This window comes from Ranitomeya imitator, chromosome 1 (assembly GCF_032444005.1).
Source record: "Ranitomeya imitator isolate aRanImi1 chromosome 1, aRanImi1.pri, whole genome shotgun sequence".
In the NCBI taxonomy this organism is placed as follows: domain Eukaryota; kingdom Metazoa; phylum Chordata; class Amphibia; order Anura; family Dendrobatidae; genus Ranitomeya; species Ranitomeya imitator.
This window is the reverse complement of record NC_091282.1, coordinates 1054372289-1054660646: the sequence shown is the minus strand read 5'-3', so window position 1 is coordinate 1054660646 and position 288358 is coordinate 1054372289. Positions and strand designations below refer to the sequence as shown.

The 288358-nt window shown below is 43.6% G+C and overlaps 1 protein-coding gene across 2 annotated transcripts; it reads right to left on the bottom strand.

Annotated features, from left to right (window-relative positions):
• Window positions 1-56751: 56751 nt before the first annotated feature.
• GLRB (glycine receptor beta) lies at window positions 56752-268900 on the bottom strand. Of its 2 annotated transcripts, XR_011316977.1 has the most exons (11): window positions 268480-268850; window positions 209336-209486; window positions 173664-173770; window positions 153183-153250; window positions 111905-112134; window positions 99701-99783; window positions 99044-99184; window positions 76360-76512; window positions 73703-73826; window positions 67764-68056; window positions 56752-57668 (listed from the first exon to the last, which is right to left on the bottom strand). XR_011316977.1 is itself a non-coding variant. In XM_069744125.1 (10 exons), the coding sequence occupies exons 2-10, from the start codon at window positions 209455-209457 to the stop codon at window positions 57372-57374; spliced, it is 1494 nt and encodes a 497-aa protein (XP_069600226.1). In that variant the 5' UTR covers window positions 209458-209486; window positions 268480-268900; the 3' UTR covers window positions 56752-57371. The 2 variants fall into 2 exon arrangements, 1 of the variants encoding a protein (XP_069600226.1); XM_069744125.1 differs by lacking the exon at window positions 73703-73826 and having other exon boundaries at window positions 268480-268900.
• Window positions 268901-288358: the final 19458 nt, after the last annotated feature.

The following is a 288358-nucleotide window of genomic DNA, read 5'->3' as shown; positions in this document are numbered from 1 at the left end:
GAAATGGCGCATCTGTAAGATGCACCAATTCCAGCACTTAGCCCCTCTCTTCCCACTCCCGGGAAGTGGTGGGATATGGGATAATAAAGGGTTAATGTCACCTTGCTATTGTAAGGTGACATTTAGCCGGGTTAATAACGGAGAGGCGTCAATAAGACGCCTATCCATTACTAATCCAATAGTAATTACTAATCCAATAGTAAAAGGGTTAATAAAACACACACACATTAGGAAAAAAGTATTTTAATATTCTTCATTTAACCATACTTACCATACTTCAGCACCTGCAAAAAACGTAAATAAACCGCATACTACCTGTCCGCCGTAGTCCAAATAACAACAAGTGTTCCACGACAATCTCCCCTATAGAACAGTGATAACGGGTGATGTCACTGCTCTATAGGACCCTCAGTGACACACTGACAGTAGACAATGGATCCTGCAGGCATCACTGAGGTCACCTTTAGGACAAAGTCTCACTTTATGGCAATTGCTGCGTGGGAAAATTTCTCACACAGCAATGCCAATAGTGAGACTAGGGACTATTTTTCTTTTACAGCGGCGGAGGAATACAGTGCGGAAGGATACCTTCCTCCCGTCATTGTGTTCCTGGATCCCCTGGAGAGCGGTCGCATCATCTGATGCTGCTGCTCCCCACGGGAGATCGTCGTGGGACACTTGAGGATTTCTGCGGACAGGGAGTATATTGTTTGTTTGTTATTTTCATTTTTTTACAGATGACACTGGCTTCGGGAGCAAAGTGACAAGTAATGGTGAGTATGAACTCTATGTTTAATGTACTGTATGTCTGTATGTATGTAATGTATGAATGTATTGTATGTAGTATGTATGTTGTATGTAGTATGTAGTATGTATGTATTATATATGTAGTATGTATGTATGCAGTATTTATGTAGTATGTATGTATGTAGTATGTATGTAGTATGTATGCATGTATGTAGTATGTATGTATGCATGTAGTATGCATGTAGTATGTTGTATGTATGTAGTATGTATGTAGTATGTATGTAGTATGTATGTTTTTGTTTTTTTTCATTCAACACATTAGCTGGATGATGGCACTACTACTGTCCCATCATTGGCTAATGTGTCAATCACTGTCACTGTTGTAGGCATCGTCTGATGGGACTTGTAGTCCCATCGGACGATGCCTGCACACACGCACAGAGCCCCGCACAGAGCCCCGCACAGGCCTGCACAGAGCCCCGGGACGCCACACAGAGCCCCAGCACGCTGCACAAAGCCCCGCATGCCGCACAGAGCCCCAGCACACAGGCACAGAGCCCAGGCAGGCCGCACAGAGCCCTGGCACACCGCACAGAGCCCTGCATGCCGCACAGAGCCCCGCACGCCACACAGAGCCCCGGCACTCACGCACAGAGCCCCGCACACCACACAGAGCCCCGGCATGCCGCACAGAGCCCTGCACACTGCACAGAGCCCCGGCACACCTCCGGTGAGGAGTTTTTGTGTGTATGGATTCAGGGCCCGGCTGAAATAAGCCCCTAGTTTTGCATGTCCTATTCTGACTGCATGACCACTGTTCGCTCTATTTGGTAGCTGTGTTCCTCTGTAAGGTTAACAGGGCACAGCATTCTCTTGTCTGAAGTGACTCTGTGAAGTAACGGCCCCTTAAGATGCTCCATAGCATGATATGCCCCATATGCTGCTGCTGAGATTAAATTAAAAAAATGACATACTCACCTCTCATCGCTGGGCGCCGAATGCCGGTGTCCTGAGCAAACGAGGACAGCGGCGCGCTATGGGGGTCAGGTGCCGGTGTCGCCGCTGGCTAAGGCCCCTGGCACTTGCGATATTCATCTGTTCCCGTTCCACCGTCAAGGGCAACTGTGTCTTCCCGGTCTCTGCAGTGACTGTTCAGGCAGAGGGCGTGCACTAAACAAGTCATCGCACCCTCTGACCTGAATGTCACAGCCAGATGACGCAGAAGACACAGCACGGTGGTGGAACAGGGACATGGCTCACCCTCCTCCATCCTACTCACCCCATCCTGACGCATCTCTGCAAGTGCCTACTTCTCTGATGGTCTCCGGGAAGTGCCGGCATCTTGTTCCTGTGTTCAGCGGTCACATGGTACCGCTCATTAAAGTAATGAATATGCGCGCCACACCTATGGGAGTGGAGTCGCGTCCATATTCATTACTTTAATGAGTGGTACCACGTGACCGTTGAACACAGAAAGAGCTGCAAGCACCAGAGACCATCTGAGAAGCAGGGACGTGCAGAGACCGCGCTGGGAGGGTGAGTATGATGTGACAGCCGCCACTCCTGCTGCTTCCCCTCCGCCCCTGAAACAATTACTCGAGTAAAAGCAGAGAGGGGCACTTTCAGCCTAAAAATCCTATTTGTTTGGTCCAGCAGAAAAATATTCGGCTTTCCCATTGACTTGCATTGGATTCGTTATTCGGTACAAATACATGGATACTAGAAATAATTCGTGACGATTTTCCCGAATCCGAATATTTCACTATTCCCTCATCACTAATCATTTTCTTCAACAAAAAAATGTGATAGTCTAACTGATGTAGTTTTAGGTCAAATTTATGCAGAATTAGCAGTAGTTAAAAAATAAGACTATAAGGTATAAGAATGAGAATAAGTACAGAGGGAATTTAGAGTTTTAATTTAAATCTTTCTTGAATAGTAGTGTGCCATATTTGTATAAAAATCCATATTTGACTTCTAGGATTGCTACTTCCTATAGCTGGCACTAGGGTTCTAGTCCTCTTCCTCTCTGAAGAGACATTTTGCATATTTCTCAGAGGAGCATTGCGGCTTAAAAGACTCATTATCTCTGCATGCTTAATATGTTACTTTCCGCAAGGAGAAAAGTTACCTATTGGATCCAGGACAGACGCCTCTCACACAGTCAAACCAGATCTCACACTTTGCATCAAAGATTGGCAGTACCTAAAACACAGTGTCAGCAAATTGAGATACTGGTTTGGCTTTTATCCTAAGTCATGTGACAATACTTGTTAAAGGGTCGACATTGACTGTTAGGATGGCTACTTCCTATAGTTGGCACTAGAGTTCAAGTCCTCTTCCTCTATGAAGAGACAATTTCATTTTTGCATAAAAACAGTAAGGGATTCAATTAAAAGGGATACAAAAAGAAAAGTTACCTTTGATACATTGCTCCACTATACATGTCTATGAAAAAGAACAAATGCTCAGTGTTGGAGATTCCGAAGTAAATATACGTGGTTGCTAAGTATGTTTCTGTCTCTTTCTGTTAGCCATAGTCTCTAAAATATAAACAGGCAACATTTCTGACCTTATACTATAAGAGGAGTACAACAAGTCAGCCTGCTTCACCCGCTAATTCCCAGTGCTGTCAGACCAAGGTAATACAAGAGAAAAGAGCAACTGGTTTTACTTTGTGAGTAGAAAGAGTTCTTCTCTCCGTTACCATGGAAACACAGTTGACAGCAGATAACCTTGTATTTCCATTTATTATGTTTAAATTGGTAAAACTTCCATGATTTTTAGATTTCCCTTTTACAATATTAACAATCAACCACACAGACACATGATTTTTATTTACTCATCTATTCCTTTTTATATGTTTGTTTTCCATGTAATATGATCCTTTGATCCATTATCAGATGTAATAAAACCGGTAACCCTTAAATAAGTTCTGAAGAAAATGTAATGTCAGGACAGGTTGCAGTCTGAAGAAACATAGTTCCCAAGACCTGTGGCTAAACGTCAGAGAAGCTATATCGCAAGCATACATAGCTCTGCAGGCCTAGGAGCAGGGCTGTGACATCACAAGAAATTGATCTTCTCCTCGGCTGACTGAGAATAAATGCTTTTTTCTCCATCCTTAGTCCTTCAGCCAAGGAGATTTATCTATTCGGATGTCACAGACCCTGTCCTCGGCTCATGGAGTTTGTGTGCAGGTCCTCTGTCAGTTGAGACACAGGTCTCAGAGCTGTGTTTGTTCAGACTGTAGCCTGCCCTTGCACGCCAGTGTTAATGAAAGAAGAGCTGAAGTATGATGTACCAAATTCCTAAAAGAGTTATTTATAATCACGTTATTTTACACAAATCATGGTAAATTATACTTATTGTTAATTTTTGACAGGTCCCATTTTGAGTGATCAAGCTAAACGAAGTGTAGAACTCACCTTATGCCTCTGTACACTCTCTACTCCTGTACAGTAGCTGGCCTTACCTTTTTTATTCTGCAATATATGTCAGTATAGCTATGTGATTTTACACAATTGTTGGCTGTTTCATAAAGTGCTCAACTTCCCTGCACTCCCTCACAATTGAGCTTTTAATAATTAGACAGTGCAGGGTTGAGCTGTGTTTGTTGCCTGCTGCTGACAAATCATCGATGTGAAACTGCAAATGTTCGGTTGATTCATATGGCAGAGTATTATATTATGCAATATGATTCAGCAAAGCAATATCTGTAGTTCCACATAACTGATAATAATAATACTTTTATTTATGTAGCGCCAACATATTCCACAACACTTTACAATTAAGCCTGGACATGTACAGGGAATAACAATACAAAGTAACACATAGTTCAACAGTTACAGGAGGAGGAGTGAGGGCTATGTTCCAAGCTTATAATCTATAAAGGAAATAGGGGAACATAATAGGGAGAAGGTGCTGTTATGTATGGTGCAGCCATCATTAAAATGTGTTTTCATATAAAGCTGCATGATCTGGTCATCAGCCAATATCAGCCAAGTCCAATTACCGGATACTATTTGGAGCATGGAGAATGTGGAGACAGATGAGTAGGAGCGAGCTGATTATCATTAACATTTAGAAGGAGGGAACAGGGAAGAGTTAGGTTAGTGAGTTGAGGTAAAAGGCCGGTCTAAAGAGATGTGTTTTTAAAGCACAGTTAAAAACATGGAGGCTAGATAATAGGCTGATAATTTGGTGTTGTGCATTCCAGAACACTGACAAAAACTGAGAGAAGTCTTGTAGACGGAGGTATGAGGTTAGGATTATGGATGATGTCAGTCTTAGTATAGAATCTAGGGCACCGGTAAGTAGGGTTGAGCGACTTTTACTTTTATAGGATCAGGTCAGGTTTCACGAAACCTGACTTTTTCAAAAGATCCTATAAAAAAAGTCGGGGTCGGCCGAAACACGAAACCCAATGCAGTGCATTGGGTTTCCAATGGTTCCCAGGGTCTGAAGGAGAGGAAACTCTCCTTCAGGCCCTGGGATCCATATTTAAGTGTAAAATAAAGAATTAAAATAAAAAAATATTGCTATACTCACCCTCTGACGTGCCCTGGTACTGACCGGCAGCCTTCCTTCCTTAGAATCAGCGCGTGTAGGGCCTTAGATGACGTTGCGGCTCGTGATTGGTCGCGCGACCGCCCATGTGACCGCTCGCGCGACCAATCACAAGCCGTGACGTCACCGAAGGTCCTTCAAGCGCTGATTCTTAGGAAGGAAGGCTGCCGGAAAGAAGCAGGGCGCGTCCGAGGGTGAGTATATTCCTATTGAGGAACCTCGATAGTAAGGGGAAGAGGAGAAGAGTAAGAGTCAGCATAAGATACAGTGAAGGAGCTGTCAGAGAAGTAGGAGGAAAACCAGAAAAGAGCAGCATCCTTGAGGCTAATAGAGCGGATCATAGTAAAGAGGAGCTGTGATCTACAATGTCAAATGCAGCGAAGAGATCCAGGACAAACAGTAGGGGACAGTAGCCACTGGATTTTGCTGTTAATAGGTCATTAGAGACATTAGGAAGGGCAGTTTCAATAAAATGAAAAGAGCGGAAACCAGATTGAATATGGTCAAAGATAGTGGTCTGAGAGATAGCAGATTAAACGAGAGTGGACCAAGCATTCCAGGAGTTTAGAGATAAAGGGAAGTTTAGAGACGAGTTGTTATGTCCAACATTGGCACATGTGGATTTGCAGACCCACTGTGCCACAGGGCACAGCCTGTCTACAAAGGGGCATAGCTAAGCGGCTAACAGGTATTCACCAGAGTTCTCGTTAGTGGAGATAGACTGGGCTGCAGGCAGCCACCAGGCACTACTCCTACGCAGAACCTGGTGCTGCAGCTGATGACCCCAGGGGTCACATTCGCTGACACTGATTAGGGCTATGTTCAGACACACCAGTCTAGGATACTGGATCAGTGACTGTCTGCATACGGACTGTGGATAATGTTCACACTGTCCGTACTGGGACCATGGGACTTCTGGAACATGACTGTCTTCTCAGGGACCAGTGGACTTTGGTTACAGGACTGGCAACTCGAGGACCAGTGGACTATGTTTAGGACACTGGCTGCATCGGGACCAGGGGACCTCACAACTGCACTGGTAGAACACAACTACCTAATGACTAATGAAGTTGAAAATATGATGTATGAAAGGGCTAAAGTTAAACATGACACATTTCCTTGGTATTTTATGCAAAGAGAAAAAAAAAAAATATATATATACAGGGGAGAAAAAAAGAATTTGGTCTGCCACCAATTGTGCAAGATCTCCCACTTAAAAAGGTGAGAGAGACCTATAATTGACATCATAGGTAGACCACAACTATGAGAGTCAAAATGAGAAAGCAAATCCAGAAAATCACCTGGTTTGATAAGATTTATTTAGCAAATTTTGGTGGAAAGTAAGTATTTGTTCATTAACAAAAGTTCATCTCAATATTTTGTTATATATCCTTTGTTGGCAATGACAGAGATCAAATGTTGTCTGTAAGTCTTCACAAGGTTAGCAAACACTGATGGTGGTATGTTGACCTATTCCTCCATGCAGATTTCCTCTACAGCAGTTATGTTTTGGGCCTGTCGCTGGGCAACACGGACTTTCAACTCCCTCCAAAGGTTTTCTTTGAGGTTGAGATCTGGAGACTGCCTAGGCCACTCCAGGACCTTTATATGCATCTTACGAAGCCACTCCTTTGTTGCCCTTGCGGTGTGCTTTGGATCATTATCATGCTGAAAGACCCATCCATATTTCATTTTCAATGCCCTTGCTGATGGAAGAAGGTTTGCACTCAAAATGGCCCCTTTCATTCTTTCATGTACACTGATCAGTCATCCTGGTCCCTTTGCAGAGAAACAGCCCCAAAAAGCATGACGTTGCCAACCCCATGCTTCACAGTAGGTATGGTGTTCATTGGATGCAACTCGGCATTCTGTCTCCTCCAATCATGAGTTTTGATTCTACCAAACAGTTCTACTTTGGTTTCATCAGACCATATGACATTCTCCCATTACTCTTCTGTATAATCCAAAATACTGTCTAACAAACTTCAGACGGGCCCGGACATGTAGTGGCTTAAGCAGGGGGACACGTCTGGCACTGCAGGATCTGAGTCCTGGGTGGCGTAGTGTGTTACTGATGGTAGCCTTTGTTACGGTGGTCCCAGCTCTATGCAGGTCATTCACTAGGTCCCCCCATGAGGTTCAGGTATTTTTGCTTACTATTCTTGTGATCATTTTGACCCCACGGGGGGAGATCTTGCGTGGAGCCCCAGATCAAGGGAGATTATCAGTGGTCTTGTATATCTTACATTTTCTTATTATTGCTCCTGTTGTGAATTCTGTGGCTGAATTCACTCCTGTGGTCACAAGTGGTACTGCAGCTTCTGAGCTTCCTCCCTCAGGTGTTCTGGTGAGCTCGTTAACTGCTTCATTACTTAACTCCGCCTGATGCTGCTATCCTTGCTCCTTGTCAATGTTTCAGTGTTGGATCTGAGCTTCTCCTGATTGTTCCTGTGACCTGCTGCTCTGTATAGCTAAGTGCTTCTTGTTTTTTTGTTGCCTTTTTTCTGTCCAGCTTGTCTTATGTTTTGCTGGAAGCTCTGAGACGCAAAGGGTGTACCGCCGTGCCGTTAGTTCGGCACGGTGGGTTTTTTTTGCCCCCTTTGCGTGGTTTTGCTTTAGGGTTTTTTGTAGACTGCAAAGTTCGCTTTACTGTCCTCGCTCTGTCCTAGAATATCGGGCCCCACTTTGCTGAATCTATTTCATCCCTACGTTTTGTCTTTTCATCTTACTCACAGTCATTATATGTGGGGGGCTGCCTTTTCCTTTGGGGAATTTCTCTGGGGCAAGTCAGGCCTATTTTTCTATCTTCAGGCTAGCTAGTTTCTTAGGCTGTGCCGAGTTGCCTAGGTAGTTGTTAGGCGCAATCCACAGCCGCTTTTAGTTGTGTTTAGGATAGGATCAGGTGTGCAGTCTACAGAGTTTCCACGTCTCAGAGCTCGTTCTTGTATTTTTGGGTATTTGTCAGATCACTGTGTGCGCTCTGATCGCTAAGCACACTGTGTTTCTGGATTGCCTTCATAACACCTGTCATTAGCAAACATAACAGTACAAGTAGCCAAACTAATGATTCTCAATAGAGGGAAAGAAAAAGTTCTGACATCATTTTTTTTTTTTTCTGCTCTGTGTTCACTTTTTTTTTTCCCCTAGACATTTGGGTGATTCTGGACACAGGTGTGGACATGGATATTCAGGGTCTGTGCTCTTCAATGGATAATCTCGTTATAAATGTACAAAAAATTCAAGATACTATTGATCAGAAATCTATGTTAGAACCAAGAATTCCTATTCCTGATTTGTTTTTTGGAGATAGAACTAAGTTTCTAAGTTTCAAAAATAATTGTAAGCTATTTCTGGCCTTGAAACCTCATTCTTCTGGTAATCCTATTCAACAGGTTTTGATTATTATTTCTTTTTTGCGCGGCGACTCTCAAGACTGGGCATTTTCTCTTGCGCCAGGAGACCCTGCATTGAGTAGTGTCGATGCGTTTTTCCTGGCGCTCGGATTGCTGTACGATGAGCCTAATTCAGTGGATCAGGCTGAGAAAAATTTACTGGCTTTGTGCCAGGGTCAGGATGATATAGAAGTATATTGTCAGAAATTTAGGAAATGGTCAGTACTCACTCAGTGGAATGAATCTGCGCTGGCAGCTTTGTTCAGAAAGGGTCTCTCTGAGGCTCTTAAGGATGTCATGGTGGGATTTCCTATGCCTGCTGGTTTGAATGAGTCTTTGTCTTTGGCCATTCAGATCGGTCGACGCTTGCGCGAGCGTAAATCTGTGCACCATTTGGCGGTACTGCCTGAGGTTAAACCTGAGCCTATGCAGTGCGATAGGACTATGACTAGAGTTGAACGGCAGGAATACAGACGTCTGAATGGTCTGTGTTTCTACTGTGGTGATTCCACTCATGCTATTTCTGATTGTCCTAAGCGCACTAAGCGGTCCGCTAGGTCTGCCGTCATTGGTACTGTACAGTCCAAATTCCTTCTGTCCATTACCTTGATATGCTCTTTGTCGTCGTTTTCTGTCATGGCGTTTGTGGATTCGGGCGCTGCCCTGAATCTGATGGATTTGGATTATGCTAAACGTTGTGGGTTTTTCTTGGAGCCTTTGCGGTGTCCTATTCCATTAAGAGGAATTGATGCTACACCTTTGGCCAAGAATAAACCTCAATACTGGGCCCAGCTGACCATGTGCATGGCTCCTGCACATCAGGAAGTTATTCGCTTTCTGGTGTTGCATAATCTGCATGATGTGGTCGTGTTGGGGTTGCCATGGCTACAAACCCATAATCCAGTATTGGATTGGAATTCCATGTCGGTATCCAGCTGGGGTTGTCAGGGGGTACATGGTGATGTTCCATTTTTGTCGATTTCGTCATCCACCCCTTCTGAGGTCCCAGAGTTCTTGTCTGATTATCAGGATGTATTTGAAGAGCCCAAGTCCGATGCTCTACCTCCGCATAGGGATTGTGATTGTGCTATCAATTTGATTCCTGGTAGTAAATTCCCTAAAGGTCGATTATTTAATTTATCCGTGCCCGAACACGCCGCTATGCGCAGTTATGTGAAGGAATCCCTGGAGAAGGGACATATTCGCCCATCGTCATCACCACTGGGAGCAGGGTTCTTCTTTGTAGCCAAGAAGGATGGTTCGCGAGACCGTGTATTGATTACCGCCTTCTTAATAAGATCACTGTTAAATTTCAGTATCCCTTGCGATTGTTATCTGACTTGTTTGCTCGGATTAAGGGGGCTAGTTGGTTCACTAAGATAGATCTTCGTGGTGCGTATAATCTGGTGAGAATCAGGCAAGGAGATGAATGGAAAACTGCATTCAATACGCCCGAGGGTCATTTTGAGTATCTAGTGATGCCGTTCGGACTTGCCAATGCTCCATCTGTGTTTCAGTCTTTTATGCATGACATCTTCCGTGAGTATCTGGATAAATTCCTGATTGTTTACTTGGATGACATTTTGATCTTCTCAGATGATTGGGAGTCTCATGTGAAGCAGGTCAGAATGGTTTTTCAGGTCCTGCGTGCTAACTCTTTGTTTGTGAAGGGATCAAAGTGTCTCTTCGGTGTGCAGAAAGTTTCATTTTTGGGGTTCATCTTTACCCCTTCTACTATCGAGATGGATCCAGTTAAGGTCCAAGCCATCCAGGATTGGATTCAGCCGACATCTCTGAAAAGTCTGCAAAAGTTCCTGGGCTTTGCTAATTTTTATCGTCGCTTCATCTGTAATTTTTCTAGCATTGCCAAACCATTGACCGATTTGACCAAGAAGGGTGCTGATTTGGTTAATTGGTCTTCTGCTGCTGTGGAAGCTTTTCAGGAGTTGAAGCGTCGTTTTTGTTCTGCCCCTGTGTTGTGTCAGCCAGATGTTTCTCTTCCGTTCCAGGTCGAGGTTGATGCTTCTGAGATTGGAGCAGGGGCGGTTTTGTCACAGAGAGGTTCTGATTGCTCAGTGATGAAACCATGTGCTTTCTTTTCCAGGAAGTTTTCGCCCGCTGAGCGTAATTATGATGTGGGCAATCGAGAGTTGCTGGCCATGAAGTGGGCATTCGAGGAGTGGCGTCATTGGCTTGAAGGAGCTAAGCATCGCGTGGTGGTATTGACTGATCATAAGAACTTGACTTATCTCGAGTCTGCCAAGCGCTTGAATCCTAGACAGGCCCGTTGGTCGTTATTTTTTGCCCGCTTCGACTTTGTGATTTCGTACCTTCCGGGCTCTAAAAATGTGAAGGCGGATGCTCTGTCTAGGAGTTTTGTGCCCGACTCTCCGGGTTTATCTCAGCCAGCGGGTATCCTCAAGGAAGGAGTCATTGTGTCTGCCATCTCCCCTGATTTGCGGCGGGTGCTGCAAAAATTTCAGGCGAATAAACCTGATCGTTGTCCAGCAGAGAAACTGTTCGTCCCTGATAGGTGGACTAATAAACTTATCTCTGAACTTCATTGTTCGGTGTTGGCTGGTCATCCTGGAATCTTTGGTACCAGAGAGTTAGTGGCTAGATCCTTCTGGTGGCCATCTCTGTCACGGGATGTACGTACTTTTGTGCAGTCCTGTGGGATTTGTGCTAGGGCTAAGCCCTGCTGTTCTCGTGCCAGTGGGTTGCTTTTGCCCTTGCCGGTCCCAAAGAGGCCTTGGACACATATTTCGATGGATTTCATTTCTGACCTTCCCGTTTCTCAAAAGATGTCAGTCATTTGGGTGGTCTGTGATCGCTTTTCTAAAATGGTCCATCTGGTGCCCTTGGCTAAATTGCCTTCCTCCTCTGATTTGGTACCTTTGTTCTTTCAGCATGTGGTTCGGTTGCATGGCATTCCTGAGAATATTGTTTCTGACAGAGGTTCCCAGTTTGTTTCAAGGTTTTGGCGAGCCTTTTGTGGTAGGATGGGCATTGACCTATCCTTTTCCTCGGCTTTCCATCCTCAGACTAATGGCCAGACCGAACGAACCAATCAGACCTTGGAAACATATCTGAGATGTTTTGTTTCTGCAGACCAGGATGATTGGGTGTCCTTTTTGCCGTTGGCTGAGTTCGCCCTTAATAATCGGGCCAGCTCGGCTACCTTGGTTTCTCCATTTTTTTGCAATTCTGGGTTCCATCCTCGTTTCTCTTCAGGACAGGTTGAGTCTTCGGACTGTCCTGGTGTGGATTCTGTGGTGGATAGGTTGCAGCAGATCTGGACTCAGGTAGTGGACAATTTGATCTTGTCCCAGGAGAAAGCTCAACTTTTCGCTAATCGCAGACGCCGTGTGGGTCCCCGACTTCGTGTTGGGGATCTGGTTTGGTTATCTTCTCGTCATATTCCTATGAAGGTTTCCTCTCCTAAATTTAAACCTCGTTTTATTGGTCCGTATAGGATTTCTGAGGTTCTCAATCCTGTGTCTTTTCGTTTGACCCTCCCAGACTCCTTTTCCATACATAATGTATTCCATAGGTCGTTGTTGCGGAGATACGTGGCACCTATGGTTCCATCTGTTGAGCCTCCTGCCCCGGTTTTGGTGGAGGGGGAATTGGAGTATATTGTGGAGAAGATTTTGGATTCTCGTGTTTCTAGACGGAAACTCCAGTATCTGGTTAAATGGAAGGGTTATGCTCAGGAAGATAATTCCTGGGTTTTTGCCTCTGATGTTCATGCTTCCGATCTTGTTCGTGCCTTTCATGCGGCTCATCCTGGTCGGCCTGGGGGCTCTGGTGAGGGTTCGGTGACCCCTCCTCAAGGGGGGGGTACTGTTGTGAATTCTGTGGCTGAATTCACTCCTGTGGTCACAAGTGGTACTGCAGCTTCTGAGCTTCCTCCCTCAGGTGTTCTGGTGAGCTCGTTAACTGCTTCATTACTTAACTCCGCCTGATGCTGCTATCCTTGCTCCTTGTCAATGTTTCAGTGTTGGATCTGAGCTTCTCCTGATTGTCCCTGTGACCTGCTGCTCTGTATAGCTAAGTGCTTCTTGTTTTTTTGTTGCCTTTTTTCTGTCCAGCTTGTCTTATGTTTTGCTGGAAGCTCTGAGACGCAAAGGGTGTACCGCCGTGCCGTTAGTTCGGCACGGTGGGTTTTTTTTTGCCCCCTTTGCGTGGTTTTGCTTTAGGGTTTTTTGTAGACTGCAAAGTTCGCTTTACTGTCCTCGCTCTGTCCTAGAATATCGGGCCCCACTTTGCTGAATCTATTTCATCCCTACGTTTTGTCTTTTCATCTTACTCACAGTCATTATATGTGGGGGGCTGCCTTTTCCTTTGGGGAATTTCTCTGGGGCAAGTCAGGCCTATTTTTCTATCTTCAGGCTAGCTAGTTTCTTAGGCTGTGCCGAGTTGCCTAGGTAGTTGTTAGGCACAATCCACAGCCGCTTTTAGTTGTGTTTAGGATAGGATCAGGTGTGCAGTCTACAGAGTTTCCACGTCTCAGAGCTCGTTCTTGTATTTTTGGGTATTTGTCAGATCACTGTGTGCGCTCTGATCGCTAAGCACACTGTGTTTCTGGATTGCCTTCATAACACCTGTCATTAGCAAACATAACATGCTCCCACCTGCTGCTTGCCTATTGCAGATTCAGTCTTCCCAGCCTCATGCAGTGCTACAATTTTGTTTCTGGTGTCCTTCAACAGCTCTTTGGTCTTCACCATAGTGGAGTTTGGAGTGTGACTGAGGTTGTGGACAGGTGTCTTTTATACTGATAGCAAGTTCAAGCAGGTGCCATTACTACAGGTAATGAGTGGAGGACAGAGGAGCCTCTTAAAGAAGAAGTTACAGGTCTGTGAGAGCCAGAAATCTTGCAAGTTTTTAGGAGACCAAATACTTATTTTCCACCATAATTTGCGAAATAAATCTTGCCAAATCAGACAAGGTGATTTTCTGGATTTATTTTCTCATTTTGACTCTCATAGTTGTGGTCCAGCTATGATGTCAATTACAGGCCTCTCTCATCTTTTAAGTGGGAGAACTTACACAATTGGTGGCTGACTAAATACTTTTGTCCCCATTGTATATGTAATATATATATATATATATATATTTACACATATATACATATATACATATATATATATATACACACATACAAACACTTGGTCACGCCACATCGTTAGTACCTAGTAGCACCCTTTTTTGAATGTATCACAGCTTGTGAATGCTTTTTGTATCCAGTCAAGAGTCTTTCAATTTTTCATTGATGGAGTTTCATCCATTCTTCCTTGGAAATTCCTTCAGTTCTGTGAGATTTCTGGGTCATCTTGCATGCACTGCTATTTTGAGGTCTAACCACAGATTATCAATGATGTTCAGATCAGGGGATATTGAGGACCTTTGTAAAGTCTTCAGCTTGCGCCTTTTCAGGTAGTCTACTGTGAATTAAGGATAATTATCCATTTGTAGAAGACATACTCTTTTAAACTTTAGCTTTATTTACACATGGTGTTATATTTGCATGAAGAATTTGGTGAAATTTAATTGACTTCATTATTCTCTCTACCCCTAAAATGTTCCCCATGATGGATAATCAATTATTGATTCATTCCCATGCTTAATGGTTGGCGGGATGTTCTTGAAATTCTTTGCCCTTTTTTCTCCACACATACCTTTGATCATTGTAGCTAAAGAGTTCTATTTTAACCTCATTGGTCCAGAGGACATGTTTCCAAAATGTATCACGCTTCTTTAGACGTTCTTTTTTATACTTCTGATCAGGGCTGCCACTAGGAATTTCAGAGCCCCATACTGGCAAAATTTTCAGGGCCCCCTTAAGACTCCGCCCAGGCTCCACCCCAGCCCCGCCTCCACCCCTCGAACTGTCCACAGCCCCACCGCTGTCTCTTGGCAAAACTCCACTTCTCACAAATCACACATTAACAGTTCCCATCACCAGATTAAACACATAGCCAGCAGCTTTTGTTTTGGCCAAAAGGTTTTTTTAAATCTGAGACGACAACAAGGTAGACTCTTTTGGCCGGGCCCTACTCTACTCTAACCTATTAAACATTTGTTAAAATATGCAATACAATTTAGGTGTATTTTTATTTATTTTTCAATTTTTCAAATGACCAATAATACCACATACAAGGGACAAATACCACCACACCATGACCAGACACCATATTATCACCACATAGTAACCTATAATACTATCTTCAAGGAACAAATACCGCCATACCATGTGCAGACCACATATTACCACCAGTGACTGAACAATATCACATACAAGGGACAAATACCACTGCAGCATGTCCAGACCACATATTACCATCACATGGTGACCAACTACATACAAGGAACAAATACCAGCACAACATGAACAGACCACATATTACCACCACACAGTGACCGAATAATAGCACATAGAAGGAACAAATACCGCTACACCATGGCCGGACAACATATTACCACCACATTGTGACTGAATAGTACAATACTGATCATTAATTTAAAAAAAATACTATCACGATAAGTGCCATTATACACAGGAGATCTATACTTAGTATGCAGTGTGTCTACAGGTAATACAGTGGTCACCGATGCCATTATACACAGGAGCTCTTTATATAGTGTCAGTGTACAGGTAATACAGGGATCACCAGTGACATTTTACACAGGAGCTCTGTATATAGGGTACAGTGTACATGTAATACAGCGATCACTAGTGACATTATACACAGGAGCTCTGTATATAGTGTATAGTGTACAGATAATATAGTGATCACCAGTGACATTATACACAGGAGCTCTGTATACAGTATACAGTGTATGGTGTCAGTGTACAGGTAACATACTCACCAGTGACGTCTCTAGCTAAAGTCCTTCATCTTTGCGTTTCTTTTTAATCCAGCGCTGACCGCTATCAATTCTATCTGCCAGGACTCGTCTCTGCATAAAATAACACAGTTATCTAGAGCACCGCTTCCAGAGCACATTCCCCATTTTTTCCCCTTCTTCTACACTACACATCTGACTACAGACGTTCACCCACCATTAATATATAATTGGTTATTATGCAACCCACTATTCCAAATATAAATTATAATCCGCCACTGTGCCCCCACTATCTGTATATAGCCACTTTCCCCATTTAATATATAAATTAATTTGCACCTGTATTCTTTCTCCCAATTTATTACCAGTCACTTTATCCTCAACGACCCCCACTATTTACCTCCCGCTCTAACCCTTACCCCAATTCATTAGTTACATGCCCCTTCTGCCTCAATTCATTGCCATGTCTTCTCTCTCTCCCACCCTCTATTCATTATCAATTGCTCTTCCCCACCCTCAAAATTCATTATTCCCACCTTCAATACATCATTTGCTCTTCACACCCCCACCTTCAATTCAATTGCTGTCCACGTCCCTCACACTCACTTCATGTGCAGTCCCCATCACCTCCACTTCATCATTTAGTCCCCTATCATCATTTAGTCCCCTGTCCCCCCGTCACTTCATCTGCAGTCCCCCTTACTTCATCATTTGCAGCCCCCATCATTTCATCATGTGCAGAACCCCCTCAAACACACTTCATCATCTGCAGTCCCCATCACTCCCACATCATTTCCTGTCCCCATCACCTCCACATCATCATTTGCAGTCCCCATCACCCCAACATCATCATTTGCAGTCCCCATTATCCCCACATCATTTGCAGTCCCCATCACCCCCACATCATTTGCAGTCCCCATCACCCCCACATCACCATTTGAAGTCCCCCCACATCATTTGCAGTCCCCATCACCCCCACATCATCATTTGCAGTCCCCACATCATCATTTGCAGTCCCCATCACCCCCACATCATCATTTGCAGTCCCCATCACCCCCACATCATTTGCAGTCCCCATCACCCCCACATCATCATTTGCAGTCCCCATCACCCCGACATCATTTGCAGTCCCCATCACACCCACATCATTTGCAGTCCCCATGACCCCCACATCATTTGCAGTCCCCATCACCCCCACATCATCATTTGCAGTCCCCCCACATCATTTGCAGTCCACATCACCCCCACATCATTTGCAGTCCCCATCAACCCCACATCATCATTTGTAGTCCCCATCACCCCCACATCATTATTTGCAGTCCCCCCACATCATTTGCAGTCCCCATCACCCCCACATCATCATTTGTAGTCCCCATCACCCCCACATCATCATTTGCAGTCCCCCCACATCATTTGCAGTCCCCATCACCCCCACATCATCATTTGCAGTCCCCATCACCCCCACATCATCATTTGCAGTCCCCATCACCCCTACATCATCATTTGCAGTCCCCCCACATCATTCGCAGTTCCCATCACCCCCACATCATCATTTGCAGTCCCCTATCCCCCCTTCACTTCATCTGCAGTCCCCCTTACTTCATCATTTGCAGCCCCAATCATTTCATGTGCAGTACCCCCTCAAATACACTTTATCATCTGCAGCCCCCTATCATTTCATCATGTGCAGTACTCCCTAAAACACACTCCATCATCTGCAGTCTCACTCCCCCTCACCTCACCTATTTAAAAAAAACAAAAATGTTTTTTATACTTACCTCAGTCGTTCCCGGGGCGTCTAGTGTTTCCAGCAGTGAAGCAGCAGCTAGAATGTATGGGCTGCTGAGAGGACCTGACAGGAGCCCCTACATTCTAGCACATTCACTACTGAGACGGCTAGAATGTATGGGCTGTAGTCAGGACCTGCAGGGAGCCCATACATTCTAGCTACAGCCGAGCAGGAGCTCAGCAGCCGACTAGGTGAGACGGCCGTGCACCGCTCCAAGAAGGCTCCCGGGCCCCAGCGCCGACGTATGCGCCGCAATGCAGAGTATTTTAGTGCATGATGGGGCCTGATCAGTAGAAGCACAACAGTGGGGCCCCAGATCTGCGGGCCCCTCTGTGTACTGCTGCTGACCGGGCCCCATACAGCAGTAAGGGCAGTAATGCCCTGATGGCGGCCCTGCTTCTGATGCTGAAGTTTATGGTGAGTATGCAGTAGAAGTTTTCTTCTGATGACTATTCCATGAAGGCCATATTCGTGCAGGTGTCTCTGAACAGTAGAACAATATACCACAACTCCAGCATCTGCTAAATCTTTCTGAAAGTCTTTTGCAGTAAAGCAGGGGTTCTGATTTGACTCTCTAGTATTCCTACAAGGAGCTCTCACTGAAATTTTGCTTTGTCTTCCAGGCTTTATCTTGACTTCAACTGTTCCCATTAGCTTCCATTTCTGAATAACATTTTGAACTGAGGAAAGGGCAACTTGAAAATGCTTTACTATCTTCTTATAGTCATCTTCTGCTTACTGGGCTTCCACTAATTTCATTTTCAGAGTGCTAGGCAGCTGCTTAGAAGAACCCATGGCTGCTGTTTTTTTGGCACTAGGTTTTAAGAGGCTGTGTTTTTATAAAGCTGGGAAATTTGCTTTTCTTGGCCTTTCCTAATAATGATAGTGAAAAAGCCATAACCCCAAGAGGCTAATTAAAGTCTGAAACCCTAGTCAAAATTATCTGAGCACACAAATCTCGATGGGTGCCCAAACTTTTGCGTCAGTCGATTTTCATTTTTGCAATTTTTAAAGTGTAAAAAATACAATATAATAATAAACTTTATTTTTATATAGCGCTAACATATTCCGCAGCGCTGTACAGTTTGCACACATTATCATCACTGTCCCCGTTGGGGCTCACAATCTAAATTCCCTATCAGTATGTCTTTGGAATGTGGGAGGAAACCGGAGTACCCAGAGGAAACCCACACAAACACGGAGAGAACATACAAACTCTTTGCAGATGTTGTCCTTGGTGGGGTTTGAACCCAGGACTCCAGCGCTGAAAGGCTGCTGTGCTATCCACTGAGCCACCATGCTGCCCGTACAGATTTTGAGTCCCACAAGGGAACTTGGACAAGCAATCATAAATAAAACAAAAAAATACATTACAATACCGTATTTTCCGGCGTATAAGATGACTGGGCGTATAAGATGAACCCCCAACTTTTCCAGTTAAAATATAAAATCTTCTTAAAATCGGGGGTCTTCTTATATGCCATGTGTCGTCTTGTAGGGCCGGTGACTAATGTGCCTTTTGGGGGTAAGTGGTCCCGATGACAAAGGGAGGGGGCATCTCACAGGAAAGTGTGAGTGGAGTATCCCCCCATTACCTCATTGTGGCAGCGTGGGGTCTCTGTGCTGGGGAGCAGCGGCTCCTCTTTGTGCCAAGTGGGTGCTCTGTGCTGTGGGGTGGCGGCGTATCTTCGTGCAGCGTCGGGGCTCCTCCGGCATTTCCTCAAAGCCCAGAGGCACCGGCAGCTTTATTGCTGCAATGCGGTGGCCTCCAGGTAAATGGCCGCTGGGGGCAGCGCATGCTCAGACTCAGATCTCTTCCCGAGATCTCGGAAGACGAGATCTCAATGTGAGCATGCGCCGCCCCCAGCAGCCATTTTCCCGGAGGCCACCGCATCCCAGCAATGGAGCTGCCGGTGCCTCTGGGCTTTAAGGAAATGCCAGAGGAGCCCCGACGCTGCACCAAGATACGCCGCCACCGCCCCACAGCACAGAGCACCCACGCTGCCACAATGAGGTAATAGGGAGATACTCCACTCACACTTTCCTGTGAGACGCCCCCTCTCTTCGCCATCAGGACCACTCCCCCCACCCACCATATGCACATTGGTCTGCACCTGGCGTATTATTATTATACATTTTTATAGCGCCATTTATTCCATGGCGCTTTACATGTGAATACAGGGCAAATATAGACAAATACATTAAACATGAGCAGATAACAAGGCACACGAGTACATAAGGAGGGAGGACCCTGCCCGCGAGAGCTCACAGTCTGCAGGGGATGGGTGAGGATACAATAGGAGAGGGAAGCGTATAAGATAACCCCCGACTTTTAAGATTTTCAGGGGTTAAAAAGTTGTCTTATACGCCGGAAAATACGGTACTTTATTTTTCGTACTTTTTTACATAATGTACAGTGTAAGAAAAAATACAATAATTTCAGTTTATTGGTTATATAATTGCCTAGAAAAAAGTGAAAATAAGTGCTAAATATGTTTGTATCCTTTAAAACTCTGGCCACGGAAAAAGAGAATAGTCTTGAAATGTGGCAACACAAAAAAGAAAATTATTTTTTGGGAGAAGAGGGGATCTTATTTAGCAAAATCAGTAAAAATGCATAAATATGGTTATTGGTATAAACTCAGCTTAATATAAATTTGACAAATTATCATACTATTTAACCTGCAAGATACAGTGTCTTGCCTGTGCTATGCAGCAGATTGAGACTTTTGCTACCATATAGTGATGATGTATTTAAATTTCATTGAAAAAACTGAAAACCTTAGTTAGAAAACAGCCGCACATTCTCAGGTTATATCTTGCAAAAAGTGATGTATTTATTCACATGTGTTGAAACTTAGATATATATACACACACAGCAGGATAAGAAACGGAGTAACGTTTCGACCCTATTCCGGGTCTTTCTCAAACTGCAAGTAAACACAAACTACAATTAGTGTTATGTACATATAATGAGGCACGTGAAGTCAATATTTACAAATATATATATATACAACTATATTTACAATCATGAAGACACAAAAGAGAATAGTAAAACCAAAAACACTCAGTTTGAAAAAATGTTGCAGTAATCCGCAAGTGCTAGTAAAAGATGTAAAAAACAGGGTATTTGGTTGATACGTTTTTTGCAAAAAATGTATACTAAGCTGCTCTACCAATCTTCACGGTATACCCTTATCAGAGCAGTCCTAACTAATGTATGCAATCCCTATCTGATGTATTTAAAAACCTGATCATCTGTATATAACCTGTGTGAACAGGGTTCAGAGAGGAAAAATCCATGTGTGCATACAGGGTAGAACAGCTTTTGTGCAGATAGCCCAAGAGGAGTGGTGGAACTCCCCAGTCTTGTAGACACAAGAGAACAATTATGGAAACAGGAACACATGGGCTACTTGCACAGTGAACAAGTCTGTATGATCATGTTCACACACCACCAAGAAACCTGAAGACACAAAAGAGAATAGTAAAACCAAAAACACTCAGTTTGAAAAAATGTTGCAGTAATCCGCAAGTGCTAGTAAAAGATGTAAAAAACAGGGTATTTGGTTGATACGTTTTTTGCAAAAAATGTATACTAAGCTGCTCTACCAATCTTCACGGTATACCCTTATCAGAGCAGTCCTAACTAATGTATGCAATCCCTATCTGATGTATTTAAAAACCTGATCATCTGTATATAACCTGTGTGAACAGGGTTCAGAGAGGAAAAATCCATGTGTGCATACAGGGTAGAACAGCTTTTGTGCAGATAGCCCAAGAGGAGTGGTGGAACTCCCCAGTCTTGTAGACACAAGAGAACAATTATGGAAACAGGAACACATGGGCTACTTGCACAGTGAACAAGTCTGTATGATCATGTTCACACACCACCAAGAAACCTGAAGACACAAAAGAGAATAGTAAAACCAAAAACACTCAGTTTGAAAAAATGTTGCAGTAATCCGCAAGTGCTAGTAAAAGATGTAAAAAACAGGGTATTTGGTTGATACGTTTTTTGCAAAAAATGTATACTAAGCTGCTCTACCAATCTTCACAGTATACCCTTATCAGAGCAGTCCTAACTAATGTATGCAATCCCTATCTGATGTATTTAAAAACCTGATCATCTGTATATAACCTGTGTGAACAGGGTTCAGAGAGGAAAAATCCATGTGTGCATACAGGGTAGAACAGCTTTTGTGCAGATAGCCCAAGAGGAGTGGTGGAACTCCCCAGTCTTGTAGACACAAGAGAACAATTATGGAAACAGGAACACATGGGCTACTTGCACAGTGAACAAGTCTGTATGATCATGTTCACACACCACCAAGAAACCTGAAGACACAAAAGAGAATAGTAAAACCAAAAACACTCAGTTTGAAAAAATGTTGCAGTAATCCGCAAGTGCTAGTAAAAGATGTAAAAAACAGGGTATTTGGTTGATACGTTTTTTGCAAAAAATGTATACTAAGCTGCTCTACCAATCTTCACGGTATACCCTTATCAGAGCAGTCCTAACTAATGTATGCAATCCCTATCTGATGTATTTAAAAACCTGATCATCTGTATATAACCTGTGTGAACAGGGTTCAGAGAGGAAAAATCCATGTGTGCATACAGGGTAGAACAGCTTTTGTGCAGATAGCCCAAGAGGAGTGGTGGAACTCCCCAGTCTTGTAGACACAAGAGAACAATTATGGAAACAGGAACACATGGGCTACTTGCACAGTGAACAAGTCTGTATGATCATGTTCACACACCACCAAGAAACCTGAAGACACAACATGTGTTCCTGTTTCCATAATTGTTCTCTTGTGTTTACAAGACTGGGGAGTTCCACCACTCCTCTTGGGCTATCTGCACAAAAGCTGTTCTACCCTGTATGCACACATGGATTTTTCCTCTCTGAACCCTGTTCACACAGGTTATATACAGATGATCAGGTTTTTAAATACATCAGATAGGGATTGCATACATTAGTTAGGACTGCTCTGATAAGGGTATACCGTGAAGATTGGTAGAGCAGCTTAGTATACATTTTTTGCAAAAAACGTATCAACCAAATACCCTGTTTTTTACATCTTTTACTAGCACTTGCGGATTACTGCAACATTTTTTCAAACTGAGTGTTTTTGGTTTTACTATTCTCTTTTGTGTCTTCAGGTTTCTTGGTGGTGTGTGAACATGATCATACAGACTTGTTCACTGTGCAAGTAGCCCATGTGTTCCTGTTTCCATAATTGTTCTCTTGTGTCTACAAGACTGGGGAGTTCCACCACTCCTCTTGGGCTATCTGCACAAAAGCTGTTCTACCCTGTATGCACACATGGATTTTTCCTCTCTGAACCCTGTTCACACAGGTTATATACAGATGATCAGGTTTTTAAATACATCAGATAGGGATTGCATACATTAGTTAGGACTGCTCTGATAAGGGTATACCGTGAAGATTGGTAGAGCAGCTTAGTATACATTTTTTGCAAAAAACGTATCAACCAAATACCCTGTTTTTTACATCTTTTACTAGCACTTGCGGATTACTGCAACATTTTTTCAAACTGAGTGTTTTTGGTTTTACTATTCTCTTTTGTGTCTTCAGGTTTCTTGGTGGTGTGTGAACATGATCATACAGACTTGTTCACTGTGCAAGTAGCCCATGTGTTCCTGTTTCTATATTTACAATCAATAGTACATGAATCCCGTTATTTCCTACACAATTACTTTCTGAAAAACTCTCTGAATCTGCTGGCCCTCACGGAAACCTGGATTCAGGATTCTGACACTGTCTCTCCTGCTGCCATTACCCATGGTGGCTTACAATTCTCCCATTCCCCGAGACCAACAAACAGACCTGGTGGTGGAGATGGCATACTCCTGTCCCCACAATGCACTTTCCAGGTCATCCCCTCAGTTCCATCACTCTCATTCCCTTCTTTTGAGGTCCACACCATCAGGCTCTTTCGTCCCCTCTCCCTCAGAGTAGCGGTCATATACCGGCCCCCAGGCTCACCCACCCGCTTCCTGGACCATTTCTCTGCCCGGCTGCCGCACTTCATGTCCTCAGAACTACCAACCCTTATCCTGGGAGACTTCAACATCCCCATTAACAGCCCCACTTCCACATCTGCATCCCAGCTTCTGTCACTAACCACTTCTCTCGGCCTCTCACAGCTCTCAACCTCTGAAACACACAAAGACGGTAACACCCTGGACCTGATTTTTGCCCGGATCTGCTCAATCTCCTACCTAGATAACTCACTGATTCCACTCTCTGACCACAACATTCTCTCCTTCACACTCACATATCCTCGCTCACCCCAGCACGCTCCTACACACCATTCAGTCAGAAATCTACAAGCCATTAACCCTCTTACACTTTCAGACTCCCTACGCTCATCATTGTCCCCAATCTCTTCCTTTTCCTGTCCTGATCTGGCTGTACATCACTTCAATGACACTCTTAGAAGCACCCTTGACCAAGTAGCTCCCCTCACCCTCAGAACCTCCAAACACAGAATAAAACAGCCCTGGCTCACATCGCAAACCCGATTTCTCCAGCGATCCTCTAGGTGTGCTGAATGCTTATGGAGGAAAACACGCACACCAGAAGACTTCATACACTTCAAATTTATGTTAAGGACCTATAACTTTGCCCTTCACTTCGCTAAACAGACCTACTTTACCACTCTGATCTCCTCACTATCCAACAACCCAAAGAAACTTTTTGACACCTTTCACTCCCTCCTCAGGCCAAAAGCACAAGCCCCTATCACAGATATTTGTGCTGGTGACCTGGCCTCCCACTTTATAGAGAAAATAGACAATATCCGTCAGGAAATCCGCTCCCAACAACTAAGTTCAGTGACTCCCATCCCTCCCCTCATTGCCCCTGGCTCACTCTCCACATTCGATCCCATCACAGAAGAAGAAGTCTCCAAGCTCCTCTCCTCTTCTCGTCCGACTACATGCACTACCGACCCCATTCCCTCACATCTCCTCCAGTCTTTCTCTCCAGTTGTCACAAGTCACCTAACTACAATCTTTAATCTCTCCCTCTCCTCTGGCATTTTCCCCTCCTCCTTCAAACACTCTATCATTACTCCATTACTAAAGAAACCCACCCTCGACCCATCCTGCACAAACAACTACAGACCGGTCTCCAATCTCCCCTTCATCTCTAAACTCTTGGAGCGCCTGATATACTCCCGCCTTACCCGTTACCTCTCCACTCACTCCTTCCTAGACCCTTCACAGTCCGGTTTCCGCCCCCTACATTCGACAGAAACTGCACTCATCAAAGTGACCAATGACCTTCTGACAGCAAAACGTAATGGTGACCACTCTCTGCTCATTCTTCTCGACCTTTCTGCAGCTTTTGACACTGTTGACCACCCTCTCCTTCTCTCTAGGCTCCAGTCACTAAGCATTAAGGACACTGCTCTCTCCTGGTTCTCCTCCTACCTTTCTGACCGCTCCTTCAGTGTTCTGTTCTCTGGCTCCACTTCATCTCCTCTTCCTCTTACTGTTGGGGTACCTCAGGGCTCAGTCCTTGGCCCCCTTCTGTTCTCTCTCTACACGGCCCCAATTGGACAGACCATCAGCAGATTTGGCTTTCAGTACCATCTTTATGCCGACGACACACAACTATATACGTCATCCCCTGACCTTACCCCCGCTGTACTACAGAACGCCACTGCCTGTCTGTCCGCAGTCTCCAACATCATGTCCGCTCTCTATCTGAAACTCAACCTCTCCAAAACTGAACTTCTTCTGCTCCCACCATCTACTAACCTCCCTAAATCTGACATTTCCCTCTCCGTGGGTGGCACCATAATAACACCCCGGCAGCAGGCGCGCTGTCTGGGTGTTATGTTTGACTCCGATCTCTCCTTCACCTCCCATATACAATCTCTTGCCCGCTCGTGCCGCTTACACCTAAAGAACATCTCTAGAATCCGCCCTTTTCTCACCATGGAGACAGCTAAAACCCTCACTGTCGCCCTGATCCACTCCCGCCTGGACTACTGTAACGCTCTATTAATTGGCCTCCCCCTCACTCGACTTTCCCCTCTCCAGTCCATCCTTAATGCAGCAGCCAGGGTCGTCCATCTGGCTAATCGTTACTCGGACGCGTCCGCTCTTCGCCAGTCATTACACTGGCTACCCATTCATTACAGGATACAATTCAAAGTACTTGTTCTCACCCACAAAGCTCTCCACAGTGCAGCACCCCCTTACATCTCCTCCCTCATTTCTGTCTATCAGCCTAACAGACCACTGCGCTCTGCAAATGACTTTCGATTAACCTCTGCACTAATCCGTACCTCCCACTCCCGACTCCAAGACTTCTCCCGTGCTGCGCCAATCCTCTGGAATGCTCTACCCCAAGATATTAGGACCATCCATTATTTGCATAGTTTTAGGCGCTCGCTCAAAACACATTTGTTCAGAGCGGCCTATCACGTTCACTAATCAAAGTTATGTTATGTTTGTGTGTGTGTGTAGCCCATTCACTATCCCCATCTATTCCCCAACCCCTGAAGATGGCTGGACCATCATTGTAAATACATCATTGTAAATACACACCTGTACTTTGCATCTCCCCCACCTCATTGTAGATTGTAAGCTCTCACGAGCAGGGTCGTCTTATTTTGCTTTAATTATTGTATTGTTAACGTTGTTACTTATGACTTTTGTGTTTGAAACTGTTAAACTGTAAAGCGCTGCGGAATATGTTGGTGCTATATAAATAAAGATTACTATTATTTATTATTATAAGGGAAAAGTTCCTTAGGTACAGTAAATGCACAAAAAATCCTTTCCCTGGTCTCTAGTGGATTAGGTAATTTATGGAAAGCCATGCTCAACAAGACTAGGACCGGAGACATGCTAGTAAAGTAAATTGAGTGGTTAATTAAATGATACCTAGTGGTGGACCTGATGTGTACTGGTATAGATCACCGCCTGAAATACTGACCTGTGTTTATCGGTAGTAGGCGAAAATGAAGTTTGGTCCCAAGAGGGCTGTGGATAAAGGAAGAGAAGGGGATCCCATGTAAAGAAATGTATAATCCGTATAGTAAAGTGGTGGTACGGGATATAGGGTAACTACCAACCTCCTCCTGGTGTGGTGCTGGGGTATCCTGCTTCTTAGAGGTGTGTGTGCTCACATTGGTGGCAGTGGTCCTATTCATAGTGCCTGCCGGCAGTAAAGCAGGGACATGTCAGAGGGAGGTGTGGAGCGCGGTGTGCGCACTGTGTTGGTGGCGCCTGCGCAGTTTGTGGTTTGAAAAGGAGGCTTGGAGTCTCTGAGGTAGCTCCGCATAACTGCGCATGCGCGATGCGCGCTGAAATTGCGGTATGAAGCTTGCGTCAAGGTGGCTGCGCTGTGAGGGCTAGCGGTGTCTGTAGGTGAGCTGAAATTGCTCACGCAGTGCGCGCTAGTGAGACATAAGGAGACTGTGGATTATCATTCTCCCATGTATATGAGTGCCTGGCATAAGTCAACGGCTGGGCTGCGTGAAAGAGGCTGTTGGCTATTAAAAAGAGGGCACAGAATGTATGGTGAAGGCTGATGGGGTTTATACCTGATTGAATTATTAAAGTGGAACCCCAATGTGAGTGGTAGAAGATTATGTGTCGCTCCGGATGATTTGTGTAGACCAGAATTGAATGAGAAATTAAAGAAATGGTGGTAATAATAAAAATAAAAATAAAATAGAAAAATAAACAAAAATAAAATAAAAATAATTCTGAAAAAAAATATATAAAATAAAATAAATGGAATCAAAAAATGAAAATAGAAAGGGGAAGTAGAGAAAATTAAATGATACTGAAAATACTGGAAATCATTGATGTGATGGAAATTAGTACTCAAATATTGCAGGTTTAGATGTACACGTGTAGTGGGGTACCAGGGTAAGCGATCTAATATATTGAAAATAAGGGGTAGGGAAAAAAAGAAAATTTAATGATGAAAAAATGGAAAATAAAATGAAAAGAAACAATTTTTACAAAATAAAAATAGTAAATAAAATAAAATAAAAAAATTAAAAATTAAAATAAAGATAAAATAAAAAAAAATTATAAAATTAAAATAAAAGTAAAAAATTGAAAATTAAAAATAAAATATAAAATATAAAAAATGAAAAATAAAAAATAAAATAAAAAATATAACATGAAAGTTGAAAATAAGAAAATATGAAAAATTCTGTAACTTACCCATGGCGGGTGTTTGGAATATTTAGTCAGGTCAGTGTGTCTGTAGGAATAAATAAAGGGTTAGAACTAAAGTAATAGCTCTAGTGCATTATGACCACACCTATCCACCACTAAATTCACAAATATATCTTACAAATGTATATTTCTACATAAAAGAGTAACGCATTAATCAATCACGAAATTCTTACAGAGTATGACGGACATAGCAGTTCAACCATGTATACTAAGTTGATAGATCCAATTCCCTGTTGAGTCCCTTTGGTGTGAGGGTTTATAATGTGTGTATCCAGTAGGCTACTGAATTGATGAAGTTATGAAAGGAAGATAGGCTCTCAGAGGTCCCTTCCCACAGACAAAAGATATCATCTATGAATCTGATCCAACTTTTGGCATGAGTTCTGAAGAGCTCATTCGTGTAAACCTGGTTAACCAGGTATTAGACAACACAGCAAGGGGGCCTTCCCAACACGTAATAACATATCAGATCTAGAGAAACAAGCCATACAGTCACTCAACAGGGAATTGGATCTATCAACTTAGTATACATGGTTGAACTGCAATGTCCACAGTAAGAATTTTGTGATTGATTAACGCGTTACTCTTTTATGTAGAAATATAAATGAATATTTTTACAGACACACTGACCTGACTAAATATTCCAAACACCCGCCATGGGTAAGTTACAGAATTTTTCATATTTTCTCATTTTCAACTTTAATGTTATATATATATTTTTTTTTTTCATTTTTTATATTTTCTATTTTATTTTCTATTTTTTACTTTTATTTTAATTTTATAATTTGTATTTTATCTTTTTGTTATTTTATCTTGTTTCATTTTTTTTTATTTACTATTTTTATTTTGTAATTTTTTTTTCTTTTCATTTTATCTTCCATTTTTTCATCATTACATTTTCTTTTTTTCCCCACCCCTTATTTTCAATATATTAGATCACTTACCCTGGTACCCCACTACACGTGTACATCTAAACCTGCAATAATTGAGTACTTATTTCCATCATATCAATGATTTCCAGTATTTTCAGTATCATTTAATTTTCTCTACTTCCCCCATTCTATTTTCATTTTTTGATTCCATTTATTTTATTTTATATATTTTTTTCATAATTATTTTTATTTTATTTTTGTTTATTTTTCTATTTTATTTTTATTTGTATTATTACCACCATTTCTTTAATTTCTCATTTAATTCTGGTCTACACAAATCATGCGGAGCGACACATAATCTTCTACCACTCACATTGGGGTTCCACTTTAACCCCTTCACCCCCGGAGCTTTTTCCGCTTTTTAATTTTCGTTTTTTTTGCTCCCCTCCTTCCCAGAGCCATAACTTTTTTATTTTTCCGTCAATATGGCCATGTGAGGGCTTATTTTTGCGGGACGAGATGTACTTTTGAACGACACCATTGGTTTTACCATGCCATGTAACAGCAAACGGGAAAAAAATTCCAAGTGTGATAAAATTGCAAAAAAAGTGCAATCTCACACTTGTTTTTTGTTTGGCTTTTTTGCTAGGTTCACCAAATGCTAAAACTAACCTGCCATTATGATTCTCCAGGCCATTACGAGTTCATAGCCACCTAACATGTCTAGGTTATTTTTTATCTAAGTGGTGAAAAAAAATTCCAAATTTTGCTTAAAAAAAAAAAATTGCGTGATTTTCCGATACCCGTAGCGTCTCCAATTTTCGTAATCTGGGGTCAGATGAGGGCTTATTTTTTGCGTGCTGAGCTGGCGTTTTTAATGATATGGTTTTGGGATAGATATACATTCTTTTGATCGCCCGTTATTGCATTTTAATGCAATGTCGTGGTGTCCAAAAAAACGTAATTTTGGCGCTTTGATTTTTTTTCTCGCTACGCCATTTAGCGGTCAGGTTAATCCTTTGTTTTAATTGATAGATCCGGCGATTCTGAACACGGCGATACCAAATATGTGTATGTTTGATTTTTTTTCAATTGTTTTATTTTGATTGGGGCGAAAGGGGGGTGATTTGAACTTTTATATATTTTTTATTTTTTTTTATATTTTGAATCACTTTTTTTTAAATTTTGGCATGCTTCAATAGCCTCCATAGGAGGCTAGAAGCATGCACAACTCGATCACCTCTATGTAGCAGAAATGCAGGGTTGCTTTGAACGCCGACCACAGGGTGGCGCTCAAAGCAATCGGCCATCAACAATGATAGAGGTCTCAAGGAGACCTCTGGTTGTTATGGCAATGCACTGCTGACCCCCGATCATGTGATGGGGGTCAGCAGTGCGAGCACCTCCGGCCGCGCTGGGAGCGCTAGTTAAATGCCGCTGTCGGCGCTTGACAGCGGCATTTAACTAGTTAATGGGCGCGGGCGGATCGCGATTCCACTCACGCTCATTGCGTGCACATGTCAGCTGTACAAAACAGCTGACATGTCGCGGCTTTGAGGTGGGCTCACCACCGGAGCCCACCTCAAAGCAGGGGATCTGCCAGCTGACGTACTATTCCGTCAGTTGGCAGAAAGGGGTTAATAACCCAACCAGGTATAATCCCCATCAGCCTTCACCATACATTCTGTGCCCTCTTTTTAATAGCCAACAGCCTCTTTCACGCAGCCCAGCCGTTGACTTATGCCAGGCACTCATATACATGGGAGAATGATAATCCACAGTTTCCTTATGTCTCACTAGCGCGCACTGCGTGAGCAATTTCAGCTCAGCTACAGACACCGCTAGCCCTCACTGCGCAGCCGCCGTGACATGAGCTTCATACCGGATTTTCAGCACGCATCGCGCAGTTATGCGGAGCTACCTCAGAGACTCCAAGCCTCTATTTCAAACCACAAACTGCGCATGCGCCGCCAACACAGTGCGCACACCGCGCTCCACACCTCCCTCTGACATGGCCCTGCTTTACTGCCGGCAGGCACTATGAATAGAACCACTGCCACCAATGTGAGCACACACACCTCTAAGAAGCAGGATACCCCAGCACCACGCCAGGAGGAGGTTGGTAGTACCACCACTTTACTATACAGATTATACATTTCTTTACATGGGATCCCTTTCTCTTCCTTTATCCACAGCCCTCTTAGGGACCAAACTTCATTTTCGCCTACTACCGATAAACTCAGGTCAGTATTTCAGGCGGTGATCTATACCAGTACACATCAGGTCCACCACTAGGTATCATTTAATTAACCACTCAACTTACTTTACTAGCATGTCTCCGGTCCTAGTCTTGTTGAGCATGGCTTTCCATAAATTACCTAATCCACTAGAGACCAGGAAAAGGATTTTTGGTGCATTTACTGTACCTAAGGAACTTTTCCCTTATAACGGGATTCATGTACTACTGATTGTAAATATAGTTGTATATATATATTTGTAAATATTGACTTCACGTGCCTCATCATATGTACATAACACTATTTGTAGTTTGGGTTTACTTGCAGTTTGAGAAAGATTCGGAATAGGGTCGAAACGTTACTCCGTTTCTTATCCTGCTGTGTGTGTAATATATCTAAGTTTCAACACATGTGAATAAATACATCACTTTTTGCAAGATATAACCTGAGAGAGTGCGGCTGTTTTCTTGCTTATTGGACTATTTTTGGGTTATCCCAAGTACAGCCTGCACCACCTAGTTAGCTGAGTGCGCTCCATTTTTCTTGGAAAACCTTAGTAAAACTTGTGGAAAAGTAAGAGTGGACATGTTTGCATATGCAGAATCATGCGTTTTCGGAAATCTGGTGAACAAAACCAAACATTTTTAAGCTTTTCTTTTGTATAACACTTACAGTGCCTTGAGAAAGTATTCGGCCCCCTGGAACTTTTCAACCTTTTCCCACATATCATGCTTCAAACATAAAGATACCAAATGTACATTTTTAGCGAAGAATCAACATGTGGAACACAATTGTGAAGTTGAACGAAATTTATTGGTTATTTTAAATTTTTGTGGAAATTCAAAAACTGAAAAGTGGGGCATGCAATATTATTGGCCCCTTTAACTTAATATTTTGTTGCGTCACCTTTTGCTGCGATTACAACTGCAAGTCGCTTGGGGTAAGTCTCTATCAGTTTTGTACATCGAGAGACTGAAATTCTTGCCCATTCTTCCTTGGCAAACAGCTCGAGCTCAGTGAGGTTTGATGGAGATCGTTTGTGAACAGCAGTTTTCAGCTCTTTCCACAGATTTTCAATTGGATTGAGGTCAGGAATTTGACTTAGCCATTCTAACACATGGATACATTTATTTGTGAACCTTTACATTGTAGATTTTGCTTTATGTTTGGGATCATTGTCTTGTTGGAAGACAAATCTCCGTCCCAATCTCAGGTCTTTTGCAGACTCCAACAGGTTTTCTTTAAGAATGGTCCTGTATTTGGCTCCATCCATCTTCCCATCAATTTTAACCATCTTCCCTGTCCCTTCTGAAAAAAGCCGGCCAGAACCATAATGCTGCCACTAACATGTTTGACAGTGGGGATGGTGTGTTCAGGGTGATGTGAGCTGTGTTGCCAAAAAGTTCGATTTTGGTTACATCTGACCATAGCACCTTCTTCCACATGTTTGGTGTATCTCCCAGGTGGCTTGTTGCAAACTTTAAATTACACTTTTTATGGATATCTTTGAGAAACTGCTTTCTTGTTGCCACTCTTCCATAAAGGCCAGATTTGTGCAGTGTACGACTGATTTTTGTCCTATGGACAGACTGTCCCACCTCAGCTGTAGATCTCTGCAGTTCATCCAGAGTGATCATGGGCCTCTTGGCTGCATCTCTGATCAGTCTTCTCCTTGTTTGAGATGAAAGTTTAGAGGGACGGCCGGGTCTTGGTAGATTTGCAGTGGTATGATACTCCTTCCATTTCCATTCCATTTCGCTTGCACAGTGCTCCTTGGGATGTTTAAAGTTTTGGAAATTATTTTGTTTCCAAATCCTGCTTTAACCTTATCCACAACAGTATCACGGACCTGCCTGTTGTGTTCTTTGGTCTTCATGATGCTCTCTGTGCTTCAAACAGAACCATGAGACTATCACAGAGCAGGTGCATTTATACGGAGACTTGATTACACACAGATGGATTATATTTTTCATCATTAGGCATTTAGGACAACATTGGATCATTCAGAGATCCACAATGAACTTCTGTAGTGAGTTTTCTGCACTGAAAGTAAAGGAGCCGAATAATATTGCACGCCCCACTTTTCAGTTTTTGAATTTCCACAAAAATTTAAAATGACCAATACATTTCGTTCAACTTCACAATTGTGTTCCACTTGTTGATGATTCTTCCCCAAAAATTCACCTTTGGTATCTTTATGTTTGAAGCATGATATGTGAGAATAGGTTGAAAAGTTCCAGCGGGCCGAATACTTTCGCAAGGCACTTGTAAGTGTTATACAAAAGAAAAGCTTAAAATGTTTTGTTTTTGTTCACCAGATTTCCAAACACACATGATTCTGTATATGCAAACATGTCCACTCTTACTTTTCCACAAGTTTTACTAAGGTTTTCAGTTTTTTCAATGAAATTTAAATACATCATCACGATATGGTAGCAAAAGTCTTAATTTGCTGCATAGCACAGGTGAGATAGCGCTCACTAAATGGGTTGGGGGACACTCTATTTGCAGCAGGATTAAGGCACACAGGAACAATTTTTCACTTAAACAGTCCATTTGGTTTATTCACACAGCATAAACCGCATAAAGTATAGTCCATCAACGGAACCCGTTATGACCATTAGTCTGTTCCAATAGCAGATACACTTGTCTGCCTCTACTACAACCCCCTTATCCACGATTACCTTCTAGGAGCTCCACTCCACATGCTGACTTCTTGTCAGTCCTGGCTTCCAGGGGAACTGCCTTACTGGGATCACTGACCTATACTATGCCATGGTCCACAAGCTCCAGCCTGTCAGTTCCAGACCCTCAGAAGGACGGTAGTTTTCCTCAATTTATATAGCAGTCACGGACTCTGCAGGCACATGTCCTCCTCCATGTGCTATCCAGGAAACAGTCTCATTATATTCCATGAGACACACCCATTGATGGGAGGTAGGTGGTTAGCCAGACAAGCCCAGCTCTCCAGCTAACATGCAAGCCCAGCCCACAAACTAAGCAAGGCTCGTGGAACTACAGGTCCCAGAGCAACATTCCAGACTTACAGTGCAGAGGACCACCGCCTCTGTGACACATACCAGACATTCACAATAACGCCGGTCACTGTCTCACACACATCACAACCACTAGACAGACTCAAGTATTATAAACATTTATTGACAGAGTATAATAAATCTGTACGTTATTTACACAGCACCGTCAACATACAAAAACAGAACCTAAAAACACAACGGAATGACTTTTTTTCCCAATCCATTACTACAAAAACATAAAAAAAGTTATACAGTTAAGTCCATATATATTTGGACAGAGACAACATTTTTCTAATTTTGGTTATAGACATTACCACAATGAATTTTAAACAAAACTATTCAGATGCAGTTGAAGTTCAGACTTTCAGCTTTCATTTGAGGGTATCCACATTAAAATTGGATGAAGGGTTTAGGAGTTTCAGCTCCTTAACATGTAATTGGACAGATTAAATAATTTTAAATAAAATCTTGATTTCTAGTACTTGGTTGAAAATCCTTTGTTAGCAATGACTGCCTGAAGTCTTGAACTCATGGACATCGCCAGACGCTGTATTTCCTCCTTTTTGATGCTCTGCCAGGCCTTCACTGCGGTGGTTTTCAGTTGCTGTTTGTTTGTAGGCCTTTCTCTCTGAAGTTTAGTCTTTAACAAGTGAAATGCATGCTCAATTGGGCTGAGATCAGGTGACTGACTTGGCCATTCAAGAATATTCCACTTCCTTGCTTTAATAAACTCCTGGGTTGCTTTGGCTTTATGTTTTGGGTCATTGTCCATCTGTAGTATGAAATGACGACCAATCAGTTTGGCTGCATTTGGCTGGATCTGGGCACACAGTATGTCTCTGAATACCTCAGAATTCATTCGGCTGCTTCTGTCCTGTGTCACATCATCAATAAACACTAGTGACCCAGTGCCACTGGCAGCCATGAATGCCCAAGCCATCACACTGCCTCCGCCGGGTTTTACAGATGATGTGGTATGCTTTGGATCATGAGCTGTACCACGCCTTTGCCATACTTTTCTCTTTCAATCATTCTGGTAGAGGTTGATCTTGGTTTCATCTGTCCAAAGAATGTTCTTCCAGAACTGTGCTGGCTTTTTTAGATGTTTTTTGCAAAGTCCAGTCTAGCCTTTTTATTCTTGATGCTTATGAGTGGCTTGCACCGGGCAGTGAACCCTCTGTGTTTACATTCATGCAGTCTTCTCTTTATGGTAGATTTGGATATTGATACGCCTACCTCCTGGGGAGGGTTGGTCACTTGGTTGGCTGTTGTGAGGGGTTTCTCTTCACTATGGAGATTATTCTGCGATCATCCACCACTGTTGTCTTCCGTGGGCGCCCAAGTCTTTTTGCATTGATGAGTTCACCAGTGCTTTCTTTCTCTCAGGATGTACCAAACTGTACATTTTGTCACTCCTAATATTGTAGCAATTTCTCGGATGGGTTTTTTCTGTTTCCGCAGCTTAAGAATGGCTTGTTTCACCTACATGGAGAGCTCCTTTGACCGCATGTTTACTTCACAGCAAAACCTTTCAAATGCAAGCACCACACCTCAAATCAACTCCAGGCCTTTTATCTGCTTAATTGAGAATGACATAACGAAGGGATTGCCCAGACCTGTCCATGAAATAGCCTTGGAGTCAATTGTCCAATTACTTTTAGTCCCTTTAAAAAACAGGGTGACACATGTAAAGGAGCAGAAACTCCTAAACCCTTCATCCAATTTTAATGTGGATACCCTCAAATGAAAGCTGAAAGTCTGAACTTCAACTGCATCTGAATTGTTTTGTTTAAAATTCATTGTCATAATGTCTATAACCAAAATTAGAAAAATGTTGTCTCTGTCCAAATATATATGGACTTAACTGTACATGTATGTGTCCCTAAATGGTTCCATTACAAAATACAAATGCTAAACCACATAGTTTGTTGTGTAATTTCTCCTGAGCTCGCTGATACCCCATATGTGGGAGAAGACTCTTGTTTGGGTGCACGGCAGGGCTCAGAAGGGAAGGAGCACCGTTTGACTTTTGGTGTGCAAAATTGTCTGGAATCGATTGTGGATGCCATGTTGCGTTAGGAAAGCTCCTGATATTTCCAAACAGTGGGAACCCTTCACAAGTGACCCCATTTTAGAAACTGCAGACAGCCCTCCAGGAATTTATCATGATGTTGACAATTGATGGTAATGATGGTACAACATATCAGTGACAAAAGAAAGTTTCAGATGATCAAATACAGAAAATCGAAAAGTTAATTTAAACGGATATATTAACTTTGGATCATTTCTCCTACACCATATGTGGCTGATACTTGACATTGAGATCAAGCAGGGTCCTAAGAATAACACTATAAATAAACCTGTTTACTGGCAAAATGATCTCAGTAACACATTTCTTCTCTGCAGGTGACTTCTGAGATCATACAGTGTTCCTGCACAAGAGAAACATAGATAGTTATCTGAACACATTCAAATTAGATCAGTAGGAATTAAATATGCTGCTTCTATAAAATATCAGGAGGATAGGTGCAACAGGGACATTCTAACTACATTGAAACTAACATAGGTTATTCTTTCAAGTTGGAGTGATGAGTGCCTATTCATTATTCTAACACTGCATTTTACATTTCTAAGGCAGAAAGCTCTAAAATTAACAAATTACAAAAAAAAAAGTCAGCTTATTTTATGCCATGATCAAAGCACCATGCAAATAGTATGCATACAGCATGTGAGAGGAAGCATATATGGACTTTGTTGAAAATTCCCCCAAATACTAGAGCAGCCGTTGTTTTAATTTTTAATTGCACAAATCAATAGTACACATGAAAATAAGAAACTTTGTAATATATCTGATAAGAGAAGCCTGCCCATTTCTCCTCCTCAACTGATCTTTTTTATTTCAAATTTCTCAATTCATGGTTAAAATCTGTATCAACCTCTTCACGACCTTTGACAAGTTTACGTCATCGTCAGGACAGGGTTCACGACCTAAGATGTAAACTTGCAAGCCCTTCCGTGGACCCATGCAGTGGTTTTCCCTTACATATGGGGTATCATTGTACTCAGGAGAAAATGACCAACAAATTGTACATCCCATTTTTTTTACCCTTGTGAAAATTAAAAATGTGGGGCAAAATCCACATTTTTGTGGGAAAAATGTATGGTTTCATTTTCATGGCTCAACATTATAAATTGTGTGAAGCACCTGTGATTCAAGGTGCTCACCACACATCTAGACTACACTGGCTACCCATTTTCTACAGGGTCCAGTATAAACTCATCTCTCTCACCCACAAAGCGCTCCACAGTTCTGCACCGCCTTATATCTCCTCTCTCATCTCCGTCTATCGCCCTACACGTGCCCTCCGTTCTACAAATGACCTAAGACTAACATCCCCCGTAATCCGAACCTCGCACCTCTGTCTCCAAGACTTCTCTCGTGCTGTGCCAGCTCTCTGGAATGCACTTCCCCAGACGATCAGACTGATACCTAGCCCCGACCTATTCAAGCGCGCTCTGAAAACCCATCTCTTCAAACAAGCCTACCACATCAACTACTAAGTAAACTAACTTTGTCCTGTTCCCTCCTTCCAAATATTATCTGCATGTGAATCTGCACCCTACTGTTCATCTGTCTCCACACCCTCCATGTACACGACAACTGAACTTGATACTTGACTATTGCACTTAAACACACGGGCTGATGACCAGATCATGTAGCTTTATATGAAAATCCCTATTCATTATAATTGCCAGACCTGAAATAACAAGCACTTTTCACCTATTGTGCCCCCCCCCCATTTCCTTGTAGATTGTAAGCTTGCGAGCAGGGACCTCACCCCTAATGTCACTGTTGAAATTGTCTTGTACTGAATTTATTGTCTGTACATGTCCCTGCTTATTGTAAAGTGCTGCGGAATTTGTTGGCGCTATATAAATAAAAATTATTATATTATTAATATTATTAGACACATTCTTTGGGTGCTGTAGTCTCGAAAAGGTCACTTGTGTGGGGTTTCCACTGTTTAGGCACCTCATGGGCTCGCCAAACACGACATGGTGTCCGCTCTCCTTTCAGCCGATTTTGCACTGCAAAAAACAAATGGCTCTCCTCCTCTTTCTGGCCCTGCCATCAACCTAAACAGGGGTTTTCCATCACATGTGGGGTAATGACGTGCTCAGAAGAAATTGCACAACAAATTATAAGGTCCATTTTCCTTTTAACTCTTCTGAAAATGCAACATTTGGGGATAAAGCGATATTTTTATGGGAAAAAGTAAAATTTTTATTTTTTCCTTCCATATTGCTTTAGTTAAGTATTAATAATCATCTTAAATATTTTTTTAGCACTTTGAAGGGTGCAGTTTTTAAAATGGTGTCATTTGTGGGTATTTTCTGTTACATAAGCCCTCAATGCCACTTCAAATGGGATGTAGTCCCAAAAATAATTGGTTTTGTAAATTTTGTTGGAAAAACAAGAATTTGCTGATTAACCCTTTTAACTTCTTAGCAAAAAAAGTTATGTTTCAAAAATTTTGCTAATGTAAAGTGGATATATGTTTAATATTATTTGTTAACTATTTTGCATCATATAACTATCTGGTATTTAAGGACACAAGAAATAAAATTTTGAAAAATCCAAAATTTTCTACATTTTCACCAAAATTCCAACATTTTCACAAATAAATGCAAAAAATCTGCACTTAAATTTAAGACTAACAGAAAGCACAATGTGTCATGTCAAAACAATCTCAAAGGGAAGAGAACCGTATGCACTACCCTGTGAGGGTGCCCGGGTAGGATCCCACACCATATATCAATATAAAATAAACCCGGCACTCAACTTATGATGAATCTATTGGGATTTATTTGCAAGAGAGAAAATAAACGTTTCGGCCTATGTTGGCCTTCCTCAGTAACGTGCTGCCTACTGGAGCGGTGAATGGTGAGGCAGTGAAATTCTGCCAGTGCTGTAAGTTCAGGAAGTAGATAAATGCAGGCTCACAGGATCCGACTGAGACAGGGTCTGGAATAACGTGGGTGGCCTGAGAGGAGCTATGGTACAGATATGTCCTGGCGACGCGGAGTCCACAAGCGGTCAACATAGGCCGAAACGTTTATTTTCTCTCTTGCAAATAAATCCCAAGAGATTCACCATAAGTTGAGTGCCGGGTTTATTTTATATTAAAACAATCTCAAAGTCACAAGGATACATTGAAGCTTTCCTGATTTATTGCCACATAAAGTAACATTGGTCAGAAGTGTAAAATTTGTCCTGGTCAGGAAAGTGAAAGCAGGCTTGGGGGTGAAGGGGTTAAAGAGAGTGTCAGCAGGTTTTTGCTACCTCATCTGAGAGAAGCATGATATAGGAAAAGAGATCCTGAATCCAATGATGTATCACTTAGTTAAGTGGGTGCAGCAGTTGTGACACAATCTGAGTTCTAAGAGCTCATACCCATTTGCGAGAAAAAGAGACGAGTGCAGTCCGATTGCACTCGGACCAATGTTATTCAATGGGTGAGATCTCATCTGCAAATTTTTTCTCATCCGAAATCGGACTGAGAATAAAATTGCAGCACGCTGTGATTTGCAGCGTATCTCGGATGAGACTCGATAATGAAAGCCAATGGATTGAAGAAAAAAAATGCAGAGCACTCACACCATGTGAGTGCTGTCTGTTTTTTACGCACCAGTGTCCTTTCAAAAGCCGGCAATTCATAAGCGGCTATTGTAAAAATCACACTGACAGGTTATAATAGAAAATATAGAATAGATATATACACATAGAACACACACATATATCTACTATATAATTGTCTAAGGGTCACTTCCGTCTGTCTGCCTGTCTGTCTTTTTGTCTGTCTTTCTGTTTGTCACGGATATTCATTGGTTGCAGCCTCTGTGTGTCCTGGAAATCCAAGTCGGTGATTGGTCTCGGTAAAACAGCCATGACCAATCAGCAGCGGGCACAGTCCGGAAGAAAATGGCCGCTCCTTACTACCCGCAGTCAGTGGCTGGCGCCCGCATACTCCCCTCGACTCACACAGGGTTAATGCCGGCGGTAACGGACCGCGTTATGCTGCGGGTAACGCACTCCATTACCACCCTGTGTGTCCCCAACCTTTTACTATTGATGCTGCCTATGCGGCATCAATAGTAAAAAAAATGTAATGTTAAAAATAATAAAAAAACAAAAACCTGCTATACTCACCCTCCGTTGTCCTCTGAGCCGCTCGTGCCTGCTGCCATCTTCCGTTCCCAGCGATGCATTGCGAATTTACCCAGAAGACTTAGCGGTCTCGCGAGACCGCTAAGTCATCTGGGTAATTTCGCAATGCATCGTGGGAACGGAAGATTGCGGCAGCCACGCACCTATCGTCGGAGCTCCGCTGGATCCCAGGAGGTGAGTATATAACTATTTTTTATTTTAATTATTTTTTTAACAGGGATATGGTGCCCACACTGCTGTATAATACGTGGGCTGTGTTGCATACCGCGTGGCCCTGTGCTGTATACTACATAGGCAGTGTTATATACTCCGTGGGCTGTGCTATATATTACGTGGCCACTGTTATATACTGCGTGGGCTGTGCTATATACTACATGACTGGGCAGTATACTACGTGGCTCTGTGCTGTATACTATGTGGCTCTGTGCTGTATACTACGTAGCTGGGCAATATACTACATGACTGGGCAATATACTACGTGGCTGGGCAATATACTACGTGTCTGTGCTGTATACTACGTGTCTGGACAATATACTACGTGGCTCAGTGCTGTATACTACGTGGCTCTGTGCTGTATACTACGTAGCTGGGCAATATACTACGTGACTGGGCAATATACTACATGACTGGGCAATATACTCATATTATGGTGTACCATGGGCCATTATTGAGCTTTTTATAAATATAACATTGATTATTTCATTTGTTCCTCTCTGCCTAATTGGCCTAGTTCTTTTGGGGGTGACGGTTTATTGGTCATGTTATATGTATTTTACATGTTTTTAAATGTTGTTTTGTCTTGAGGTGCAATAAAGGGTTTTTTCTTATATTTTACTATGTGGATGTGCACGCAATTATTAGTCTATTCTTTTTTCTCTTCTTTCTTCGGTATTGTTCTTTTCTTTCTTCAGGAGGGATTGTGGTGTCTCAGGCTTCTGTGGCACCACAAGGCCCAGCACAGCAGGAGATCTAATAGTGTGACCGCTCTGTAGGAATCCTCAGCTAGTGTCAGAGACAGGTCACAGAGCGGTCACACCGCTGCTGTGACCTGTCATTGATGTGATAGATGATGACAACGAATGTACCAATGAGAGCTGGCCCTGGTGATGCCGGTGTTGCTAGGCATCAGAGCTCACAACTCAAATCCTAGGCAGGTCACCGGCAGGGAACAGCGCGGTCACATTGCGGCTGTGCCCTGTGATTGGCACGATCGATAATTTCATCGATCACGCCAATCAGCAGCTGCTGGTCATACCTGACCTTTCCTAGGCACCAGCCTAGGATCGGTTCTCTTACAGCACCGATCCTAGGCAGGTCACTGGCAGGGCACAGCGCGGCAACACCACGGCTGCTGTGCCCAGCGATTTGTGCTATCGATGCGATTTTCGTTTGAGCCAGTCTGAGCCCTTTTTGCCGATGCCTGGTGTTGCCAGGCACCAGCCTCAGATCGAGTACGTCAATCTGGCTGAAATAAAGAGAGGCTGCAATTGGCTTTTCAGAATTGAACAGCCAATCACAGCGATCGTGAGTGCGGGTGGGTGGAAACACCCCCAGGATGCCAACACCATCTTCTCACAGGTAAGATGGCGCCAGAATTTTAATGTGATCACCGCGACTTCGGTCGCATTGTCGCATTAAAGGCGATGACGTACTATTCCATCCATGGTCAGACAGGCCCAGGTCACATGGATGGAATAGTATGTTGGATAGCAGAAAGGGGTTAATCAACATATTTTAGCTGAATCCGGCAATCTGTACACTCGTGCAAATAAACATTATGAAAAATAAGTCCCAAGTCTCCAAGTTCTTTAGCTTCCACCTGAAATAGGAAGGACATTATGAAAACAGATTTGATATGCATCACTCCAAGGACCATAAATCGGACATATCTTGCTCGACACAAGTAATAATATTACCCAGCACCCCCAAGTAAGGACATACTATCCATGCCTTGGTGAATTTTCCAGTACTCCCATATTTTACAGAATTTATGCAGAGCTCTCCACTTTTGATATACTTTATATTCCAGACATAGCAGAAGATTCATTTTTCCCATAAATTCCCTAAACGTAGGTGGCACCCTGTCCAACTAGTGTGCTGCCATAGTTTTCCTGGCTTGATATAATGTTCTTTTAGGTGCCAACCTTATGCTTGCATCTTCAGCAACCCCGTCCACAAAGCACAAGACACAAACCAGAGGATGCATAGGAATCACAACCCAAAGCACCATATTTATGTGGTCTATGACTTGGGTCCAGAAATTCCCAATGGAAACACATGACCAAAGCATATGTAGCAAATCGGTAGATCCCAAACCGCATCTCAGACACAAGTCATCCTCTCTTACCCCAATTTTATGCAGGAATTTGGGAGTCTTGTATACCCGATGCAGCAGGTACATCTGTGACAGCCTTTGTGCCTGACTAGTGGACAGCTGGGGAATCGAGGATAATATGTCATCCCACTGCTCATCGTTAATTACCCCAACATCCTGCTCCCATTTCTCCTTATGCTTCAATGGATGCTTATCTATAACCTGGGCAAGGAGTAGTTGATAAAATCTAGAAATTGCACCAGTGACATTTCTGGTTCCCAACCTAAGAAAACAATAAATGATTATGGGTTCCAAGCGGAGTAAGAGACTCCTGTTTATGCCATGCATATCTCAATTGAAGTTATTGAAAAAAGTACTTATGTGGTAGCTGGAATTCATCTCTTAACTGCTGAAAACTTTTAAAGACACCATCCAACTGAAGTTGATCTATAAATAGGATCTCCGCTTGTCGCCAGAGGCTAAAGCTCTCTAACCTAAATATTTCCGGCAACTATGGGTTTTTCCATATATGAGTAACTAGGGTAAACTCATCAATATTAAAGGGAACCTGTCACCCCCAAAATCGAAGGTGAGCTAAGCCCACCGGCATCAGGGGTTTATCTACAGCATTCTGTAATGCTGTAGATAAGCCCCTGATGTATCCTGAAAGATGAGAAAAAGAGGTTAGATTATACTCACCTGGGCAGGCGGTCCGATTCGATGGGCGTCGCGGTCCGGGGCCTCCCATCTTCTTACGATTACGTCCTCTTTTTGTCTTCATGCTGCAGCTCCGGCGCAGGCGTACTTTGTGCGCCCTGTTGAGGGCAGAGCAAAGCACTGTAATGCGCAGGCGCCAGGCCTCTCTGACCTTTCCCGGGGCCTGATCATCCAAGATGTTCAAAGCAAACATCACCTCTAACAGAAGTGATGGCTCATTATGTATTTTGTCTACTCTTTCTGCGACATAGTTAAGATGTGATTTTTAAAGCACACTCCTGTAGTATATTATCATATGTATATTACTTATGTGTCTCTCGAATGGCTGATTTGATTTAGCACAGGTGTAAAAGTAATGGTTTTGGTGTTGTGTATATAGTCAATCCTACCTCTGTGTATGACAGATAAGCCAGAAAATGCCCCTCTCTGTTTCATGTAACAGAGATGAAAAGAAAAACCTAATTTTTTGATCATAATCTGCCACAAAATATTACCATACAACGTATCTTCCAACATAAAATAAGATGGTAAATGTTTCTGCTATTTATCAAATATTTAATTTAGTTAAGCAATGGCTGAACTGTTCCAGTACTTCACATCTAATTTACTAGTGATGTACTTTGATTTTTTAGACCAAAATATCAATACATTAAATATTTAATTCATTGTGTTGCTAACAATATCTAGCACAGAAAATGTCATTATAGACAATTTTAGAAATCGTTCTAAACCCCAGGCAGTGAAATTTGAGCTTATTTCTAAGAATGTGTTGAAAGGAAAAAAGAACATTGAAATTTTAAGCACATGGCAATTCTAATAAAAACATAGAAAACAATTTCTGATCAGCCATAGAAAATAAGCATCCAGGTAATCCACACTTTGCCCTGCACGGATGTTCTAAAACTGCATAGTAAACTGTGAGATTGTGCACCTGAGGGAGTGGGAAATCAACTGTGAGACACAGCCAGACTCCCACAACAGAGACAAACATGGTTTATTACTATTTTTTCCCTCTTGATCTCGGTATACATAGCTCTTCACTGACAGTGCTTCCTCCTCTGGACCCAGTGGTCATGTTATCATTTGATATAGGGAGGGAACAGGAGCTGCTGGGTCCTAGAAGACCCAGTCACCTCAGTTGTGTGGCCAGGAGTCTAAAGATCCCCTATAACTGGGGTTGGTATATTAGCAATTAAAAATATATATAAATCTGTTACATGCCACCCAAAAGTTTTTAAAGACATCATGGGTGGCACTTTGTGGGAAATAAAAGAAAAATAAATAAAAATAAAAATAGGAAAAAAAAGAATATATTAATAAACAAAGAGGGGATACTTCCAGTTTGATTTGCTGTTTCTAGGCTCGCCTCCATAATAATATGTTAAATATATAAAAATAACGTCTATGGAAAAGGGAACACAATTTAAAATTGTTTTTAACAGATCATAAAGATCTGTGATTTGTCTTCCACTGAGGGAAGGTTCATACATTGTGCAAATGCTGTGAGAAATGTTTGCAGCGATCCGAGAATAACCTGCAGCATCAAATCTGCATCAATGTGCGTTTGTTGCCAATTTCCAGGAGGAATACAGCTGAAGTATTGCCATGGGAGTGCCAGAGATAAAAGAATAACTTTTTATTATCTGGAATAAATGTGCCAGGTTTATATTTATTTACTTTTCTTTTAATGATTTATAAGAAAATATTTATTTTTACATTTTTAAGTGCTTCAAAAAGACTTGAACCAATTGATTTTTAGTACAAAACATTTTAATACTTCTATCTTAAACTTGATCTCTTGCTGCAATCACAACCCATTGGCAACATATGACTGCAATTGTAAAGTGCTGCGGAATGTTAGTGCTTTATAAATTAAGTTAATAAAATTATTATTATGGCATTCTACAATGTCATCTAAGGGGCATGGTGATCGGTATCACTGCAGATTGTGGCAGGGCCAGCAATCATGACTTGGATGTCATACGTATCCATCCCCTGATTATGTGACAGATGTGGTGACAATAAGTGACTCAACTTGCGCAAAGCACCAAAAGAATGTTGTTTTTTTTTTACACAATGTCGATGATTGCATAAGCCAAAGAAAGCTGACACGACCTCAGGCGTATCCACATGGGATTCTGTTATGTTTGCTAATGACAGGTGTTATGAAGGCAATCCAGAAACACAGTGTGCTTAGCGATCAGAGCGCACACAGTGATCTGACAAATACCCAAAAATACAAGAACGAGCTCTGAGACGTGGAAACTCTGTAGACTGCACACCTGATCCTATCCTAAACACAACTAAAAGCGGCTGTGGATTGCGCCTAACAACTACCTAGGCAACTCGGCACAGCCTAAGAAACTAGCTAGCCTGAAGATAGAAAAATAGGCCTGACTTGCCCCAGAGAAATTCCCCAAAGGAAAAGGCAGCCCCCCACATATAATGACTGTGAGTAAGATGAAAAGACAAAACGTAGGGATGAAATAGATTCAGCAAAGTGGGGCCCGATATTCTAGGACAGAGCGAGGACAGTAAAGCGAACTTTGCAGTCTACAAAAAACCCTAAAGCAAAACCACGCAAAGGGGGCAAAAAAACCCCACCGTGCCGAACTAACGGCACGGCGGTACACCCTTTGCGTCTCAGAGCTTCCAGCAAAACAAAAGACAAGCTGGACAGAAAAAAAGCAACAAAAAGCAAAAGGCACTTAGCTATACAGAGCAGCAGGTCACAGGAACAATCAGGAGAAGCTCAGATCCAACACTGAAACATTGACAAGGAGCAAGGATAGCAGCATCAGGCGGAGTTAGGTAATAAAGCAGTTAACGAGCTCACCAGAACACCTGAGGGAGGAAGCTCAGAAGCTGCAGTACCACTTGTGACCACAGGAGTGAATTCAGCCACAGAATTCACAACAGGATTCCTTATGTCTTGCTGTCATCACATCACTTGGTATAGTGCAGTCAATCAAAAAGTACTATCATAGCCTGTATGAAAGCCCATGCAGATAATGCAACAACCATTTTGGGGTGACTTATGATAGTTAGTGGACGATAGAGCTCACAAATCAACAATAGGATGAGAAAGCCCTAGAATATTGGACAAATAATCCATACAGTAATATGTAGCACTACCGTAGCAGAGAAAAGGATTAGTGAATAGTTTGTGAATGATAGAGATTCTAATGATAGGGGGTGGGATATAAGAATTGCCAGAATCAGTGCCATACTTTCTGTGATTGATCAGTTATATGGTTGTTAGCATTTGTTCTGCTGCATTGGAACTACAGTTTGACATAAATTGTTTTTTTCTTTATTCTAAATGCACTAGAAAGCAGCAGCAAGCCAGCACATTAGTCTTTACACAAGGGAAAAATATCTGAAATTGTTGTAGGTGAGAGATGATGTACTTGCTTGTTACATGCAATCATACTGCATTTATGCATTTTTTGTGCAATCCTTACTATGAAGGGAACAAGAATATTTTTGGACTTACCATAAATTCCTTTTTTGTCACCTTCATTGGAGGACACAGGAAATCATGTGTGTTCACTGCTGCCACCATGAGGATAAGACTGAGAATTACAACCTTAAGAAAAAAAGACGACTCCTACCTAGCAGGCTGTACCTGCCTACTGGCAATCAAGCCATTCAGTAAGTAAGAAAAGCATGAGAAGCAGAACAATGTAATTAATAAACACCCAAACCTAAGAAAGCAACGTGAACAAATGGGTCGATGCTATGTTCCCCAATGAAGGCTACAAGAAAGGAATTTTACGGTAGGTTCAAAAATCTTCTTTTCTCTGTCACTACATTTTGGGACACAGGAAACCATTTAATTTCCTAAAGTACTTTCTAGGGTCAAAAATATAATATATTTACAAATATGTAAGAAAAAGCCCTGAAGTAGCAACCTGAGTGACTGCTGCTTGCAGCTCCATTGATGCCTTGACTTGCATCTTCCGTGGCAAAAAATTGTGAATAAAGCAGGTTAATGAGTCTTAATAGACTATAGTGCCATACAGTCACGTATTCAGTGGAAGCCAGTCTCAACGCCGGCCCCAGTGATAAAAAGTGCAAAGATTGAGACAATGTCTGCAAATTGAGATTCTGGTTTTCGCTTTTATCCTGACTCATGTGATAAGGCTCGTTAAAGGGTTGACATTGACTGTTAGGATTGCTACTTCCAATAGGTGGCACTAGAGCTCTAGTCCTCTTCCTCTGAAGAGACAATTTGCAGGTACAATGGTAGAAACAAGACAAGAATGGCCTTCTTGCCTTGATCATGGTCTGAACTTGCCTCCTGGTGGCAGAAGCATACATTCTTGATTTCCTCTGTCCCCAATGAACTGACTAAAAATTGATTTTTAAAAATTTAAAAGAAAATTCCCACAAAAATTAGACATTTAACTGCGACTGTCTACTTCACAAAGTGTGCATATTGCAAGTAATTTTTTTTCACGACTTTTTTATGAGTCAAATTTGACATCTGCATACACTGCACCAATACAGTCTCCTGTTACAGGTGTTTGTTTTTAGAACCTGTATCTAGTCAGCATTTCTTATTTTGTTATTTTTGGGAAGCAGGTTGACTTTTATAAAAAAAAAATTTTTTTCTTTTTTAAATGTCGATATTTAACTGTGCGTATCTTTTTATTCACCCATTTTACAAATCTAATTTGACAACTGTGCACACCTATTAGATTCAGCCTAGTAACAAATTTTGCTTTCTGTACCTGCTCCTTACTTTTCTAGCTTTTTTGGCAAGGGTCGAATACCAAGGTATAAAAGATTGTCAAAGGTTTATTCCATACATTTCATACAACAAAATAATTAAAAGTGGTAACAGCTGTACAGTGGGTAGTGTGAAAAAAAATATAGCACCCCTACGAATATGGGAGCTGCAGCAGGCAGTTGTACTACCAAACTCAGGTCATAATTCGATTCGACTGTCTCTGTGATGTTTAGTATCAGTGAGGAAACAGAAGGCATTATTGAATATACAGTACGTACCTCATGACGTCACCGTCAGAGCAGGATGTGTTACCTCTAACGGAAACACAGTGAGTGTTCTGTAAAGAACAGCCTGGTCATAAATGACTAAAAAGGATAATTTTGGGACTTTGTTTATTTAAAAAAAAAAACACATAAAAAAAGTGTGTCAGTGAATTGTGTTATTAAATGGGTATTTTGTTACTACCAGGTTACGATCGATTTCAGATCAGATTTGCCAATGCAAATATATGGGTCTGTGAAAATCGCATACTGTAGATGCCATTGGTATACAGTCAGTATGCTGTCCAAAATGATTAAGTTGTGATGAATTGGAGTTTTGCAAAAAAATAGTTTCGCTTATGAGAAATTCACTGAAGAAACACTTGTAAGAACTGACACACCGACCAAATATTGCTCTGAGATGGTCCGTTTTTTCATAGATGAAAAATCCCTGTTTGAAAGCTGTGTTTGTGTGAAGAGTTGAGTTTAAATACCGTAATTAGATACAGTCCTAGGATAGGGGACCTTAATCTGTGACATGTCTTTTCAAGGCAATTGTAGGTTTTTCAATTTTTCTTGGAAAATCAAATATCTTGGAGAAATTTCTCAAAACTGGAGAATTTGAAATTCACAAGATTCGAATATCTCTAATAAATAATGTTTGAATTTATTCAATTGACGTACTCACTATATTCTTGTAAACGATTTAATAAAAGCAGAGCTTTAAGTGCCTGCTATAGGACGGACAAGTCTATAGTGGATGTCAGCTGTATAACACAGCTTAGGAACAGGCTCGTCACATTGGAAAGTGGGTATTAAGGCTACGTTCACATTTGCGTTGCGTCGGGCGCAACCGTGGCGACGCATGCGTCATGCGCCCCTATATTTAACATGGGGGGCACATGGACATGCGTTGCACTTGCGTTTTGTGACACATGCGTCACTGCAGCGCATGCGTCAGGGCGCAGAAGATGCTGCATGATGCAGTTTTTTCTGCGCCAAAAACCATGAAAAAGTGAACGCATGCGTCACAAAACGCTGTGTGCATGCGTTCAAATTTGCATTGTGCGTTGCCTTACTAGAACTTTGACAACCTCTAGAACATACATACAGCTTCCTTAAACCTCATGCACACAGAAAAAACTATGATGTAATGCTTTACTAAATGCAGTTCAAAGAAGTTAGCACACTTCTTATTATAAGTCTTACTAAAACATTGCTTATGATATGAGTACTTACAGAGATGCATCACTATTTTATTCAATGACCATGAATATCACAGTAGATCCCAAATAGTTAATCCAGATCAAAACTATTTTTCCAACCAATACTCTTAATTACTAGACAACAGAACATTTCTATTACCAAAGCTTTAGCCCTGATCAGACTTACTAATTGACAACTAGAGGGCGCTGATGTGCCACGTGGAAACCATGACCAGTGAACGGCAAAGCTGGAGACTATGGAGCAGACATCACGGACATTATGTAATTGCATCATACATATGAACATATATTACTCCTTTATGTGTAGAATGTATTATTGTGTGAAAACTCTTGCTGTTATGAAACTATATCAGGTAAACCAGGTCCAGGGATGCAATATAAAAGGACTCAGTGTACTAAGCTTTATAGCACAAGTAAGAACTAGGATGGTGAAGTGTCCGGCTCAAGCACGCTTCGGAAGAACGCAGTGAACATTCAATGTCCTTTGTAACATGGTACAAAGGAAATCACTAGAGATGAGAGAATATATTTGAGCGGAATTGAATTCTACTCAAATTTTACAATAATCTGAATTCACCAAAATGCAGATTCAGCAACACGGTGGCTTCTGGCCGCCATTTTTCGAAACTGTAAGGGGCTATCAAAAGGTTAAAAAAAATCCTTTATACTCCCCTTACCATTCACCTCTTGCCCATCCACTCCTCACCGTCTCACCTGGCCGGTCTTCAATTAATCTTCTAATTCCACAGCTCCAACTGAAATCCCAAGACATCTCATCTTTGACGAGTCCCAGAATGACCTTGTACGTTCATGCGCAGAACTGTTCTGGGCCTCAGGTCAGACAGGTAACGGTTTGGATTTATTTTTTACATATTACATTTATTATGTTCCTGGGTATACATAGACCTCACTGAATAAGAAGGAACATCAAATTTGATGAGAATAACTTCTCCAGAAACCGAATTTCCTGGGTAAATCTGCAAATTCAAATTTTGCCTGATCCACTAATCTATAGAAATGACCAAATAAAGGATGACAGTGATTGTATGAGAAGAGACAAACATGTCCGCTTCCTTTCAGAACCTGCTGCACTTTTCTTCATCTGCTATTTATGGTATTACAGCGTTAAACCATTGACTTGATCAGACCTACCCTGCAATAACAATCACAACTCATGGATAATAGTGGTGCGGCTGGGAATCAGTCACCAAATTTTTGCTACCATCTGAAGACAGCATTAGTTTGAGACAAACATCTTGATTCCAGTGATGGGTCACTTACTGGGCTGCTTACTGTCATTTTGATCAAATCAGTTTCATCTGCTACAGATCAACCAGTTCTCTGAGCCGAGTTCTGTGTAACTCCTCTAAACCCACTGATTGAGAGCATTATGTCTACACTGTGCATAGGCAGAAAGCTGCCAATCAGTGGTGGGGATGGGATTATAAAAAGCTTATTCCTTTAGCGGTGATGATAGTCTCCTGATAAAACAGTGATTTAATCACAACTACAGCAAGCCACTACATCATGTTGTTCTCAGATTAGATGGCTAAAACCTTGTGAGAGATTCACTTTAATGTGTAGCAGCTATGTTTTATAAACTCATACAGCTTAATTACCTGTAATTTATAAATAGTGCATTCAGGGCTTTTTGAAGCATTCCTACTTCTACAATTTGTAAATTAACTCACCTCAGTCTTCCAATCACGCTTCCTTGGATTCCTATGGATAACAGCTATTTGGTGAGCTCTTTACAAGGGTATTGACCACCAAGGACTATGTTATATGAAACGACAAGTGAGGTGAGGATGACGAAGGTTGCTTAAGGTCAGCTTTTTGCCAATATTTCAATGACCGTCCCTTTTATTTGAATGTGTCAAATCGGAATCTGCCAAAACCACCTAAATTTAGGTAGACAAACCAGATTTTTAGTCACTTTTTTAAACGTCTACAGTTGGAGAATATCTAAGTGTGCCTTGTGCAGAATTGGATTCCTTATATTTGCCCACGATGAGGCTTAAGGCTGCACAAAATTACTACAAATAAGTAATTTTGATTTCTTCAAAGATATTTTCATCAAACTCCCCATGAAAGCATCTAAAATATGAAACTGGGACAACTCCCGCATTACTGTCAAGTGAACTATATAAAATCAAACTACTGATGACAGTTTTAGATGTGTCACAATCCTAAACTGTGATTAAGATCCCTTGAGTTCGAAAACCTTTCAGAGTATTTTTGATCATAGAAGAAAGGTATTCTGAGCTAATGAGATGCTGGGTTTACATATAAACTGCAGTAAACAAAAGGGATATGGTTCCTGTTCAACAGCTAAAGCCCTCATTCAGAGCAGAGATGAGGAGTTGGGAAGTGTCCAGTTCAGAGAGCTTGAAGCACTTTACACAACAGGACGGCCTTATGGGCACTTGCGATAACCAAGGTAAATTTGAACAGCTTTCCGAGTCTTCGATCTTGCATTGTCAGCACTCTTGCAGGGTACAAATCAAGTTGTTTGGGTAAAAAGTGTAGGCTTCAGTGTAGCCCTAGTTTAATCATCTCAAAAGAACACGGACAATCTTAAATATAAACTATAAACTATAAGTGTCTGCAAAGCCAATTAATTTAGGAATCTGTTCACGGGGTAACTGTCAGTTCTATACTCCACAAATCTGGCCTTTATGGAAGGGTGGCAAGAAGACATTTTTGAAAGTAAGCCATAAGAAGTCCCATTTGCAAAAAGCAACGAAGGGGACTCATCATGCGGAAGGTGTTGTGGTCAGATAAGACCAAAGTAGAACTTTTTTGGCTAAATGGAAAACGCTATGTGTATACAGCCAACACTGCAGATCTACATGAAAAGATCAGGGACAGGGAAGCTGGTCAGAGTTGATGGGAAGATGGATGAAGCTAAATACAGTACAGGGTTAACCTGGAGGAAAACCTGTTAGGGGCTGGAAAAGATGAGACAGGGGCGTAGGCACCTTCCAGCAGGACAACTCTTGTGTGGGCCAGATTTGAAAATTGATCAATCTTTTTGATCGTGTTGCAACCCAATTCATGGCTTCTCCGCTTTTAAGTATAAAGATTTCCATAGCAACATATGCATGCATGGTTCAACCTATTGCTCTAACAAGACACATGCGCTGTAATCCATCATGACACTGAATTTTCTCTGGTCAGTGCTTGTGCGCTTAAGAGTGATATTCAACTTTCTGTGCATACACAGTACAATACTACGCCTCATCTTCCATAAAACTGCAAGACGCATTCACGATCTTTCACTTTATTCACTGGAGCTTTAAGATAGATAGATAGATAGATATAGTATTCTGCAAGGCCAATTACAGGCCCCTGAAGAAGCCACCTTTTGTGGGGACACACGTCGGGCATCTTTTCTGCCGTTATTTTTTCATCTGTGAGTTCAGGATCAGGTTTATGAATTATTTCTTTGAGGTATCAGCTATTGCTGCTCCATGACTTGGATATGGTCTGCTACTTGCTTTACTTGTTTTGATCTGAATGCTATGTGAATTTAACTAATCTTTTTCAGCGTTCCACATGCTGCTGTTCATTACAGGAAGTATCTCAGGTTACTTTGCCCATCGGTTAGGCATATGTACAATACATTTTACTTAACCTATATGGGTGTCTTACTTAGCAGTCTGTATGCACTTTTGTCAGGTTCATTAGCATTGTTGCGCTTTATACAGTGTGTGTGTAGCACAAGAGACTTACACTGCCTTGCGAAAGTATTCGGTTACCTGGAACTTTTCAACCTTTTCCCACATATCATGTTTCAAACATAAAGATACCAAATGTAAATTTTTGCTGAAGATTCAACAACACGTGGAACACAATTGTGAAGTTGAATGAAATTAATTGGTTATTTTAAATTTTTGTGGAAATTCAAAAACTGAAAAGTGGGGCGTGCAATATTATTCGGCCCCTTTACTTTCAGTGCAGCAAACTCACTCCAGAAGTTCATTGTGGATCTCTGAATGATCCAATGTTGTCCTAAATGCCTAATGATGATAAATATAGTCCACCTGTGTGTAATCAAGTCTCCGTATAAATGCACCTGCTCTGTGATAGTCTCAGGATCCTGTTTGAAGCACATAGAGCATCATGAAGACCAAGGAACACAACAGGCAGGTCCGTGATACTGTTGTGGCAAAGTTTAAAGCCGGATTTGGATACAAAATGATTTCCAAAACTTTAAACATCTCAAGGAGCACTGTGCAAGCAATCATATTGAAATGGAAGGAGTATCATACCACTGCAAATCTACCAAGACCCGGCCATCCCTCTAAACTTTAATCTCAAACAAGGAGAAGACTAATCAGAGATGCAGCCAAGAGGCCCATGATCACTCTGGATGAACTGCAGAGATCTACAGCTGAGGTGGGACAGTGTCTATAGGACAACAATCAGTAGTACAATGCACAAATCCGGCCTTTATGGAAGAGTGGCAAGAAGAAAGCAATTTCTCAAAGATATCCTTAAAAAGTGTTGTTGAAAGTTTGAAACAAGCCACCTGGGAGACACACCAAACATGTGGAAGAAGGTGCTCTGGTCAGATGAAACCAAAATCAAACTTTTTGGCAACAATGCCAAACAATATGTTTGGCGTAAACGCAACACAGCTAATCACCCTGAACACACCAGCCCCACTGTCAAACATAGTGGTGGCAGCATCATGGTTTGGGCCTGCTTTTCTTCAGCAGGGACAGGGAAGATGGTTAAAATTGATGGGAAGATGGATGGAGCCAAATACAGGACCATTCTTGAAGAAAACCTGTTGGAGTCTGCAAAAGACCTGAGACTGGGACGGAGAATTGTCGTCCAACAAGCAATGATCCCAAACATAAAGCAAAATCTACAATGGAATGGTTCACAGCTAACCTTATCCATGTGTTAGAATGGCCAAGTCAAAGTCCAGACCTCAATCCAATCAAAAATCTGTGGGAAGAGCTGAAAACTGCTGTTCACAAACGATCTCCATCAAACCTCGCTGAGCTCGAGCCATTTGCCAAGGAAGAATGGGCAAGCATTTCAGTCTCTCGATGTACAAAACTGATAGACATACCCCAAGCGACTTGCAGCGGTAATCGCAGCAAAAGGTGGTGCAACAAAGTATTAAGTTAAAGGGGCCGAATAATATTGCACGCCCCACTTTTCAGGTTTTGAATTTCCACTAAAGTTTAAAGTAACCAATAAATTTTGTTCAACTTCACAATTGTGTTCCACTTGTTGTTGATTCTTCACCAAAAATTTACATTTGGTATCTTTATGTTTGAAGCATGATATGTGGGAAAAGGTTGAAAAGTTCCAGGGAGCCGAATACTTTTGCAAGGCACTGTATCATCTAATACGTGCTGACCATATATTCTTTTTATTCCTTCTATAGGTCCTGTTGAACTGCTCATTGTGATTTGGTATTGCATCTCACATTTGCTTATTAGTGTATCATTTGATGTATTGCTGTATTTCGGGATGTTGATTTCTATGTGTGTCATTATGTGACTTTGTCATATAAATAAAGCTTGTTTTCTCCTGGGTTCTGCACTTTCAGAGCATCTTCATAAAGCTATTAACCTGAAAATTAACCCTATATCTGTATGTTAATAGAGTTATCAGACCTGACAGGTTACCTTTAAGCCACTGAGCAGCTTACAGTCATGAATACCTTCATGCAATTTTGTACCAATGTGTAATGTTTAGCATAAAAATGCTAATTTGTCGATAAAAGTCTGAAACAAGCAGTGACAGATATACAACACCACTTACAAATAAAAGTTTAGATGTCCCTTATGACTGCATACACATCTTCACAAAATCAACAATAGGGAAGAGACCAAAAATCTCTACAATCCAGGTCACAAAAAGTTATGGAGGAGCTGAAAAGATGCGCAACTGTTCTTACACACCTTTAATAAAAAGAGAACACATCTAATAAATGAACCTGAAGAAAAAAATATTATCTTTATTACCCGTTTGTTTATTCTCCTGATGTCACAGCTTCCCCCGCTAACTTCTTCCTTACATATAAAAAAATTTAAAAACACAAAGTAAAATTATTGATGTTGCACCCTAACCTCAAATGAGTGCTTTGCGTAGAATATTGCACCTGATTACATGGGTATGTTACCATCTTGCTGTATTAAGAATATTAAGACTCTATGCAAATTGTTTTTTTTTTGTTTTTTTTAAAAACCTCCACTGCCAGTACATATTTTCATACACATTCCGGCTTTGATTTTCTCATAACGCTTTCGATATGTGGATTTTTTTTTTCAATATGCAAGATGTTCCATAGAATCTATATGGGTATTATTTTTAACCCATAGGAGTCAATTAAAAATGCAGGCTCAGTGCATAATTCACATGTTCATATTTGTTCCATTTACTATTAGAACAGAAAAATAAATTAATAATTATCTGCACACATAGCACATTTGTATTTGAGCTATAATTTTATATGTCAGTGTGAATGAGCCAGAACACAAAATGCTAGAATATTTATACAGTTTTCTTCTCCCATGTGTGATTGTACTTTACCTGGTCCTCAAAGCTTGGGTCTCACTGATGAATACTAAGTGACCAGAAAGTGAAAATCTTTCTAGAATTACTTTTTATGCCAGTCATTACTTAATTTTTCTAGCAATGAAAAAATGTTTTTGGCCTCTAGGGCGAATGCTTCGTATTACATTGATCTGCAGACAGCTCCAAGCCTATATCATACCTTTTCTTATTTTATGACATGACACTCATTTTATTTCCCTAAGAATTCATACAATTTTTTTTAAATAAATGATAAAAGTGGCACATTAATTGCTTGCAGTATACGGGTACGTGCAGACGATCCGGAAGTGGCGCTTTGGACACAGAGCATGTCCGCTGTGTCCAAAGCGCTGCAGTCTATTGAACCCAGTTGAATCCGCTTGAGTTCACTGAACTACTGGATTCACCGCGTCTAACACATGGGTGATATTTATCTTGCAGAGACTAGTGTCTCATGAAAGAAATGGACATACTGCGGTCTGCAGATGCACTGCATGTCCGTTTCCGCAGGTGAGCCGCGGGCGTCTAACATCTGCCTGCTGCGGGTTGGACTCTGCACATGTACACGTCCAGCCTGCAGCGTTTACTGATCACGTGCAACCACCCATAGGGTCCTGTTTTAAGGCAGTCAAAAACGAAAAGTTTTCAATTGGAAAACACTTCTGTAAAAGCTCCATTGTTGGCGTTTTTGGACGAGTTTTTCCTTTCCTTAAGCGGGTTTAAAGAGTTTTGAAGCTATTTTTATAGCATGTGCACGGGACGTCTTTAAGAAACTGGTGGACCTGCAGAAGGTTTCCTAAAAGAAGCTCTAGGTAAAAAGATATGAGTCTTTTTCCTAAAGCTGCTTCCTTGGAGGTTTTGCTGTGATTTTTGAGATGGCGCCTTGTTTATGCTACATGCTACTACTTTTAACGAGTTCACAGTTTAAGAACCCTGATGTAGTTAAAAGTGGTAACAAAAAAAAATACATCAGCTGAGACGTTTCACTTCCAGCTTTAATAGATTTTTTTTTATTTTGTACACATTAACTTTTAGCTCACGCAAAGTATACAGCGCAGATTCGTAAATAGATTATTTTACAAAAAATAGTCTTTGATCATTTATCTTACACCTTGACAGGAGCCTTATAATCGGTTTCATTATGAAGTCAGTATATTTATATGGTATGAAGATCTGTACATTTTGTCTGGACACAGTGCAATCCAAACGCATATAATTTTTCTTTGAAAAGAATAAGGATTGATCTTTATATACTACATATATTGATCTATGGTTGGAATGAGGCTTAACGTGCACAAATCTCTTTTGAAAGCATCTCATAACTTTTCATGTTAAAACAGCAGAGGCTGGGGAGGGGGTAATGTATGCATTACTCATAACTGTTAATAGCAGAAACCTTACACTTATATACATCATTTTAAGCACAGACATTGCAGTGTCATGCTTCCATTTAAAAAAGCCAATTTTCATTACAATTGCATGGCATCTACAATGAGAGATATTGCTTTGCAAATGTAGACAAGATCACAGGTTGGCTTTAAAGAGTGTGGGAGTAATGGCGACTTGTTTAGTGAACTTAAAGTTAGAATTCGAGTCATCATAAATATACTAGCCAATATATGACATTAAAGAACAAGAAGGAGAAGGGAAACAGTGCCCTTGAGTAAAGGTCAATCCGTTTGGCTTCAGATGGAATGATTGGCTTTGCAGGAGGCGGCTTTTTGTTGTTCTTCGCTTGAGATTTTCCCAGACCGTTGTTGACTTCAATTGGTTTTCCATAACAATCATAATTGGACAATTCAAAATCTCTGGGCAAGCTTCCAACAATGCTGAAGTCATTGGACCTCAAATCGGATTTCGACGTGCAGACTTTTTTGCATCTCGTTTCTGCAACCTGGGAATAATAAACAGCAAGTTAAATTATTGATCTAAGAATGTTTGAAAAACATCAAATAGCGTATACCGGAAAAGAAGACTGAGTTTTCTAAGATGTCTCAGCAAGACGACATTCAGCCTGACAGGTGGGAACAACGAGAATAGAAACATCCTGCATAAATCTCCATGGAATATACAATATGGCTAATAATCAATCATAAGCACAAACACTTCTTCACGAAGTCACCAAGGAAGGATAATTCTTAGTAACTTGACATCCTAAAATGTATGTGTGAGGACTAAAAATCTAGTAACAATTAGTGATCTAGTAAATATAAATTCCCTTATAAAATCTGAATTTAGACAATGTAGACATGTATAGCAACAGAAAGTGATGTGCACTCTGCTAGGATGGAGGTGCAGGCTGAACGTGGACAGAGTCCAATAAAATTGCCAAAAGAAAAAACAGCCGCACTCAACAAGTTCCGTCATGTTGCAAAAAGTGTCTATATTTATTACATATACAGTGAAATCACCACAGGGAAAATTCAGTAAGTGGGAGCAAGGCAACGTTTCGACCCTATATGGTTCTTTGTTAAAACTCATTTAGGAAGAGAAGAAAAATGTTCAGGTAAGTTGGGGGAAGTCCCCACTGGGGCTCATCTAAGTGGACAATATGAATCTGGCGTCTCCCCGCCACCACCACAGACACATTCAGAAATCCGTGAAAATTGGTTCGATCTTGGATCGCAATGCACAAACTGGCCGCAAGTTTTCCTATATTTCTATGAGGCTGTCACACGCTAATCAGGAGAGCTGGTGTCAGTCCGTGCATTGCAGTCAAAGATCAGACAGATTTACATGGATGTCTACATCACCCCAGAACTTGATTCACAACCAGACCGGTCAAAACTGAGGTATGATTTCTTCCATGCTGCTATTCCTTGTCTGTGTGTGCTAAAAAATGAATGTACAGCAGGAATCTGTGCTGTGATAACAGATTAACAATTTTTTAAAAAGCCAATTTTGACCTTAACCCCTTCGCCCCGAAGCCTAGTTTCACATTCCTGACAAGTCCTTTTTTTCAATCCTGACCAACGTCACTTTATGAAGTAATAACTCTGGAATGGTTGAATGGATCCCATCGATTCTGAGACTGATTTTTCGTGACATATTGTACTTCATGTTAGTAGTAGATATAGGTCAATAATGTTTTGCGCTTATTTGTGAAAACATCGGAATTTAGGTAAAATGTTTGAAAATTTCACAATCTACAAACTATCATGCCTTTAAACCAGAGAGTTATGTCACACAAAATAGTTAATAACAGTTACCACATGTCTACTTTACATTTGCATAGTTTTTTTAAACATGTTTTGTTTGTAAGGAAGTTAGAATGGTTAAAAATTTACCGTATAACTGAGCCATGAAAATTATAATCGATATTTTTCCTACAAAAATGTTGCTTTAGCCCCAAATTTTTCATTTTCACAAGGAAAACAGGTGAACACGATTGGTACAATTTGTTACAAAATTTCTCCCCATATGTGGTCAAAAACTACTTGAAGCACAGTGCAAAGCTCAGAAAAGAAGAAGAGCCTTATTACAGTGCAGATTTTGCTGTTCTGGTTTGTGGGTGTCATGTCACATTGGCAGAGAAGAGAACAGTAGAACCCTTCCATAACAGACCCCATTTTACAAACTACACATCTCAATAAATTCATCTAAGAGTGCAGTGATCATAATGCTACAATAGATATCACAGAACCTTATACAATTGGGCAGTGAAGAAAAAAATAATTACATTATTGCCACAAAAAAAATTGTTTTAGCCTCAGATTTTACATTTTAATATGAGAAAATGGGTAAAAATGGCACCAAAATTTTTCACACAATTTCAGCTGAGCATGGCAATCCCCCATATGTGGCTGTACATTACTGCTTAGGCTTCTTTCACACTTCCATCATTCAGGGTGCGTCATAATGCAGTGAAGTGACGTATCGACGGATTTTGTGAAAATAGTGGAAAACGTGTGCAACGCATCCAGTGTTATGACGGATGTGTCGAAGGAGTTCATGCCTGCATTTTCAGGTATAAAAAAAATCCTTCCGGGTATGCTCAGAATGAAAAAACGGGATACGTCGCTGGACTCCTGTGTTTGACAGTCAGCGACGGATCCTGCGTCCATAGGCTTCCATTATAGCCAACGATGGACAGCGCAGGACCCATCGCTGAGCGATTTTCCGACGTGCAGAAAAAACGTTCCTCTGAACGTTTTCTCTGGATGATGGACCGCTATTTTCCGACGGATCCAGTGCACGACGGATGAAACGCATGGCCATCCTTCACAATCCGTCGCTAATACAAGTCTATGGGAAAAAACAGGATCCTGCAGAAAAATTTGCAGGATCCTGTTTTTTCAAAACTCGACGGATTTTGACGGGAGGAAAAAGACGGAAGTGTGAAAGAGGTCTTAGTCACACGGCAAGACTCAGGAAGAACGGAGCGCTATTTGACTCTTGGAGCACAGATTTTCCAAGACTAGTTTGTGGACTCCATATACAAAGCCCTCAAGTTCCAGAACAGAAGAATCAGTGACCCCTTATTGGAAATAACACCCTTCAGGGAAATTATCTACAAGTGTAGGGATGATATTGACTCCTTGAGTGTTTACCAGAAACAAACAGCAATAGAGATCACTGAGTGAAAACTGAAAAACTATCAACTGCAAATTGTAGTGCCAAGTACGTTATAGTGCCCAGTAAGGAATAATGCCCAGTACATTGTGCCCAACTCGTGCTTTTGTAATACCAAATGCAGCTGCGCCCTGGTCACCCTAAGTACCCTAAGCTGCATGGAGCCCAGTACGCATGCCCGGGTTATCGCACAACTTTATTTGTTATGCGCCGGTATCTAGGATTAACAACATGGCCGCAACCATCTGGCTCCATGTGTTCCTTTGTTGCCGCTCTCCAACAGGTGAACTCCACCTAATTTCATTATGATTGTATATATGTCTTTGCTCAGTGCTTCACACAATATGCTATTTTTTCCCTGAGGAAGCCGCCATAGTTGCGGCGATACGCGTGGGTTCGCACCCCACATCCCCTTTTCCCTCTCTTGTCTCTCTCGCCCTCATCCAGCTTGCTTCAGACCCTGATTTATCGCATGATAGAAGCTCCTTTTAGGCGCAGGTATATGCTGGATTTAGGCATGTTTAAGACCACCACGTTTATCGCCTTTTGCATTTGCATCTGTGTGTCATAAGTCTTTTTTCAGTACTATATGGTACTGTGATATCAGCAGGTCGATATATATGTATGTTCTGCATTTTTGTTAGTGGGGGTTTGAGAGTACTTCACAGAGATCATCTGCATTGTTCATATTGTTTATATTGTATATGGGTATATGGCCAAGCCATAGGCCATTACGTTGTATATATTTATCTCTATTTTTGGGAGGGGAAAGGGATGTGGTTAGTCATTTTCCCCATACTAGGATATGACTGCTGTGTACGTTTGTTCTGTGCATATTGCATTTTTAAATGTTTTTAGTCTTGTTTTTGTGTGATGTATTATTGCTATATTTTTCAATAAAAATTTTGTATTTTTTTGGTATTGGTTTGAGGTGCTCCCATTCTTGTGGACATGATCTTTTCTTTTTCTTGGTATTACTGTAGTTTTTCAGTCCATGGTGAGCCCCAATATTAATATATTTAGTGGTGCCCTCCGCCTCCTCTATTCTATTTGCAACTCGTGCTTTTGGAAACATGCATGCAGTAAATTAAGCAGGCTGTCATCACTACAAATATGCCAAACATGTGAATGCTAAATGTGGTGCAGACACACTGTATGGCTTAGAAGGAGGGGGGGGGGGGGCATATGGAATTGGGAGCGCTGGATTTCTTTTATTGGGGGGGGGGGGGCATTTTGCTTTAACAGAGCCTTTGTGTTACCAGTAACATGGAAACCCCCAATATTTTCTTTAACAGATGACAGATCTGAGGGGGGACTTGCTTTTTTTGTGGATTTAGTTGGTTCTACCACACTATTCCCCATTCAGTGTCCGGTGCAAGTTCCAGCTATATCTTCCCAAGGTGTTTCATCATCTAGGACTCATCAGGGGAGCCGAACCAGGGCATAAGTATGCAGGACTGCTGGGGATGCTACATAGTGCTGTTTCACTGGGCACTGAATGGGGAATAGTATGGTAGAACCAACCCCCTTACACCCGCTGAGATTCTTCCATTAACTACTACTGTGACAGCAAAAAATATCGGTCGTTAATTGTAATTATTATGCATTTGTTTCTGCTGCATATATTAATGTATGGACACCAGTTTAACTATTTTTCTAGAAGCTGTGTTGAGGTCTTTGTGGTCTCCTGTGGTATGAGATTTGTAGCACTTGACTTTTCTACTGTATTCCCCAGTCTGAGTCTGCGGTGGCATCATTTCCAATTTATCATACCTATGCCAAGAATAGGTTTTGATAAACTTGGCAAGAGAACCAATGCATGCATCAATCTGAATCTTTGTTACAGATAATTATTTGCTCCCACTGTACCCATAGTATGGTCCCAAATTGTTTGGACCAAATGGGGCTTTGATAGTGAGCCATATTGTATTATCTCTAAGTTCTGACATTTGGGGTAGAACCCACGCATTGATTCAGGCTATTAGCCTGTGTCCATTTTTCACAATTATCACTTGCACATAAGCACTTTTTATTAGGTTATATAAGTTATATTTTATCTATTTGCCATTTCCTCTTTACTATTGGGTTACTAACCAAGCCCAATATTTTTAAATCGACCAGTGTCACTTTATGTGGTAATACCTCTGGAATGCTTCAACATATTTCAGTGATTGAGTGTTTTTTCGTGACACATTATACTTTATTTTAGTAGTAAATTTACATCAACATGTGTTGCATTGGTTAAAATATTGGAATTTTGGTGAAAATTTTGAAAAATTAGCAATTTTCAAATTTTCTATTTCTACAGTTGTGCTCAAAAGTTTACATACCCCAGTTGTCATGATTAAAAAGAGAAAACACAGTAGTTTGAGAATAAATGGCTTTATCCAACCACTAACCATTAGTGGAGAAAACGTTTTGGTGTTATCATTCATATTATCTGAAAAGAGGCCAAGAAAGCAAAAACTCTGCCGGGGTATGTAAACTTTTGAGCACAACAGTATATCCCTAAACTAGTTAGTCATGCCATACAAACTAATTAATACCATTTCCCATATATCTAATTTACATCTGCATCATTTTTCAAACAACATTTTATTTTGTTTGGATGAGCAGCAATTTTTCTTTTTTTTTTTGCTTCAAGAAATTTACAAAACCTGTTTCTTTAGTGACCTATTCAGATTTAAACTTTGAGGGGCCTATATATTGGAAAGTCCCCAAAAGTGATATCATTTTAAAAACTGCACCCTTCAAATACTTCAAAACTGGTGTCAGGAAAGGTTTCAACCCTACAAAGAAATTAATGCAAAGTGGAATGAAAAAAGTGTAAATTGTATTTTTTCCTCTAATATGTTGCTTTTGCCCCAAATGTTTCACTTTTGAAAGGGATAGCATGAGAAAATGGACCCCACAGTTTTTTTCACAGTGTCTTCTGATTTTTTTGATACCAGACATGTAGTTAGAAAGTTCTGGTTGGACAAACAAACAGCAGTGCTCAGAAGGGAAGGAGCACTATTTGAACTTAGGAACACAAATACATGTTGCATTTGCAGGACCCCTAAGGTGCCTACACGACAGAAACCTCCCATAATCCTTCCTCCTCCTATTTTGGAAACTACACCCATCAAGGATTTTATTCAGGGGTATAATGAGCATTTTGAACCCACAGGCACCACACGGAATTGAAGAATATTAGGTCATCATATTGAAAAATGTCATTTTTTCCCCAACAATGTTGCTTTAGCCCCAAATTTTTCACTTTTGCATGAGGTAGCACAAAAAAGGTTGACCCACAGCTTGTTACCTTCTTTCTTCTGAGCATGGAAATACCCCATATGCAGTCATAAAGTGCTGTTTGGAACAAACAGCAGGGTTTGGGAGGGAAAGAGCGCCATTTGAATTTTGGAACATAAAATTGGCGCCATTTGGAATAAATTGCCATACTTGCAGAGCCCGTGAGATTCAATAACAGAACACCCCCATTAATGTTTTTTTTAATTATACCCTCTAATATATTTATCTAAAAAGGTAGTGAGTAATTTGAGACACCTTTTTATGTAGTTGATGCAATAACAAGTTTGAAAATGTACAATTTGCATTTTTTCCACTGTCACTTTTATGAATCTTTTTGTACATTCTGAAAACTACACCTCAAATGTTATTGCACTAGTTTTCAGTGTTCAGAAACACATCTAATATGGCATTAATGTGAGTACTGGACACACAGCTATGTCTATATTAGATGCTGCACCATTTCGGTAAAATTGACGGAATTCCAGGACCCATTCAAAGCTTACAGAGACATTGAGCTACCAAACAATGAAAATCCATCCAGGAATCAATACACTCAGGGGGAGGCATACCCCTAAAAACACATTTGAGGATTACAAACCTTGGTCTTACTAACCAAATAGTTGTCATGTAATTGTGTATATTGTAACAAGAAGAGGTACCAAATTAAAAGTGCCCCAATTTTGGAAATTAGACCCATCAAGGAATTCATCTGGGGGGAGGGTCTTGAGCTTGTTGAATCCAAAAAGCTTCAAAGAACGTTTTCAAATTTGGATGTAAAAACAAAAATTATGCTTTGTCTGCTAAAATGTTGTTTCAACACCAAATTTATAACTTTCACAATGGATAATAGGAAAAAACGGACCCCATAATGTGTTAAGCAACGTCTTCTAGACACGGAGATACCTCATATGTGGTCAAAAACTGCTGTTTTGGCTTATAGTAGGGCTCGGAAAGGAAAGAGTGCCACTTGCATTTTTAACCTACAGGTGATTTGTGACACTTTAGAACATTTAGATGTGAAAATAAAAAAATAAATGTTTTCCACTAAAATACTGTTTTAGCATCAAATTTATAATTTCCACATGGTAATAAAAGAAAATTGACCCCATATGTGGTGGTACACTACTGTTTGAGAACACAGCAGAGATCGGATAGGAAGGATTGCTACATGGCTTTAAGAATGCAGATTCCATTTTTAATTGATTGTGGGCTCCATTAGCCGAGCTCCTGAGGTGCCAGGAGAGAAGAACGTCCAGAGTTACTCCATACTGGAAACTTTACTGCTTAATGATTTCTTGTGGGTGTGTAGTCAGTTAGTATTTTGAATCCACATGTGCATCACAGAATTTTAGAGCATTTATTACGGTTTGGGGGATTTACAGTGGAAACGCAGAGCCTTATTCCGATTTTTGACAACAGTACAAGAAGAATTACCTTTATTTTTTCACGGTTCACTGTGCAGTATATGAGATTAGGCAGATTTATTCTTTGGGTTGGTACGATTACAGCAATACCAGATTTATACATTGGTTTAGTTTGTATTGCTGCGATCACAGAGTAAAAATGCGTTAAAAAAAATATATATACATTTTTCCGTCGCCATATTCTGACAGGTGAGAGCTTATTTTTTGAGTAATGAGTTGGAGATTTATTTGGCACCATTTTGGGGCAGATAATGCTCTTTTGATTACTTGTTAGTCAGATTTTTCAGAGACAGAATTAACAAAAAACAGCAATTCAGTTATTGTTTTTACTTTTTGTTTTTTGTGTGGTTTATCGTGCGGTAAAAGTGATAAAACTGAATTTTTTGTCGGGTTAGTACGATTATAGTGATACCAGATTTACATCAGTTTTTTGTTTTTAAAGACTAAACAATATTTTTCAAAAATTAAGCTGTTTTTGAAAAAGCACATTCGGCGATCTGCAACTTTTCTTTATATTTTTTGTCGAATTAGTCATATTAGGGTTTGCTTTTTGCAGGACGATTTGGTGTTTTCATTTATACAATTTTTTACCTAAACTTTTTGATTGCTTTTTACTCATTTTTTTGTGTGTCAGTATGATGAAAAAGCAAAATTTTGGGTCTGTTTTTTTACAGTGTTCACTGTAGGAAATAAATAACTTGCCAGCTTTGTGATTTTATTTTAAATTTTAGGGACACTTGTAGGGATCCATGAACAGGAATGGGAGGACGTGGGTGTGATGACATAGCATTTTATATTAATTAACCAGACGTCGTTTCAGTAAGCCAGGAGGACTACACTTAACTATATGTTGACTTTTGTCTTTATGCGTTTGATCTTCAGAACCATATGCTGTTGTCATAAAAGTCTTAAACGTTGATTTTTGATATTTTTGAAAGGCTAATGTTTGCCTCTTATATCAGCTCCTTCAACTTATTGTCTGCTATCTTTGCAAGGGTCATTGAACAATGGATATTTGCTTAATATGTTGAATGCCCATTGTGTGGGTCCTGTGGTTTGCGGACTTGCAAAACAGGAATAAAAACTATGCAAATTGATTACATAGTCAAACAATGCAAGCTAATCTCATCCCATCTTCCTCTTGACCTCAGGATGCTGCCTGAAGGACAATTTTTTTAAGCTATATACTGTAAGTGGGATATGCGTCTTTAACAGACAACCAAGAGATCCAAAAAACTAAAGACTGTTTACAGACCACAGCTAGACTCCACAGGATAGCTGCCGGATCATGGCTCAATCATGAGGGACACAGATTTGACATTCTACATGATGCCAGCTTAGGGGACCCCGGCTGAAAGAACACTGGTTTGCGCCATTGACCATCACTGAACCCATGGATATGTTTGGGGTAGTCAGGATTTGGACTCACCAGTCAAGTGAGCCTCATGGATACGTTTGGGAAAGCCAGGATTGCGACCCACCAGTCACCTGGCTCCATGGTGATGTTCGGAGAAGCCAGGTTGTAACCTTCAGGTCACCTGGCTTTGTACCTCAATGCACTGTCAGCTTCCTAAGTTTGTCGTTATCTCCTCTCTGTGGAAGCCCGCCAAATGAAGGGTGCTACTAGTTGGGGTAGCAAGCCCTGGAAACTCTGATGTCACAGCTGCTTTCATCCCGGCAAGTCAGCGGAAGGGTGAGACTCTAATTTTGCACCATCTTGGATATTGAGCTGGGACTATTCTACATGATATTTGCCTGTTTTGTGGTTCAATAAAGTATTGTCAAACTGTTCAACCCTCACCCTGTGTTGTCTAAGTAGTATTACACCAACGGTAAAAGAAAAGCGGGTGTTCGGTGGGATTTGCCTTGGTCCATGCAGTTTTGGCCAGCAGACTAGAGCACCCGCTGACCCTCCATCTCTTCAACATGGGTTTTTGGAAAATTAAAGGGAACCTTTCACCCCCCCAGGCATTTTTAACTAAAAGAGCCACCTTGTGCACCACTAATGCAGCATTCTGTCAAAGTGGCTCTTTTAGTTTGGGTCCCTGCCAATGCTGAAATAACAGTTTTTAGAATTTGCCTGCAGTTTGTCAGGGGGCACGTCTTTTCCCCCCTGACACAAATGCCTCCCAGCCGTCACTCAGGGCCTCCGTGCACCGCCTCCATTTCCTTCCTGAACGTCCCTGGAGTCTGCACTTTAAGCTCCCATCATACGATGGGAGTGGAAGGGCAGCGCAAACTGTGCTTTCCAGGAAAAAAAAAAAAAAAAAACTTACAGCACAGGCGCCAGACATTTTTCTTTCTGGAGAAGACAGCTGCAGGGGAAATGGCAACATCGATGACAAGGTACCGTGGGGGACTTGGAAATAAGGTTTCTCTCTCCTCTGATAAAATAGATCATGTCAGACAAGAGAGAAATAATTTTTTAAACTTCATGTTAAAACATTTTTTAACGTGATTGATGTTATTCGTTGAAAGCTTTTAATCAATCTTGGGAGAGGCGTCTGATCTCAGAGTGGACTAGCAGAGCTTAGCCTGCTAACATACTGGAAAACCCCCCCTAAAAATAGGAAAAAAAACCAACACACACTAGTATAGAAGTGACACGGCTGGAATCAGTGTCTTGGTCCCTATTTGATATTGTCCTCTGACCAGAAAGCGTACATTTGGTGAAAGATTTCCTTTTCGATGATACATACTTGCAATGTGCTGATATGAACTGGTGTCCCGGTCCCATTCACTGTATTCTTTTTTGCAGCGTTGGGTCCCTTTCCTTCTGCTTGCTCAGTCTTTGCAATTTTGGCTTTCTCTGCCTCAATCCTTGTTGGACTGTTCATTAAGACCTGGACTACAGCATATTGAACAAGTGAGGCAAAGCCAAAAAGGAGACAAGTAATAAGCCACACGTCAATGGCTTTCACATAGGACACCTTTGGCAGTTCTTGCGCCAGCGTGGTACACTCGGATGCCAAGCTCAGAACTGAAAATATTCCTGAAAAGGAAAGTACAACATATAATTATTTATATAGTTATTACATTTTCTGTCTTATAATATGAAGTACAAATAAACCTTATAGGTTTACATAACATTTTCTTTCTCGTGCAAACTAGGGACAATTTCATATAAATCCAACTGACCTAGAAGCATTATTTTTAGTGTCAGAAAAAAAAAACCTCGCCATCACCAGAGCCGCTGCCTCGCCATCGCCAGAGCCGCCGCCTCGCCATTGCCAGAGCCGCCGCCTCGCCATCGCTAGAGCCGCCGCCTCGCCCCCTACCTTCTGCCTCTTCCCCACTATCCCATAGAATGTAAGTCCGCAAGGACAGGGTCCTCTCCCCTCTGTACCAGTCTGTCAATGTAAACCTGCTTACTGTAAACGATATCTATAACCGTGTATGTAACCCCTTTCTCATGTATAGCACCATGGAATTAATGGTGCTATATAAATGAATAATAATAATAATAATAATAAATTGCACATTCTCTACTCATATCCTGCCAGTATCAAACCTTTATTGCAATAAATAGATGGAAAAAAGTAGTGTGTATAAAAAATTTGCACAAACTAACAATTCTATGTCAGAAAAGGAGTTAAGAAACTCCAAACAACAAGCTGCTTGCTGCCCCTTCAGTCGTTTCATCTGGGCATTGGACAGAATTACCTGTGGGCCACAATGCTTCGGCCATTGGCCCTTTCACTTTTATGCAGAACATGAACACAACACTGGCTTATGTCCCGACTCTAATCAGTGTGAGCATTAGGACTTATTTTTGGGGCATAATTAGCACACACTGTGCTCTGGCCTATGCGATGTATGCAGCAATCTCAGTGTTTTCTATATGATCTATATTCAATAGTCTCAATGTCTCCTATGTGATGTACTGTTAGGTTCAAATATATTTGGACAGTGACAATCTTTGGGCTCAGCATGCCACTATTTTGACTTTTTGAAATAAAACAACTCTCTGAGATGTAAAAGTGTAGACTTCAAGGTTTAAATAAATGGGTTGAACAAAAATATCTTGTGAGACATTAAGGAATTGCAACCATTTTTCTACAAAGCCTCGTCATTTCAGGGGATCAAAAGTAATTGGACAAATTAACTTTACCATAAGCAAAATGTTCACTTTTAATACTATGTAGAGAATGACTGTCTAAAGCCTGGATCCATGGACTTCACTAAACACTGGGTGGTCCTCCTATACGATGCTTTGCCAGGCCTTTACTGCTGCTGACTTCAGTTGTTGCTTGTCTGTGGGTCTTTCTGTATAAAGTTTTGCCTTAAGCATGTGAAATGCATGCTAGAAAGGATTGCAAACTGGTTATAGAAGAATGTTCCATTTTTTTTCCTTAAAAAAAGTCCTGGGTTGCTTATGCACTATGTTGTCGATCATTGTCCATCTGTGAAGCACCATCCAAATCAGCCTTGCTGCATTTGTTTGAATCTGAGCAGAAAGTAATACCCTGTACACTTCAGAATTCATCCGGCTGCTTCTGTCTTCAGTCACATCATTAATAAACACTAATGACCCAATGCCATGCCATCATGCTGACTTCACCATGTGTTACAGAGTATGTGGTATACTTTAGATCATGAGCTGTTCCAAGTCTTCTCCATACTTCCTTCATCCCATCATTCGAATACAGGTTGATCTTCATTTCACTTGACCCAAGAATGCTTTTCTACAACTGGGTTGGCTTCCTTAGATTTGTTGTGGCAAAGTCTTATCTGCCCTTTTTTATTTTGAAAGCTGATTAGTGGCTTCTGGCTTGTGGTGAACTCTCTGGATTTGCGCTCATGAAGTCTTCTCTTTATGGTAGACTTGGATACCGAAACAGACATTTTCTGGAAAGTGGTCGTCACTTGTGTGGATGTTGTGAAAGGGTTTTTATTCACCATGGAAAGGATTCTGCGATCATGCACCCTGTTCGGCAGACGTCCGGGTCTTTTTGAGTTCCCAAGGTCACCAGTGTATTCTTTTCAGAATGTACCAAACTGTTGATTCGGCCACTCCTAACATTTCTGCTATCTTTCTGATTTATTTTTTTTCTGCCTAATGATGGTCGGTTTCACCTCTATTGAGAGCTCCTTTGACCACATGTAGGTTCACAGCAAAAGCCTCCAAATGTATATGCCAAACCTGGAATAAGCTGCAGACCTTTTACGGACTTAATTGATGATGGAACAATGAAAGAAAAGCCCATTAAAGAATTTTTGAGATAATTGTCCAATTACCTCTGGTCTCTAGAAAAAGAGGCAGTTGAGACATGATAGGTGAGTGCTATGTGCGACGGAGTATGAGGCCAGGTATTTATTGATAAAGGCTTATAACAAGCAGAAACGTCGAATTTTGATACCTGAATCATTTACTTCACTTTGTTACCGTGTGCGGGATATGCTATGGAATGAAATATCATCTTTTTGAAATGTAATAAACTACTCTTCACTTTGAACTTTTTAGTGTGCCGGAATTATTTTTGAGATTTATATAGTTTTCTCCAGAGTACCTTAATTTTACAGTGAGCACCCCCTTTATATTTTCTGATTCTAGAAAAAGAGGCAGCTACAAATTAAAGAGCTGTAACTGCTAAATTCTTATGCCAATTAAGATGTCAATACCCTCAAAATAAAGCTCAGAATCGGCACTTGAAGCCCATATTAATTATATAACTATCTTGAATATGTTTTGGTAAATAGCTAAAATGCCAATGACAGTAAAGACCAAAAGTTTGGACACACCCACTCATTTAAAGATTTTTCTGTATTTTCATGACTATGAAAATTATACATTCACACTGAAGGCATCAAAACTATGAATTAACACATGTGGAATTATATACTTAACAAAAAAGTGTGAAACAACTGAAAATATGTCTTATATTCTAGGTTCTTCAAAGTAGCCACCTTTTGCTTTGATGACTGCTTTGCACACTCTTGCCATTCTCATGATGAGCTTCAAGAGGTAGTCACCGGGAATGGTTTTCACATCACAGGTGTGCCCTGTCAGGTTTAATAAGTGGGATTTTTTGCCTTATAAATGGGGTTGAGACCATCAGTTGTGTTGTGCAGAAGTCTGGTGGATACACAGCTGATAGTCCTACTGAATAGACTGTTAGAATTTGTATTATGGCAAGAAAAAAGCAGCTAAAGGTACCGTCACACTAAGCGACGCTGCAGCGATACCGACAACGATGTCGATCGCTGCAGCGTCGCTGTTTGGTCGCTGGAGAGCTGTCACACAGACAGCTCTCCAGCGACCAACGATCCTGAAGTCCCCGGGTAACCAGGGTAAACATCGGGTTACTAAGCGCAGGGCCGCACTTAGTAACCCGATGTTTACCCTGGTTACCGTTGTAAATGTAAAAAAACAAACACTACATACTTACATTCCCGGTGTCTGGTCAGGTCCCTTGCCTTCAGCTTCCAGCACTGACTGAGCGCCGGCCGGAAAGTACAGCGGTGACGTCATCGCTGTACTTTACGGCTTGCCGGCGCTCACCAGTCAGTGCACTGCGGGAAGCGGACGGCGGGGGACCTGACCAGACACCGGGAATGTAAGTATGCAGTGTTTGTTTTTTTACTTTTAGCATGGTAACCAGGGTAAACATCGGGTTACTAAGCGCGGCCCTGCGCTTAGTAACCCGATGTTTACCCTGGTTACCAGTAACGACATCGCTGAATCGGCGTCACACACGCCGATTCAGCGATGTCTGTGGGAGATCCAGCGACAAAATAAAGTGCTGAATTTTCCCCAGCGACCAACGATCTCCCAGCAGGGGCCTGATCGTTGGTCGCTGTCACACATAACGATTTAGTTATGAATATCATTGCTACGTCACAAAAAGCAACGATATCGTTAACAATATCGTTATGTGTGACGGTACCCTTAGTAAAGAAAAACGACTGACAATCATTACTTTATGAAATGAAGGTCAGTCAGTCCGAAAAATTGGGAAAACTTTGAAAGTGTCCTCAAGTGCAGTGGCAAAAACCATCAAGCGCTACAATGAAACTGGCTCACATGAGGACCGCCCCAGGAAAGGAAGACGAAGAGTCACCTCTGCTCAGGATTCGGCCAACCGCGACCAATTAGCGAAGCGTATTTCAAATCCCGCACCAATTCGCGGCCGGACTGGGCCTGTCGCTGATTGCTCGCGGCCGGCCACGTAGCATATAACAGCCCACGTAGTAAATAGCACAGCCACGTAGTACATAGCACAGCCACATAGTATATTGCACAGCCACGTAGTATATAGCACAGCCCATGGAGTATATAGCACTGCCCACGGAGTATATAGCCCAGCCCACTGAGTATATAGCACAGCCCATGGAGTGTATAACAGCCCAGATAGCATATAACACAGCCACGCAGTTTATAACAGCCCACGTAGTACATAACACAGCCCACGCACGCAGTATATAACACAGCCCACGTAGTGTATAACACAGCCCACATAGTGTATAACACAGCCCACGTAGTGTATAACACAGCCCATGCAGTGTATAACACAGCCCACATAGTGTATAACACAGCCCACATAGTGTATAGCACAGCCCACGTAGTGTGTAATATACAGCCACGTAGTATATAGCACAGCCCACGTAGTAGATAGCACAGCCACATAGTATATTGCAGAGCCCAAGTAGTACATTGCACAGCCCACGTAGTATATTGCACAGCCCACGCAGTATATTGCACAGCCCACGTAGTATATTGCACAGCCCATGTAGTATATTGCACAGCCCACGTAGTATATTGCACAGCCCATGTAGCATATAGCAATGTGGGCATCACATCCCTGTTAAAAAAAAAGAATTAAAATAAAAAATAGTGATATACTCATTTTCCGTCGGCTCCTCGGATCCAGAACAGGCCTTTCCCGCTCCTCGCGATGCCCCGATAACCGCTCCATGCATTGCGAGACCGCTACGTCATCATCTTGCGAGATCTCAATGCATGGAGCGATCACCGGGGCGTCGTGAGGAGCGGGAAAGGCCTGTTCTGGATCAGAGGGGCCAACGGACGGTGAGTATATAACTATTTTTTATTTTTTTTTATTATTTTTAACATTATGTCTTTTAACTATTGATGCCGCATAGGCAGCATCAATAGTAAAAAGTTGGTCACACAGGGTTAATAGCAGCATTAACGGAGTGCATTACACCGCGGCATAACGCGGTCCGTTAACGCTGCCATTAACCCTGTGTGAGCACTGACTGGAGGGGAGTATGGAGCGGGCACTGACTGCGGGGAGGAAGGAGCGGCCATTTTGCCGCCAGACTGTGCCCGTCGCTGATTGGTCGTGGCTGTTTTGCCGCGACCAATCAGCGACTTGGGATTTCCGTGACAGACAGAAGGACAGACAGAAAGAGGGAAGTGACCCTTAGACAATTATATAGTAGATTATATGGATAGAAATGATACTGCAAGCACTAATACTCCATCCTGCTCTTCTGTTTCCCTGAGTGGATGAACTATCTATAAAGCAAAACGTCAATCACATAAATCTCACTTTTACATATTTTTAGGGTAAAAGGTTAGGAAAACAAATTCAAAGACAAAACTACGCACACACAGAAAACAATGCATGGCATTTAATTAAGTAGCAGAGGTAAGGGATTATACAAATCTTACAGTTCGTTGCCAATCCTTAATGATGAGTGATGGTCATGTGATGATTTCCCTGGCACATTGATATTCCACATGCAAAGAGCATATGTCAGACACACAGATGGAAATATTTTACACATGGAATGATCTGAGAATGAAAAATATAGGCAGAAAAAAATATGAAAGGATTAGCAATCTTCTTTACAGTGACAGGTTACTTTTATGCACCAATGATAGTATTAGCTTAAGAATCAAACTAGATGCTCTTCATTACCATAGAGTGTAACATGGCAAAATAATTATTATAATTATAACATTAAAAGAGGGCCTATTGGAATATAAGAAGACATACTGGTAATAAAAAAACAAACAAACAAAAAAACAAACACACATACCACAACAACCTGCAAGACAAAATTATCTCTGCCCAGGTGGCTTCTTCCAGTCACCGCACTGGTTGCCGATTTGATACAAAACATGCAAACTTATCTCTCACCCACAAAGCTCTCCACAGTTCTACACCGCCCTATATCACCTTCCTCAACTGTTCCTATCACCCTACCTGTGCCTGTGCCCTCCGTTCTGCAACTGAACTAAGACAAACATAATCCGAATCTCGCACCTCCATCTCCCAGACTTCTTTTGCACTGTGCCAGTTTTCTTGAATACACAATATCGTGCTTTACAAACACATTTCTTTAGACAGTCCTATGACCTCGACTCACCAATCTAACTCTTCTCTGTTCCCTCCTTCTATATGTTAATCACAATCTACTTACTCCTACTCATCTGTCTCGACACCCTCCATGACCTCACTGGCACTAAGGCCGATTTCACACGTCAGTTTATTTCCAGTACCAGAAAAAACGGTACCGGAGATATCCATGTGTGTACTACATGTGGCAACCGTGTGTACTACGTGTGGCAACCGTGTGCCGCATCAGTACCACACGGACGGCCGCCGGGGAAGAAACACTGTTGTGTCAACTTCTGTGCAAGATATCAGGTCAAAATCACCAGGGTATGTGAACTTTTGATAAGGTCATTTGGATGTTTTGTGTTGTCATTATGATTTAAAAAGAGAAAACACAGTAGTTTGACAATAAATGGCTTCACCCAACCACTAACCATGAGTGGAGAAAAAGTTTTGGTGTTATCATTCATATTCTCTGAAAAAAGGGCCAAGAAAGCAAAAATTGTGACGGGGTATATAAACTTTTGAGCACAACTGTAAGAGACAGAGACAGAAAAAGATAAAATTCACGTAACCAAGGTCTTCACAAAGTTCAACCTTTTCTTCTTTAATAAATATATCTGTACTGCTTTGGGATGTACAAAAAAAAAACAACAAACCTGATTTGTGCTGGATGATGGATAGAAAAACATTTTAAACTACTATATGAACAACTTCTTATATGCTGTAGTCCCTGTGTAAAATGAAAGAAAACTGATACTCTTTGCTCACTGGCACCATTTCAGCACTGCCAGAGCAAGGTTTTCCGATGGAACATATTGTTATTCTACGTGAGCACTGCAACCGATCAGAGGCCGTTGATGGGCTACAGCACTCCTGCTTCTTTCAGACAAAGCTCGGACACCTGATGAAGTAGGAGTGCTGCAGCCCATCAATGCCTGCTGACTGCCTGCAGTGCTCACACACCATAACGAAGTCATGCAAGCATCGGGAGACCTGGCGGTTACATTGCTGGAGTGACACCAATGCGGAAAGAGTGTATAAGAATTTTAAGATGTTAAAGGGTTATTCCAAGAACCATAATGTGGTCTCCGTTTTCAGTATGTTTAGAATCAATCATGTGTGCCAAAACAAGCCATTTTTAAATATTCACTGACTTTCAGCTCCCATCCACCCCCCAATGACTACACATACCCCCTTGGGTCTTTACCCTCCTGTGCAACAGAATCTGTCCTCCAGCAGTTGTATTATTGTCAGTCGAGTATACTCAGATAATCTATGTTATCTATTAAAACATCTGACAGCCGGGTTGTAGCACAGTTCAGCTTTGCTATGCTGAAGATCCCACTGATACCAGCCGCAATTGCATCCAATGACCCTGTCTAATTCATGAAAAACAGATGTACCTAAGCATCCGCATTCACATAATAGCGGGGTTGTAGCCTAGTTCAGCTATGCTATCCTTGGTTCACCTATGGATGCATGGGGGAGCATGACCATGATCTGAAGATCTCCATGAACCACCAGTGAAATGTGAAGTTTGTAAATAGCAATGGGTAATGGTCAAACAGTGGGTCACAGTCACTACATATCAATGGTAAATGGTCATATTAAAAATATCACTGGTCACCTTATCCATATCATCAAAAAATTGGCAATGCTAACTTATTCGTCTTTAACAGAAGGACACAGAATAAGGAGTGGCCTGCAGCCTTTAGCAAAAGCAGGGTGCTGTTGGGAAATATAGTTTTAGCAGATAAGAATGAGCCGCCCGTCCACTCAACTCTGAAAATGGATGCACAGAGGAGAAGGAGATGAAAAACATACAAAAGGTAGAAGAAACTTTGTGCTGGGATTCTAGGGAATATTAACAATATAGCCATTCAGATAGATACTATGCCTCAAAAAAACATTGCCATTGTGGTAATAAACGTTAAAAAAAAGGGTCGTCCAAGTAGTGGACAACCCCTTTAGTAGATATAATTACCTAGTGGTACACGGGCAGCACTAGCATCTGGGTTGATCCAGAAAGACAACCAAGAGAGAACAACTATAAGCAGGGTAGGAGCATAGACACCCATCATATAGAATCCGACTTGTCTCCTCAAGGTGAAGATGACCTCCACGCAGGTGTAGTAACCTTGAGAAGAAAAAGATTGTCAAAAATATATTTTTTTAAATTTACAAGTTATGTGTGTGGTTTTTTTTATTTACAGGAACAGTTTAGGAAAGAAGCATTTTCACACCTGAATGTATGATAGAAGTCATATCTTTTTATTGGACAACAATAAAACCAATAATGACAGGGGAGTGCATAGCAATTATGTCGACATATCGGAATATCACAGAAATCACGGGATCAACACAAATGTATACAAAAGTCTATCTAAAAAAAAAAAAAAAAAGAAACACACACCCTACTTACCTTCGCTGCGCGCCCTCGCTGCATCTTGTTCCGGCACCTGCAGCTCTTCTGGTCAAGTTAGCACGTGTTCCCGCTCATTAAAGCAATAAATATTCACTCCTCCCCTATGGGAGTGGAGAAGGGTGAATATTCATCACCTTAATGAGCGGGGGTCACGTGATCGCTCGGCCGGAAGACTGGCACCGGAAGGAGATGCAGCGAGGGCACGCAGGGAAGGTAAGTAGGATGTGTGCTGGAAGCTGCGGCTGTACCTGTGCGTGCTATAAGAGTAATGAATATTCTCTGCCAGCCCAGTGAATATTCATTTGTCTTTAGCAGCGGGCACAGTTACAGCCACAGCCGCCGGCTCCTGCCTCTGTGACCTGCTGCTCTCCCTCCCCGCCGTCTTTCTGGGACAATGACTCGTGTATAACCAGAGGGGGGCATTTTCAGCACAAAAAATGTGCTTAAAAACTCGGCTTATACACGTGTATATATGGTATATACAAATAAAATAAAGAATATAAGTATTTGATATACTGACAATTTTGCATGTTTTCACACTTACAAAGAATGGAGACGTCTGTAATTTTTATTGTACAGGGTGGGCCATTTATATGGATAGACATGGGAGGGAATGTATATGGATACACCTAAATAAAATTGCAATGGTTGGTGATATTAACTTCCTGTTTGTGGCACATTAGTATATGGGAGGGGGAAAACTTTTCAAGATGGGTGGTGACCATGGCAGCCATTTTGAAGTTGGACATTTTGTATCCAACTTTATAAATGGCCCACCCAAGTGTATGCATATAAATGGCCCACCCTGTACAAACAAACTGGAAAAAAATCCAAGTAGGATGAAATGGTATAGCCTAAGCTCACGTTCAGTATTTGTAAACCAAAAACAGGAGTGGAACAGTCATAGGAAAAGTATAATACAAACATGTGCACTGCTTCTGTGTTTTTCACCCACCCATGATTTTTAGCTCAGAAATACAGATGTAAAATACTGAATGTGTGAATGTGGCCTCACAAATATATTTGTGTCTGTAAGAGACTGCACCACATAGGGCTCATAGAATAACATTTCTAAAATTACAATTGCATTGCTTTCTATTAAAACTGACATAACTTAACCAAAAACATTGATATGGTATTTATACACACTTTATGGTGACTAACATCTCATGAGTGACCCATTTTACCTGTACATCGAAAACACACCTTTAAGGGAATGTGGGTATAGCAGAACTGACAGGACAATCCACATTTGTTGTTTACCTTATCTGTTTACAAGTGAAATATACATCTATATATATCTACTGTAGATAAATCTGTCTATCTCGTATCTCTCTCTCTATCTCTCTCTCTCTATAGTGCTGGCACCCTTGAAATTGCTGCAGAACATGAAGTATTTCTCCCAGAAAATTATTGTAATTACACTTTTTATTTCCTTTTGTGTGTACTGAAACACCACAAGAAAAAAAAAGAAACACGAAAAAAAGGCAAATTGGCCATTTTCACACTAAACCCCCAAAATGGGATGGACCGAATTGTTGGAATGTAACTTAATATTTGGTTGCACACCCTGTGGAATAAATACCTGCAACCAATTGCAAACTATAACCATCAACAAGTTTCTTACACCTCTCAACTGGAATTTTGGACCACTAGTTTGCAAACTGCTTCTGGTATCTGATATTTGAAAGGTGCCTTCTCCCAACAGCAATTTTAAAGATCTCTCCACACGTGTTCAACTTTTACAAACATGGCAATAACAGAGGTCTTATTTATTAGGGAAAAAGTAATTTTTTTAATGCAGTCACAGTTCAGTTATTGAATCATCCGATTGCTCAATAGCACTTGTCAAACTAAAGATCTGCAGGCCAAATCAGGGCCGCAAGGTACGGACGCAAAAGGGCCGGTTCTCCACTTACCCCGCCTGCAGCTAGAGGCAACCAGCGCTTCGGAAAGAAGGAAGCGCCAGCACAGGGAGCAGGTGCCATATGGGATTTTCAGTTGAGGTTCAGCAACTCACAGGCGGTGACGCAGCTCTGAGAGCTCTACTGGTGCGCTTTCCATTTATATGCTGTCTTTTCACAGGAGGAATGCATATTTTGGGTCTTGAGCTTATTTAAAGAGAACCTGTCGCCATAAAAATGCCATCCAAACTGCAGGCGTCATGTCCTAGGGCAGGGGGAGCTGATCAGATCGATATGTAGTTTTGAGAGTAAAGATTGAGTATAAGCTGGGTTTTCATTATATAAACTTCTGCTCTTTTTGGCATTTTTGGTCCAGTGGGTGATCCAATCAGTGACTAACAGTTAATTCTGTATGCACACAAACAAATAATGCTGTCAGTCACTGATCGGACCGCCCACTGGACCAAAAATCCCAGAAAGAGCAGAGAAATAAAGGATTAAAACATGTGTTATACGGAATCATTTCCCACAAAGCTATATATCAATCTGCTCAGCTCCCCCTGCTCTATAACACAGTGCCCGCAGATTAGACTGCATTTTCATGGTGACAGGTTCCCTTTAATTGGAAACTAGATTTACTTATATTTTTACACTTTTTTAGCCACATTGGGGGGACTTTTACTTCTAATAACTTTTCTAACTGTAATGTAATCTGCTATATATGCCCTTACATTACCATGTGTGTATGGAAAATGCACAGGCATCTAGTACAATTTTATACAACGCTTATGCTAAAAAGCCACGGGGACATCTTTTTGGGCCACAAGGGGCAATACAGAACAACCAGCGATGACTATTTCACTACAGAGGCTGGAGGCCAGGATTTACATTTTTCCCAATTCTTTCCTGTAGTGATGGGTCTCAAGCTGGTGATGGTCATAGCTTCTGTGCCTTGTGTGATTACGTTCACAAACATGTAAATCTGGCTGGATGGACAAAATCCATCCACATGGACCCCAGACTCGAGGTCCTTAGTCAAGCTGCATGAGTCGAACTTCTCCAGTCTATTCCTAAATGCCAGTAAGAGGCCGGAGGTGAATATTGATGGAATTTCTCAGCTATGTAGAATATTAAAAGGTCTTTGACGATAACCCCTTTAACAAATATATGTCAACTGCATAGTCAACATGCCTGGTGGCTTTTTTTTAACCATCCTGCCACCAATTCTCTAATCTCAAGCTTAATCTTCAGATTCCCATTTGGTTTCTGCTGTACTTAACATGCCTATGGAGAGTGTTCTATGTCACAGACCTGGCATGTCAGAGTGAGGACACTTATAAGCCATGCATGCTCCACAAAAAGAAACGTTACACCTTAGATCCCAGTCTTAAGCCTCTGACCTAGCCAAATAAGATCTCATACTTTGCAATGATGAGGGGCAAAACCCCGAAGCATCATGTATGCAAATTGAGATTCTGGTTTGGCTTTTATCCTGTCATAAATAAGGCTCGTTAAAGGGTCGATATTGGACATGTAGGATTGCTGCTTTCAATAGGTGGCGCTAAAGTTCAAGTCCACTTCCTCTCTAAAGTGGCAATTTGCATCTAGACGTTACAAACACGCTCTCTCCACTCCTCTCTGGTAGGACCACCACTGATGTCACTGCATTAATCCTATCAGAGGCTAATCCCCATAGTGCTGGCATCCATATGTAGTAACTGAACTTTTTTTAAATTTATTTCGTCACTATACAAAGAAAGCTAGATTCCCCGGACTCGGAAATCCGTGTTTTTAACTGTACTGCTTCATCTGACCTTTTGAAGATGCAGTATAACCTAGCACACGCTGGTTGAGATCAATGTCCAGGTTTCTAGTGATCATACGCGGGAGGAGAGGGTTCGACCTACATCATTCTCTGCACGGACACATTTAAGGTTTCTTTTGAGTCTCAATAATTACCTGGTTGGAGTTGAAATCTCCATATAGAGGTGACTCTAGATACGCCAGTATGTGCAATGCCTGCATATAGACACATTTAAATGCAATAAGTGGTTGTAATAGCAAGTATTCATAGAAATGTGTGATTAAGGTCCCGCTAATGATCTGTGGATACCAATAAATCTGCTTGTAGCTGGGGGAAATCATTACTTTGAATATTTCATGAAGAGAATATTTAATAAGAGCAATTTAGGAGGACGCGAACAGAAGGTGGCCTTGATATCCTGTACATCAATTTGATAATTTGGGCAACTTGTTAATCTTTTCTATTGGAAAATGGGAATGAGAGTTTACACCAGGGAATGACAACCTTCAGCATTGCAGCTAGTGTTAAACGACAGAACCCATCATCGTCTAGACATCCATCACTGGACACATCATGGCTAGAAGAGTGCTTACTGCATTGCTCATTGCCTTCATACAATTTTAGTAGCCATACCAGGAGTTCTGTGGTCACCACCGCACCAGCCTACAGAACTGAGAAATCCTTAGGGGTCTGTTATACCATAAAAGATAGAAAGAAGCCTCTGCAACCGGGGGATTCCTCTCCGTGATATACTGATGTGCTGCTGATACTTCTCAGGTTCCCGTGCTTTTTCTAGAGCCAGCCAACACTTTCCTCTCAGGGGGAGCTTTAATATTAATGAGCATCGATTCTCCCTGTGACGTTTTGTGGTCATTTCATAAAACCCGATCTAGTGCAGGATACATTATTGATGAGGAAGTGGACGTTTTTCCTTTCACAGAAAATTGATGACCTCTTAATTACGGCAGACAGTGTGGTTCCCTAGGCCCTAGTTAAAGGGGTTGTCTGGGAATGGACTATTGAGGACCTATGCTTGGGATGTGCTATCAGAAGAAGGTTGGTGCACCATCACTAGAAGGTGACAAGGTGCCGTACCCAGCAGTGGCCACCACACGATGTATAGGACGGCTGAGCTCTGCCCCGTACATTGCTTATATCCAACTTCTGCAGGAGCAGATCCCAGCTGATCAGTGGGGGTGTCCCCACCAATCTCATACTGATGACCTATCCCATAGTCTTAGTTACGGTACTCACCGGCTAACGGTGATTTTCGGAGTCCATGACAGCACCACGGAGAGAGGGGATCCGCTCTTCAGGAACAGGAAACCTACAGATACATAAGGGCGGCACCTCTCCCACGCATCAGTTGGTTTACAGAGCACAAGAGGACCACCAAGGTTAACAGCATAATTAATATACAACGATACTACTGCTAACTATTCACCACAAGTAGATTATATAAACAAAGGAAGAGGTGTACACCCAGAACTTAAGAAGATGGGAGAGTATGTACGGGTGCTGTCATGGACTCCGAAAAACACCGTTAACCGGTGAGTAACTAAGACTTTATCGGTTGTCCATGACAGCACCACGGAGAGAATTACAGAGAGTAACTGTTTAGGGAGGGACTACGGCTTGCAGCACCCTTACACCAAAAGAGAGGTCCGAGGAGGCACCCAGGTTTAATCTATAGTGGTTATAGAAAGTGTTTGGAGAAGACCAAGTAGCAGCCTTACATATTTGGTCAATCGACACCTCTAACCTCTCCGCCCACGAGGCAGCCATAGCTCTAGTGGAATGCGCTCTTATACCTTCAGGCGCCAGCTTGCCCTTTGAAACGTATGCCAGCGAAATAGCCTCCCTGATCCACCTAGCTAGCGTAGATTTTGATACTCTATGACCTTTCCTGCTACCCTGATAGGACACGAATAGGGCGTTATCTATCTCCCAAGGATCAGTCACTGCTAGATACTCTAGGATACATCTTATTATGTCTAAAGTGTATAGTTTCCTTTCCTTATCATTAGTAGGATTAGGGAGGAAAGATGGAAGAACTATCTCCTGTGTTCTATGGAATCTGGACACTACTTTAGGAAGATATGCTGGATCAGGGGACAGTATCACTCTATCATCCCTAAGTTGCATGTAAGGGGGAAGCCTGGATAACGCCTGGATGTCGCCTACCCTACGAGCTGACGTTAGGTCCACCATGAAGGCTACCTTAAGAGACAGATTTTTAATAGAGGCTGAAGAAACTGGCTCAAATGGGGCTTCTGTCATGGCCGAGAGGACTAAGTTTAAGTTCCATGGCATGACTCTATCACCATTGGCCTAGACCGTTATGTCGCCTTGATGAATCTGCTGACCCAGTAATTTTCAGAAATGTTGCAGCCAAAGAGAGGCCCTAAGGCTGACGCCTGCACTTTAAGAGTATTTGGGGATAACCCCATAGCCAACCCCTTTTGCAAGAACTCCAAAATCTGGTCTATTGGTGTTGATTGACCAGCTACTACCCCTGAGTTTTGAAGAAATATTGTCCAGATCTTGACAAATTTTTGTGGTGATTATTTTTCTGCTCTTCAGCAGAGTGTTAATCAGGCCCAGAGAGAAACCTCTATCTCTTAACTGCGACCGCTCAAAATCCACGCTGTCAGACGAAGGCCAACCGCCCGAGGATGGTAGACTGGGCCATGGGATAGGAGATCTAGGATGTCTGGTAAGACCCATGGGTCGGATATCGACATGGTTCTGAGGCATGAAAACCAAGTCCTTCTGGGCCAGAAGGGGGCAATTACTATAACTGTGGCCCTGTCCTTCCTGATTTTCCTGGAACGCACATAGCGTGCCTGTGAAGTACGTGGAGCGCCTGAACTGGAGTAGATGAGACAGGTATTCCTCCATTGGGAGGACGGTGTAATATGTGATCCAATCCAGCGCAGGCGCAAAAGAAAGGTCTGCATGTCATTATAAGGGACTATGCGCTCTAAGCACTGCACAGGCGCAATGCGACTTAACCCGTCGAATGCGCAAGGAATACGTCTGCGTGTCACTATTAGGGGCTTGGCGCTCCACGTACTGCGCAGGTGCGCTATGTGCGTTCCAGGACAGCGGGAGCGCGAACCAGTGACAGGAGATTAGCTGTACGCCTTGCATAATGGGCGTCTGACGCATTTCCTGTCCCGTCTGATTTAACCCCTTCATGACCCAGCCTATTTTGACCTTAATGACCTGGCCGTTTTTTGTAATTCTGACCAGTGTCCCTTTATGAGGTAATAACTCAGGAACGCTTCAACGGATCCTAGCGGTTCTGAGATTGTTTTTTCGTGACATATTGGGCTTCATGTTAGTGGTAAATTTAGGTCAATAAATTATGCGTTTATTTGTGATAAAAACGGAAATTTGGCGAAAATTTTGAAAATTTCGCAATTTTCACATTTTGAATTTTTATTCTGTTAAACCAGAGAGTTATGTGACACAAAATAGTTAATAAATAACATTTCCCACATGTCTACTTTACACCAGCACAATTTTGGAAACAAAATTTTTTTTTGCTAGGAAGTTATAAGAGTTAAAATTTGACCAGCGATTTCTCATTTTTACAACGAAATTTACAAAACCATTTTTTTTAGGGACCACCTCACATTTGAAGTCAGTTTGAGGGGTCTATATGGCTGAAAATACCCAAAAGTGACACCATTCTAAAAAATGCACCCCTCAAGGTGCTCAAAACCACATTCAAGAAGTTTTTTAACCCTTCAGGTGCTTCACAGCAGCAGAAGCAACATGGAAGGAAAAAATGAACATTTAACTTTTTAGTCACAAAAATTATCTTTTAGCAACATTTTTTTTATTTTCCCAATGGTACAAGGAGAAACTGAACCACGAAAGTTGTTGTCCAATTTGTCCTGAGTACGCTGATACCTCATATGTGGTGGTAAACCACTGTTTGGGCGCACGGCAGGGCTTGGAAGGGAAGGAGCGCCATTTGACTTTTTGAATGAAAAATTGGCTCCACTCTTTAGCGGACACCATGTCACGTTTGGAGAGCCCCCGTGTGCCTAAAAATTGGAGCTCCCCCACACGTGACCCCATTTTGGAAACTAGACGCCCCAAGGAACTTATCTAGATGCATAGTGAGAACTTTGAACCCCCGGGGGCTTCACAAATTGATCCGTAAAAATGAAAAAGTACTTTTTTTTCACAAAAAAATTCTTTTAGCCTCAATTTTTTTCATTTTCACATGGGTAACAGGATAAAATGGATCCTAAAATTTGTTGGGCAATTTCTCATGAGTACGCCGATACCTCACATGTGGGGGTAAACCACTGTTTGGGCACATGGTAAGGTTCGGAAGGGAAGGAGCGCCATTTGACTTTTTGAATGAAAAATTATCTCCATCGTTAGCGGACACCATGTCGTGTTTGGAGAGCCCCCGTGTGCCTAAACATTGGAGCTCCCCCACAAATGACCCCATTTTGGAAACTAGACCCCCCAAGGAACTTATCTAGATGCATATTGAGCACTTTAAACCCTCAGGTGCTTCACAAATTGATCTGTAAAAATGAAAAAGTACTTTTTTTTCACAAAAAAATTCTTTTCGCCTCAGTTTTTCATTTTCACATGGGCAATAGGATAAAATGAATCCTAAAATTTGTTGGGCAATTTCTCCCGAGTACGCCGATACCTCATATGTGGGGGTAAACCACTGTTTGGGCACACGGCAGGGCTCGGAAGGGAAGGCGCGCCATTTGACTTTTTGAATGGAAAATTAGCTCCAATTGTTAGCGGACACCATGTCGCGTTTAGAGAGCCCCTGTGTGCCTATGCATTGGAGCTCCCCCACAAGTGACCCCATTTTGGAAACTAGACCCCCCAAGGAACTTATCTAGATGCATATTGAGCACTTTAAACCCCCAGGTGCTTCACAGAAGTTTATAATGCAGAGCCATGAAAATAAAAAATAATTTTTCTTTCCTCAAAAATGATTTTTAGCCTGGAATTTCCTATTTTGCCAAGGGTAATAGGAGAAATTGGACCGCAAATGTTGTTGTCCAGTTTGTCCTGAGTACGCTGATACCCCATATGTGGGGGTAAACCACTGTTTGGGCGCACGGCAGGGCTCGGAAGGGAAGGCACGCCAATTGGCTTTTTAAATGGAAAATTAGCTCCAATCATTAGCGGACACCATGTCACGTTTGGAGAGCCCCTGTGTGCCTAAACATTGGAGATCCCCCACATATGACCCCATTTTGGAAACTAGACCCCTAAAGGAACTAATCTAGATGTGTGGTGAGGACTTTGAACTTCCAAGTGCTTCACAGAAGTTTATAACGCAGAGCCATGAAAATAAAATAAAAATTTTATTTTCTCTAAAATGATTTTTTAGCCTGCAATTTATTATTTTCCCAAGGGTAAAAGGAGAAATTTGACCCCAAAAGTTGTTGTACAGTTTCTCCTGAGTACGCTGATACCCCATATGTGGGGGTAAACCACAGTTTGGGCACATGTCGGGGCTCGGAAGTCAAGTAGTGACATTTTGAAATGCAGACTTTGATGGAATGCTCTGCGGGCGTTACGTTGCGTTTGCAGAGCCCCTGATGTGGCTAAACAGTAGAAACCCCCCACAAGTGACCCCATTTTAGAAACTAGACCCCGAAAGGAACTTATCTAGATGTGAGGTGAGCACTTTGAACCCCCAAGTGCTTCACAGAAGTTTATAACACAGAGCAGTGAAAATAATAAATACGTTTTCTTTCCTCAAAAATAATTTTTTAGCCCAGAATTTTTTATTTTCCCAAGGGTTACAGGAGAAATTGGACCCCAAAAGTTGTTGTCCAGTTTCTCCTGAGTACGCTGATACCCCATATGTGGGGGTAAACCACTGTTTGGGCACACGTCGGGGCTCAGAAGGGAAGTAGTGACTTTTGAAATGCAGACTTTGATGGAATGGTCTGCGGGCGTCACGTTGCGTTTGCAGAGCCCCTGGTGTGCCTAAACAGTAGAAACCCCCCACAAGTGACCCCATTTTGGAAACTAGACCCCCCCAAGGAACTTATCTAGATATGTGGTGAGCACTTTGAACCCCCAAGTGCTTCACAGACGTTTACAACGCAGAGCCGTGAAAATAAAAAATCATTTTTCTTTCCTCAAAAATGATGTTTTAGCAAGCAATTTTTTATTTTCTCAAGGGTAACAGGAGAAATTGGACCCCAGTAATTGTTGCCCAGTTTGTCCTGAGTACGCTGATACCCCATATGTGGGGGTAAACCACTGTTTGGGCACATGTCGGGGCTCGGAAGTCAAGTAGTGACGTTTTGAAATGCAGACTTTGATGGAATGGTCTGCGGGCGTCACGTTGCGTTTGCAGAGCCCCTGGTGTGCCTAAACAGTAGAAACCCCCCACAAGTGACCCCATTTTGGAAACTAGACCCCCCAAGGAACTTATCTAGATATGTGGTGAGCACTTTGAACCCCCAAGTGCTTCACAGACGTTTACAACGCAGAGCCGTGAAAATAAAAAATCATTTTTCTTTCCTCAAAAATGATGTTTTAGCAAGCAATTTTTTATTTTCTCAAGGGTAACAGGAGAAATTGGACCCCAGTAATTGTTGCCCAGTTTGTCCTGAGTACACTGATACCCCATATGTGGGGGTAAACCACTGTTTGGGCACACGTCGGGGCTCGGAAGGGAAGGAGCACCATTTGACTTTTTGAATAAAAGATTGGCTGGAATCAATGGTGGCGCCATGTTGCGTTTGGAGACCCCCTGATGTGCCTAAACAGTGGAAACCCCTCAATTCTAACGCCAACACACCCCTAACCCTTATCCCAACTGTAGCCGTAACCCTAACCACAACCCTAACCGCAACACACCCCTAACCACAACCCTAACCCCAACACACCCCTAACCCTAACCACAACCCTAATTCCAACCCAACCCTAACCCTAAGGCTATGTACCCACGTTGCGGATTCGTGTGAGATTTTTCCGCACCATTTTTGAAAAATCCGCGGGTAAAAGGCACTGCGTTTTACCTGCGGATTTACTGCGGATTTCACCTGCGGATTCCTATTGAGGAATAGGTGTAAAACGCTGCGGAATCCGCACAAAGAATTGACATGCTGCGGAAAATACAACGCAGCGTTTCCGTGCGGTATTTTCCGCACCATGGGCACAGCGGATTTGGTTTTCCATAGGTTTACATGGTACTGTAAACCTGATGGAACACTGCTGCGAATCCGCAGCCAAATCCGCACCGTGTGCACATAGCCTAATTCTAAAGGTATGTGCACACGCTTCGGAAAACGCTGCGGATCCGCAGCAGTTTCCCATGAGTTTACATTTCAATGTAAACCTATGGGAAACAAAAATCGCTGTACACATGCTGCGGAAAAACTGCACGGAAACGCAGCGGTTTACATTCCGCAGCATGTCACTTCTTTCTGCGGATTCCACAGCGGTTTTACAACTGCTCCAATAGAAAATCGCAGTTGTAAAACCGCAGTGAAATGCGCAGAAAAACCGCGGTAAATCTGCCATAAATCCGCAGCGGTTTAGCACTGCGGATTTATCAAATCCGCTGCGGAAAAATCCGCAGAGGACCAGAATACGTGTGCACATACCGAAACCCTAACCCTACCCCTAACCCTACCCCTAACCCTAACCCTACCCCTAACCCTACCCCTACCCCTAACCCTACCCCTAACCCTACCCCTAACCCTACCCCTAACCCTAACCCTACCCCTAACCCTACCCCTAACCCTAACCCTAACCCTAGTTCTAACTCCAACCTTAGTGAAAAAAAAAAAAAATTCTTTATTTTATTATTGTCCCTATCTATGGGGGACAAATGGGGGGGGTCATTTACTGTTTTTTTATTTTGACCACTGTGATAGATTATATCACAGTGATCAAAATTCACATTGGAACGAATCTGCCGGCCGGCAGATTCGGCGGGCGCACTGCGCATGCGCCCGCCATTTTGGAACATGGCGGCGCTCGGGGAAGAAGACGGACGGGACCCCGCCAGGATCGGTAAGTATAAGGGGGGGAGATCAGGGCACAGGGGGGGGAGATCAGGGCACGGGGGGGCGTCGGAGCACGGGGGGGGAGGGATCGGAGCATGGGGGAGAGTGATCGGTGTGCGGGCGGGTGGATCGGTGTGCAGGGGGGGTGGATCGGTGTGCAGGGGGGGTGGTTCGGAGCACGGGGGGGGATCGGAGTGCGGGGGGGTTTGATTGGAGCACGGGGGGGTGTGATTGGAGCACGGGGGGAGCGGGCAGGAGGACGGGGGAGCGGAGCACAGGACGGAGGGGAGCGGGCCACAGATCGGGGGGCTGGGGGGGCGATCGGTGGGGTGGGGTGGGGGCACATTAGTATTTCCAGCCATGGCCGATGATATTGCAGCATCGGCCATGGCTGGATTGTAATATTTCACCATTTTTTTAGGTGAAATATTACAAATCGCTCTGATTGGCAGTTTCACTTTCAACAGCCAATCAGAGCGATCGTAGCCACGAGGGGGTGAAGCCACCCCCCCTGGGCTAAACTACCACTCCCCCTGTCCCTGCAGATCGGGTGAAATGGGAGTTAACCCTTTCACCCGGCCTGCAGGGACGCGATCTTTCTGTGACACAGCATATGCGTCACAGGTCGGATTGGCACCGACTTTCATGACGCATACGCTGTGTCACAGGTCGGGAAGGGGTTAAAGGACACGAGCGGGGAAGGTGTAATGCAGCCAACTCAGGTATCACACTCCCCTGATGAGTCCATGTAAGGACAAAACGCATCGGGGGACGCCACTCTAAAGAAAAAGCCCCTACCCGGCTTTCCCTCATATGGAGTAACGTGACATGTTCCTGATGGGACACGGGTGAGATCTAACCATTCTATAGTGCTTAATTAATCATATTGGATGTTACGAATAGCACTGAAAGAATTGGTATAGAATATTATACAATGACCTACCGTATGTTCCGGCATATAAGACAACTTTTTATCCCCTGAAAATCGTCTCAAAAGTTAGGGGTCGTCTTATACGCCGGGTACGGCGTGTGCAGGGAGCAATCCTGATGGTTCGCAGGGTCTGAAGGAGAGACACGCGACCGCGACATCACCGCAGGTCCTACGCTCAATGCATTCTTAGGAACGGAGGCTGCCGCTTGCAACGCTGAGAGCCAGGGGCCATCAGAGGGTGAGTATATCCATATTTTTTATTTTTATTCTTTATTTTTTACATGAATATGGATCCCAGGGCCTGAAGGAGAGTCTCCTCTCCTCCAGACCCTGGGAACCATACGCACCGCACACGCCGTATAAGATGACTGGGCGTATAAGATGACCCCCGTCTTATACGGCGGGTATATCCCAAATTCCATATTTTATATGGAAAAGTTGGGGGTCGTCTTATACGCCCAGTCATCTTATACACCAGAAAATACGGTACTTATATTGAGGTGTCAGAGTCTTTACGGGGGACATTTAGAGGTGAACAATTGGAATACCCGGGTCTCCTATGGACAATATGGCCATATAATGTTTTGGGCTAACATTGGGCTTTTCCAATGTATGTTTTGTTTTAAATTTGCTGCAATTTTTATAGCTGCTTTATAGTCTTGTCTTGGTAACCATAACGTTTGTGTATTTAATTGGGGCAGACTGTTTATGAGAACAGCCCAATTTACGGATAAAATGGTCATTGGGAACTTTTCCCGTTAAATCATATTTCATAAAGTAGCTAATACGCTAACAAGTGTGTTTCTTTGGCATGTGTTCTGATAATCCATAATTGGAAGGGACCAAGTATTTTTTGAGTATCCCCTTGTATAGCACAGCCCACATGAAAATGGGCTCATATCCTGCAGGAATATGTGGCTGTAATTCCAATACAATGAGGAATATATAGTGTGCGTGTTATTGGGGTCTGATTTCAAGACTTTCATGTACCAGCTCATTTTTTAAACAATTCCCTATCGTGTCTTGTTGGTCCATTTTTTTGAGTTTTTCTTCACTAAGGTGGTATAAGTTTCTGTGTCACATTGTTTTGTCATTTTTAATAGAACAGTAAAAGTTAAGTTTTATATCCATTGCTAAATAGTTATTTCGGTCTAGCCACCATTTGAGGGATACAATAGTGTTTTGGGACAAGGTCAGCTGGCTCTCTAGGTGACCCAACATTTTTTGTTGTGATAATACCTCACCCTGAAGTATTCTTCTATGATACTGGGCCCACCGGACTGCTGGAATTTAGGACGAGAGAGAGCCTAACAGAGACATTGCTTTTCTAAGGGACATGGTGGGGTTTTTAGAGGCATTTAGCACTTGAAGGTGTAGGCGATCAATTTTTTCGTGAGGTAAATGGCATTCCTGATCCTGGGAATCCAAGGTCAAGCCTAAAAATCGCTGCACTTTCATGGGCTGTAACCGGGACTTTTTGACATTTAGTAACCATCCCAGATGCTCCAGGGCAGACATTACTTTATGTACCGTAATTGTTCTAAACAGTGATCCGCTGTTTTACCAACGATAAGGAGATCGTCCAGGTAGGGGATTACCAGAATGTCAGACTCATGTAGGTGGGCCATGACCTCAGCCATTACCTTAGTAAATACTCGGGGGGCAACCGATATACCAAAAGGGAGGGCCCTATACTGGAAATGTCTGACCACCCCATCTAACCGGACCGCTACCCTCAGGAATCGTTGGTGTCCTACATACGTAAATGGGGATATGGTAATAGGCATCCTTTAAATCCAACACCACCATAAAGCAGTTTTTAAACAGTAGTTTTATTGCGGTATTAACAGTCTCCATTTTAAACGGTTGTATGGTCAGAAAATTGTTAAGTGCCCTAAGGTTGATAATGGTTCTGAAGGAGCCGTCTGGTTTACGTATTAGGAACAGAGGAGAGTAGAATCCTCTACCCCATTCTCCTTTCGGAACCTCTGATAGGACCTTCTTACAGAGCATCCATTTCCAGGGCCACCTGTTCTGCTGGAGAGGACCTGAGCGGGGTAACTCTGAAAAAATTATGAGGGATAGAGGAAAACTCTAGCCGTAGACCCGTAGCTATTATTCCCAAAATCCAATTGCTACTGGAAATTTTGGACCAGGCTGGGTAAAAGGCAGATAGTCTACCTCCCACCGGGGTGACTAGTCATTGCGGTGGCTTTTTGATCTCACGGGATGGCTCCTGACATCCCCCACCTCCAAACATGAATCCAGTACCTTTTTTCTTTTTATCGTCCCATCTGCCCTGGTTCCTGGCCGGCCTTCTGCTAAATAACCTTTTCCCTGTGAAGGGACGCCTATAAGAAGTGGTCGGTAGACTGGGAAATTTATTTTTCTTATCTCCGGCCTTTTCCAGCAGTTCGTCTAGAACCGGACCGAACAGGTATTCTCCTTTGCACGGAATAGAGCAAAGACAGGATCTTGCCTGAAGGTCGCCAGGCCAAATCTTCAGCCATAGGGCCCTGCGTGCCGTATTTGATAATCCTGCAGCCATAGCTGCCATCCTTGCAGAATCTGCGGACGCGTCCGTGAGAAAAGCAGCGGCATTCTGGATTGTCGGCAGGGATTTTAATATGGATTCCCTAGAGGCTCCATCTTCTAGCTTAGACCCTAGTTGGTCCAGCCAGACCATCATCGATCTGGCTGCGCATGTCGCAGCAACTGCCGGTCTTAGAGCACCAGCCGACATCTTCCAAGTCCCTTTAAGAAACGAATTGGCCTTCTTATCAAGAGGATCTTTTAAAGAAGCCAAGTCATCGAAGGGAATAGAGGATTTTTTAGAAGCTTTAGCCACCGCTGCGTCTAATTTTGGTGCCTTATCCCACGTGTTCACCAAGGGGTTGTCAAAGGGATATCTCCGTTTAAAAGCCGGTGGTAGGGAGCCCTTTTTTCTGGCTTTTTCCACTCACTTTTAATAAGGTTTTGAACTTTGTCATTAAGTGGAAATGATTTACGCTTCCTTGGGTCTAGACCGCCAAACATTAGATCTTGTGCCGAAACTTCTGGTTTTTCATCAGCCACTCCCATGGTGGATCTGACTGATTTAAATCAGCCTGTCCATCTGGTCTAGCGGGAAGCAGAATCGATTAGAATCCTCTTCTGAAGAGGATGCCGAGGAGACGGAGGTTTCCGAATTACATTCTTTCCTAGGGGGAGTAGACTAATGTGAAACGCTAGGCTCCCCTCTTCTCTTGGAAGGCTTGGAAGGATTTTAGGGAATCTTTTACTCCTCCACTGATAATTTCTCTAAGCTTTGAAGTAAAATCGGCAGACTCTTCCGCCACCTATGGGAGCGGAAGAAAAAAAAAACCCTATGAAATTTAACTAGTACTACCGCTATACAATGTATGTATATTCCCAATCAGACTCTCGCCTACCATCGAAACCTTCAAAAAGAACCTGAAGACCCACCACTTCAGACAAGCCTACAACCTGCAGTAACCACCGATCGACCAAACCGCTGCATGACCATCTCTACCCTCACCTACTGTATTCTCACCCATCCCTTGTAGATTGTGAGCCTTCGCGGGCAGGGTCCTCATTTCTCCTGTACCAGTTATGACTTGTATTGTTTAAGATTATTGTACTTGTTTTTATTATGTATACCCCTCCTCACATGTAAAGCGCCATGGAATAAATGGCGCTATAATAATAAATAGTAATAATAATAATATGTATATATATGTGTGTGTGTGTGTGTGTGTGTGTTTATACAGTGGGGCAAAAAAGTATTTAGTCAGTCAGCAATAGTGCAAGTTCCACCACTTAAAAAGATGAGAGGCGTCTGTAATTTACATCATAGGTAGACCTCAACTATGGGAGACAAACTGAGAAAAAAAAATCCAGAAAATCACATTGTCTGTTTTTTTAACATTTTATTTGCATATTATGGTGGAAAATAAGTATTTGGTCAGAAACAAAATTTCATCTCAATACTTTGTAATATATCCTTTGTTGGCAATGACAGAGGTCAAATGTTTTCTGTAAGTCTTCACAAGGTTGCCACACTGTTGTTGTTATGTTGGCCCATTCCTCCATGCAGATCTCCTCTAGAGCAGTGATGTTTTTGGCTTTTCGCTTGGCAACACGGACTTTCAACTCCCTCCAAAGGTTTTCTATAGGGTTGAGATCTGGAGACTGGCTAGGCCACTCCAGGACCTTGAAATGCTTCTTACGAAGCCACTCCTTCGTTGCCCTGGCGGTGTGCTTTGGATCATTGTCATGTTGAAAGACCCAGCCACGTTTCATCTTCAATGCCCTTGCTGATGGAAGGAGGTTTGCACTCAAAATCTCACGATACATGGCCCCATTCATTCTTTCATGTACCCGGATCAGTCGTCCTGGCCCCTTTGCAGAGAAACAGCCCCAAAGCATGATGTTTCCCCCACCATGCTTTACAGTAGGTATGGTGTTTGATGGATGCAACTCAGTATTCTTTTTCCTCCAAACACGACAAGTTTTGTTTCTACCAAACAGTTCCAGTTTGGTTTTATCAGACCATAGGACATTCTCCCAAAACTCCTCTGGATCATTCAAATGCTCTCTAGCAAACTTCAGATGGGCCCGGACATGTACTGGCTTAAGCAGTGGGACACGTCTGGCACTGCAGGATCTGAGTCCATGGTGGCATAGTGTGTTACTTATGGTAGGCCTTGTTACATTGGTCCCAGCTCTCTGCAGTTCATTCACTAGGTCCCCCCGCATGGTTCTGGGATTTTTGCTCACCGTTCTTGTGATCATTCTGACCCCACGGGGTGGGATTTTGCGTGGAGCCCCAGATCGAGGGAGATTATCAGTGGTCTTGTATGTCTTCCAATTTCTAATTATTGCTCCCACTGTTGATTTCTTCACTCCAAGCTGGTTGGCTATTGCAGATTCAGTCTTCCCAGCCTGGTGCAGGGCTACAATTTTGTTTCTGGTGTCCTTTGACAGCATTTTGGTCTTCACCATAGTGGAGTTTGGAGTCAGACTGTTTGAGGGTGTGCACAGGTGTCTTTTTATACTGATAACAAGTTTAAACAGGTGCCATTACTACAGGTAATGAGTGGAGGAAAGAGGAGACTCTTAAAGAAGAAGTTACAGGTCTGTGAGAGCCAGAAATCTTGATTGTTTGTTTCTGACCAAATACTTATTTTCCACCATAATATGCAAATAAAATGATAAAAAAAACAGACAATGTGATTTTCTAGATTTTTTTTTCCCAGTTTGTCTCCCATAGTTGAGGTCTACCTATGATGTAAATTACAGACGCCTCTCATCTTTTTAAGTGGTGGAACTTGCACTATTGCTGACTGACTAAATACTTTTTTTGCCCCACTGTATATGTGTGTGTGTATATATGTATATACACACACATTAATAGCGGTAGTACTAGTTAAATTACATAGGGTTTTTTTTTCCTGCTCCCATAGGCACACTATGTGGTTGCCCTTTGCCAGACGTCTACCCTAAAAGACTATGTCAGTCGTGTGTGCCACAAATATAGATTTCCTTTTCTCCCTACCGTCTGTGGCACACACGACTGACATAGACTTTAAGGGTAGACGTCTGGCAAAGGGCAACCACATAGTGCGCACTCCTTATGCTTTACTTTACCAGTGCATTTTTTCCCCTAAGGAAAAAACATAGGAAAAGACTGCATCAGGGTACATTAACGAAGATCTCATACCCAGGCAGCAGTGGTAGGTACGGGATTACTGGGGAGCGAACCGGATCCTTCAGTCTAGAAGAAGTCGTGCAACTGGGCTGATCATTGCGTCCGCGGGTCTTCGGCTGGGGGTTTGCATGGGACCTCTCCGAGGCTCTGACCTGCTCCTGCTCCAGCAGACCGACGGGAGCTTCTGGCTCATCCATTGCTGCAGATGGGCTCACAAGCAGCCCTGCAGCATTCTGTGTGGCTATATATAGCCCTTCCCCCGGATCCGGATTGTCAGAAGATGTGTGGCCAGGGGATCCCCCCCCATGTTTAGGTCACCGCCAGACTCCCTGTGGCCTCCGACCGCCCCCATCGCTGCATGTGGCCGCAGCACAGCGGCGTCTGCAGCAGACGCAGGCTGGCATCCGACTTCCGGTTTAGGCCGCGCCCCCTGCCGCGTCACTTCCGGCCGACCCCGCCACGCCAAGCCCCCCGGGCAGGACGACCGACGGGACGCAGGAGCAGCAGAGGCACCGAGAGACTGAACGGAACCCGGGGGGAGGAAAACACTCACCTCGGTCACTGGCACCTGGAGACGGACATCCTCCGGACTCCGCTCCCTTGCTCCCCTCACTGCCATGGCGCCCTACCAGGACCCACCGTGGCGCTTCCAGGGAGCCGCACTGACCTAGGTAGAAGATCTCCACGCTACCTGAGTCGGACAGCCGGCCGGGGTATCTTCAGATGAACATCGGATATCTGTAGGGCATCCTGTCCTCCAGGAGCAGGAAACCAACTGATGCGTGGGAGAGGTGCCGCCCTTATGTATCTGTAGGTTTCCTGTTCCTGATGGGCGGATCCCCCCTTTCTCCGTGGTGCTGTCATGGATGACCAATAAAAATAGGCTATCAATAATTCAGTCTTGGATAACCTTTTAATGCCCCACCTCTGCAATCTAGAATGAGCAGGATAGGTCCCCAGGCATCGGCCGCTATATAATCACTTCACAGCCACTGACAATCCTGCGGTTTTTGGACACTTCGATCATATGATCACCATGTGTATCACAGCATAGCAGAGCCGCTGGGTCTTGGAGTATCTAGGGCTCTTATGGATTATCTAGCTGCAATAGAAAAAACTGTAGGAAAAAATACATTATGTGACCCAGAAGACTTAATGGCAAAAAGAAAATCATAGTACATATGTATACACATAATGTGTAGTAGGAGTAATAATATTAATAATGGCAAATACCTCCAACTAGAAGTGGAGTATAATCCTTCTGAACCATTCCTTGTAGATTGTGAGCCCTCGTGGGTAGGGTCCCCTCTCCTCCTATACCAGCCGTGACTTGTATTGATTAAGATTATTGTACTTGTTTTTTATTATGTACACCCCTCCTCACATGTAATGTGCCATGGAATAAATGGTGCTATAATAAAAAAACCACTATTATAATAATTACTGTATATACTCGAGTAAAAGGCAAGATTTTCAGCCCATTTTTTTGGGCTGAAAGTCCCCCTCTCGGTTTATACTCGAGTCATACCCAGGGGTCGGCAGGGAAGGGGGAGCATCTTATGGGGCCATAATTAACGTTTGTGGAGCATTATATGGGGCAAGTGTCTGTATGGAGCATCTTATGGGGCCATAATCAAGGTTTGTGCAGCATTATACGGGGCAAATATCTTTATGGAGCATCTTATGGGGCCATGATCAACGTTTGTGCAGCATTATATTGGGCAAATGAGTCTATGGAGCATCTTAAGGGGCCATTATTAACCTTTATGCAGGATTATATGGGGCATATTTTAATATGGAGCATCTTATGAGGCCATCATAAACTGTATGGAGCATTATATGGGGCTTGTGATTCAATATGGATATTCAAAAACACTTAACCTACTGATGTCTCAATTAATTTTACTTTTATTGGTATCTATTTTTACTTTTGTCATTTACCGGTAGCTGCTGCCTTTCCCACCCTAGGCTTATACTCGAGTCATTAAGTTTTCCCAGTTTTTTGTGGCAAAATTAGGGGGGTCAGCTTATACTCGAGTATACACGGTAGCTATGTCACATCCATAGTTACAACCACTCATAGTGACAGTTAGTGGTCATTACCATGAATACCTAAGCTACTGCAATGCACTGCACATGGGGTAAGCGACAGAGCAAATCAGAAGAACTATACTAAATTTCTAATTGGAGGTATTTGCTAATATTACCACATCTACTACATATTGAGATATTATCTTGAGATGGGATTACAGCTTTAAGGCCATTGAGTTCAAGCTACAGCCTAACAAGTTTTCATCCAGAAAACTAGGACAATTTTCGTCAGTGTGTCAGTTTTTTATTTTTATCAGTGTGCCAGGTTTTTTTTCTTTTTACTTCCAGTTGCCATCCATTTTCATACATCTTCATTTTAAAAACAGTACATGATCACATACAGTTTCCTATGTTCAAAATAGCAATGTATCTGTAAAAAAAAAAAAAATGGATGCCACTCCAAAATTCAGTGTGGGACAGATTTACTAAAAAGATTTTACCCACCCATAGACTTGAATGAGTGATTCTCATAAGATACTTGGAACAAAGTAGTGCATGCTGTGATTTTTTCCTCGCAGATGGTTGGAAAGATGGAACAAAAAAAGTTCATTTCAGGCTAAGTTCACACTATGTGTTTTTTTATGCCAATTTTCAGCTGCTTTTTACAGTACCAGCAAAGCCTATGACATTTCAGAAATCTCATGCACACACAATAGTTTCTTTGTCATGAGTATTTTGTGCTTTGCATGTGTTTTTGGACATAGAGAATGTCACTTCTTTCAGAGTTTTGACTTGAATGGGTGATGAAAAACTGCTGAAATAACGCAGGTGTCAGGTTTTGCTGCATTTTTGTGTGCCAAAACCTGAGGGTATGTGCACACGTTGGGGATTCTCTGCGGATCCGCAGTGTTTTTTGCAGTGCAGAAACACTGCAGATCCGCAATTGATTTACAGTACAAGGTAAATCAATGAGAAAAAAAAAATGCAGTGCACACTTTGCGGAAAATCCGCTGCGGAAACGCTGCGGTTTAAAAGAAGTAGCATGTCACTTCTTTTTTGTGAATCTGCAGCGTTTTTGTACCCATTCCATTATAGAAAACCGCAGGGGTAAAAAACGCAGCAAATCAACAAGAAAACCACAGCAAAAACGCACGAAAAACGCAACAAATCCACAGGTGCGTTTTCTGCCAGAAGAGGCAGAATCCGCACCAGAAATTCCTAAGCCTAATCCGCAATGTGTGCACATAGCCTGATTCTATGGAATAAGACTTTTCAACACTAAACTTTTGCACAAGAGACAAATCTAGCATGCCAAAACCGCAGCAAAAATACAGCAAAAAGTGCAAGAAACACCAAAGAAAACATGCTTTTTCTTGCAGCTTCTTTCCTGCAAAGAGATTAGGTTTTCATGCAGAAAAAAAAAAAGTCTAGTGTGAACTTACCCCAGCAGCTCTATTGAATAACATGGGCCAGCGCGAACAAAAGTCGGACAGCACACGTGCGATTCATCTGCACGAGCCTTTAGTCTTAGAATATGTATACAATAAGCAAGGCGACTGTTAATGGGGAAGACCAGATTGCCGCGCCACAAAGGAAAACTAATCTGCTTTCTAATGTAATGGATGGCCTGACCCCTGGCATAACCTGTCAAAGCCATTTCGGCAGTATTGGAGCCATGTTTCCAGAGCCGTTAAACCATCAAGATTGGAAAAAAAAAAATACAAAAAAGAATCCTATAGTGCCACCTATATTTAAGCAATGAGAACCTCACTCCCATACCGGTGACACCTACTTATACCGGCAATGTACTGAATCCATAGCCTGAATGTTACTCACCGGTGCCTTTGTAGTACTTTGTACAATTACCATATTCAATATCTTCTGTTTTAATATCAAACTGCGGCAGAGCAATCTTTTCCATTTGCACAGGATCTCCTGGCTGCCAAATAAACCGCAAATCATCCGTCGTGTATCCAACTGTATGACAAGGCAAAAGATTGCAGAAATAAATAAGCATTAATTTAGGGTTTTTTTTAGCCACAATTATGCTAAATGCTTAATGGGCTCTAGTATATATTGGGGGGCTAACATATTCCACAGCGCAGTACCCAATCAGTCCCATCAGTCTATGCCTCCAGAGGGACTCAGTCTATGTACCCATAGGCTGTAGAAAATGGCAGATCCAGGAGGAATGCCCAGAAGGAACCCACTGATAATACATACTACATGCAATATTATATTATAAAAAAGTGTACAACATCTGCATATAATCGTCAATTGCATGTCAAGATCTGGAATATTATAAAGGCAAAATGAAGAATTGAAAAAAAAATACTGTTATGTAATGAGAAGAACAAGAAATGGATGCACATCACTGCCCCATCATCATTACTGAAGGCTGTTTAAGATGTTGGTTATCATATAAGATAATGTGTCAGTGGTTCTGGGTGCCGACGTCTATGGGTCAATAGAAAACACATTTTTGGTACGTACAACTTTCCAGCTGCATCTTGCAACGCTGAGTATCCATTGGGAATAGTGTTAAGTCCAAGGGGCAAGTCAACGTAATGGACAACCTGGGTAGGTGTAAAAAATACAACATGAATAATTCACAATAAATTCAATACTGCAAGTAAACCATAAATTAACCTGTAAAGTTCCTGAAGCCCCCATAGTGCAATTTAGAACATGAATTCAGTTGTGCAATGTCTCCGGTAGCCAAGAAAGGAGTGGCTATCAGAAAAATAAATACATTAAAGTAAAGAACTATATTGTCTTGGAGATATAATATATATATATATATATATGTATATATATGTATATATATATATATATATATATATATATATATATATATATATACACACACACACACACACATATATATACACACACACACACATACAGGTGCTTCTCACAAAATTCGAATATCAAAAAGTTAATTTATTTCAGTTCTTCAATACAAAAAGTGAAACTCATAATATAGAGTCATTACAAACAGAGAAATCTATTTCAAGTGCTTAATTCTGTTAATGTTGAGGATTATGGCTTACAGGCAATGAAAACCCAAAAGTCATTATCTCAGTAAGTTAGAATAATTAACAAAAACACTTTCAAAGGCTTCCTAAGTGTTTAGAAAGGTCCCTTAGTGTGTTTCATTAGGCTCCACAATCATGGGGAAGATTGCTGACTTGACAGATGTCCAGAAGGTAATCATTGACACACTCAACGAGCAGGGTAAGCTACAAAAGGTCATTGTAAAGAAGTTGGCTGTTCACAGAGAGCTGTATCCAAGCATATTAATGGAAAGTTGAGTGGAAGGAAAAAGTGTGGTAGAAAAAGATGCACAAGTAACCGGGATAACCACAGCCTTGACGGGATTGTTAAGAAAAGGCCATTCAAAAATTTGGGGGAAGATTCATAAGGAGTGCTGCTGGAGTCATTGCTTCAAGAGTCACCACACACAGACGTATCCAGGACATGGGCTACAAGTGTTGCATTCCTTGTGTTAAGCCACTCTTGAACATTAGACAACGCCAGGAGCGTCTTACCTCGGCCAAGGAGAACAAAAACTGGACTGTTGCTCAGTGGTCTAAGATGTTTTAACATGAAAACAAATTTAGCATTTTATTTGGAAATCAAGGTCCTAGAGTCTGGAAGAAGAGTTGAGAGGCACACATTCCAAGCTGCTTGAAGTCAAGTGTTAAATTTCCACAATCAGTCATGGTTTGGGGATCCATGTCATCTGCTGGTGTAGGTCCACTGTGTTTTATCAAGACCAAGGTCAGCACAGCAGTCTACCAGGTAATTTTAGAGCACTTCATGCTTCTCTCTGCCGACAAGTTTTTGGAGATGGAAATTTCATTCTCCAGCAGGACTTGGGACCTTTCCAAACTGCCTAAAGTACCAATACCTGGTTTAAAAACAACTGTATCACTGGGCTTGATAGGCCAGCAAACTTGCCTGACCTTAACCCCATAAAGAATCTATAGGGTATTGTCAAGAGGAAGATGAGAGACACCAGACAAAACAATGAAGACGAGCTGAAGGCTGCTATCAAAACAACTTGGGCTTCAATAACACCTCAGTAGTGCCATAGGCTGATCGCCACCATGCCACGGCACATTGATGCAGTAATTGATGCAGAAGGTGCCATGACCAAGTATTGAGTGCATTTACTGAACATACATTTCAGTAGGCCAACATTTCGTATTTTAAAAATTTTTCAAGGTGATGTTATATAAAATATTCTAAATTTACTGAAATAATGACTTTTGGGTTTTCAATGGCTCTAAGCCATAACCAACATTAACAGAAAAAAAAAAATATATATATATACACCATATTTTCTGGTGTATAAGATGACTGAGCGTATAAGACGACTGGGTGTATAAGACGACCCCCAACTTTTCCATATAAAATATGGTGTGTGGGATATACTCGCCGTATAAGACAGGGGTCATCTTATACGCCCAGTCATCTTATACGGCGTGTGCGGTGCGGATGGTTCCCAGGGTCTGGAGGAGAGGAGACTCTCCTTCAGGCCCTGGGATCCATATACATTTAAAAAAAAAAGAATAAAAAAAAAAAATATGGGATATACTTACCCTCCGACGGCACGCGGCTCTCAGAGGTGCAAGCGGCGGCCTCCATTCCTAAGGATGCATTGAGCGAAGGACCTTCGATGATGTCACAGTCACGCGACCGCATCGAAGGTCCTTCGCTCACTGAAAGAAATATTCCGGTCGCAAATCTTTATTCATTACACTAGATGGTGGCCCAATTCTAACGCATCGTGTATTCTAGAATATGTATGTAGTTTATTTAAGATTTCAGAATAATTTAATGAATACACAGGATTCGGCTGGCCGGGAGCGACCAATTAGGGAAGCGTGGTTCAAATCCCGAGCCAATTCGCGGCCGGATTGCATCTGTCGCTGATTGGTCACGCCCAGCGGGCCGCGAACAATCAGTGAAGCCAGGGCGAGCTCCAGGCTTTTGAGGGCCCCGGGCGAAAGTCTCACAGCCCACGTAGTATATAGCACAGCCACGTAGTATATTGCAGAGCCACATAGTATATAACACAGCCCACGCAGTATATAACACAGCCCACGCAGTAACATAGTAACATAGTAACATAGTAACATAGTTAGTAAGGCCGAAAAAAGACATTTGTCCATCCAGTTCAGCCTATATTCCATCATAATAAATACCCAGATCTACGTCCTTCCACAGAACCTAATAATTGTATGATACAATATTGTTCTGCTCCAGGAAGACATCCAGTATATAACAGTCCATGCAGTATATAACACAGCCCACACAGTATATAACAGCCACGTAGTATATAGCACAGCCACGTAGTATATTGCACAGCCACATAGTATATAACACAGCCACATAGTATATAACACAGCCACATAGTATATAGCATAGCCACGTAGTATATTGCACAGCCATGTAGTATATTGCACAGCCACGTAGTATATTGCACAGCTACGCAGTATATAGCACAGCCACGCAGTATATAGCACAGCCACGCAGTATATAGCACAGCCCAAGTAGTATATAGCACAGCCACGTAGTATATTGCACAGCCACATAGTATACTGCACAGCCACGTAGTATACTGCACAGCCACGTAGTATATAACAGCCCACGAGTTTTGTGATGCTTCTCACGATGCTAAGTTCCCAGTAATGCCTTGCGGCAATAACCCGTAATGATGTACCGGTCTCGCGAGACCGCTACGTCATCTGGCGTCATTGCCGCAATGCATTCTTGGGACCGGAGCATCACGAGGAGCGGAAAAGGCTGCCGCGGACACCGGAAGGCAAGAATATAATGATTTTTTTTAAAATTATTTTTAACATTATATGTTTTTACTATTGATGCTGCATAGCAGCATCAATATTAAAAAGTTGGTCACACTTACAGGGTTGATGGCAGCGTTAACAGACTGCGTTACACCACGTTATGCCGCGGTGTAATGCAGTCCGTTTAACGGACTGCTAAAACGCTATTTGGACACTGACTGGAGGGGATTGGGCGCGCCCAGCCGGCCACGACCAATCAGTGACGTGAGATTTCCGTGACATAGAAACAGAAAGACAAACAGACGGAAGTGGACCTTAGACAATTATATATATATATATAGATAGAGGAATGTGTTGAGAACAATAAAACCTAAAAATTATCAACGCAAATTACAACTAATATCCCACGGAGGTCTAGAGTTGGAATGATGCTCAAAATCAAAGTGTAAAATGAAGTTACAGGCTGGTCCAACTTCATTGGAAATGCCTCAAGCCAAGGAAATGATGTGGTAGTGTGTGTGGCCTCCACGTGCCTGTGTAACCTCCCTACAACGCCTGGGCATGCTCCTGATGAGGCGGCGGATGGTATCTTGAGAGATTTCCTCCCAGATCTGGACTAAAGTATCCACCAACTCCTGGACAGTCTGTGGTGCAACGTGACGTTGGTGGATGGTGCAAGACCTGATGTACCAGATGTGTTTAATCGGATTCAGGTCTGGCGAACGGGCGCGCCAGTCCATGCCTTCAATGCCCTCATCTTGCAGGAACTGCTGACACACTCCAGCCACATGAGGTCTGGCATTGTCCTGCATTTGGAAGAACCCAGGGCCAACCGCACCAGCATATGGTCTCACAAGGGGTCTGAGGATCTAATTTCGGTACCTAATAGCAGTCAGGCTACCTCTGGCGAGCACATGGAGGGCTGTGCGGTCCTCCAAAGAAATGCCACCCCCACACCATTACTAACCCACTGCCAAACAGGTCATGCTGAAGGATGTTGCAGGCAGCATATTGCTCTCCACGGCATCTCCGGACCCTGTCACGTGCTCAGTGTGAACCTGCTTTCATCTGTGAAGAGCAAAGGCGCCAGTGGTGAATTTGCCAATCCTGGTGATCTGTGGCAAATGCCAAGCGTCTTGCACGGTGTTGGGATGTGAGCACAACCCCAATCTGTGAAAGTCGGGGACTCAAACCATTCTCATGGAGTCTGTTTCTAACCATTTGTGCAGTAACATGCACATTTGTGGCCTGCTGGAGGTCATTTTGCACGGCTCTGGCAGTGCTCCTCCTGTTCCTCCTTGCATAAAGGCTGAGGTAGCGGTCCTGCTGCTGGGTTGTTTCCCTTCTACGGCCTCCTCCACAACGCCTGGTGAACTGGCCTGTCTCCTGGTAGCGCCTCCAGCTTCTGGACACTATGCTGACAGACACAGCAAACCTTCTAGCCACAGCTCGCATTGATGTGCCATCCTGGATGAGCTGAGCCACTTGTGTGGGTTGTACAACCAACATTTAATAATAATAATAATAATAATAATAATAATCTTTATTTATATAGCGCCAACATATTCCGCAGCGCTTTACAGTTTAACAGTTTCAAAACACAAAAGTCATAAGTAACAACGTTAACAATACAATAATTAAAGCAAAATAAGACGACCCTGCTCGTGAGAGCTTACAATCTACAATGAGGTGGGGGAGATACAAAGTACAGGTGTGTATTTACAATGATGTATTTACAATCATGGTCCAGCCATCTTCAGGGGTTGGGGAATAGATGGGGATAGTGAATGGGCTACACACACACAAACATAACATAACTTTGATTAGTGAACGTGATAGGCCGCTCTGAACAAATGTGTTTTGAGCGAGCGCCTAAAACTATGCAAATTATGGATGGTCCTAATATCTTGGGGTAGAGCATTCCAGAGGATTGGCGCAGCACGGCATTTAAAAGTGGCCAAAACATCAGCCAGAAAGCATTGGTACCGAGATGTGGTCTGTGGTCCCCACCTGCAGAGCCACTCCTTTATTGAGTGTGTCTAGATAATTGCCAACAATTTCCATCTGTTTTCTATTCCATTTGCACAACAGCATGTGAAATTGATTGTCAAACAGTGTTGCTTCCTAAGTGGACAGTTTGATTTCACAGAAGTTTGATTTACTCGGAGTTATATTCTGGTTAAGTGTTCCCTTTATTTTTTTGAGCAGCATATATATATTTTCCCCCACTGTACATATATATGTATATTTTTCCCCAACTGTACTTTACATATCGTATATACTCGAGTATAAGCCGACCCAAGTATAAGCCGACCCCCCTAATTTTGCCACAAAAAACTGGGAAAACTTAATGACTCGAGTATAAGCCTAGAGTGGGAAATGCAGCAGCTACCAGTAAATGTCAAAAGTAAAAATAGATACCAATAAAAGTAAAATTAATTGAGACATCAGTAGATTAAGTGTTTTTGAATATCCATATTGAATCAGGAGCCCCATATAATGCTCCATAAAGTTTATGATGGGCCCCATAAGATGCTCCATATTAAAATATGCCCCATATAATCCTGCATAAAGGTTAATAATGGCCCCATAAGATGCTCCATAGACACATTTGCCCAATATAATGCTGCACAAATGTTAATTATGGCTCCATAAGATGCTCCATAAAGATATTTGCCCCATATAATGCTGCACAAACGTTGATCATGGCCCCATACAGACACTTGCCCCATATAGTGCTGCATAAACGTTATGGCCCCATACAGACACTTGCACCATATAGTGCTGCACAAACGTTATGGCCCCAGACAGTGCTGCACAAACATTATGGCCCCATACAGTGCTGCACAAACGTTATGGCCCCATACAGTGCTGCACAAACGTTATGGCCCCATACAGTGCTGCACAAACGTTATGGCCCCATATAATGCTGCACAAACGTTATGGCCCCATATGATGCTCCATACAGACACTTGCCCCATTTGCTGTTGCTGCGATAAAAAAATAATCACACTCACCTCTCCGTCGCTCAGGCCCCCGGCACTTTCAATATTCACCTGCTCCTCGTTCCGGCGTCGCTCCATCTTCAGCGTCTCCTGCACTGACGTTCAGGCAGAGGGCGCGCACTAACCACGTCGCCGCGCCCTCTGACCTGAGCGTCACAGCTGAAGACGGAGTGGCGCCGGAACGAGGAGCAGGTGAATATCATGCAGCGCTCCCCTCCCCGTTATACTCACCTGCTCCTGGTGCGGTCCCTGCACGTCTGTTCCCTGGCATCGGCAGCTTCTTCCTGTACTGAGCGGTCACCGTTACCGCTCATTACAGTAATAAATATGCGGCTCCAACTCTATGGGAGGTGGAGCCGCATATTCATTACTGTAATGAGCTGTACCTTGTGACCGCTCAGTACAGGAAGAAGCTGCCGGCGCCGGGGGAGCCAGGGACCTACAGGGACCACGCCAGGAGCAGGTGAGTATAATTAGACAGTCCTCGCTCCCCCTCCCCTGCCGACCCCTGGGCATGACACGAGTATAAGCCGAGAGGGGGACTTTCAGCCCAAATAAATGGGCTGAAAATCTCAGCTTATACTCGAGTATATACTGTGTATATTTTTTCCCCCCACTGTACAACAGGGGGGAAAAAAAAGTATTTAGTCAGCCACCAATTGTGCAAGTTCTCCCTCTTAAAAAGATGAGAGAGGCCTGTAATTTACATCATATGTAGACCACAACTATGAGAGTCAAAATGAGAAAACAAATCCAGAAAATCACCATGTCTGATTTGGCAAGATTTATTTTGCAAATTATGGTTGAAAATAAGTATTTGGTCACCTAAAAACATGCAAGATTTCTGGCTTTCACGGACCTGTAACAACTTCTTTAAGACGCTTCTCTGTCCTCCACTCATTACCTGTAGTAGCAGCAGCACCTGTTTGAACTTGTTATCAGTATAAAAGACACCTGTCCACAACCTCAAACAATCACACTCCATACTCCACTATGGTCAAGACCAAATAGCTGTCAAAGGAGGACACCAGAAACAAAATTGTAGCCCTGCAAAAGGCTGGGTAGACAATCTTCAATAGGCAAGCAGCTTGGTGTGATGAAATCAACTGTGGGAGCAATAATAAGAAAATGGAAGATATACAAGAACACTGATAATCTCCCTCGATCTGGGGCTCCACGAAACATCTCACCCCGTGGGATCAAAATGATCACTAGAACGGAGAGCAAAAATCACAGGACCACACGGGGGGACAGAGTGAATGACCTGCAGAGCTGCGACCACCGTAACAAAGGCTACCATCAGTAACACACTACAACACCAGGGATTTAGATCCTGCAGTGCCAGATGTGTCCCCCTGCTTAAGCCACTACATGTCCGGGCCCATATGAAGTTGGCTAGAGAGCATTTGGATTACCCAGAAGAGTATTGGGAGAATGTCATATAGTCTAATGAAACAAAAGTAGAACTGTTTGGTAGCAAGCCTTGTTGCGTTTGGAGGAGACAGAGTGCTGAGTTGCATCCAAAGAATACCATACCTACTGTGAAGCATGGGGGTGGCAACATCATGCTTTGAAACTGTGTCTCTGCAATGGGACCAGGACGACTGATCCGTGTACATGAAAAAATTAATAGGACCGTGTATTGTGAGATTTTGAGTGCAAACCTCCTTTAATCAGCTAGATTAAATGTGGATGGGTCTTTAAGCATGATAATGATCCCAAGCATGCACACTGCCAGGGCAACGAAGCAGTGGCTTTGTAAGAAGCATATGAAGTTCCTGGAGTGGCCTAGCCAGCGTCCAGATCTCAACCCCATAGAAGACCTTTGGAGGGAGTTGAAAGTCCATATTGTCCAGCAACAGGCCCCAAACATCACTGCTCTAGAGGAGATCTGCATGGAGGAATGGGTCAACATACCACCAACACTGTGAAGACTTACAGGAAACGTTTGACCTCTTTCATTGCTAAAAAAGGATATGTAACAAAATATTGAGATGAACTTTTGCTAATGACCAAATACTTATTTTCCACCATAATTTGTAAGTGTGCACACCCTTATTGCATTGATTCTTTCTTCTACCATTAATGTTTCAGCATCTCTATTGACACTTCCCACTCAGCGGTCTCCAAGTTTCTAACGCTCACTTCCTCCTTTGGCTTCCACAACCACTCACAAAGCTGGCCACACACTAGACCTCATCGTCACTTGTGTCGGTTCCATATCTAACCTCTTTAACACCTCTCCCCCTGTTTGACCACAACCTACTCACATTCTCTTCCCTCTCCCTTCCAAGTGCACAATCCTCACTCCACAAACTTGCACACCCTCGCAAAAAACTCAAATACCTTGATTTACACTAACTTTCTAAGTCTCTTCTCCTTCTTGCAGACATAGGTTCCTTATACAATGCTGCTGCTGCTGCCGCCGCCGCTTTATATAACACCATAGCAGCATCCCTCGAATCGGTCACCCCCATCACACATACCAAAGCAAGGACAATCAATAGGCAACCCTGGCATACCAGCCTGACTGAAACAGGCATCCAGTGTTGCTAAGTGGAGATGGAAAAGATGCCATTCCAGTAAACACTTCATCACATACAAACAGTCTCTCACCAATTTCAAGTCAACATTCACTGCTGCAAAACAAACCTACTTATCTCACATTTCATCCCTGCCTTACAACCCTAAACAGCTGTTCAAAACCACTTTCACTTCTCTAGTCCCTCCTCAGCACATATTCCCTCTCCTCTCAGCTTAAAATTCTGCCACATTCTTCAAGTAGAAGATTTGCAACATCAGAGAAAGATTTGACCTACAGTCCCGACTCCCCACAAACCCTCTTCATAACTACTCAATTAATCTTCCAAAACCAGCTTCTCCATCATTACAGAAGATCAACTTTCCCCTCTACTCTCCAGATCACATCGTACCACCATGTATTTGACCAGATCTCATTCCAGCACATCCCAAACCTCACCACAGTCTTCATTCCAACAATAACCCATCTCTTCAACCTATCACTAACAACTGGTGTCTTCCCATCATACTTTAAACATGCCTCAATCACACACATCCCCAGAAAGCCATCAAAACTACTGGAACAGCATTGTCCATCTTGAACTCTCCTCCTGCTCCCTCCTTGACCGGTTTTGACCACATCATTCAAATGAAACTGCCCTAACTAATGTCACCAATGACTTACTAACCTCCAAAGCCAAGCAACACTACTGTCCTCCTTCTCCTGGACCAGTCCCCTGCTTTTGACACAGTGGACCATTCTCTCATACCTTACCAACCGCACATTTAGCGTTTCCTACTCCCATACTATCATCATCTCGCCCCTTCTCTGTTGGTGTCCCTCAAGGCTGTCATTTGTCCCATCCTCTTCTCAATCTATACACTCGTCCTATGACAACTCATAAGGTCCTATGGCTTCCAGTACCATCTATATGCTGATGACACTCAGATCTACCTCTCTGGCCCAGATGTCACCTCTCTGTTCTAGAGAATCCCAGAGTGTCTATCAGCCATATCCTCCTTCTCCTCTCGCTTCCCCAAGCTCAATGTGGACAAATCTGAACTAATTATCTTTCCTCCATCTCGCATATCTTCCTTACCTGATTTATCTATCAAAATAAATGAAATCACACTTTCCCCGTCCCAAAAATCCACTGCCTCAGAGTAACCCTGGACTCTGCCCTGTCCTTCAAACCGCACATCCAAGCTCTCGCCACCTCCTGCTCAAAAATATTTCCAGAATCCGTCCGTTCCTCAACCCTCACTCTACCAAAATGCTTGTACATGCCCTAATCATCTCCCGCCTCGACTACTGCAACATCCTCCTCTGTGGCCTACCTTCTTACACTCTCGCACCCCTTCAGTCCGTCTTTAACTCTGCTGCCTGACTAATTAATCTCTCTCCTCGCTAGGCTACTGCTTCCCGTCTTTGCAAATCCCTTCACTGGCTCCCAATTTCCCAGCGTATGCAGATTAAACTACTAACACTGACCTACAAAGCCATCCATAACCTTTCTCCTCCGTACATTTCCGAACTAATCTCTCAATATCTTCCCTCGCGTAATCTCCGGTCCTCCCAAGACCTCCTTCTTTCCTTCACGCTTAATCGCTCCTCACCCAATCGCCTCCAAGACTTCTCCCGAATATCCTCCATCCTCTGGAGTTCTGTGCCCCAACAAGTCCAGTTATCCACCACATTTGGATCCTTCAAAAGAAACCTGAAAACCCATCTCTTCAAAGAAGCTTACAGCCTGTAATGACCACACGGCCACCTCAACACCATCGGAGTTACTGCAACCCTCAACCTACTGCTTCCTTCCCCATATTCCTGTACATTGTAAGCCCGCAAGGGCAGGGTCCTCTTCCCTCTGTGTCAGTCTGTCATTGTTTTGTTTACTGTAAGTGATATTTGTATTTTGATGTAACCCCTTCTCATGTACAGCACCATGGAATTAATGGTGCTATATAAATAAATAAATAATAATAATTCCCTCTTACTACAGATTCTCTCATCTCTTTCAATCATCTACTTGGCCGTATCTTGGATCTCTTCATACCTAACAGTCCAGACATTTACCCACCACTTCCTTATCTCACCCTCTGTTAGTTTCCCCCCATGATTTGCTGCCTTAGGGTAAATATTGACTCTGCCCTCTCCTTCAAACCACATATCGAAGCCCTTTCCACCTCCTGCTAACTGCAACTCAAAAATATTTCCAGGATCTGTACGTTGAGACTCCAGTTCAAAACCTGAACCGTAACATACAAAGCCATCTGCAACCCTTCTCCTTCAAACATCTGTGACCTAGTCTCCCGATACTTACCTGCACGTTGCCTCCGATCCTCACAAGATTTCCTTCTCTACTCCCCTCGTCCCACAATTGCATACAAGATTTCTCCAGTGCATCCCCCTACTTTGGAAAGATCTATCCTAACATATCAGACTCTCGCCTACTGTGGAAACCTTCAAAAGGAACCTGAAGGCCTACTTCTTCTGAAAAGCCTGCAACCTGCAGTAACACTAGCTTTACTATACCACTGCATGAACCACCTCTTCCCTCACCTATTGTATCATCACCCATCCCTTGTAGACCGTGAACTCTTGTGGACAGGGTCCTCTCTCCTCCTGTCAGTAGAATTATATTGTTAATGATTACTGTACGTGTTTTTTTTTTTTATTATGAATACCCCTTTTCACATGTAAAGCGCCATAGAATAAATGGCGCTATAATAATAACCTGGCTTGTCATGATTAATGTTGAGGATTTTCTATGGTATTCTCCTGCAACAAATGACTATCTAGGTAGTGTTTCCACGTGCCTTAAAGTGACCTACCCAATGGTGCTAGTCGTTGGGTAGGCTAAAATCTTCTGGAAGACTACAACTACTATTTATTTTATATAGCGCTACTAATTTTCACAGCGCTTTACATACATCATTACTGTCCCCAATGGGGCTCACAATCTAAATTCCCTATCAGTAGGTCTTTGGAGTATGGGTGGAAACCCGAGTACTCTGAGGAAACCCACACAAACATGGGAACATACAAACTCGTTGTAGATGTTGTTCTTTGTGAGATTTGAACCTATGACCCCAGTGCTGCAAGGCTACATTGTCCCTTTAATGGGCCATTCACAAGAGTGTATATAAAAATGCCCAACCCTTTTAAATACTCTATATCAAGACTGCATATTTGACAGACCAGAATTAGTGTAAGAGTTATGTTTCTGTTAATATTCCGATGCACAATCTTTCATCACCTTTGCACTGTAGTACCTACAGAGTTGTAAAAACTTTCCACATATAAATAAATCTACCTTATAAAGAGGGAGGATTAAAAACTGAAGGAAACTTGCCTCATGCTAAGCAGAACATCTCCATCACGAAAAATAAACAAGAGGATATTTTCTTGGGTGACATCATGAAAATTGGCCATCTTTTCATTTGCAAAAAATAAATCTGGCTTCCACAGACACTTGAACATTGTCGGATCCACTGTAAGCGCATCAGAGCCTTTGAAATCATTGGGAAGCTTTAGTCGGGGGTCATTCCATCTCTGCCTTAGAAAGATGTTGACTCTGTAGTCCTGTAAAAAAAAAATGGAAAAAATTTGTACTTGCAGTAAATGTGGTAACAGTCTTTGATGGACAGGTTCACATCATCATTATCTCATCATGAAGTATTCCAGATTTATTGAGGTCACCTAACCACACCAGGCAAAATAAATGAGAATTTATTACATGTAAAAAAGCAACTTTTCCATTTGGTGTTTTTTTTTTTTAAAGATAATATTTTTGTTCTATTTAATTACTGGATATCTAAAATATTATAATTTGTAGAGGACATTTATCAAGTGCAACCGAACTCAAAGAGTAGAAAGTGGGCATGACTGGCGTAAAAGCAGCCACTGTGCCCAATACCTTTGCAGCAAGAGCTGTTCTATGTAGAAAATATTAGGCTCTAATTCATCAAGTCCAGATAAATTCTTGCTGATATTGATGGGGGGGGATTTAGGCAACAGACGCTACTGATTCATTAAAGGGTGATGAATCAGGAGTGTCTGACGAGTGGCGTGTGCCCCCATGCACCACAACAGAAGTCTTACTCTAGTCTTTAACTTGGTAAGATATCTAGCGTAACAAATGCCTTAACAGGTCATGAATTAGACGAATTGTGGAGTAAGTCCCCGTTGTATCCAGTTGCACCCATTTTGCCAGAGCTGGGAAAACCTGAAGTAAAAGTGCAAAAATTTGCCAGATTTTGCGCTACAATTTTACAACTTTTCAAAGCGATTTACACCAGAATTTGGGAAAAAACTGTTCTAATGAATTGTGGCCGTAGTCTCAAAGATCATGAATTCTCCAAACCCTACAATCTACGTAAATATGCTCAGGCTTACAAATAACAGTAATATGCAAGTGCCGTAAAACAGAAAATTCCTGTCACGCCATTCTGTCTGTATCTGGTTTTCGGCATGACAATGCATATGGTTGCTTTAACCCTTTACTCTTTTCCCCCTGATTTGAGCTGGGATACTGTTGGCTGTTACTTGGATGAGCCTTCTCAGTTCCCTGCTCTGCTGCGCAGTCGTACATGGGTGTTTAGGTATTTGCCCTGCTGTATACCTTCCTCATGTGCGGTCCCTGGTTGCTGCTGTGAAGCTGTCCGCGGGTTGTGAGGTCATTTGCAGCTGGTGCATGACTTTCCACGTGGGTCTGTTCATGCAGTTTCAGTCAGCTGCCCTGAGCCTCAGATCCTGCACTGTTTGTGCTGTAATGGTTTCTGTGTTTGTGCTTAGGGCGTGCGCGGCCACACCTTCCCTGCTTTTATCAGGGTTAGGATGTGTACTTCAAATGCTGTCCCCAGCCAATTGCTGAGGGGCAGCTCATATATAAAGTTCTCCTGCCCTATGGGCGGGGGCTGAGCTACTCACAAAGCTCCTGAACTTTGTTAAGCGTGTTTGTGTTCCTGCACCTCTTCTGCCTATCTTTTGGTACCAAAGTCCTTGCATTGATTCCTGTTTTGTCCTGTTCTGGCGCCTGTCCTGGAGGCGGTATATCCAGGCCAGAATCCTTGATCCTGTACCTGATCCTGTCTGAACTGTGTCTGCTGTGATTATGTTCCTGGAATCCCTCTTCATCAGGAGCCTCACTCCCAGTGACTTTGAGTCTCTTGAAACCGGTGTTTCTGCTGAGCATCTACTACTCTGTGCTCTGACTACCATGCGGTGTTAACTCTGTCTGGCTCATATCAAGTACGGCGGTGCTTGCACCATCACGCTTGAGTTCCTTCCTAGGTCCGATGCCCGGAGCCTGACGACCACAGTCTGGAACCTTGTAACCGCTGTCTGGAGCTTGGAGCCTAATGTCTCTGGTGGTGCCTGTAGGTCGTGCCAGATATCCTGAACCGATCGACTCCTGTCTGATGTCTGCCGGTGACCCTGGGTCCAGATGTCCTGTCTGTACCCTGATGTCCTGCCTGTGTCTTGATGACCTCATGGACTCTGATGTCCTGATATCCTGTCTGTTCCCTGATGTCCTGATGTCCTCACCGTGTCTGATATCCTGATGTAACTGATGCCCTGGGCTGCCACACCAGTGTCCCAGCCGACGACCTGGCCTGCCACGTCAGTGTCCCAGATGTCTATCCAGTATTCCTGATGTCCTGATGTCTTACCTGTATCCTGATGACCTCGTGTTCCCTGATTTCCTGATGTCCTTCCTGGGTTCTACGTCCTGATGTAACTGATGACCTGGGCTGCCACGCCAGTGTTCCAGCTGATGATCTGGGCTGCCATGCCAGTGTCCCAGCTGATGATCTGGGCTGCCATGCCAGTGTCCCAGATGTCTATCCGGTATTCCTGTGTCCTGATGCCCTGCCTGTGTCCTGAGGTCTTTCCTGAGTCCAGATGTCCTGTCTGTATCCTGATGTCCTGCCTGGGTCCTGATGTCATGCCTATGTGTGCCTCGGTGATCCATTGGTGCCTTGGGGTCCACTGGGTGGTACACTTCTGGAGGTGTGGAATCAGGAGCCTGACATCGTTATGTTTTGCTTATGTACTGTGTGACTTTACTTTAATAAACTTGACTTTCTCTGTACCTGAAGTTGTGCGGTGTAATCAAGTCCTACATGTCTCTTTCCTTGTCCACATGCTCAGCTGCCACAGAACCCCAGTCGCTGCCCTCCCCTAGATCGGGTAGGCCAGGTACCCCTCTGCGGTTTAAAGGATCCTGATTGCGTCCCTGGGGAACACGCGCCCCACGCCTTCTGAGGTTGGTCGGCTTGGGGGCGTCTATGGGCTGGGCTGCATCTGCAGCCGCAGCTGACCGTGACAATTCCATAATTTGGTCAGGACTGCAGCCAAGGAAGGCAAACATGCTTCTGGTTAGCGGTCTGGGTTAGCAGCAGGACTGATCTTCGCACGGTCGCTCTGAGGAAATATTCTGGGTATACAATATCAAATACAGTGTAATAAGGACAGACTTTTGCTCCCGCCCTGAATGTCGTGGTCTTATTCTAACAGTCCAAGTCTAATTAGAAGTTCAATTATAGGTCTTCTATTTGCAAACTAATTTTCAAGTCATGTTCCTAGCCAGCCATGAATGAGCTCATTAGCTTTGCGAAGATACACTTTACAACTCGCCACCTCACTGAAGATAATTACATGTATAATGTGTGTTATCAGCATCATACTTTAACAAGTGCTAAATGTAATTCCAAGATTAGTATTCTCCAATGCACAGCATTTCTTTTTCAGATCCAAGTCTATGCCAGACTTCTTACACTTGTATTGTTTCCATGTTCAATTATATTATTCATATTTCAAATACACGAAGCTCTGCAAGAAGGAAGGAAACAGCCCATTATCTACTATACGCACCAGATACTTGGAGAAGTTACTTCTGAGATTCAAAACCAAGTTCAGAATAAATTGGTCTCATTAAATAGAAGTTTAGGAGAGTTTAGATGTATCTAAAATTCCAGAAAGGAACCCAGATATAAAAACAAGAATGGCACTAGGCTGGTGTTTGGTAATGAGACATCTTCCCATCTTTCCCAACTTCTGTAGAGCTATACATAGAGCCACTTTCATCTCCATAAAGCGATTGAGAGATCTTCATATTTTATACTCATCGGCATATTCCGCCTGTCTGGGGGTGGTGGCCGGCGATCTTCGCCTCTTCTTCAGGGGTCGATGAATGGCTTTCTAAGCAGAGATGAATATTTATGGTCGCGTAAGATCTCCTCAGTCAATTTTTTTGCTTCCTTGTAGATGTGTAAATGTTCATTTGTGTTTTTTATTACCTCCCCTTTTTCAATATACAGTAGTTTACTAGATATAATACATGTTAGATCTTAAAGGAAATCTGTCACCAGGCTTTTGCTACTCCACAGGGAACCGTGATTCCAGCGATGTGTCGTCACTTACCTTCTGCTTGTCATTGATTTTTCTCTGCTGCAGATCTAGCAGTTCTCTAAATATTCAGCCCTGTATAACCCCGACCACACCACAGACTGGCAGCGTTCTACCCCTGTACGGCGTATGCAAAAAAGTGCCAATCAGTGGTGGGGTTGGGTTATACAGAGATCATGAATATTCTTGACTACCTGGCAGCAGATTTACTAGTCATCGAATGATGATCTCCTGCTGATAAAACAATGTCACAAAAGATACACTAAGTGACATAGCTGAAATCAGGGTTTCTGACACTACGTTAGGCTTCTCTCTATTTGGCAAAAACCTTGACAAATTCCCTTTAAATGTAATTTTTTGTTGTGACCTTGTGTCTGTGCAAAATATTCAAACTAGTATTTGTTTACATGCTCCTTTTTTCCGCTTTTATTGGATCACATTTTACAAAAATACTGTATTTAATCTTCCTGTGCTTGCATGTATGGCACTCTCTCTGTTGATACAGTGTTGGATCCTCAGTTTTGATATTTTAATTGTGTTGGACCTAATAATATACTTTAGTGCATTTCCCTATATTAAATGAATTGGGCTCCTGTTTACTTAGGGATATGCAAAATATTTTATTTTCAGGATATGATATTATGCAAGTAGATATCTTCCTATCTACAAATGGCTAGTACAAGAAAGTTATTGTGGAGTATGAGAGGCTTGGGAAAAAGCTCACCAGTTGGCCTGTGTACGGTAACTGACAAGAGGGCAAATACTCAGAACCCCAGTGAGAATAATAGGGAACAATGGCTTCGGACGGGTAATATCTGCAACTCTTGAAGGAGCATCTGTTCTTTTCTAGACAGTCACAGCAGGGAAATCAGACAGTGGATCCGGTAGTTATTCAAAACTCTGCTTCCCTTCCAGTGCTCCGCACTGTAGATAAGATGGGAGGTGGGCAGAGGGTTTGGTGACAGATCTTGTTGCGGATACTGGATAGTTTCTCCAAGTGTTAACCAGAATTATAACAGTCACATGTCAACTCCTCTGGGGAAGATCTGTCTGAATATCTTGGTAAGTTCAAATTTTCCAGCAGTGAAACCAGAAAGGCTAGCAGCCCTGAAAGCCCCTATTAGTGCTGATGAGATGACTATGGCCTTGTCCTTGGATCATGATGGGATCCCACTGGAGTATAGAATAAATATCTCAAGATCAATCAACTTAGACTGCATGAAATTTATTACATCTTCTTTTAAGTGTGGTCATCCTCTGGACTCTTTACGTTGCTATAGTTTTTGTAATATTAAAACCCGATAAAGATGCAGCAGAGTCTATCCCATAGGTCCAGATCTCTTAAATATGGATTATAAAATCGAAACAAAACATTTGGGCTACATACTAAATAAGGTGATCTTGGATAGAATACATTTCAACCAATGTGGTTTTATGACAGGGAAATCAAGGTCTGATAACAGGTCACAGATCTCTTGTAGTTTTCCAACCTCTCTGGTGTCACAAGATACGGCCAAGGCTTTCTACTCAGTAGAGTGAGGGTGTTTAGTTTTAGGTTTGGCCCACTATTTTGTAAATGGTTTTCCATACTGCAACATTCCCTTAGAAACCGAATTCACATAAACTGCTTATGGTCATCACTGTTCCGCTTGGACAGAAAAACAAGACAGGTATACTCTATGCCCTTTATTTGCAATTGAATGCCTGGCCATCAAATACCAGCTCCGAAATATCATGGAATAAAATACCAGCTCCGAAATATCATGGAATAAAAGTTGGCTCTACAGAGGACAGGGCTGGTCCTTACGCACATGATTTGATTTGGTTTATGTCAGACCTCACACTCTCTTTACCTCTAACCATGGATATTATTGGCACTTTTGGCAGTTTTTCTGCTCCATATCAACTGGCAAGAAAAATCAATGTTTATGCCTTTTAGAAGTGATTATTGGGTGATGAGAGAGGAATTTTGTTGGTTACAAATTGTGGCTCACTTTAGGAATGAATATACCAAATATTCAGACATTACACCCAATTATATGATCTTAATATTTACTCCCTAATGGACTTCTTGGAGGATAAGTTGGAACTAGAGCGAGTACAAAGGAGGGCAGCAAAACTAATAAAGTGGATGGGGGAACTGCAATACAAAGAGAGATTAGCAAAATTAGGATTATTTAGTCTAGAAAAAAAGACGACTGAGGGACGATCTAATAACCATGTATAAGTATATAAAGGGACAATACATATATCTCTCCTAGGATCTGTTTATACCAAGGAAGGTGACGGGCACAAGGGGTCATTCCCTGCGTCTGGAGGAGAGAAGGTTTTTTTTACCAACATAGAAAAGGATTCTTTACTGTTAGGGTATTGAAAATCTGGAATTCCTTGCCTGAGGAGGTGGTGATGGCGAACTCAGTCGAGGGGTTCAAGAGAGGCCTGGATGTCTTCCTGGAGCATAACAATATTGTATCATACAATTATTAGGTTCTGTAGAAGGACGTAGATCTGGGGATTTATTCTGACGGAATATAGGCTGAACTGGATGGACAAATGTCTTTTTTCGGCCTTACTAACTATGTTACTAAGTTCAAGGTTTGGAGTTCTCTTCCCATTTCTGTTGCTGCTAGAAATAATGTAATTAAAATGATAGTTATGCCTAAACTTTTATATGCTCTGGAACATGCAGCTGATCCTTTTCTGTCATTTATATGGTGTTTAAGGCTACTTTTACACTTGCGTTTTCTGCTGTCTGTCGTGGTACAGCAAACTGACGTATCGACGGATGTCATTAAAATAGGGGAAAAACGTGTGTGACGCATCCAGTGTAATGATGGATGCGTTGTGCACAAATTTGAGAGAGAGAGAGACTTTTTCCCGGTCTTGAAAATTCTTCCGGGCATGCTCAGAGTGGAAAAACTTGATCCATCGCTGGATTCCTGCATGTGACGGTCAGCGATGGATCCTGCGTCCATAGACTTCCATTGTAGCCAACGACGGGCAGCGCAGGACCCGTTGTTGAACGATTTTCCGACGTGAACAAAAAACATTCCTATGAACGTTTTCTCTGCACGATGGACCGCTATTTTACGACGGATCCAGTGCACGACGGATGAAACGGATGGCCATCCGTCACAATCCGTCGCTAATACAAGTCTATGGGAAAATGCAGGATCCTGCATTCACAAAAAACGACGGATTGTGACGGATTTCAAAAAACGCAAGTGTGAAAGTAGCCTAAGTTGTTCTAAACTAAAATTATCCACACTCCAAAAGACCAAAAGATAATGCTGGAATGGCCTTGCCAGACATTTATCTTTACTATTTGGCGGCTGGGCAGTTGTGCTCCCTAAAATCCTGGATCCCGGGGGGGGGGGGGCCCTCTCCAGAATTTAAAATAGCACTTAGCCACATACCTGCAAAAAATGATTTGTCTGTTTGGGAAGCACCATTTGCTGGTGATCCGGATGTGGGAGTCCATAAAGAAACTATCATTTCTGAAATACTGTCACGGAGAATCCTCTGTAGGGTAATTTGGCCTTCCCTCAGTTGATAGAGTCGCAAGACTCACAATTTTGGATGACATATGCAGTGGCTATCCCAGATCAGTTATGTGTTCTGAATGTGTTTGTGCCCTTTGAATGTATTCAGCACCAATATCAGTTTCCAGGACAGCTTTTTATCAGTTTTTACATCTCAGGAATGCACTCCAGGTATAGTTCCCAAGTACTCAACACCATCTACTCTTACCTTCTTACTGGGATTCTTCGTCGACAGAGACGAAAAGGTTTCATTTCTGATTTATATACAGTTACTATACAAATGGTCTCTTGAGAGAGGAAGAGGACTAGAACTCTAGTGCCACCTATTGGAAGTAGCAATCCTAACAGTCAATGTCGACCCTTTAACGAGCCTTGTCACATGACTTAGGATAATAGCCAAACCAGAATCTCAATTTGCAGACACTGTGTTTCGGGGTACTGCCCCTCGTCAGTGAAAAGTGGAGATCTGGTCTGGTCATGTCACTCTCCGCAAGGAGAAACGATACTTCCTATACAGTTACTAGAGATTTTGCTTCCTTGACAGCAGAGAAGTGCATGAGGCAAATTAGCTTGCTTACAAAGGATGAATATTTGGAAGCCTTAGTTTCTCCCCAAAACGTTTTCCTTTCTGTTAATAATAGACTAGCTCAATTTTATGTACTCCATCAATGCCATTTAACTCCAAGTTGTCTTCATAGAATGGTTAGACTCATCCTCAGACTGCCATAGAAGTGGAACTGAGCAAGCTGAATTCTCACACGGAGGACGGGGCTGTCGATTCTCTCGTGCAAGAGAAATGGGCTGATTATGCCAATGATACTTGGATCAAACGGTCAAGAGTTTGAGCCGAGTGTCATCTTATTGTGATGCCACTCCTAGGATGAGAGAATCGCACCGCAGGTGTAGAGAAAACAGAGAACTTAATTTCTCCATCTTCTAAATTGTCTATGTGCGCTCTAATGACATCTGAGTGCAGTCCGATGTTTCCCATAGACTTGAATGGGTGCGCGTGATCAGATCATCATATGCACTCGTAGTAAGCTATGATGGTTTTCTCATGCTGAATCGGTATGAGAAAAAAAGAAAAAACATTAAATTGCAGATCTATACTGTCCGATAAAACATAAGACAGCACTTGGCCGTGTTATACGCTTATATAAGCGAGCCACTCTCCTATAGTCTTTGAATTTTGGAAAGAAGTACCTAATATTATTAATGGACTTATTCAACCTTAGATACCACTCACTCAGTTTCTCTTTTTGGAATAGGAAGTGTGGTCCAACATCTTCACTTTAGGCTTTGGGAAATGCTTTCTTAGCTAGGATGTCACTTGTGATGCAGGTTGTGGATTTACCATAGGCCTCCTAGGATCTCATACTGGTTAAACATGGTCATTTTGTATTAGAAAAAAGTTTATAACAAACAGAAATTGGCCAAATTAATTTGATAAAGTTTAGTACGGCTCCTGTTACACAAGTCACATCTCAACTCCAACTCTTGATTGACTCTTTGGCCTGGTATTTTTTCCAGGGGATAATGATTATACGCCATTTCCTATGTCCTATAGGCACTTCCATACTGTGTATTGCTGTACTTTGTATTACCCGTTTCAAATGATGAATATGAAGATGTTAAGGAGGAGCAAATTCAATGCAAGATACTGACCGTAATGTATTATTTTCTATATTGCAACCATTATCGTTACTTTTCTTAGTTATGCAATTTCTCAATTAAACATACCGTATATGAAAAAAAATCCCGTCTACTCTGCTGGAACTCGAAGACTATGCACTTTTTTTTTGCAAACGAAAAAATGATGACACTCAGTGGGCAACATATTGAAAATAAGACCATACTTCCCAATCCATGGTTTACATACTTGTTCACAGACAGGCCCAGGTACATAATGGAGGCAGCACACGTGCGATGCATGTATAATGCATGTGAGTTGTGTTGTAGAGGTCTTGTACTTTCAGTGAACTGCTTTTTATTTAACTGCAGGGACTTTCAGGACAATGATGACTCTTGACACAGGATGCAAGCTGCTGTGTTGTGGCTAAAATATCAACCCATATAACATTTCTCATCTTTGCAGGATGCATAGTGGCCCTGGAATGATGGCCGTTTGCCTGGTGGGTTGTACCTACATAGGGCTGGACAGCTCACATGAACGACTAGGATGGCTGTGACCAACAGGCTGTTAGCAAACATGGTGCACTATACATAACCATACAATACAACCTTGTCTGTGTGCTGTGTGCATTCACCACCATCATGGATGTAAAGGTACCTTCACACTGAGCAACTTTACAACGAGAACGATAGCGATTCGTGACGTTGCAGCGTCCTGGATAGCAATCTCGTTGTGTTTGACACGCAGCAGCGATCTGGATCCTGCTGTGACATCGCTGGTCGGAGCTAGAAGGCCAGAACTTTATTTCGTCGCAGGATCACCCGCTGTCATCGCTGGATCGGCGTGTGTGACGCCGATCCAGCGATGTGTTCACTTGTAACCAGGGTAAACATCGGGTTACTAAGCGCAGGGCCGCGCTTAGTAACCCGATGTTTACCCTGGTTACCATTGTAAATGTATAAAAAAAACAAACACTACATACTCACATTCCGGTGTCTGTCACGTCCCTCGCCGTCAGCTTCCCGCACTGACTGTGAGCTCCGGCTGTAAAGCACAGCAGTGACGTCACCGCTGTGCTCTGCTTTACGGCCGGCCCTCACAGTCAGTGCGGGAAGCTGACGGCGAGGGACGTGACAGACACCGGAATGTGAGTATGTAGTGTTTGTTTTTTTTACATTTACAATAGTAACCAGGGTAAATATCGGCTTACTAAGGGCGGCCCTGCGCTTAGTAACCCGATGTTTACCCTGGTCACCCGGGGACTTCGGCATCGTTGGTCACTAGAGAGCTGTCTGTGTGACAGCTCTCCAGCGACCACACAACGACTTACCAACGATCATGGCCAGGTCGTATCGCTGGTCATGATCGTTGGTAAATCGTTTAGTGTAACGGTACCTTTAGGTGTAAGTGGTTGTTCATCGTTTTGTGCCTGTGCGACTTCCATTATGTATCATTGGGGTTTGTCTGCATCCTGAATAGAACTGGCACTTCAATGATATCTTTGTAAATATGGCCTTGTTTGTCGGTGATGTGCTGTGGTCAGAACCCATTATTCTGCTTCACAATTTGTATTGTGGTTAATTAGCCTATTTTCCTAAAAGCACAAGTCCAGTGTTATACTTACTGGTCGCCGTCTTATGCAGTTTTCTGTGGTGCTCCGGTGGTCTGCTAGTTATGACATGTTGGACTGCTCCAGTGTTTGCTGGGTGGATCAGAAGTCACTTCTCAATGTAAGCCTATGAAAGCCAGAACCAGGCTCTCCGTTACATGAAGAACTAGTGACCATTGGCCCTGACTTCCCGGCAGTCACAAACGGCAGAGCAGGACAGAAGCGGCAGCAGGAACAGAAAACAGCGCTGGTAAGTATTTCACTACATGCAGGGTAACAGACATTAGGTATATTATTCTAGGGCTGAAGAAAAATAAAATAAAACACAAACGAGATGGGTTTTAACCCCATCACCAGAGGCGATTTGCATGTTCAATATATGGTAAACCTGCCCTGGCAATAAGATTCTCAAGGTCAGTACGAGTACGTGAATACCAAACATGTTTAGTTTTTTTTTAATTTTATTTAAGTGGTGAAAAAAATAAAAATCATAAAATTGTCAACCCAAAAAAAAAAAGTTTGCTTCTATCGTTATTTTCTGAGACACATAACATTATAATTTTTGGCATCTTGGGCTGGGTGAGGGCTTTTTTTTTTTTTGCGCCCTGAGCTGACATTTTTATTGATACCATTTGGGGGGTAGATCCGATGTTTTGATCACCTTTTATTGCAACGCTGTGGAAATCAAAACCTTAAAAAACAGCAGCATTTAACTGGTTAACAGCTATGGGGGTATAGGGATCTTCAGTCGTGAAGAGGTTAAGTTACTGTAACTAGATAAAAATTAAAGCTAAACTTTCAAATAGATTTTTATAAAGTCATCATGTTTTATTGATGCAAAAGTAAGAACTAATTGGAAAATCTGAATTTTATAATAAAAAGGATGATTTAGCTTTTTGAAATGTCACTTTTTAAACTAATCTTTTCCCCCCAATGAGGACATGTTTTTTGTGTGTTTACCTAAATTAATGTATTTGGGTTAAAAAAAAGTTACCGTTAATTTTATAATTCAGTTCCAGTATTTTAATTTAGAAACTCTCCCATTGGACCATCTGAACAAGCTCCCTGACAGATTGTCAGTTATCTCCTTTTGGAGACAGTAATCGAAACAGGGTTTTTTATGAAACCCAAAAACAAAAAATTATTTGTAGCAAAAAATACATGCATTTAAGAACAAAGAATAAATGGTCTGCAAGGATCTTGCGAAGTTTATTGAAGCATCATGTAATTCTGCTCTACATAAATTAAGTCATGTCTTACTAACAACTGCCAGGGGCCAATTCTAAGCCTTTTGCCCGATACAGTCTCCAACTATCTCCTGCCAATGTGCCTAAAGGAGCAGGCTGTCAGATGGACTTAGCAAAAATATTTGCACAGTAAAGAATGCTGCAAAGAGGAATATGGACTGAAGCTTCATGTAAGGTTTCTTCTCAATAATAAATAGGGTCTACATACAGCGTTTCCAATAATGACGGAGACAGCCATCGTCCTATTAACCTGATTGGCTAATGCTAGAGATTATGGTGCAAGCACTATTTATAATGCGTGATTTTGGCAACCTCCTTCCATGACTCTGCTTGTAACAAGGTGATAATTTACTTTACCTACACTTTGACGGAACCACAAATGTCATGTCCTTTACTAAACAGAACACAGAACGTGGCACCACAAGATATCTGCCTTTTATGTGAATGGTATTTATCATGCTAATCTGCCAGAATCAGAAGCTACAAAAGTCAGCAGGAGTATAAATATAGAAAACATTCACAAGAATTAAAAATAAATCAGCAGTGGAGCCAAATATCTGCCGGAAAATGGCAAGCCTGCAGGTTTAGTGTGAACTTGGTATTCCTCTCTAAAAGGAGTAGATGGCTCCAGTTAGTGGTGCAGAGTGATGCTGGATGTTGGATTCTCAGCCAAGAAAAAGGAAATATTAAGTATAAAGAATGTGCGGTTAAGAGCACAACCCAATCGGAGAAGAGCGGAATCAAGATCAAAAGGTCCCTCAGAGTACTCGCTTTATGCCATTGCCACTGTTTTGATTGGCTAATAATGGGAACTTGTGCACGGAGTTAATATCGTGTTCCAAATGCTCTGTTAAGATCCTCAAATTTCTGACATCAATCAAACGCAGTTTTTTCTTATAGCCGCTTGAAGGTAAACTAAATGAATCACACATTGTTCCAGTTACTCCGTGCAGGCAGATTAGCTATAGTCCGATTGAAGGATAAAAATATTTAGTGCGTCTCCCATCTACATTCCTCTGCCTTCAGAATTCATGCATTCATTAGAAAAAGCTGGCTTTTAGGTCCATGGGTACTTCTCATGTGAGGCTACCCTCCTCCGTTATCCTGAACTTAAGAAGATTCTGCCTTTCCCCAGCAATCACTGGTATATCGAACTTGCTTAAAACTTTAAAGGGGTTCTCAAGTATTTTAAAATAAAGCTTAAAGTGGATTTCCAGGCTCTAGACAACTTTCTGCAGTCATTCTATGCGAGTGTACGCGTCTCGGGGTTACCGTGACGGAGCGGAGCCAGAAGACCGCAACGTCTGGTTGCTCCTACTCCGCCTCTGAGAAGCAGCATTTCTCTGTCTTATTAAACGTGTTTATTTCTTCTGGCAGAACAGGGGCTAATTGGCCATGTTATAAATCAGTGTTCTCTGCTGTACCTTTAGCCACTCCTTTTCCCTATATAATTTGGGCTCTATTACTAATCCTTGTCAGAATTAGTATTTTGCGGCATGGCTAAAGGAGGGAGAGAAGTAGTGCTGGAGGAGTTATAAGCGACCGGAGTGCTAATTTAGGAAATAAGACAAGGGCGGAAGCCCCGGCCTCTTCACCATCTGAAGTATCCCAAGGAACAGGGTGACCTAGGGCACCCCTAGTGTGAAAAGGAGGCCCTGGTCCCAGGTGTTGTGAATTCTGTTGTCGGGCTCCCTCCTGTGGTCGTGAATGGTACTTCGGCTGGTTCTGTCCATGGACTTCCTCTGGTGGCTGTGGGTGTTTCTGAGTTTCCTTCCACAGGTGACGAGGCTAAGTCGTTAGTGGGCTGCTCTATTTAACTCCACTTAGATCTTTGCCCCATGCCAGCTGACAATGTTGTACTATTGGTCTAGTTCGCTCCTGGATCGTTCTGTTACCTGTTTACTCCAGCAGAAGCTAAGTTCCTCTTTGCTATTTTCCTGTTTGCTATTTTTTCTGTCCAGCTTGCTATTGTGAATATTGCCTTGCTTGCTGGAAGCTCTGGGACGTAGAGGGGCGCCTCCGCACCGTGAGTCGGTGCGGAAGGTTTTTTTTCCCTGCACTCTCTGCGTGGCTTTTTGTAGGTTTTTGTGCTGACCGCAAAGTGACCTTTTCTATCCTCTGTCTGTCCAGTAAGTCGGGCCTCTCTTTGCTAAATCTATTTCATCTCTATGTTTGTGATTTCATCTTAACTCACAGTCATTATATGTGGGGGGCTGCCTTTTCCTTTGGGGAATTTCTCTGAGGCAAGGTAGGCTTTATTTTCCTTTCTTAGGGCTAGCTAGTTCTGAGGCTGTGACGAGTTGCATAGGGAGCGTTAGGAGCAATCCACGGCTATTTCTAGTGTGTGTGATAGGATTAGGGATTGCGGTCAGCAGAGTTTCCACTTCCCAGAGCTTGTCCTGTGTTTTTGTAGCTATCAGATCTTTCCGGGTGCTCTTGATCATCAGGTCTATTATTGTCCTAACCACCAGATCATAACACCCAGGTCACCGGACAGCTGTGTCGTGATTATTAACTCTGACCTTTATTTTTTCTGATCCATAATGGATCCAGTCTTTGCTCTGACAGGGCAATTGCACCAGCGCAGTCTGAAGGTGGCGGATTTACACACGGTGGTTTTACCGCACCCTGATACATCTGGCGTGGGGTTCTCATCTCAAGCAAACCATTGCAGAGCCCAAGGTCGCGTTACTTGGCAGGTTCTCTAGGGGGCATGACAAGTTTGTGGTGTTCCATGAGACCTGTAAACTTTATTTCCGGTTACATCCGGTATCCTCATGTACAGAGAAGGAATGTGTGGGGATAGTTATCTCGCTCCTCCAGGGGGACACACAGGCATGGGGCATTTTCTCTTTCATCTGGCTTACAGTCGCTCCAGACGGTAGAGGGATTTTTTCAGGCAGTGTATGATGACCCCGATAGCATCTCATTAGCCGAGCCCACACTATGTCAACTTCAGCAAAGTTCCCTGATGAAGGAGTCAGTGACTCTGAAACGCGTAGGATTAGTTGGTCCTGTGTGCTATTCGTAGCTCCGTAGCTCCGCAGCTCTGCAGCTGGTCACGTGTACACATCACGTGACTGTGACATCACACAAGGTCCTGCACCTTGTCGGCTTCAGCTCTATACACGCGGCCGCCACTGCCTGTGCACGGCAGTTACCAAGCTCTGGGGGAGCACGCTAGTCACCGGCCGGGACAGCGTCTCCTATACTACTATTTGCTCTGCAACATATTGGATATTTTCGGAACAGAGATTCAGAGAAGGCTTCAGATACCAACCTTTCAGCACATGAGTGAAGGACCTTTCCGCATGTCAGCACTGGACACAGATTTCCTTTTCTTTGATATTAAGGTAAATTCATCTTGTTAATCACAGTCCTGTATGGGGAACCTTGTTTATGACATTTCCCAGTATTTTAACTATTTATGGCTTCATATAGGTGAACTTAGCGCAAATATCACATATAGTTTTCTTTGATTAACAACTTCAGCAAAGAGACCGCATAGTGGAGGAATATTGCGCTGAGTTCAGGAGGTGGGCCACAGAGAACAGGGTAAGAGTCACAGTAAGGGTTAAAGATGCTTCAGCACTGTATGAGACTCCTGACTCCTTTGAGGCAGCAATATCTCTGGCGATCAGAGTTGATCGCCGTCTTCGCCAGAGACATAGGAAGTCACCTCTGGTTATGGGATGTCAGGGGTTGAGGATGGTCAGTACTGAGCCTGCTGAGGAACCCATGAAGGTGGGTGCAGCATCACCTTCTGCTAATTTGTCTGTAGTCCAGCGTAAGGGGTGTGTGTTTCCTTTGTGGTAAAAAGGGCCATTTTGTGGGCACATGTCCATCCCGACCTCTGTATAAAGAACCGCTGCAAAAACTTGAGGGCTTGGGGTGCAGGGAGGTTGGCAACCCGGTATACACATCATCTCGGTGGGTATGACAGTTTTTCTTACGAGCTATAATACACATGGGTGGAATTAAGGTGGCCGTTTCTGCCTCTCTTTACAGTGGGGTGGGGTTTAATTTAGTAGATGCTAGGTTTGTCTGGGACCAAAGACTCATCCCACATACACTGTCCAGACCCATACCCATTATTGCCATCGATTCCGCCCACTATGACAGGGGCATTTTACACAGGTTGTCCGAGATTTGAAGGCTCCAGCTGGGGGCCAAGCAAACTGAGGTGTTAAACTGCTATGTGTCCTCACCTGTGGTTCTGGGACTTCCATGGCTCGCTCTGCATAATCCAGTAATAGATTTGCAGAAACAGGAAGTAGTTAAATGGAGTGAATATTGTCAAGGACACTGCTTGGGTACCCAGTTGGCTGGGGTGGATACCCAGTCCTTGCCCAATTACCTTTCAGATTCTGGGGAAGTCAGCAGGGGAGCCAAGAAAGTCCCCCTCATTGTCCTTATCACTTTGCCATTCTGCCCAAGAGCAGACTCTAACATCTCAGGTCCAGAAAGGCAGGCCATGAAGGACTATCACGTAAAGTCTGGTTAAGGGACATAGACTGTCCTCGTCTCCCATTGCTGTGGGGTTCTTTTTTGTTAAGAAAAAAGATGGGGTTTACGTCCTTGCCTGGACTTCCGGGAACTCATTGTGATCACTGTCCGTGATCTGTATCCGCTTCCCCTCATCCCTGACCTCTTTAAAATCAAATTGTAGGGGCAAGATGGTTCTTTAACCCCTTCATGACCTTGGGATTTTTCGTTTTTCCGTGTTCGTTTTTCACTCCTCTCCTTCCCAGAGCCATAACTTTTTTATTTTTCCGTCAATTTGGCCATGTGAGGGCTTATTTTTTGCAGGACGAGTTGTACTTTTGAACGACATCATTGGTTTTAGCATGTCGTATACTAGAAAACGGGAAAAAAATTCCAAGTGCGGTGAAATTGCAAAAAAAGTGCAATCCCACACTTGTTTTTTGTTTGGCTTTTTTGCTAGGTTCAATAAATGCTAAAACTGACCTGCCATTATGATTCTCCAGGTCAGTACGAGTTCATAGACACCAAACATGACTAGGTTATTTTTTACCTAAGTGGTGAAAAAAAATTCCTAACTTTGCTAAAAAAAATAAATAAAAAAATTGCGCCATTTTCCGATATCCGTAGCGTCTCCATTTTTCATGATCTGGGGTCGGTTGAGGGCTTATTTTTTGCGTGCCGAGATGACGTTTTTAATTATAGCATTTTGGTGCAGATACGTTCTTTTGATCGCCCGTTATTGCATTTTAATGCAATGTCGCGGCGACCAAAAAAACGTAATTCTGGCGTTTCGAATTTTTTTCTCGCTACGCTGTTTAGCTATCAGGTTAATGCTTTTTTTTAGTTGATAGATCGGGCGATTCTGAGCGCGGCGATACCAAATATGCGTAGATTTGATATTTTTTTTATTGATTTATTTTGATTGGGGTGAAAGGGGGGTGATTTAACCCCTCTGTGACCTTAGACGTACTATCCCGTCGAGGTGCCCTGGGCTTATCTGACCCTGGACGGGATAGTACGTCATAGCCGATCGGCCGCGCTCACGGGGGGAGCGCGGCCGATCGCGGCCGGGTGTCAGCTACTTATCGCAGCTGACATCCGGCACTATGTGCCAGGAGCGGTCACGGACCGCCCCCGGCACATTAACCCCTCGCACACCGCGATCAAAGATGATCGTGATGTGCCGGCGGTGCAGGGAAGCACCGCGCAGGGAGGGGGCTCCCTGCGGGCTTCCCTGAGACCCCCGGAGCAACGCGATGTGATCGCGTTGCTGCGAGGGTCTCACCTCCCTCCCTGCTCCCTCCAGCCCCGGATCCAAGATGGCCGTGGATCCGGGTCCTGCAGGGAGGGAGGTGGCTTCACAGAGCCTGCTTAGAGCAGGCACTGTGAAGGCTGCAGCGCTGCTAGTCAGATCAGTGATCTGACAGAGTGCTGTGCAAACTGTCAGATCACTGACCTGTGATGTCCCCCCCGGGACAAAGTAAAACAGTAAAAAAAAAAATTTTCCAAATGTGTAAAAAAAAAAAAAAAAAATATTCCAAAATAATGAAAAAAAAAAAAAAATATTATTCCCATAAATACATTTCTTCATCTAAATAAAAAAAAAAACAATAAAAGTACACATATTTAGTATCGCCGCGTCCGTAACGACCCGACCTATAAAACTGTCCCACTAGTTAACCCCTTCAGTAAACACCGTAAGGAAAAAAAAAAAAAAACGAGGCAAAAAACAACGCTTTATTATCATACCGCCGAACAAAAAGTGGAATAACACGCGATCAAAAGGACAGATATAAATAACCATGGTACCGCTGAAAGCGTCATATTGTCCCGCAAAAAAAGAGCCGCCATACAGCATCATCAGCAAAAAAATAAAAAAGTTATAGTCCTGAGAATAAAGCGATGCAAAAATAATTATTTTTTCTGTAAAATAGTTTTTATCGTATAAAAGCGCCAAACCATAAAAAAATGATATAAATGAGGTATCGCTGTAATCGTACTGACCCGAAGAATAAAACTGATTTATCAATTTTACCAAACGCGGAACGGTATAAACGCCTCCCCCAATAGAAATTCATGAATAGCTGGCTTTTGGTCATTCTTCCTCACAAAAATCGGAATAAAAAGCGATCAAAAAATGTCACGTGCCCAAAAATGTTTTCAATAAAAACGTCAACTCGTCCCGCAAAAAACAAGACCTCACATGACTCTGTGGACCAAAATATGGAAAAATTATAGCTCTCAAAATGTGGTATTGCAAAAAATATTTTTTGCAATAAAAAGGGTCTTTCAGTGTGTGACGGCTGCCAATCATAAAAATCCGCTAAAAAACTCGCTATAAAAGTAAATCAAACCCCCCTTCATCACCCCCTTAGTTAGGGAAAAATAAAAAAAAATGTATTTATTTCCATTTTCCCATTAGGGCTAGGGTTAGGGCTAGGGTTAGGGCTAGGGTTAGGGTTAGGGTTAGGGCTAGGGTTAGGGCTAGGGTTAGGGCTAGGGTTAGGGTTAGGGCTAGGGTTAGGGCTAGGGTTAGGGTTAGGGTTGGGGCTACAGTTAGGGTTGGGGCTAAAGTTAGGGTTAGGGTTTAGATTACATTTACAGTTGGGAATAGGGTTGGGATTAGGGTTAGGGGTGTGTCAGGGTTAGAGGTGTGGTTAGGGTTACCGTTGGAATTAGGGTTAGGGGTGTGTTTAGATTAGGGTTTCAGTTATAATTGGGGGGTTTCCACTGTTTCGGCACATCAGGGGCTCTCCAAACACGACATGGCGTCCGATCTCAATTCCAGCCAATTCTGCGTTGAAAAAGTAAAACAGTGCTCCTTCCCTTCCGAGCTCTCCTGTGTGCCCAAACAGGGGTTTACCCCAACATATGGGGTATCAGCGTACTCAGGACAAATTGGACAACAACTTTTGTGGACCAATTTCTCCTGTTACCCTTGGGAAAATACAAAACTGGGGGCTAAAAAATAATTTTTGTGGGAAAACAAAAAGATTTTTTATTTTCACGGCTCTGCGTTATAAACTGTAGTGAAATACTTGGGGGTTCAAAGCTCTCACAACACATCAAGATGGGTTCCTTAGGGGGTCTACTTTCCAAAATGGTGTCACTTGTGGGGGTTTCTACTGTTTAGGTACATTAGGGGCTCTGGAAACGCAATGTGACGCCTGCAGACCATTCCATCTAAGTCTGCATTCCAAATGGCGCTCCTTCCCTTCCGAGCCCTCCCATGCGCCCAAACGGTGGTTCCCCCCCACATATGGGGTATCAGCGTACTCAGGACAAATTGGACAACAACTTTTGGGGTCCAATTTCTCCTGTTACCCTAGGGAAAATACAAAACTGGGGGCTAAAAATAATTTTTGTGGGAAAAAAATTTTGTTTTATTTTTATGGCTCTGCATTATAAACTTCTGTGAAGCCCTTGGTGGGTCAAAGTGCTCACCACACATCCAGATAAGTTCCTTAGGGGGTCTACTTTCCAAAATGGTGTCACTTGTGGGGGGTTTCAATGTTTAGGCACATCAGTGGCTCTCCAAACGCAACATGGCGTCCCATCTCAATTCCTGTCAATTTTGCATTGAAAAGTCAAACGGCGCTCCTTCCCTTCCGAGCTCTCCCATGCGCCCAAACAGTGGTTTACTGCCACATATGGGGTATCAGCGTACTCAGGACAAATTGGACAACAACTTTTGAGGTCCAATTTCTTCTCTTACCCTTGGAAAAATAAAAAATTGGGGGCAAAAATATAATTTTTGTGAAAAAATATGATTTTTTATTTTTACGGTTCTGCATTATAAACTTCTGTGAAGCACTTGGTGGGTCAAAGTGCTCACCACACATCCAGATAAGTTCCTTAGGGGGTCTACTTTCCAAAATGGTGTCACTTGTGGGGGGTTTCAATGTTTAGGCACATCAGTGGCTCTCCAAACGCAACATGGCGTCCCATCTCAATTTCTGTCAATTTTGCATTGAAAAGTCAAACTGCGCTCCTTCCCTTCCGAGCTCTCCCATGCGCCCAAACAGTGGTTTACTGCCACATATGGGGTATCAGCGTACTCAGGACAAATTGGACAACAACTTTTTGGGTCCAATTTCTCCTGTTACCCTTGGTAAAATAAAACAAATTGGAGCTGAAGTAAATTTTTTGTGTAAAAAAGTTAAATGTTCATTTTTATTTAAACATTCCAAAAATTCCTATTAAACACCTGAAGGGTTAATAAACTTCTTGAATGTGGTTTTGAGCACCTTGAGGGGTACAGTTTTTAGAATGGTGTCACACTTGGGCATTTTCTATCATATAGACCCCTCAAAATGACTTCAAATGAGACGTGGTCCCTAAAAAAAAAATGGTGTTGTAAAAATGAGAAATTGCTGGTCAACTTTTAACCCTTATAACTCCCTAACAAAAAAAAAAATTGGTTCCAAAATTATGCTGCTGTAAAGGAGACATGTGGGAAATGTTACTTATTAAGTATTTTGTGTGACATATCTCTGTGATTTAATTGCATAAAAATTCAAAGTTTGAAAATTGCGAAATTTTCTAAATTTTCGCCAAATTTCCGTTTTTTTCACAAATAAACGCAGGTACTATCAAAGAAATTTTACCACTATCATGAAGTACAATATGTCACGAGAAAACAATGTCAGAATCACCAGGATCCGTTGAAGCGTTTCGGAGTTATAACCTCATAAAGGGACAGTGGTCAGAATTGTAAAAATTGGCCTGGTCATTGACGTGCAAACCACCTTTGGGGGTAAAGGGGTTAAACTTTTATATATTTTTTTTTTTTTCACATTTTTTTTTTAACTTTTTTTTTTTTTTTTACTTTTCCCATGCTTCAATAGCCTCCATGGGAGGCTAGAAGCAGGCACAGCACGATCGCCTCTGCTGCATAGCAGCGATCTGCTGTTCGCTGCTAATTAGCAGAAAATCAGGTGTGCTGTGAGCACCGACCACAGGGTGGCGCTCACATCTGCCGGCGATCAGTATCCATAGAGGTCTCAAGGACCTCTATGTTTACAATTCTGTTACGGCCGGAAGCGGTAGTTAAATGCCGCTGTCTGCGTTTGACAGCGGCATTTAACTAGTTAATAGGCGCGGGCAGATCGCGATTCTGCTCGCGCCTATTACGGGCACATGTCAGCTGTTCAAAACAGCGGACATGTCTCGGCTTTGATGCGGGCTCACCGCCGGAGCCCGCATCAAAGCAGGGGATCTGACCTCGGACGTACTATCCCGTCCGAGGTCAGAAAGGGGTTAAGATGGACCTTAGTGCGTATACCCTCATCTGCATTAAAGAGGGGGATGAGTGGAAGATTCCGTTCAATTTGCCTGAAGGACCCTATGAGAACCTGGTGATGCTTTTTGGGTTGACGAACGCGTCCGCGGTCTTTCAGCACTTCATTAATGACATCTCTAGTCACCTGGCAGGCAAATTCGTTGTGATCTATCTGGATGACATTGTAATTTATTCACCTGACTGAGTCACACCAGGTACATGTCAGGCAGGTTTTACATATACTCAGGGTATGTGCACACGTCAGGATTTCTTGCAGAAATTTTCCTGCCAAAAACCGGACATTTCTGCCAGAAATCTGCATGCGTTATTACCGCGATTTTACCGTGATTTTGACGCGTTTTTGGTGCATTTTTTGCAAAAAATCCACAAAAATAATGAACATGCTCATTGTTTTACCGCGATGCGTTTTTTTCGCAGAAAAAACGCATCCATGTGCACAAAACATGCAGAATGCTTCTAAATAATAGAATGCATAATGTATGCGGTTTTAATGAGTTTTTATAGCGTTTTTAGCGCGAAAAAACCTGTCCGTGTGCACATAGCCTCAGTCACAATAAATTGTATGTCAAACCCAAGAAGTGTATGTTCTCTGTTGAAGAGATAACTTTCCTAGGTTATGTGTTATCTTCCACCAGTTTTCGCATGGATGTAGTGAAAGTCTGTGCGTTATTGGATTGGGATCGTCCAGAAGATTTGAAGGAGTTAGAGATTTTTGGGTTTCACCAACTACTACTATATATTCAGAAAAAACTTTTCTGTAGTAGCCAAACCTCTTACAGATATGACCAAAAAGGGGACGGACTTCTCCAGGTGGACCAGCCCTGTCAGGGTGGCGTTTGAGACGTTGAAAAGGTGTTTTGCTTCCGCACAGATTCTTATTCAGTCGGACATCTCTCAAAACCTTTCATTGTAGAGTTCAATGCGTCTGACGGAGTGGGGGCTGTGTTATCGCAAGGTGCATCTCCTGGTAAATGGCAACCATATGCTTACTTTTCAAAGAAACTGTTACCAGATGAGAGAAATCATGACATTGGTAATAGGTAACTCTGAGCTATCAAATGGGCTTTTGAGTAGTGGCGTCATTTTTTGGAGGGAGTGGTTCACCCAGTGATGGTCATCACGGATCATAAAAATCTGGTATACTTGGAATTGTTGAAATGTCATAGGCCTCTTTCACACTTCTGTCTTCTCTCTCCCGTCGAAATCCGTTGAGTTTTAAAAAAACAGGATCCTGCAAATATTTCTGCAGGATCCTGTTTTTTCCCATAGACTTGTATTAGCGACGGATTGTGACGGATGGCCATCCGTTTCATCCGTCGTGCACTGGATCCGTCAGAAAATAGCGGTCTGTCGTGCAGAGAAAACGTTCAGAGGAACATTTTTTCTGCACGTTGGAAAATCGCTCAGCACCGGGTCCTGCGCTGTCCGTCGTTGGCTATAATGGAAGCCTATGGACACAGGATCCATCGCTGACCGTCAAACACAGAAATCCAGTGACATATCCTGTTTTTTCACTCTGAGCATGGCCGGAAGGATTTTCAAGTCAGGCAAAAAGTTTCTCTCTCTCTCGAGTTTTATGCATTAAATTTCATATCCTACCACAGTCGACGCATCTGTCATATTACTGGATGCGTTACATCCGTTTCTCAATCTTTTCCTGACGTCCGTTGATGCGTCATGCATCATGATGGCCGTCTCAAGACGGAAGTGTGAAAGAAGCCTTAGACCTCGACAGGCAAGATGGGCATTGTTCTTTCCCAGGTTTAACTTTTTTGTTACTTATAGGCCAGGGAACAAAAGTGATAAGGCAGATGCCTAGCCCTGTTGCTTTCCTGGGGGGAGGAAATAAGTATGAACTAGTACCTATTTTTCAGAAAGGGGTGGTGATGGAGTCTATATGCTCCGATCTGGAAAGAGAGGTTGATGACGTTCAGGGGGAAGCCCCTGCTGCCTGTCCACTTGGTAAAACTGTTTGTTCCAGTCAATCTCTGTCTTACAGTCCTCCGTGAACATTATGATACTGTGATGGCTGGAGATCCTGGGAATAAAGCCTGTTGTGAATTCTGTGGCAGAGTTCACTCCTGTGGTCACAAGTGGTACTTCGGCTGATTCTCTCTGGGAGCTTCAGTTTGTGGAGGAAAGTGGTAGTGCTGCTTCTGAGTTTCCTCCCTCAGGAGATCTGGTGAGGTCGTTAGCTGCTTCTCTACTTAACTCCACCTGCTGCTTTGATCCATGCTTCCTGTCAATGTTCCAGTGTTGGACTTGTGTTTCTCTGGATCATTCCTGTGGCCTGCTGCTCTGCATAGCTAAGTGCTTCTTTGCTATTTGTTGCTATTTTTTCTGTCCAGCTTGTCTATTTGTTTTGCTGGAAGCTCTGGGACGCAAAGGGTGTACCTCCGTGCCGTTAGTTCGGTACGGAGGGTCTTTTTGCCCCCTTTGCGTGGTTTTCTTTAGGGTTTTGTGTGGACCGCAAAGTTATCTTTCCTATCCTCGTTCTGTCTAGAATATCGGGCCTGACTTTGCTGAATCTATTTCATTCCTACGTTTGTCTTTTCATCTTACTCACAGTCATTATATGTGGGGGGCTGCCTTTTCCTTTGGGGTATTTCTCTGAGGCAAGGTAGGCTTATTTTTCTATCTTCAGGCTAGTTAGTTTCTCAGGCTGTGCCGAGTTGCATAGGGAGCGTTAGGCGCAATCCACAGCTGCCTCTAGTTGTGTTTGGAGAGGATCAGGAATTGCGGTCTACAGAGTTTCCACGTCTCAGAGCTCGTTCTATTATTTTGGGTTATTGTCAGATCACTGTATGTGCTCTGATCGCTATGTACATTGTGTTACTGAATTGCCTTTCATAACAGTACAGGAAGCCAAAAGTACTAATGATTCTCAATAGAGGGAAAAAAGAAGTTCTGAGACCATTTTTTTTCCTTTGCACTGTGATTTGTCTTTTTTTTCCTCTAGACATTTGGGTGGTTCAGGACACAGGTGTTACAATGGACATTAAAGGTCTGTCTTCATGTGTAGATCAGCTCACGGCAAGAGTTCAAGATATTCAAAATTTTGTGGTTCAGAATTCTTTGTTAGAACCGAGAATTCCTATTCCAGATTTGTTTTTTGGAGATAGAACTAAATTTCTGAGTTTCAAGAATAATTGTAAACTGTTTCTGGCTTTGAAACCTCGTTCCTCTGGTGACCCAGCGCAACAGGTTAGGATCGTCATTTCTTTTTTGCGTGGCGACCCTCAGGACTGGGCATTTTCTCTTGCGTCAGGAGATCCTGCATTGAGTGATATCGATGCGTTTTTCCTGGCGCTTGGATTGCTGTACGATGAGCCTAATTCAGTAGATCAGGCAGAAAAAAATTTGCTGGCTCTTTGTCAGGCTCAGGATGAGATAGAGCTATATTGCCAGAAATTTAGAAAATGGTCCGTGCTCACTCAATGGAATGAATCTGCGCTTGCAGCCATTTTCAGAAAGGGTCTCTCTGAAGCCATTAAGGATGTCATGGTGAGATTTCCTATGCCCGCTGGTTTGAATGAGTCTATGTCTTTGGCCATTCAGATCGGTCGACGCTTGCGTGAGCGTAAATCTGTGTACCATTTGGCGGTATTACCTGAGATTAAACCTGAGCCTATGCAGTGCGATAGGACTATGACCAGAGTTGAACGGCAAGAACACAGACGTCTGAATGGGCTGTGTTTCTACTGTGGTGATTCCACTCATGCTATCTCTGATTGTCCTAAGCGCACTAAGCGGTTCGCTAGGTCTGCCGCCATTGGTACTGTACAGTCAAAATTTCTTCTGTCCGTTACCTTGATATGCTCCTTGTCGTCGTATTCTGTCATGGCGTTTGTGGATTCAGGCGCTGCCCTGAATTTGATGGACTTGGATTATGCTAAACGTTGTGGGTTTTTATTAGAGCCCTTGCAGTGTCCTATTCCATTGAGAGGAATTGATGCTACACCTTTGGCCAAGAATAAGCCTCAATACTGGACCCAGCTGACCATGTGCATGGCTCCTGCACATCAGGAGGTTATTCGCTTTCTGGTGTTGCATAATCTGCATGATGTGGTCGTGTTGGGGTTGCCATGGCTACAAGCCCATAATCCAGTATTGGATTGGAATTTCATGTTGGTGTCCAGCTGGGGTTGTCAGGGGGTACATGGTGATGTTCCATTTCTGTCAATTTCGTCATCCACCCCTTCTGAGGTTCCAGAGTTCTTGTCTGATTACCGGGATGTATTTGATGAGCCCAAGTCCGATGCCCTGCCTCCGCATAGGGATTGTGATTGTGCTATAAATTTGATTCTTGGTAGTAAATTCCCAAAAGGTCGACTGTTTAATTTATCCATGCCTGAGCACACCGCTATGTGCAGTTATGTGAAGGAATCCCTGGAGAAGGGGCATATTCGCCCGTCGTCGTCGCCATTGGGAGCAGGGTTCTTTTTTGTGGCCAAGAAGGATGGTTCGCTGAGACCGTGTATAGATTATCGCCTTCTTAATAAAATCACTGTTAAATTTCAGTACCCCTTGCTATTGTTATCTGATTTGTTTGCTCGGATTAAGGGGGCTAGTTGGTTCACTAAGATAGATCTTCGTGGTGCGTATAATCTGGTGAGAATCAGGCAAGGCGATGAATGGAAAACTGCATTTAATACGCCCGAGGGTCATTTTGAGTATCTAGTGATGCCGTTCGGACTTGCCAATGCTCCATCAGTGTTTCAATCCTTTATGCATGACATCTTCCGTGAGTACCTGGATAAATTCCTGATTGTGTACTTGGATGACATTTTGATCTTCTCGGATGATTGGGAGTCTCATGTGAAGCAGGTCAGAACGGTTTTTCAGGTCCTGCGTGCTAATTCTTTGTTTGTGAAGGGATCAAAGTGTCTCTTTGGTGTGCAGAAGGTTTCATTTTTGGGGTTCATCTTTTCCCCTTCTACTATTGAGATGGATCCGGTTAAGGTCCAAGCCATCCATGATTGGACTCAGCCGACATCTCTGAAAAGTCTGCAAAAGTTCCTGGGCTTTGCTAATTTTTATCGTCGCTTCATCTGCAATTTTTCTAGTGTTGCCAAACCATTGACCGATTTGACCAAGAAAGGTGCTGATTTGGTCAATTGGTCTTCTGCTGCTGTGGAAGCTTTTCAAGAGTTGAAGCGTCGTTTTTCTTCTGCCCCTGTGTTGTGTCAACCAGATGTTTTTCTTCCATTCCAGGTCGAGGTTGATGCTTCTGAGATTGGAGCAGGGGCTGTTTTGTCACAGAGAGGTTCTGGTTGCTCAGTGATGAAACCATGCGCTTTCTTTTCCAGGAAGTTTTCGCCTGCTGAGCGAAATTATGATGTGGGCAACCGAGAGTTGCTGGCCATGAAGTGGGCATTCGAGGAGTGGCGTCATTGGCTTGAAGGAGCTAAGCATCGCGTGGTGGTATTGACTGATCATAAGAACTTGACTTATCTCGAGTCTGCCAAGCGCTTGAATCCTAGACAAGCTCGTTGGTCATTGTTTTTTGCCCGTTTTGACTTTGTGATTTCGTACCTTCCGGGCTCTAAAAATGTGAAGGCGGATGCTCTGTCTAGGAGTTTTGTGCCCGACTCTCCGGGTTTATCTGAGCCGGCGGGTATCCTCAAGGAAGGAGTAATTGTGTCTGCCATCTCCCCTGATTTGCGGCGGGTGCTGCAAAAATTTCAGGCTAATAAACCTGATCGTTGCCCAGCGGAGAAACTGTTTGTCCCTGATAGGTGGACGAATAGAGTTATCTCTGAACTTCATTGTTCGGTGTTGGCTGGTCATCCTGGAATCTTTGGTTCCAGAGAGTTAGTGGCTAGATCCTTTTGGTGGCCCTCTGTGTCGCGGGATGTGCGTGCTTTTGTGCAGTCCTGTGGGATTTGTGCTCGGGCTAAGCCCTGCTGTTCTCGTGCCAGTGGGTTGCTTTTGCCCTTGCCGGTCCCGAAGAGGCCTTGGACACATATCTCTATGGATTTTATTTCTGACCTTCCCGTTTCTCAAAAGATGTCAGTCATTTGGGTGGTCTGTGATCGCTTTTCTAAGATGGTCCATCTGGTACCCTTGTCTAAATTGCCTTCCTCTTCTGATTTGGTGCCTTTGTTCCTCCAGCATGTGGTTCGTTTGCATGGCATTCCAGAGAATATTGTTTCTGACAGAGGTTCCCAGTTTGTTTCGAGGTTTTGGCGAGCCTTTTGTGGTAGGATGGGCATTGACTTGTCTTTTTCCTCGGTTTGCAGTCATATAGAATAATCGTAAAAGTCGGACAAGTCCTGAAATCCCCTTTAATAAGGTTATAAATAGTGATGAGAGATAACACGCCTGTGCATTAATAGAATATCCTCGGCATGCTCAAATCACCATGGATGCATGTCTTGCGGCTGTTCGAACATTTGAAACACGGATGTTCTATTATGTCACGTCAACCCAGCAGCCAATAATTAGCCCCTCCCTTCTAATTGGGGAGAAACTGGCACCCGGAAGAAGTGTGAGCAGAGGTCAGTTACTCCTGTAGTAGGAGAAAGTGAAGCAGCCGCTGAGACTGCAGGGCTGATGGGGGAGAGCAGGTGCCGACAATGTTGGAATGAAGAAATAGAAAAATTGTCACTCAGATGACTAGTTAATTATGATATTTATTATGAAGTAACTGCAATTCAAAAAACAAAACGTTTTGGTCTACATATCACACCTTCATCAGAAATGGAATGCCAAAGAGAGGCATGTCAAAAAATGCAAGCGCAGAGGTATGCAAGCATTATCCACCGTTCTGGTCAGGAGAAAAGTATTGGAATGGCGCCCGCACTGGAGGAGAGTCTAGTGGTTATTCTTTATTACATGAGGGAATATAGTTATTATGAAGGAGTTGTCCGAGTAGTGGACAACCATTTTAGTCCCATCCACTTTTTTTGGCTACTTTTGAAAGGTTGTGAGGAGAATACAAATAAATAAATAAATAAATAAAATGGCAATTTGTATCTTAACACCTGATAACCTTATAGTAAATCCATTTCCATGTGTTTAACCGTTCCGCTGCCATGTCAACTTCCACAGATTTCACCTTCACAAACCAGGATTTTACAATTTTTTTATTAGTGAGAGTAGACACAAGACACATTGCAAAACCAGAAATTGAAGCTTTTGTTTCTAATAAGGTTTAATGCGATCCCAGGATCTTTCCTCTAGCCCTTATGTTTCTGGCTCAGCAAGTGTTCAAAGTCACATTACAAATACACTCAGCAGCAGAAGGATTACATTTTCTATTGCGATTTACCAGGTGAACCTTCGGAAAATATAAGTGTGTGGGAGATGAAGATTTAATTTCCTCTTTATTCTCCTTTTCTCTGAAGCTTTACAGGAGGGATGACATTACTATACAGTCATGGCCAAAAATTTTGAGAATGACACCAAAATTATATTTTCACATGATCTGCTGCCCTCTGGTTTTTATTAGTGTTTGTCTGATGTTTATATCACATACAGAAATATAATTGCAATCATATTATGAGTACCAATAGGTTATATTGACAGAATGAGTTAATGCAGCAAGTCAATATTTGCAGTGTTGTTGACCCTTCTTCTTCAAGACCTCTGCAATTCTCCCTGGCATGCTCTCAATCAACTTCTGGACCAAATCCTGACTGATAGCAGTCCATTCTTGCATAATCAATGCTTGCATTTTTCCAGAATTTGTTGGTTTTTGTTTGTCCACCCGTCTCTTAATGATTGACCACAAGTTCTCAATGGGATTAAGATCTGGGGTGTTTCCAGGCCATGGACCCAAAATCTCTGTTTTGTTCCATGAGCCATTTAGTTATCACTTTTGCTTTATGGCAAGGTGCTCCATCATGCTGGAAAAGGCATTGTTGGGCGCCAAACTGCTCTTAGACTGTTGGGAGAAGTTGCTCTTGGAGGACATTCTGGTACCATTCTTTATTCCCTTGGCTGAGAAGCAATCCCACACATGAATGGTTTCAGGATGCTTTACAGTTGGCATGAGACAAGACTGGTGGGAGCACTCACCTCTTCTTCTCCGAATAAGCTGTTTTCCAGATGTCCCAAACAATCGAAAAGGGGATTCATCAGAGAAAATGACTTTGCCCCAGTCCTTAGCAGTCCACTCCCTGTACTTTTTGCAGAATATCAGTCAGTCTCTGATGTTTTTTCTGGAGAGAAGTGGCTTCTTTGCTGCCCTCCTTGAAACCAGGCCTTGCTCAAAGAGTCTCCGCCTCACAGTGCGTGCAGAAGCACTCACACCAACCTGCTGCCATTCCTGAGCAAGCTCGGCACTGCTGGTAGTCCGATCCCGCAGCTGAAACAGTTTTAAGATACGGTCCTGGCGCTTGATGGTCTTTCTTGGGCGCCCTGGAGCCTTTTTGACAACAATGGAAGCTCTCTCCTTGAAGTTCTTGATGATGCGATAGATTGTTGACTGAGGTGCAATCTTTGTAGCTGCGATACTCTTCCCTGTTAGGCCATTTTTGTGCAGTGCAATGCAGAGATAACCATGGTTAACTGAAGAGAAACAATGATACCAAGCACCAGCCTCCTTTTAAAGTGTCCAGTGTTGTCATTCTTACTTAATCATGACTGATTGATCGCCAGCTCTGTCCTCATCAACACCCACACCTGTTTTAATGGATCAATCACTAAAACGATGTTAGCTGCTCCTTTTAAGGCAGGACTGCAATGATGTTGAAATGTGTTTTGGGGGTTAAAGTTCATTTTCTGGGCAAATATTGACTTTGCAAGTACTGTAATTGCTGTTAAGCTTATCACTCTGACATTCAGGAGTATATGCAAATTGCCATTAGAAAAAATGAAGCATTAGACTTTGGAAAAATTAATATTTGTCTCATTCTCAAAAATTTTGTCCATGACTGTACATACAGTGGCATTTAAAATTTTGGGCACCCCTTGGTAAAATTACTGTTATTGTAACAGTTAAGCAAGTTGAAAATGAAGTGATCGCTAAAAGGATTAAAGGTAAAGACGACACATTTTCTTTGTATTTTAGTCAAAATTAAATTCTAATACACTGTACATCTACTATATAATTGTCTAAGGGTCACTTCTGTCTTTCTGTCTGTCCCGGATATTCATTGGTCGCGGCCTCTGTCTGTCATGGAATCTAAGTCGCTGATTGGTCATGGCAAAATGCCCACGACAATTTCCACGACCAATCAGCGACGGCCACAGTCCAGCGGCAATATGGCCGCTCTTTCCTCCCCGCAGTCAGTGCCCGCTCCATACTCCCCTCCAGTCATCCAGTCAGCCCTCACACAGGGTTAATGCCAGCATTACTGGAGCACGGTGTAACGCACTCTGGTTACGCAGCTATTAACCCTGTGTGACCAACTTTTTACTATTGATGCTGCGTATGCAGCATCAATAGTAAAAAGATCTAATGTTACAAATAATAATAAAAAAAAACGTTATTCTCACCCTCCGATGTGTCGCCCTGTCCTCGGCAGTGCAAGCGGCAGGTTCCGGTGCTAAGGATGGTATATGAGAAGGACCTGCCATGACGTCACGGTCATATGACCGCGACGTCATCACAGGTCCTGTGCTCATACCAACCCTGGGACCGGAAGCTGCCGCATGCACCGCACACAGGCAACAGAACTACAAGGGGCTCTCGGAAGGTGAGTATATGTTTCTTTTTAATTTTTTAACCTGTTACATACCTGGCTGGGCAATATACTATGTAGCTGGGCAATATACTACGTGACTGGCCAATATTCTACGTGACTGGGTAGTATACTACGTGTCTGTGCTGTATACTACGTGGAAGAATGGATTCAATGAAATTTCAACAAGTTCTTGATGCAAACATAACACCATTTCTAAAAATGGAAACGTGGATGGCTTCTACAAATGGATAATGATCCTAAATACATGTCCAAATCCAAAATAGACTACCTCAAAAGGCACAAGCTGAAGGTTTTGCAATGACCCTCACAGTCCTCTGATCTGGACATCATTGACAATCTGTGGCTTCATCTCAAAGTGCATGCAAGATGACCCAGGAATCTCACAGAACTGAACAAATTTTCCTAGATAGAATGGATGAAAAGCCCTCAAACAGGAATTGAAAGACTGTGCTGGCTACAAAAAGTGTTTACAAGCTGTGATACTTTCAAAAGGGGGTGCTACTAGGTACTAGCCATGCAGGGTGCCCGAAGTTTTGCATTGGCCTACAGTCCTTGTTGTAATTTTTTTTAAGTGTAACAGACAAAAATGTGTGTGTGTATATATGTGCAATATACATAATACTAGATGGTGGCCCGATTCGAACGCATCGGGTATTCTAGAATATGAATGTCCACGTAGTATATTGCCCAGCCACATAGTATATTGCCCAGCTACGTATTATATTGCCCAGTGACGTAGTATATTGCCCAGCCTCGTAGTGTATTGCCCAGCCACGTAGTATATTGCCCAGCCACGTAGTATATTGCCCAGCCACGTAGTATATTGCCCAGTTACGTAGTATATTGTCCAGTTACGTAGTATATTGCCCAGCGACGTAGTATATTGCCCAGCCACGTAGTATATTGCCCAGCCACGTAGTATATTGCCCAGCCACGTAGTATATTGCCCAGCCACGTAGTATATTGCCCAGCCACGTAGTATATTGCCCAGCCACGTAGTATATTGCCCAGTCACGTAGTATATTGCCCAGTCACGTAGTATATTGCCCAGTTACGTAGTATATTGCCCAATTACGTAGTATATTGCCCAGTGACGTAGTATATTGCCCAGTGACGTAGTATATTGCCCAGTGACGTAGTATACAGCGAGAAATGTTCCTGATACCATTGGCTGCAACACAATCACAAAGCATGATTGCTCCACCTCCATGCTTAACAGTTGGCGAGATGTTCTTTTCCTTTATTTCTGTGCCATTTTATTCCACACATACCTTTGATCAGTGGCCAAAGAGTTCTATTTTAACCTCATCAGTCCAAGGGACTCGTTTCCAAAATACATCAGGCTTGTTTAGATGTTCTTTTGCATACTTCTTGACACTGAATTTTATGGTGAGGACGCAGGAGAGGTTTTCTTCTGATGACTCTTCCATGAAGGCCATATTTGTGTAGGTGGCTCTGAACAGTAGAACAATGTAAGTAGAATGTAAGTCCGCAAGGACAGGGTCCTCTCCCCTCTGTACCAGTCTGTCATTGTAAATTTCTTTACTGTAAACGATATCTATAACTTTGTATGTAACCCCTTTCTCATGTACAGCACCACAGAATTAATGGTGCTATATAAATAAATAATAATAATAATAATGTCCCACAACACCAGAGCCTGCTAAATCTTTCTACACTTGTACTTTCAAAAAGTGAAAGTGCCATTTGCCCCCTCTCACTTTATATATCTACATACAGTGGGTACAGAAAGAATTCATAGACCTTTACATTTTTCACTGTTTTATTGCAGTCATTTGGTAAATTAACAAAAAAAATGATTTTTTTTTCCCCTCATTAATGTACACTCTGCACCCCATCTTGACTGAAAAAAACAGAAAAGTAATAATTTTTGGAAATTCATTAAAAAATAAATACTGAAATATCACATGATCATAAGTATTCAGACCCTTTGCTCAGTATTGAGTAGAAGCACCCTTTTGAGCTAGTGCAACCATGAGTCTTCTTGGAAATGATGCAACAAGTTTTTCACACCTGGATTTGGGGATCCTCTGCCATTCTTCCACACAGATCCTCTCCAGTCCCGTCCGACTAGATGGTGAAAGTTGGTGGACAGCCATTTTCAGGTCTCTCCAGAGATGCTCAATTGGGTTTAGGTCAGGGCTCTGGCTGGGCCAGTCAAGAATGGTCGCAGAGTTGATTTGAAGTCACTCCTTTGTTATTTTAGCTGTTTCCTTAGGGCCATTGTCTTGTTGGAAGGTGTACCTTCGGCCAAGTCTGAGGTCCAGAGCACTCTGGAAGAGGTTTTCATCCAGGATATCTCTGTACTTGGCCGCATTCATGTTTCCTTCAGTGACAACCAGTCGCCCTGTCCCTGCAGCTGAAAAACACCCCATAGCATGATGCTGCCACCACCATGTTTCACTGTTGGGATTGTATTGGGCAGGTGATGAGCAGTGCCTGGTTTTCTCCACACATGCTGCTTAGAATTATCACCAAAAAGGTCCATCTTCGTCTCATCAGACCAGAGAATCTTATTTCTCATAGTCTGGGAGTCCTCAATGTGTTTTGTTTTTAGCAAACTATGGGGGCTTTCATATGTCTTGCGCTGAGGAGAGGATTCCGTCGGGTCACTCTGCCTCAAAGGCCCGACTGGTGGAGGGCTGCAGTGATACTTGACTTTGTGGAACTTTCTCCCATCTCCCTACTGCATCTGTGGAGCTCAGCCACACTGACCTTGGTTTCTTCTTTATCTCTCTCATCAAGGCTCTTCCTCCATGATTGCTCAGTTTGGCTGGACAGCCAGGTCTAAGAAGACTTTTGGTGGTCCCAAACTTCTTCCATTTTGTCTGACAAGCACTGGGAGCTGTGAGGTCTCTTATAGACAGGTGTGTGCCTTTCCAAATCAAGTCCTATCAGTTTAATTAAACACAGCTGGACTCAAATGAAGGAGTAGAACCATCTCAAGAAGGATCACAATGAAATGAACAGCATGTGACTTAAATACGAGTGTCTGAGCAAAGGGTCTGAATACTTATGACGATGTGATATTTCAGATTTTCTTTTTCATTAAATTTGCAAAAATTTCTACATTTTTTTTTCTTCAGTGAAGATGGGGGTGCAGATTGCACATTAATGTGAAAAAAAAAAGAACTTTTTTTTTTAATTTACCAAATAGCTGCAATGAAACCGAGAGTGAAAAATTTAAAGGGGTCTGAATACTTGCCATATTATATATGCGTGCGTGTGCGCATGTGTATATAATTATATTACAATAATATATATTATATATATACTCGAGTATAGGCCGAGATTTTCAGCCCATTTTTGGGGGTTGAAAGTCCCCCTCTCGGCTTATACTCGAGTCATACCCAGGGGTCGGCAGGGGAAGGGGAGTGGAGGCTGTCTAATTATACTCACCTACTCCTGACGTGGTCCCTGCAGGTCCCTGGTTCCCCGGCGCCACAGCTTCTTCCTGTACTGAGCGGTCACATGGTACCACTCATTACAGTAATGAATAGGCGGCTCCACCTCCCATAGGGGTGGAGCCGCCTATTCATTACTGTAATGAGAGGTAACGGTGACCGCTCAATACAGGAAGAAGCTGCTGGCGCCGGGGAAGCATGGACTGCACCGCACCAGGAGCAGGTGAGTATAATGGGAAGAGGAGCGCTACATGATATTTACCTGCTTCTCATTCCGGCGCCGCTCCGTCTTCAGCGACTTCTGCAGTGACGCTCACGTCAGAGGGTGTGATGACGTGGTTTGTGCGTGCCCTCTGCCTGAACGTCAGTGTAGAAGACGCTGAAGATAGAGCGGCACTGGAATGAAGTCAGGTGAATATTGAAAGTGCCAGGGGCCTGAGTAACGGAGAGGTGAGTATGTGATCGCAGCAACAGCAAATGGGGCAAGTGTCTGTATGGAGCATCTTATGGGGCCATAATCAAGGTTTGTGCAGCACTATATGGGGCAAGTGTCTGTATGGAGCATCTTATGTGGCCATAATGAACGTTTGTGGAGCATTATATAGGGCAAGTGTCTGTATGGAGCATTTTATGGGGCCATAATCAACATTTGTGCAGCATTATATTGGGCAAATGTGTCTAAGGAGCATCTTATGGGGCCATTGTTAACCTTTATGCAGGATTATATGGGACATATTTTAATATGGAGCATCTTATGGGGCCATCATAAACTTTATGGAGCATTATATGGGGCTCCTGATTCAATATGGATATTCAAAAACACAACCTACTGATGTCTCAATTAATTTTACTTTTATTGGCATCTATTTTTATTTTTGACATTTACCGGTAGCTGCTGCATTTCCCTCCCTAGGCTTATACTCAAGTCATTAAGTTTTCCTAGTTTTTTTGTGGCAAAATTAGGGGGGTATTATTTTTTTTATTTATATTTATATTAAAAAGGGAAACAGCACAAAAAGATGTTCAAAAGAGGACTTTAATGCCCTGTGGCATGGCAACGTTTCGGATAAAATAAATCCCTTCTCAAAAGAGATATATATACAAAAAATCCCTTGTGTTTTTTATCTGTATATCAAGAGCAATTTTGGCTTCTTAAAATAAATCCTGATATCCCATGTGTAACTCTTACCTGACTCCATTCTGAAATTGTAGCCAGGTGACATTAGATTGCAAACATGCCCTGCTAAAAGTGCACCTAGTGATAGGGAGTAGGGTTGAGCGAAATGGGTCGGTAATATTCAGAAGTCGCCGACTTTTGGCAAGGTCGGGTTTCATGAAACCCGACCCGACCCCAGTGTGGGGTCGGCCATGAAGTCGGCGATCTTCTGAATCTGGAATCGGAATTCCGATACCGATTCCCGATATGTTTAAGATATCGGGAATTGGTATCGGAATTCAGATTTAAGTGTAAAATAAAGAATTAAAATAAAAATTATCGCAATACTTACCCTCTGACGCGCCCTGGTACTAACCGGGAACCTTCCTTCCTTCGAATCAGCGCTTTCAGGACCTTCGGTGACGTCGCGGCTTGTGATTGGTCGCGCGACCGCCTCGCGACCAATCAGAAGCCGTGACGTCACCGCGACGTCACCGAAGGTCCTGGAAGCGCTGATTCTTAGGAAGGAAGGCTGCCGGAAAGAAGCAGGGCGCGTCCGAGGGTGAGTATATACTTAATAGGAATATACTCACCCTCGGACGCGCCCTGCTTCTTTCCGACAGCCTTCCTTCCTAAGAATCAGCGCTTGAAGGACCTTCGGTGACGTCACGGCTTCTGATTGGTCGCGCGAGCGGTCACATGGGCGGTCGCGCGACCAATCACAAGCCGCGACGTCACCGCAAGGTCCTTGAAGCGCTGATTCGAAGGAGGAAGGTTCCCGGTTAGTACCAGGGCGCGTCAGAGGGTAAGTATAGCGATATTTTTTATTTTAATTCTTTATTTTACACTAAAATATGGATCGCAGGGCCTGAAGGAGAGTTTCCTCTCCTTCAGACCCTGGGAACCATGGAAACCCAATGCACTGCATTGGGTTTCGGGTTTCGGCCGACCCCGACTTTTTTAAAGGATCGGCCGATTTCACTCGACCCGACTTTTGAAAAAGTCGGGTTTCGTGAAACCCGACCCGATCCTATAAAAGTAAAGGTCGCTCAACCCTAATAGGGAGTACAATTGTAGGATTCTGTGCCAAAAACATTTATCAATCCTGAAAACACACTTTTATCGTTGTAGACCAGAACTTTCAAAATACAACAGCAAGGTTTTACTGGCTGCCATGTGCTACATAATGAATATCTGCAATGGTTTAGAAATGGGAAATCTGTCCTTGGTGTCAACAGTAAACTTCAAGCTGCTTGCAATATCATTTCTGTAATCTTTACACGGTGACATCTGCTTTAGACAGTTCCCAGCTCCTGAACGTACATCATGTCAGACTAAAGTTTCAGCTGCTACAGTCAAAATTGTTAAACTTTTTTCCCTAATTATGTCATGACCTACAAGTGAGTTTATTTAAGAAGTCTAAAATAAATGTAAAAGATGGCAAAGATACTAGTATTTCATTTTATATTACAGAAATTTAGATTAACACCGAGATCAAATTTTTCATTTTGACAAGGGGCTACAGTAAAAAAGCAGAGGCTAATTTGTTATGCGACTTCTCCTTTCAGAAATACCCAATATGTGGAGAAAAAAAAAGAGTACTATTTAAAGAGGCCCTCCAATCAGAGTTTTTATCCTCATTATATTATATGGCACTGTGTACTTACAGTTGCTCATTTTGCCTTTCTACCCAGGTAATACTTTTTTCTGCTTTCTCCATGTAGAAACAGGAAGTCTCTTTTCAGAGAATGAATTGAATCAGTCTATTCAACTACTGACCCAGATCCTCCCTCCTCCCGGAATTTTTGCAGCAACTCATACAGGGAAAATACCTCCTGTTTCTGCATAGAGCTTAGAAGGATTCAGCTAGTCTGTTATTAATCACGTGATGTCAGACTTAATGGAAAAACATGAGGAATTATCTGGGTAGAAAGGCAAAATGAGCAATTGTAAGTACACAGTGCTATATAATATAATGTGATTGCAATACAAATTTGGATAAAACCTTTCATGGGAGTGCTTCCTTAAGCACATGGCAGGGCGTGTAGAGCGTTGATTTTTATAAATTTGACTAATAGATTGCGGAGCTCGTGTAACATTTGTAGAGTCCCAAGAGTGTCAAAGCAGCAGAAACCCCCACAAGGGACACCATTTTGTACACTACACCCATCAAGAAATTTAAGAAAAATTGTAGTGAACATTTTGAGAATACTGATGTCTCTGAATTTTTTAACATTCGGCTAAAAAAAAAAAAAAAATGTCTTCACTTAAATATTTTTAGCTCCAACGCTTTCATTTTCACACGAGTCAATGAGAGAAAATGGAACTTACAGTTTGTTATGCAATGTCTCCAGAGCATGCAATACCTTAAGTAATCAGAAATCACTGTTTGGGCACTTGGCGGGGTTTGAAAGAGAAGGTGTGCCATTTAGTTTAGTTTAAGTGACCCAATTTTGGAAATTCGACTTCAAGGAATTCATCTATTGGGCGCAGTGAGCATTTTGATGACAAAAGGTATATTGCTGGTATAAAAGGTGTTAGAATTTTATAACACTGGACTGTGTAAATAAAAAAACAAATACCGTATATACTCGAGTATAAGCCGAGATTTTCAGCCCACTTTTTTGGGCTGAAAGTCCCCCTCTCGGCTTATACCCGAGTCGTACCCAGGGGTCGGCAGGTGAGGGGGAGCGGGGGCTGTCTAATTATACTTACCTGCCCCTGGCGCGGTCCCTGCATGTCCCTGGCTTCCCGGCGCCAGCAGCTTCCTCCTGTACTGAGCGGTCACATGGTACCGCTCATTACAGTAATGAATATGCGTCTCCACCTCCCATAGAGGTGGAGCTGCATATTCATTACTGTAATGAGCGGTAACGGTGACCGCTCACTACAGGAAGAAGCTGCAGCGCCGGGGAAGCCAGGGACTGCACAGCGCCAGGAGCAGGTAAGTATAACAGGGAGGGGAGCGCTGCGCTGCGTGATACTCACCTGCTCCTCGTTCTGGCGCCGCTCTATCTTCAGCAGTGGCGCTCAGGTCAGAGGGCGCGGTGACGTAGTTAGTGCGCGCCCTCAGCCTGAATGCCAGTGCTGAAGATGGGAGCGGCGCCGGAATGAGGAGCAGGTGACTATTGAAAGTGCCGGGGGCCTGAGCGACGGAGAGGTGAGTATGCGATTATTTTTTTTTAACACAGCAAATGGGGCAAGTGTCTGTATGGAGCATCTATGGGGCCATAACGTTTGTGCAGCACTATATGGGGCTATAACGTTTGTGCAGCACTATATGGGGCCATAAAGTTTGTGCAGCACTATATGGGGCCATAACGTTTGTGCAGCACTGTATGGGGCCATAATGTTTGTGCAGCACTATATGGGGCCATAACGTTTGTGCAGCACTATATGGCGCAAGTGTCTGTATGGGGCCATAATCAACGTTTGTGCAGCATTATATGGGGCAAATATCTTTATGGAGCATCTTATGGGGCCATAATCAGCATTTGTGCAGCATTATATTGGGCAAATATGTCTATGGAGCATCTTATGGGGCCATTATTAACCTTTATGCAGGATTATAAGGGGCATATTTTAATATGGAGCATCTTATGGGGCCCATCATAATCTTTATGAAGCATTGCATGGGGCTCCTGATTCAATATGGATATTCAAAAACGCTTAACCTACTGATGTCTCAATTAATTTTACTTTTATTGGTATGTATTTTTACTTTTGACATTTACCGGTAGCTACTGCATTTCCCACCCTAGGATTATACTCGAGTCTTTAAGTTTTCCCAGTTTTTTGTGGCAAAATTAGGGGGGTCGGCTTATACTCGGGTCGGCTTATACTCTAGTATATATGGTACATCTTAGTTTGAGAAAATGTTGTTTTCTATTTTGAAAGTATGGAAACAGAAGAAAGGTAGACCCGGCAGCGTTTTTACTCAATGTCCCCAAAAACACGGCAAGGCACGGAAGTGAAGGAGCGCTATTTGGGTGTAGATTTTACTGGAACATTTGCAGAGCTCCTAAGGTTCCAGAACAGAAGAAAGCCTCAGGAACGAGAGGAAATTTGTCTTTAAGAAAAAAAAGTGGATTTTGTGGGATTCTTTTTTTTTTTTAAAGTCATGTCGCATTTCCCAGAGCTTTTGAGCTACCAATAATGTGGAAATTTCCCATTTTCCAATTGACAGATTATGGACGAGAGAAGACTTGCTTTTTTGCTGAAGGAGTTGAAGTTATTATTGCTACCAATTTAGGACACATAACATCTCTTAAGGATCGGTTCAGATTTTTCTTGACCACTTACGTCAGGGTTTTCATATAAATCACATGATTATGATGAGAAAACTAACTTCAGTGCAGTAGGAATTCAGTGATACCAGAATGTTGTAACTATCACTTGTTACTTTTGCACTTACAAATCATTTTTTTTTTTGCATCATAATATTCTGAGAACTATAAATCATAGAAGAGGATTCTTTACTGTTAGGGCAGTGAGAATCTGGAATTGCTTGCCTGAGGAGGTGGTGATGGCGAACTCAGTCGAGGGGTTCAAGAGAGGCCTGGATGTCTTCCTGGAGCAGAACAATATTGTATCATACAATTAGGTTCTGTAGAAGGACGTAGATCTGGGGATTTATTATGATGGAATATAGACTGAACTGGATGGACAAATGTCTTTTTTCGGCCTTACTAACTATGTTACTATGTTACTTCTCTTCTGACAGTTATACAAAGGACCTGTATTTTGTGGAATGACACAAAAAAACAACAACCTTTTTTAGGCACCAATTTGGGGTAAATATGCTGCTCCTAAAGCCACATTCTTCAATTGATAACCTGGATGGAGTTGTAAAAACTCTTCTGTTCAATTTGGAGAACACAACGGTCAGGTTGATAGAATAACAGACTGGAAGGCTGTGTGTCCACTGGTTTTTTAAGTATACTTAAAAATGGATAAAACTAAAAAGACAACTCATCCTGCTGAATAATAATTCATCATGCCGCTTTATCAATGGAAAAAAAGCCGCCTTGGCAGAGACCAGAAATGGATGAAACATTGCATACACCTGGGTCTACAGACACCTTTCACATTTTGAGTGTTGCAGATCTTTTTATGAAACAGAAATGATGACATACTAGTAAAAACGTGCAGCATAATTCGTTACATACCATAGTTGTTTCTTGGATAGATCCAAAGCTGTTAATAAATATGTTGACTACAACATCGACTGGAATACCTACAAGTAAAGAAAAAAGTTTTAAAGAATGAATCACAAAGACAAGCATGACATCATTCCCTCCTCCAAGTAACATTTCATATTTATTTCTTAATAATCCTATGTGGTCACCAAAGGACATAAAATAAGTAACACAGCGCAGGAATACATTCCACAGGAAATGAACAATGGGAGTGGCCCAGCGTGAGAGGGGCAGCTAGAGGAGGCTGGCGAGGCATGGGTTCAAGGTACAGGGACTAATCAAGAAGGCTGATGTTCTAAATAGGACCTGCCACCAGGTCAAAAATATCCAGGGCTTGCTTTTATTTTATCCACCCAGCTCACCTGAGTATGCAGAGCTTCTTTTTTTTGTATGTTTTTTCAATGAGTGGTCATTAACCCTTTCACGACATGCGCCGTACTATAACTGCGCATGTCGTGTCTCCCCCTTTGATGTGGGCTCCGGCCGTGAGCCCACATCAAAGTCGCGACATGCCAGCTGTTTTGTACAGCTGACATGTGCGCGAAATAGCGGCGGGTGAAATCGCGATTCACCCGCCGCTATTAACCTGTTAAATGCCGCTGTCAAACGCAGACAGCGGCATTTAACCGGCGCTTCCGGCCGGAAATTACCTCATCGCCGACCCCCGTCACATGATCGGGGGTCGGCGATGCATCAGGAGGCTATTGAAGCATGGCAAAAGTTAAAAAAAAATGTTTTTAAAAATATGAAAAAAATAAAAAAAATATGAAAGTTTAAATCACCCCCCTTTCGCCCCATCCAAAATAAAACAATAACAAAAAAATCAAATCTACACATATTTGGTATCGCCGGGTTCAGAATCGCCTGATCTATCAAAAAAAAAAAAAAAGCATTAACCTGATCGCTAAACAGCGTAGCGAGAAAAAAATTTGAAACGCCAGAATTATGTTTTTTTGGTCGCCGCGACATTGCATTAAAATGCAATAACGGGCGATCAAAAGAACGTATCTGCACAAATGTGGTATCATTAAAAACATCAGCTCGGCACGCAAAAAATAAGCCCTCACCCGACCCCAGATCACGAAAAATGGAGACGCTACGGGTATCAGAAAATGGCACTTTTTTTTTTATTTTTTTAGCAAAGTTTTGAATTTTTTTCACCACTTAGATAAAAAATAACCTAGACATGTTTGGTGTCTATGAACTCGTAATGACCTGGAGAATCACAATGGCAGGTCAGTTTTAGCATTTAGTGAACCTAGCAAAAAAGCCAAACAAAAAACAAGTGTGGGATTGCACTTTTTTTTGCAATTTCACCACACTTGGAATTTTTTTCCCATTTTCTAGTACAAGACATGGTAAAACCAATGATGACGTTCAAAAGTACAACTCGTCCCGCAAAAAACAAGCCCTCACATGTCCATATTGACGGAAAAATAAAAAAGTTATGGCTCTGGGAAGGAGGGGAGCGAAAAACGAAAACACAGCATGAAGGGGTTAAGTCTACGGATGGGAGAAAGCAGGACTCAACAGCTTTATGCATGAAAATTATACTGTATATCCCCAGCTTGCCATCTCCTCCATTCTATACTGCCCCAAGACAGGCTAGTATAAGGTTAAGTGTTCCCAATGTCATTGTAAGCCAGGTACCTCCGTCGAGGTACCCTCCCCCACATTTTACAACATTTTTGCAGCATCGATTTACCCGCAGTTTCCAGTCAATATTTACGCCATATAATAATAATAATAATAATAATGATGAAGAAACCGCTAACAGATTTTTTACAGGAAAAAAAAGCTCAAAAAGGCGTCTTTTGAGACATCACATTGACTTCTATTAAAAAATATAGAGCAGTGGTCCCCAACTTTATCCACCTTAACCCACCCTTCCCCCCAAACCGCTTTTCACCTTCATGACCAGGCAAAATTTTACAATTCAGACCAATATCACTTTATTTTGTAATAATTCTCAAACGCTTCAACGGATACCACTGATTCTGTTTTTTTTTGTGACACATTGTACTTTGTGATTGTGGTAAAATGTTTTCTATATGACTACAAAAAAAAAACTACAAAAAACAGAAATTTGGATAAAATTTGGCAATTTTCAAACTTTTTATTTTTAGGCACATGAACCAGAGTTATGTCACACAAAACAGTTAATAAAAAACATTTCCCACATGTATACTTTACATAAGCACAATTGTGGAAACATTTTTTTTTATTAGGAAGATAGAATGGTGAAAGGTTGATCAGCTATTTTTACATTTTTCCCAAAAATTTTCACAAGTTTATTATTATTTTTTTTTAAGGAACCAAATCACATTTGAAGTGACTTTCAGGGGCCTATATGACAGAAAATACCTAAGAGTGACACCATTCTGAAAACTGCACCCCGCAAAACCACATTCAAGGAGTTTGCTAACCCTTCAACTGCTTCACATGGGCAACAGGAGAGCATGGACCCCAAAACTTTGCTGTGGAATTTCTCTTGAGTATGCCAATAGCCCGTTTGTGAGGGAAAACTACTGTTTGAGTGCATGGCAGGGCTCGGAGGGAATGCTGTACTGTGACATTTTGAAAGCAAAAATGGCTGTAATTGAAAGGGGATGCCATGTCGCATTTGCAGATCACCCGTTTTTGTCTAAAAAGTGGAAACCCCCTAGAAGTGACCCCATTTTAGAAACTAGACCACTCAAGGAATTTATCTAGATGTGGTGTGTTTCATAGAAATTTATAATGTAATGATGTAAAAAACAAAAACTTTTTTTTCCCACAAAAATGTTTTTAGCCCCAATTTTGTTTTGATTTTCCTAATGGTAACAGGAGAAATGGACCCAAAAATGTGTTGTGCAATTTCTCCTGAGTACACAGATACCCAATATGTGGGTATATGTTTGGGTGCACAGTAGTGTTCAGAAAGGATGGAGTGATGTTTTGGAATGCTGACTTTTGTGGAATGGTCTGCGGGTGTAATGTTGCGTTTGGAGAGCCCTCGATGTGCCAAAACAGTGGACCCCTCAAAAGGGACCCTACACTGTGTGCAGAATTATTAGGCAAGTTGCATTTTAGAGGATTATTTTTATTATTGATCAACAACTATGTTCGCAATAAACCCAAAAGACTCATAAATATCAAAGCTTAATATTTTTGGAAGTTAGAGTGTTTTTTTTTAGATTTGGCTATCTTAGGAGGATATCTGTTTGTGCAGGTAACTATTACTGTGCAGAATTATTAGGCAACTTAATAAAAACCAATGTATTCCCATCTCACTTGTTTATTTTCACCAGGTAAACCAATATAACTGCACAAAATTTAGAAAAACATTTCTGACATGCAAAAACAAAACCCCAAAAAATTAGTGACCAATATAGCCACCTTTCTTTATGATGACCCTCAGCAGCCTTCCATCCATAGATTCTGTCAGTTGCTTGATCTGTTTACGATCAACATTGCATGCAGCAGCCACCACAGCCTCCCAGACACTGTTCCGAGAGGTGGACTGTTTTCCCTCCCTGTAGATCTTACATTTTATGAGGGACCACAGGTTCTCTATGGGGTTCAGATCAGATGAACAAGGGGGTCAAGTCATTTTTTTTTCCTTCTTTGAGACCTTTACTGGCCAGCCACACTGTGGAGTAGTTGGAGGCATGTGATGGAACATTGTCCTGCATGAAAATCATGTTTTTCTTGAACGATACCGACTTCTTTCTGTACCACTGCGTGAAGAAGTTGTCTTCCAGAAACTGGCAGTAGATCTGGGAGTTGAGCTTCACTCCATCCTCATCCCGAAAAGGTCCCACAAGTTCATCTTTGATGATACCAGCCCATACCAGTACCCCAACTCCACCTTGCTGGCCTCTGAGTCAGAGTGGAGCTCTCTGCCCTTTACTGATCCAGCCTCTGGTCCATCAAGAATCACTCATTTCATCAGTCCATAAAACCTTTGAAAAGTCAGTCTTAATATATTTCTTGGCCCAGTCTTGACGTTTTATCTTCTGTCTCTTGTTCAAAGGTGGAAAAATATTTAAGGTGGTTGTTTTTTTGAGTATCACACCTTGTGCTTTTTGTTATCCTGTAACGTTGCAGCTCTGAAATATGGCAAGACTGGTAGCAAATAGCATCTTGGCAGCTTCACGCTTGATTTTCCTCAATTCATGGGCAGTTATTTTGCGCCTTTTTTGCCCAACACGCTTCTTGCGACCCTGTTGGCTATTTGCCATGAAATGCTTGATTGTTTGGTGATCACGCTTCAAACGTTTGGCAATGTCAAGACTGCTGCATCCCTCTGCAAGACATCTTACAATTTTGGACTTTTCAGAGTCTGTCAAATCTCTCTTCTAACCCATTTTGCCAAAGGAAAGGAAGTTGCCTAATAATTAAGCACACCTTATATAGCGTTTTGCTGTCATCAGACACCCCTCCTCATTACAGAGATGCACATCACCTGATTTCCTTAATTGGTAGTTGGCTCTCAAGCCTGAACAGCTTGGAGAAGGACAACATGTATAAAAAGTATCATGTGATCAAAATACAACTTGCCTAATAATTCTGCACACAGTGTACATAGGACAATATGCGCTCCACGCACATATTCATTACCTTAATGAGCAGTACCACGTGACCGCTGAGCAGAGGATAAGAGCTGCCGACGCCGGGACAACAGAGATGCAGGGACGTGCAGGACCACGCGAGGAGGGCGAGTATGATGTCACAGCCCCTGGCTCCTGCAGCTGCTCCCCTCCTCCTTCTGCCAGTGACTTGTGTATAAGCCGAGGGGGGCATGTTCAGCACACAAGAAATGTGCTGAAAATCTCTGCTTACACAGAGTATATACGGTACATGGTCAGACTCGATTCTTTATCTAGTGGTCCGATCTTGTTCTGCTATTGTATGTTTTACCTTGTGCATTTACAATTGTCTTTCATTTAAGTGCGGGCACATTTCTTCCTTGTAGTGCTACGATATACCATTTTGCTCAATAAAGGTACTTTTTAGCCTTCTACCAACTGTTCCACACTTCTTTTTAGATCATAAAATCTTCAAAGAAAACGGTTTTGAAAAAGTCAATTTGTGAGGCCGCTGGTGTCAACTTGGATTCCTGATTGAGTCACAAAATCATGAATCTGTGGAGCATAATCTTTGGGGGGTGAGGTCTACAGGGGTTCATCAACGGTGGGCGCCAGTTCATTTTCTGTCCTGGGATGTCTGCATGGCGGTTCAGTATCACTAGATGAAGAGGAGAGGTCAGAAAAATAAAGGAAGGTGAGATCCTAGAAAATATAAAAACTTGGTAAAAAAAAAAAAAAACCACTGTACTAGGCGCTGATTGCTACAGTATATTTTTCTGGTCCATAATCTAGTACTATCAAAAAAACAACCTTCATATACTGATCAGTGATGTGCATCACCGACCAGCGCTCAGCGAATGTAGGATACACGCACTGATGTGGTGCAAAAAGGATATAAAGAAAAATAAAGGTCCTGGCCAAAGCAAGCATAGATATCGATCAGTGGTCTGCGTTACTGATCAGCGGCTGCAGGAAAACCGTATGGTGGTGCAAAAAAAGGGGTGGGTTGGGGAAATAGAAAGGGAGAATGAAAATTCCTGGAAATAAGCGAGCATGGTTGCCGATCAGTGATTTGCATCACTAATCAGAGCTTAGCAGCTGCCGGATGCACGAACAAGAGAAAAAAAAAACTGCCAAAAAAATCAAGTGATCAAGTATTGATCAGCGCTCGGCATCAGAAGGGAAGGTGGGGAGTATGGAAAAAAGGGAATAGGAACAGGAATACGAGCAGCACCAGCAGAAGTGATGGTACAGGCTTGAAAAAGTCACAGTACAAGGAAACATTACAGCACAGTGACTACTCTGCAATGTCCCCAAGCTGGAATGAGGAAGTGCAGACCAGTCATCTCTGCACTCTGACAATCGGCGTCATTGTCCGATCGTACCAATCAGTGCTGGGGCTGGTGACTTTGGCATTGCTAGGCTCCAGCCTATTATTCTTGCAGCGGCTCCGGCGCAGGCGTACTTTGTCTGCCCAGTTGAGGGCAGAGCAAAGTACTGCAGTGCGCAGGCGCCAGGAAAGGTCAGAGAGCGCCTGCGCCGCTGCAAGAAGACATGAAGAGGACGTCATCGAATGAAGATAGGAGGTGCTGGACCCGGACCGCGACGCCCATCGGACTGGACGGCACCGAGACCACCCCCTGGGTTAGTATAATCTAACCTCTTTCTCATCTGTCAGGTTACATCAGGGGCTTATCTACAGCATTACATAATGTTGTAGATAAGCCACTGATGCTGGTGGGCTTCGCTCAGATACGATTTTTGGGGTGACAGGTTCCCTTTAAGCACCCCCAATATATGGCAGTATCATCCCATTTCCAGCTCACCATATTTATATCTCCACCCCTAAAAGCCAGTATATGCATATCCAGATCTGCTCAGGGATTCAGTGCGGGTTACACAGAAAAGTCTGGAGATCCTGTTAATTGTTTGCTAGTCCTGGTCCTATGGCACAAAGTTGGAAGAGAGCCGCGAACCATACAATATGGCCTCACGAGCCAAATGTGGTTCCTGAACCACAGGTTGGAAACCACTGGTATAGAGTGGTCTTCAGAGCAAAAGAAACCCGAAGAATGGTTAGGTCATTTCTTGTAATCGCATGACGTCTTCGTAAACCTGAAGAGTTACAGACTGCATATATGCACAAGTCATTTTTACATAGACATGCAGATATTCACTATTTTGAACGTTTAGTTAGGGCTGAAATAGACTGGGTGTACATATACAACTTTAAGCGGCTCCCTTATGTAACCATACATTTTATTACCCTATTTCGCTACTAAACCTAGTGAACTTTCCAGCTTTGATTATTATTCGGTTTGTGAAGCCATTATTTTGCTCGCTAGTGTAGTGGGAAAAAAACAACAACAAAAACCATGAACTTCGATATTCTGCTGGCAGACTTGAGTCAATGCACAAGGAAAAAAAATATATATAAATCATACAGGACAGAAAAAACGATAAGCCAATGCAGAAAATGGTATGACTCAAAAAAACAAAAAAACACTTTTAATGTAGCGCAAAAACTGGTTACCACAGCAACCTAGCTCTGTACTAGAACATTATAGTCAGTGGATTTCAGCCCACGCAATAACATCAAGAACACTTGCAGAGCAAATATATTCCTGCTCTGTATAATTCAGCTGGTACCTGGGTCCTTCAGAGCGCTCATATGTGCATTTACATGGTGAGCTTGCTGAACACTCTCTGATTCTTTGAGATTGCTGGATTACATTGTAGAGTACTGCCCAGTAAGTTCCCCTGATTTGCAGGTTATCAATGATGAGGTCTGGCTGCTGGAACCACAGGCAGACCGCCGCCATGGCTCGGAAAAGCTGACAGTAATAGCAGTTTTACATAAACACCATAAAACAAACCCGCAACTATGTCAATCAAGGTAATGCAGAGTCCTCCAGAGGAAGAGCTACGTCTGCTGACAGATGTCCTGCTAGGATCTATACATGATTAAGAGAATATCAAGAGACAAAGATATACACATACATATAGATTTTACAATGGGATATGCATAGTTGCACGTTTCTTGAATATACATATACTGTATATGTGCATTGGACCAATATTACAAGAAAGACCCCATTTTGTCAGCAATGGAAACGCATTCAATTTTTGGTTATTCAAGTCTCCTGTAGTTTATTTGCAACAGGAAAAATATGGCACAAAATATGTGACAGATTTAAAAACATATCTATTTATATAATTACCTTAAATTGTCTGTCATCCACTTCCATCTGGACGTCCTCGAATCCCACAATCCACCGTTCCGCACCAGAAGTACACTGACCACCATATTGGAATACCCAAGTGATGGGTATTTTAATATGGCACCCGCTGGTGGTACCAGGCCCTTGCGCAGTACCACCAGCGGGTCATCGCCGGACCCCCCGCTGCTGGGACTCCCCCACCGCAAGAACCCCTGGACCGTTTCCCTTGCAGCAAATGAGGCATATATTGAGGCTCACAATGTATTGGGGAGAGTGATTCATAAGACATAAGGAAAGAGCAGAACTGTGAATACAGCTCCGGATGTGACTGTAGATCTGGATGTTACTGGAGTATAAGACAAGGAAAGAGCAGAACTGTGAATACAGCTCCGGATGTGACTGTAGATCTGGATGTTACTGAAGTATAAGACACAAGGAAAAAGCAGAACTGTGAACACAGCTCCGGATGTGACTGTAGAACAGGATGTTACTGGAGTATAAGACATAAGGAAACAGCAGAACTGTAAACACAGCTCTGGATGTGACTGTAGATCGGGATGTTACTTGAGTATAAGACATAAGGAAAGAGCAGAACTGTGAACAATGCTCCGGATGTGACTGTAGATCTGGATGTTACTGGAGTATAAGACATAAGGAAAGAGCAGAACTGTGAATACAGCTCCGGATGTGACTGTAAATCGGGATGTTACTGGAGTATAAGACATAAGGAAAGAGCAGAACTGTGAATACAGCTCCGGATGTGACTGTAGATCGGGATGTTACTGGAGTATAAGAACGAGCGAACACATGGTGAAAGAAAACAGCACAGGAAGAGGAGAGAGAGAGAAGACAAGGGGGAAAGCACATGGGGTAGACAGGTCAAAGAAGAGAGAACATGAGAGACAGCCCACAGGAAGGAGAGAGACAGGGCACAGGGCAGAGACAGGTCAGAGGAGAGAGCACAGACAAGAAAACTCAGCACATGGTTGAAAGAGAGAGTGGATAGGTGGGTGAGCGCTTTGGGACCAAAGCCTGCCCCCATCGGGACGTCACCACCCTCCTGATGCGATAACATCGGGCCTCCATCTAGTATGTATATAAAAGGACTTGTGACAATCGAATGAACCACAAGGTCACATTGAGAAAGGAAGGAAATTCCAGCAGCAACAAATAAAACTTCCAAAGTCTATTTTGTCATATAAAATTCATTGAAGAACCTAACCCACCATCACCTGAAAAATGAAAAGGTCTGAGAGACGCGTTTCGGATATATGTCCTTATTCACTGCATTTGATGTGATCTATAGGGAATGGCATTTCCTAATGGACACCTATCCGACACTTACCAATCTGCACTGCTGGGGTTAACAACACACCAACATCCATGGAGAAGTTTTTGTAATATGCTTACATGAAAATGTATTTTTGGTTTTGATACATTAACTAAAGAAGATATTTAGAATGAGTCTGCGTTAAAGAGTAAAGCTACACGTCACTTTATTGTAATAATCGCACAGACACTTTACTGCACCTTATTTATTTTTTATAATTAGTTTGTGACCATTTATATTGCGTTAACATACTCTATGGCAAGAGCTCAGAAATTAACCATTTAAGGTAACTTTTCCTGGCACGCTAGTTATTTCCATGAGTCTCAGTTCTTCTTTCAAATCCTGCATCTTTTCTGATTTTAATTGGTTTTTACTGTGATATCAATAAAATTGAGTTTCATCAGGGATCTTGTATCACTTTGGATTTTTACCTGAGTGTAATTGTGATCCTGGGTAATTATACTGTGCACTTTATGATTTAGGAGCATTTGCACTTTAGCATATACCGTATACATTTATGCATTATGGCAACATGTGGGCACAATAAGTAGATGTTGCACTTCTCATGAAACTTCCTGAACCTTAATGGCACTGTGTGGCTCATCAGATAATCACTGCCTTCTCCATAATAGGGGGGAATAACTTACACATGTTATTTGCACTTGCACTTTGAGATAAGTGCAATACATATAATCTTTTCATGGACATGGTGACCTTTTCGTATAGATTTATTTAAGATACAATACAGATACTATAGTAAAATGTAACTTGACCCCCATCAGGGCCAGCTGGAACTCTTCACTGTGAGAAACACTGTGGTGGCAGAACAAGAACAATGAATGGTAGTCCTATACATAGGTCCTTCTCCAGCCAGGCCGCTGCTGACCTCTCTCTTCCTCCCATAGTCTGACAGGAATGAATAAACGTATCTGGGTGCTCTGCAGATCCAATCAGTTGTGTGACAGACCCCAGGATGCCCGGCTGACACCTTTCCTATGATGGGGTTGTTGGGTCACAGTTTCCTTACTACTGCTGCATGTTGTGCTTCCTTCTGCCCCCCAGTCCTCCAGCATGAAACGGTCCTGATGCGGCCACTGCAGCACATGCACCCCCAGCCGCACGCTGCTAATAATTTTTCTATCATTTCAGGATATTTTTACAATAATATTAGATCATACAGATTACTAAATAAAACAAGAAGTGGAGAGATGAGGGACACGAGTAACCAGCTTTAGTATTAATTAACATGCTGCCGGATTCTTCAGCTGTACATCATTAACCAGACACATGGGTACACTGGCACAACTATAGTACATATGCCCACCCGGAGAAACAACTCGCACTTGGAATACTACACTGGATAGTACAGATTGGCTTTGTCGGGTCACTGACCATTTACTAAAGAGCAGCTGCCACCGAGATCTTTCCAATGTAGTAATATGCGGAACTAAAGCTCACCTGCAGGTTCTGGTCACTTGTTTCTAGAAGTTTTAGGTTTGTGTAAACTTATTTGAAACCATATATAATAAAATACTCTCATGCTATATACTGTGTATAGTAATAGGAATGTCAGGCACTACTACAGGTTTCTGTATATGGGACTTCCTTACATTAGCAGTCTCAGAGCTTTCTTGGAGGATAGAAGTACACAGCTTTATTTATATGGCAACAATACCACTCACTTGAGAGCGATATGAGCTATCACAGGAACAGTTTCTATTTAAAAGTCTGGCTGGTTTATTTCAGTCCTCATAAACCACATCACAGGAACATTTAATACAGCCCTTGTCTGGCACAAAGTAAAACAAAGCAAACAGTCCATACAATAGTGCTGGCAAGCCAAACTGGCTTAGAGTCCAGCTCCTTAGTCCTTTAGCAAAGCCACACAATCCAGGAGCTCCACACACCTCCATATATATAATAGAACCATGTGTCAGACAAGTGAGCAGCAGTATCTCCCAATCAACCTGTAATGGCCGATTAATCCCTTAGTACTATGTGTACTAGAACATTGTGTTTGTCACAGAGGACATGCACCTCTGTGATACATTTTTCCTGTCTGTGTCTGGAAGCCAACTTCCGAATAAAAATATATATGTTTTGATCATAATTCCCATTTAAAACTTAAAAAGGGGTTGTCCAGGCTTTGAATACTCACAGTGGGCACAGTGCGCACTGTCAGGGTTTGGTGCTGCTGGTAAAAGGTAGTCGTGACCGCAAGTTTGCGATTTGCATACTTTCAGCCACATTCTGACTAGACATGACTGGCATCACTCAATTCACTGGTACTGAGCAATGCTGTGCATGTTTAGTTGGCACGTATGTATGCAAATCACATACTTGCAGTCAGGCACCTGTTGTGAGTTCTGTTTTTGGGCTCCCTCTGGTGGTTACTGATGGTACTGGGTGACTTGTGTTCTCTGCGGTCTCTGGTGTCCACCTGTTCCATCAGGCTATGGGAGTTTCCTATTTAACCTGGCTTTCTTGTCATTTCCTCGCCGGCTATCAATGTAATGGAACTAGAGAGAGTACAAAGGAGGGCAACAAAATTAATAAAGGGGATGGGAGAACTACAATACCCAGATAGATTAGCGAAATTAGGATTATTTAGTCTAGAAAAAAGACGACTGAGGGGCGATCTAATAACCATGTATAAGTATATAAGGGGACAATACAAATATCTCGCTGAGGATCTGTTTATACCAAGGAAGGTGACGGGCACAAGGGGGCATTCTTTGCGTCTGGAGGAGAGAAGGTTTTTCCACCAACATAGAAGAGGATTCTTTACTGTTAGGGCAGTGAGAATCTGGAATTGCTTGCCTGAGGAGGTGGTGATGGCGAACTCAGTCGAGGGGTTCAAGAGAGGCCTGGATGTCTTCCTGGAGCAGAACAATATTGTATCATACAATTATTAGGTTCTGTAGAAGGACGTAGATCTGGGTATTTATTATGATGGAATATAGGCTGAACTGGATGGACAAATGTATTTTTTCGGCCTTACTAACTATGTTACTATGTTACTATGTAATCAGTGTGTCTTTTACCTCTGCTACCTGCGTCTGTAATCTTCAGGACAAGCTAAGTTTTGATTTTCCTGTTCCACGTTTTGCTTAATTTTTGTCTTAGTCCAGCTTGCAGATATGTGATTCCTTGCTGCTGGTTGCTCTAGTGGGCTGAAATTACTCCTCATGTTCCATGAGTTGGAACATGAGTTCAAGTAATTTCAGGATGGTTTTTTGAAGGGTTTTTCGCTGACCGCGCAGTTCACTTTTGTATCCTCTGCTATCTAGCTTTAGCGGGCCTCATTTTTGCGGATTCTGTTTTCATAACTACGTATGTGCTTTCCTCTCATTTCACCGTTATTACATGTGGGGGGCTGCTATTTCTGTGGGGTATTTCTCTGGAGGCAAGTGAGGTCTGTGTTTCTTCTAATAGGGGAAGTTAATCCTTCGGCTGGCGCGAGACGTCTAGGAATCATCGTAGGCACGTTCCCCGGCTACTGCTAGTTGTGTGTTTAGGTTCAGGATCGCGGTCAGCTCAGGTTCCATCACCCTAGAGCTTGTTTTGTTTTTGTGCTTGTCCTTTTGTGATCCCCTGCTATTGGGATCATGACAGTATAGCCGGCCAGAAAAAATTGGTCATCGTTTTGGCTGAAGTAGGAGGAAAAGTAGTCTGAGGAAGTTTTTTTTTTTTTTTTCCCCTCCTCAGTGTTTGCTGCCTAGCCTTAATTGCAGCCTGGCTGCTTCTTTCCTCCTCTTAATCCTTGAATGGCTCTGACCTCAGCTGTTTATCATGGACGTCCAGAGTTTGGCTTCCAGCCTGAATAATCTTGCTGCTAAGGTTCAAAATATACAAGATTTTGTTGTACATACTCCTATGTCTGAACCTAGAATTCCTATCCCAGAGTTTTTTTCTGGAGCTAGATCTAGTTTTCTGAATTTTAGGAACAATTGCAAGTTGTTTCTTTCCTTGAAATCTCGCTCCTCTGGAGACCCTGCTCAGCAGGTCAAGATTGTTATATCTTTCCTGTGGGGTGACCCTCAGAATTGGGCATTTGCATTGGCACCAGGGGATCCTGCGTTGCTCAATGTGGATGCATTTTTTCTGGCATTGGGTTTGATCTATGAGGAACCTAACCTAGAGATTCAGGCTGAAAAAGCTTTATTGGCTCTCTCTCAGGGGCAAGATGAAGCAGAAATATATTGTCAGAAATTTCGGAAATGGTCGGTGCTTACTCAGTGGAATGAGTGCGCTCTGGCTGCAAAATTCAGAGATGGCCTTTCTGAGGCCATTAAAGATGTTATGGTGGGGTTCCCGGCGCCTACAGGTCTGAATGAGTCCATGACTATGGCTATTCAGATTGATCGGCGTTTACGGGAGCGCAAACCTGTGCACCATTTGGCGGTGTCTTCTGAACAGGCACCTGAGATAATGCAAGGTGATAGAATTCAGTCCAGAAGTGAACGGCAAAATTATAGGCGGAAAAATGGATTGTGTTTTTATTGTGGTGATTCAGCTCATGTTATATCAGCATGCTCTAAACGCACAAAAAAGGTTGATAAGTCTGTTGCCATTGGTACTTTACAGTCTAAGTTCATTCTGTCTGTGACTCTGATTTGTTCATTATCATCCATTTCCGTCGATGCCTATGTGGATTCAGGCGCTGCCCTGAGTCTTATGGATTGGTCATTTGCCAATCGCTGTGGGTTTAGTCTGGAACCTCTGGAAGTTCCTATTCCTTTGAAAGGAATTGACTCTACACCTTTGGCTATGAATAAACCTCAGTACTGGACACAAGTGACCATGCGTATGACTCCCGTTCATCAGGAGGTGATTCGCTTCCTGGTACTGTATAATTTACATGATGTCTTAGTGCTTGGTCTGCCATGGTTACAAACTCATAACCCAGTCCTGGACTGGAAAACAATGTCTGTGTTAAGCTGGGGATGTCAGGGGGTTCATGATGATACATCTCCGATTTCTATCGCTTCATCTACTCCTTCTGAGGTTCCGGTATTTTTGTCTTGATTATCGGGAGGTTTTTGAGGAGCCTAAGCTCAGTTCGCTTCCTCCTCACAGGGATTGCGATTGTGCTATAGATTTGATTCCTGGCAGTAAATTCCCTAAAGGTCGTTTGTTCAATCTGTCAGTGCCAGAGCATACTGCTATGCGGAATTATGTTAAGGAGTCCTTGGAAGGGGAAATATCCGTCCATCTTCGTCCCCTTTGGGAGCAGGTTTTTTTTTCGTGGCCAAAAAAGATGGTTCCTTGAGGCCTTGCATAGATTATCGTCTTTTGAATAAGATTACAGTCAAATATCAGTATCCTTTGCCATTGTTGACTGATTTGTTCGCTCGCATTAAGGGGGCTAAATGGTTCACTAAGATTGATCTTCGGGGTGCGTATAATCTTGTGCGGATAAGGCAAGGTGATGAGTGGAAAACCGCATTTAATACGCCTGAGGGCCATTTCGAGTATTTGGTGATGCCTTTTGGACTTTCTAATGCTCCTTCTGTCTTCCAGTCTTTTATGCACGATATTTTCCGTGAATATCTGGATAAATTTATTATCGTGTATTTGGATGATGTTTTGTTTTTTTCTGATGACTGGGAGTCTCATGTTCAGCAGGTCAGGAAGGTGTTTAGGGTCCTGCGGGCCAATTCTTTGTTTGTAAAAGGTTCTAAATGTCTCTTTGGAGTCCAGAAGATTTCTTTTTTGGGGTATATTTTTTCCCCTTCTACTATTGAGATGGATCCCGTCAAGGTTCAGGCTATTTGTGACTGGACGCAGCCTACATCTCTTAAGAGTCTACAGAAGTTCTTGGGCTTTGCTAATTTTTATCGTCGCTTCATAACTAATTTTTCTAGTGTTGTTAAGCCTTTGACGGATTTGACTAAGAAGGGTGCTGATGTTGCTGATTGGTCTCCTGCGGCTGTGGAGGCCTTTCAGGAACTTAAGCGCCGGTTTTCTTCTGCTCCTGTGTTGCGTCAGCCAGATACGTCGCTTCCTTTTCAGGTTGAGGTTGATGCTTCAGAGATCGGAGCGGGGGCGGTTTTGTCACAGAGAAGCTCCGATGGCTCAGTGATGAAGCCATGTGCGTTCTTTTCTAGAAAATTTTCGCCCGCTGAACGGAATTATGATGTTGGTAATCGGGAGCTTTTGGCCATGAAGTGGGCATTTGAGGAGTGGCGTCATTGGCTTGAGGGTGCAAGACATCGTGTGGTGGTCTTGACTGATCACAAAAATCTGATGTACCTTGAGTCTGCCAAGCGTTTGAATCCTAGACAGGCTCGTTGGTCACTGTTTTTCTCCCGTTTCAATTTTGTGGTTTCATACCTGCCAGGTTCAAAGAATGTGAAGGCGGATGCTCTTTCTAGGAGTTTTGTGCCTGACTCCCCTGGAAATTCTGAGCCCACTGGTATCCTTAGGGATGGGGTGATTTTGTCGGCTGTCTCCCCAGACTTGCGACGTGCTTTGCAGGAGTTTCAGGCGGATAAACCTGATCGTTGTCCGCCGGAAAGACTGTTTGTTCCGGATAATTGGACCAGTAGAGTCATCTCTGAGGTCCATTCTTCTGTGTTGGCAGATCATCCTGGAATATTTGGTACTAGAGACTTGGTGGCCAGGTCTTTTTGGTGGCCTTCCTTGTCGAGGGATGTGCGTTCTTTCGTGCAGTCTTGTGGAGTTTGCGCTCGGGCTAAGCCTTGCTGTTCTCGGGCCAGTGGATTGTTGTCACCTTTGCCTATCCCGAAGAGGCCTTGGACGCACATTTCCATGGACTTTATTTCGGATCTCCCTGTCTCTCAAAAAATGTGTTCCATCGGTCGTTGTTGCGGAAGTATGAGGTACCTGTTGTTCCTTCGCTTGAGCCTCCTGCTCCGGTGCTGGTGGAGGGTGAATTGGAGTATGTTGTGGAGAAGATCTTGGATTCTCGTGTTTCCAGACGGAAACTCCAGTATTTGGTCAAGTGGAAGGGTTATGGTCAGGAGGATAATTCTTGGGTGGTTGCCTCTGATGTTCATGCTGCCGATTTGGTCCGTGCATTTCATAGGGCTCATCCTGGTCGCCCTGGTGGTTCTCGTGAGGGTTCGGTGACCCCTCCTCAAGGGGGGGGTACTGTTGTGAGTTCTGTTTTTGGGCTCCCTCTTGTGGTTACTGATGGTACTGGGTGACTTGTGTTCTCTGCGGTCTCTGGTGTCCACCTGTTCCATCAGGCTATGGGAGTTTCCTATTTAACCTGGCTTTCTTGTCATTTCCTCGCCGGCTATCAATGTAATCAGTGTGTCTTTTACCTCTGCTACCTGCGTCTGTAATCTTCAGGACAAGCTAAGTTTTGATTTTCCTGTTCCACGTTTTGCTTAATTTTTGTCTTAGTCCAGCTTGCAGATATGTGATTCCTTGCTGCTGGTTGCTCTAGTGGGCTGAAATTACTCCTCATGTTCCATGAGTTGGAACATGAGTTCAAGTAATTTCAGGATGGTTTTTTGAAGGGTTTTTCGCTGACCGCGCAGTTCACTTTTGTATCCTCTGCTATCTAGCTTTAGCGGGCCTCATTTTTGCGGATTCTGTTTTCATAACTACGTATGTGCTTTCCTCTCATTTCACCGTTATTACATGTGGGGGGCTGCTATTTCTGTGGGGTATTTCTCTGGAGGCAAGTGAGGTCTGTGTTTCTTCTAATAGGGGAAGTTAATCCTTCGGCTGGCGCGAGACGTCTAGGAATCATCGTAGGCACGTTCCGCGGCTACTGCTAGTTGTGTGTTTAGGTTCAGGATCGCGGTCAGCTCAGGTTCCATCACCCTAGAGCTTGTTTTGTTTTTGTGCTTGTCCTTTTGTGATCCCCTGCTATTGGGATCATGACAGGCACCATACTGATTGTGATAGCCCTATAATCTCCCTATGATGAATGTTATAATAATCTCCACTTTCCGTTTCAGGAAAGCATCCACTATATAATAATCTCCAACACTTTCTGTGTCTTTTATTCCTTGGGCAATCCATATATCTGAGGAAGGTCTGAGACCAAAACATCTTATGTTTGCTGTGGATTGCAATTAAAATTGCTTCCTCATTGATTACTTGAGTGCAAGTTCTCTATATACCATATTACGGGTTGGACCCGTAAATGAGCACCAAACCAATCAAGAGTGTTGTGTTCTATTTATACAGTCAGTAGTGAAGACCGAACCAACAACTGCAGGAGGAGAATCGTATACAGTAGTAAGGGCAACAGAATCAAGCCCTGAATACTGTGTGCAGCACAAATGCCTTTGTGGGGCGGCTTCACATGACCAAATGCCTATCCCATTTCCACATGTGTATCGCCCCTATTCTACCAGTACAGGATGTCACACATCCAGACCCATTTTAACATCTTCCTCACTCACAGGCTCTGGAGAACAGCAGATCACACTGTCAGTAGCAGAGCGGGGTCTCGGTGTGTTATTATAGAGGGGTAAAGCAGGCAGATGCAAATAGGAGGCAAAATTTTGAGAGGGGAGGGGTATGCCTATTTTGACCTTAAGGACACGTCCTTTTATCGTCACATTTCTTGAGCCATGGTTTTTTTTCATCAATTTAGATGTCTGAGGTCTTGTTTTCTTTAGGATCGATTTGTAGTTGTCAGTGGTAGCATTTTGGGTTACATTGAACTTACATATAGGTCCATATATATTTGGACAGAGACAACATTTTTCTAATTTTGGTTATAGACATTACCACAATGAATTTTAAACAAAATAATTCAGATGTGGTTGAAGTTCAGACTTTCAGCTTTTATTTGAGGGTATCCACATTAAAATTGGATGAAGGGTTTAGGAGTTTCAGCTCCTTAACATGTGCCACCGTTTTTAAAGAGACCAAAAGTAATTGGACAATTGACTCCAAGGCTATTTCATGGACAGGTGTGGGCAATCCCTTCATTATGTCATTCTCAATTAAGCAGATAAAAGGCCTGGAGTTGATTTGAGGTGTGGTGCTTGCATTTGGAAGGTTTTGCTGTGAAGTAAACATGCGGTCAAAGGAGCTCTCCATGCAGGTGAAACAAGCCATCCTTAACCCTGCTGTACTGTTTGGGTCAATATGACCCGAAATGATTTTTGAGACCCTGTAGATTTTTTAATATGAGGATTTGAAACTAGTGGTATCTTGACTTCTCCTCATTTGTGGAGCTCTATATATGTTTTTTGTTTTTGTTTACTTTTTGCTACACGCTGATTGTTACACTTGTACTGTTCGAGTCAATATGACCCGATAGCATTTTATACTGTTCTACAGGTCTCTGATTATTTCTGACTGCAAAAGTTATGTTTTTTTATGTGTACTTCATCTCAAAATGGTGGTGGGTTCACTGTTCTTATCAGTAAGCAAGTAATTATCTAGTATTATCCATTTGCTGTTTGTGAGAGAGGAGACTAGTTGTCTATCTATCAGACTGGAACATGCACATCGAATTAAGCCAACTCCATTTACCACTATTGCACAATAAATACGACACTTCAATAATAAATCATTTGTTTTAGTTTCAACATATTTGAGAGCCAATTTTCAGATCACTTTATGGAAAATATTTTTTTATTTTCCATCATTATTCTTTTGCATAACAAGCTGTAGTATTTATTTGACCCATTCTAGAATACATTTTTTTTGCAGCGTTCATACTATAGTGTTACACTATGTATCATTACTGACTCGGCTACATTAAACATGGCTTTTTAATTTTTTTTCTCTTTACAAATTAAATTATTTTTTATTGAAAAAATTGGCATATTTGAGAAAGCATTTTTACTTATTTCGTTTTTTAAACGCTAGGATTATTAATACTTGGAATGGTGTAGTAGCCTCTCGGGTCCCACCTCTGGCATTATTTGATAGGCTGTTGTGCACGTCAAGTCGTAGTAAGCTGTCAGTACCCCACAATTGCAATGCAGGGGTGGCAGTCTGCTGACAGAGGGAACAATCTCCCCCTTTTCAATGTCTCTTGTGCCACGGTCCCTAGTGGGGGACACAGCTGGATCAGTGAGAACACTAATGTTAACCATTACAGCAGGAGCCGGATTGTGTGTATCACTCGGGATCCTGCTGCTGATCGCACCAGTACAGAAGCTGAGACTTGTGATCAGCATGACGTATCTATCCATCGTAGATCATAAAGTGATGTACCCATAACAGAAATACACGTCACGTGCCGCCAAGGGGGAAGATTAGTGATCCTGCTCACAGGATAATTACTTGTTAGCTATGGTGGCATTATTAAGTGATTACAAAAGATATATTGAAGGACATCATAGTTCTCAAAATCAGATAGAAATCAGCGAGGGAGGCTTTTCTGTTTCAGACTTCTTTACTAACTATGGGTGCTTGAATATTGCTTCTTCTGTCCCTGTTGGGGCATACGTCCAAAATCCCCCACAAAGCGGGGTCCAGATGCATGCACCGAAGGGGCTATAACATGTAATGGTGACAACAGGGCGAACATGTTCCCTGTCGTGCACTTTTTTGTACGGCATACAGTTGAAACAAAAAACAAATATCATGAAAGGTCCTCTTTAAGGGCGAAGAGCTGCTAGATAACCTTCTCCTTCAGAAGACTCAAGTCCACCATGTATTTCAGCACTGAACAACTCTTTAAGGCCTCTTTCACACTTCCATCCTTTGGCCAACGTTTTGAAGAAAAAACGCATCCTGCAAAGTTACCCGCAGGATGCGTTTTTTCTCCATAGACTTGCATTAGTGACGCATTGCGACATATGGCCACACGTCGCATCCGTCGTGCAACGGATGCGTCGTGATTTTGCGGCCCGTCGTGACGAAAAAACTTTCAATGTAACATTTTTTCGTCCGTTGGAACCGCCATTTCCGACTGCGCATGCGCGGCCGGAACTCCGCCCCCTCCTCTCCGGAACTCATAATGGGCAGCGGATGCGTCTGAAAACTGCATCCGCTGCCCACGTTGTGCACTATTTGCACAACGTTCGTCGGTACGTCGGTCCGACGGTTTGCGACGGCCACGTACCGACGGAAATGTGAAAGAGGCCTACAAAACCCCAAGGCATTACTATAGCAGACATTGCTTCATCAACTAATTTTGATCAGGACACTTCACCAAATCTTGTTGGTTTCTGCTGAAAAAAATCACGTTAGATATGGACAAATCAATAAAAATGATAAAATAGTTTAAATAAGTCGACATTAAAGAAAATATCAAGGAAAATAATGTTGATCATATGGCACCAACGTATTCTAGCGTTGTACAGAGACGGACATTTCTTGATAATCAAGATTTCAGATCTCGAACACATACAGTTTTATATGAAAACTTGGAACAAACCTTTGAAGTTTGGTCTTATCCTGGGGTCGTAGCTAACCAACAGTCTATTCAATATGTTGCTGGTGGAGTTCGCAGGAACTCTTGCAAGGTCTTCTGCAGATTGTTGGCTGTAGAGAAAAAAAGTCACATTTACTGTACAGTATATATACTGTATAGGACACAAAATAGGTGGATGGTCCGCAGCTGTTATCCTTTGTAATGCAGTGAATAAGTTCACATACTGGGGTACCTAATCTGCAGCGCAGGTCAATCTCTTGGCAGCACGTGGGTGAGAGCGCATTTCATTGAGAATGCTGGTAGTGTAAGGTGCAGCTGGACAGAAAATCTGCAGCATACCCTAACCCTGTGTGCATATACCCCAAGATAGCCTGCAAGATAGAGTGGTCAACACAAGAGACATCGAATGGATCTTTACAACACAAAAGAATAATTGGAAGAGGCGCTGAGGTCACAGAGGATCTGCACCGCATACAAAATGCATTTCCCAAAAGCAACACTACATGTAGAAATTAATTATTCAATGTAACAAGAGATATAGTTATCCTGACTGACGATTTAATACAACAGTGTCAAATGCCTCCATTATGTGTGGTGTTTCCATAAATAATTATTTTTGGCAGGTCCATAAGACTAGAAATCTTGCCGACCATACACTTCTGTCATGTCCGGCATGACTCAGCAGGCAAGAAACACAGAGACTAGATTCATAGCAGACAGCTTCAAGATAAAGCCGCGTCCAAAAAAAGAACAAAAAAAAATGACTGATTTAACACATAATAATCTCAATATATACTTAATGTGTAATGTATTCACATCCTGTTCCGTCCAAATGTGTCCAGATCCCAGAATTCCAAGCGGCGGAAGTTCACTGACCGCCATATTGGGACACCCAAGTGATGGGTGTCTCAATATGGAAACTGCTGGTGGTACCAGCCTCTCGCGCGGTACCACCAGCGGAACACCGTCGCACCACACACACACACACACACTGTATACGCTGTGCGCACCACACACACACACACAGTATACGCCGTACGCACTACACACAGTGTATATGCCCTAAGCAGCCTCTTGCGCGGTAACACCAGCGGAACATCGCCGCCGCCAGGATCAGCCGAATGATTCACTGACCGCCGCCATCTTTGTACAGGAGGAGCGCATCCATGTGACCACTACTATCTGTCTGCACAAAGATGATGGCGGTCTGATTTACTGTTCCTGTGCGAATTCCGTGCAGGCGCAGTGAATCCTTCTGCGGATCCTGGCGGCAGATGCGCAACATGTCTACAGGCAGAGGAAGCCGGTCACATTAAAGGGGTTTTCCCATAAACGAAAGTTCATTTTAAAAATTGTCTGTGTCTGACCGTGTACAGAGCATACCACATCTCCTGGGCAGGGGAGGAAGCAAAACACAATACTGACATTACAGCAGGAGATCACAGAGGATTCATTTTGTCAGGTAAAATATTTCACTGCCTGTTTTTAAACAATATTTTACCTCACAAAATGTATCCTCTGCAATCTCTTGCTGTAATGTCAGTATTACACAGGTCAAAGAAGAGATGACGTGAGAGGCGAAGATAGCAGATGGGGGAGAGAGAACGCACACAGGGGTGAGACAGCTGAAACGGGACAGCACATGAGGGGAGAACACAGAACAGGAAGGAGATAGACAGCAGACAAGGGGGATTGCACATGGGGTAGACAGGACAAAGAAGAGAGCACAGGCGGGAGAAGTCTGCACATGGGGAAAGAGAGAGTGGATAGGTGGGTGAGAACATGGGGGGAAGAGATTCTCAACGCTGCAAAGCCTGCCCCCATCGTTACATTACTGCCCTCCCAATAGCATCGGGCCTCCATCTAATGTTATATAAAAGGTTTGTGAAATTGTAATGCGGCAACCACAATTTCTACACTACACATGCAGCTAGGTCACTGATCAAGGGAAAAATGAAGAGTATTTGAAGGGGCTGGCAGCCCACCGTTAACTTTACAGCAGTTAGTAAGACTGAATGAAAAGTTTGGTTCTTTTACGTCAAAATAGAGCAGAACACAAGATTGACCACTGATGGGGTTTCCGGGCAGCACGTTATTTTCTCTAGTCACTATGACTGCAGAATCATTGGGCCACGTTCACACGTTCAGTATTTGTAAGCCAAAACCAGGAGTGGAACCAGCAGACAAAAAATATAATAGAAAAATGTCACCACTTCTGTATTTATCAACCACTCCTGGCTTTGGCTTACACTGAATTTGTGAACATGGCCCTACAGTGCACATTTTGCATTGGAATCCGCTCTTTTACCAGCTTGAGCGGTCTTCAGGTGACCCCACATACTGAATTTGCATACTTAGTCACATGCAAACTAGCTTCTCAAGCCGATTCTGGGAAAGTTTCTAAATCGACACATGACCAAAAAGCACATACTTAAGGTCTTGTGATGACTAGCAAAACTGGCAAAAGAGTGGAATTCTGACAGTGTGCAAAATGCGCAGCCTGTCTCATGGATGTTGAGGATGTTCCAGACCAACGAATCAGAAGAAGTGCCAAGAATTCTGGCATTTAAGAGGTGCTTCTCCAGGTTCTGGAAATCTTTTTGAACATCTCTTAAAAAAATAAAATAAAATTTACTAAGTGGAACAAAAATATAATTAAATAGTGGAACAAAATACACATAGTAACGAAAAATAGCTAGACACTGTAGATAAAGCACAGGATTATTCATGATACTAAATAATATACCGGATAATAAAGTGCACAGGATCAAAGAACCAAACTAAAAGGCTGATAGATAAATGTGGTCACAAAATAGCTGCTATGGTAATGATAAAGCTGATCAGCAGAAGACATGCTCATACAATTATAAGCGCTTCTACGCTACTAGTGAAAGGCTGGAAGGGGCGGTGGTGGAAATGGTCACCTACCACCCTCTTACCAGATCACGGCATGCCATAAAGCAAGCTACAAGTCAGCCATGTGTAATATGGATGATCATCACCTGTGCTACCACTATAAGAATACTGCATTTCCCCAGGCTGTTCTTCACTTTTATCTGTTAAAATACTGCTGGATGTCAATTATAGATAAAAACAAAATGAATAAATAGCCTGTAATCAGTATATGAATAGTTAAAGTGCAGGTAAATAACATTGGGTTCCTAGTTACCACTATTTTGATCAAAAAAGAATAAAGGCTGTCCAACCACGACAAGGTGACCCAATCAGAACTGTACCCAACTCTTGTAGTTCACCTCATGTGTCAGCAAACGTTCAAATACATAGGGGCAGAACACAACCTGATCCCAACTCTGCAGTCACCCATCATAAATATTGGTATAAGTGCAATGCATGCACCATTACTATTCATTTACTTATTACAGGGTATACACAAGATATACTGTATAGGGTAACATCCTGGTAAGGCCAAGGTAATTATTGTGGACACGGTTTTGGAACAATATTTAAAATCCAAGAGCAGAAGTGCCACCTTCCCACTAAGGTGAAATTCTCACAATGAATGAATAGGTTTACTATGTAAAAAAAAAATGCAGCTCCATACTGATTAACCCCTTACCGGCATCGGACGTACTATACCGTCCGATGCCGGCTCTCCTGCTTTGATGCAGGGCTCCGCGGTGAGCCCGCATCAAAGCCGGGACATGTCAGCTGTTTTGAACAGCTGACATGTGCCCGTAATAGGTGCGGGCAGAATGGCGATCTGCCCGCACCTATTAACTAGTTAAATGCCGCTGTCAAACGCAGACAGCGGCATTTAACTACCGCTTCCGGCCGGGCGGCCGGAAATGACGTCATCGCCGACCCCCGTCACATGATCGGGGGTCGGCGATGCGTCTGGATGGTAACCATAGAGGTCCTAGAGACCTCTATGGTTACTGATCGCCCGTCGCTGTGAGCGCCACCCTGTGGTCGGCGCTCACAGCACACGTGCAATTCTGCTACATAGCAGCGATCAGCAGATCGCTGCTATGTAGCAGAGGCGATCGTGCTGTGCCTGCTTCTAGCCTCCCATGGAGGCTATTGAAGCATGGCAAAAGTTAAAAAAAAAAGTTTAAAAAAATGTGAAAAAAATAAAAAAAACATAAAAGTTTAAATCACCCCCCTTTCGCCCCAATCAAAATAAATCAATAAAAAAAATATCAAATCTACGCATATTTGGTATCGCCGCGCTCAGAATCGCCCGATCTATCAATTAAAAAAAAGTATTAACCTGATCGCTAAACAGCGTAGCGGGAAAAAAATTCGAAACGCCAGAATTATGTTTTTTTGGTCGCCGCGACATTGCATTAAAATGCAATAACGGGCGATCAAAAGAACGTATCTGCACCGAAATGCTATCATTAAAAACGTCATCTCGGCACGCAAAAAATAAGCCCTCAACCGACCCCAGATCATGAAAAATGGAGACGCTACGAGTATCGGAAAATGGCACAATTTTTTATTTATTTTTTTTAGCAAAGTTTGGAATTTTTTTTCACCACTTAGATAACAAATAACCTAGTCATGTTTGGTGTCTATGAACTCGTACTGACCTGGAGAATCATAATGGCAGGTCATTTTTAGCATTTAGTGAACCTAGCAAAAAAGCCAAACAAAAAACAAGTGTGTGATTGCACTTTTTTTGCAATTTCACCGCACTTGGAATTTTTTTCCCGTTTTCTAGTACACGACATGCTAAAACCAATGATGTCGTTCAAAAGTACAACTCGTCCCGCAAAAAATAAGCCCTCACATGGCCAAATTGACGGAAAAATAAAAAAGTTATGGCTCTGGGAAGGAGGGGAGCAAAAAATGAACACGGAAAAACGAAAAATCCCCCGGTCGTGAAGGGGTTAATAGAAATCTCACTCAGTTTTTTGGTGAACTGACCTGAGGCGCGTCTCTAAAATCTGCAACATGTCAATTTGTGTTGCGGGTAAAATTGATCTACTGTGTGTGCAGATTTTTCCACAGAATTGCATTAGATGCAGAAAATCCACAGGTAAAAAAAAAGATGCATTTTTTATTGCGTTTCTGTGGTGGGAAGGCGCTAAAAATACAAGTAAAGTGCACATGACTAGTAAAGTTATATCAAAGCTAAACACCAGTAAGTATAAAAAACAAAGCAACTCAACTTAAAACATGAAAAAATGGAATAAACCCATATGAAAAGTAAACCACAAACTCAAAAATAGGTGCAGAAATGCTAGCGAAAATAAGCAACATAAAAAAAACTAAATTGGGGGAACATAACCTTCGGGTACATTCACATGCAGCATTTTTGCTGACATTTTTTCTGCACTAAAATCCATAGTGCTGACAGAAACAGTGTACAATACGCCCATTTTTTCCATTACTTTGTATTGGTGAAAATGCTGAAAGAAATGACATGCTGCTGATTTCCAAAAATAGTCTAGCAAGTCAAGAAAGAAAAAAAAACTCAGAATGAAATTTTAGAAATCTCATTTACCTATCTGGTCCGCAAGTTAGGAGACAATACAAAAGTGTTAAAAAAAAGTTTGATCATTTATAAAGCCCACCCTCCCCTTCTATACATTAGGCCAAGGTCAGCCGAACCCACCAATATCGGACACTAATGTGGGGTGCCGAACAGATATTGATCCCTCATGTCCAATTTCGGACTGCTGACCACATTGTTCTCCCTGAGATAAGCTGCCAACAGAGATGTCAGCCGGTCGCTTCTCAGAAAACACAGGAGCGCTTGGCTGACAAGTGGTCCTATGTATGGCAGAAAGGACTGTCCGCAAACAGTCGGTCAAAGTAGAGAAGTAAAAAGTAGAGGTGCATTAAAATAGTTAACCCCGCAAATAATAATACGGCCCCGAATCATTAAGCCTGGCATTTCACAAACACAGGAATAAGATTCTCAGAATTCATTAAGGCTTCTTTCACACTAGCGTCGGGCTCGGCCCGTCGCAGTGCGTCGGGCCGAGGTTACCGACGCTAGCGTTGTAAGCGCCGCACAACGGGTGCAGCGGATGCAGATTTTCATCGCATCCGCTGCCCCATTGTGAGGTGCGGGGAGGTGGGGGAGGAGTTCTGGCCGCACATGCGCGGTCGGAAAAAGCGGTCCGTCGGCAGCAAAAAACGTTACATGTAGCGGCTTTTTGTGCCGACGGTCCGCCAAAGCACGACGCATCCGTCGCACGACGGATGCGACGTGTGGCAATCCGTCGCAATGCGTCGTCAATACAAGTCTATGGGGAAAAAACGCATCCTGCAAGCACTTTTGCAGGATGCGTTTTTTCTGCAAAACGACGCATTGTGACGGATTGCAGTTAACGCTAGTGTGAAAGTAGCCTAAGAGAACGCACCATTTAAAGGGAAGGTGCCGCGTTTTAATATTGTAAAAAAAAAAAAAACCTCTTTAATTCCTTATTTTCATAAGTTATTTTCAAGTGCATAGTATTTATTGTTTTTTTTTTATTCATTTTTTTTTCTGCCACTGGGCGCCGTCATTTTCATTTGCAGGACTGTAAGTGTAGCTGCACGACACTTACAGTCTTCACATACGGCAGCCCTGGGCATAGGACTCAGCAGTCGGCATCCGACCCCATAGCTACCATTATAAGCTTCTCTGCTCTGATGTGGCCACGCCCCCTGGGCGGTCTCCACATCACAGCAGAGGCAGGAGGTCGGCGCCATCTTGCTTTAGCCTACAGTGGAGTGTACCTGACTGTGAGCTCCACTGTGACTGAGAGCTGCACTGTTGGAGGGGCAGCTCCATCTGTCTCCCCTCACACTCAGCGGCCATTCCCTGTCCTCTGCTGCCTGTAATCTCTAGAATCGCTAGAGAGGGTGAAGTGCTGCGGTCTGATGTCCTCTTATCAGGAGCTGCAGAGAAGTAACAGAGGGGGATGGGGGAGAATCTCTGTGCTGCTCCGACCCTGTCTCACTATAGCTCCTCACAGGACATCAGACCCTGCATCTATCACTATACTGTGCTGAGCCGTGTATCTAATCCTATACTGTGTGCTGAGCCGTGTATCTAATCCTATACTGTGTGCTGAGCCGTGTATCTAATCCTCTCCTGTGTGATACTGTCTGCTGAGCCGTGTATCTAATCCTCTCCTGTGTAATACTGTGTGCTGAGCCGTGTATCTAATCCTCTCCTGTGTAATACTGTGTGCTGAGCCGTGTATCTAATCCTCTCCTGTGTAATACTGTGTGCTGAGCCGTGTATCTAATCCTCTCCTGTGTAATACTGTGTGCTGAGCCGTGTATCTAATCCTCTCCTGTGTAATACTGTGTGCTGAGCCGTGTATCTAATCCTCTCCTGTGTAATACTGTGTGCTGAGCCGTGTATCTAATCCTCTCCTGTGTAATACTGTGTGCTGAGCCGTGTATCTAATCCTCTCCTGTGTAATACTGTGTGCTGAGCCGTGTATCTAATCCTCTCCTGTGTAATACTGTGTGCTGAGCCGTGTATCTAATCCTCTCCTGTGTAATACTGTGTGCTGAGCCGTGTATCTAATCCTATACTGTGTGCTGAGCCGTGTATCTAATACTCTCCTGTGTGATACTGTCTGCTGAGCCGTGTATCTAATCCTATACTGTGTGCTGAGCCGTGTATCTAATCCTCTCCTGTGTGATAGTGACTGCTGAGCCGTGTATCTAATCCTATACTGTCTGCTGAGCCGTGTATCTAATCCTCTCCTGTGTGATACTGTCTGCTGAGCCGTGTATCTAATCCTATACTGTCTGCTGAGCCGTGTATCTAATCCTATACTGTCTGCTGAGCCGTGTATCTAATCCTCTCCTGTGTGATACTGTCTGCTGAGCCGTGTATCTAATCCTATACTGTCTGCTGAGCCGTGTATCTAATCCTATACTGTCTGCTGAGCCGTGTATCTAATCCTCTCCTGTGTGATAGTGACTGCTGAGCCGTGTATCTAATCCTATACTGTGTGATACTGTCTGCTGAGCCGTGTATCTAATCCTCTCCTGTGTGATAGTGACTGCTGAGCCATGTATCTAATCCTATACTGTGTGCTGAGCCGTGTATCTAATCCTCTCCTGTGTGATACTGTCTGCTGAGCCGTGTATCTAATCCTATACTGTCTGCTGAGCCGTGTATCTAATCCTCTCCTGTGTGATACGGTCTGCTGAGCCGTGTATCTAATCCTATACTGTGTGCTGAGCCGTGTATCTATTCCTCTCCTGTGTGATACTATCTGGTGAACCGTGTATCTAATCCTCTCCTGTGTGATACTGTCTGGTGAACCGTGTATCTAATCCTATCCTGTGCTGACCTGTGTATCTAATCCTGTGGAATACTGACTGTTGAGCCGTGTATCTAATCCTCTCCTGTGTGATACTGTCTGCTGAGCCGTGTATCTAATCCTCTCCTGTGTGATACTGTCTGGTGAGCCATGTATCTAATCCTATCCTGTGCTGACCTGTGTATCTAATCCTCCTGTGTGATACTGTCTGCTGAGCCGTGTATCTAATCCTCTCCTGTGTAATACTGTCTGCTGAGCCGTGTATCTAATCCTATCCTGTGCTGACCTGTGTATCTAATCCTCCTGTGGAATACTGACTGCTGAGCCGTGTATCTAATCCTCTCCTGTGTGATACTGGTGAGCCATGTATCTAATCCTATCCTGTGCTGACCTGTGTATCTAATCCTCCTGTGTGATACTGTCTGCTGAGCCGTGTATCTAATCCTATCCTGTGCTGAGCCGTGTATCTAATCCTCCTGTGGAATACTGACTGCTGAGCCGTGTATCTAATCCTCTCCAGTGTGATACTGTCTGGTGAGCCATGTATCTAATCCTCTCCTGTGTGATACTGTCTGGTGAGCCGTGTATCTAATCCTATCCTGTGCTGACCTGTGTATCTAAGGCTATGTGCACATGTCCGGATTTTTAGCGTTTTTTTGGGGGGGGAATTTCGCCATAAAAACGCTATAAATCCACTAAAAAAAAGCTAACATGCATCCTATCATTTAGAATGCATTCCGCATTTTTTGTGCAGATGTTAGCGTTTTTTTCCGCAAAAAAAACGCATACCGCAAAAAATCCGGACATGCTCTATCTTTTTGCGGATTTCCTATCAAAAAGGACATTCCGGAAAATTTAAAAAAAAAGCAAAAAAAACGCAAAAAATCCGCGCAAATTCCGCAAGAAATCCGCGCAAAAAAAGCACGCGGATTTCTGGCAGAATTCTCAGGATTATGTCAGGAAAAAATCCTGACGTGTGCACATAGCCTAATCCTGTGAAATACTGACTGCTGAGCCGTGTATCTAATCCTCTCCTGTGTGATACTGTCTGGTGAACCGTGTATCTAATCCACTTCTATGCACTCCTCTCCCCCTGCATATCTTTCCCCATTGCACACGCAACTCAATGTGTACGATAACAGGAGCTGCGAGCGTCATGCTGTATTATGGCATTATGTGAGATCTATATGACGGTATTATGTGATCTGTATGGTGGTATTATGCTTGATCAGTATTGTGAGAATTATATGGTGGTATTGTGTGTGATCTATATGGCGGTATTATGTGAGAACACTGGCAGCATTATGTGTGATCTATATGGCGGTATTATGTGAGAACACTATGGCAGTATTATGTGTGATCTATATGGTGGTATGTGAGAACACTGGCAGTATTGTGTGATCTATATGGTGGTATGTGAGAACACTGGCGGTATGTGTGATCTATATGGCGGTATTATGTGAGAACACTATGGCAGTATTATGTGTGATCTATATGGCGGTATGTGAGAACACTGGCGGTATTATGTGTGATCTATATGGCGGTATGTGAGAACACTGGCGGTATGTGTGATCTATATGGCGGTATTATGTGAGAACACTATGGCAGTATTATGTGTGATCTACAGTGGGGCAAAAAAGTATTTAGTCAGTCAGCAATAGTGCAAGTTCCACCACTTAAAAAGATGAGAGGCGTCTGTAATTTACATCATAGGTAGACCTCAACTATGGGAGACAAACTGAGAAAAAAAAATCCAGAAAATCACATTGTCTGTTTTTTTATTATTTTATTTGCATATTATGGTGGAAAATAAGTATTTGGTCAGAAACAAAATTTCATCTCAATACTTTGTAATATATCCTTTGTTGGCAATGACAGAGGTCAAACGTTTTCTGTAAGTCTTCACAAGGTTGCCACACACTGTTGTTGGTATGTTGGCCCATTCCTCCATGCAGATCTCCTCTAGAGCAGTGATGTTTTTGGCTTTTCGCTTGGCAACACGGACTTTCAACTCCCTCCAAAGGTTTTCTATAGGGTTGAGATCTGGAGACTGGCTAGGCCACTCCAGGACCTTGAAATGCTTCTTACGAAGCCACTCCTTCGTTGCCCTGGCGGTGTGCTTTGGATCATTGTCATGTTGAAAGACCCAGCCACGTTTCATCTTCAATGCCCTTGCTGATGGAAGGAGGTTTGCACTCAAAATCTCACGATACATGGCCCCATTCATTCTTTCATGTACCCGGATCAGTCGTCCTGGCCCCTTTGCAGAGAAACAGCCCCAAAGCATGATGTTTCCACCACCATGCTTTACAGTAGGTATGGTGTTTGATGGATGCAACTCAGTATTCTTTTTCCTCCAAACACGACAAGTTGTGTTTCTACCAAACAGTTCCAGTTTGGTTTCATCAGACCATAGGACATTCTCCCAAAACTCCTCTGGATCATCCAAATGCTCTCTAGCAAACTTCAGACGGGCCCAGACATGTACTGGCTTAAGCAGTGGGACACGTCTGGCACTGCAGGATCTGAGTCCATGGTGGCGTAGTGTGTTACTTATGGTAGGCCTTGTTACATTGGTCCCAGCTCTCTGCAGTTCATTCACTAGGTCCCCCCGCGTTGTTCTGGGATTTTTGCTCACCGTTCTTGTGATCATTCTGACCCCACGGGGTGGGATTTTGCGTGGAGCCCCAGATCGAGGGAGATTATCAGTGGTCTTGTATGTCTTCCATTTTCTAATTATTGCTCCCACTGTTGATTTCTTCACTCCAAGCTGGTTGGTTATTGCAGATTCAGTCTTCCCAGCCTGGTGCAGGGCTACAATTTTGTTTCTGGTGTCCTTTGACAGCTCTTTGGTCTTCACCATAGTGGAGTTTGGAGTCAGACTGTTTGAGGGTGTGCACAGGTGTCTTTTTATACTGATAACAAGTTTAAACAGGTGCCATTACTACAGGTAATGAGTGGAGGAAAGAGGAGACTCTTAAAGAAGAAGTTACAGGTCTGTGAGAGCCAGAAATCTTGATTGTTTGTTTCTGACCAAATACTTATTTTCCACCATAATATGCAAATAAAATGATAAAAAAAACAGACAATGTGATTTTCTGGATTTTTTTTTCTCAGTTTGTCTCCCATAGTTGAGGTCTACCTATGATGTAAATTACAGACGCCTCTCATCTTTTTAAGTGGTGGAACTTGCACTATTGCTGACTGACTAAATACTTTTTTGCCCCACTGTATATGGTGGTATGTGAGAACACTGGCAGTATTATGTGTGATCTATATGGTGGTATGTGAGAACACTGGCGGTATTATGTGTGATCTATATGGTGGTATGTGAGAACACTGGCGGTATGTGTGATCTATATGGCGGTATTATGTGAGAACACTATGGCAGTATTATGTGTGATCTATATGGCGGTATGTGAGAACACTGGCGGTATTATGTGTGATCTATATGGCGGTATGTGAGAACACTGGCGGTATTATGTGTGATCTATATGGTGGTATTATGTGAGAACTGTATGACAGTATTGTGTGATCTATTTGATAGTATTGTGTGTGATCTATATGGCGGTATTATGTGAGAACACTATGGCAGTATTATGTGTGATCTATATGGCGGTATGTGAGAACACTGGCAGTATTATGTGTGATCTATATGGTGGTATGTGAGAACACTGGCGGTATGTGTGATCTATATGGCGGTATTATGTGAGAACACTATGGCAGTATTATGTGTGATCTATATGGCGGTATGTGAGAACACTGGCGGTATTATGTGTGATCTATATGGCGGTATGTGAGAACACTGGCGGTATTATGTGTGATCTATATGGTGGTATTATGTGAGAACTGTATGACAGTATTGTGTGATCTATTTGATAGTATTGTGTGTGATCTATATGGCGGTATTATATGAGAACACTATGGCAGTATTATGTGTGATCTATATGGCGGTATGTGAGAACACTGGCGGTATTATGTGTGATCTATATGGCGGTATGTGAGAACACTGGCGGTATTATGTGTGATCTATATGGTGGTATTATGTGAGAACTGTATGACAGTATTGTGTGATCTATTTGATAGTATTGTGTGTGATCTATATGGCGGTATTATGTGAGAACACTGGCGGTATTATGTGTGATCTATATGGCGGTATGTGAGAACACTGGCGGTATTATGTGTGATCTATATGGCGGTATGTGAGAACACTGGCGGTATTATGTCTGATCTATATGGTGGTATTATGTGAGAACTGTATGACAGTATTGTGTGATCTATTTGATAGTATTGTGTGTGATCTATATGGCAGTATTATGTGAGAACACTATGGCAGTATTATCTTCAGAAAGCGGACCCATTCTATGGTGGTTCTGGCTGAACACCTGCACGCGGGTCTGGGGTAATAGAGGGGGCAGCGTGACCTCCAGTTTGGTGTAGTCAGGGGAAGGCTGGTGAGGCAGCTGAAGAGAGGGGGTCTCATTTTTATTGTTACTATATGGCTACATTTCCTTCCCAGCGTCACCCCGGACTTCGCCTGTCACCTCGCTTTCACACATCGCCAGGACAGGATGGAGAAGACAGGATCTGAGGAGGGGAATGGGGTCTGCATGCAAAGTCTGGATCAGACCAGGCCATCAATCCGCAGAAATGTTTCCTGGATTTCTGTGGAGCAGACGGTCCATCCATGTGTATAAAAGACAGCGCTCTATGTACAATCTCTGGCTGCTCCGCGCACCAAACAGGGGGCCCCTATAGACCAGCACACTGCTCTCCTGAAATACTCTGTGCTGCTGTCACCCTGCTCCTTCCACCACATATCTCCCAGAATCCTTGCTGCCCGCCATCCTCGGTGACTGTCTACTTGTCAGTATAAGGCTGCTTTCACACTAGCGTCGGTACGAGCCTTTCGCAGTGCGTCGTACCGACGTATGCTGTGAAAGAAATGTCCGACGTGGGCAGCAGAAGCAGTCTTATGACGCTTCCGCTGCCCCATTGTTAAGTCTGGGCATGAGGGGGCGGAGTTTCGGCCGTGCATACGCGGTCGAAAATGGTGGACTCGACGCACAAACGTTACATGTAACTTTTTTTGTGGCGGCGGTCCACCAAAACATGACGCAACCGTCGCACGACAGTTGTGACGTGTGGCAATACGTCGCAATGCGTCGGTAATGTTAGTCTATGGGGAAAAAACGCATCCTGCAGACAACTTTGCAGGATGCGTTTTTTCTCCTGAATGACGCATTGCAACGTACAGCCAACAACGCTAGTGTGAAAGTAGCCTAAGGCCGCCGTCCATGCTCAGTATTTGGTCAGTATTTTACCTCAGTATTTGTAGCTAAAACCAGGAGTGGGTGATAAATACAGAAGTGGTGACGTGTTTCTAATATACTTTCCCTCTGATTTTTCCACTCCTGGTTTTGGCTTACAAATACTGAGGTAAAATACTGACCAAATACTGATAGTGTGACGGCAGCCATACTGTGCAGTCACCAACAAAATGGCTGCTCACTGGGTTCCTGAATATCATCCTCTCTAATCCCTTAGCAAACACCCAGAAGGGGAGGAGAGGAGACATCACACACGTCAGCAGACTCCGCCCATAATTACTGCAGTGCAGTAATGTGAGCTAGTTCTACACTAGGTTTTTCTGAAATTTCAGCAGCTGCTCCCCCTAGTGTTGAAAAGTGGAAATTCCAAAACTTTTCAAATTATTTTTCATATTTTACTAAATTATAAACAAATGATAATATTTTTTTAAGAAAATGTAATCATTAATTCTTTACATTTTTACAATTTCTGAAAAAAATTTTTTTTTGATGGCACCTTCCCTTTAATGAGTTCAGCCTATCAGTAGTGTGTGTTTCAGTGTGCCTCACCAAAATCATTACCCTTTCCTGGCGGAAGAAACACCGCCACTTTTGATGCTGACTGATGGAGTGACCCTGCCCCGACTCCTCCCCAGCTGCACTCTTTGTGGCAGAACTGTACAGACCTGGCATGGAAATGCCAAAAGTCCCAACATTTCTGCACAACTTCATGTTGCATAAAAATATTGTGACTTTTCTGGCATAAGACATTTTGTTGAATTAGGGCCTATGCGATTGTAGGACATGCGTAAAGTAGCATGCCAAGATGTTTTTTTATTTTTTACATTCTTCTTAGGGTATGTGCCTAGATCAGGAATATCAACATTTTGGATGCAGTGTTTTTTCGCTGCGTCCAAAACGCTGCGTTCTACATTACAAGCACAGTTGACAGGATTTATAGAAATCCCATCCACTGTGCTTCTAATTAATGCTGAGTAAACGTATACGCGGTGTGCGCTCATGAGCCTCGGCATGTAAATTTCTGTAGCGGAGATAGCGTCTCCACTGCGGATTTTGACACACTGTCAGTACGTGCGGTAAATCCGCATGTACTAACAAACAAGTGTGGTAATTAGAAGGTAGCCTTTTGGACACAACGAAAATGCACTGCATCCAAAACGCTACTATTTCCGATTGTGGGCATGTAGCCTACAGGTAATACAAAGACCTTTAGATCATCTGATCAGACAACTTGGCAGGTTTTCAGACACTACCTAGACTGGCAGCAGCAGGGATGTGACTGGCAAGTGGGATGAATGTGTGATACAACTTAGTCTTATTCGCTCACACAATGTGGAGGCATAACACTGTATAGGGAACTGTGGAGGTATCAAACTGTAGAGGGGACTGTGGAGGCATCATACTATAGACGGGAGGACTGTAGGAGCATAATAAAGTTTGGGGGCTGTGATGTAAATACTGATGTGTGGTGAAATGTATTTTGGGGGCTGGAATTTGTGTGAGGATTGTGCTGGGGGGATATTGGACTGTGAGGGGAGAGAGCTGTAGGATCATCACACTGTGTGTCAGACTTGAACATTTTTGTCCCCTTGTTTGCCATCTGTGTGTCATCCAAGTTCTGTCTGTTTTTCATTGTTTAATGGGAAGGGAGGGCTTAGAATTTTAGTTGTATTTGTTTCCATATGAGAAAAAAACAAGCCAGAATGATGGTAAAAGTTGACACCAAAGACTAGAAATAGATGATAATCGGATCCAGCACAATACAAAAATACCGTAATTTTTTTTCAAGTACTCAAAAATGCTAGAAAATAAACAAAACAGAAGCCTGAATGAGGTAAAACTGTAGACCATGGGTAGGATTGGCGACTGTGATAAGCTTTCAACATTGTTGACCACCCTCTCCTACTTTCTAGGCTCCCATCACTAGGCATTACGGACACTGCTCTCTCCGGGTTCTCCTCCTATCTTTCTGACCGCTCCTTCAGTGTTCTGTTCTCTGGCTCCACTTCCTCTCACTGTCGGGATACCTCAGGGCTCAGTCCTTGGCCCCCTTCTCTTCTTTCTCTACACACGGCCCCAATTGGTCAGACCATCAGCAGATTTGACTTTCAGTACCATCTTTATGCCGATGACACACAACTATACACGTCATCCCCTGACCTTATCCCCGCTGTACTACAGAACGTCAGTGACTGTCTGTCTGCAGTCTCCGACATCATGTCCGCCCTCTATCTGAAACTCAACCTCTCTAAAACTGAACTTCTTCTGCTCCCGCTGTCTACCAACCTCCCTAAATCTGACATTTCCCTCTCCGTGGGTGACACCATAACAACACCCCGGCAGCAGGCGCGCTGTCTGGGTGTTATGTTTGACTCCGATCTCTCCTTCACATCCCACGTACAATCTCTTGCCCGCTCGTGCCGCTTACACCTAAAGAATATCTCTAGAATCCGCCCTTTTCTCACCATGGACATAAAAAAAAAAACCTCACTGTTGCCCTGATCCACTCCCGCCTGGACTACTGCAATTCTCTATTAATTGGCCTCCCTCTCACTCGACTTTCCCCTCTCCAGTCTATCCTTAATGCAGCAGCCAGGGTTGTCCATCTAGCTAATCGGTATTCAGAGGTGTCCGCTCTTCGCCAGTCATTACACTGGCTGCCCATTCATTACAGGATACAATTCAAAGTACTTGTTCTCACCTACAAAGCTCTCCACAGTGCGGCACCCCCATACATCTCCTCCCTCATTTCTGTCTATTGGTCTAACCGACCACTGCGCTCTGCAAACGACTTTCAACTAACCTCTGCACTAATCCGTACCTCCCACTCCAAGACTTCTCCCGTGCTGCGCCAAGCCTCTGGAATGCTCTACCCCAAGATATTAGGACCATCCACAATTTGCATAGTTTTAGGCGCTCGCTCAAAACACATTTATTCAGAGCGGCCTACTACGTTCACTAATCAAAGTCATTTTGTGTGTGTGTGTGTGTGTGTGTGTGTGTGTGTGTGTAGCCCATTCACTATTTCCATCTACCCCCCACCCCCTGAAGATGGCTGGACCATCATTGTAAATACATCATTGTAAATACACACCTGTACTTTGTATCTCCCCCACCTTACTGTAGATTGTAAGCTCTCACGAGCAGGGTCATCTTATTTCGCTTTAATTATTGTATTGTTAACATTGTTACTTATGACTGTTGTGTTTGAAACTGTTAAACTGTAAAGCGCTGCGGAATATGTTGGCGCTATATAAAGATTATTATTATTATGAGCGAGATGTAGGGTTGGGTGCAGCACTGAAGTACAGACTGGACACCTTGCTATTCTTTAGGATTGGATTCTACTGCTGATGTACCTAGCGTAATGAATGAAGGCATGCTCCATCAGAGTCCTTATGTATAGAGGCATTCTCCCCTAAAATAAATGCTTATAGACCATAATATCCATGCGTAGGGCTCTGCTATACATACCTGTGATCTATTTTAGATCCAAGAGCATATTTTATTTCTGGACAAATTAGATTTAAGAAGCAGTGAGCTGGTAATGCATGTGGTGTCTGATAAATGGAGAACAATTCTTCATCTTCGTACATTGGGTAACTCTGAGCAGAAATACAGTGAAGTACAATTGTCATATTTAAGGAGACTGCGCTCGTAGCCAATTAGTTTCCTAAGCTCTAATTAGATTTGCATGCTTCAGAAGCATTGCCAGCCCACTGATCCATAGAAAGATGGTCACCTGCAGGGAATTTCTTCATGCGCAGCAGGTTTCTTGTGTAAAGCAAACATGACTGCTTCTATAGAGTTGGCACCAACACAAGAAACCACAGAGCTGCATTGTTGCCGGGCCAGCCTGAAATGTGCAGTAAGAAAGGACCGTTCCATAAGAATCAATACGTGCTCTGAGGCTTTGTTCAGCCAAACACTAGGAGAACCAGGGCTGTACTGCAAAAGACATTAAAGCAAAAACTATTTAATCACACGTCTTTCATGCTTGTCCATTTATTCTGCTCTTGGCAAAGGATCAGCACGAAGTGTTACTGTGCAGCAGGGGAAAGTAAGCCCAATACACGCATTGTCATAAGGTCAAGCCACAGGAGAATCGTCTGCTGGAAGTAGAGACTGAACTAAATGATTTTGTGATGCAATCAACGACTTAATGAGCATCAAAAAGGAACCGTCACCATATATGTAGGATTTTCTATCAATACTAGGTGGCTCCATGAACTGTCAATCAATATGCCAGGAGCGAGTTCAGTAGCCCCTTTGCCATTTGTCTCAGAAGGCCCAACGTGTGGCATACAATACTCCAGGTCTACTTAAAGGGGCTGATTAGCTGGTGAACTTTTGCTCTTTAGTGCTTGCAGGGCATCAGTAGCTTACTAAGTGGAAAGTTGCTTGTACTAGGAAAAATAAACATTAAGAATTCAGAAAATAAGCCATTATCTCCTTATACTGTGCATAGGCAGTAAGCTGTCAGAGGCAGAGGGGTATGGGGACCTATAGCTCCTGAATATGGAGGACTCCACAGAACGCATAGGAAAGATTCAAGAGCTCAGATAGTGCTGCAGGAAATAGGCAGTCATTTCTTTATACTGAGAAGTAAGGGTCATGAATAAGTATCATTAACTAGAATCGGAGTCAGGCTGGGTTCTGAAAACATCTGAACCCATATTTGTGACTGGCAAAAGTTTTCAGCCTGATGCCCCAGAAAATGGAATTCGAATGTACTGGCGTCAAACGTAATCCGAAGCATGCAACTTTGTACTCTTAATCATTTTTCTGGCCAGAATCCATAGTATACTACACAACTGTCTCAGCCCTAATGGAGTCATGAACTTTGGTCCTCCTAAGTAAAGAGTAGGGTTGAGCGAAACAGATCGGACAAATTCAAAAATCGCCGACTTTCGGCAAAGTCGAGTTTCATGAAACCCGACCCGATCCTAGTGTGGGATCGGCCATGAGGTCGGCGATCTGCGCGCAAAAGTTGCGTTTAGTATGACGCTTTCAGCGCCATTTTTCAGCCAATGAAGGAGGACGCAGAGTGTGAGCAGCGTGATGACATAGGTCTCGGTCCCCATCATCTTACAGAAGGGCATGACAGTTATTGGCTTGCTTTCTGCGGCGTCAAAGGGGCGTGCATGCCGACCGCCATCTTACTGTACTTCTGCCGATCTTAGCATAGGGAGAGGTTGCTGCAGCTTCATTAGAAGAAGGGATATAGTTAGGGAGGGAAGATTAACCCCGAAACTGCTTGTGCTGTAGCGATTTCCACTGTCCAACACCACCATTTGTTTGCAGGGACAGTGGAGGCTATATTTTTGTGCATCAGCTCTGTAGCTTATTAGGCTGCCTTATAAGGCTCTCTGATAGCTGCATTGCTGTTTGCACGCTGCTGTGCAAACCAACTGCTTTTTTAAAAGCAAAAATCCTGTTGCTCCTTTCTGCACAGTTATCTTGTTTATTTGTCCACTCTTTTGTGTGCAGCAGTCCTTTTTATTGCTGCCATACTTTTCCTGAGATCATTGTAGGGAGACTGAAATTGTACTACAGTCCTTGTATTTTTTCATATATCTTTCAGCCATTTACATTGTGTTGTTTTATACACTGGGCCTGAGTTTTGGTTCATGTTGTATAGAAAATGTTCAGCACAGCCTGAGGGAGGAGGTGCACGGTCATAGGTTCTCAAACCTTAGTGTACAAGTTAAAAGTGACTGGCACACTCCAGAAGTGTTGTGATGCAAAATGGGGGTTTATTTTACATACAGTAATCACAAACGTTTCGGTCGATACTGGACCTTCATCAGTGAGCTAATTAACCAGTGTGCTTGGAGGAGCCCCAAATGCTAAATATAGATTGCATATACCAATAGAAAAGGCCTGAAGATGTATGGGCCACAGGTAGTGGAAACTGTCCGCCCACTGTAACAGGAGACACGCGGTATCCACCGCAAGTGTGGATACCGTTTGTCTCCTGTTACAGTGGGCAGACAGTGCGCACTACCTTGTAGCCTACACTTGCGGTGGATACCGCGTGTCTCCTGTTACAGTGGGCGGACAGTTTCCACTACCTGTGGCCCATACATCTTCAGGCCTTTTCTATTGGTATATGCAATCTATATTTATCATTTGGGGCTCCTCCAAGCATACTGGTTAATTAGCACACTGATGAAGGTCCAGTATCGACCGAAACGTTTGTGATTACTGTATGTAAAATAAACCCCCATTTTGCATCACAACACTTCTGGAGTGTGCCAGTCACTTGTAACTTATACCCTGAGTTTTGGTTCACTCTTCCAAAAAAAAGGGAGATTCAAATTCTCACAAAGTAGATATACTTCAGTCCTATTAGTTTGTCGTATGTCAGCCAGCCACTTTCTGCCACTTAGATTGCGTTGTTATAAACACTGGGCCTGAGTTCTGGGTCAGTCTCCCCAAAAAAAGGGAGATTCAAATTCTCACCAAGTTTATATACACCTTCTACCTTGTTTTACAGTACCATATAACGGTTGTTATTTTGGTTAGATTTCCAAAAAATGAGGAAGTCTGGTGGAAGAGCCCGTGGGCGGTGGTTGCCAGCTGGTACTGATGGTGGTGGTGGTGCTGTGCATGTGGTGGTAGTGGCAAAAGCACAATAGCACCTAAGGCTGGAGGTGTTGAGCCAGCGTCATCGTCTGGCTACACAAGGCATCAAAGGCTCTCTTATCTGGGAGTAGGAAAACAGCTTTTAAAGCCGGGGCAGCAGGAAAAAGTTTTGGCTTTCCTTACTGACTCAACCTCTAGCTCTTTCGCCTCCTCTTCAGAAAGTTCCAAATATAAAAGCAGCGAGTCGTCAGTGGATGCTCCCGGTCAGGAACAAGACGTTTCCTTGTGTCCTTCACCCAAACCAAAAGTGAAGGATGCGTCTGGCGACACTACAGGTTACTCCATGGAACTCTTTACACATACCGTGCCTGGGTTAGAAAGGGAAATTTTTAACTGCCCATTACAAGATGAATCGGACATGGAGTGCACTGATGCACAGCCACAGCTAGATTATTATGCTGTTCCATTGACACAGATCACTACATTGCCCTCGCAGTGTACTGAGCCAGAAACTGACCCTACTGAGACTATGGTGCCACGTCCTGAACGCTATTGCACCTTACACGATGACACAGAGGAAGGTGCACATGACATTGAAGAAGAGGTGATAAATGACCCAGTTGTTGACCCAGATTGGCAGCCATTGGGGGAAGAGGGTGCCGCTGCCAGTAGCTCAGAAGCGGAGGAGGATGATCCGCAGCATCTACATCGCAAAAGCTGTCATCTGGCAGGCCCGTATCAAGCCAAAAACGTTTGTCAAAAACAGTTTTAGGACAGCATGGACATCCGGTGAAAGTAGCACAATGTGCAATGCCTGAAAAGGTATTCCATAGTAGGAAGAGTGTAGTGTGGCAATTTTTTAACCAAGATCTGAATGAGCAGTCAAAAGTTATCTGTAAGAAATGCTCAAAGACCTTTAGCAGAGGGAAGAATCTTCAAAATTTAAATACAACGTGCATGCTTAGACATTTACCCAGCATGCACTTGCAAGCCTGGACTAACTACCAAACGTCCCGTACCGTTGGTGCACCTGTTCAGAATGAAGGTAATCAGCAACGCTACATTGCTTCCCTCACTGTAAGCCCACCGGTTAGGACACCACCAGCAGCAAATGTGGTGGTATCGTCGCAAGGCCAAAGCAGTCAGGGAATCACAAGGTTATTGGTAGGAAACACTGTATGTAGGCCAACATCAAGAATACCATCACCAACCCTCTCTCAATCCGCCATGTCCACCACCACCGCTAGTTCCACCATATGCAGCTCTCCAGTCCAGCTCACCCTACAAGAGACTCTCGTTAGGAAAAGAAAGTACTCATCCTCTCATCCGCGTACACAGGGTTTGAACGCCCACATTGCTATACTAATGTCATTGGAGATGATGCCCTACCGGTTGGTTGAAAGCGAAGCTTTCAAAGACCTGATGGCTTATGCAGTACCACACTATGTCCTACCCAGTCGGCACTTCTTAGCGAGAAAAGCCATCCCAGCCCTCCACCAGCATATCAAAGACCGCATTGTCTATGCACTGAGGCAATCAGTCAGTGGAAAGGTGCACCTCACAACAGATGCATGGACCAGTAGGCATGGCCAGGGACATAACGTGTCCATCACGGCGCACTGGGTTAATGTGGTGGACGCAGGGTCCACAGGGGACAGCCATAGTGGGACAGTTCTGCCTAGCCCACGGTCTAGGAAACAGTTGGCTGTAGGTGTTCGCCACCCCTCCACCTCCTCCAGAAGCGAAAGCTCGTCCACAGAGCGCAGTCGCACGACCACTCCATCCGCAGCTGCCAGTGTTGCACACGAGGTGTCCCATTATCGAACAGCCAGTGGTAAGCATCAGCAGGCTCTGTTACAAATGAAGTGTTTGGGCGACAACAGACACACCACGGAAGTACTGGCCGAGTACTTGCAGCAACAAACTCAGTTATGGCTGGGCAGTGTACATCTTGAAGCAGGCAAGGTAGTCAGTGATAACGGAAGGAATTTTATGGCTGCCATAGCCCTTTCAGAACCTAAACACATACCTTGCCTGGCTCACACCTTGAACCTGGTGGTGCAGTGCTTCCTCAAAAATTATCCGGAGTTACCAGCCCTGCTCCTGAAGGTGTGAAGACTTTGCTCGCACATCCGCCGGTCGCACGTACACTCCAGCCAAATGCTGAACCAATAGTGATCGCTGAATCTTCCCCAGCACCGCCTAATAATCGACGTTGCAACAAGGTGGAACTCCACACTGCACATGCTTCAGAGGCTGTGCGAACAGAGGCGTGCTGTAAATAATTTGTGGGAGGATACACATACACGGGCAGGCACTTGGATGGCAGACATGGAGTTGTCTGGTGTGCAGTGGTCGAAGCTACAAGACCTCTGTCAAGTCCTTCAGTGTTTTGAGGAATGCACACAGCTGGTAAGTGCAGACTACACCATCAGAAGCATAAGCATCCCACTAATGTGTCTGCTGATGCAAAGTTTGACGCACATTAAGGAGCTGGCGTCTGCAGCCGAGGAGGAGGGAAGCCTTGATGACAGTCAGCCATTGTCTGCTCAGGGAACTCTCCTGGACGAGGTGGCGGACGAAGAGGAGGATGATGGGGATGAATATTTATGGGAGGAGGATGCTTCTCAGGGGGCAATACAAACTGGTGGCGTTGCAAGGTCAGGTACAGGGTTTTTGCGGGACACAAGTGATGTTGATTTGCAAGAAAGTGCTCCTCAACCCAGCACAAGCAGTGAATTGACACCTGGGACATTGGCCCACATGGCTGAGTATGCCTTGCGTATCCTAAAAAGGGACCCCCACATTATCAAAATGATGACCAATGACGATTACTGGTTGGCCTGCCTCCTGGATCCACGATATAAAGGAAAATTACAAAATATCACGTCACATGAGAACCTTGAGCAAATATTGGCTACCAAACAAGCAACTCTTGTAGACCGTTTGGTTCAGGCATTCCCAGCACACAGCGACGGTGATGGTTCTCACACGAGCCGTAGGGGGCAATATGGCAGAGGTGTTAGAGGTGCACAAATCCGAAGTGGCATTGGACAGAGGGGTTTTATGACCAGTTTGTGGAGTGATTTCACAATGACGGCTGACACGACAGGTACTGCTGTATCGATTCAAAGTGACAGGAGACAGCATTTGTCCAGTATGGTTACGAACTACTTTTCCTCCCTTATCGATGTCTCCCTCACAGGTCAATTCCCCTTTGATTACTGGGCATCTAAAATAGACACCTGGCCTGAAATGGCAGAATATGCATTACAGGAGCTCGCTTGCCCTGCTGCTAGTGTGCTATCAGAAAGAGTCTTCAGTGCTGCTGGTTCAATACTGACCGAAAAAAGGACACGTCTGGCTACCCAGAATGTTGATGATCTAACCTTCATTAAAATGAACCAATCATGGATTTCAAATTATTTTGCCCCACCTTCCCCTGCTGACATGTAGCTTGCCGGAAAAATGGCTTGCTTTTGGCCTCCTCTTACTGACTTCTCCAATTCCTCCATTTGCAGCTGCTGAATGTCCACTATAGGCCATTTTTATACCTCCCTAAATGGGCTGACTCCTCCCACAGGGCCATGGTCACCACCTGGCGCAAGCACTCGTGCGAGTGCCATTTGCCTGGACAGGTGGGTGCGCCCACTCTTGGGCGACGGCACTGGCACAGGGTCCCTCATAGTGCAATGAAGTGTCTCTGACGGTGGTGGTGCACAACCAACGTCAGACACTCCGTCGTAATATGTGCCAGTACCGCCGCCCACGAGAGAGTGTCCCCCCAGCTCGAACAGTGCTCTACCACTTGCAATACTTACCTTTCCCTGCTCCACCACTGTGTAGTCCGTGCTGTTAAATCCTTCAATGGCACTGCCAATACAAATTTGTTGAAATGATAGATGATAGTTAAAATATACAGGGGCCCTGGCCTCCATTTAGACCAGTTAATACTTTGCGCCTACTACCACTGTCTGCTACTCAGCAGAGGAGCCCTCCCCAGTACCTAGCTATACCACCTGTTTAGTCCTGTTACCAATTTTGAACTGCATTTAGCCTACTTTATTATTTGGGCCTATATCTGTGTTTCATCCTCATCCTGCCCATTGCCTAGCCACTGCTAGATAAGTCTGCTGGTACATTGACCCAGACCACTACATTCCCCTTGCACTCTACACAGCCGGAATCTGACCCTGCTGAAAGTCAGGTTCCCCTTCCCGAATACTATACCACCTTACACGGGGACAGAGGAAGGTGCAGATAAAAGTGCAGGTTCCTTCATCAGGGGGGGGGGGGCATACTCGTTGGCAACGTCACTGGCACAGGGCCCCTCATAGTACCCAAAAGTGTCTCTGCCAGTGGGAGGCGCCACCCGCCATCAGTGCCAGTGCCAACGAATGGACCCCTGTTGAGAATTCTGTGGCTGAATTCACTCCTGTGGTCACAAGTGGTACTGCAGCTTCTGAGCTTCCTCCCTCAGGTGTTCTGGTGAGCTCGTTAACTGCTTCATTACTTAACTCCGCCTGATGCTGCTATCCTTGCTCCTTGTCAATGTTTCAGTGTTGGATCTGAGCTTCTCCTGATTGTTCCTGTGACCTGCTGCTCTGTATAGCTAAGTGCTTTTTGTTTTTTTGTTGCTTTTTTTCTGTCCAGCTTGTCTTTTGTTTTGCTGGAAGCTCTGAGACGCAAAGGGTGTACCGCCGTGCCGTTAGTTCGGCACGGTGGGTTTTTTTTTGCCCCCTTTGCGTGGTTTTGCTTTAGGGTTTTTTGTAGACTGCAAAGTTCGCTTTACTGTCCTCGCTCTGTCCTAGAATATCGGGCCCCACTTTGCTGAATCTATTTCATCCCTACGTTTTGTCTTTTCATCTTACTCACAGTCATTATATGTGGGGGGCTGCCTTTTCCTTTGGGGAATTTCTCTGGGGCAAGTCAGGCCTATTTTTCTATCTTCAGGCTAGCTAGTTTCTTAGGCTGTGCCGAGTTGCCTAGGTAGTTGTTAGGCGCAATCCACAGCCGCTTTTAGTTGTGTTTAGGATAGGATCAGGTGTGCAGTCTACAGAGTTTCCACGTCTCAGAGCTCGTTCTTGTATTTTTGGGTATTTGTCAGATCACTGTGTGCGCTCTGATCGCTAAGCACACTGTGTTTCTGGATTGCCTTCATAACACCTGTCATTAGCAAACATAACAGTACAAGGAGCCCAAACTAATGATTCTCAATAGAGGGAAAGAAAAAGTTCTGACATCATTTTTTTTTTTTTCTGCTCTGTGTTCACTTTTTTTTTTTTCCCCTAGACATTTGGGTGATTCTGGACACAGGTGTGGACATGGATATTCAGGGTCTGTGCTCTTCAATGGATAATCTCGTTATAAATGTACAAAAAATTCAAGATACTATTGATCAGAAATCTATGTTAGAACCAAGAATTCCTATTCCTGATTTGTTTTTTGGAGATAGAACTAAGATTCTAAGTTTCAAAAATAATTGTAAGCTATTTCTGGCCTTGAAACCTCATTCTTCTGGTAATCCTATTCAACAGGTTTTGATTATTATTTCTTTTTTGCGCGGCGACCCTCAAGACTGGGCATTTTCTCTTGCGCCAGGAGACCCTGCATTGAGTAGTGTCGATGCGTTTTTCCTGGCGCTCGGATTGCTGTACGATGAGCCTAATTCAGTGGATCAGGCTGAGAAAAATTTGCTGGCTTTGTGCCAGGGTCAGGATGATATAGAAGTATATTGTCAGAAATTTAGGAAATGGTCAGTACTCACTCAGTGGAATGAATCTGCGCTGGCAGCTTTGTTCAGAAAGGGTCTCTCTGAGGCTCTTAAGGATGTCATGGTGGGATTTCCTATGCCTGCTGGTTTGAATGAGTCTTTGTCTTTGGCCATTCAGATCGGTCGACGCTTGCGCGAGCGTAAATCTGTGCACCATTTGGCGGTACTGCCTGAGGTTAAACCTGAGCCTATGCAGTGCGATAGGACTATGACTAGAGTTGAACGGCAGGAATACAGACGTCTGAATGGTCTGTGTTTCTACTGTGGTGATTCCACTCATGCTATTTCTGATTGTCCTAAGCGCACTAAGCGGTCCGCTAGGTCTGCCGTCATTGGTACTGTACAGTTCAAATTCCTTCTGTCCATTACCTTGATATGCTCTTTGTCGTCGTTTTCTGTCATGGCGTTTGTGGATTCGGGCGCTGCCCTGAATCTGATGGATTTGGATTATGCTAAACGTTGTGGGTTTTTCTTGGAGCCTTTGCGGTGTCCTATTCCATTGAGAGGAATTGATGCTACACCTTTGGCCAAGAATAAACCTCAATACTGGGCCCAGCTGACCATGTGCATGGCTCCTGCACATCAGGAAGTTATTCGCTTTCTGGTGTTGCATAATCTGCATGATGTGGTCGTGTTGGGGTTGCCATGGCTACAAACCCATAATCCAGTATTGGATTGGAATTCCATGTCGGTATCCAGCTGGGGTTGTCAGGGGGTACATGGTGATGTTCCATTTTTGTCGATTTCGTCATCCACCCCTTCTGAGGTCCCAGAGTTCTTGTCTGATTATCAGGATGTATTCGAAGAGCCCAAGTCCGATGCTCTACCTCCGCATAGGGATTGTGATTGTGCTATCAATTTGATTCCTGGTAGTAAATTCCCTAAAGGTCGATTATTTAATTTATCCGTGCCCGAACACGCCGCTATGCGCAGTTATGTGAAGGAATCCCTGGAGAAGGGACATATTCGCCCATCGTCATCACCACTGGGAGCAGGGTTCTTCTTTGTAGCCAAGAAGGATGGTTCGCTGAGACCGTGTATTGATTACCGCCTTCTTAATAAGATCACTGTTAAATTTCAGTATCCCTTGCCATTGTTATCTGACTTGTTTGCTCGGATTAAGGGGGCTAGTTGGTTCACTAAGATAGATCTTCGTGGTGCGTATAATCTGGTGAGAATCAGGCAAGGAGATGAATGGAAAACTGCATTCAATACGCCCGAGGGTCATTTTGAGTATCTAGTGATGCCGTTCGGACTTGCCAATGCTCCATCTGTGTTTCAGTCTTTTATGCATGACATCTTCCGTGAGTATCTGGATAAATTCCTGATTGTTTACTTGGATGACATTTTGATCTTCTCAGATGATTGGGAGTCTCATGTGAAGCAGGTCAGAATGGTTTTTCAGGTCCTGCGTGCTAACTCTTTGTTTGTGAAGGGATCAAAGTGTCTCTTCGGTGTGCAGAAAGTTTCATTTTTGGGGTTCATCTTTACCCCTTCTACTATCGAGATGGATCCAGTTAAGGTCCAAGCCATCCAGGATTGGATTCAGCCGACATCTCTGAAAAGTCTGCAAAAGTTCCTGGGCTTTGCTAATTTTTATCGTCGCTTCATCTGTAATTTTTCTAGCATTGCCAAACCATTGACCGATTTGACCAAGAAGGGTGCTGATTTGGTTAATTGGTCTTCTGCTACTGTGGAAGCTTTTCAGGAGTTGAAGCGTCGTTTTTGTTCTGCCCCTGTGTTGTGTCAGCCAGATGTTTCTCTTCCGTTCCAGGTCGAGGTTGATGCTTCTGAGATTGGAGCAGGGGCGGTTTTGTCACAGAGAGGTTCTGATTGCTCAGTGATGAAACCATGTGCTTTCTTTTCCAGGAAGTTTTCGCCCGCTGAGCGTAATTATGATGTGGGCAATCGAGAGTTGCTGGCCATGAAGTGGGCATTCGAGGAGTGGCGTCATTGGCTTGAAGGAGCTAAGCATCGCGTGGTGGTATTGACTGATCATAAGAACTTGACTTATCTCGAGTCTGCCAAGCGCTTGAATCCTAGACAGGCCCGTTGGTCGTTATTTTTTGCCCGCTTCGACTTTGTGATTTCGTACCTTCCGGGCTCTAAAAATGTGAAGGCGGATGCTCTGTCTAGGAGTTTTGTGCCCGACTCTCCGGGTTTATCTGAGCCAGCGGGTATCCTCAAGGAAGGAGTCATTGTGTCTGCCATCTCCCCTGATTTGCGGCGGGTGCTGCAGAAATTTCAGGCGAATAGACCTGATCGTTGTCCAGCAGAGAAACTGTTCGTCCCTGATAGGTGGACTAATAAACTTATCTCTGAACTTCATTGTTCGGTGTTGGCTGGTCATCCTGGAATCTTTGGTACCAGAGAGTTAGTGGCTAGATCCTTCTGGTGGCCATCTCTGTCACGGGATGTACGTACTTTTGTGCAGTCCTGTGGGATTTGTGCTAGGGCTAAGCCCTGCTGTTCTCGTGCCAGTGGGTTGCTTTTGCCCTTGCCGGTCCCAAAGAGGCCTTGGACACATATTTCGATGGATTTCATTTCTGACCTTCCCGTTTCTCAGAAGATGTCAGTCATTTGGGTGGTCTGTGATCGCTTTTCTAAAATGGTCCATCTGGTGCCCTTGGCTAAATTGCCTTCCTCCTCTGATTTGGTACCTTTGTTCTTTCAGCATGTGGTTCGGTTGCATGGCATTCCTGAGAATATTGTTTCTGACAGAGGTTCCCAGTTTGTTTCAAGGTTTTGGCGAGCCTTTTGTGGTAGGATGGGCATTGACCTATCCTTTTCCTCGGCTTTCCATCCTCAGACTAATGGCCAGACCGAACGAACCAATCAGACCTTGGAAACATATCTGAGATGTTTTGTTTCTGCAGACCAGGATAATTGGGTGTCCTTTTTGCCGTTGGCTGAGTTCGCCCTTAATAATCGGGCCAGCTCGGCTACCTTGGTTTCTCCATTTTTTTGCAATTCTGGGTTCCATCCTCGTTTCTCTTCAGGACAGGTTGAGTCTTCGGACTGTCCTGGTGTGGATTCTGTGGTGGATAGGTTGCAGCAGATCTGGACTCAGGTAGTGGACAATTTGATCTTGTCCCAGGAGAAAGCTGAACTTTTCGCTAATCGCAGACGCCGTGTGGGTCCCCGACTTCGTGTTGGGGATCTGGTTTGGTTATCTTCTCGTCATATTCCTATGAAGGTTTCCTCTCCTAAATTTAAACCTCGTTTTATTGGTCCGTATAGGATTTCTGAGGTTCTCAATCCTGTGTCTTTTCGTTTGACCCTCCCAGACTCCTTTTCCATACATAATGTATTCCATAGGTCGTTGTTGCGGAGATACGTGGCACCTATGGTTCCATCTGTTGAGCCTCCTGCCCCGGTTTTGGTGGAGGGGGAATTGGAGTATACTGTGGAGAAGATTTTGGATTCTCGTGTTTCTAGACGGAAACTCCAGTATCTGGTTAAATGGAAGGGTTATGCTCAGGAAGATAATTCCTGGGTTTTTGCCTCTGATGTTCATGCTTCCGATCTTGTTCGTGCCTTTCATGCGGCTCATCCTGGTCGGCCTGGGGGCTCTGGTGAGGGTTTGGTGACCCCTCCTCAAGGGGGGGGTACTGTTGTGAATTCTGTGGCTGAATTCACTCCTGTGGTCACAAGTGGTACTGCAGCTTCTGAGCTTCCTCCCTCAGGTGTTCTGGTGAGCTCGTTAACTGCTTCATTACTTAACTCCGCCTGATGCTGCTATCCTTGCTCCTTGTCAATGTTTCAGTGTTGGATCTGAGCTTCTCCTGATTGTTCCTGTGACCTGCTGCTCTGTATAGCTAAGTGCTTTTTGCTTTTTTGTTGCTTTTTTTCTGTCCAGCTTGTCTTTTGTTTTGCTGGAAGCTCTGAGACGCAAAGGGTGTACCGCCGTGCCGTTAGTTCGGCACGGTGGTTTTTTTTTGCCCCCTTTGCGTGGTTTTGCTTTAGGGTTTTTTGTAGACTGCAAAGTTCGCTTTACTGTCCTCGCTCTGTCCTAGAATATCGGGCCCCACTTTGCTGAATCTATTTCATCCCTACGTTTTGTCTTTTCATCTTACTCACAGTCATTATATGTGGGGGGCTGCCTTTTCCTTTGGGGAATTTCTCTGGGGCAAGTCAGGCCTATTTTTCTATCTTCAGGCTAGCTAGTTTCTTAGGCTGTGCCGAGTTGCCTAGGTAGTTGTTAGGCGCAATCCACAGCCGCTTTTAGTTGTGTTTAGGATAGGATCAGGTGTGCAGTCTACAGAGTTTCCACGTCTCAGAGCTCGTTCTTGTATTTTTGGGTATTTGTCAGATCACTGTGTGCGCTCTGATCGCTAAGCACACTGTGTTTCTGGATTGCCTTCATAACACCTGTCATTAGCAAACATAACACTCCCCACTCACACAGGGTTAATGGCAGCGGTAACGGCCCGCGGTGTAACGTACTCCGTTACCGCTGCTATTGACCCTGTGTGTCCCCAACTATTTACTATTGATGCTGCCTATGCAGCATCAATAGTAAAAATAGCTCATGTTAAAAATAATAAAAAAAAAAAAAAAACCTGCTATACTCACCCTCCGCTGTCTTTGCCGCTCCTCGCCACACTCCCGGGACCGCTCCGTTGCAAGCAGCAGCTTCCGCTCCCAGGGCTGGTGTGCGACAAGGACCTGCCATGACGTCATGGTCATGTGACCGCGACGTCATCATAGGTCCTGCTCACACCAGCCCTGGGACCACCGGAAGCTGCCGCTTGCAATGGAGCGGTCCCGGGAGCGTGGCGAGGAGCGGCAAAGGCGGCGGATGGGGAGTATAGCAGGACTTCCAACGGGCCTTCGGAAGGTGAGTATATGTTTTTTTTTTTAACTCTCTATACTACGTAGTTCTGTGCTGGGCAATATACTACGTGCCTGGGCAATATATTACGTGGCTCTGCTATATACTATGTGGCTGGCCAACATACTACGTGACTGGGCAATAAACCGTATTACGTGGCTCTGCTATATACTACGTGGCTGCGCAATATACCACGTGGCTGCGCAATATACTACGTGGCTGGGCAATATACTACGTGGCTGCGCAATATACTACGTGACTGGGCAATATACTACGTGGCTGGGCAATATACTACGTAGCTGGGCAATATAGTGCGTGACTGGGCAATATACTACGTGGCTCTGTGCTGTATACTACGTCGCTAGGCAATATACTACGTGGCTGGGCAATATACTACGTGGCTGGGCAATATGCTCTGTGCTGTATACTACGTCGCTAGGCAATATACTACGTGGCTGCGCAATATACTACGTGGCTGGGCAATATACTATGTGGCTGCGCAATATACTACGTGACTGGGCAATATACTACGTGGCTGGGCAATATACTACGTAGCTGGGCAATATAGTGCGTGACTGGGCAATATACTACGTGGCTCTGTGCTGTATACTACGTCGCTAGGCAATATACTACGTGGCTGGGCAATATACTACGTGGCTGGGCAATATACTATGTGACTGGGCAATATACTACGTGACTGGGCAATATACTACGTCGCTGGGCAACATACTACGTCGCTGGGCAATATACTACGTGACTGAGCAATATACTACGTGACCTAGCAATATACTACGTGGACATGCATATTCTAGAATACCCGATGCGTTAGAATCGGGCCACCATCTAGTATATATTAAATATATATATATATTTATATATATATATATATATATATATATATATACACAGTATGCGTCTTTGTGTGTATGTGTGTGTGTATATATATATATATTAATTTTTATTTATATAGCACCAACATATTCCGCAGCACTTTACAATTAAGCGGGGACATGTACAGACAATAAATTCAGTACAAGTTAAGGCAATTATTAGGTTCTGTAGAAGGACGTAGATCTGGGGATTTATTATGATGGAATATAGGCTGAACTGGATGGACAAATGTCTTTTTTCGGCCTTACTAACTATGTTACTATGTTACTAATTTAAACAGTGACATTAGGGGTGAGGTCCCTGCTCACAAGCTTATAATCTACAAGGAAATGGGGGGACACAATAGGTGAAAAGTGCTTGTTATTTCAGGTCTGGCAATTATAATAAATAGGGATTTTCATATAAAGCTGCATGATCCGGTCATTAGCCCGTGTGTTTAAGTGCAATAGTCAAGTATCAAGTGCAGTTATCGTGTGCATGGAGGGTGTGGAGACAGATGAATAGTAGGGTGCAGATTCACATGCAGATAATATTTGGAAGGAGGGAACAGGACAAAGTTAGTTTACTGAGTAGTTGATGCGGTAGGCTTGTTTGAAGAGATGGGTTTTTAAAGAGCGCTTGAATAGGTCGGGGCTAGGTATCAGTCTGATCGTCTGGGGAAGTGCATTCCAGAGAGCTGGCGCAGCACGAGAGAAGTTTTGGAGACGGAGGTGCGAGTTTCGGATTACGGGGGATGTTAATCTTAGGTCATTTGTAGAACGGAGGGCACGTGTAGGGCGATAGACGGAGATGAGAGAGGAGATATAAGGCGGTGCAGAACTGTGGAGAGCTTTGTGGGTGAGAGAGATGAGTTTATACTGGACCCTGTAGCGAATGGGTAGCCAGTGTAATGACTGGCACAAGATGGAGGCATCGGTGAAGCAGCTGGACAGAAATATGACCCTGGCTGCCGCATTCAAGATGGGTGGGAGAGGAGAAAGTTTGGAAAGAGGGAGACCTATCAGAAGAGAGTTGCAGTAGTCCAGACGAGAATGAATAAGAGCGACAGTGAGAGTCTTAGCAGTTTCAAAGGTGAGAAAAGGTCGGATTCTGGAGATGTTTTTAAGATGCAGGTGACAGGACCGAGTGAGTGATCGGATATAGGAAGTAAAGGAAAGTTCGGTGTCGAATATGACCCCAAGACAGCGGGCATGCTGCTTGGGAGTTATGGTTGAACCCTCCAGGGTAATTTCGATGTTGGGTAGAGTGAGGTTAGTAGAAGGGAGAAACACAAGTAGTTCAGTTTTAGAGAAATTTAGTTTCAGATAGAGGGAGGACATGATGTTAGAGACAGCAGACAGACAATCCTTGGTATTTTGAATTAGGGTAGGGGTGATGTCGGGGGAAGAAGTGTATAATTGGGTGTCATCAGCATAGAGATGATACTGGAACCCAAATCTGCTGATTGTTTGTCCAATAGGGGCCGTGTATAGAGAGAAGAGGAGGGGGCCCAGGACTGAGCCCTGCGGAACCCCGATAGTAAGGGGACGAGGAGAGGAAGAGGAGCTGGCAAAAGATACAGTGAAGGAGCGGTCAGAGAGGTAGGAGGAGAACCAGGAGAGGGCTGTGTCCTTGAGGCCTATGGAGTGGAGCATGGTGAGAAGGAGCTGGTGATCCACAGTATCAAATGCGGCAGATAGATACACGAGAATCAGCAGAGAGCAATGACGTTTGGATTTAGCTGTTAATAGATCATTAGAGATTTTAGTGAGGGCAGTTTCATTGGAGTGTAAAGAGCGGAAACCAGATTGTAAGGGGTCAAGAAGAGAGTTATCCGAGAGATAGCGGATTAGACGGGAGTGGACCAAGCGTTCCAGAAGTTTAGAGATGAAGGAAAGGTTAGAGACAGGTCTGTAGTTAGCCGTGCAGTTCTGGTCCAGGGATGGCTTTTTAAGTAAAGGGGTAATGATGGCATGTTTAAATGAGGAGGGAAAGATGCCTGAGGAAAGAGAGCTTAAATATTTTAGTCAGGTGAGTGGTGACCACTGGTGAGAGAGACTGCAGGAGAGGTGAAGGAATGGGGTCACTATTGTAGGTTGTGAGCCGAGCAGAAGTAAAGAGCTTGGAAACTTCTTCTGAAACAGGCTCAAAGATGTCTAGTGAGCTTGAGGTGCGGCAGGGAAGGGGATCCAGGCACTGAGGAGATTGGGCTGAAATATCCTGATGGATGTGGTTGATTTTTTCTAGGAAATAAGTGGCCAGATCCTCACCACTGAGATTGGAGATGGGGGCCTGTACTTTAGGTTTCAGGAGGGAGTTTAAGGTTTCAAAAAGTCGTTTTGGGTTGTTGGATAGTGAGGTGATGAGGGTGGTGAAGTAGGATTGTTTGGCCAGAGAAAGGGCAGAGTTATAGGTTTTGAGCATGAACTTATAGTGGATGAAGTCTTCTGCTAAGAGAGATTTTCTCCACTTCCACACTTTGAGCAGCGCTGAAGAAAGCGTGTTTGCATAGTGTGCCAGGGCTGCCGTTGTCTGTGTCGGGTCTTTCTGCGTGTAGAAGGTGCTGCTTCATCCAGGGCATTCTTCAGTGTAATATTGAAGTGTGACAATGCTAAGTCTGGACAGGAGAGTGAGGAGATTGGGGCTAAAGATGTGTGGAGGTTGTCCATAAGCTGCTGGGTATTAATGGTACGTGTATTCCGATAAGTGTGGTAAGTGGGGGTGTCGCGGGTGAGGAGACAATACTTGACAGAGAAGGAAAGAAGGTTGTGGTCCGAGAGCGGGAGAGTGGCGTTAGAAAAAGTCGTGCAGCGATCTGGGACGGGAGAAAACCAGGTCCAGAGTATTCCCGTCCTCATGCGTAGGAGAATTAGTAAACTGTGAGAGGTTGAATGAAGAAGTTAGAGAGAGAAGATGAGAGGCAGATTGGGAGAGGGAATCATTGATGGGGATGTTAAAGTCTCCCATGATGAGGGTGGGGATGTCACAGGATAGAAAGTGAGTAAGCCAGGTGGCAAAGTGGTCTAGAAACAAGTGGGAGGAGCCTGGAGGGCGATAAACAACCGCCACCCGCAAGGGGAAGGGCTTAAAGAGTCTGACGGCGTGGAAGGAAGGAAGGAAATGTAAGTGAGGGAACTGGGGGGATGACCTGGAAAGCACATTGTGATGAAAGGAGTAAACCAACACCTTCACCCTGTCTGTTCTCAGGTCTGGTGGTATATGAAAATTTCAGCCCACCAAACGAGAGTGTGGCAGCGGCGGTGGTGTCTGAGTGCTGGATGCAGGTTTCTGTAATAGCCAGAAGGTTAAGGGAATTAGAGAGGAAAAGATCGTGAATGTACGTTAGTTTGTTACACACAGACAGTGCATTCCAGAGAGCACAGTGGAAAGCAATAGGAGAAGGCATGCACTGAATGTTAATAAGATTAGCAGGGTTTCTATATGTGGCTGGAGGAGACTAATGTATGCTGGTGGAGGGAGGTCCAGGGTTTGTGGAGATGTCACCTGCAACTAGTAGAAGGAGAAAAAACAGAAAGAGCAGGTGGTGGGATGCTTTGTATGAACGTTTTGAGTGCTGCATGGCGGTAGTGGCTTGTTTGGAGTGGGTAAGAAATGTCAGTAGAGCCTCAGCGTTATACATGGGAGAGGGGAGAAGGGAGGGGTGGATATAGCGAGAGTACCCAAAAAGTGTTAAAGGGCGGGCGAGTTGTGAGAAAGCATAAGTAAAAACAAATAAGAAGCAGATTGATATGATCAATGCATAATGTAGTACGACTGACCAAGAAGTATGACTGTTTGAAAAACGTATGCACATATATATGTATATATACACACATACATGCACACACATATATACACACACACACACATACACGTATTCTCCTTTAAAAAAAATAAAAAAAGGTTACTTTCAGTAAAATAAAGAACATTTAATCACACATTTCTTTGATTTCCTTTAACTTTGACAAATTCAAAACTTCAGGTGCAGTAATTAAAAATACATGTTCATTAATATTACAGAGTAAAAAGTGACATACGATGGGCAGAGATACTGCTTCTTCTTCCCCTTTCCCTTCTTTGAGGACTTCTCTTTAGAATGCACTCCATCCAACCATAAGGAAAATACGAGAAAAGCCAAAATCCCCAGTATGAACTTCATCTCGATACATTAACTTCACAGTAACAGACCTAAAAAGAAAACAGCCTATTAGTCTATAAAATAGTGAAGGCAGGATGCTCTGCTTACAGGAGATAAGTGCACAAAACAGAAGGTGGGACCTTCACCGAGCAGGACATAATGCTACTTATAGGTCACCCTTTACGGAGTCATCAATGGAAGATTAAACAGGATCGTCCATTTTATAGTTAGTGTAACTTAATCACAAAGTGATCTGTACTTCTGTCCATAGAATAACAGCTGGTGGAGGGGCAGGACCACTCCATCAGCCTCCTCCAATAGCCTTTCTCCAGTGAAGCGCTTGGAGGAGGCTGATGGACCGGTCCGGTCACATACTCCAACATCTAACAAGAGAAAGTGGTCAACGCCTTGAAGAATTATTACTCTTTAAAAATAACTAATTGTTAAAATCACAGACTATATACACAGCAGAATGGAAACATTGATGTATAGTCTCAGTAGTGCATCTGATAGTCTATGCTGACTAGCATGGCATCTACCATCTTCCGCAGCCTGGGTTATACCAGCAGTCTGCTGATAGGGATTACTGAGGATGTTACATAGTTACAAAGTATGGTTGAAAAATTACACAAGTACATCAAGTCCAAACATGGGATGGAAGAGGATAAAGGGAAGGGGTGTAGGTACAACCATAAGGCACGAAACAATCTGCCCTAAAGAGCAAGTTTTACCACCTGACCCGGATTGTCTATCAACATTCAGAATAAGTTTACACATATGTAAAGATACTTTTTTTGTTTTTTTCTTTTAACAACCTATTTAATTTACAGGTTACTCATGTTAGAGGTTTCTTCTCAAGGCTAAATAATATTCTGCATAATCTTTCCTAATAATTAAGCTCCTCTGTGCCCCTTATCAATTTTGTATTTTTGAACCTTTTCTAATGCTGGACATGAGACACGTGACACAAGATCTTGTTATGCTGAGGGAAAGAGAAATTGTGTGATACCCGGCTCATCACATCCCTATCGCTTGCACATCGACCATACTCGGGGGAATCCCCACCACCGTCAGGAGGACATATGTCAACGTTAAGAGAAATGCTCCAGATTCTGAGGGATTAACACCACCGCCGGGATCAGAGATGTCATTATTCTGACGGACATCTATGCGTCACAGTTTTGACACCAACGAACTCTCTGTAACGAATCGGTTGCCTGAAGTCGACGGTAGTTGAAAAAATTATTTTGTTTTTTTTTTTTGTTTTTGCTCCCCTGGAACTATTTTTTTTTTTTCCTACACACACATTTTTTACTTGCTCCCGATTCCGTGTTCTGCTGACCTGTTATCCCTGTTGTGTTTTCTCCCTCAGGGGAGTAGTGATTGTAAAAAATTAAATCAGGGGCCCCTCCATGTCCGACTTTAATCAAGCTGCTCCACTACCAAAACAGAGACCCGCAACAATGGCAATATAACACTCAATGGCCACAGGATATCCTTCTTCGCAGACTATTCCATTGAAGTCTCAAAACAAAAAGCACAGTATTTGGATATAAAACACAATCTATGTAAACTGGCAAAAGCCCTATTCCATGCTTTATCTGGCAAGACTTAAGAGTGGTAGCTTTGGGAGAGACTAGTTTTTGACCACTCTATAGATGTACTTCGTTGCTAGAATCTCAATGAGCAAAGACTACGGCACAGCCCGCAAAGCTGACGCCTCAGCTTTTTAAAGGGAACCTGTCACCTGAATTTGGCGGGACTGGTTTTGGGTCATATGGGCGGAGTTTTCGGGTGTTTGATTCACCCTTTCCTTACCTGCTGGCTGCATGCTGGCTGCAATATTGGATTGAAGTTCATTCTCTGTCCTCCATAGTACACGCCTGCGCAAAGCAATCTTGCCTTGCGCAGGCGTGTACTATGGAGGACAGAGAATGAACTTCAATCCAATATTGCAGCCAGCATGCAGCCAGCAGGTAAGGAAAGGGTGAATCAAACACCCGAAAACTCCGCCCATATGACCCAAAACCAGTCCCGCCAAATTCAGGTGACAGAGTCCCTTTAAAACCAGCTACAGATTTGCAAATCTTCTAACCTGAGGTTTTATGAGGTAGAATTAAAGATGTCAATTATGGGGGAAGGGGAGGATTTCAGGGAAATTGTGTTTTAAAATAGGCTACTTGATTTGGTATATGTTAATGTCAGCTATTTTCTTATAGACAGGCAGAGGCACTGAGGATTTCTAGTCTGATTTCATTCGGAATTCAATAATGTCCCTCTTTAATAATTGCTTCAACCCATACTTAGAAGAGAATTACGGCTGATAATGTAAAATTTTCTCAAATGGATTGTTAGAGGTTTGGATGCTGCTGCTAATAGATTAGCTGTTATGGAATTTATTCGGAACCATTCACTTGCAGGCGTGTGCCTACAGGAAACTTATCTAGAAAAAGACAAAACCACATCTATAAATTGTTCATGCATCAGTCAGTTTCCATTCTACTTTTGAGTTATTCCAGAAGAGTTAGTTCTCCAATTCACAGATCTATCCCATTTGAGGCCATTTCCTCTAAAATTGATGGGGAAGGCAGGTAAGTGCTCGCTGTAGAATGTCATCTGAAGAGATCCTTTTGATAGCGTTCTACATCCCTCCTCCATATACCTGTAATGGCACAGCTGTCTGGTAACCAGGGGCTCCTTCCCTGACCCTAACACTAGGGGGCACCCTAGCTCTCCCTGCTCCCCAGAATACTTCAGATGACGAAGATGCCACGGTCTCCCCCCTTGCATTATCTCTTAAGTTAACCCTCCGTCTGTTCTCCTCCCCTAGCCAGGGAAGAGGGGTCACTACTGTGCACCGTAGTGCACCAACTCACCAAACAAGGCAACATGGACAATGGTTAACAAAAAACTCCAGGCATACAAAATATTCACTCACATGTAACAGAGGAATGCATCGGGGTGTGAAAGTAGGGTGATAAACAAAAACAAAGAAGGATAAGGAATTACCACGCATACAAACCAAGCAAGTCACTAATAACTGCTCCAACTCTCCTTCTCATATGTGCTCCTCTCTCACCATTAGCCATGCAGCAAATACTAGCTCTGACGTGTAGTGATGAGCAAATATACTCATTACGCGAGATTTCCCGAGCATGCTCGGGTGACCTCCAAGTATATTTTAGTGCTCGGAGATTTAGTTTTTCATCGCCGCAGCTGAATGATTTACTTCTGATAGCCAGCATAAGTACATGTGGGGGCTTCCTGGTTGCTAGAAAATCGCCACGTCTACAGTACAGACCGAAAGTTTGGACACACCTGCTAGTTTAAAGATTTTTCTGTATTTTCATGACTATGAAAATTGTACATTAACACTGAAGGCATCACAACTATGAATTAACACATGTGGAATTATATACTTAACAAAAAAGTGTGAAACAACTGAAAATATGTCTTATATTATAGGTTCTTCAAAGTAGCCACCTTTTGCTTTGATAACTGCTTTGCACACTCTTGGCATTCTCTTGATGAAGAGGTAGTCACCGAAAATGGTCTTCCAACAATCTTGAAGGAGTTCCCAGAGATGCTTTGCACTTGTTGGCCCTTTTGCCTTCACGCTGCGGTCCAGCTCACCCCAAACCATCTCGATTGGGTTCAGATCTGGTGACTGTGGAGGCCAGGTCATCAGGCGTAGCACCCCATCACTCTCCTTCTTGGTCAAATCGCCCTTACACAATCTGTAGGTGTGTTTGGGGTAATTGTCCTTTTCTGCGTCGCACAAAGACACGGTGGTTGGAACCAAAGATCTCAAATTTGGACTCATCAGACCAAAGCACAGATTTACACTGGTCTAATGTCCATTCCTTGTGTTCTTTAGCCCAAACAAGTCTCTTCTGCTTGTTGCCTGTTCTTAGCAGTGGTTTCCTAGCAGGTGTTTTACCATGAAGGCCTGCTGCACAAAGTCTCCTCTTAACAGTTGTTGTAGAGATTTGTTTGCTGCTAGAACTCTGTCTGGCATTAACCTGGTCTCTAATCTGAGCTGCTGTTAACCTGCGATTTCTGAGGCTGGTGACTCGGATAAACTTATCCTCAGAAGCAGAGGTGACTCTTGGTCTTCCTTTCCTGGGGCGATCCTCATGTGAGCCAGTTTCTTTGTAGCGCTTGATGGTTTTTGCAACTGCACTTGGGGACACTTTCAACGTTTTCCCAATTTTTCGGACTGACTGACCTTTATTTCTTAAAGTAATGATGGTCACTCGTTTTTCTTTACTTAGAATTTGTATTATGGCAAGAAAAAAAAGCAGCTAACAGTCTATTCAGTAGGACTATCAGCTGTGTATCCACCAGACTACTGCTCAACACAACTGATAGTCCCAACCCCATTTATAAGGCAAGAAATCCCACTTATTAAACCTGACAGGGCACACCTGTGAAGTGAAAACCATTCCCGGTGACTACCTCTTGAAGCTCATCAAGAGAATGTCAAGAGTGTGCAAAGCAGTCATCAAAAGCAAAAGGGGGCTACTTTGAAGAAACTAGAATACAAGACATAACAAAAAAGTGTGAAACAATTGAAATTAAGTATATAATTCCGCACGTGTTAATTCATAGTTTTGATGCCTTCAGTGTGAAATTACAATTTCCATAGTCATGAAAAAACAGAAAAATCTTTACATGAGAAGGTGTGTCCAAACTTTTGGTCTGTACTGTACTTAGGCTGGCTAAGAGATTCAGCTAAGATGATGAAAACTACGGTAAATCTCCGAGCACTAAAAAATACTCGGAGGACCCCCGAGCGTGCCAGGGAGTATATTCGCTCATCACTACTGACGAGGATTAGTAACAGAGCCCAGATTATAAAGGGAAAAGGAGTGGCTAACCAAGCAAGCCACAGGGATTTCCATCGTAGCAAATTAACCCTTGTTCTGAAGAAGAAATAAACACATTTAAAATGAAGAAGTGCTTCTTCTCAGCGCCGAAGTAGGAGCAATCAGACGCTGCGGTCTTCCAGATCCACACTGTCATGGCAACCTCATGACAATAATGGTGTGATAAAAAGGGTAGGAAAACCCATAGATAAAACTCCTGTTGTTCCTGTACTTGTCATGGGAGACTTTAATAACTTTATTCATCCATATTGAGACAGATAAGACAAATTAGGCCCACAAAAGATTCCCACATATCCATGTTTGGTAAATTTCTTATGGTAATGTCGTTATCTGACCTCTGGCGAGTCAAATACCCTACAACCCAACAGTTTTCCTGATACTCAATCACATGAAGCACGATCACGCATTGATCTAGCCCTGTGATCAGATCATACTCTCTAGAGCAGGGGTGGGCAATTAATTTTGCCATGGGGCCGCATGAGAAATTGGGATGGTTTTAGAGGGCCGGACTAATATAATTAACTAATTTTTACCCAATAGTATACATATGTCATATTCTATCTTTTCATAAACAAACAGTATGTTAAACTTCCCCCCTCCCCAGTATGTGATATCCCCCACTTTAGGTAGTATTCTCCATGTAGCCCCCAATATGTAGTATCCCTTAATGTAGCCATCCCCTGTAGGTGATCCCCACTGATAGCAATCCCCCCTGCCCTGCCCCCCCCAGTATGTGATATCCCCCACTTTAGGTAGTATTCTCCATGTAGCCCCCAATTATTGTCACCCTGTGTATTCTGCACCCCTGTGTCTCTCTGTGTATCCTGCACCCCTGTGTCTCTCTGTGTATCCTGCACCCCTGTGTATCCTGCACCCCCTTGTCGCCCTGGGTATCCGGTGGCTGCACTATATGGCAGCGTCCCCTATATAACATAGGCTCTAAGCTGGTCCGCCATAACTTGTGTTTCAGGTGATCTGATGGGAAGATCAGGGATCATAACTGTCGGCCAAAAGATTATTCTTCCTGCCCCCCCCCCCCCCCCAGTACGTGATATCCCCCACTTTAGGTAGTATTCTCCATGTAACCCCCAATTATGGGCAGGGAGGATTGCTATCAGTGGGGATCACCTACAAGGGATGGCTACATTAAGGGATACTACATATTGGGGCCCAATATGTAGTATCCCTTAATGTAGCCATCCCTTGTAGATGATCCCCACTGATAGCAATCCCCCTGCTCTACCCCCCCCCCCCCCAGTGTGTGATATCCCGCACTTTAGGTAGTATTGGGCCCCAATATGTAGTATCCCTTAATGTAGCCATCCCTTGTAGATGATCCCCACTGATAGCAATCCCCCCTGCCCTGCACCCCCAGTATGTGATAGCCGCGGTAGCCCCATGTAGTAGTCCCCCTCCCTCACACTCCCCAGCAACACAGGGACCCCCTCTCCCCCCGACCGCGCGGATACTCACCCTCACCCGAAGGAGACCGCCAGCCAGCAACTTTCACCGCAGCACATCTCGCGCGGTGCTGGAGTGACGTACGCACGTGATGTACAGGGCCGGCCAGTGAGCACCGCCCCGCCCACCAGCGTCGCCCTGACCGCCGCCCTGACCGCCGCCCTGACCGCCGATGCAAGATCACATGGGGCCCCATATGATCAACGCATCACACAGCGGGCGGAGTCAGTGGGTATGGCAGGGTGCAATCAAATGACCAATGCACTCCGGCGGCCATCTTAATCATGGGCTGCTCAGAAGCGTCTGGCGGCTGGAGCGGTGCCGGGCCGTTTAAAATCATCAGGCGGGCCGGATGCGGCCCGCGGGCCGCATCTTGCCCAGGTCTGCTCTAGAGGGTAAAAAAAAGGGCAATATCTCCCTAGAGCCTAATCCGTTCACTCACTGCTGCTGTGCCTATGCTTTACATCTAGACCAGAGTTATACCTCATTATGGATGGTGAATCCTTTTTGGATTCAAATGATAGATAAGCTAATTACAAACAGAACACTTTCCAACACTATTTTCAGGAAAACATTGGATTTTGGGGATTTTATGGGATTCTACAGAATGAAGGCACTAAGGGGAATTCTAAAACAAGCTAGAAGTCAGTCTAAAACTAAAGCAAAACAATTTGTGGAATTCATTCAAGACTGGGTCAAATCCACAGAGTAGCAATTTATTTCAGCGGGAACAGAGGAGGACTTAACGGAATGTAAGGAAGCTCAAGAGTCACATACACCTCAAAGAAAAAGCCAAAAATAAGCATATGTTTAACCAACAAAAGTTCTTTGAGAAAGGGGAAAGAGCGAGACACCTGTTAGCCGTGATCGCAAATGCTCAATCAGGCACCTCCTTAATAAGGGTCATAAAGGACAAAAAGGGAATGATAATTAAAGGGAAGGTACCGCGTTTGTAGATCATTAATAAATCACTGTAATGTAGCATAACATGCTGCTATAACCAAGTTTTAAATGCATGTGAAACAGATTACGTGTGTAACTAATATGAGTTTAAAAAAGGCACTGGGGGCTGACATCTTGGTTTCACAGCAGTTCACAACACTATCAGTGTCATTTTACGGCACCCCATGGATATAGGAGATAATAGACCGGCGCTGACCCTATCTCTAACATTGTAGCTGCTTTAGCAGTGAGCTGGGCACGCCTCTGTGGGCTGCACAATTCACTGCTGTAGATGTGACTGGCCACCATTTTATTATAGCCCAGTGCTATCTGCCGAGCTCCACTTACTTTCTATCGCAGGAGAGAAGCACTCACTGGAACCGGAGGATGGGGAGTGCGGGTGATTTATCTCCATGCTCCTCTGTACTCGAGGCACTGTACTGCACGTCCTGGGCAGACATCCTCTGCTCTCACACGCTGCCCTCCCTGTGTGCTTCTCCTGCTCTGTCTCAGCTTCATCACACACAGACCCTGTGATCTCTGGTAAGCTGCATTCACAGCCTGCCTCTCTCTCTGCCATACAGTGTACAGTGGGGCAAAAAAGTATTTAGTCAGTCAGCAATAGTGCAAGTTCCACCACTTAAAAAGATGAGAGGCGTCTGTAATTTACATCATAGGTAGACCTCAACTATGGGAGACAAACTGAGAAAAAAAAATCCAGAAAATCACAGTCTGTTTTTTTATCATTTTTTTTGCATATTATGGTGGAAAATAAGTATTTGGTCAGAAACAAACAATCAAGATTTCTGGCTCTCACAGACCTGTAACTTCTTCTTTAAGAGTCTCCTCTTTCCTCCACTCATTACCTGTAGTAATGGCACCTGTTTAAACTTGTTATCAGTATAAAAAGACACCTGTGCACACCCTCAAACAGTCTGACTCCAAACTCCACTATGGTGAAGACCAAAGAGCTGGCAAAGGACACCAGAAACAAAATTGTAGCCCTGCACCAGGCTGGGAAGACTGAATCTGCAATAGCCAACCAGCTTGGAGTGAAGAAATCAACAGTGGAAGCAATAATTAGAAAATGGAAAACATACAAGACCACTGATAATCTCCCTCGATCTGGGGCTCCACGCAAAATCCCACCCCGTGGGGTCAGAATGATCACAAGAACGGTGAGCAAAAATCCCAGAACCACGCGGGGGGACCTAGTGAATGAACTGCAGAGAGCTGGGACCAATGTAACAAGGCCTACCATAAGTAACACACTACGCCACCATGGACTCAGATCCTGCAGTGCCAGACGTGTCCCACTGCTTAAGCCAGTACATGTCCGGGCCCGTCTGAAGTTTGCTAGAGAGCATTTGGATGATCCAGAGGAGTTTTGGGAGAATGTCCTATGGTCTGATGAAACCAAACTGGAACTGTTTGGTAGAAACACAACTTGTCGTGTTTGGAGGAAAAAGAATACTGAGTTGCATCCATCAAACACCATACCTACTGTAAAGCATGGTGGTGGAAACATCATGCTTTGGGGCTGTTTCTCTGCAAAGGGGCCAGGACGACTGATCCGGGTACATGAAAGAATGAATGGGGCCATGTATCGTGAGATTTTGAGTGCAAACCTCCTTCCATCAGCAAGGGCATTGAAGTTGAAACGTGGCTGGGTCTTTCAACATGACAATGATCCAAAGCACACCGCCAGGGCAACGAAGGAGTGGCTTCGTAAGAAGCATTTCAAGGTCCTGGAGTGGCCTAGCCAGTCTCCAGATCTCAACCCTATAGAAAACCTTTGGAGGGAGTTGAAAGTCCGTGTTGCCAAGCGAAAAGCCAAAAATATCACTGCTCTAGAGGAGATCTGCATGGAGGAATGGGCCAACATACCACCAACAGTGTGTGCCAACCTTGTAAAGACTTACAGAAAACGTTTGACCTCTGTCATTGCCAACAAAGGATATATTACAAAGCATTGAGATGAAATTTTGTTTCTGACCAAATACTTATTTTTCACCATAATATGCAAATAAAATGAGAAAAAAACAGACAATGTGATTTTCTGGATTTTTTTTTCTCAGTTTGTCTCCCATAGTTGAGGTCTACCTATGATGTAAATTACAGACGCCTCTCATCTTTTTAAGTGGTGGAACTTGCACTATTGCTGACTGACTAAATACTTTTTTGCCCCACTGTATCTCTCCCCTCCCTCCACAATGCCTGGCCATTCTCTGCAGACCTGGATCTCCTCCTCCTTATCTTACTGAGGGATGAGTCACAGACAGCTCTGCTCAGATAATGCTGCTCCATACATAAACACCACATGTCTTCACTTTTCCTCCAGTCCACCATGCTGCTGAGCCCACTGTGTTCTGCTTTTTTGTAAACTCTGTAGCTGTGTTTCTGATGCAGTAACTGCTGGTGATAGCAGATCACAGGGCAGTCACACACAAAATGGCACTGCCCTGTGATGCTGCTCTTCATTCTGCCCCAGGGATATTAGACCACCCAAAAGGGGGAGGGAAATGGTGATGTCAGCAGTTACTGCCCCAATTTTCCAGCTAACAGTAAAGCATTAATAACAGTAAATCAGTAAAGTATTAATGATCTGGTAGAAGGTTTACACAGTAAAATATTGATATTTGCAGATGATACAAAACTATGTAAAGCAGTTAATACAAGAGAAGATAGTATTCTGCTACAGATGGATCTGGATAAGTTGGAAACTTGGGCTGAAAGGTGGCAGATGAGGTTTAACAATGATAAATGTAAGGTTATACACATGGGAAGAGGGAATCAATATCACCATTACACACTGAACGGGAAACCACTGGGTAAATCTGACAGGGAGAAGGACTTGGGGATCCTAGTTAATGATAAACTTACCTGGAGCAGCCAGTGCCAGGCAGCAGCTGCCAAGGCAAACAGGATCATGGGGTGCATTAAAAGAGGTCTGGATACACATGATGAGAGCATTATACTGCCTCTGTACAAATCCCTAGTTAGACCGCACATGGAGTACTGTGTCCAGTTTTGGGCACCGGTGCTCAGGAAGGATATAATGGAACTAGAGAGAGTACAAAGGAGGGCAACAAAATTAATAAAGGGGATGGGAGAACTACAATACCCAGATAGATTAGCGAAATTAGGATTATTTAGTCTAGAAAAAAAGACGACTGAGGGGCGATCTAATAACCATGTATAAGTATATAAGGGGACAATACAAATATCTCGCTGAGGATCTGTTTATACCAAGGAAGGTGACGGGCACAAGGGGGCATTCTTTGCGTCTGGAGGAGAGAAGGTTTTTCCACCAACATAGAAGAGGATTCTTTACTGTTAGGGCAGTGAGAATCTGGAATTGCTTGCCTGAGGAGGTGGTGATGGCGGCGAACTCAGTCGAGGGGTTCAAGAGAGGCCTGGATGTCTTCCTGGAGCAGAACAATATTGTATCATACAATTATTAGGTTCTGTAGAAGGACGTAGATCTGGGGATTTATTATGATGGAATATAGGCTGAACTGGATGGACAAATGTCTTTTTTCGGCCTTACTAACTATGTTATGTTACTATGTTAAAGCTGGTAAGTCTTACTATAACTGCTTGAGGTCTAAAACGGAAAATGCTCCCCCTAGTGGTCAATATATATATTTGTAAGAAAATATATATTTTTCATATAGAAATGTTTGCAAACAGTGCAAACATTGCATTAATACATTTTATTTACTATTTAAGCTTAATTTCACAAAAAACAAACCACAAAAAAACTTGTGGCACCTTCCCTTTAACAAAACTGATCAGAAAAATAAAAACCTTTTAGAGTTACACCAAGACCTTTAGAAATCCAAGTTGACTTTTAATAAAGATCAAATCCTGGCATACATGGACGAGGTTGAGCTCCCAAAATTTTCAGAAGAGGACCAAAAAATATTTGAACACACTCCAAATTCAATATGTATAAGAAATTTGGAAATACAGTATCTTGCTACCACAGCCATTAAGTACTTCCTACGAATCTTTTAAAGAAGGGACACTACCTAATTCTATGCAAGAAGCCATTCTAGTAGTCATTCCTCAACCAGGCAAAGATCCGCTTATTCCTGATTCTTAAAGACCCATATCATTGCTCCCTACACCAGGCATGTCAAACACGCGTCCCGCGGGCTGCATGCGGCCCTTTACAGGCATATCTGCGGCCCGCACAAAAGTCTCAAACTTTGTCTGTAAACACAAAGTTTGAGACTTTTGTGCGGGCCACAGATGCTCAAAACTTCACGAACAGCACTTCCGGCTCTTCATTCATTGGCCGATATCCCTGCATATGACCTGCTTACGTGATCAGCAGCCGACCAACTAGCTCCGTGTCAATCCATGACGTGTGTACTTTGGTCGGCTGCTGATCACGTAAGCAGGTCATATGCAGGGATGTGGGCTAATGAATGAAGAGCCGGAAGTGCTGATCGCGCGTTTTGTACTGCTGCGGCTCACGTTGCTGCTGATCACCGTCAGGAAGGCTGAGAGTGACGGATACTGTGACCGAGGAAGAAGGGACAAAAGTCCAAGTAAGTGAGTGGCCCTCCTGTGCACAGGCTTTCCCAGCTCATGTGTGCGTGTCTGTAAGCTCCTCTCCTTGTATAAGAGGGTTAACATTTATCCTATTATCGGTAATATTAGTGTTATTTAACCGTTAACCCCTTCCCGACCTTTGACGCCACGTAGGCGTCATGAAAGTCGGTGCCAATCCGACCCATGACGCCTATGTGGCGTCATTGAAAGATCGCATCCCTGCAGATCGGGTGAAAGGGTTAACTCCCATTTCACCCGATCTACAGGGACAGGGGGAGTGGTTGTTTAGCCCGGGGGGGTGGCTTCACCCCCTCGTGGCTACGATCGCTCTGATTGGCTGTTGAAAGTGAAACTGCCAATCAGAGCGATTTGTAATATTTCACCTAAAAAACTGGTGAAATATTACAATCCAGCCATGGCCGATGCTGCAATATCATCGGCCATGGCTGGAAACACTAATGTGCCCCCACCCCACCGATCGCCCCCCCCCAGTCCTCCGATCGGTGCTATGCACCGCTCCGTCCTGTGCTCCGCTCCCCCCGTGCTCTTGTCCGCTCCCCCGTGCTCCAATCCCACCCCCCGTGCTCCAATCACCCCCACGTGCTCCAATCCCACCCCCCGTGCTCCAATCACCCCCCCGTGCTCCGATCCACCCCCCCGTGCTCCGATCCACCCCCCCGTGCTCCGATCCACCCCCCATGCTCCGTTCCACCCCCACGTGCTCCAATCCCCCCCCCTGCGCTCCGATCCACTCCCCCATGCTCCGATCCCCCCCCCCCCCCCCGTGCTCCCCCCCACCCCATCATACTTACCGATCCTGCCGGGGTCCGTCCGTCTTCTCCCTGGGCGCCGCCATCTTCCAAAATGGCGGGCGCATGCGCAGTGCGCCCGCCGAATCTGCCAACCGGCAGATTTGTTCCAAAGTGCATTTTGATCACTGAGATATAATCTATCACAGTGATCAAAATAAAAAAATAATAAATGACCCCCCCCCCCCTTTGTCACCCCCATAAGTAGGGACAATAAAAAAAATAAAGAATTTTTTTTTTTTTTCCACTAAGGTTAGAATAGGGTTAGGGTTAGGAATAGGGTTAGGGTTAGGGTTTCGGTATGTGCACACGTATTCTGGTCCTCTGCAGATTTTTCTGCTGCGGATTTGATAAATCCGCAGTGCTAAACCGCTGCGGATTTATGGCGGATTTACCGCGGTTTTTCTGCGCATTTCACTGGGGTTTTACAACTGCGATTTTCTATTGGAGCAGTTGTAAAACCGCTGCGGAATCCGCACAAAGAAGTGACATGCTGCGGAATGTAAACCGCTGCGTTTCCGTGCAGTTTTTCTGCAGCATGTGTACAGCGATTTTTGTTTCCCATAGGTTTACATTGAACTGTAAACTCATGGGAAACTGCTGCGGATCCGTTTTTAATTGCTGTATTTTTGTTGAATATAATAGTTGCTGTTGTTCACTGCAAATATATGTTGCTGTTACATTCATATCTTGTTTTCATTGACTGCTGTTAAAATACGTGTGCGGCCCTCGCAACAACCTCTTGTTACTCATGTGGCCCTCGGGGTACCCCGAGTTTGACATGCCTGCCCTACACAGAGCTACTTAAGCTACGATTTTGATATACCAGGCATAAACTCCGATTTCTCATGATGTATCACTTTTGGAGATCACCTTATTAAGTCTGTTGGCCAGTAAATGGATAAATATATGTAGACTTTTCCTTAATCTCCAAATTCCAGTAGACACCGCAGGAGACGGGATAATATATTCATTGGATGCTGCTAAAGGTACCTTCACACTGAGCAACTTTAGAACGATAACGATAGCGATCCGTGACGTTGCAGCGTCCTGGATAGCGATATCGTTGTGTTTGACACGCAGCAGCGATCAGGATCCTGCTGTGACATCGCTGGTCAGAGCTAGAAGGCCAGAACTTTATTTCGTCGCTGGATCACCCGCTGACATCGCTGAATCGGCGTGTGTGACACCGATCCAGCGATGCGTCCCCCAGCGTCAGCTTTCCTGCGTCCCCCAGTGTCAGCGCCGGTCGGCCGTAGAGCAGAGCACAGCAGTGGCGTCACCGCTCTGCTGACACAGTGCAGGGAAGCTGACGCCGGGGGACGCGACAGACACCAGAATGTGAGTATGTAGTGTTTTTTTTTTTTACATTTACAATGGTAACCAGGGTAAACATCGGGTTACTTAGCACGGCCCTGCGCTTAGTAACCCGATGTTTACCCTGGTTACCCGGGGACTTCGGCATCGTTGGTCGCTGGAGAGCTGTCTGTGTGACAGCTCTCCAGCGACCACACAACGACTAAACAGAGACGCTGCAGCGATCGGCATCGTTGTCTATATCGCTGCAGCGTCGCTTAATGTGACGGTACCTTCAGGTATTTGACTCCATTGAATGCTAATTTTCATGGGCAGTACTTGATAAAGTGGGTTTTGGAACTATACTCATCTCATGGATTAAACTGCTATATGGAGACCAGTGGTTCAGTTCATGCGGTATTCCCTTCTCCAAGATCCTATCCCAATATGTAGTAAATGTGATATTAAAAAATTCCTTCAATTAAAAATTTAGTATAGTTCTAATGTTGGGCATTGCAGTAGCCTCTGTATCCATGGTTACAGTCACTAAGAGCTGTCTATCACTATATGAGTGAATGCCTAAGCTACTGCAGTGCCCTGCGACATAGCAAATCTGAAGAACTATACTAGATTTCTAACTGGAGGTATTTGCGAATATTATGATTACTACATATTGGGATAGGATATTGTAGATGGGAATAATCCTTTAACCCCTTAGTGACAGAGCCAAATTTTATAAATCTGACCAGTGTCACTATATGTGGTAACAACTCTGGAACGCTTCAACAAATCCCTGTGATTTTGAGACTGTTTTTTCGTGACACATTATACTTTATGATAATGATAAATGTAGGTCAATATGTTTTGTGTTTATTTATAAAAAAAATATCAGAAATTTGAGAAAAATTTTAAAAAATTTGCAATTTTCAAACTTTGAATGATTACACTGGTCTACAAAAAAAAATGTTTCTGGCATGGACTTTGAGAACAGTTTTAGACTAATTTGAGGGTGCTGAATTCAAATCTGATCTTATAATGTCTCTATCACATCACGTTTTTGTGCTATAGGTATATAGCCCATTTTCATGAATTCCATGATAAATATAAGGCCGGCTTGACACTTGCGAGTTTTACGGACGTAAGAGCGCAGAAACTACGTCCGTAAAACTCGCAAAAAATACGGCACAATTATTCTCTATGCCTCTGCTCCTATCTGCCGTATTTTACTGATCAGTATTATACGGCTTTCTACGGGCGTAGAAAATCGCAGCATGCTGCGTTTGTCACCGTACTGCGCAAGAAATACGCCAATGAAAGTCTATGGAAGCGTGAAAAATACGGATTACACACGGACAAGCAGTGTGACTTGCGAGAAATACGCAGCGGTGTTAGAGAGAAAAGCCGGCAATTCAGTGCGGTGTACAGTAAAATCACACTGACAGCTTACAGTAGAATAGGTAGAATAAATGTGGACACATAGAATAGGTATATATATATATATATATATATATATATATATATATATATATATATATATATATATATATATATATATATATATATATATGTCAGTGAGACACATATATGTATATATATTAATATTTATTCCAGCGCTATACAGCTTGAAAGCCGGTAATTCAATTACCGGCTTTTTCCTTCTCCTTCCTAAAACCCGACATGATTTGAGACATGGTTTACATACAGTAAACCATGTCTTCTCTCCATTTTTTTTGCAGATTCCACACTACTAATGTCAGTAGAGTGTATCTGCAAAATTTGGCCGTTCTAGCTCTTAAAATAAAGGGTTAAATGGCGGAAAAAATTGGCGTGGGCTCCCGTGCAATTTTCTCCGCCAGAGTAGTAAAGCCAGTGACTGAGGGCAGATATTAATAGCCTGGAGAGGGTCCATGGTTATTGGCCCCCCCCTGGCTAAAAACATCTGCCCCCAGCCACCCCAGAAAAGGCACATCTGGAAGATGCGCCTATTCTGGCACTTGGCCACTCTCTTCCCATTCCCGTGTAGCGGTGGGATATGGGGTAATGAAGGGTTAATGCCACCTTGCTATTGTAAGGTGACATTAAGCCAGATTAATAATGGAGAGGCGTCAATTATGACACCTATCCATTATTAATCCAATTGTAGTAAAGGGTTAAATAAAACACAAACACACTATTTAAAATTATTTTAATGAAATAAAAACAATGGTTGTTGGAGTATTTTATTCTACGCCCAATCCAGTCACTGAAGACCCTCGTTCTGTGAAAGAAAAAACATAATAAACCAACAATATACTTACCCTCCGCAGATCTGTAACGTCCAACGATGTAAATCCTTCTGAAGGGGTTAAAACATTTTGCAGCAAGGAGTTCCGCTAATGCAGGCTGCTCCTCGCTGCAAAACCCCGGGGAATGAGGCTAAAAATAGATCAATGAGCTATATTTAGCTTTATTTGCGGTGAGGCGCCCTCTGCTGGATGTTCATAGATCGTGGGAACTTACCTAGAAAGCTCCCAGGCAAAAAAAATGGAGAGAAGACATGGTTTACTGTATGTAAACCATGTCTCAAATCATGTCGGGTTTTAGGAAGGAGAAAGAAAAAGCCGGTAATTGAATTACCGGCTTTCAAGCTGTATAGCGCTGGAATAAATAGTAATATATATACATATATGTGTCTACTGACATATATATATATATATATATATATATATATATATATATATATATATATATATATATATATATACAGTATATATATATATATATATTTTTTTCTTTTTGGGACACATGGATCATTTCTATAGCGGTATGTTGGTTTTGCAAGCCTGCGAGAAAACCACGCAGTACGGATGCCATACGGATTACATACGGAGGATGCCATGCGCAAAAAACGCTGACACACCCTGCCTACGGAGGAGCTACGGACCACTATTTTCGGGACATTTCAGCGTATTACGGCCGTAATATACGGACCGTATTTTCATACGCTGAGTGTGAAGCCGGCCTAAGTAGTGTATGAAAAGTGCCGGTTTATACGGTTCACCAAGGTAAATTTAGTTTTCATTTAGTCTCCGAATAAATGTGAGAATATCTTTGTATTCTTTGAACATGCATAATTCCCATTTGTTATGATAACACCCTTGTTTTCTGTGCTACTGGGACAGTGGAGCTACAGCAGAGCATTGGGTGAAAACTGAATGGCCTCAGTGACTGAGTTTGGCATCTGGCGATAAGAATGTCATCCATGATCCTCTAGTGGATAGGAAGGACATGGTCTTTCCTCCCTTACACACAAAACTTGGATTGATGAAGCAGTTCCTCAAAGCTCTCAATCACAGTGGAGAATGCTTTAACCCTGCTGTTCTGTTCGCATTTGCTATACACTTGTACTGTTCCCGGTCAATATGACCCGACCAATTAATTCTTGATTTTTAGCTACTCTAAGTGTTATATTTGAATACTTTTTTCATTATTATACTGTATGTGAACATGGTTGATCATAAACAAATGAAAAATGTAAACTTAATTTATTTTTATTTTTTCATAAAAAGGTTACACAGGCTTTTTACAATTATCTTTGATTGTTGGCATTCTGCACACAAATAACAAAGAAGCTTTACATTACTATTACTATAACATGAAATTTAACTTTTTGAAAACAATATTTATAAATCAACAAATGAAAAATCATAAAAACTTCAACCTTTTTAGAAAGAAAAAAGAAAAACTGACCATGTTCATGCGTTTTTACACTGAACACAATAATAAGACACGTCCTTTACACAGATATTTTGAACATCCTGCACATGTCAGATTAGTCTTATTGTCACAGGAAGATGGACAGAAGCTACATCTCTTCCTTCTTTTGCTGGTAGCTGTGCTGGTGGAGGCCGTGGATGTGGAGTCTTTCTTGACCATGCTGGACACTTTTTACAATGGCTGTTGCTGCTACGGCCGTTAATCACCGCTCCACTCCTGGTTCTCGGCGCGCTGTCCCCACTTCTTCAGCTGTGGCCGCTGCTCTTGTTCCCCTCGGCCGCTTGTCCTCCAGGTCACGGTGCGCTGTTCCATCTTCCTCCATCGCTGGTCGTTCCTGCTGTCCGGCTTCCGGTGGGCGGTATGCTCGTCCTCGGCGGGCCCCTCCTCCACGTCTTAGGGGTTCTGCTTCTGCGCAGGCGCGCAGGATCTTGCGTTAGGTACACCTTCCTGTCCGGGGCCCTCTGGTACCGGATGTGATTGTCCGGTGTGCTGCAGCCAATCCAGGTACTGTGCTCACTATTTCAGGCCACCTCCCCTGCTAGGAGGTGCCTGAGTGTCTTTAGCTTTTTGGCTTCTGCCTCCGGTCACTTTTGTTTCTGTGTTCCAGTAGTACGTGCTGGTTTTGCGCCCTTCTCCGTTGGTCGCGTTGTTTGTGTTTCTCTACCTTCGCTTATCCTCTCACCCTCTCTCCCTACAGCTCCGTCTCTGGTATTCCTCTGTTCCAGCCCGTCGTCCATTCCCGTGTCCTCTGCTTCTGGTTCCATCGTCCTCGTTCCTGGTTTTCTGTTTAGTTCCCTTCTTCCGTTTTCTCTTCTTCTGAGCCGTCCCTCTTGGTATCTGCTACCGTGGATAGGAGACCTCTGGGCCTGCTCCTGACAGCCCCTGTATAGGGGTTGGTTAACATCTGGTCTACTCGCCCAGGGGTAGGTCTACCACGGTCCAGAGGGTCCACTCTCGTTCTTGCCTCAGTAACGTTATAGTTGCTCCTTCACTTCTGGGGGTCTCTTTTCTGCTCTCAATATATGGCCTAACCATGGGGCCATAACTACATGGAGCATTATATGTGGCATTATATGGGGCATCTATGGGGCCATAAAGAACTGCATGGAGCACTATATGGAGCATCTATGGGGCCATAACTGCATGTCGCATTATATGGGGCATCTATGGGGTCATAGCTGCATGGAGCATTATATGGAGCATCTATGGGGCCATAACTGCATGGCGCATTATATGGGGCATCTATGGGGACATAACTGCATGGAGCATTATATGGGGTATCTATGGGGCCCTAAAGAACTGCATGGAGCATTATATGGAGCATTACATGGGGCCATAAAGAACTGCATGGAGCATTATATGGGGCATCTTATGGGGCCATAAAGAACTGCATGGAGCATTATATGGGGCTCCTGATTCAATATGGATATTCAAAAACACTTAACCTACTGATGTCTCAATTAATTTTACTTTTATTGTTATCTATTTTTACTTTTGACATTTACCGGTAGCTGCTGCATTTCCAACCCTAGGCTTATACTCGAGTCAATAAGTTTTCCCAGTTTTTTGTTGCAAAATTAGGGGGGTCGGCTTATACTCGAGTCGGCTTATACTCGAGTATATACGGTACTTAAAATATGTTTTAAAACCTTTTGCTAGAAAAATTGGGTTGACCAGTGTTATCTCTTTAATCCAGATAGTCATACCATAGAAAAACATTAATAAATAACATTTCCCACATCTCTGCTTTACATCAGCACCATTTGTAAAATGTTATTTTATTTTGTTAGCATATTAGGAGGTTTAAAAATGTAGCAGTAATTTTTCATTTTTTCAAAGAAATTTACAAAATTTATTTTTTTATTGACCTATCTAGGTTTGAAGTGCCCTTAGGGGTCCTATATACTGGGAAACCCCCAAAAGTTAAACCATTTTAAAAACAGCACCCCCTGACATATTGAGAACTGCAGTCAGGTAGTTTATTAACCCTTCAGGTGCTTTGCAGGTATTAATGCAAAGTGGCATGACAGAAATGAAAATGTGTTTTTTTACCACCTAAATATCTCTAACTTCTGAACAGATTACTACACCCGGCAAACTCCAAGGCCGCTATTTGGTCATGAATTGCCATGGCAAACATCAGGACCACAAAATCTCATGGTGCCAATTGGGATAAAGTGGAAGCCCCCACACTCTGTTTACCATTTATAATGATGTAGTCACTATTGACAGCAGCATCTAAGGGGTTAAACAGAATTGGAAGGTGCAAACACTGATCGTAGCTGATGCAGCAAGTTGTCAGCTATAGTGTCCAGCCGACAGCTGCTGGGTTGTCTCCTGTATGGGGAGGCTATTCTCCTATATCTCAGGTCAGTTAAAAGGCGTATTGGCGGTCATTAAGGGGTTAAGGATTAATGGTTAGTTCTCAACAACCTAAGAACTTGGCAGAGTCAGTGTTGCCCTCTTTCTTCCCTCCTTTTTGCATTGGCCATTGAATCGGTTGCTGCAATTATTAGGAAACATTCAGGCATAGTAGGTTTCTGTAGAGGAGTAATGGAAGAGAAGGCGCCACCTTATGCAGACGATTTTATCTGTACATAGAGGTCAATCATGACTTCTATGTAAGCAGTAGCAGCTCTCGGATCACAGCTATGGATACTAATAGCACGGGCGGCGCCATCTTGGAGGAGGAATTGTTTTTTTTTCTTCTCCAGTAAGATGGCGTCGCCAGCGCAGTAGCAGCCATTGGATCACAGCTTAACACCGATGGCAGCTACTGCGTAGGTGGCGCAGCAGGCACCATTTTCAAATTGAGGTTTTTGCTGCTTTTTTTTCTTTTGTCTAGCTGAATAACTTGAATAAAATGTATTATTGGCACATAAAACATGCGATTTTGCTGCAGGCAGGTGCTATGGCCGGAAACCTGCCTGCAGAAGTTTTTTCTTTTATTTTTTTTCCGTATGTACAGATACTCATTATGCAAACTAGGGGGCCGGTCAGTGAGGGCTCAGTGACCTGTCAGCAGTCTGCATTATGAATATCTAATCAGAGCACCACATACCCCAACCCCGACTTAGGGCACTAACATCTCATTAAAGGGACTCTGTCACCTGAATTTGGAGGGAACAATCTTCAGCCATGGAGGCGGGGTTTTCAGGTGTTTGATTCACCCTTTCCTTACCCGCTGGCTGCATGCTGGCTGCAATATTGGATTGAAGTTCATTCTCTGTCCTCCATAGTACACGCCTGCGCAAGGCAAGATTCACATACATGCGGTCACGTGAAGACTAGACATGTGTGGTCTCTCTCAATGAAAATGAACTGAGTGAGGCCGGGCACGTCTAGTTGGAATGTGGTCAGAAGTATACAAATCGCATGCTTGTGCTGACATGACGGTCCACCGGCAAGGGAGAATCCTAAAGGTGTGCAGTGCATGCGTTGTGATAATACAGTAGCCTGCAATGCCAGGATTCAGCTCTGCAGGTTCCAGTAGTCATCACATGGACACTTCACTCATATGTGATTTTCATACTTATGGTTCTGTGACGACGAGCTTCTCTTCCCGCTTCTCTGTTTTTCACAGAACATTGAGAGCATTAGGGAGAGGAGCTCATGGGTACATGACTAAGTGTGCAAATCGCATATGTCCTTGGGGGGAGAGGGCACCAAAATGAATTCTTGCCCCGAGTGCCAGAAAACCAAGATACACCTCTGCCTATCCCATACATGTACTCCAAACCATGGTGTCCAAAGTCTGATCCCCTCATATCCACTAACTACATTCACTAACATTGATAAAGGTATTGTGCAGATGGCAGCGAGTAGGACTCCGACCACAAAAGCTTATAGAATGTAGTAACCAAGGAGACAAAGAAGTCTGTATAGGAGCTGCATACAATACTCACTGTGCTTTTTTTAAAACCTTAGCATAAAACAGTACAAACAAGTACAAGCCCCATAAACCTCAATGACACAAAAGGACTTAAATTGTCTTAGCTCCCCCTCCCCCACTGAAACGGTCCATTTGTCCAGACAAATACTATCAGGAGACAAAAAAAAAAAAATGCTGAAGTCATGTTATCCTGGGTTGGGTCATTGAGATCTATGGCCCTGTTGGGAGTTCATCTGAATCCTGTTTCTAGAATGGGACCCCCAAACACCATGTGAACAGGGCTTAATAAACATTGTGATATATTCCATCATGTGTCCTCCATACAGCGTGTGTCACCTGCATGAATGGAGAAATGGAATGAATGGAAAACAGCCTCGCATGCAGCCGCTGATTACTCATTAATGGACAACCACTGCCCCTATAAAGGGCTTGTAGTCGGCCCTCTGTAGCACTTGATAATGCAGTCATACACAGAATCCTACCAATACAATCAGCAGACATCAGAGCTTGTAGTGTTAATACTAGTTCGCCAAATGTAAATGTAGCTTTCAAGAATAATATGCTGGTGGGCAAATGGACATAAGGCGCCACATGTTCCAAACTGGTATGGGCAGTGGACATGATCCCGGCATAACTCCGCTGTATGTGAAATACAGCAGGCAGAACGGCATGCATATTATCCTTATATTACTTCATAGAAAAAAATCCTCAGATCTGCGAGTTAGGCCAAGTCCTCAGCATATTGAACTTTTTTGTGACTTATTTGTTGTGGTGCCTTAGGGATTGCAATGCGACTCCATTGACCGATATTATGCTGCCATGTAGCAGAAGCACAGTCTCGTGGCCAAACTCGCCATGTAGCCCTATCCCTGCTCAAAATGTATGGCTAAATACCAACCACATGTTACCTGTTGGGGTAGGTAGGCTGGGGGAAGGGGGTCTCTCCAAACAGTGCTGACTGCAAAAGAACAGCCTCTTGACAGAATGACACGGTAACACCAAGCTGTCCATTAAGATTTAAATTCTAGAACAGGAACAGCACAACACAGAATCAACATGCTGCAGGTGGGTCATTCCATATCAAGTGATCCAAATAGGAATATTTTTTTTACCTGATGTATTCAGATTTTTTTTGTTTTGTTTTGTTTTTATGAAGTACAACTTTAGTTAATTACAAATTAAAAGTTTTTAATTTTTTTCTTAATCAGTTAATTTTTTTACAGATTTCTAAAGTTTTGAAAAAGCGCAGATTTTGGCCTGGTATGGCTTTACATTTTTTATCATATCTCGGGCTAGATTTAAGATAAAGAGGGGGGAGAGGCATCATTTTTCTCAGAATGGTACCAGCTTTCATTTGATATGTCACAAGACTATGTTTCTTCATATTTTGCTTTGGAGAAAATCAAATTCAAAATTTTGATGCGGAATTGTGAAAAAAACGTATATTTTAAAATTGTGAAAACATGCGTGTTACTTGTGTTCTTGTTTATATTTGTACAGAGATTCAACTTGGGACCTATCAATTTTTTTTTTTTTTTAAAGCCTTGAATCATCTGATTTTAGGTTTGTGTGAGTTTCTTCATTTTGTCTTTTCAAATTACAACTTATTGAATTCAACATTTATATGCAACAATAAAGAAACACAAAAAAACAAATACTGAAGAGCCAGAATACATACATCTTAATCATCCTAACACAACTTGCTCAGCATTTTCAACCTGGATGCATTGACCAAACCAAAAGAAAAAAGGTGATCATATCCGCAAGTGTGATCTTCTAAATAAGTCTCATCCCAATTAAATATTAAAAACCAGATTAAAAGAACCAATATTTTACCACCTATTTATACATGTAACAATTTTTATTCTATTACATCACTAAATATGTCATTTATGAAGTGTTTAAGAAGAATAGTACAGTAGTTAAATCCTCGTTTTAGAAAATATGAACTAATCAAACAATAGTAGGTTTTTAAACTGGCCTTTTATCATCAACTAGATGGTGGCCCGATTCTAACGTATCGGGTATTCTAGAATATGTAGGTAGTATATAGCACAGGCTACGTACTATATTGCACAGTGACGTAGTATGTAACACAGCGTACGTAGTATATAGCAGAGCTACGTAGTATATAACACAGCCACGTAGTATATAACATAGCCACGTAGTGTATTGCACAGCTACGTAGTGTATTGCACAGGCACGTAGTATATTGGTCAGCCACGTAGTATATAGCAGAGCCACGTAGTATATAACATAGCCACGTCGTATATCGTAGTATATTGCACTGCCACATAGTATATAACAGAGCCACGCAGTATATTGCACAGTCGATGTAGTATATAGCAGAACCGACACAGCCACATAGTATATTGCACAGCTACGTAGTATATAGCACAGAGCACGTAGTATATTGCACAGCCACGTAGTATATTTGACAGTCACGTTGCATATTGCACAGTCACGTTGTATATTGCCCAGCTACATAGTATATAGCACAGAGATGTAGTATATAACAGAGCCCACACAGTATGTAACACAGCCCACGTAGTATATAGCAATGTGGGCACTATTGTTATGACCTGGTGGTCAGGACTATAATGAACCTGGTGGTTAAGAGCACACAGAATGACCTGATAGTTACTGATACTAAGGACGAGCTCTGGGACGTGGGAACTCTGCTGACCGCAATCCCTAATCCTATCAAACACACTAGAAATAGCTGTGGATTGCGCCTAACGCTCCCTATGCAACTCGGCACAGCCTAAAGAACTAGCTAGCCCTGAAGATAGAAAAATAAAGCCTACCTTGCCTCAGAGAAATTCCCCAAAGGAAAAGGCAGCCCCCCACATATAATGACTGTGAGTAAAGATGAAAATACAAACACAGAGATTAAATAGATTTAGCAAAGTGAGGCCCGACTTACTGAACAGACCGAGGATAGAAAAGGTTACTTTGCGGTCAGCACAAAAACCTGCAAAAAGACCACGCAGAGGGCGCAAAAAGACCCTCCGCACCGACTCACGGTGCGGAGGCGCTCCCTCTGCGTCCCAGAGCTTCCAGCAAGCAAGACACAATAAAAATAGCAAGCTGGATAGAAAAAATAGCAAACCAAAGAAATACAAGCTGTAACTTAGCTTCTGCTGGGAAGACAGGTCACAAAAACGATCCAGGAGTGAACTAGACCAATACTGGAACATTGACAGGAGGCGTGGAGCAAAGATCTAAGTGGAGTTAAATAGAGCGGCAGATAACGATTTAACCTCGTCACCTGCGGAAGGAAACTCAGAAACACCCACCAGAGTAAGTCCATGGACAGAACCAGCCGAAGTACCATTCATGACCACAGGAGGGAGCCCGACAACAGAATTCACAACAGTACCCCCCCCTTGAGGAGGGGTCACCGAACCCTCACCAAAGCCCCCTGGCCGACCAGGATGAGCCAAATGAAAGGCACGAACCAGATCGGCAGCATGAACATCAGAGGCAAAAACCCAGGAATTATCTTCCTGACCATAACCCTTCCACTTGACCAGGTACTGGAGTTTCCGTCTCGAAACACGAGAATCCAAAATCTTCTCCACCACATACTCCAACTCCCCCTCAACCAACACCGGGGCAGGAGGATCAACGGATGGAACCACAGGCGCCACGTATCTCCGCAATAACGACCTATGGAACACATTATGGATGGCAAAAGAAGCAGGAAGGGCCAAACGAAATGACACAGGATTGATAACCTCAGAAATCTTATACGGACCAATGAAACGAGGCTTAAACTTAGGAGAGGAAACCTTCATAGGAACATAACGAGACGACAACCAAACCAAATCCCCAACACGAAGTCGGGGACCCACACAGCGCCGGCGGTTAGCGAAACGTTGAGCCTTCTCCTGGGACAATGTCAAATTGTCCACCACATGAGTCCAAATCCGCAACCTATCCACCACAGCATCCACACCAGGACAGTCCGAAGACTCAACCTGCCCTGAAGAGAAACGAGGATGGAAACCAGAATTGCAGAAAAACGGCGAAACCAAAGTAGCCGAGCTAGCCCGATTATTAAGGGCGATCTCAGCCAACGGCAAAAAGGACACCCAATCATCCTGATCAGCAGAAACAAAGCATCTCAGATATGTTTCCAAAGTTTGATTAGTTCGTTCGGTTTGGCCATTTGTCTGAGGATGGAAAGCCGAGGAAAAAGACAAATCAATGCCCATCCTAGCAAAAAAGGATCGCCAAAACCTCGAAACAAACTGGGAACCTCTGTCAGAAACGATGTTCTCCGGGATACCATGTAAACGAACCACATGCTGGAAAAACAATGGCACCAAATCAGAGGAGGAAGGCAATTTAGACAAAGGTACCAAATGGACCATCTTAGAAAAGCGATCACAAACCACCCAAATGACCGACATCTTTTGAGAGACGGGGAGATCCGAAATAAAATCCATAGAAATATGCGTCCAGGGCCTCTTCGGGACCGGCAAGGGCAAAAGCAACCCACTGGCACGAGAACAGCAGGGCTTAGCCCGAGCACAAGTCCCACAGGACTGCACAAAAGAACGCACATCCCGTGACAAAGACGGCCACCAGAAGGATCTAGCCACCAAATCTCTGGTACCAAAGATTCCAGGATGCCCAGCCAACACTGAACAATGAATCTCAGAGATAACTCTACTAGTCCATCTATCAGGGAAAAACAGTTTCTCCACTGGGCAACGGTCAGGTCTATCAGCCTGAAATTTTTGCAGCACCCGCCGCAAATCAGGGGAGATGGCAGACAAAACTACCCCCTCTTTGAGAATACCCGCCGGCTCAGGAACACCCGGAGAGTCAGGCACAAAACTCCTTGACAGGGCATCAGCCTTCACATTCTTAGAGCCCGGAAGGTACGAAACCACAAAATCAAAACGGGAGAAAAATAACGACCATCGAGCCTGTCTCGGATTCAACCGTTTGGCAGACTCAAGATAAGTCAAATTCTTGTGATCTGTCAAGACCACCACGCGATGCTTGGCTCCTTTCAGCCAATGACGCCACTCCTCGAATGCCCACTTCATGGCCAACAACTCAAGATTACCAACATCATAGTTACGCTCAGCAGGCGAAAACTTTCTAGAAAAGAAAGCACATGGCTTCATCACCGAGCCATCAGAAATTCTTTGCGACAAAACAGCCCCTGCTCCAATCTCAGAAGCATCAACCTCAACCTGAAACGGGAGCGAAACATCTGGCTGGCACAACACAGGGGCAGAAGAAAAATGACGCTTCAACTCCTGAAAAGCCTCTTCCGCTGCAGAAGACCAATTGACCACATCAGCACCCTTCTTGGTCAAATCAGTCAACGGTTTAGCAACAGTAGAAAAATTAGCGATGAAGCGCCGATAAAAATTAGCAAAGCCCAGGAACTTTTGCAGGCTCTTCACAGATGTCGGCTGAGTCCAATCGTAAATGGCCTGGACTTTAACAGGGTCCATCTCGATAGTAGAAGGGGAAAAAATGAACCCCAAAAATGAAACCTTCTGAACTGCAAAGAGACACTTTGACCCCTTCACAAACAAGGAATTCGCATGAAGGACCTGGAACACCATTCTGACCTGCTTCACATGAGACTCCCAATCATCCGAAAAGACGAAAATATCATCCAAATACACAATCAGGAATTTATCCAGGTACTCTCGGAAGATGTCATGCATAAAGGACTGAAATACTGATGGAGCATTGGAAAGCCCGAATGGCATAACCAGGTACTCAAAATGGCCCTCGGGCGTATTAAATGCTGTTTTCCATTCATCGCCTTGTTTAATACGCACAAGATTATACGCCCCTCGAAGATCTATCTTAGTGAACCAACTAGCCCCTTTAATACGAGCAAACAAATCAGACAGCAACGGCAAAGGATACTGAAATTTGACTGTAATTTTATTAAGAAGGCGGTAATCAATACAACGTCTCAAAGAACCATCCTTCTTGGCCACAAAAAAGAACCCTGCTCCTAACGGTGATGACGACGGGCGAATATGGCCTTTCTCCAAGGACTCCTTTATATAACTGCACATAGCGGCGTGCTCTGGCACAGATAAATTGAACAATCGGCCCTTAGGAAACTTACTACCATGAATCAAATCAATTGCACAATCGCAATCCCTATGAGGAGGTAGGGCACTGGCTTTGGGCTCATCAAATACATCCCGATAATCCGACAAACTCTGGAACTTCAGAAGGAGTGGAAGACGAAATAGACAAAAATGGAACATCACCATGTACCCCCTGGCAACCCCAGCTGGACACAGACATAGATTTCCAGTCCAATACTGGATTATGAACCTGTAGCCATGGCAACCCCAAAACGACCACATCATGCAGATTATGCAACACCAGAAAGCGGATATCCTCCTGATGTGCAGGAGCCATGCACATGGTCAATTGGGTCCAATACTAAGGCTTATTCTTGGCCAAAGGCGTAGCATCAATTCCTCTCAATGGAATAGGATACTGCAAGGGCTCCAAGAAAAAACCACAGCGCCTAGCATACTCCAAGTCCATCAAATTCAGGGCAGCGCCTGAATCCACAAATGCCATAACAGAATAGGATGACAAAGAGCAAATTAGAGTAACAGACAATAGAAATTTAGACTGTACCGTACCAATGGTGGCAGACCTAGCGAACCGCTTAGTGCGCTTAGGACAATCGGAGATAGCATGAGTGGAATCACCACAGTAAAAACATAGCCCATTCCGACGTCTGTGTTCTTGCCGTTCAGCTCTGGTCAAAGTCCTATCACATTGCATAGGCTCAGGCCCATGCTCAGATCGTACCGCCAAATGGTGCAAAGCTTTACGCTCATGCAAGCGTCGATCGATCTGAATGGCCAAGGACATAGACTCATTCAGACCAGCAGGCATGGGAAACCCCACCATGACATCCTTAAGGGCTTCAGAGAGACCCTTTCTGAAGATTGCTGCCAGGGCACATTCATTCCACTGAGTGAGCACAGACCACTTTCTAAACTTCTGACAATATATCTCCGCTTCATCCTGACCCTGACACAGAGCCAACAAGATTTTCTCTGCCTGATCCACTGAATTAGGTTCGTCATAAAGCAATCCAAGCGCCAGGAAAAACGCATCAACATCACACAATGCCGGATCTCCTGGCGCAAGGGAAAATGCCCAGTCTTGAGGGTCACCACGTAACAGAGAAATAATGATCTTTACTTGTTGAACAGGGTCACCTGAGGAGCGAGGTTTCAAGGCAAGAAACAATTTACAATTATTCTTGAAATTCAAGAACTTAGATCTATCACCAAAAAACAAATCAGGAATTGGAATCCTAGGCTCTGACATCGGATTCTGAACCACAAAATCTTGAATGTTTTGTACCCTTGTAGAGAGATTATCCATCCAAGCGGACAGACCTTGAATGTCCATGTTTACACCAGTATCCTGAACCACCCAGGGGTAAAGGGGAAAAGAGAGACAAAACACACTGCAAAGAAGAAGAAAAAATGGTCTCAGAACTTCTCTTATCCCTCTATTGAGATGCATTAGTACTTTGGGCCTCCTGTACTGTTATGACCTGGTGGTCAGGACTATAATGAACCTGGTGGTTAAGAGCACACGGAATGACCTGATAGTTACTGATAATAAGGACGAGCTCTGGGACGTGGGAACTCTGCTGACCGCAATCCCTAATCCTATCAAACACACTAGAAATAGCCGTGGATTGCGCCTAACGCTCCCTATGCAACTCGGCACAGCCTAAAGAACTAGCTAGCCCTGAAGATAGAAAAATAAAGCCTACCTTGCCTCAGAGAAATTCCCCAAAGGAAAAGGCAGCCCCCCACATATAATGACTGTGAGTAAAGATGAAAATACAAACACAGAGATGAAATAGATTTAGCAAAGTGAGGCCCGACTTACTGAACAGATCGAGGATAGAAAAGGTTACTTTGCGGTCAGCACAAAAACCTGCAAAAAGACCACGCAGAGGGCGCAAAAAGACCCTCCGCACCGACTTACGGTGCGGAGGCGCTCCCTCTGCGTCCCAGAGCTTCCAGCAAGCAAGACACAATAAAAATAGCAAGCTGGACAGAAAAAATAGCAAGCCAAAGAAATACAAGCTGTAACTTAGCTTCTGCTGGGAAGACAGGTCACAAAAACGATCCAGGAGTGAACTAGACCAATACTGGAACATTAACAGGAGGCGTGGAGCAAAGATCTAAGTGGAGTTAAATAGAGCGGCAGCTAACGATTTAACCTCGTCACCTGCGGAAGGAAACTCAGAAACACCCACCAGAGTAAGTCCATGGACAGAACCAGCCGAAGTACCATTCATGACCACAGGAGGGAGCCCGACAACAGAATTCACAGCACACTATATGTGTGGTTAAAAAAGACTTAAAATAAACATATACTCACCTTCCGAAGGCCCCTTGAAGTCCTGGCGCCTGTGTGCGGTGCACGCGGCAGCTTCCGGTCCCAGGGTTGGTATGAGCGCAGGACCTGTGATGACGTCGTGGTCACATGACTGTGACGTCATGGCAGGTCCTTCTCGCATAGCATCCTTGGCACTGGAACCTGCCACTTGCACTGCCGAGGACAGCAGGCGACATCGGAGGGTGAGAATAACCTTTTTTTGTATTATTATTATTTGTAACATTAGATCGTTTTACTATTAATGCTGCATACGCAGCATCGATAGTAAAAAGTTGGTCACACAGGGTTAATAGCTGCGATAACGGAGTGCATTACACCGCGGTCCGTTAACTCTGGCATTAACCCTGTGTGAGCGCTCAGCGCTGACTGCAGGGCAGTAAAGCAGCAGCCATTTCGCTGCCAGACTATGGCCGTCGCTGATTGGTCGTGGCAATGGTCGTGGGCGCCAATCAGCGACTTGGATTTCCATGACAGACAGAGGCTGCGACCAATGAATATCCAGGACAGACAGACAGAAAGACGGACAGACGGAACTGACCCTTAAACAATTATATAGTAGATGTGTCCCTTGGTCTTCGGCTCCACTTGAGTTAATATCGGATTTTTGTATCTTTTACAATGTCTGGTTTTCTTGGATACACAAAGGACGGCACTGGACCAGAAGGTGCAGAAAAGTCACTTCTACTTCTTCATTTTCACAATCTTTGGAGAGTCCAGTAGCCGCCACCAGCGCCGATCATATTCACAGGTCACATCACCAGTTGTGTCAGCCATTGCCAATCTTGTGCCGCCTTCTACCACTTCTTGGACTTCACTGTCTTTGCTGAATGAAGAAATCCTTGTTTTTATTTCTGTTTCCCTACATGGAATGACAGTGCGGTATTGAGGAGTCCCTCTGCTGGGTTCTGCTTCCTGTAACCGATGTTTTCACAAACTCTCCTCCTCTTCGTAGTCCTGGTTTGTACAGTACATGAACTGGAATATTTTTCTCACCATCTGAAAAGTTGCATGGGTGTTAGGCTATGTGCACATGTAAGAAAAGAGGTGCAGAATTTTCTGCACAAAATCAGCATCTCCTGGCAGAATCCGCAGCCGCGGATTTGCCGTGGTTTTTCTGCGGATTTTGTGCGGTTTTTATGCTGAATTGCTGTGGATTTTCTGCGGATTTTGCCACTGCGGATTTTTAACATTGAGGGGTGCAGAAACGCTGCAGATCTGCACAAAAGAAGGGGCATGCATTTCTTTGAAATCCACAGCAATTCCGCACTGATTTTTCCACACCATGTGAACAGCTTTTTTTTCCCCATTATCTAACATTGTACTGTACATCACAGTGCGGATCTGCAGCGTTTCTGCGCGGAAAAATCCGCTGCGGATCCCCAGCAAATCCACATCGTGTGCACATACCCTTAAGATTTGGTGTGAATATGGCCTCTGGAGGCTGGAGCTGCCGGCCGGTCATCTCCTCTGCAGTCACTGTCTACCCCTGCTCATTCTCAGGCTGAGCCCTAACAAAGATGCTCTTGTGACATATCTAGTGAAAGCCTGTACAGTTCTGAGTAGAATGGAATGTTTCTCTATCTTTTTTCTAGCCTGAGTTATGAGGAGAATTGTAAAGGCAGGCAACACCGAAATTTGCACTTTTACCGAACATTGAAAATCAATAAAATATAAATATATATATATATACACATAGATAGATAGAATTTATTTTTCTTCACATTTTGCATTCTCTGACACACTATTACCAAATAACAAAATCTCAAAAGAATTAAAAATGTAGAGGTAAAAATCATTGGTTCACTTGACATGGAATGACCCATAATGGTTTATTTTAAGGGCACGTTCACACGTTCAGTATTTGGTGAGTTTTCTCCCCCCTCATTATTTGTAAGCCAACAACATTAGTGGGTGATAAATCCAGAAGTGGTGCATGTGCTTCTGTTATACTTTTCCTCTAATTGTTCCATTCCTGGTTCTGGCTTACAAATACTGAGGTAAAATACTGACCAAATACTGAACATGGCCTAACGCAGTAAACAAGTATTTGGCCACTGATATGGTGACACTTAGGCTAAGTTCACACTTGGGTTTGGCTAGTCTGCGTATGGCTGCGTAGTTCCTCCCTTAAGCTCCGCCTACTTCCGCATACATCCTGCGCCGTCCTGCGTACCTTTCTTTAGCATTGGGTATGCAGGGACATGAGCTGTATGCAGATGCAGCGTTTTGACGTGCCCGCCGACCGACGGGAACGCAACTTTTTGCGTTCACGTGCCGTCAGCGGGCACATCAAAACGCCGCATCCGCAAGCATCTGCATGCAACGCATGTCCCTGCATACCCAATGTTAAAGGTACGCAGGACGATGCAGGATGTATGTGGAAGTAGGCGGAGCATAGGTGGAGCTTAAGGGAGGAAGTACGCAGCCATACGCAGACCAGCCACATGCAAGTGTGAACCCGGCCTTAGATAGTTGCTAGTGGTCGTAACCATGAATACCTAAAGTCCTGCAATGCCTGCACATGAGGACCGAGAAATAGAGAATTAGAAAAACTATACTAAAATTCTAATTAGAGGTATTTGTTCATAATATATAATAATAATATTACTATTATTACTACACCTAATGCATATTGGTATAGGATCTTGGAAATGGGAATACCCCTTTAAACCTGTTAGTCATGCTGTATAAAGTAATCTATAAATAATATTTATCACATGTCTACTTTACACCAGCATCATTTTTAAAAGATAACAAAAAAATTAAGACGTTAGAAGGGTTAAAAGCTGATCATCAATTTCTAATTTTCTACAACAAAATTTACAAAAGTATTTTAGGGACCACGTCACATTTGAGGGGTCTATATGATAGAAAATACCCAAAAGTGATACCATTTAATAAAACTGCACCTCTCAAAGAGCTGAAGACCATTTTTTCCCACAAAAATGTTAATTTAGCCCTAAATGTTACATATTTACAAGGGTAAATAGGAGAAAAGGAACAATACAATTTGTTGTGCAATTTCTCCTGAGTACACAGATACCTCATATGTGGGGGAAAGCTACTGTTTGGGCGCATGGCAGGGCTCAGAAAGGAAGGAGCACCAATTGAAATATGGATAACAATTTTGGCAGGAATAGATTGTGGATGCCATGTCACATTTGGAGAACCCCTGAGATGCTAAAACAGCAGAAACCCCCACAAGTGATCCCATTTTGGGAAGTACACATTTTGAGAAATTCATCTCGTGATGTTATGAGTATTTTTGACCCTCAAGCAAATTGTATAACATTGGGATGAATAAATGGAAAATTACCATTGCTTCCAGTAAAATATTATTTTGGCTTCAAGGTTTCAATTTTCAAAAGGGATAAGAGAAATTGCGTAACAATTTGTGATCCATTTTTTCCTAAGTATGTCAATACGTCATATGTGGACGAAAACTACTTTAGGGGGACAGCACAAAGCTCAGAAAGGAAGGAGCGCCATATTGTAGCGCACATTTTGCTGGAACGGCTTGAGAGTGCCATGTCACACTGGCAGAGACCCTGAGGTCTCAGAACAGAACCTCCCCTTAAGTTACCTCATTTAACAAACCACACCTCTCATTTAATTAATCTAGGTGTGTCAAAGAATTTTATACAATAGGGTGGTGAAGAAAAATAATTTGATTTTTACCACAAAAATTTTGCTTTATCCCCAGATTTTACATTTTCTCACATGAAATGGGTGAAAATGGAACCAAAATTTGTCACACAGAAGGAGATCTATTTGACTCTTGGATAACAAATTATTGTAAAATAGTTCACAGACTGCTTATACAGACACCTATGTACAGCCCTCCGTATGCAGCACAGACCACGTGACATAATGCCGCCTGTGCCAGAAGAATGCGGAGTTGGACGGGTGCCTCTTCAGAGCAGTGGGGGACATGGGTGAGTACTATGCTGCCTATTGGGGACCTATACTGCCTATTAGGGACAATGCTGCCTAATGGGGACATTTACGTGCCTATGGGGACTCCCGCACCACACCAGTCTGAGCCCAAGGTAAAAGCGGAGTTACACCAATAAGGGCACTGGTGAGGTTGAAAGGATATTGACTGGTAAGGCTGTATTGATGGGCACTGATCAGACTGCATTGATGGGAAGTGAAGTCTGTATGTCTCTGTGTGGGCAATTTTATTGCTGGTATATTGTCTTTGTAGCGCTATATATACAGTCATGGCCAAAAGTATTGACACCCCTGCAATTCTGTCAGATAATACTCAGTTTCTTCCTGAAAATGATTGCAATCACAAATTCTTTGTTATTATTATCTTCATTTAATTTGTCTTAAAAGAAAAAAAAACACAAAAAGACTTGTCCTAAAGCCAAATTAGATATAATTTCACACCAAACATAAAAAAGGGGGTGGACAAAGGTATTGGCACTGTTCGAAATATCATGTGATGCTTCTCTAATTTGTGTAATTAACAGCACTTGTAACTTACCTGTGCCACCTAACAGGTGTTGGCAATAACTAAATCACACTTGCAGCCAGTTGACATGGATTAAAGTTCACTCAACCTCTGTCCTGTGTCCTTGTGTGTACCACATTGAGCATGGAGAAAAGAAAGAAGACCAAAGAACTATAAAATGGTTTGAGAGAAAGCACTGGAGACTTCTAAGGTGGCCAGCAATGAGTCCAGACCTGAATCCCATAGAACACCTGTGGAGAGATCTAACAATGGCAGTTTGGAGAAGGCATCCTTCAAATATCAGGGACCTGGAGCAGTTTGCCAAAGAAGAATGGTCTAAAATTCCAGCAGAGCATTGTAAGAAACTCATTGATGGTTACCGGAAGCGGTTGGTCGCAGTTATTTTGGCTAAAGGTTGTGCAACCAAGTATTAGGCTGAGGGTGCCAATACTTTTGTCTGGCCCATTTTTGCAGTTTTGTGTGAAATGATCAATGTTTTGCTTTTTGCTTCATTCTCTTTTGTGTTTCTTCATTTAAGACAAATTAATTGAAGATGCTGAAGACGGAGCGGCACCGCAGCAAATGTGCAAGAGTCTATATGGAGCATCTTACAGGGCCATAAATAACGTTTGTGCAGCATTACATGGGGCAAGTGTCTATATGGAGCATCTTATGGGGCCATAATTAACATTTGTGGAGCACTGTATGGGGCAAGTGTCTATATGGAGCATCTTATGGGGCTATAATCAACGTTTGTGCAGCACTATATGGGGCAAATGTGTCTATGGAGCATCTTATGGGGCCATTATTAAAGGGAACCTGTCACCTGAATTTGGCGGGACCAGTTTTGGGTCATATGGGCGGAGTTTTCAGGTGTTTGATTCACCCTTTCCTTACCCGCTGGCTGCATGCTGGCCGCAATATTGGATTGAAGTTCATTCTCTGTCCTCCGTAGTACACGCCTGCGCAAGTTAATCTTGCCTTGCGCAGGCATGTACTACGGAGGACAGAGAATGAACTTCAATCCAATATTTCGGCCAGCATGCAGCCAGCGGGTAAGGAAAGGGTGAATCAAACACCTGAAAACTCCACCCATATGACCCAAAACTGGTCCCGCCAAATTCAGGTGACAGGTTCCCTTTAACCTTTATGCAGGATTATATGGATTATATGGGGCATTGTCATGATCCCAATGGCAGGGGATCACAAAAGGACAAGCACAAAAACAAAACAAGCTCTAGGGTGATGGAACCTGAGCTGACCGCGATCCTGAACCTAAACACACAACTAGCAGTAGCCGGGGAACGTGCCTACGATGATTCCTAGACGTCTCGCGCCAGCCGAAGGATTAACTTCCCCTATAAGAAGAAACACAGACCTCACTTGCCTCCAAAGAAACACCCTACAGAAATAGCAGCCCCCCACATGTAATAACGGTGAAATGAGAGGAAAGCACATACGTAGTTATGAAAATAGAATCAGCAAAAATGAGGCCCGCTAAAGCTAGATAGCAGAGGATACAAAAGTGAACTGCGCGGTCAGCGAAAAACCCTTCAAAAAACCATCCTGAAATTACTTGAACTCATGTGCCAACTCATGGAACATGAGGAGTAATTTCAGCCCACTAGAGCAACCAGCAGCAAGGAATCACATATCTGCAAGCTGGACCAAGACAAAAATTAAGCAAAACGTGGAACAGGAAAATCAAAACTTAGCTTGTCCTGAAGATAACAGACGCAGGGAGCAGAGGTAAAAAGACACGCTGATTACATTGATAGCCGGCGAGGAAATGACAAAAAAGCCAGGTTAAATAGGAAACTCCCATAACCTGATGGAACAGGTGGACACCAGAGACCGCAGAGAACACAAGTCATCCAGTACCATCAGTAACCCCCAGAGGGAGCCCAAAAACAGAACTCACAACAGGGCATATTTTAATATGGAGCATCTTATCGGGCCCATCAAACTTTATGGAGCATTATATGGGGCTCTTGATTCAATATCAATATTCAAAAACACTTAACCTACTGATGTCTCAATTAATTTTACTTTTATTGGCATCTATTTTTACTTTTGATATTTACCGGTAACTGCTGCATTTCCCACCCTAGGCTTATACCTGAGTCATTAAATTTTCCCAGTTTTTTGTGGCAAAATTAGGGGGGGGCCGGCTTATACTCGGGTCGGCTTATACTTGAGTATATACGGTAAGTGGTAACAAAAAAAATTAAAAAAAACCATAGAGTCTCCATTTTTCGTGATCTGGGGTCGGGTGAGGGCTTATTTTTTGCGTGCTGAGCTGACATTTTTAATGATACCATTTTGGTGCAGATACATTCTTTTGATCGCCCGTTATTGCATTTTAATGTAATGTCACGGCGACCCAAAAAAGTAATTCTGGCATTTTGAATTTTTTTCTCACTACGCCGTTTAGTGATCAGGTGAATTTATTGATTTATTTTTTTCATTGAGACACTGGGCGTTTCTGAATGCGGCGATACCAAATATGCGTAGTTTTGATTTTTTTATTGTTTTATTTTGAATGGGGCGAAAGCGGGGTGATTTGAACTTTTAGATTTTTATTTTTTTCATATTTTTAAAAACTTTTTTTTTTACTTTTGCCATGCTTCAATAGCTTCCATGGGAGGCTAGAAGCTGGCATAGCCTGATCAGCTCTGCTACACACAGGCGATGCTCAGATCGCCCCTATGTAGCGGAATTGCAGCATTGCTATGAGCGCCGACCACAGGGTGGCACTCACAGCAATCTGGCATCAGCAACCATAGAGGTCTCAATGAGACCTTTGGTTGTTATGCCGACGCACCACTGATCACATGATGGGGGGGTCAGCGGTGTGTGCATTTTCGGTTGAAAACAGCTGACATGTCACAGCTTTGAGGTGGGCTCACCGCCAAAGCCCACATCAAAGCGGGGGTACTGAACGCGGACGCACTATTACAATTACTCAGATACCAAACATGTAGACCGTATATACTCTTGTATAAGCAGAGTTTTTCAGCACACTTTTTTGCGCTGAAAAGGCCCCCTTCGGCTTATACATGAATCATTGTCCCAGAAAGACGGCGGGGGAGAGAGAGCGGTGGAGCAGCGGGTCACAGGAGGCAGAAGACGGCGGCTGTGGCTGTAACTGTGCCCGCTGCTAAAGAGAAATTAATATTCACTGCGCTGGCAGTGAATATTCATTTCTCTTATAGCGTGCACAGTTACAGCCGAAGCCGACGGCTTCCAGTACACATCCTACAAACCTTCCCAGCGCGCCCTCGCTGCATCTTGTTCGTTCCAGCGCCAGCAGTTCTTCCTGCCAGTGATCATGTGGCCCCGCTCATTAAGGTAATGAATATTCACGCCTCTCCACTCCCATAGGCGTGGAGTGAATATTCATTAAGTTAATGAGCAGGGACATGTGATCGATCGGCCGGAAGAGCGGCAGGCGCCGGAACTAGATGCAGCGAGGGAAAGCTGGGAAGGTAAGTATAATGTGTTTTGTTTTTGTTTGTTTTTATAGGAACCATGCATACAGGGATAGGGGATAAGGAGTCATGTATACAAGAAGAGGGACAGGGGAGCCATGCATATAGGGACGAGGAAGCCATGCATACAGGGACAGGAACGGGGGAGCCATGCACACAAGGACAGAGACGGGGAACCATGCACCCAAGGACAGAGACGGGGGAACCATGCATACAATAACAGGGACGGGAGAGCCATGCATACAGGGACAGGAACGGGAAGCCATGCATACAAGACAGAGACAGGGGAACCATGCATACAAGGACAGGGATGGGGGAACCATGCATACAAGGACAGGGACGGGCGAGCCATGCATACAGGGACAGGAACGGGGGAGCCATGCATACAAGGACAGAGACAGGGGAACCATGCATACAAGGACAGGGATGGGGGGAACCATGCATACCAGGACAGATGGGGGAGCCATGCATACCAGGACAGGAATGGGGGAACCATGCATACCAGGACAGAAGGGGGAGCCATGCATACCAGGACAGGGATAAGGGGACAATGCACACCCGGCTTCATGGCAAAATTAGGTGCTTCGGCTTATAGTTAAGTCGACTTATACTCGAGTATATATGGCATGTTCTTTTCTATTTATGTGGTGAAAAAAAAATCTAAAGTTTGTAAGGGGGGAAAAAAAAAAAAAAGTTCACTCTTTTCCGAGACTCGTAGCATCTCCATCTCCTGGGATCTGGGGCTGGATGAGAGCTTATTTTTTGCGCGCCGAGCTGACGTTTTTACTGATACCATTTTGGGGTAGACATGGTGTTTTGATCGCCATTTTGATTTTTCTTCTTTTCTCGTTACGCCCCTAACCATCTGGATTACGGTATTTTATATTTTGGTAGATTGGTCATTTTTGAAAGCAGTGATACCAAATGTGCATTTTTTTTATTATTATTTTATTTTGAATGTCTTAAATGGTGGTGATTTTAACTCTTTTTTTCAATTTTTTAAAATATTTTTTTTTACTTGCTTCAGTAGTCTCCTTAGGAGACTTGAAGTGGTGATATTCCTGTGTTTCTCATACTAGGGCCTGAGTACTGCTCTGTGTAGCATAAATCCTGATTTATGAACGCAGGCCATGGGCAAGCGTTCATAGGTGGCTCACAATGACAGGCACAAGGGTCTTCTGCAGACCTCAGTCTGTCATGACAACCCACTGGCGCCCTGAGATCATGTGTCTTGTGACGCACTTCCTGTTAGCACGAGCAAAATGCCGCTGTCAGAGATTGACAGCAGCATTTAACCCCTTCATGACCCAGCCTATTTTGACCTTAAAGACCTTGCCGTTTTTTGCAATTCTGACCAGTGTCCTTTTATGAGGTAATAACTCAGGAACGCTTCAACGGATCCTAGCGGTTCTGAGATTGTTTTTTCGTGACATATTGGGCTTGATGTTGGTGGTAAATTTAGGTCAATAAATTCTGTGTTTATTTGTGATAAAAACGGAAATTTGGCGAAAATTTTGAAAATTTTGCAATTTTCACATTTTGAATTTTTATTCTGTTAAACCAGAGTTATGTGACACAAAATAGTTAATAAATAACATTTCCCACACGTCTACTTTACATCAGCACAATTTTGGAAACAAAAATTTTTTTTTGCTAGGAAGTTATAAGGGTTAAAATTTGACCAGCGATTTCTCATTTTTACAACAAAATTTACAAAACCAATTTTTTTAGGGACCACCTCACATTTGAAGTTAGTTTGAGGGGTCTATATGGCTGAAAATACCCAAAAGTGACACCATTCTAAAAACTGCACCCCTCAAGGTGCACAAAACCACATTCCAGAAGTTTATTAACCCTTCAGGTGCTTCACAGCAGCAGAAGCAACATGGAAGGAAAAAATGAACATTTAACTTTTTAGTCACAAAAATGATCTTTCAGCAACAATTTTTTTTATTTTCCCAATGGTAAAAAGAGAAACTGAACCACGATAGTTGTTGTCCAATTTGTTCTGAGTACGCTGATACCTCATATGTGGGGGTAAACCACTGTTTGGGTGCACGGCAGGGCATGGAAGGTAAGGAGCGCCATTTGACTTTTTGAATGAAAAATTGGCTGCACTCTTTAGCGGACACCATGTCACGTTTGGAGAGCCCCCGTGTGCCTAAAAATTGGAGCTCCCCCACAAGTGACACCATTTTGGAAACTAGACGCCCCAAGGAACTTATCTAGATGCATAGTGAGCCCTTTAAACCCCCAGGTGCTTCACAAATTGATCCGTAAAAATGAAAAAGTACTTTTTTTTTTCACAAAAAAATTCTTTTAGCCTCAATTTTTTCATTTTCACATGGACAACAGGATAAAATGGATCCTAAAATTTGTTTGGCAATTTCTCCTGAGTACACCGATACCTCACATGTGGGGGTAAACCACTGTTTGGGCACATGGTAAGGCTCGGAAGGGAAGGAGCGCCATTTGACTTTTTGAATGAAAAATTATCTCCATCGTTAGCGGACACCATGTCGCGTTTGGAGAGACCCTGTGTGCTTAAACATTGGAGCTCCCCCACAAGTGACCCCATTTTGGAAACTGGACCCCCCAAGGAACTTATCTAGATGCCTAGTGAGCACTTTAAACCCTCAGGTGCTTCACAAATTGATCCGTAAAAATGAAAAAGTACTTTTTTTTCACAAAAAATTTCGTTTCGCCTCAATTTTTTCATTTTCACATGGGCAATAGGATAAAATGGATCCTAAAATTTGTTGAGCAATTTCTCCCGAGTACGCCGATACCTCATATGTGGGGGTAAACCACTGTTTCGGCACACGGCAGGGCTCGGAAGGGAAGGCGCGCCTTTTGACTTTTTGAATGGAAAATTAGCTCCAATTGTTAGCGGACACCATGTCGCATTTGGAGCGCCCCTGTGTGCCTATGCAATGGAGCTCCCCCACAAGTGACCCCATTTTGGAAACTAGACCCCCCAAGGAACTTATCTAGATGCATACTGAGCACTTTAAACCCTCAGGTGCTTCACAGAAGTTTATAATGCAGAGCCATGAAAATAAAAAATAATTTTTCTTTTCTCAAAAATGATTTTTTAGCCTGGAATTTCCTATTTTGCCAATGGTAATAGGAGAAATTGGACCACAAATGTTGTTGTCCAGTTTGTCCTGAGTACGCAGATACCCCATATGTGGGGGTAAACCACTGTTTGGGCGCACGGCAGGGCTCAGAAGGGAAGGCACGCCATTTGGCTTTTTAAATGGAAACTTAGCTCCAATCATTAGCGGACACCATGTCGCGTTTGGAGAGCCCCTGTGTGCCTAAACATTGGAGATCCCCCAAAAATGACCCCATTTTGGAAACTAGACCCCCAAAGGAACTAATATAGATGTGTGGTGAGCACTTTGAACCCTCAAGTGCTTCACAGAAGTTTATAACGCAGAGCCATGAAAATAAAAAAAAAATTCTTTTCTCAAAAATGATTTTTTAGCCCGCAATTTTTTATTTTCCCAAGGGTAAAAGGAGAAGTTGGACCACAAAAGTTGTTGTCCAGTTTCTCCTGAGTACGCTGATACCCCATGTGTGGGGGTAAACCACTGTTTGGGCACACGTGGGGGCTCAGAAGGGAAGTAGTGACTTTTGAAATGCAGACTTTGATGGAATGGTCTGCGGACGTCACATTGCGTTTGCAGAACCCCTGGTGTGCCTAAACAGTAGAAACCCCCCACAAGTGACCCCATTTTGGAAACTAGACCCCCCAAGGAACTTATCTAGATATGTGGTGAGCACTTTGAACCCCCAAGTGCTTCACAGACGTTTACAACGCAGAGCCGTGAAAATAAAAAATCATTTTTCTTTCCTCAAAAATGATGTTTTAGCAAGCAATTTTTTATTTTCTCAAGGGTAACAGGAGAAATTGGACCCCAGTAATTATTGCGCAGTTTGTCCTGAGTATGCTGGTACCCCATATGTGGGGGTAAACCACTGTTTGGGCACACGTCGGGGCTCGGAAGTGAGGGAGCACCATTTGACTTTTTGAATACAAGATTGGCTGGAATCAATGGTGGCGCCATGTTGCGTTTGGAGACCCCCTGATGTGCCTAAACAGTGGAAACCCCTCAATTCTAACTCCAACACACCCCTAAACCTTATCCCAACTGTAGCCGTAACCCTAATCACAACCCTAACCCCAACACACCCCTAACCCCAACACACCCCTAACCCTAACCACAACCCTAATTCCAACCCAACCCTAACCCTAAGGCTATGTGCCAACGTTGCGGATTCGTGTGAGATTTTTCAGCACCATTTTTGAAAAATTTGCGGGTAAAAGGCACTGCGTTTTACCTGCGGATTTACCGCGGCTTGCCAGTGTTTTTTGTGTGGATTTCACCTGCGGATTCCTATTGAGGAACAGGTGTAAAACGCTGCGGATTCCGCACAAAGAATTGACATGCTGCGGAAAATACAACGCAGCGTTCCCGCGCGGTATTTTCCGCACCATGGGCACAGCGGATTTGGTTTTCCATATGTTTACTTGGTACTGTAAACCTGATGGAACACTGCTGCGGATCCGCAGCCAAATCCGCACCGTGTGCACATAGCCTAATTCTAAAGGTATGTGCACACGCTGCGGAAAACGCTGCGGATCCGCAGCAGTTTCCCATGAGTTTACAGTTCAATGTAAACCTATGGGAACCAAAAATCGCTGTACACATGCTGCGGAAAAACTGCACGGAAACGCAGCGGTTTACATTCCGCAGCATGTCACTTCTTTCTGCGGATTCCGCAGCGGTTTTACAACTGCTCCAATAGAAAATCGCAGTTGTAAAACCACAGTGAAATGCGCAGAAAAACCGCGGTAAATCCGCGATAAATCCACAGCGGTTTAGCACTGCGGATTTATCAAATCCTCTGCGGAAAAATCCGCAGAGGACCAGAATACGTGTGCACATCCCGAACCCTAACCCTACCCCTACCCCTAACCCTACCCCTTACCCCAACCTTAGTGGAAAAAAAAAATTCTTTATTTTTTTTTATTGTCCCTACCTATGGGGGAGACAAAGGGGGGGGGGGGGTCATTTACTATTTTTTTTTATTTTGATCACTGAGATATAACCTATCTCAGTGATCAAAATTCACTCTGGAACGAATCTGCTGGTAGGCAGATTCGGCGGGCGCACTGCATATGCGCCCGCCATTTTGGAAGATGGCGGCGCCCAGGAAAGAAGACGGACGGACCCCGGGAGGCTAGGTACAGTGGGGCAAAAAAGTATTTAGTCAGTCAGCAATAGTGCAAGTTCCACCACTTAAAAAGAGGAGAGGCGTCTGTAATTTACATCATAGGTAGACCTCAACTATGGGAGACAAACTGAGAAAAAAAAATCCAGAAAATCACATTGTCTGTTTTTTTATCATTTTTTTTGCATATTATGGTGGAAAATAAGTATTTGGTCAGAAACAAACAATCAAGATTTCTGGCTCTCACAGACCTGTAACTTCTTCTTTAAGAGTCTCCTCTTTCCTCCACTCATTACCTGTAGTAATGACACCTGTTTAAACTTGTTATCAGTATAAAAAGACACCTGTGCACACCCTCAAACAGTCTGACTCCAAACTCCACTATGGTGAAGACCAAAGAGCTGTCAAAGGACACCAGAAACAAAATTGTAGCCCTGCACCAGGCTGGGAAGACTGAATCTGCAATAGCCAACCAGCTTGGAGTGAAGAAATCAACAGTGGGAGCAATAATTAGAAAATGGAAGACATACAAGACCACTGATAATCTCCCTCGATCTGGGGCTCCACGCAAAATCCCACCCCATGGGGTCAGAATGATCACAAGAACGGTGAGCAAAAATCCCAGAACCACGCGGGGGGACCTAGTGAATGAACTGCAGAGAGCTGGGACCAATGTAACAAGGCCTACCATAAGTAACACACTACGCCACCATGGACTCAGATCCTGCAGTGCCAGACGTGTCCCACTGCTTAAGCCAGTACATGTCTGGGCCAGTCTGAAGTTTGCTAGAGAGCATTTGGATGATCCAGAGGAGTTTTGGGAGAATGTCCTATGGTCTGATGAAACCAAACTGGAACTGTTTGGTAGAAACACAACTTGTCGTGTTTGGAGGAAAAAGAATACTGAGTTGCATCCATCAAACACCATACCTACTGTAAAGCATGGTGGTGGAAACATCATGCTTTGGGGCTGTTTCTCTGCAAAGGGGCCAGGATGACTGATCCGGGTACATGAAAGAATGAATGGGGCCATGTATCGTGAGATTTTGAGTGCAAACCTCCTTCCATCAACAAGGGCATTGAAGATGAAACGTGGCTGGGTCTTTCAACATGACAATGATCCAAAGCACACAGCCAGGGCAACGAAGGAGTGGCTTCGTAAGAAGCATTTCAAGGTCCTGGAGTGGTCTAGCCAGTCTCCAGATCTCAACCCTATAGAAAACCTTTGGAGGGAGTTGAAAGTCCGTGTTGCCAAGCGAAAAGCCAAAAACATTACTGCTCTAGAGGAGATCTGCATGTAGGAATGGGCCAACATACCAACAACAGTGTGTGGCAACCTTGTGAAGACTTACAGAAAACGTTTGACCTCTGTCATTGCCAACAAAGTATATATTACAAAGTATTGAGATGAAATTTTGTTTCTGACCAAATACTTATTTTCCACCATAATATGCAAATAAAATGTTAAAAAAACAGACAATGTGATTTTCTGGATTTTTTTTTCTCAGTTTGTCTCCCATAGTTGAGGTCTACCTATGATGTAAATTACAGACGCCTCCCATCTTTTTAAGTGGTGGAACTTGCACTATTGCTGACTGACTAAATACTTTTTTGCCCCACTGTAAGTATAAGGGGGGGGGAGATCAGGGCACGGGGGGGGGGGGCGTCGGAGCACGGGGGGGGGGTGGATCGGAGCATGGGGGGGTGGATCGGAACACGGGGGGGTGGATTGGAGCATGGAGCGGGGGATCGCTGTGCGGGGGGGTGGATCAGAGCACGGGAGGGGGAAATCGCTGTGCGGGGGGGGGGATCGGAGTGCGGGGGGGTTTGATTGGAGCACGGGGGGTGTGATTGGAGCACGGGGGGAGCGGACAGGAGGACGGGGGAGCGGAGCACAGGACGGAGGGGAGCGGACCATAGATTGGGGGGCTGGGGGGGCGATCGGTGGGGTGGGGGCACATTAGTGTTTCCAGCCATGGCCGATGATATTGCAGCATCGGCCATGGCTGGATTGTAATATTTCACCAGTTTTTTAGGTGAAATATTAAAAATCGCTCTGATTGGCTGTTGAAAGTGAAACTGCCAATCAGAGCGATCGTAGCCACGGGGGGGTGAAGCCACCCCCCCTGGGCTAAACTACCACTCCCCCTGTCCCTGCAGATCGGGTGAAATGGGAGTTAACCCTTTCACCCGATCTGCAGGGACGCGATCTTTCCATGACGCATATGCTGCGTCATGGGTCGGAATGGCACCGACTTTCATGACGCAGCGTATGCGTCAAAGGTCGGGAAGGGGTTAATATGTTAACAGCTGCGGGTGGATCGCAATTCCAGATGCGACTGTTCGATGCACATGACAGCTGGTCAAATCAGCTATTATGTGTCGGAAAAAATGAGGTCTCAGCGCCTGAGCCCGCATCGAATGCAGGGACACGGCCAATGACTTAGAGATACGTCATCAGTCGTGGAAGGGTTAAGCCGGTTGCTTGGGGAAGGTGCGCTCCAGATTAACATGGTTGCTCGCTGGCCTTAATTTTGCACTCTCCAATGCAGAAAACAAGATCCTATCTCAATATGTAGTGGGTGTAATAACAATAATATTAGCAAATCCCTCCAATTAGAAAAGTAGTATAGTTCTGATTAGCTATGTCTGTTACCCAATGTGCAGGGCATTTCAGTAGCTTAGGAATCAATGGTCACGGCCACTCATATGGATATCTAAGCTATTGCAATGCCCTGTCCGACATGGCTTATCAGAATAAACTAGAAGACATTTCTAATCGGAGGTACTGTATTTCATAATATCTATTTATATAATTGCCTTGTAACGCTTTCATTTCCTGTGCTATCCTAGATGTCACCGTTTCCCAGAATTCCAAGCGGAGGAAGTTCTTTCACCGCCATATTGGGACACCCAAGTAATGAGTGCCCTAATATGGAAACTGCTGCTGGTACCAACCTATTGCGCGGTACCACCAGTGGAACACCGTCGCACCACACACACTATTCGCACCACTCACACAGCCTATTGCGCGGTACCACCAGTGGAACACCATTGCTACACACACACTATACGCTGTACACACCACCCACACAGCCTCTTGCGCAGTACCACCGTCGTGAGCACGCCGCCACCAGGATCAGCTGAATGATTCACTGACTGCCGCCATCTTTATACAGGAGGAGCGCATGTGCAGTTTTAGGCTGTGTGCACACGTTGCAGATTTTTCACGTTCTTTTCGTGTTTTTTCGCTATAAAACCGCTATAAAAACGCGAAAAAAACCCACATACATTAAGCATCCCATCATTTAGAAAGAATTCCGCAATTTTCGTGCACATGATGCGTTTTTTTCCGCGAAAAAAAAAACGCATTGCGGTAAAAAACGCAGCATGTTCATTAATTTTGCGGATTTGTTGCGGATTTCCCACTATATTATTGCATTGGGGACCTCCAGAAAAACGCACCAAAAAAAAAAAACGCACCAAAAACGCGGTAAAAACGCAAGAAAACGTGTGCACATAGCCTTAATATGTGACCGCAGCTATCTGTCTGCACAAAGATGGCGGTGGTCTGATTTACTGCTCCTGCGTGAATTACACGCAGGTGCAGTGAATCCTTCTGCTGATCCCGGCGACAGATGCGCAACGTGTCCACAGGCAGAGGAAGCCGGTCATATTAAAGGGGTTTTCCCACAAACGAAAGTTCATTTCACAAAAATTGTCTGTGTATGACCGTGTACAGAGCATACCACATCTCCTGGGCAGGGGAGGAAGCAAAACACAATACTGACATTACAGCAGGGGATCACAGAGGATTCATTTTGTGAGGTAAAATATACATAGACAATTTTTAAAATTAACTTTTGTTCGTGGGAAAACCCCTTTAACCCCTTTCTGACATTAGACGTACTATCCCATCGAGGTTGGGTGGTCACGGACCGCCCCCGGCACATTAACCCCCGGCACACCGCGATCAAAGATGATCGCGATATGCCAGCGGTACAGGGAAGCATCGCGCAGGGAGGGGGCTCCCTGCGGGCTTCCCTGAGCCCCCCGCAGCAACGCGATGTGATCGCGTTGCTGCGAGGGTCTCCTCACCACCCTGCCTGCTCCAGACCCGGATCCAAGATGGCCGCGGATCCGGGTCCTGCAGGGAGGGAGGTGGCTTCACAGAGCCTGCTCAGAGCAGGCACTGTGAAGCCTGCACTGCTCTAAGTGAGATCAGTGATCTGACAGAGTGCTGTGCAAACTGTCAGATCATTGATCTGTGATGTCCCCCCCTGGGACAAAATAAAAAAGTTAAAAAAAAAAATTTCCAAATGTGTAAAAAAAATAAAAAAAATATTCCTAAATAATGAAGAAAAAAAAAAATATTATTCCCATAAATACATTTCTTCATCTAAATAAAAAAACAAAAAAAACAATAAAAGTACACATATTTAGTATCGCCGCGTCCGTAACGACCCGACCTATAAAACTGACCCACTAGTTAACCCCTTCAGTAAACACCGTAAGAAGAAAAAAAAAAAACGAGGCAAAAAACAACGCTTTATTATCATACCGCCGAACAAAAAGTGGAATAATACGCGATCAAAAAGACAGATATAAATAACCATGGTACCGCTGAAAACGTCATCTTGTCCCGCAAAAAACGAGCCGCCATACATCAGCAAAAAAATTAAAAAGTTATAGTCCTGAGAATAAAACGATGCAAAAATAATTATTTTTTCTGTAAAATAGTTTTTATCGTATAAAAGCGCCAAAACATAAAAAAATTATATAAATGAGGTATCGCTGTAATTGTACTGACCCGAAGAATAAAACTGCTTTATCAATTTTACCAAACGCGGAACGGTATAAACGCGTCCCCCAAAAGAAATTCATGAATAGCTGGTTTTTGGTCATTCTTCCTCACAAAAATCGGAATAAAAAGCGATCAAAAAATGTCACATGCCCGAAAATGTTACCAATAAAAACGTCAACTCGTCCCGCAAAAAACAAGACCTCACATGACTCTGTGGACCAAAATATGGAAAAATTATATCTCTCAAAATGTGGTAACGCAAAAAATATTTTTTGCAATAAAAAGCGTCTTTCAGTGTGTGACGGCTGCCAATCATAAAAATCCGCTAAAAAACTCGCTATAAAAGTAAATCAAACCCCCCTTCATCACCCCCTTAGTTAGGGAAAAATTTAAAAAATGTATTTATTTCCATTTTCCCATTAGGGCTAGGGTTAGGGCTAGGGCTAGGGTTTAGATTACATTTACAGTTGGGAATAGGGTTGGGATTAGGGTTAGGGGTGTGTCAGGGTTAGAGGTGTGGTTAGGGTTACCGTTGGAATTAGGGTTAGGGGTGTGTTTGGATTAGGATTTCAGTTATAATTGGGGGGTTTCCACTGTTTAGGCACATCAGGGGCTCTCCAAACACGACATGGCGTTCGATCTCAATTCCAGCCAATTCTGCGTTGAAAAAGTAAAACAGTGCTCCTTCCCTTCCGAGCTCTCCCGTGTGCCCAAACAGGGGTTTACCCCAACATATGGGGTATCAGCGTACTCAGGACAAATAGGAGAACAACTTTTGGGGTCCAATTTCTCCTGTTACCCTTGGGAAAATACAAAACTGGGGGCTAAAATATAATTTTTGTGGGAAAAAAAGATTTTTTATTTTCACGGCTCTGCGTGGGGGTTCAAAGTTCTCACAACACATCTAGATGAGTTCCCTGGGGGGTCTAGTTTCCAAAATGGTGTCACTTGTGGGGGGTTTCTACTGTTTAGGTACATTAGGGGCTCTGCAAACGCAATGTGACACCTGCAGACCATTCCATCTAAGTCTGCATTCCAAATGGAGCTCCTTCCCTTCCGAGCCCTCCCATGCGCCCAAACAGTGGTTCCCCCCAACTTATGGGGTATCAGTGCACTCAGGACAAATTGGACAACAAATTTTGTGGTCCATTTTCTCCTGTTACACTCGGGAAAATACAAAACTGGGGGCTAAAAAATAATTTTTGTGGGAAAAAAATTTTTGTTTTATTTTTACGGCTCTGCATTATAAACTTCTGTGAAGCCCTTGGTGGGTCAAAGTGCTCAAAACACATCTAGATAAGTTGCTTAGGGGGTCTACTTTCCAAAATGGTGTCACTTGTGGGGGGTTTCAATGTTTAGGCACATCAGTGGCTCTCTAAACGCAACATGGCGTCCCATCTCAATTCCTGTCAAATTTGCATTGAAAAGTCAAACGGCGCTCCTTCCCTTCCGAGCTCTCCCTTGCGCCCAAACAGTGGTTTACCCCCACATATGGGGTATCAGCGTACTCAGGACAAATTGTACAACAACTTTTGGGGTCCAATTTCTTCTCTTACCCTTGGGAAAATAAAAAATTGGGGGCAAAAACATAATTTTTGTGAAAAAATATGATTTTTTATTTTTACGGTTGTGCATTATAAACTTCTGTGAAGCACTTGGTGGGTCAAAGTGCTCACCACACCTCTAGATAAGTTCCTTAGGGGGTCTACTTTCCAAAATGATGTCACTTGTGGGGGGTTTATTTGTGAAAATTTCAGAAATTTGGCTAAACCACAGAGTTATTTCACACAAAAAAAAGTTAATAAACAACATTTTCCACATATCTACTTTACATCAGCACAATTATTGAAACAATTTTGTTTGTAAGCAATTTAGAAGGATTAAAGGTTTATCATCAATTTCTCATTTTTCCAACAATTTTTTTTTTTTAGAGACCACATCACATTTGAAGTGACTTTGTGTGGCCTATATGACAGAAAATACCCAAAAGTGACACCATTCTGAAAACTGGAGAGCCCCTGATGTACCTAAGCAGTGGTAATTCCCCATCCCCCTAAAAGTTACCCCATTTTAGAAACTAGACCCCTCCAGGAATGTATGTAGATTTGTGATATATTTTTTCAATTTTTTTTTACTTAGTCCCGCCATAGGACTTTTACTTTTTTGTTTAACTTTGATCTCAGCTATATTGCATTACATACAGTACAGACCAAAAGTTTGGACACACCTTCTCATTTAAAGATTTTTCTGTATTTTCATGACTATGAAAATTGTACATTCACTCTGAAGGCATCAAAACTATGAATTAACATGTGGAATTATATACTTAACAAAAAAGTGTGAAACAACTGAAAATATGTCTTATATTCTAGGTTCTTCCCAGAGATGCTTAGCACTTGTTGGCCCTTTTGCCTTCACTCTGCGGTCCAGCTCACCCCAAACCATCTCGATTGGGTTCGGGTCTGGTGACTGTGGAGGCCAGGTCATCTGGCGTAGCACCCCATCACTCTCCTTCTTGGTCAAATCGCCCTTACACAGCCTGGAGGTGTGTTTGGGGTCATTGTCCTGTTGAAAAATAAATGATGGTTCAACTAAACGCAATCCGGATGGAATAGCATGCCACTGCAAGATGCTGTGGTAAACATGCTGGTTCAGTATGCCTCCAATTTTGAATAAATCCCCAACAGTGTCAACAGCAAAGCACCTCCACACTATCACACCTCCTCCTCCATGCTTCACGGTGGGAACCAGGCATGTAGAGTCCATCCGTTCAACTTTTCTGCGTCGCACAAAGACACAGTGGTTGGAACCAAAGATCTCAAATTTGGACTCATCAGACCAAAGCACAGATTTCCACTGGTCTAATGTCCATTCCTTGTGTTCTTTAGCCCAAACAAGTCTCTTCTGCTTGTTGCCTGTCCTTAGCAGTGTTTTCCTAGCAGCTATTTTATCATGAAGGCCTGCTGCACAAAGTCTCCTCTTAACAGTTGTTGTTGAGATGTGTCTGCTGCTAGAACTCTGTGTGGCATTGACCTGGTCTCTAATCTGAGCTGCTGTTAACCTGTGATTTCTGAGGCTGGTTTCTCGGATAAACTTATCCTCAGAAGCAGATGTGACTCTTGGTCTTCCTTTCCTGGGGCGGTCCTCATGTGAGCCAGTTTCTTTGTAGCGCTTGATGGTTTTTGTCACTGCACTTGGGGACACTTTCAAAGTTTGCCCAATTTTTCGGACTGACTGACCTTCACTTAAAGTAATGATGGCCACTCGTTTTTCTTTACCTAGCTGCTTTTTTCGTGCCATAATACAAATTCTAACAGTCTATTCAGCTGTGTATCCACCGGACTTCTGCTCAACACAACAGATGGTCCCAACCCCATTTATAAGGCAAGAAATCCCACTTATTAAACCTGACAGGGCACACCTGTGAATTACTGGTGACTACCTCTTGAAGCTCATCAAGAGAATGCGAAGAGTGTGCAAAGCAGTCATCAAAGCAAAAGGTGGCTACTCTGAAGAACCTAGAATATAAGACACAATTTCAGTTGTTTCACACTTTTTTGTTAAGTAGATAATTCCACATGTGGTAATTTATAGTTTTGATGCCTTCAGTGTGAATGTACAATTTTCATAGTCATGAAAATACAGAAAAATCTTTAAATAAGGTGTGTCCAAACTTTTGGTCTGTACTGTAGCATCTTAAGACCATGGTCTAAGCATTGTCTAAGATGCTTTCCATAGCTTGGTGGCTCGAGGGTCACCATGGCAACAGTTGGGCCCCTGCAATGACATTGTGGGGCACCGATCTGAAGGAAGAGGGAGATCCCTCCTTCTCTGTGACGTCTAAATGTTGTGATCCCTCTTGATCGCAGCATTTATGGGATTAGAAAGCCAGGGGCGATGCTGGCACCAACCATTAGTGCAGGAGCGCGGCCATTAGCAGTGCCGAGCTCCTGCTGTGATGGGGCTGGAGATGCTGATACTGTGTGATCATGTTGTAATCGGTCACTCGGGTTCCGACCGATGGCATAGTACCCCACACCTCTTTTCATGCTGCTCAGCTGTCAGCGCTGAACTGTCACTCTGTGTTTACACGAAGTGACAGTTTAAAGTCATGATTGACATACAGGTGCTTCTCACAAAATTAGGCTTGGTTCCCATTGCGTTAATGGGAAAGTGCTAACGGACAGCGTTGCACGGCGAAATTAACGCCGTGCAATGCGTCCGTTAGCGCGCCCATTCACGGCAATGGGAACGCGCAGCACTAGCGCATGCCATGTTCGGCACGCGCTAGCGACGCGCCGGTGTTTCCTGGCGCGCCGCGGACGCTGCTTGCAGCGTCCGAGGCGCGCCCGCGGTCCATTCCCCGCTCTCGCAAATCGGGGATCTGCAAGAGCGGGGACGTTACCGCGACCCCGGGACGCGGCCCCATTAAAAACATTGCGTTAGCGCAACCCGCTAGCGCTAAACGGATTGCACTAACGCAATGTGACCCTAGCCTTAGAATAACATCAGAAAGTTAGTTTATTTCAGTTCAAAATACAATAATGCAAATGGAGCCCCGACAAAGTATTCAGTGCATTTACTGAACATACATTTCAGTAGGCCAACATTTTGGATTTTGAAATCAAGTTTTCAAGCTGGTGTTATAAAGTATTCTAATTTATTGAGATAATGACTTTTGGGTTTTCATTGGCTGTAAGCCATAATCATCAACATTAACAGAAATAAACACTTGAAACAGATCACTCTGCTTTTAATGACTAATATATGAGTTTCACTTTTTGTGAAGAACTGAAATAAATTAACTTTTTGATGATATTCTAATTTTGTGAGATGCACCTGTAGCACATCATGATGTGGGAACTGACACCCGCTAAGGACGTGCTATGTCCATCATTGGGCGTTAAGGGGTAAAAAATATGAAAAAAAAAAAAACACAACAACATTTTTGCACAATTCCAAGCAGCGCACACATTTTTTGACATGATTAAATGCCAATTTCGTCCAGCTCCACAAAAGCAGAACTACTAATTCATGATGAGCTGTGGCACATTTTATGCCCTAAATCCAACTCCTCGTCGCTGATTTGTGATGAGACTCGTGCCCCTTGTTAGATACAGTGCCCATAGGCCCGGATTCATCAAGACTGGCATGATGCGGGTCGTGATCAATCGGGGCCACAGTTTAAAAGAGAAAAAAAAAGACTAATCTGTAAACGTGTAAATCTGTTATGTATTATAAAGAATTTTTGAATTTAAAAAAAAAAATGGCTAGAACACGTCTGTGAAAACTGAATAAGGCTGTGTGCACACGATGCAGATTTGATGCAGAATTTTCTGCATAAAATCTTCACTAAATCTGCATCTCCTGGCAGAATCCGCAGGTGCGTTTTTTATGCGTTTTTCATGCTTTTTTTAATGCGTTTTTTGTGCACAAATCTGCACAAAAAAAGCATAAAAAACGCATCAAAAACGCACAATAAACGCACCTGTGGATTTCTATTATGGAGGGGTGCAGAAACGCTGCAGAACTGCACAAAAGAAGTGACATGCACTTATTTGAAATCTGCAGCATTTCTGCGCAGATTTTTCTGCACCATGTGCACAGCTTTTTTTTTTCACATTGATTTACATTGTACTGTAATCACAGTGCAGTTCTGCAGCGTTTCTGCTGCAGAAAAATCTGCTGCAGTTCTGCACTAAGGGTATGTTCACACGTTCAGGATTTCCATCCTTTTTTTTTCAGGACAGTTTTTTTAAAAAACTGCAGCTCTTGGCAGAAAACGCAGGTCCTTTTTTTGTCCGTTTTTGATGCGTTTTTGATGCGTTTTTTGATGCGTTTTTTGATGCGTTTTTTTATCCTTTTTTTACTGTGTGTTTCCTAGGAAGCTTTTTAGGGCTAAAATGGCTGAAAATACCTAACCCTACCCCTAACCCTACCCCTAACCCTAACCCTAACCCTACCCCTAACCCTAGTGAAAAAAAAAAAAAAAAATTCTTAATTTTTTTTATTGTCCCTACCAATGGGGGTGACAAAGTGGGGGGGTGTCATTTACTATTTTTTTATTTTGATCACTGAGATAGGTTATATCTCAGTGATCAAAATGCACTTTGGAGCGAATCTGCCGGCCGGCAGATTCGGCGGGCGCACTGCGCATGCGCCCGCCATTTTGCAAGATGGCGGCGCCCAGGGAGAAGACGGCCGGACGGACACCGGGTAAGTATAAGGGGGGGAGATTGGGGCACGGGGGGGGCATCGGAGCACTGGGGGGGGGCATCGGAGCACGGGGCGGTGGGATTGGAGCACGGGGGGCGGGATCGGAGCACGGGGGGGCGGGATCGGAGCACGGGGGGGCAGCCACACTCCGCCCACGCACTTCCGCCCTCTTCCCCGCACTTCCTGCTGCAGCAGTTCTGCACCACAAACCGCAGTAAAACCCGCAGATATTTTTTTCATCTGCGGGTTTTACTGCGGGTTTGACCTCACAATGGAGGTCAATGGGTGCAGAACCGCTGCGGCTCCGAAAAAAGAAGTGACATGGTACTTCTTTTTTCCCGCAGCTATTCAGCGCGGCTTTTTTTTTTTATTTTCCGCATTGTGGGCACAGCAGTTCCTGTTTTCCATAGGGTACAATGTAATGTACCCTGCATGGAAAACAGCTGCGGACCCGCAGCGGGAAAATTGCGGCAATTCCGCATGAAAAAAAGGATCGTGTGAACATGGCCTAAGGCCTCACACATCCGTCCAGCTGCTGTAAACTCCAAGTTCTCATTTACATCTTTGAGATTTTACTACCACTGCGATAATTGGCTCCTGGAATGATCCTCATGGGAAGTCGCAATCACTATGTCCATATTTACCCAAATGTATAATTACAAGCGGCTCCATAATGCAGGAGGTGGCACAGCGGTCAGCTCAGGTCACTGCTGCCAGTATTCAGCCAACAAGCGGCTTCATGGAAGAGATTCCACTTCCAATAACAGAAGTTTATGTCATTCCCTAATGTCCAAGTCAGGTGAGAACAGTGGAATAAAGGACTTTCCATTCCTCACGGAATTTCTATAAACCACATTGAGTTCCAGTCTCTCAATTATTTACAGCAATAGCAGCGAAACGTCACCTACAGTCACATAAAATACACACACAGTTCTTAGGCTACTTTCACACTAGCGTCGTGTGACGGACGTCGCAATGCATCGTTTTGGAGAAAAAATGCATCCTGCAAAGTTGCCCGCAGGATGCGTTTTTTCTCCATAGACTTGGATTAGCGACGTATTGCCACACGTCGCATCCGTCGTGCAACGGATGTGTCGTGTTTTTGGCGCCACGACGCACAAAAAAGTTCCATGTAACTTTTTTTGTGCGTCGGGTCCGCCATTTTCGACGGCACATGCGCAGCCGAAACTCCGCCCCCTCCTCCCCAGGACTCACAATGGGCAGCGGATGCGTTGTAAAACTGCATCCGCTGCCCACGTTGTGCTAATCAATCACACTGTCCGTCGGGCCGACGGTTTGCGACGGCCCGTACCGACGGACAAGTGTGAAAGTAGCCTTAGAGTCCACGTACAAACGGGATAATACAGCACCAGGCCCAGCAAAAAGCAACAAGACACTGCTGAATGCTGGCCTACAGGCATAATAATACATTCCCTGGACAAACCCCCTCCAGAGGTGCCGGTACAGACCCCATGCTCACCCTCTTCAGCGGTGTCAATACAGTTCCAAGGCCCACCCCCTACAGAAGTGCTGGTAGAGCCCTGAGGCCACCCCTCCAGAAAGCCCTAGGCCCAACCCCCATGAGGGGTGCTGGTGGAAGGGGAGATTCCTCAGCACTGTGCAGTATTAGTGACTCGTGACTGCCTCCTACTGTTCAAATGGAACCCTGCAGAACTAAAGCACCGAAGACCAGTTACGGAGCCAATCCAGAAGTGGACGTCCGCTATAGAGGTCAGCAGTAGTGATGAGCGAGCATGCTCGGGTGATCTCCGAGTATTTCGGCGTGCTTGGAGATTTTTTTTATGTCTCCGCAACTGCATGATTTGTGTCTGCTGGACAGCCTGAATACATGTGGTAATTCCCTAATGCACAGGCAACCCCCACATGTATTCAGGCTGTCCAGCAGCCGTAAATCATGCAGCTGCGGAGACGTAAACTAGATCTCCGAGCACGCTGAAATACTTGGAGATCACCGGAGCATGCTCGGAGAAACCCGAGTAACGAGCACACTCGCTCATCCCTAGTCAGGAGGGGAGAGTGAATCGGGCAGTTACTGCCAATGCTGATATACGGGGGCCGGCCCGTCTTACGAGGCCCATAGAGCATTACTTGGCTTTGTTAGAAGGATTTTCGGCTTAGCTGGTAACGCCAGTGAACCCTGTTAGTGCCTGTAACTTAAGTGAACCATGTTGGAGAACCATTTTAGTGGTGTTCTAATTGTAGTGAATGTTGCACCTGCTGAGAAGTAGCTAGATGGCGGAGAGGATTACTGCAGAAAGGGTAATTGTGGGTTTGTGATCTATACTAATAATCTATACTCTTAATATCATGCATTTGAATAAATTACTCCCTCCTTATATCGGTGTTAAGAAAATAGTTAAGTTAGTAACTTCCGCCTTGTCCTTGTCTGCCTGTTGCATGATCTCAGTAATCTGTTTACATTGTTACAGCCCTGGGCACACCTCCCTCCAGAGGTGTCAATATAGCCCTGGGCACACCTCCCTCCAGAGGTGTCAATATAGCCCTGGGCACACCGCCCTCCAGAGGTGTCAATATAGCCCTGGGCACACCGCCCTCCAGAGGTGTCAATATAGCCCTGGGCACACCGCCCTCCAGAGGTGTCAATATAGCCCTGGGCACACCGCCCTCCAGAGGTGTCAATATAGCCCTGGGCACACCGCCCTCCAGAAGTGTCAATATAGCCCTGGGCACACCTCCCTCCAGAGGTGTCAATATAGCCCTGGGCACACCTCCCTCCAGAAGTGTCAATATAGCCCTGGGCACACCGCCCTCCAGAAGTGTCAATATAGCCCTGGGCACACCTCCCTCCAGAAGTGTCAATATAGCCCTGGGCACACCTCCCTCCAGAAGTGTCAATATAGCCCTGGGCACACCGCCCTCCAGAAGTGTCAATATAGCCCTGGGCACACCTCCCTCCAGAGGTGTCAATATAGCCCTGGGCACACCTCCCTCCAGAAGTGTCAATATAGCCCTGGGCACACCGCCCTCCAGAAGTGTCAATATAGCCCTGGGCACACCTCCCTCCAGAGGTGTCAATATAGCCCTGGGCACACCGCCCTCCAGAAGTGTCAATATAGCCCTGGGCACACCTCCCTCCAGAAGTGTCAATATAGCCCTGGGCACACCTCCCTCCAGAAGTGTCAATAAAGCCCTGGGCACACCGCCCTCCAGAGGTGCTGGTACATCCCTACCCCCCCTCATCCAGAGGTGCTGGTACACCCCTGCCCCCCCTCATCCAGAGGTGCTAGTACACCCCTGCCCCCCCTCATCCAGAGGTGCTGGTACACCCCTGCCCCCCCTCATCCAGAGGTGCTGGTACACCCCTGCCCCCCCCCTCATCCAGAGGTGCTGGTACAGCCCTGCCCCCCCCCTCATCCAGAGGTACTGGTACACCCCTGCCCCCCCTCATCCAGAGGTACTGGTACACCCCTGCCCCCCCTCATCCAGAGGTGCTGGTACACCCCTGCCCCTCCTCATCCAGAGGTGCTGGTACACCCCTGCCCCTCCTCATCCAGAGATGCTGGTACAGCCCTGCCCCCCTCATCCAGAGATGCTGGTACACCCCTGCCTTTCCTCATCCAGAGGTGCTTGTACACCCCTGCCCCTCCTCATCCAGAGGTGCTTGTACACCCCTGCCCCTCCTCATCCAGAGGTTCTGGTACACCCCTGCCCCCCTCATCCAGAGGTGCTGGTACACCCCTGCCCCCCCTCATCCAGAGGTGCTGGTACACCCCTGCCCCCCCCCTCATCCAGAGGTGCTGGTACACCCCTGCCCCCCCTCATCCAGAGGTGCTGGTACACCCCTGCCCCTCCTCATCCAGAGGTGCTGGTACACCCCTGCCCCTCCTCATCCAGAGGTGCTGGTACACCCCTGCCCCCCCTCATCCAGAGGTGCTGGTACAGCCCTGCCCCCCTCATCCAGAGGTGCTGGTACAGCCCTGCCCCCCCTCATCCAGAGGTGCTGGTACACCCCTGCCCCCCCTCATCCAGAGGTGCTGGTACACCCCTGCCCCCCCTCATCCAGAGGTGCTGGTACACCCCTGCCCCCCCTCATCCAGAGGTGCTGGTACACCCCTGCCCCCCCTCATCCAGAGGTGCTGGTACACCCCTGCCCCCCCTCATCCAGAGGTGCTGGTGCACCCCTGTCCCCCCTCATCCAGAGGTGCTGGTACAGCCCTGCCCCCCCTCATCCAGAGGTGCTGGTACACCCCTGCCCCCCCTCATCCAGAGGTGCTGGTACATCCCTACCCCCCCTCATCCAGAGGTGCTGGTACACCCCTGCCCCCCCTCATCCAGAGGTGCTGGTACAGCCCTGCCCCCCTCATCCAGAGGTGCTGGTACAGTACACCCCTGGGCCATGATGCACGGTATATGGAGGTGCGGGCATAGTATAATCGCTGTGGACATAAACATGCCTCTTCTCCCCGTTCTCTGCAGTCCGCATCCAGTCCGCCCCGCACACCTCTCACATTCAGGCCACTGATGGAGGGTCGGTGATTGACCAGAGCAGCCATACATGGCACCAGCCAGATCCGGCAACCTAAGCACTATAGGAATGGACTACAACTCCCAGCACTCATTGCGGCACATTTTCAAATCTATAAAACTTTATGGAGTTCTCTGGCCATGACAACATCCTCCGGGCTCCGCTGCAGCTATGTGCCCGCAGAATAATCAACCAGAAATAAAAACCGCAAACCAAACGCGATCCCCGGAGAAGCGTCACCGGGAACAGCCCGAAATAGAGAAGGCGCCACTCACCCCGCGGCTCTCACTCCCTGGATCTCCTCAGATGCGAGCAGCAGGGGCAACATCCATTTTCTAAGGTGTAAACGTCAAGGTCTCCTCAGACGTGCAGCATGATGGCGCAGGACTCGCCGGGCGGGGGCTCTCGGTAGATAACAGCCTTCTATAGGGCGATGCTTCCCACTACGAGACGGAAATGAACGAGCGCCGGGACTGATGAGGAGGCTGCTGTGTGCGGAGCATAAGATGGAGGAGCCGAGCACCTGCAGCATGCGCAGTACCGGCCGGAGCGGCGCAACGTAGCTGCAGAGAGCGAGCAGCGGCGTCACCGCCACAGTCCGGCCCTCACCGCCGCCGCCGCCGCTGCACTGTGGCTGAGCACTGCCACAGCTGTCTGCCCTGCGTGATGGGAAGGGAAGACACGGACCTGTATGTGGGGAGAAATACCATACTACTGGCTGTATATATGTGTGTACCACTGGCCGTACTACTGGCTGTATATATGTGTGTACCACTGGCCGTACTACTGGCTGTATATATGTGTGTACCACTGGCCGTACTACTGACTGTATATACTGTATACATGTGTGACCACCGGCCGTACTACTGACTGTATATACTGTATACATGTGTACCACTGGCCGTACTACTGACTGTATATACTGTATACATGTGTGACCACCGGCCGTACTACTGACTGTATATACTGTATACATGTGTGACCACTGGCCATACTACTGACTGTATATACTGTATACATGTGTGACCACCGGCCGTACTACTGACTGTATATACTGTATACATGTGACCACCGGCCGTACTACTGACTGTATATACTGTATACATGTGTGACCACTGGCCATACTACTGACTGTATATACTGTATACATGTGACCACCGGCTGTACTACTGACTGTATATACCGTATACATGTGACCACCGGCCGTACTACTGACTGTATATACCGTATACATGTGACCACCGGCCGTACTACTGACTGTATATACCGTATACATGTGACCACCGGCCATACTACTGGCTGTATATGCTGTATACATGTGACCTTCGGCAGTACTACTGACTGTATATACCGTATACATGTGACCTCCGGCAGTACTACTGACTGTATATACCGTATACATGTGTGTACCACTGGCCGTACTACTGGCTGTATATACTGTATACATGTGTGTACCACTGGCCGTACTACTGACTGTATATACTGTATACATGTGTGACCACCGGCCGTACTACTGACTGTATATACTGTATACATGTGTACCACTGGCCGTACTACTGACTGTATATACTGTATACATGTGTGACCACCGGCCGTACTACTGACTGTATATACTGTATACATGTGTGACCACTGGCCATACTACTGACTGTATATACTGTATACATGTGTGACCACCGGCCGTACTACTGACTGTATATACTGTATACATGTGACCACCGGCCGTACTACTGACTGTATATACTGTATACATGTGTGACCACTGGCCATACTACTGACTGTATATACTGTATACATGTGACCACCGGCTGTACTACTGACTGTATATACCGTATACATGTGACCACCGGCCGTACTACTGACTGTATATACCGTATACATGTGACCACCGGCCGTACTACTGACTGTATATAACGTATACATGTGACCACCGGCCATACTACTGGCTGTATATGCTGTATACATGTGACCTTCGGCAGTACTACTGACTGTATATACCGTATACATGTGACCTCCGGCAGTACTACTGACTGTATATACCGTATACATGTGTGTACCACTGGCCGTACTACTGGCTGTATATACTGTATACATGTGTGTACCACTGGCCGTACTACTGACTGTATATACCGTATACATGTGTGACCACCGGCCGTACTACTGACTATACTGTATACATGTGACCACCGGCCGTACTACTGACTGTATATACCGTAACCGTATACATGTGTGACCACCGGCCGTACTACTGACTGTATATACTGTATACATGTGACCACCGGCAGTACTACTGACTGTATATACTGTATACATGTGTGACCACTGGCCATACTACTGACTGTATATACCGTATACATGTGTGACCACCGGCCGTACTACTGACTGTGTATACATGTGTGACCCCCAGCCATACTACTGACTATATATACCGTATACATGTGTGACCACCGGCCATACTACTGACTGTATATACTGTATACATGTGACCACCGGCCGTACTACTGACTGTATATACTGTATACATGTGACCACCGGCCGTACCACTGACTGTATATACTGTATACATGTGTGACCACCGGCCGTACTACTGACTGTATACATGTGTGACCACTGGCCATACTACTGACTGTATATACCGTATACATGTGTGACCACCGGCCGTACTACTGACTGTGTATACATGTGTGACCCCCAGCCATACTACTGACTGTATATACCGTATACATGTGTGACCACCGGCCATACTACTGACTGTATATACTGTATACATGTGACCACCGGCCGTACTACTGACTGTATATACTGTATACATGTGACCACCGGCCGTACCACTGACTGTATATACTGTATACATGTGTGACCACCGGCCGTACTACTGACTGTTTATACTGTATACATGTCTGACCACCAGCCATACTACTGACTGTATCCGGCCATAGTACTGACTGTATATACTGTATACATGTGACCACCGACCGTACTTCTGACTGTATACATGTGACCACCGGCTGTACTACTGACTGTATATACTGTATACATGTGACCACCGGCTGTACTACTGACTGTATATACTGTATACATGTGACCACCGGCTGTACTACTGACTGTATATACAGTATACATGTGACCACCGGCCGTACTACTGACTGTATCCGGCCATAGTACTGACTGTATATACTGTATACATGTGACCACCGACCGTACTACTGACTGTATATACCGTATACATGTGAACACCGACCGTACTACTGACTGTATATACTGTATACATGTGTGACCACCGGCCATACTACTGACTGTATATACTGTATACATGTGTGACCACCGGCCGTACTACTGACTGTATATACCGTATACATGTGACCACCGGCCGTACTACTGACTGTATATACCGTATACATGTGTGACCACCGGCCGTACTACTAACTGCATATACCGTATACATGTGTGACCACCGGCTGGACTACTGACTGTATATACCGTATACATGTGTGACCACCCGCCATACTACTGACTGTATATACCGTATACATGTGACCACCGGCCATACTACTGAATGTATATACCGTATACATGTGTGACCACCGGCCGTACTACTATCTGTATATACCGTATACATGTGTGACCACCGGCCGTACAACTGACTGTATATACCGTATACGTGTGACCTCCGGCGGTACTACTGACTGTATATACCATATACATGTGTGACCACCGGCTGAACTACTGACTGTATATACCATATACATGTGTGACCACTGGCCATACTACTGACTGTATATACTGTATACATGTGTGACCACCGGCCGTACTACTGCTGTATCTGGCCATAGTACTGACTGTATATACCGTATACATGTGACCACCGGCCATACTACTGAATGTATATACCGTATACACGTGTGACCTCCGGCCGTACTACTGACTGTATATACCGTATACATGTGTGACCACCGGTCGTACTACTGACTGTATATACTGTATACATGTGTGACCACTGGCCGTACTACTGCTGTATGTGGCCATAGTACTGTCTGTATATACTGTATACATGTGACCACCGGCCATACTACTGAATGTATATACCGTATACATGTGTGACCACCGGCCGTACTACTATCTGTATATACCGTATACATGTGTGACCACTGGCCGTACTACTAACTGTATATACCGTATACATGTGTGACCACCAGCCGTACTACTGACTGTACATACTGTATACCTGTGTGACCACCGGCCGTACTACTGCTGAATCTGGCCGTACTACTAACTGTATATACCATATACATGTGTGACTGACTGTATATACTGTATACATGTGTGACCAACGGCCGTACTACTGCTGTATCTGGCCATAGTACTGACTGTATATATCATATACATGTGACAACTGGCCATACTACTGAATGTATATACCGTATACATGTGTGACCACCGGCCGTACTACTGACTATTTATACCATATACATGTGTGACGACCGGCCGTACTACTGACTGTATATACCGTAGACATGTGTGACCACTGGCCATACTACTGACTGTATATACTGTATACATGTCTGACCACCAGCCATACTACTGACTGTATCCGGCCATAGTACTGACTGTATATACAGTATACATGTGACCACCAGCCATACTACTGACTGTATCCAGCCATAGTACTGACTGTATATACTGTATACATGTGACCATGACCGTACTTCTGACTGTATCCGGCCATAATACTGACTGTATATACTGTATACATGTGTGACGACCGGCCATACTACTGACTGTATCCGGCCATAGTACTGACTGTATATACCGTATACATGTCTGACCACTGGCCATACTACTGACTGTATATACCGTATACATGTGTGACCACAGCCATACTACTGACTGTATATGTCACGCCGTAAGCGGCGTTAAAGGGGCAGGACGGCGTACTGGGACCCGCACCTGTCCCTACCACTTTTAATGGGGCCCTGGCTTTCCCTTATCTCGGGGGTACCTATGATGGTTAGGAGGCCCGAGCCGCCAGCGTATCCCTGTCTCCTGTACAGTATTCAGTTATATTAATTTTTGCCTAGCGGCTTTAGATCAACGTATGATTTTGGGATGTGCGGTTCATGCTCTTTTTTTTTCTTTTTTGCAAAGCATGTTCTAGTCTTCTTCTTGGACCAGCACTCCTCCCATTTGGCACAGGTGATTTTAATTAGCAGGAGACTGCAAAGTTAGGGGTCTAGCCCATTTTGGCTCTCACTGAAGAGCTGGAGGAAGGTGAGTTTAAGTGCTCCTTTCATTTTGGTGTTGGTGCTGTGTGGCGGCCATTGTTGCTGTGGCTTTGTGCTGGTGGGGCGGCGCGGTCTGGAGTCATGGGGGCTCAGTCTCGCAGCATGGGTGCTGTGGGGCAACAGGTCGTCCGCCCTGCTGGTGCATGGCCGCTGTGGCGGTGGGCGCCGCACGGCTCCGCTCCGTTAGGGCGATAGGACCCACTACGAGGTTTGCCGTGAAGTGGCAGTGGGCTTCATACAGTCTGATCAGAATGTTAAACTGAAAACCTCATATTCAGTTATATTAATTTTTGCCTAGCGGCTTTAGATCAACGTATGATTTTGGGATGTGCGGTTCATGCTCTTTTTTTTCTTTTTTGCAAAGCATGTTCTAGTCTTCTTCTTGGACCAGCACTCCTCCCATTTGGCACAGGTGATTTTAATTAGCAGGAGACTGCAAAGTTAGGGGTCTAGCCCATTTTGGCTCTCACTGAAGAGCTGGAGGAAGGTGAGTTTAAGTGCTCCTTTCATTTTGGTGTTGGTGCTGTGTGGCGGCCATTGTTGCTGTGGCTTTGTGCTGGTGGGGCGGCGCGGTCTGGAGTCATGGGGGCTCAGTCTCGCAGCATGGGTGCTGTGGGGCAACAGGTCGTCCGCCCTGCTGGTGCATGGCCGCTGTGGCGGTGGGCGCCGCACGGCTCCGCTCCGTTAGGGCGATAGGACCCACTACGAGGTTTGCCGTGAAGTGGCAGTGGGCTTCATACAGTCTGATCAGAATGTTAAACTGAAAACCTCATATTCAGTTATATTAATTTTTGCCTAGCGGCTTTAGATCAACGTATGATTTTGGGATGTGCGGTTCATGCTCTTTTTTTTCTTTTTTGCAAAGCATGTTCTAGTCTTCTTCTTGGACCAGCACTCCTCCCATTTGGCACAGGTGATTTTAATTAGCAGGAGACTGCAAAGTTAGGGGTCTAGCCCATTTTGGCTCTCACTGAAGAGCTGGAGGAAGGTGAGTTTAAGTGCTCCTTTCATTTTGGTGTTGGTGCTGTGTGGCGGCCATTGTTGCTGTGGCTTTGTGCTGGTGGGGCGGCGCGGTCTGGAGTCATGGGGGCTCAGTCTCGCAGCATGGGTGCTGTGGGGCAACAGGTCGTCCGCCCTGCTGGTGCATGGCCGCTGTGGCGGTGGGCGCCGCACGGCTCCGCTCCGTTAGGGCGATAGGACCCACTACGAGGTTTGCCGTGAAGTGGCAGTGGGCTTCATACAGTCTGATCAGAATGTTAAACTGAAAACCTCATATTCAGTTATATTAATTTTTGCCTAGCGGCTTTAGATCAACGTATGATTTTGGGATGTGCGGTTCATGCTCTTTTTTTTTCTTTTCTACTGACTGTATATGTCACGCCGTAAGCGGCGTTAAAGGGGCAGGACGGCGTACTGGGACCCGCACCTGTCCCTACCACTTTTAATGGGGCCCTGGCTTTCCCTTATCTCGGGGGTACCTATGATGGTTAGGAGGCCCGAGCCGCCAGCGTATCCCTGTCTCCTGTACAGGCCCTATCAGTGGCCCCCTCTCCCCCCAAAGAAGGTGGACTGCACCAGTGTAATAATACAACAAACAGGGTATACAGACAAGGTAACTAAAAGTTTCAAACTCACCAAATGCTCACACAACCACAGAGGAAACACAGAAAAGGGAAGAGAAGGAATAAACTAGGAAGGAAAACAGGTTAAACATGCAACCAAAACCGCAGACACCAATCTCTGTAAATAAACCTCCAACACCAACACTACGCTCCTTCAACCTCCAAGCCAGGCAGTAGAACTGATCACTGACAATAGCTGAAGTCAGGACTAGGTCTATATAGAGGATCAGATTACAAAATCCACTTCAGCTGAGAGAGACCCAGCTCTCAGCAACTCAGCAATAATGTTAACTCCTACACTGCTGGCACAAAGCAGCCCGGTCAGAATATGGGTGAAGAGCTTCTGTTCACTGTGTGTGAACGAGGCCCAGAGCGCTGCGGTTCTCTGGAACCTCTCTGTCGCGGTAGCCCCGTGACAGTACCCCCCTTCTACGAGGGACCTCCGGAAGCTCAGGACCAGGTTTCTCAGGATGAGCTGTATGAAATGCCTGAACCAACCTAACTGCATGGACATCGGCAGCAGGTACCCACGTCCTTTCCTCAGGACCGTACCCTCTCCAGTGTACCAGATATTGTAGGGATCAACGAACTAAACGAGAATCCATAACCCTGGAAATCTGGAACTCGAGATTTCCATCACCAAGGACCGGAGATGGAGGTGAAGGGGACTGATTGGATGACGCCACAACCTTTTTGAGTAAGGAGCGATGAAAAACATAATGGATCTTAAATGACTGAGGCAAAGACAGCCGAAAAGCGACGGAATTCACGACGGCCACAATCCTATAAGGGCCAATGAACCTAGGGCCCAATTTCCACGAGGGAACTCTCAGCTTAATATTTTTCGAGGACAACCAAACCCAATCACCCACACACAGGTCCGGACCTTCCACATGTCTCTGATCAGTCGCATTCTTATACCTGGAACCCATCCTCTTTAATTTTTCAAGAACCCCTTGCCATACGGACGTGATGGATGAAGAAAACCTCTCCTCTTCAGAAACACCTGCGGAATCCCTCCTATTAAATGAACTAGATTGAGAATGAAAACCATATGCCCCGAAAAACGGGGACTTACCAGTAGACTCATGAGTACGATTGTTTATAGCAAATTCTGCTAGCGGTAAGTATTTAACCCAGTCCTCCTGATTCTCTGAGATGAAACACCTGAGAGAACTCTCAAGATTTTGATTTACGCGTTCAGTCTGACCATTGGATTGAGGATGAAAAGCTGAAGAAAACGACAAATGAGTCCCCAGCCGGCTGCAGAAAGCCCTCCAAAACTTAGAAATAATCTGCACCCCCCGGCCTGAGACAATATCTGAAGGAATACCATGAAGTCTCACAACCTCCTTAACCCCTCTGTGACCTTAGACGTACTATCCCGTCGAGGTGCCCTGGGCTTATCTGACCCTGGACGGGATAGTACGTCATAGCCGATCGGCCGCGCTCACGGGGGGAGCGCGGCCGATCGCGGCCGGGTGTCAGCTGCTTATCGCAGCTGACATCCGGCACTATGTGCCAGGAGCGGTCACGGACCGCCCCCGGCACATTAACCCCTGGCACACCGCGATCAAAGATGATCGCGATGTGCCGGCGGTGCAGGGAAGCACCGCGCAGGGAGGGGGCTCCCTGCGGGCTTCCCTGAGACCCCCGGAGCAACGCAATGTGATCGCGTTGCTGCGAGAGTCTCACCTCCCTCCCTGCTCCCTCCAGCCCCGGATCCAAGATGGCCGCGGATCCGGGTCCTGCAGGGAGGGAGGTGGCTTCACAGAGCCTGCTCAGAGCAGGCACTGTGAAGCCTGCAGCGCTGCATATCAGATCAGTGATCTGACAGAGTGCTGTGCAAACTGTCAGATCACTGATCTGTGATGTCCCCCCCTGGGACAAAGTAAAAAAGTTAAAAAAAAATTTTCCAAATGTGTAGAAAAAATAAAAAAAAAAATATCAAAATAATGAATAAAAAAAAAAATATTATTCCCATAAATACATTTCTTCATCTAAATAAAAAAAACAAAACAATAAAAGTACACATATTTAGTATCGCCGCGTCCGTAACGACCCGACCTATAAAACTGTCCCACTAGTTAACCCCTTCAGTAAACACCGTAAGAAAAAAAAAAAAAACGAGGCAAAAAACAACGCTTTATTATCATACCGCCGAACAAAAAGTGGAATAACACGCGATCAAAAGGACAGATATAAATAACCATGGTACCGCTGAAAGCGTCATATTGTCCCGCAAAAAAAGAGCCGCCATACAGCATCATCAGCAAAAAAATAAAAAAGTTATAGTCCTGAGAATAAAGCGATGCAAAAATAATTATTTTTTCTGTAAAATAGTTTTTATCGTATAAAAGCGCCAAACCATAAAAAAATGATATAAATGAGGTATCGCTGTAATTGTACTGACCCGAAGAATAAAACTGATTTATCAATTTTACCAAACGCGGAACGGTATAAACGCCTCCCCCAATAGAAATTCATGAATAGCTGGCTTTTGGTCATTCTTCCTCACAAAAATCGGAATAAAAAGCGATCAAAAAATGTCACGTGCCCAAAAATGTTTTCAATAAAAACGTCAACTCATCCCGCAAAAAACAAGACCTCACATGACTCTGTGGACCAAAATATGGAAAAATTATAGCTCTCAAAATGTGGTATTGCAAAAAATATTTTTTGCAATAAAAAGGGTCTTTCAGTGTGTGACGGCTGCCAATCATAAAAATCCGCTAAAAAACTCGCTATAAAAGTAAATCAAACCCCCCTTCATCACCCCCTTAGTTAGGGAAAAATAAAAAAAAATGTATTTATTTCCATTTTCCCATTAGGGCTAGGGTTAGTGCTAGGGCTAGGGTTAGGGCTAGGGTTAGGGTTAGGGTTGGGGCTACAGTTAGGGTTGGGGCTAAAGTTAGGGTTAGGGTTTAGATTACATTTACAGTTGGGAATAGGGTTGGGATTAGGGTTAGGGGTGTGTCAGGGTTAGAGGTGTGGTTAGGGTTACCGTTGGAATTAGGGTTAGGGGTGTGTTTAGATTAGGGTTTCAGTTATAATTGGGGGGTTTCCACTGTTTCGGCACATCAGGGGCTCTCCAAACACGACATGGCGTCCGATCTCAATTCCAGCCAATTCTGCGTTGAAAAAGTAAAACAGTGCTCCTTCCCTTCCGAGCTCTCCTGTGTGCCCAAACAGGGGTTTACCCCAACATATGGGGTATCAGCGTACTCAGGACAAATTGGACAACAACTTTTGTGGACCAATTTCTCCTGTTACCCTTGGGAAAATACAAAACTGGGGGCTAAAAAATAATTTTTGTGGGAAAACAAAAAGATTTTTTATTTTCACGGCTCTGCGTTATAAACTGTAGTGAAACACTTGGGGGTTCAAAGTGCTCACCACACATCCAGATAAGTTCCTTAGGGGGTCTACTTTCCAAAATGGTGTCACTTGTGGGGGGGTTCAATGTTTAGGCACATCAGTGGCTCTCCAAACGCAACATGGCGTCCCATCTCAATTCCTGTCAATTTTGCATTGAAAAGTCAAATAGCGCTCCTTCCCTTCCGAGCTCTCCCATGCGCCCAAACAGTGGTTTACTGCCACATATGGGGTATCAGCGTACTCAGGACAAATTGGACAACAACTTTTTGGGTCCAATTTCTCCTGTTACCCTTGGTAAAATAAAACAAATTGGAGCTGAAGTAAATTTTTTGTGTAAAAAAGTTAAATGTTCATTTTTATTTAAACATTCCAAAAATTCCTATTAAACACCTGAAGGGTTAATAAACTTCTTGAATGTGGTTTTGAGCACCTTGAGGGGTGCAGTTTTTAGAATGGTGTCACACTTGGGCATTTTCTATCATATAGACCCCTCAAAATGACTTCAAATGAGACGTGGTCCCTAAAAAAAAATGGTGTTTTAAAAATGAGAAATTGCTGGTCAACTTTTAACCCTTATAACTCCCTAACAAAAAAAAAAATTGGTTCCAAAATTATGCTGATGTAAAGGAGACATGTGGGAAATGTTACTTATTAAGTATTTTGTGTGACATATCTCTGTGATTTAATTGCATAAAAATTCAAAGTTTGAAAATTGCGAAATTTTCAAAATTTTCGCCAAATTTCCGTTTTTTTCACAAATAAACGCAGGTACTATCAAAGAAATTTTACCACTATCATGAAGTACAATATGTCACGAGAAAACAATGTCAGAATCACCAGGATCCGTTGAAGCATTTCGGAGTTATAACCTCATAAAGGGACAGTGGTCAGAATTGTAAAAATTGGCCTGGTCATTGACGTGCAAACCACCCTTGGGGGTAAAGGGGTTAATAAAGACCTGTGCCAGAGTCTTAGCATTTGGTAATGCGGGAGCGCAATGAAATGAGACATCTTGCTAAATCTATCAACTAAGACTAAACTGTATTACTCTCCGAAACCGGTAAGTCAGTGATGAAGTCTATTGACAAATGAGTCCAAGGTCTATTGGGAATCTCTAAAGGTTGGAGAGACCCAGACGGGCGAGAACGAGAGGACTTGGAACGCGCACACACTGCAGGTAGCGACATATACATGTACATCATGTCTTACACCTGACCACTAAAAACGCCGAGTGAGTAGGTCTGCGGTAACCTTACATCCAGGGTGTCCGGCCAAAACCGAGTCATGATGCTCATTTATGACCCTGAGACGGAGATTAGCTGGAACAAAAAGTTTATCTAACGGACAGGCTGCTGGGGCATCCCCAGTGCCTCTACTGTTGTGAATTCTGTGGCTGAATTCACTCCTGTGGTCACAAGTGGTACTGCAGCTTCTGAGCTTCCTCCCTCAGGTGTTCTGGTGAGCTCGTTAACTTCTTCATTACTTAACTCCGCCTGATGCTGCTATCCTTGCTCCTTGTCAATGTTTCAGTGTTGGATCTGAGCTTCTCCTGATTGTTCCTGTGACCTGCTGCTCTGTATAGCTAAGTGCTTTTTGCTTTTTTGTTGCTTTTTTTCTGTCCAGCTTGTCTTTTGTTTTGCTGGAAGATCTGAGACGCAAAGGGTGTACCGCCGTGCCGTTAGTTCGGCACGGTGGGTTTTTTTTTGCCCCCTTTGCGTGGTTTTGCTTTAGGGTTTTTTGTAGACTGCAAAGTTCGCTTTACTGTCCTCGCTCTGTCCTAGAATATCAGGCCCCACTTTGCTGAATCTATTTCATCCCTACGTTTTGTCTTTTCATCTTACTCACAGTCATTATATGTGGGGGGCTGCCTTTTCCTTTGGGGAATTTCTCTGGGGCAAGTCAGGCCTATTTTTCTATCTTCAGGCTAGCTAGTTTCTTAGGCTGTGCCGAGTTGCCTAGGTAGTTGTTAGGCGCAATCCACAGCCGCTTTTAGTTGTGTTTAGGATAGGATCAGGTGTGCAGTCTACAGAGTTTCCACGTCTCAGAGCTCGTTCTTGTATTTTTGGGTATTTGTCAGATCACTGTGTGCGCTCTGATCGCTAAGCACACTGTGTTTCTGGATTGCCTTCATAACACCTGTCATTAGCAAACATAACAGTACAAGGAGCCAGACTAATGATTCTCAATAGAGGGAAAGAAAAAGTTCTGACATCATTTTTTTTTTTCTGCTCTGTGTTCATTTTTTTTTTTCCCCTAGACATTTGGGTGATTCTGGACACAGGTGTGGACATGGATATTCAGGGTCTGTGCTCTTCAATGGATAATCTCGTTATAAATGTACAAAAAATTCAAGATACTATTGATCAGAAATCTATGTTAGAACCAAGAATTCCTATTCCTGATTTGTTTTTTGGAGATAGAACTAAGTTTCTAAGTTTCAAAAATAATTGTAAGCTATTTCTGGCCTTGAAACCTCATTCTTCTGGTAATCCTATTCAACAGGTTTTGATTATTATTTCTTTTTTGCGCGGCGACCCTCAAGACTGGGCATTTTCTCTTGCGCCAGGAGACCCTGCATTGAGTAGTGTCGATGCGTTTTTCCTGGCGCTCGGATTGCTGTACGATGAGCCTAATTCAGTGGATCAGGCTGAGAAAAATTTGCTGGCTTTGTGCCAGGGTCAGGATGATATAGAAGTATATTGTCAGAAATTTAGGAAATGGTCAGTACTCACTCAGTGGAATGAATCTGCGCTGGCAGCTTTGTTCAGAAAGGGTCTCTCTGAGGCTCTTAAGGATGTCATGGTGGGATTTCCTATGCCTGCTGGTTTGAATGAGTCTTTGTCTTTGGCCATTCAGATCGGTCGACGCTTGCGCGAGCGTAAATCTGTGCACCATTTGGCGGTACTGCCTGAGGTTAAACCTGAGCCTATGCAGTGCGATAGGACTATGACTAGAGTTGAACGGCAGGAATACAGACGTCTGAATGGTCTGTGTTTCTACTGTGGTGATTCCACTCATGCTATTTCTGATTGTCCTAAGCGCACTAAGCGGTCCGCTAGGTCTGCCGTCATTGGTACTGTACAGTCCAAACTCCTAATGTCCATTACCTTGATATGCTCTTTGTCGTCGTTTTCTGTCATGGCGTTTGTGGATTCGGGCGCTGCCCTGAATCTGATGGATTTGGATTATGCTAAACGTTGTGGGTTTTTCTTGGAGCCTTTGCGGTGTCCTATTCCATTGAGAGGAATTGATGCTACACCTTTGGCCAAGAATAAACCTCAATACTGGGCCCAGCTGACCATGTGCATGGCTCCTGCACATCAGGAAGTTATTCGCTTTCTGGTGTTGCATAATCTGCATGATGTGGTCGTGTTGGGGTTGCCATGGCTACAAACCCATAATCCAGTATTGGATTGGAATTCCATGTCGGTATCCAGCTGGGGTTGTCAGGGGGTACATGGTGATGTTCCATTTTTGTCGATTTCGTCATCCACCCCTTCTGAGGTCCCAGAGTTCTTGTCTGATTATCAGGATGTATTTGAAGAGCCCAAGTCCGATGCTCTACCTCCGCATAGGGATTGTGATTGTGCTATCAATTTGATTCCTGGTAGTAAATTCCCTAAAGGTCGATTATTTAATTTATCCGTGCCCGAACACGCCGCTATGCGCAGTTATGTGAAGGAATCCCTGGAGAAGGGACATATTCGCCCATCGTCATCACCACTGGGAGCAGGGTTCTTCTTTGTAGCCAAGAAGGATGGTTCGCTGAGACCGTGTATTGATTACCGCCTTCTTAATAAGATCACTGTTAAATTTCAGTATCCCTTACCATTGTTATCTGACTTGTTTGCTCAGATTAAGGGGGCTAGTTGGTTCACTAAGATAGATCTTCGTGGTGCGTATAATCTGGTGAGAATCGGGCAAGGAGATGAATGGAAAACTGCATTCAATACGCCCGAGGGTCATTTTGAGTATCTAGTGATGCCGTTCGGACTTGCCAATGCTCCATCTGTGTTTCAGTCTTTTATGCATGACATCTTCCGTGAGTATCTGGATAAATTCCTGATTGTTTACTTGGATGACATTTTGATCTTCTCAGATGATTGGGAGTCTCATGTGAAGCAGGTCAGAATGGTTTTTCAGGTCCTGCGTGCTAACTCTTTGTTTGTGAAGGGATCAAAGTGTCTCTTCGGTGTGCAGAAAGTTTCATTTTTGGGGTTCATCTTTACCCCTTCTACTATCGAGATGGATCCAGTTAAGGTCCAAGCCATCCAGGATTGGATTCAGCCGACATCTCTGAAAAGTCTGCAAAAGTTCCTGGGCTTTGCTAATTTTTATCGTTGCTTCATCTGTAATTTTTCTAGCATTGCCAAACCATTGACCGATTTGACCAAGAAGGGTGCTGATTTGGTTAATTGGTCTTCTGCTGCTGTGGAAGCTTTTCAGGAGTTGAAGCGTCGTTTTTGTTCTGCCCCTGTGTTGTGTCAGCCAGATGTTTCTCTTCCGTTCCAGGTCGAGGTTGATGCTTCTGAGATTGGAGCAGGGGCGGTTTTGTCACAGAGAGGTTCTGATTGCTCAGTGATGAAACCATGTGCTTTCTTTTCCAGGAAGTTTTCGCCCGCTGAGCGTAATTATGATGTGGGCAATCGAGAGTTGCTGGCCATGAAGTGGACATTCGAGGAGTGTCGTCATTGGCTTGAAGGAGCAAAGCATCGCGTGGTGGTATTGACTGATCATAAGAACTTGACTTATCTCGAGTCTGCCAAGCGCTTGAATCCTAGACAGGCCCGTTGGTCGTTATTTTTTGCCCGCTTCGACTTTGTGATTTCGTACCTTCCGGGCTCTAAAAATGTGAAGGCGGATGCTCTGTCTAGGAGTTTTGTGCCCGACTCTCCGGGTTTATCTGAGCCAGCGGGTATCCTCAAGGAAGGAGTCATTGTGTCTGCCATCTCCCCTGATTTGCGGCGGGTGCTGCAAAAATTTCAGGCGAATAAACCTGATCGTTGTCCAGCAGAGAAACTGTTCGTCCCTGATAGGTGGACTAATAAACTTATCTCTGAACTTCATTGTTCGGTGTTGGCTGGTCATCCTGGAATCTTTGGTACCAGAGAGTTAGTGGCTAGATCCTTCTGGTGGCCATCTCTGTCACGGGATGTACGTACTTTTGTGCAGTCTTGTGGGATTTGTGCTAGGGCTAAGCCCTGCTGTTCTCGTGCCAGTGGGTTGCTTTTGCCCTTGCCGGTCCCAAAGAGGCCTTGGACACATATTTCGATGGATTTCATTTCTGACCTTCCCGTTTCTCAAAAGATGTCAGTCATTTGGGTGGTCTGTGATCGCTTTTCTAAAATGGTCCATCTGGTGCCCTTGGCTAAATTGCCTTCCTCCTCTGATTTGGTACCTTTGTTCTTTCAGCATGTGGTTCGGTTGCATGGCATTCCTGAGAATATTGTTTCTGACAGAGGTTCCCAGTTTGTTTCAAGGTTTTGGCGAGCCTTTTGTGGTAGGATGGGCATTGACCTATCCTTTTCCTCGGCTTTCCATCCTCAGACTAATGGCCAGACCGAACGAACCAATCAGACCTTGGAAACATATCTGAGATGTTTTGTTTCTGCAGACCAGGATGATTGGGTGTCCTTTTTGCCGTTGGCTGAGTTCGCCCTTAATAATCGGGCCAGCTCGGCTACCTTGGTTTCTCCATTTTTTTGCAATTCTGGGTTCCATCCTCGTTTCTCTTCAGGACAGGTTGAGTCTTCGGACTGTCCTGGTGTGGATTCTGTGGTGGATAGGTTGCAGCAGATCTGGACTCAGGTAGTGGACAATTTGATCTTGTCCCAGGAGAAAGCTCAACTTTTCGCTAATCGCAGACGCCGTGTGGGTCCCCGACTTCGTGTTGGGGATCTGGTTTGGTTATCTTCTCGTCATATTCCTATGAAGGTTTCCTCTCCTAAATTTAAACCTCGTTTTATTGGTCCGTATAGGATTTCTGAGGTTCTCAATCCTGTGTCTTTTCGTTTGACCCTCCCAGACTCCTTTTCCATACATAATGTATTCCATAGGTCGTTGTTGCGGAGATACGTGGCACCTATGGTTCCATCTGTTGAGCCTCCTGCCCCGGTTTTGGTGGAGGGGGAATTGGAGTATATTGTGGAGAAGATTTTGGATTCTCGTGTTTCTAGACGGAAACTCCAGTATCTGGTTAAATGGAAGGGTTATGCTCAGGAAGATAATTCCTGGGTTTTTGACTCTGATGTTCATGCTTCCGATCTTGTTCGTGCCTTTCATGCGGCTCATCCTGGTCGGCCTGGGGGCTCTGGTGAGGGTTCGGTGACCCCTCCTCAAGGGGGGGTACTGTTGTGAATTCTGTGGCTGAATTCACTCCTGTGGTCACAAGTGGTACTGCAGCTTCTGAGCTTCCTCCCTCAGGTGTTCTGGTGAGCTCGTTAACTGCTTCATTACTTAACTCCGCCTGATGCTGCTATCCTTGCTCCTTGTCAATGTTTCAGTGTTGGATCTGAGCTTCTCCTGATTGTTCCTGTGACCTGCTGCTCTGTATAGCTAAGTGCTTTTTGCTTTTTTTGTTGCTTTTTTTCTGTCCAGCTTGTCTTTTGTTTTGCTGGAAGCTCTGAGACGCAAAGGGTGTACCGCCGTGCCGTTAGTTCAGCACGGTGGTTTTTTTTTTGCCCCCTTTGCGTGGTTTTGCTTTAGGGTTTTTTGTAGACTGCAAAGTTCGCTTTACTGTCCTCGCTCTGTCCTAGAATATCGGGCCCCACTTTGCTGAATCTATTTCATCCCTACGTTTTGTCTTTTCATCTTACTCACAGTCATTATATGTGGGGGGCTGCCTTTTCCTTTGGGGAATTTCTCTGGGGCAAGTCAGGCCTATTTTTCTATCTTCAGGCTAGCTAGTTTCTTAGGCTGTGCCGAGTTGCCTAGGTAGTTGTTAGGCGCAATCCACAGCCGCTTTTAGTTGTGTTTAGGATAGGATCAGGTGTGCAGTCTACAGAGTTTCCACGTCTCAGAGCTCGTTCTTGTATTTTTGGGTATTTGTCAGATCACTGTGTGCGCTCTGATCGCTAAGCACACTGTGTTTCTGGATTGCCTTCATAACACCTGTTATTAGCAAACATAACACTCTACTACCTCTTTCTCAAGATCAGAATTAATTGCGGCGACTACTACACTCTTCTACAGTATAGGACCTGGTTCACAATTATCCCCACCTCCCGGGAAACAACGGGATAACGCATCAGCCTTGACATTCTTATTTCCTGGCCAGTACGTAATGTAGAAATTGAACCTGGCGAAGAACAGAGACCACCTTGCCTGCCTAGGTGTAAGACGCTTTGCAGATTCTAAATATAACAGATTTTTGTGATCTGTGATTACCATGACAGGGTGAAGTGCTCCCTCCAAAAAATGACGCCATTCCTCAAATGCCCATTTAATTGCCAACAGCTCCCTGTTACCAATGTCATAATTCTTCTCCGTAGGAGATAATTTTCGCAAGAAAAATGCACACGGACGCCACTTACTCGGAGAAATCCCCTAAGACTATACAGCTCCCACCCCTACCTCAGAGGCATCCACCTCTACCACAAATGGCTGAGTGATGTCAGGCTGTATTAATATGGGTAGACACAAAAAGAGCACAGCGAGGTCAAAAATACTCTGTTGTAAAGAAGTCACAGTAAATGAGCAAGTGCTAGTCAAAAAATGAAAAAAAAAGTATTAAGTTAATACTGTTTTTGCAAAAAAATGTATATTGAGCTGCTCCACCAATCACCAAGGATAATAGAGCAGTCCTATCTAATGTATATAATCCCTATCTGATGTATTTAAAAACCTGATCATCTGTATAGTATCTGTATGAGCAGGGTTCAGAGAGAAAATATCCATGTGGACATGCAGGATGGAACAGCTTTAGTGCAAATGGCCCACAGAGGATTGGTGGTGGACTCCCCAGTCTTGTAGAAACAAGAGAACAATTATAGAACCAAAAACACATGGGCTACTTGCACAGTGAACAAGTCTGTAGAAATCTGTTCACACCACCAAGAAACTTGAAGACACAAAAAGAGCACAGCGAGGTCAAAAATACTCTGTTGTAAAGAAGTCACAGTAAATGAGCAAGTGCTAGTCAAAAAATGAAAAAATACAGGGTATTTAGTTAATACTTTTTTTGCAAAAAAAATTGTATATTAACCCCTTCATGACCTTGGGATTTTTCGTTTTTCCGTGTTCGTTTTTCACTCCCCTCCTTCCCAGAGCCATAACTTTTTATTTTTTCCGTCAATTTGGCCATGTGAGGGCTTATTTTTTTGCGGGACGAGTTGTACTTTTGAACGACATCATTGGTTTTAGCATGTCGTGTACTAGAGAACGGGAAAAAAATTCCAAGTGCGGTGAAATTGCAAAAAAAGTGCAATCCCACACTTGTTTTTTGTTTGGCTTTTTTGCTAGGTTCACTAAATGCTAAAACTGACCTGCCATTATGATTCTCCAGGTCAGTTCGAGTTCATAGACACCTAACATGACTAGGTTATTTTTTATCTAAGTGGTGAAAAAAAATTCCAAACTTTGCTAAAAAAATAAAAATTGTGCCATTTTCCGATACTCATGGCGTCTCCATTTTTCGTGATCTGGGGTCGGCTGAGGGCTTATTTTTTGCGTGCCGAGATGCCGTTTTTAATGATAGCATTTTGGTGCAGATATGTTCTTTTGATTGCCCGTTATTGCATTTTAATGCAATGTCGTGGCGACTTAAAAAACGTAATTCTGGCGTTTCGAATTTTTTTCTTGCTACGCCGTTTAGCGATCAGGTTAATGCTTTTTTTTAATTGATAGATCAGGCGATTCTGAGCGCGGCGATACCAAATGTGTAGATTTTTTGTTTTATTGATTTATTTTGATTGGGGCGAAAGGGGGGTGATTTAAACTTTTATATTTTTTTTAATTTTTTTCACATTTTTTTTTTTACTTTTTTTTACCTTTGCCATGCTTCAATAGCCTCCATGGGAGGCTAGAAGCAGGCACAACTCGATCGCCTCTGCTACATAGCAGCGATCTGCTGATCGCTGCTATGTAGCAGAAATGGAGATGTGCTGTGAGCGCCGACCACAGGGTGGCGCTCACAGCCACCGGTGATCAGTAACCATAGAGGTCTCTAGGATAGTACGTCCGAGGTCAGAAGCCCCGCTTTGATGCAGGGCTCCGCGGTGAGCCCGCATCAAAGCCGGGACATGTCAGCTGTCCGAGGTCAGAAAGGGGTTAAGCTGCTCTACCAATCGCCAAGGTATACCCATAATAGAGCAGTCCTATCTAATGTATATAATCCCTATCTGATGTATTTAAAAACCTGATCATCTGTATGAGCAGGGTTCAGAGAGAAAATATCCATGTGGACATGCAGGATGGAGCAGCTTTAGTGCAAATGGCCCACAGAGGATTGATGGTGGACTCCCCAGTCTTGAAGAAACAAGAGAACAATTATAGATCCAAAAACACATGGGCTACTTGCACAGTGAACAAGTTTGTAGAAACCTGTTCACACCACCAAGAAACTTGAAGACACAAAAGAGCACAGTGAGGTCAAAAATACTCTGTTGTAAAAAAAAAAATCACAGTAATAAGCAAGTGCTAGTCAAAAGATGGAAAAAACAGGGTATTTAGTTGATACGTTTTTTTGCAAAAAAAATGTATATTAAGGCTGTTTTCACATTTGCGTTTTTTTTTTGCGTTTTTGCGGTAAAAAACGCAAAAAAAGCATGCGGTTTTTCCCCTATATTTAACATTGAAAACGCATGCGTTTTTTTGCATGCGTTTTGACGCGTTTTTGCATCGCGTGCGTTGTGTTGCAGAAATGCAACATGTAA

Coding starts and splice junctions, on each gene's coding strand:
- GLRB (XM_069744125.1), bottom strand. CDS start 209,457: ATGAAGTTCATACTGGGGATTTTGGCTTTTCTCGTATTTTCCTTATGG. Junction 99,784..111,904: donor GATGTTCTGCTTAGCATGAG/GCAAGTTTCCTT, acceptor ACACCTACCCAG/GTTGTCCATTACGTTGACTT. Junction 99,185..99,700: donor CAAGATGCAGCTGGAAAGTT/GTACGTACCAAA, acceptor CTTGTCATACAG/TTGGATACACGACGGATGAT.